This window comes from Eretmochelys imbricata, chromosome 10 (assembly GCF_965152235.1).
Source record: "Eretmochelys imbricata isolate rEreImb1 chromosome 10, rEreImb1.hap1, whole genome shotgun sequence".
Classification (NCBI taxonomy): Eukaryota; Metazoa; Chordata; order Testudines; family Cheloniidae; genus Eretmochelys; species Eretmochelys imbricata.
In genome coordinates, this window is record NC_135581.1 from 45,003,597 (window position 1) to 45,288,201 (window position 284,605).

Here is a 284,605-nt window from a genome sequence, read left to right on the forward strand (position 1 = left end):
TCGTAATGAAGGTTTCATCAACATCATCATGTTCCTATTACTGAAGACAGTTTGGACATGTCATACTTTCTCATTCCCCAGAATTCTGCACTTTAAAGTAGCGTTGAAAGTATGCAGCTCTGATAAATCTTGAGTTTGGTTTTGGTGTTGTATTTTGTTGATTTCCAGACTGTATTTAAGCTCCTGAAGGTATATCTGAAGGTGATTTTGTTCCGGATGTCCTGGCTGAGGGTGCTGCTCAAGTATGTGAATGTTTCTGCATTGGCAAGGACATAATCCTCTATCCGTACTGGTGAGGCAATATTAAAGGTCATGATATCTGTCTTACTGCAGTTGATTTTCAGTCCAATTTGCAGGTTTGAGGCAATGAAAAGGGGGCTGCAGAACTTTTGGATGTACAATGCCACATTCCTGGATCTGTGTGCCAAGTTCGCCCCAGCCCTCCAGCGCAGGGACACCAGACCAAGAGCTGCACTAACAGTGAAGAAGCAAATGGTGCTCACGCTGTGGAAACTTGCAAAACTTGATTGCTACTGGTCAATGGAAAATCATTTTGGACTTGAAAATCCACTGTGGGGTTATGGTCATGTAAATGTGCAGGGCCATTAACTGCAGTGGAGCAACAGGTGGCATGCATATCCCTATTTTGGCACTAGCCCACGTTTCCCCATGGCCTATCAAGAGAAAGGGCTACTTTTCGTGGTTATGCAAGTATTGGTGGATAATCAAGGATGCTTCACTGACATCACTTTTGGCTGGTCAGGGAAGGCGTATGATGCTTGTTTTCAAGGGGTTGTGCACTGGCTCAACTGCATGAGTAACAATCTCAGGGCAGACTGTTAAGAAGCAGGACACAAACCCCAAACTGGTTGTGGGTTCTATACTTAGATAACACTTAACTATCAAGTGTTAACTTCTCAAGCACTGTAACAGCTTTATCATGGAGTCACAGACAGTCTCCTTAGATACTCTGATCTATCTCACCACCTAGGCAAGTTTGCCTTTATGACAAGTGGCCCCTTATACCAAAAATATTCTGGTTATTCCCAGTCTGTAATACAGCTGGACTCACCCGGCGGCACCTCCTGCTGGTTGTCCTTGGGAATTAGCTTGTTAGCCTCTGGAGCACCCTCTGCTATCCTGTGATCCGCCTTACCACCAGCCCCAGTCCCTCCCAGGGCCCGGTGCCTCCTCCCCCTGGGGTGCTGCCCCTGGCAGTAAACCTCAACAATCCCTGAGGGTCTCCCCTCCCCGGGAAACCCCCACCCACTACCCCTACCTCGCCTCAGTCTTGGCTACTGCCAGTCATCACTTAGCTCTGCTCCACGGGGCAGACTGCAGTGTATCAACCAGTCATCACAGGCGAGGTGGCTTGTACCTGCTGCCTCTGTCTACCCGTGGGCTGCCCCCGTGCAACCTCAGTACCTAATAGGCCCCTAATCTAGGCCTTGCAGCCTGCAGGTTTCCAGGCCGGAGCTCCCCTGGCCTTTCCCCCTCAGCCCTGCCCCAATCTAGGTGGTCCCTGCAGCCAGGTCCTTTCCTCTCTGAATGCAGAAAGAGACTCTGGCTAAGCTTCAGCCCTTTATAGGCCCAGCTGCGGCCTGATTGGGGCATGGCCCAGCTGCGGCCTGATTGGGGCATGGCCCAGCTGTGGCCATTTCCCCAATCAGCCTCGCTTTTCTTGCCCTCAGCCCTGGCTCTCTCCCAGGGCTGGCTTTTAAGCCCCACAGGGCAGGAGCGGGTAACCACCCCACTACACAGTCCCAAAGGACTAGTCACTTATCCCAGGTCAACTGCACTTTGTTGTAAGATCTAAAGACAATGCTTGTAGTCAAGTCTATAATACACAATGTAAAGATGTATTTCTTTTTTTTAGCTAAGAAGAGAGTTATTTACAAGGTCAAAGCAGGTAAACACATACACACAAGTCTTAGGTTCCAGAAGGTGTGGTGATAGAAGCTGCTGTAACATGCAAGCTCTATACATCCTTTAGGGCTCACCTAGGCTAAGCAGCTGGGGATCCCTTGTTTATGCTTAGAAATCTTGCCCTCCCAAAGTCTATGCAACGTAGAATTGCAGTTTTTTCGGCCAGGTTTCCACTACAGACCTATATCAACATAACTATGTTGCTCAGGGGTGTGAAAAATCTACACCCCGTGTGACATGGTTATATTGACCTAACACCCTGTGTAGACAGTGCTATGGCAACAGAAGAGCTTCTCCCACTGACTCAGCTACCACCTCTCGGGGAGGTGGATTAACTACGCTGACGGGAGAAGTTCTCACATGGGTGCAATAGCGTCTTCACTAAAGTGCTACAGCAATGCAGCTCCACTGGTGCAGATGAGCCGCTGTAGTGCTGTACGTCGAGATAAGTCCTTCTTGTTAAGAGATTTTTATTCTCTTCTCCCCAGAGTTCAAGCTGATGGCATGAGTTCACAGGCATGTCTCCTCTTCATGGGGGTGTGGGGAAGGAATGCAGTTAACAAAGTCTTTGTTCTTTGATGTTTCACAATAGGCCATTTAGTTTCAATGGGCCTTCATGGTGGGCAGGACCTAACACCTTCTCTAGGAAGCCAGCATTTTACATCAACGAATGCTCCTTTCCTGTTTGAGTTACACAATTACAGAGGATCACAATATCTTGTAGGGGATACAGATGTTATAAATGTGCTTAATACATGCAGGATCCTACAAGCATTTCATAAAGTCTTAAAAAAAAAGAGGAGGATTTGTAGCACCTTAGAGACTAACAAATTTATTTGAGCATAAGCTTTCATGGGCTATAGCTCACTTGTTAGTCTCTAAGGTGCCACAAGTCCTCCTTTTCTTTTTGCGGATACAGACTAACACGGCTCCTACTCTGATAAAGTCTAAACACATTCTTACAAACTTAACATCTATTTTTAACAATGTTGACACACAAGTGAGGTAAACTAATTCAGCGATGGCACCATCTGCACTGACAAGTTTCTGCACAGTAAAGAAGCTTTCTGTGCTGTAACTCCCGAGGTGCACACGCTGCCAAGCCACTTAAGTGCGCAAAAACTGTGCAGTTGTAACGCTCTAAAAAAACCACTCCGATGAGAGACGTCGAGTTTTCTGTGCCAGGGCTACAGTGTTGCAGTGGCAGTATAGAGACTATGGCAATTACACTGCTATGATTGGCCTCCGGGAGGTGTCCCACAATGCCTGTTCTCACCTCTCTGGTCATTGGTTTGAACTCTACTGGCCTGCCCTCAGGTGACCAACTGTCAGCCCCACCCCGTACATTCCTTCATAGGCACCGACTCCATGGGTGCTCCAGGGCTGGAGCACCCATAGGGAAACATTTTTGGGTGTTCTGCACCCACCAGCAGCTTCCCTGCCCCAGCTCGCCTCCACCTCCTCCCCTGAGTGCGCCTTTCCCACTTCTCCTCCCAGCACTTGCCACCGCAAAACAGCTGTTTCATGGTGTAACAAGCTGTGGGAGGGAAGGGGGAGGAGCAGGAAGGTGGCATGCTCAGGGCAGGAGGTGGAGAAGAGGTGGGGATGGGGTGAGAATTTGGGGAAGGAGTCCAACAGGGACAGGAAGGGGGCAGAGTTGGGGCGGGGACTTTGTGAAAGGGGTTGGAATGGGGCTGGGGCAGCGGAAGAGATGGGGAGCGTGAGCACCCACCGGTGTGAGGAGAAGTTGGCGACTATGCATTCCTTTGCAAATTTGAAAGTCCCCTTCCTGTTTCCTCGGTGATGTGTGCAGTGGTCTCAGTGCATCTTTCCAGGTTGCCATGCCTGCTCCACGCACCAGGTGATCCCCAGCTTGGAGCAATGCCAAGCTGCTGGACCTCATCAGCATTTGGGGAGAGGAGGCTGCATGCAGAATTAGAAAGCAGACACAAAGAACTAAGGAGGACTTTCTGCTTTACGTTATGATGCACTCTGCCGCTGAGAAACAGGAATTGAAGGAGTGGTGAGACAGCGAGAAGAGGGACCAAAAGGAGAATGTGGCACACCAGAAAGAAGCCACGGAGCAGCTATGGAGCGCCAAGTGGACACGCTCCAGGTGATACTAGCTCTTCAAACCGAGCAGCTCCATGCCCGCCTTCCCCTGCAGTCGCTGTCACAAAACTCTTTCCCATGTGCACCCCTCTCCCCACATCGCCAACATGCTGTTATCAACCTCCTGGCTCCACTCTCTACCCGCAGCATTCCACTCCTCCCTCCTCACAGCCCAACAGTGTGGACTCCCACTGCACTCAACACCCATCCCTCTGAAGTTTGGCCCTGCTGGAGTACAGCACCCTCTGCATCGTACTCCAAAGGAGAAGGCTGGGTATGATCCATGGATATACACAAATCTGTAGCCATCCTGGGACCCCTCCTCCTCCTCTGGAGACTTTCCTTTCCCCCATTCCCCTCCCTGCTGATGTATTTTTGTTGTTTGTCTCTCTCCTCTAGTTTTTGTCTTTTATTAAATAATTGTGTTGGTTTGAAAGCAATCTTTATTCTGTTAAGTGAAAGCAAAAAGAGCACTGCAAAGCAACATGCAGTTATGTTAAACCCCCTTATTGCATCATGTGCACCAGTCACCTCCTAGCATTACAAGCACTGCAATCCCAAGCCTAGCAGCAAATATTAGTGGCTTTCAGCTTCAAATTGCTGCCTCATGGTATCCCTGATCCTTATGATCTTCCCTTGTGCCTCTCTAATAGCCGAAAATAGGTCTCTGGCTGTTCAAACTCAGCCTCCAGGTGCTGAGCCTCTGTGGTCCAGCCCTGAGTGAAGCTTTCACCCTTCCCTTCACAAATATTATGGAGTGTACAGCACGCGGCTATAAGCATAGGAATATTGTCATCGGCCAGGTCCAGCTTCCCATACAGGCATCACCAGCGGGCTTTTAAATGGCCAAATGCACACTCAACAGTCATTCTGCACTTGCTCAGCCTGTTGTTGAACCGCTCCTTGCTGCTGTCAAGTTGCCTCGTGTATGGCTTCATAAGCCACGGCATTAAAGGGTAGGTGGGGTCTCCCAGGATCACAATGGGCATTTCGACTTCCCCTTCGGTGATCTTCTGGTCCAGGAAGAAAGTCCCTGCTTGCAGCTTCTTGAACAGGCCAGTGTTCCGAAAGATGCACGCGCTATGCCCTTTTCTGGACCAGCCCGCGCTAATGTCCGTGAAACGCCCATGGTGATCCACAAGCGCCTGGAGAACCATTGAGAAATATCCCTTGCAATTAATGTATTTGGTGGCTAGGTGGTCCGATGCCAGAATTGGAATGTTTATGCCATCTATCACCCCTTTGTAGTTAGGGAAGCCCATTTGTGCAAAGCTATCTACAATGTCATGCACGTTGCCCAGAGTCAAGGTCTTTCGGAGCAGGATGTGATTAATGGCCCTGCACACTTCCCGCAACACAAGTCCAATGGTCGACTTTCCCACTCTGAACTGGTTAGCAACCGATCTATAGCAGTCTGGAATAGCCAGCTTCCACTGTGCAATCGCCATGCGCTCCGCCAGTGGCAGGACAGCTCTCATTCTCATGTCCTTGTGCTGCAGGGCTGTGGTGAGCTCATCACACAGTCCCATGAACGTGGCTTTCCTCATGCGAAAGTTCTGCAGCCACTGCTCGTCATCCCAGGCATGTATGACAATGTGATCCCACAACTCAGTGCTTGTTTCCTGAGCCCAAAAGTGGTGTTCCATTGTGGTCAGCACCTCTGTGAATGCTACAAGCAATCTCATGTCGTAGCTACTTCGCATGGTGAGATCAATGTCACACGCCTCTTGCTTTTGTAGTTTAAGTAATAACTCCACTGCCACTTGTGTCCTGTTGGTCAGAGAGAGCAGCATACCGGTCAGCAGTTCAGGATTAATTCCCATAGCCTGAAAGAGGCAGAACATGCAGTACACAAACGGTTGAAAGATGGTGCTAAATGCGGATGGAAGCACAGGGATTGCTTGGATGTGAAGCAATGCATCATGAGGCATTGGAACTGGACCCAGGATGCCCCGTGACCCCCTCTGCCTTCCCACAAGTCTTAGCAGCAAAAGAGAAAGAGGTGCTGTTAGGGTTCCCTCCCCACTCTGAACTCTGGGATACAGATGTGGGGACCTGCACGAAAGACCCCCTAAGCTTCTTTATCCCAGCTGAGGTTAAAACTTCCCCAAGGCACAAATCTGTATTTGTCCTTGGATGGACGGTATGCTGTTACCACCAAGTGATTTAGACAAAGGTTCAGGGAAAGGGCCACTTGGAGTTCCTATTCCCCCAAAATATTCCACCAAGCCCTTACACCTCCTTTCCTGGGGAGGCTTGAGAATAATATCCTAACCAATTGGTTACAAAGTGAACACAGACCCAAACCCCTGGGTCTTTAGGACACTGAAAATCAATCAGGTTCTTAGAAGAAGTATTTTATTTAAAGAAAAGGTAAAAGAATCACCTTTGTAAAATCAGGATGGAAGGTAACTTTACAGGGTAACAAAAGATTCAAAAACACAGAGGAACTCCCTATAGGCTTAATTTCAAAGTTACAAAAAACAGGAATAAACCTCCCTTTAGCAAAGGGAGGATTAACAAGCTAAAACAAAAGATAACTTAACCCACCTTGCCTGGCTTTACTTACTATTTTTGTAATATGAGGGACTTGTTCAGGATTGTTTGGAGGAGATGGATTTCTGCCTGGCCCTCTCAGTCCCAAGACAGAACCCACTAAACAAAGAGCACAAACAAAGCCTCCCCCGCCCCAGATTTGAAAGTATCTTCTTTCCCCATTGGTCCTTTTGGTCAGGTGCCAACCTGGTTATTTGAGCTTCTTAACCCCTTACAGGTAAGGAGGAATTCTAGGCTACCCTTAGCTGAATGGTTATGACAGGTGCTCTGTGCAATAGCTGCCTAGAGTGCACAGCTCCAAATAGGGCTGCAAGTGCCGCAAGTGTGAATACGCTATTGCACAGGCAGCTGTCAATGCGAACACACAACAGTGGTTTTCCTTCTGCACTCTCTGAGTGGCGCTTTAACTGTCGGCGCTGTAACTTTGCCAACCTAGTAGTGTCCTGTGTATTTGTCAGTGTTTGGCTGAGGCCTAGGGGCTTTGATCTGAATTGGCACCTGGTCTGCCAGCATCACACTTGTATCTTTCAGAACACTATATTATTTAGAAAGCTGCAAGCAGGGACTTTCTTTCCTGACAGATGGCTTACCATTGGTGATGTAGAAATGCCAGTAGTGATCCTCGGGTACTCAGCTTACCCCTACTTCCCCTGGATCACAAAGTCATAAACCAGCCCTCTCAAGAGCATCCAGAAAAGATTCAACTACCAGCTCAGGAGCTGCAGAATGACAGTTGAATGTACTTTTTTGGTAGACTGACGGGAGGATGGCATTGTTTACTCACAAGATTAGATCTCTGTGGGAAAAAATTTCCAGTGGTTATAGCCTCCAGTTGCGTTCTGCATAGAGTGTGTGAGGCAAAGGGGGGAAAATTTTCCAGTGGTTATAGCCTCCAGCTGCGTTCTGCATACGGTCTGTGAGGCAGAAGGGGGGAAACTGCTGCCTAGGTGAAGGGGCTGTCTGTTGAGTTTGAACAGCCAGACACCAGGGGTGTCTGAAGACCTCAATGCGGAGCTATACAGCTGAGGGAAGGAAGCCTTGAAAGTGCATGTTAACAGTGAGCCACAGTAATGCATTATGGTGTACCGTGCTCAATCTGATCCTGCAGTTTTGGCGCCTATTAGGAATTGTGTGGTCGTTGGTGTATAACTATGAATATAACACTGTCAATGCACCTATTAATTTTGTGGTGCTTGGTGTATGTTTATGATTGTTACTGTTTGTCACTGAGCCTATGAGTTCTGTCACAGAGGGGGAAACTAGCCTTCACTTCCTACCCTTCTTAGGCTCTCAAGAATCCTCTCTTCTTTGGTGGGCATATTTCTAGGAACTCAGTACTAATACCACTAATGAAAGACTTATCTAGTTGCTCTGAAACTTATCTAGTTGCTGTAACCCACCTGCACTCGGTAGAATGCTGCCACTTGTCTCACTCACCTACCTCTTGGCCAGAAACAAAACAAAACAAACAAAACCTACTCTCTCCCTTTGCCATTTCCTGCACATTTGACCTGTACTCAACTGACAGCTCCAGTCCAAGTCCTTATCTTCCTGCCAGCCACCTTTTTTCATTGCAGAAAAAAGTGTTTTTACTAACTTGAGATAGGATCTCAGTGTAAAATCCTAGCAGAGACAAGGGCTGTAGTTTGTACCTCAATGAATCTAGTCAAAATAAACCCCAGGTCAGGGGTACAGTGTTGAACTAGATTAGCTGCCTGGTTGGAAAAACCTGTACCGTGTCTCCACCAGGATTTTACAGCAATATGCTCCCTCGAGTTAGTCACCTCAGTATAAAACGGCACTTTTGCAGTGAAGCTAAAGCCTAATGTGGACTCCACACGAGGCTATTTTGCTAAGCTATCCTGCTTTTCATACCACCCTCCACGGTCACCACCTCCCCCACCCTTAGCCAGTACTGCCCCCCACCTGGCAACCCCCAGACAATGCAGACCATCACCTCCCCCCCCACCCCCGCAGCCATTGCAGACCTACCCTCCTCCCCCCGCGAGTGCAGGCCCCGACCCGGCTCAGGGGAGGACTGTCCCCAGGACCCTTTATGGGGCTGAGCGGCCCGGCACGTCCCCGCCTCGCTCCAGGCCTTTGTGTGAAGGACCCGGCCCAGGCCGCGCTGGTGCCAGTGCTCCCGTCCGGGCCCAGGGGGTCACCACCCTCCGGCCGCTTCCCCCGCCGGGACGCCTCAGGCCCTGCCCCTCCGCGGCTGCCGCGGCCTGGCTCCGGCTGGGCGCAGCGAGGCGGCGGAACCCCGCGCCGCGGTCCGTGTTGCCCGGCGGGCCGGAAGTGCTGCACCGAGCCGCCGCCGGGGCCGGCGGGGCGCCCAGATCTCCCTTCCCCGGGCCGAGATGGCCGCTGCCGGGGCGCTCCTGGCCTGGTGCATCCAGCAGCTGCGCGGCGACTTCGGGCTGGATGTCAGCGAGGAAATCGTGGGGTGCGCGGCGCGGCGGGGGAAGGGAGAGGCTCGGGTAGATGGCGGGAGGGGAGGGGATGAGAGTCGGTAGGGGAAGGGAGAGGGTCGGGTCGTTGCGGGGGGGGAGTGGTAAGAGGCAAGGACCGATTCAGATTGGACTGGTCAGGTTGCAGCTCTACGGATCCTGCTGTAGGATTGGGGTGTGGATTGGGGTGGCCTGGATGGTCACTGATGGGACTTCCCCCTCTGACTCTCTGGTCCCTGGGAGCCAGGAACTACTCTACTACATACATCTGTTTTGCACTGTTCATGGGCCTAAAGCTTCCCACAACACCTGGATGTTGAAGAGAGGGAGCTTTTCTTGCGAAAAGGAGTCTTTGCTCTTTTCCATTTTTTCTTTTATTGGCTCAGGTTTTTGGTTAATCAGAGCACCCACTAATTTTTCCCTGCGGGTGCTCCAGCCCCGGAGCACCCACGGAGTCAGCGCCTATGGCGGGGAGGGAGGGGGAGGCGCTGATCGACCGGGCTGCTGATGTATTACTGTGGTTCTTTGGCAATGTACATTGGTAAATTCTGGCTCCTTCTCAGGCGCAGGTTGGCCACCCCTGGTCTAGTGCTACCAAAGAGGGACAGAGCACCACACCAAGCAGGCATTCAACTGTAGTCCCTCGATAGGTACTCGAGTGCAGTAAACTTGAGTATGCTAACTCGAGCTAATTGTGCTGTGAAAACCCATGCGTAGTCTCTCTCCCTATAGTATCAATGTGCCAGTTATTCTCTCCCATCACACCTGCAGTCTTTCTCATATAGACATGAAGTGGATTTGTATCCTTTTCCAAGGGAGAGACAATTTTAATCATGCTGGTATTTCCTCATCTGAAGTCCTTGTCCAAATCCAGAGGTAACTTTGTAACCTACTAGGACGAGCCTCTAAATGCGACACTGGGTGTCTCAGGACCGGGAATGGCTTAGTTGTATCTGATTCCTAGCAGAGCTCATTTAGCCCTTCAGCCTTCCAGGTGCAGCTCCTGTGCAGTTTACTGTTTGTGCATCTTTGGATGAGCCCTGTAAGGCTAGTGCAAAGGAAAAACTGGGTTTGTGCTCTTCTTTTGCTTCTTTATTATGGATAAAGATAATCTGAAAGGTTGGTGGGTTTTTTTTTTTTTTTTTTTTGTCTCCTCCCGCTCCAGCTGCTTTCTTTTACAATCAAACTTCTTGTTTTTCCTGGAAGACACTATGAGTGATTAGAGAATTAATGGGCTTATGACACTGCAGATACCAAGCAAGTGCAACTTGATTTGCAAAGGACAGATAATTCACATTGTTTAAAATTTTGTTTATTGTTCAACACCTGTGTAACTCAACTACTATGGTACAAACAGTTGGAAGAAAATCAGTACTCCTGCACCTGAAGGACTGGCATGCTCTCAGTCTACCTCTTTGGGACCCTCAGGAAATTCTCCAGTATGTGTAAAATGTTTCAGGCCTTTGTTATGCAGTATAAAGAAACAAACATGGGCACAACCTCCTCCTCTCCTTCCCCCGCCCCTCGCCACTTTCATCAGTCACTTTTAAAGTGAAGGTCCAGTCTGTTCTATGTGGGCAATCTAGTTTTGATGTGTTGTGTGTGTATAGGTTATGAAGTAGTTGTTAGCCCTGGGTTTTTGTATTCCTGGCTCTGATGATTTCCTGCATCGTCTTTGGCATATCAGGTAACTTCTCTGTGAAATAGATCAGGATTAACTCCATCTGCCATGTATTTGGGAAGGGGTGTTTGTTTGTAAAGTGCTTTGATATTCTTCCATTCGAAGGTGAAAGAGAAGGACAAAAGATTTTGATGTTTGTAGACAAGTAGAAGGAGGAAATATTTATTTCAATAATATTTAAACCCATGAGATTGTCTTGGACTTCATTTGTGGTTCGATATTAGAGAGTATGGAGTGAGCAGGAATCCCAGTGTGGTTTTAATTTCCTTTGGTAGTAGGAAGAGTGCAGTTGTCATTGTTGGTGGGGAGGGGGTGGGTTGGAAAGGTATCTGACCTTCCCGTTTTTTCACTGGTCCAGAAATAACAAGGGATTTTTCCAAGCGTATCTTCCTCAGATATTTGTCTTCCTCTTGGGCCTTTTTTATAACGTCTTCTCTCCCATGCTCGCTGAAGTAACTTGATTCAAAGAGTGTGGAGGGAAAGTTGAGGTTAGCTTTGGTGTTGCCTGTCTCTTGGAAAATATACTCATGTTATCAGTTTTCTTCTTTTTGTCCCCTTCCAGGTACATCTTGTCAATTGAAAATGAGGAGGAGATCCGAGAGTATGTAATTGACCTCATCCAGGGAACAGATGGGAAGAAAAGTCGATTTATAGAAGAGCTGGTAACCCGATGGAGAAAGTCCTCTCAGACAGCTTCCGACCCTTTGCCAATATATAGAAAAAGAGATGGTGGGTCAGAGTAGAGGGTGGGTGGTAGGATGAAAGTATCAAAAGTAATCAAAACTTGTCTTAATTACTTGATCAGCAGATGCTTGTAGGGCCACGAAGCATCTTCTGCAGCTAGTTCTGGATCTCCCTTTCTGCCCATTTTGAAGGTTTAAAGCCAAGTGATCACTCTCCCCAAGAGGTCAGCAATATTCACTGCTGCTAGCTAACACACCTTCCTCTCTCTTTGCACAACCCTTTAGAGATTTCAGATGTGCATCGGGCTGGAGACCAAGGCAAGAGGGGGAGGCGCAAAGGAAGGAACAAGCAAGAAACATCTCTGTATGCTGAGCCCAATCTGCCTGCAGAGGAAGTAAAAACACCCCTTGATCTGGCCAAGGTGAGTGTGCCTGGCAGCCAGGGCAGAGTGGCAACTGTGGAATGCGGAGCAAATGGGTCTCACAGAGGAGCAGAAGGAAATAGATGCTTTGTGCAAGCCGCAACTGACTTCCAGCAATAGGAGCTAACTGTGTGAACAGATGTAACTGTTCTGGGGACTCATTAGCACTGCTAGCATGGGACAGTCTTTACTAAACAACTGCGTGTAACATGGCATGGAGCAATACCACTTTGGACTAGGGTAGCAGATCTAACAGACCGCAGAAAGCAGACCTTCAGGGCTGATCACTTTAGCAGAAATCTCCAGCAAGTTTTCGGGCTTGTCTACACTGACACTTTACAGTGCTGCAACTTTCGCGCTCAGGGGTGTGAAAAAACACCCCCCTGAGCACAGGAAGTTTGAGCGCTGTAAAGCGCCACTGTAGACAGTGCACCAGCGCTGGGAGCTATGCCCCTCATGGGGGTAGTGTTTTTAGAGTGCTGGGAGACCTCTCTCCCAGTGCTCTGCCGCGACCGCACAAGCCACATGACTTATACTCTGTTTATATTTTCAAGTTTCTCTGCACAACCCTGGGGACAAGAGACATCATTTTTTTTTTAAAATGAAAGCTTGGATTAATATATGTAATAGACAGTGAAGATATCAATCCCCAGAAGCAACATAAATGATTGTGCCTGGCAGTGTTAATGAATACACAGCTAATGTTGAAATGGAAAAAGTAGCATGTGTCTTAGATCTTGGCTCATGTCCAAGGGTATGTCTACAGTGGCAGTTACAGTGCTGGGAGTTACAGCGCCGCTCAGAGAGTGCTGAAGGGAAACCGCTGTTGGGTGTTCACACTGTCAGCTGCCTGCACAATAGCGTGTTCACACTTGTGGCACTTCCAGTGGTATTCGGAGCGGTGCATCTCTTCCTCTTCTGCCGCTAGGAATTGTGGGAGGACGGATGGGGTTGCGGGGTATCATGGGTCCAGTCCCAATACCCTGTGATGCATTTCTTTGCATCCCAGCAATCCCTGTGCTTCTGTCCAGATTTGGTGCCATCTTTCAACGGTTAGTGTACTGCACGCTCTGCCTCTTTGGTCTACAGGAATGGATCCTGAACTGTTGACCAGTATGCTGCTCGTCCTGACCAACACATCATGAATGGCAGTGGAGTTATTCCTTAAATTACAAAGGCAAGAGGCGTGCGACATTGATCACACCACGCGAAATAGCTACAACATGAGATTGCTTGTGGCATTCACGGAGGTGCTGACCACAGTGGAACGCTGCTTTTGGGCTCGGGAAACAAGCACTGAATGGTGGGATCCCATCGTCATGCACGCCTGGGATGACGAGCAGTGGCTACAGAACTTTCGCATGAGGAAAGCCACTTTCATGGGACTGTGTGATGAGCTCGCCCCAGCCTGCAGCGCAAGGACACGAGAATGAGAGCTGACCTGCACTGGAGGAGCATGTGGTGATTGCACAGTGGAAGCTGGCTACTCCAGACTGCTATCGATCGGTAGCTAACCAGATCAGAGTGGGAAAGTCGACCATTGGACTCGTGTTGAGGGAAGTGTGCAGGGTCATTAATTGCATCCTGCTCCGAAAGACAATGATTCTGGGAAATGTGCATGACATTGTGGATGGCTTTGCACAAATGGGCTTCCCTAACTGCGGAGGGGCGATAGATGGCACACATAGTCCAATTCTGGCACCAGGCCACCTAGGCACCGAGTTCATTAATTGCAAGGGATATTTCTCAATGGTTCTCCAGGCGCTTGTGGATCACCATGGGTGTTTCACGGACATTAACGCGGACTGGTCCGGAAAAGTGCATGGCGCATGCATCTTTCGGAACACTGGCCTGTTCAAGAAGCTGCAAGCAGGGACTTTCTTCCTGGACCAGAAGATCACCGCAGGGGAAGTTGAAATGCCCATTGTGATTCTGGGAGACCCCGCCTACCCCTTAGTGCCGTGGCTTATGAAGCCATACACGGGGCAACTTGACAGCAGCAAGGAGCGGTTCAACAACAGGCTGAGCAAGTGCAGAATGACTGTTGAGTGTGCTTTTGGCAGTTTAAAAGCTCGCTGGCACTGCCTATATGGGAAGCTGGACCTGGCTGATGACAATATTCCTATGCTTATAGCTGCATGCTGTACGCTCCATAATATTTGTGAGGGGAAGGGTGAAAGCTTCACTCGGGGCTGGACTGCAGAGGCTCAGCACCTGGAGGCTGAGTTTGAACAGCCAGAGAACAGGACTATTTGAGGGGCGCAGTGTGGAGCCATAAGGATCAGGGATGCCGTGAGGCAGCAATTTGAAGCTGAAAGTTAGTAACATTTGTTGCTATGCTCAGGAGTGCAGTGCTTGTAATGGTAGGAGGTCGTTGTGATTGGTGCAGATGATGCACTATGAAGGTTTAAGAAAATTACCTGTCGCCTTGCACAGATCTGTTTGCTTTCACTTAACAGAATAAAGATTGCTTTCAAACCAACACAATTATTTTATTAAAAAACAACAGCCAGAGGAGAGAGTCAAACAAAATGTCCCATCAGCACTGAGGGGGATGCGGGAGGAGGTGGATCCCAGGATGGCTAAAGATTTGTGTATGTCCAGGGATCGTATCCAACCTTCTCCTTTGTAGTACAATGCAGCAGGTACTGTACTTCAGCAGGGCCAAACTGCAGAGGGATGGGTGTTGAGTGCAGTGGGTGGTGGGAGTCCACAGTGCTGGACTGTGATGGGGCAGGAGTGGAATGCCATGGGTAAAGACTGGAGCCAGGAGGTTGATAAGAGTCTGGTGGTGGTGTCTGGGGGGTGCATGGGAAAGAGTTGTGTGACAGTGGCTGCAGGGGAGGGAGGGTGCGGAGCTGCTCAGCTTGCAATGTGAGTATCGCCTGGAACATGTCTGCTTGGCACTCCATAACGTTCAAGAGCTGCTCTGTGGCTTCATTCTGGCATGCCGCATTCTCCGTTAGGTCCCTCTTCTCGCTGTCCCACCACTCCTTCAGTTCCTTTTTCTCAGCTGCGGAGTGCATCATAACTTCACGCAGAAAGTCCTCCTTAGTTCTTCATGGCCGCTTTCTAATTCTGCGCAGCCATTCAGCCACCGATACCAAAGAGGGAAGCTGGGCTCCCAAGGTTATCTCTGTGAAGTTTAAACGCAACATTTTACAGAAGCAGTATTGTTTGCAACACAGAGAACACTGATTCAGTGATTTAAAACACAGCCAGTATTCACACACCTGTCACTAACTGGCTGACCCCAGGCAAGCACAATGAGCCACAAGACGGCCAAAATGGTGATTAGCCGCAGGGACAGGGTAAATCACTCTCCCCGGACCCTGCTGTACACTGGGCACGTGGCTCTGGGGGAAACCCATTACTGTAGGAGGGGCCTGATAATCATTCCTGTCCCCACGTTATTCACAGGATCTGACCATTATGGAAGATACCTTGCTGCTGAGGGTGAGCAGGGAAACAAGGGAGGGTCTTCTCCAAGGCTTCCACTCTGGCCCTTATGCAGCTCACCCGTGTGCGGCAATGGTCCCCCACAAGTGATGGCACGATGGTGCGGGAAAGTTACCGTTAATGGGGCAAGAAACAAAGCAGCTCTGCCGAGGATCCTGCAGCAGCAGATTGCCCAGTATCTCCATGAGAGATTCCTGGAGATCTCTGAGGCAATCAACAGCCTGTTCTGCCACTCAGACTAGGCATGTGGTGGTACTTGCATCATACAGAGACAAGCCTGCTTTCTGCAGCCCTCCTGCCACTGACAACTCGCCTCAGCAATTCCCAAAATCAAATCCACTTACCAGGGGCCTCCTCTCCTGTTTGCGCTTCCCAACATCCGACAGCTGTGACCGGCTAGCCTTCTCCAGAGTAGAAAAGAGGTCCTGGCTGAACGCATGTCTGCCTCTGGGTCCCCCTTCCCCTCCACATCCTCATCCAAGATTTCCTTCTCTGGCTCGGTCCACTCTTGACTGGCATGCAAGCCAACAAAGTTTCCACAGGGTCTTCGCAGCAGAGGTGGGGTCGCCACTGAGTATCGCGTCCAGCTCTTTGTAGAACCGGCAGCTCGTGGGTGCAGCACCGGAGTGGCGGTTTGCCTCGTGTGCCTTGTGGTAGGCGTTCCGCAGCTCCTTCACTTTTACCCTACACTGCAGTGTGTCCCAGTCATGGCCCCTTTCTATCATGCATCGTGAAATCTGTCCATAGGTATCATCATTCCTATGGCTGGAGTGCAGTTGGGACTGCACAGCCTCCTCTCCCCAAATGCTGATGAGGTCCAGCAGCTCAGCATTGCTCCAAGCGGGGGATCGCCTGGTGCATGGAGCAGGCATGGCCATCTGGAAAGATGCGCTGAGATCACTGCACGCATCACCGAGCAAACAGGAAGGGGACTTTCAAATTTGCAAAGAATGTACGAGGTGGGGATGACGGTTGATCACCTGAGGACAGAGCACTAGAGTTCAAACTGATGACCAGAGAGGTGAGAACAGGCATCGTGGGACACCTCCCAGAGGCCAATTGCAGTGCTGTAATCGCCACGGTGTCTACACTGGCCCTGCAGCGCCGTAGCCCTGGTGCAGAAAGCACTACACCTCTCGTTGAGGTGGTTTTTTTTATACCTCAGGAGTTACAACGCAGAAAGCTGCTTTACTGTGCAGAAACTTGCCAGTGTGGACAGTGCTTTATTTTATGAGGTGACTGGATGGGGCAGTGGACACATGAAAATAGATAGTGAGCAATGGAAGGTGTCTGCTTAAAGCAGGGGATGGAGAAGGCTGAGGGCCTTGGTAGGGTATTGGTCCAGGTGCAGGGCTAAGAAACTGGCGTGCTGGTGAAACAATCACATCTGCTTGGTTTAAAGCTTTATATTTGCTCTGGCGAAAGCTTTAGTGGGCACTCAAAGCTTTTCCGGCTCCTGCTGCTTCACTTGAAAACCTTTGAGTGCCAGACAGAGGAAGCTGAAGCATTGGTTAAAGCTTTCTCCACTGGCCTGCAAAGTTCGGATTATTTAACTGGCTTCACAGCATCTATGCCCCAGCCTAGCCCCCATTTCCAGCCTAGCAGCTCATCTCTAGCCCTGCGTCCTTAGCCTCCTACATTTAAAACCAACCTAGGAAACTTGCAAACAAAACTTTGTTCCGTTAGAGTTAAGGCTGCCCATGCATATGTCACCAAAATGGAAATACACTGAAATGCAAACCTACAAAGCAGGAAATCTGAAGTTAGGACGTTGTTCATAACCGACACAATCCTAGTCTCCAAGCATTAGCTCCCCACCACTGGGATACACACAAACACAGCACACTAACACCTTCTCTTTCAGTTCCATAGTTCTCTCTCTCTCAGGGTACACATTAAGGAAATGAGAATCTTTGCTGTCATCTTGTACAGTTTTCCAGATTCATTCTTTGGGCTTTGCTTCTAGCACGGGGCATCTGACTTGGAGACTTATAGGCAGCTTACCAGGGGCCTGAGCAGTTAACCTATGCCACAGTCCAGGTGTAGAATAGGAGCCATAACTTTGTATCAAATAGAGCAGGTTGCAGCCATTGTTCTCTTTAATATGATGGAGCAACCTGCAAAAAAAGTATGCATTGTTCTTGATTTGAGTCCTTTGGCTCAAGATGGAACATTGCATGCTGGGACATGTAGTCCCCAGGGGTTACAGCTGAATGCTGAAAGTGAGAGTTGCCACAGGCCAAATTGTAGAGTTTTATGGGTTGCACTTTGGCCATCCCTGTTTTACTATTTAATATAAATAGAGGTTTTCCTATACGGATACTTTAAAATGCTGAAAACACCTTTAAAGTTTAAATCGTCTGAAAGGGAAAGGAATAGGAATATGGACTTTGTTTTGGAAATGAAGGGGTTAAACAGGCTTAGGAGGTTTCAGCTATTTCCTTAGAGTTTTCTCTGTTACCCTAATTAAGGTGCTGAGAAACCTCTGGCAAGGCCTGCAAACTGAGGTCACTGTGTCTCTTTTCATTCTTGTTAATAAAAGCAGAGCTCTGGCCTGGTTGTGGAAATAGCGCTGATTGGACAGAGCAGAGGTGGTGGAGGAAGCACCCATCATTAAACCCTAAACCAGAGTCACAGCACCATTGAAACAAGAGGAGTGAGTCAGAACATTGTACGCAACAGAGACAGGAAAAGGAAGAGACATGAGAGAAGGTGTCCTGATGCTGTTACCTGGCGCCATCTGAGACAGAAGCAACAATGGAGACCTGGGAACCTAGAACCAACAATAGCTGGGGTGAAGTTCAGGAAGTTGGAGTGATCTGTTAACAACATACAGTGAGCAGAGCCAGTGAAGTGTTACATTTGTGATAGAGCCAGGCCGTACTGAGGAGGGATTCTTAGAAATGGCCCTTCCCCCAAGTCTAGGAGAGACTAGGAAGAATAGAGGCAGAGGGAGACTGTCCAGCACCACAAGAGGATTTTCAAGCATATCACAGATGATAAACAACAGGCAGAGACTAGATTCACTGTTTGAACATGACTAGAATCTGGAGTGACAATTGTGAGGATAAAATAAGGGTGATCGATCCTCAGGCTTCAACCCATGAATTGCTTATCAGCTGGGATCAGGAAAACCTGCCTCCCCCTCGGCTCAGGGGATGGTGTTACACACGAAGACACATTATTGTAAGTTTATACCCTCCTTCAAAGCATCTGGTGTTGGCCATTATCAGAGAAGTAACATTAGGCTAGAGATACGTTTGGTTCCACTATAGCAATTTCTGTGTTCCATGATGTGAGGGCCTTGGAATCTATAACTGAGAGGCAAACTTTATCAGAAACATTACCTATACAGTGCCTGCTAGAGACTTGAAGGAAGCGAGAACTCATTTCAGTGCTCAAGGTGAAAGAGGACTTGAGGGAAAAGATTGAGAATTCCACTGACCAGCCACTCATGCAGCCATCATCCATGGTATCCTGTCCCATCTATCATCAGAGTCACCTCGGCATAAGACAAAGTATGCACCTGAGAGAGACAAACATTAAAAGTAACGTGCCAATCTTGCTAATATTGTGCCTCAGATGAGAACAACAATAAATTACAGTATGTCAAATTGCCAAAGAATATACACTGCATAGAGAAATCCTTCTCAGGTGGGAGAGGTGGGCTGTGGATTACATGTGTAGCCCATAGTGCTCGCTTTAGCATTGATTTGTTCAGCAGTAAGAAACCTACAGGCCTGTGTTGTGTAAGACATTGGTTTCAGCATGTAGCATAGGGCTTGAAGCCTATGAACTTTGGCACAGATAAATAGTCTAGTGATCACCCCTATGTTCTGGGGAACTGGAAATAGTGTGTGTAAAGGGGAATTTTGCCCATAACAACACCAGCCAACCACAGGAACATGAGCGAATGCCCTCTTTTGGATAGAACATCCGCAGCGGTCTGACCACAAGAGTGCCATGGTAATGAATTGACGTATGTGGTAAGTTGAGATCATTAATATACTAACCTACAGAAGAAAGACACCTCAGCTTTAGTAGTGTGAGGAAATACATGTAAGGAAGAGGGGAGAAACCCCTACTGAATAGGCATTAGGCATAGTGATATCAGTGTAACATATTATAAAAGTTGTATCCAGCCTGTGGGCAGGAGGAGAGAGAGAGGTAGCCATTGGGAGGTGCCAGAATGATGGCTACTGGTGATGAGGAAGATATTGGGTAACATTTCAGGTTGTTCTGCAAGGGATAGTGTATGTTGATGTTCAGAGGTACGTTCTGTATCGTATCTATCTACCTTGCTGGGTTAGCGTGTTGGTGACTTTGCTAAATGTATTAATAAACTATTTGTAAATACAGAAGGGTTCCTAAAGTGTGAGTGTTGCAACTGTGCACATCAGGATTCCTAACTGAACAGTAATTGTAATAATACTTGGCCTGATCTTGGGACAGGAACCTGTCAATTGAGTGATTACTGGGAATTCATAACTGATCAATATAATTAATACATAATCTGTGTGAGCTAAAAGGTCTCTTCTCTCTCAGGTGTTTGTGATTTCCATCTGCGTTTAGGTGCATAGGTTAGTTTATAGATGTGTCAGGAATGTGGATTTACCATGCTATACCATTTGCCCACCTTGTTCAGCACTAGCATTGTGTCTTGCACCAAGGTGTTGGCTGGGCTTTGGATTGCTGGTCTGATTTTCTATAGTTTTTGTTTGATTTAACAAAACCTAATGTAGGCTCTTGGTCGCAGAATCCAAGAACTTTCTCTCCGGCACATAGAACCCAGGCAATTCCAGTTTGCAAAGAGAGAACACGAAGCTGAGCAGTTCTCCTTTCATGTAAATGGTGCTGACCTTTTCTGAGGCTTGCTTCTGTTCAGTGATATCATCCTGGTTTGAATTTGGAGTCTGGTCCCACTTTCACTCAAGCTGGCCAGGTATCTGTCTGGCTGTTTATCCCCATTCTTTGTTTAAAGGGCCCCTGTTTCTTTCTGATGTTTGTGTTGCAGTGAGAATGCAGATTAAATTCACTGTTTGCTCTTTCTAAATTAGGCACAAGAGATGGGCAGTGGTGGCAGCGTCAGCAGTACCTCCAAGAAAAAGGCTAAATTTGTCAACCTGTACACCAAGGAGGGTCAGGACAAACTGGCAGTCCTGATCCCTGGACGCCACTCCTGTGAGTGCCTGGGCCAGAAGCACAAACTCATCAATAACTGTTTGACCTGTGGCCGCATTGTCTGCGAACAGGAGGGCTCCGGCCCCTGCTTATTTTGTAGTACACTGGTATGTAATGCTGCTTTTTTCTATCTGCCATACTTAACTGCAGTCTTTCGTGCTTGGGTCTTGGAGATGGCATGTGGCTGAATTAGCCCCACTAGTTTCTTATCTTTCCTGTAAATTAGCAAAGTTCTTCCCCCTTCCGAATTGGCCTGCTCCGATCAAAGTCCCTTAAGAACAAGGGTTCTCAAACTGGGGGTTGGGACCCCTCAGGGGGCTGTGAGGTTACTACGGGGGGGTCGCGAGCTGTCAGCCTCCACCCCAAACTCCACTTTGCCTCCAGCATTTATAATGGTGTTAAATATATTTAAGTGTTTTTAATTTATAAGGGGGGCGGGGTCGCACTCAGACGCTTGCTATGTGAAAGGGGTCACCAGTACAAAAGTTTGAGAACCACTGCTTTAGAACCTGGATCCTCGCTAAGGCTGTAGGGTGAGAGTCTGTGCTGCACCCAACTTGCAGCGCAGGGGGGAGTAAGGTGGCTTTAAGCCATCTGTTCACCCTTCTGAATTTGGGTGACTCCAAGGGCTGGAGAGGCTGCTGACATAATTTACAGAGCTCTAAATTACCTAAATTATGGCAGCCTCCTGGGGCTTCCCTGTGGGCCACAGCACTGGAACCCCCTGGCACACTCCCTTTGCCTGCTGGAGCTTGCAGTGGGGTCCTCCACAGTGCTTGCACTGGAGGGAAATCTTTTCCAGCTGGAACCAGGGTATTTATGCTACTTCGGCCCTTTAACCCAGTATAAAGAGTCTGGAGCAGAAATGACCATTCCATTCCTATATTTAGAATTTTTTTTAATGATCTTTGCATTCCGGAAGGGCTGGGAGACAATACAGGGTCAGATCAGAAGGTGCCTCCCAAATAGGATTTTATGTGATCAGATTTCCTTTGCCATTCAATCTCATGTGTGTTTTTCCACAGGAGGACACGAGTTGCGTTTTCATTTTCCTGGCCCTCAGTTTCCCCATTTATAAAATGGACTGATGCGCTCTGACTCCTTAGGGTGGGTGGGAGTTAATTAATTAAAAGAGCTCTATAAAGAAAAGTAAAATAAAAATTGGGGTTGGGCCCTTTTTTTCTGTTTTGTGATGGATGAAGCCCTGAAAGGTGGTTATGGCAGGCTGTGCACACGTGTCATTTTTTTAAAAGGATTTTTAAATTTATTTTTACCTTAGGAATATGAAAAATGTCAAATTGGGCCTACCTTTGTTTTGCAGGAAAGAATTCTCGGGAGTCTCACAGCATATTGTGCATTCTGTCTGCTTATCTGAAGGGAAAATGGCGGGAGGGTTAGACCTTTAACAGAGAGTTCCTTTCTCCTGAGAGTTCTCTACAAAATAGAGTTAAATATGTTATTTAAAACAACCAAAATGAAGGCATTTTAAAGGTAGCTGGGGGGGGGGGGGGGGGAATCGGTGTCCGACCTTTTATTCCCCACAATGTTATGATGAATTTTGTTTAAAAGAACAACAAAAACCCTTGAACTTTGTCTCCCTCGGACAGTGTAGTGACTGGAAAGCCAGTACAATTGACTTCACAAGAGAGTGAAAGCTGAATAGGTGAGAGGAGAGAGAAGTTTTAATCAGAGTATTTTAAATATCTGTTTAACTCCAGTGCCTAGTAACCACCTGAGAGAAAGGATACCTTTGTTAAATGCCACCCACCTCTTTAATGAAGTTGTGAGAGAACCACACATCCCTGAAATCCTTCAGCAAAAGAACAGAAAAAACCAGTCTTGGTGTTGCTGAGATGTCTAAGATAAAAAAGAAAAGAGTACTTGTGGCACCTTAGAGACAAACCAATTTATTTGAGCATAAGCTTTCGTGAGCTACAGCTCACTTAAGGTGCCACAAGTACTCCTTTTCTTTTTGCGAATACAGACTAACACGGCTGTTACTCTGAAACCTAAGATAAAAAAATGAGCAGAGATCAAGGTCTTCTTTCCATACACAGCGAGGATGCAGAAGGGTCCATGGCCTGTGGACCCTGGTGAAATCCTGTGGACCCGCTCTTCATTATCCTTTACAGCTCACCCTTAACTTTTGTCAATGGCTTTGAGGCTATCAGGTGCTAAGTATCACTCTTAGCCTTGATCTTCTTGTTGTCTTTTAGGTGTGCACGAATGAAGAGCAGGACATTCTGCAGCGTGACTCAAACAAGAGCCAGAAGCTGCTGAAGAAGCTCATGGCAGGTTGGTAGCAATCATGTGTAATGCAGTTAATCCAGAAAGTTATACACCGTTCCACCTCTGCTCTACTGTTACATTAGACTAGAGCCTATGCCTATGGTTTCACTGGTGTTATGTAGTAGACAGGGCCTAAATCTTTTTTGTCTCTTAGCAGTATAGATCTGTTCCTTCTGGTTATAGTGAGGGGCTCTAGAAAACTGTGTGTGGGAAAGTTCCCAAAGATTCAGGGACTCCCTCTGGACGCTTTCTACAGAATTTGAACTCCCTGGAGAAGATGACCAAAGCTCTCCAAAATGTATCCAAGCCACTGCAGTCCTGTGACAGCATTCTTTGGCCTTGGAGGGCTGGATGAGAATCTCATTGGAGCTCATCAGTCCTGTTTCTTGCCCAGCATGTTGTGCTTCCCCTTCTGCATGGTTCCCAGGCACTAGCCAGGGGAGACCAGGTCTGGGTGTAGCGTCTGAATTTCTTGAGTGGCAATGCATGATGCACTGACCGCAAAGCACCGAGGCTGGCCATTAGACAGCCTGGAATTATTTGTGGAAATGAGGCACTTGCAGCAGTCCTTAAAAATTAGAATAAAAGTCCCATGTAGAGTGTCTGCTGCCGGGGACTGGGATTACAGCAGTGGGACTTGTGAGGTTTCTGTGGAAGCAGCTGATATTAATATTTTGGAACAATTTTGTCTGACACTTTTCTGAGGTGGTAAATGTAGGAACAGGACCAAGAGGAGAAGCAAAGCTAACAACACTTAACCCCCTAGTGAAATCCTATGGATTCTGGGGCCGTCTGCATTAATTTTGCTGAAACATCTGGATTTCCAGGTCCTCTGGTTAGAGCCTGGAATCTCGTCTTCTATGGTCTCAGTGTAGGCTCCTCTTCCTAGTGACTGAGGTGCAGGAGCTGGCGCTAAGTGGCAGCGCCCCAGCTTGCTGAAAAGGTGTTTTCAGTATCTCCCTGTCTTGATTGCTGCGTATTTGATTTCAGACAGTGCTGCTGGTGTGGGTGGAGAACTCCATTTCATCTGGGGGGGCTCTAGCCTAGTTTCCTTTACAAATGTCAATGGAACTAGCCTCCTGACTTGGCATCTTCAGGGCTCAGCTCTGCCCCTCTCCCTGCAAGTGCCACTAGACCTTGCTTGGAGTGTGGCTGTCCTTGTCACGGGACCAAGGCTTTCATTAGCATCCTGCGAGCAGGGAAGAATCTAAATCCCTAAGTATTTACAGTGCTTGAGCTAGTTCTTCAGATTTGTGTCTGGCTGTTGCAGAGAGCCACGCGCCCAGGAGTAAAATATCCATCGATATGAAACCTGCTCCCAGTGTCCAGCCATAGAGGAGAAATGACCCCAAGCTTCTGGATCTGCTAAGGGCCTGATGCAAAGCCCATTGAAGCCAATGGGAATCTTTCCATTGACTTACCAGGCTTTGGAGTAGGCCCTAATAGAAGAGATATATTCCTGAAGAGGAAACGGCGAGGAAAATCCCACTGGCTGGTTCAGGAACTGTGTTTGCTTCCCCCGGCTGGCTGCTGCTGCAATCTCCTCCCTGCTTTCCTGTCCTATTAATGGTTGAGTATGTTCAGCCCATAAGGCAGGCTTGACCCTCAGATGTCACACACCTCTCAAATCACCCACTTTGGAAACGCATGTCACTCTACCAGGCCTTTTGGATTTCAATCCCACTGGAAAACAAGGCTCATGCAAGATTCAGGTGGAGAGGTCCAATCAAAATAGCTAATGAGGGACAGACATCTGTGGGGCTGAGCATGGGGACAGAGGACAGTCAGTGTAAGACACAGGGGGGCAATCAAACAATACCAGCTAGATGGAGGAGGAAGAGGAGGATGGGGGGCGGGTTGCATGTTGAAAGGTGTGGGGAGTAGGAGAAAAGAGAAATCGGAGGATCAGAAAATAAAATAACAAGCAGCGTATTGCGGCAAAGAACTCTACAGTCAGGGTTTTGGAAATCCCTTTTCAGTAGGAACAGAATAGGAGAACAATCAGGGCTTCCAGAGAAGGGCTTGAATTAGGGGACATAATCAAAAATTGAGGGAAATAAGGGGAAGTGGGGGAACACAGGCAGAATTACTTCCCATAGAAACTAAACAACTAAGTTACTGGGGAAGGTGACTGGAGCAGCGAGGGTAAATGGTTTCTGTCTAGATTTTTATCCCAGGCCCATCACCATGGTATCTGAGCACTTAATTTGTTGCTGGAGAAAGGAGGATGAGAGGAGAACATGGAAGAGGGGAAGCAGGGAGGTGGGGGTTAGGACAATTTTAAAAGTGCCGGACTTTTGGACAAGTGACCTCTTCAGTTTCCTATAATGTCACATGTTCTTGGGAGTATCTCTGTGCCCAGCTGCAGCAGGAGCAGTGTTTAAACTGATAGCCCATCCCCAAGAACCTGATCATGATTTGTGTCTGTGTATCCCAGGTACTGAGAGTTCTGGGCAGATGGAGATCCTCAGCAAGGACCTGCTGCCTCGTCAGGAAGCTCAGCTTAAGACAGGTCTGGAGATGGCCGTGAAACACAAAGACAAGTTGCTGGAATTTGACAGAATGAGGTATGGTGCTTGCTGAAATAGCACAAACCATCCTCCAGGCCAGAGTCACTTTTGATCTAAATAGTATCAGCATTCCATCCCTTCCAAAACTGCCTTGGCTGCAAATCTATTAAACCTGAGTTTATAGGGGGGATCACAATCATAGAGAAAATATCACAAGATGGGAGTGGTCCAGGCAGTGGTATGGCAAGCTGGTGCCTCCTGCCCCAGATGGAGGCCCTGTAGTGGGGAAGGGGAGTCTAGTCTCTGTGACTCATCCAGTCCTAACCTCTCAGGTGAGACTTGCAGCAAGCGAACCCATTGTAGTAGTTTTGTCCACTAGGAATTGCACTGAATGCCTCAGTACATTTCATATTGGCCACTGACCAGCCGGCAGGTGGTCACACCAGTATTGTATACTGCTGAGAACAGTATTTCTGCTGGAAAATATGGTTCCTCTGGGGCTGTTGGACTTGAGATTGGTAGGGAAGTGGTACATCAGCTGGCTGGATCAGTCACATGAAATGTGCCGAGATTCCCTGACTCTCACAGGAATTTCTCTTTGGCCCATTGATGGTTCTTGTTTTGAGCTACAGTCTTTGTTGTGGTGCTAAATTTTGTGCTTGTCCATCTTCTTTTCCTGATGTTTTTTCCCTCTGAACAGATTGTCTCTCTAAATGGAGAATGTCATTTAAAGGTGACCAGCAAAGGACATTTAAAAAAATTGGTATTTTCCTCTTTTTTTCTGCTGATGTGTTAAGAAGGCCTGAAATGAGGTGGGGTGGTTGTTTTTAAGTAGTTTTTTTACTACCTTGCAGTGATCAGGAATTTCAAGTCTGGTCTTTTCTGGTGCGGCTTTCTTGGGGGTCTCCGAGGATGTGTATTGTGAGCTCTTACAAGTTAGCTGTAGGCCAGCGGTGATGAATCTTTAACAGACACACCCTTTCTTCCCCATGCGCCGTAGCCACTGGAGTCCAATAGATGATAGCAAAAACAGAGTTTTAAACAGCGAGAGTAAAATTCCCTTCCCCTCTCAATGGCTGCCACTTTCACTCTCTTGTGATCTCGTTTCATTCGTTCTCCCGGTCACCACAGGGTGTTCCAGGGCAGACAAGACTTGAATTTCTGATATAAAAACAAGAAGAACAAACTTTTGCTGCTGTTGTTGGGTGGGCGGAGGCGCGGAAAGACTCAAGCCCGTTTCTCTCCCCCCTCCTCCCCCCCCCCCGACAATTCACTTTTAAAGGAAAACCATGGGAACTTTGCAAAGGCAATGGTGTGAAAATTCTCCTGCTGAGATGACCATCTTGCTACATAACCACACACCTTACATGCCTTTCAGCTACTGCTGATGTTTGAGTCTGTTCTGACGGCACTTGCCTTGCAGCAGCTGTGGGAACTCCGTGCTGGGGACTCTAAACCAGGGGCTCTCAACCTTTTTCTTTTTGAGCCCCCCCTCAACATGCTATAAAAATGCCAGGGCCCAAGGGGGTAGGTGGGGGGATTCAGGGCTCTGGGCCAAGGGTGGGGACCCTTGGGCATAGGTGTAGTTTGACTTCTGTTTTGGAGGGGGCAAGAGTTGGCAGGGCTTGGGCCAGCGCCACGCAGTGGGGTCCAGGGAGAGAGCGCCACCTCCACCCCGTGACTCACCTCAGCAGGACACCTTGCTTTCTGTGTTGTGGGGGGGTGGAGCTGCCCCCGGACTGCCCCACTCTGGGTAAGTCACTGCAGTTTGGTGGGGGGGACAACACCCTTATGCCCCCACAACTCTGCCCATGGACTCAGGGCTTCTGCCCGCAGGGAGCCCCAGGTCTGGGGGCTTCAGTCTCGCGCTGCTCCCAGCTTCAGCTGTGGGGGCGTGAGGGGCCACTGGGGTTCCCAGCTTCAGCCCCGCACCTGCTCCCAGCTTCGGGGGGAGGAGGGATGCTGTCTTCAGCCCCAAGCTGTTCCCGGCTTTTTTGCGGGGGGACAGACGCTGGCTTCAGCCCCATGGCCACTCCTGGTTTCTTTTACTGAAAAAGTGGAACAGCTTCAGCTGGAGAGATTGAGAGAGCCCAGCCCCAGAATCTTCCATAGCCCAGTGGCATGTGTGAAATTCACAAGTAGTTTTGGGTTGACAGACTGCATTCTGCAATGGATAAACGCCTCGCTATCCTTGCCCTTTGAGACGTGATCGCAGTCGCCAGGTGGAAGAAGTCTCATACTGAGTGAATTTTTCAAGCACTGTGTTGAGGCCAGGGGCCAGCTGGGTGGTCTGTTGGCAGGGCTCTGCAGGAGCCTTGGGCTTAATTCCCTGTCTGGTCTCTCATCCCCTGTTAGGTCTGCGAGGTTTGCTGGTGCTTTGGCCTCAGTGCTCTCTACCTTGGAGTGGAAATGGGGAAGAGAAAACTGTTCAGTCCCCTTCAGCCAGAAGAATGGGGCTTACAAGGGAAAGGGGGCCTTAACCTAGGAAGGGCATGAGTGGGGGCGGATTTTGGGGATCTGTAAAGGACACTGAGGCAGCCTCTGTAGGGAACAAATCACACTCTACTACATTCATGCCACTACAACAATAATGCCCTGTCTCAATCCATGAGAGCTGCGTCCAGGGCTTGCTGTTGTGTGTAGTCTCCACAGGTTCTCCTCCGTATTTAAGATGGAAGTAGTTGTGCTCTCTTTCCGTTTTATTCCCTCGAGTTCCTGACAGGTTGTCAGCATGGTCCTCAAAAGGGCAAAATTTCATGCATCTGGCTTCATGTTACTGACAAGCCATGTTCTCCAGAGACCACAAGGGGGTTGTGGGAGCATGGGGAGGGGAGGCTGCATGACTGATGTGATGTTTCCAGGTATGTCTGGGGCTGTTTGCTGTCGTACCTGGTACCACTCTGCTTTTTCTCTGTGGCTGTCTCTCACCAGCGTGCGCCGTACTCAAGTCATCGATGACGAGTCGGATTACTTTGCTACAGACTCCAACCAGTGGCTGTCCAAACAAGAGCGTGAGGCACTGCAGAAGAGAGAGGAGGAGCTGCGAGAGCTGCGCCATGCTTCTCGACTTGCCAGGAAAATCACCATCGACTTTGCTGGCAGGCAGATCCTGGAGGAGCAGGACAGCATGGCTGAATATCACAGCAAGTGAGTAGGTGGCATCAGCCACCGAGCTGGCAGGGAGCAGAGTACGCTCCAGAGAGCAGATAGAGGAGAAACGCTATCTGTGATTGTTAGCGAGGCAGCTGAGCTACCATCAATAGCAACAGACGACAAACTGCGGAGCCCATTCTCTTGAGAGGCAGCCCTACCACTTGGTTAGAATGTTCTGTGCTTCTCCCTGTATCTCATTGTTTGAGACAAACAGGATCCTGAGCTCTTTAGCAACCGATTTGCTCCTGCTGCTTATTTCCCTGTTCGCAATCTCATCCCTCTGTCTGTGGTGTTGCAGACATCTGCTGTAGTCATGACAGCACAGAGAGTTTAGGGGTTTGTGCTTCAGGAGCAGATTACGCTCCTAAGGAGCAAAAATCTGCTTGTGTGCAAATATGCCTAGGAATAAAGAAGAGGCAAAAAGGAAGCAACAATATAATAACTTGATGTTCTATAGAGCTTTGCATACCTGGGCATCTTCCAGACTCACTGTAACGGGATCACTTCCCCTACAAATGAAATTCAGCATCCTCTGGGGTGGAACATGGCAGCCATTCTATGTGTACAGAACTGCCCCCCAGCTTTTAGGAGGTGGAGTGACGAATACCACATTCCAAATGGAATTGCCCACATTAGGGTTTGGCCAGGCCACTGTGGCTCTCAGAAGGCTAGTTTAGTGGCTTGGACACAAGCCTGGGACTGTTTAAGTCTCTGCTGTGCCACAGACTTCTTGTGTGACCTTGGGCAAGTCACTTAGCCCTGGTCTACACTAGAAGTGGGGGGTGGACCTAAGATACACAACTTCAGCTACGCGAATAGCGTAGCTGAAGTCGGTATATCTTAGGTCAACTTACCTGGCTGTGAAGATGGCGGTGAGTTGACCGCTGCTGCTCCCCCTTCGACTCCGCTTCCGCCTCTCGCAAGCTGGAGTTCTGAAGTCGACGAGGAGTGCATTCGAGGATCGAGCACTACCCGCCGAACCAGTGGGTAGTGAAGACCTGCCCTTAGAGTGTCCGTGCCTCAGTTTCCCATCTGTAAAATTAAGATGTGCCATCATCCTCATCTCACAGGGCTGTTGAAGCTCAGATACTACGGGGTGCCAGATAAACGGGGTCCCTTTAGGTAGTCTTGCTTTGTGACCAGTGTCCTGGGATCATTAATGACCAGGGGTGATCTGGATGCCAGTTTTACAGGGCTACCCTGTGCTGTGCAGGGCCATGCTCTCCGTACTGACTGTCCCTGCTGAATTTTGCACTCTGTCTGGCTTACAGGCAGAACTGTCCTTAGCTGGCACGTTTGTGAGCGTTCCGGGCCAGTAGCTCCCTGGGAGAACACAGAGCAGTGCAGCTGTATATCTACAGCAAACATGCCTTGAGTGTCTGCAGGAGCCCGACTATCGGAGGGAGGGAGGCAGCAGGGGGAGCAGCCTGGCTGGGAGAAATGGCAGGAAGTGCTTCTGGGACGGGAGGCCGGGGGGTATTAACGTGGTTTGTGTGTCCTTGCAGGTTGGATGAGACAATTGATGCCATTAACTGTGGCACACTGAGCAAGTCATCGAGGAGACCCCAGGGGAAGTTTGAAGTGAGCTCTGGGCTTCTGGTGAATCCCCACCTTCTCCAGCCTGCCCCCTTGGTTAGTGCCGATTTCTGATTCCTCCCCGAGCAGTGGCTGCCAAGAGACATGCGCCCAAGTATTGTAACTTCCCATGTGTTGATGGCATCTCTTCCCTGTCCCCCAGCCTCCTCTGTGGGATTAGGATCATCTGAGCGAGAGATGGACACGGCCAGCTAGGTGGGCTAGTCCATCCCAAACTCTCGGCCTGGGCAGGATTTTTGCCAGTGGCATATTTAACTCAGAGCAGTGGGTTTCCTCCCCCTTTCTCAGCCTGATGCATCTCGCTCTTGGGAAGGTTTCCTAACATTCAGTCTAAAGGAGTTTCCCTTTTAAAATTCCCTTTATAAGGATCTGCCTGCCAGATTTCAGTTGTGCCCCCTCGGTCACGCTCTCCACTTGCTAGTGTCCCCTCTTGTCTGTCTTTGGTTCCTGTGCACCATGCATTTGTGCTCAGACACTTCCAAGCATTAATATACGCTTATTCTTAGTCTGTGACAGGTCATGCCAGATAATGCAATTTAAACCCATCCCTGTCTTCATACCAGGGTTTGTGCCTCTCCTGCCTCCACTTAACTGTTTTTCTACATCCAGGTATTTTTCAAGAGTTGTGGGAGCTCTTGGGCTATAGCTGGTTGTTTTTTCTCATTCCCTCTCAAGAGGAAAAGGCATGTGATAAGTGGCCATGAGTACTGTTTGTGCACCCAGAAGGGGTCTGTGGCTGCATCCGAAGGCTGGCTCTGAATGCCAATATCCCATATGGCAGTCCACGAGGAGGGGGAGGATGTTGTGTCAGCTGGTTGTCTGAACAATCCCTTTGGCCTCCCTTAAACTCTTCCCAGTGCAGGTGCTGCCAACTGGGTGTTGCTCAGTTGTGAACACACTATGTATGTGCCGTCTATGCTGTGGGACAATGTCGGTTGATAGTTCTACTCTTTAAATCTGCCATTTAGTTCAAGGGCAGCCAATGTGAGGGTTACATAGAGCAGATTACAGTTTCCCTTGCTTTGACTGCTACCAGGGTGTGGCATGCAGTGCTCCATTTGATGAGTGGTCTGCACTCTTTGTATGCTTGGCTTGTGGTCTCTCTCGGGGGCATGACAAAGGTGGCCACCTGACCCACAACTTGCTCTGGGCTACACTGGCACCATCCCAGGTTAGATTCTCTCCTCCCCCCCCCCTTCGGGTTCAAGTCTGGCTTACCCAGCAGTAGCCAGAGAATGGTAAGAGCAGGGTTCTGATACAGTGGGCCAAAGATCTAATCCAGCAGGAGGGCTAGGCCATGGTGCCTTCTGCACTGTTGTTCTTAAGTAAAGAAAAAACTTAGTGATTTGGACCGAGTTAAACCTTCTGTTATGTGTTTGTTTTGAACATGCTGAAGTGGGTAGACCAGACTGGCTTGCTCCTGCACAGAAAAACTGCCCATTCTGCAGAAACTGGGCATGAGTCTGCCTCCGAAAGGAACAGGTTACGGATTCAGGATCGAGAATTACAGGAGATCTCGGATGATGGCTGGTGTCTCAGTATGCACCAGCCTTGGGCTTCTTTGCTGGTAAAAGGAATCAAAAGGTAAAAATAAAGACATGGAACTGTGATTTCCCTGGGGGAAATGTTTGGGCAGGATATGTACGAACAGGGAGCTGCACTTCTTCATCCGAGCATGCTGTTGAGTTCGGAACTGAGCAGACTGGAAAGAGTCAGCTTCTTTGTGATGATAATTAACAAAGGCCTGAAAATACTCCAGTATTTTGCTATTTTTATACAAATTCCTTGGTGGATAACCTGCAGCATCGCGGTGCTCCATGCCTAGGAGCAGGGTTCCCCAGGGAGGGCCAGGAGACGTTACTAGACAAGCTTCCCCTTTACAAGGCAGTTTTCCAGACAAATCAGCTGCTGTCTCCCTGTTCCAGTGTAATTGGGGTGTCTTGGGAAATCCCTGAATTTCTGTAGATTTTTTTTTTCTCTGAAGTTTCTGAGGAGATGACTTTTAATTCTGAAAAGCAGACTTATCAGTTCCTCAGGCTGTAGAGACTTCAGATCCCATCTTACCCTGCTCCTGGATCTGAGCAGCCTGGGAATGCTGCAAGCCAGCCACTCTGATAAAGGTGGAGCCTTTCATCCTGTTCCCATAGTCTCTGGGAGCTGCACCTAAAGAAAAGGGCAGATGCTGACTGCTTTGTCTACGTCTGTGGGCCATGTTGCCCATTAGATTGCATACTGACCACTGCCTAGCTCCTAGGAGTATGGAGTCTTGATTTCTGGGTATTGAAAAGTCAGAGTAGAGTGACTAAACCATGTAAATAAGTTGCTTGATGAGATTCACTGGCTCCAGAAGTCTTCTCACTAACAGCCCTCCTCACTGAAGAGGAAAATGTCCTTTCCCAGGGCAAAGCTTGGTAACAGGAATCACAGGGTGAAATGTTCCATTGAAGACTGGGCCATGTGGGATCTCAGCTGGCATGTCAGTTCTGCATCCTCTTCTGTTCTCTCTAGGGTGGAGGGCAGGACCTGGTACACATCCCACAGAGGGCGGCTGTGGATAGCAGCTACTGCTAAAAGACCATCCCCTCAAGAGATCTCTGAGCTAGAGGCCACCTACAGAATGCTGCTCCGGGAAGGTGAACCTCACTATTGGGTCTCTGATTTTGGTACCTTAAGTCGTGTAATGAGCAGAGGCAGGAAGCAGCACTCTTGGGCAGTTATTGCTGCTTCTCTCATTAACCTTCCTTTCTCCTTTCAATTCCCCTCTTCCTTTCTGCATTTCTTCAGCCAGAAGGGAGTCATGAAGCAGATCAACTCTGTCCTCTTGGCTAGTCAGAAGCTGTGAGCACTAGTGAATTGCATCTTACTTTGACAATACCTCCTAGCAGCAATGCCTCTTCGTTCTTGGTTCAGGCAATAGGTCGTTGCATGTGAATGTACGAAGGAGCTGGTGCTCTGAAGTTCAAATGCTATCATATGTTCTGGCCTCCTGGAGGCCAGGAATAAAAAGCTGCAGATTAGCATGCAGATCTCTCTCTTTTGTGAGGCTAGGTGAGCCTGAGACATCAGCCTGGTCCAGGCTGCATGGCCAAGGAGATGTCGCCTCTTGGTGCAGCACCTCTGGATATTAGTCAGCCCAAATATGCCTAGGGATTTCTTCCTGCCTCACCAGAGCAAGGAACTGTGCATTCACTGTGCATCGGCCATACTGTTCCCTAAAAAGCCACAACAGGGGAGAGATGCACAAAAGCATGATGCTGCCATCCCTCGCTAGGAATGAGAGCCCCAAATTTCAGGCCATCTTGGATTTTTGTGCGTGTTTGCTTTTAAAGCAGCATGGCCCAGTAGCTGGAGTACTGGACTGGGATTCAGGAGACCTGGGTTCTATTCTTGGCTGGGTGACCTTGGGTAAGTCACTTACCTGCTTTGTGCCTCAGTTTCCCTATCTGTAAAATGAGGTTAATGATATTGACCTCCTTTGTAAAGTGCTTTGAGATCTACAAATGGAAGGTGTTTTACAGGAGCTAGATTTTATTTTTATTAAGGTCACTTTGGCTCAGCTGGCAGTTGACAGTTGCCTCCATCTCCAAAGCACCACATGATCTAAGGCACTGTAGTGTGCTCATCGGCAGTTTCTGCTAAAGGGCTGGCTCAGGATTGGAATAATGTGGGTGGTGAATATCAGGATCGAGGTGCATGGACTGAGTGTATTGGGAGCCCAGGTACGTTACAACAGAGGTGTAGCAGGGCAGGATGGAGATGTGTTGGCGTAGCCATGCACAGTCTTTGTCTTTACCATCATCTGTCTGGCTTAAGCCAGTTCTCCAAGACCATGTTTCCTAAGCTGTGTACCGTGTGTCCCTAAATACGAAAGGAATTACAAAAAATAAACACTAAATTTTCTTGTGCCTCAAAAAGTTTGAGCGGGAGAGATGAGCAAATGAGCGTGTTTCCAGTTAAGAGCTTACTGAGAAATGGGACGATCACAGTGAGTGTGTGTTTTTTCAATCCTTTTCTTTCTCTTGGCGCAGATGTGGAATTTCCCAGAGATTATCCTTCTGGGTGCCTCCTAGGTTGTGTGGACTTGGCTGATTGTCTGTCACAAGAACAATTCAAGGAGCAGGTGAGTGAGGAAAACCAGCCTCTCTGAGCTGACTTTTTAACTGTCTACCTGCTTGCCTTCAAGCTACCCTGACTCGTATCTGTACATTGATCCATGGGAAAGTAAGGAGAATACTGAAGAAAGGATTTAAATTAAGATGAGGAGACCACTACTCTTGTGTGCACTGGGAAGAGAACACATTTCAGCAAGAGTTTCCTCTGGACCAGTGTGGAAAGTGGTCTAAGTGCTGGTACAGACGAGACAAAACAGGGTTTGCTGCTGCTGGGAGCATGATGGAATGCTGATGGAAGTCAGTCTCCAGTATGGCTTTGGAAGTAGTTTTGTCAGGTCTACATTATTCTTATTGTCTCTGTTTAATCCAGTCAACACTGGTTCAGGGGAACTAATGCTGAAAGGTGTTCTTGGCTTTCCTGGTGCCAAGAAGGTTGTTGTGACAGATGTGGCTCATTTGCACACCTGCTGACACTCTGCAAACCGCTGTATGAGAAGCACTGCTGTCCTGGGTTAAAGCTATACTCATTGCATTTCAGCTTTTGTTTGGCACCAGCTGTATTAAGAGCTAGGAGCTTAAACTTCACACCAGGTGACATCTGATTAAACACCATTTATTTCCTTGACTGGTCCCTATTAAGAGGAATTTATGTGAATGCTATCACAGTTAAGCAGCAGTCACTGCCAGTCCCTATCCATAGGTTAAGTGGATTCTTTGGGAGAGAAGCTGATAAAGTGGCTGTCCAGGAGAACAATGCTCTGGTTAAAGCAGAATATACCATAGCGATGAGTTTCCTTTGGGCTACGAAGAAGCAGCTGATCAGTGTGACATCATTTCACATGAGGGAGAGCTCTCCCCTTTCCTCCCTGCAGCCCTGTGAGTTTATACCAAGCAGAAGAAGGAAGAGTGGTGGCTGGGGACTAGAGATAAAGACGACATACTGAACTGGATGGGATTTTTCTTTTCCCTGTCATCTGTTTGGCTTTTAGAATTGGGACAGGACTGTTAGAACCTGAACAGCAGAGGGCGCCTTGGGACCGAGGTATCAGAAAGGCCACTTAAATGTCATGACCGTGCAGCCTGCCTAGAGTTACAGAATCCCAGGAAGTGAAGAAGGGAGTAAACCAATTAGATCATCACCTCCATCCCCTGGGGCCAGAGCACGATTGTTCCATACACTATATTATCCAATGCCCGTTGCAGTCTAGTTTCAAACGAGGGCCTTTTTCCTTTCCCAGTTGCCCTTGGGAAACTTCCACCAGTCTAATCAGTTGCATTGATAGGAGATATGTCCTGATCTCCAGCCTATATGTTTTCTTTTTTTAATTGAATCCCATCACTCCTAGTTCCACCCCCTGGGAAATGCCCTGGAAAATTCCTCTTCTTTCTTGGTGGTTATTCCCTGTAGGTACATGTAGACAGTTGTCATAGCGCTTCCCTAGTTTTTGTTAACACAAGCTGTATGTAATTAGCTTTTAATCTCTCCTCATAGATCAAGCCCTTCAGACTCTTAATCAGTTCTGTTGCTGTCTTACAATTCCTTCCAGTTTGCTGTCATCTTTCTGTTTTGTTGAGGCACTAGAATTGAACACATTATTCCAGGAGCAGTCTCGCCAGAGCTGTATAATTTCCTTTCCTCTCCTCTCAGTACTATGTTACCTTTACATGTCCAGCCCAAAATCACACTGGCTTTTTTCTGTTACCATACTGCATTGTAAATGTATATCCTCTCTAATTTGCTGTCGCTTTCAGAATTAATGCTATCCAGGAGTCACTGTTTGTGGGTTTGGTATTTTGCCACATATGTATTGGCTAGAATTTAATATGAATGTGCTCCCAGTTAAATTAGTGATGAGGATGTTGTTGTTGCCTCTTGTCAATAATGAGTGTAGTTGAATCAGAGTGAAAACAGTTTAACCCTGAGTCTATGTAGTAGGGATGTAAATCTTGTTTAGAAAGTTAACCATTTAAACGATTAAAAATATTTTGTTTAAACGGTTAACTGATTAAAGGGCCGGCCAGCATGGCTGGGGCTGCTCTGGACGGTGCCGGCCGGTGCAGGGACACTGGGGTTGGCGGGCCAGCTGGTGTGGGGTCGCTAGGATTGGTGGGCCAGTCCAGGGGTTAACTGTTAAGGCAGGTTAACATTTTACATCCCTAGTACGTAGACAGGACTGACCCATGTTCAGCACTCGTTCAGAAACCAGAATTGAACCTTGTTGGGAGCAGGGCTCAGTCCTGTTTTCTGAACCGCTGCTGCATGTGATGTGGTTTTGTCTACTCTTATCTATTTTCAACACAGTTTTAGCAGCACCTGATACAGAAGCCAGCTATTGCAATGGGTTCCTTTCCTAGTGCAGACAAATCCCTGTTGGCTTCAGGATAAGCAGGGTGGAGCACCTAGTCTTCTGAACACTTGTATTTGTATCATAGGAGAAAGCCAATGAAAATGTTTTAAAACCTGACAATACAGTAAGTTAAACAGTGCAAACCTGGCAGCAGAGATCCCTCCATGAGAGCAAGACATGCTAGACTTCTTCTCAAACATTCTCCTTTGATTATCTGCCCCCCACCCCCTCAGCTCCCATTTGATACGTCTTTCACATTTCCAGGAAATTGAGTAATTACACAGATCCCATGTGACCACATCAGTGGATGATGGTTTGAAAATTAAATAAGTGTCCAGTGTGCACATTGCCTGGTGATGGAGGCCGTGTTTTTTTCAAGATCAAACATGTTTGTTTTTACTTGTGTCTAATCTTTTCTGTAGGCAAAGGTGTTTCTCTTTCCTTGCTGTTTGCTTCCTCTGTCAGGTATTAATGAAGTTTAGTAAAACCCAGCTTTTAATTTCCATGACACCCTGCTGCTGTTTTTCACTCCTCATCATCCTTTAATATTTAGATTACAGATTTGCTCAGAAGGCTAAATCAGAATGAGGCCCCGATGTGCTGAGCAAACAGACGGGTAGAGGTGGTCCCTACCTCAGAGATCTCACAGTCTAATTGGTGTATTCTTTATTAGTTGTTAATTTGAAGACTTACTGTATGTATACTGTGAACTTGTATGTTCAGATCACTGGTTCCAATCTTTCAGCCCTTACTAAGGTGTAGTTTTTGCATGACTGGTCGCATTGATTTCAGTGCAGCAATTTGCATGATTAAGGACTAACTGTATGAGGAAGAGTTGCAGGATTGGGCCCTGTGTTAATGGCATGCCCGGCGGCTTAGGGGGGTTTTGGGGAAGAAAGATGGTCTTGAGGCTAAAATCACCACAGACTTGCAATCAAGTGACATGGGCTCTAAGCCCAGCTGTGCTACTGATTTTCTGTGTGAACATGGGCAAGTCACTTAACCTCTCTGTGCCTGTTTCTCCATCTGTAAGATGGAGTACTCCTTCCCTGGCAGAAGTGGTGCGAGGCTGGTGTCATTCCTTGTGATCCTTGGATCGGAATACAAAGGGTTATCATCAGATACAACATCCACCTGACATGAATGGTTTGAATTGCACTGGCAACAGTAGAGTGAAGCTATAACTCCTCCCATCACTCAGCCTGGTTACCAGTCTGCTCTGCTGCTCAGACAGCCTGAGATGTGGCAGGCTTAACTCTGAACGTCTGGGCTGTGCTGACAGATCTCCCATCTTCTTGGAGTGTATTCTGGGTTCACTTGCTTTCATTAATGGGTGCCTCAAAAAATGGAAATTCAACTTCAAATGGTCCCTTTGTTGCACTTAGCTGTGCTAATTGTGACCTGCCAAGAGCTGAGTTAAGGGGCTGCTTTTCCCTGCTCCAGGCTGACCTCACCAACACCTCAAGCAGAGCAGAGAGCAGCCTTCCTTTTCCCGTGTTAGGTGTTAGTGAGCTCATCTGTTGTAACTGGGGAAACACAGAATGCTACAGGCAGGCCTTGGCAGGGAAATAAAGAACCAGATGATTTACAATTAATGCACTGAGGTCTATTCATATTCTGTTGATGATCTGAGATCTAAAGCAGCTTTTATTTTAATTACCAAAAAGCATTTTCATATCAGGTATTTAAGTATTTCTAAATGGTTTTGAAAGTGGGTGTCTACAGATAGATATCAAACCTTGGTATTAAATACAAGATGATGCTGGAAAGAAATTAGGAATTTATTTTTCACATGTGAGTGAAAAATCACCTGCCACTTTAAATCTGTGTAAGGGGGCTTTGCTAAATTTTTGTGCCTGAAGGGCAAGTGTGCCTTTTCAGCAGGCTTTACTTTTCCCGCTCCACTGAGTTTGAACCTAGTGCCCCCAAAATACTAGGGTGCCAGGAATACAAGAAACAATTAATATCCCATGCAGGAATACAATAAATAGGTCTTGCTGTACTTAGGATCCAGAAGATAACATTCTTCGGAATGTTTACAGATGAGAGACTAAGGGCAAGTCTACACTAGAGCACTACATCCGCACAGCTGCACCGGTGCAGCTGTGCTGCTGTAGCACATCTGGTGAAGACGTGCTATTACTAACGGTAGAGCGTTCTCTCTTCGGCATAATTACTCCAGCTCCGCGAGAGGCGGAAGCTATATCAGCGGGAGAGCGTCTTCCACTGACATAGTGCCGGTGTGGACATCGCTTAGGTCACTGTAACTTGTGTCGCTTAGGGGGGTGTCTTTTTCACACCCTGGAGCGACGTAAGTTAGGTTGACTTAAGCAGTAGTGTAGACCAGTGCCAATACATGCTAATAATCAGCCCCTGAACAAGAAATCAAAGAGAGAAAAACACAGGAACACAGTAACTGAAGTATACAGTATAAAATAGTGAAACGATATAGATATGTAAAGATGTAAATAATTTACTGCACAAAGCATCTCCGGAACATGTGAATATAAAATGAGTGCAAGTCCTAAGTATTTTATTCTAAAAGTCCAAAGTAAAAGTCACACTGATGCAGTATTGCCAATCCCAAGTATTCAGAAATCATCAGATTAAAAAAAAAACAAACCACCAGTCAATTTGGAAATTTTATTTGCCCTCTGGGTTTTGAGCCTTTAGGGTACACTCAGCTCATGTTTCAAGCTTTTCTCTGTAACCATGAATGTCATTTCCCCCACCCCCCTTTTTTTTAAAAGTAAACTGAGATTCTCATTCAGTTATCTGATCCCAAGGGCTGGGTCTTTAAGAACACCAAATACTGTGAGCCTCATGATAAAATTGTGAGATTTGGCAACATTTCAGAGGAGTTATCCTGGGGGAGCTGCAAAGACCCTCTCATGTTTCAGTTTCTGACTGTAAAAGTTTCCTGACACAGGGTTCAAACAAGAGGGTTATGTGTGAGAGGCAGTGGCAATCCACATGTGAGAACATCTGTCTGTTGGTGTGCGTGTACTTTCTGTGGGGGTAGGAATTCCATCTCACATCTCGGGTGATCTGTGTTTTGAAGATGGAGTAATGACGTTGTTTCTCACTGTGGCAGTTAACACCTTCTACTTCCTGATGAGAGTCTGCCAAGTTGCACATGTCTACCATTAAAAGGTCTCCACAAGGATTTGAGATTTGTTTGAAACTTGACTAGCCTGGTGCAGAAAGTAATGTATCTATGCCACAGCTAACAATTGTAGCCAGCATCCATGCCCTTCTAACTCAGGGGCCCACAAAATTAGCAGTGTCTGAATCTGGATTGATCACATGTAATCTAATTCCAGATCAGGTTGAATAAGGTCTAATTCTGGCTTGCAGAGACCTACAGATGTTGCAAAGAGTATGTTTATACCAGCTTTCCTGTTTGAGATTTCTCAGTATAGTTTTCAGGCAAGAGAGTCCTCCTCCAGGGTCTTGCTTATTTGTGACAAAGCAGAGCAAATTAGGAATACAGTTAATTTGGATTTTAGTTCTCCAGGGCCTTTAGAATTTTTCCTTATCCAAAGCTCTCTAGTTTTCAGAAGAGCTTGTTCTGATACTCTAGCTTCCCAGCATAAGCCAGCAGTTATAAAAAATTTACTGCTCAATCTGTTAAAATGCAGGAGAAATTGCCAGTTGATGATTAATTTAGGAACACATTAGCATGCCAAAAGGAACTGAATGTTAGTTTTACAGCATTTGATAGAGGCTAGCATGCCCTCTTCTCTGGTTTCAGAGACCCTGGGGAAGAACTGAGGCTAAAGCCGAAGCATATGACTTAATTAATGGTGATTGTAGATTTAGCCTTTGCTACTATTTTAGCAAGCTAGTCAGTGGTTCGGGACTTAACTTTGCTCTCAAACACAGTCCACGCTCTATGGAGAGTCGAAACTCAGCTCCTTCTTGGTATTTGATTTTACTAATACTGACAGTAAAGATAAGGTAACAAAATTCAATTCAAACTTTCCTAGACTTCGGTGCTTCTAGAGTTCTTCCCTCCAGACTGCTCAGCCCTCACCCTCGATCTTCAATTTCTAGAGAATAAGTCCCAGCTCCCTTATTCCAGAGTGGGGTAATGAACCATCTGCTCTAGTGAATCATTAAACTTCACAAGTTTGTTGATGATACCAAGCTGGGAGGGTTTGCAAGTGCTTTGGAGGACAGGATTAAAATTCAAAATGATCTGGAAAAATGATGTGACATAAATTGGATGAAATTCAATAAGGACAAATGTGGAGTACTCCATTCCAGAAGAAACAATCAGTTGCACACATACAAAATGGGAAACGACTGCCTAGGAATGAGTACTGTGGAAAGGGATCTGGGAGTTATAGTGGGTCGCAAGCTAAATATGAGTGAACAATGTAATGGTGTCAGGAAAAAACGTGGACATCATGCTGGGATATATTAACAGGAGTGTTGAAGCAAGACACGAGAAGTAGTTCTTTTGCTCTACTCTGCGCTGATGTGGCCTCCGCTGGAGTATTGTGTCCAGTTCTGGATGCCACATTTCAGGAAAGATGTGGACAAATTGGAGAAAGTCCAGAGAAGAGCAACAAAATGATTAAAGGTCTAGAAAACATGACCTATGAGGGAAGATTGAAAAAATTGGGTGTGTTTAGTTTGGAGAAGAGAAGACTGAGGGGGGACATAACAGTTTTCAAGTAAGTAAAAGATTGTTACAAGGAAGAGGGAGAAAAATTTTTCTCCTTAACCTCTTAGGATTGGACAAGAATCTGCCATGAGGGAGGTGTAGGTTGCACATTAGGAAAAACTTCCTAACTGTCAGGGTAGTTAAGCACTGGAACAAATTGCCTAGGGAGGTTGTGGAATCTCCATCATTGGAGGTTTTTAAGAACAGGTTAGATAAACACCTGTCAGGAATGGTCTACTTATTACATAGTCCTGCCTTGAGTGCAGGGGACTGGATTAGATAACCTCTCGAGGTCCCTTGCAGTCCTACACTTGTATGATTAGAACCCTCTTAGCATTCCGCAGCAGGTGAGACGTTGGGTTGTTTCAGGCAAACACTGCCGGCCTGCTGTAAGGTCCTGCTAAAGACTGGGCCCAAAAAGTAAACTCTGTTCAGTGACATGGATTTAAAAGGCTAGGGAATTACCCAGAAGTGAAAAATTATTGTGTGTGTGTGAGGGAGAGAGGAATATTTTAGCTGTTATTCAACACAGTTAATATAGTTCAAATACAGATGTGCAAGGACTACATGTACTTATATAAGCCTTCATCACCATGTAATTAATACATTTCGTAACCCAAAACAGGTCAGTCTTTCCAAATCCATTTATAAAAATATCTGGATTCCACCAGTACATCCCACTCTGAGAATTGGTGGAACTCTGATATAATTTAATCAACAATATCGAAAACAAACAGCATGCATCTAACAATTTGCTTTCATTACAGAGCAACGTTAGGGGTCAAACCCAAGGCTGGGTGGGTAGAGTGATCGTGAGTGATGAAGTTTACCAGAGCAAGGAGTTGGGTGGATACATTAATTGTTAATTTCTAGCCAAGGGGTCTTTTTCTTAAAGGTGCAAAATGTTTGTAAGTAATGGGTGTGATTGTTTATGGCATTAGCTGGGCTCTGCAATTGCTTTTTTCCTTAACCCTTTCCTAACGTGGTTGTTGGAATGTGAATTATTAATTCCTTAGTAGTCATTTATAAAAGGACTTTATTCTGCTGAGAGAAACACTCCCACAATGCTACCATGAGTTGCTAATGTAGAAGCAAGCACTCTTTCCCCCACCATTCCAGTCCTGTTTTCTTCCTGCTCCCGCCTTTTGTCTGGCCATAAGAGAGGATGGCATGGAACAAGAAAACATGTGAAATGTACCTTTTGGCCTTCATACTGGTGAATGTTTTTCCAGTTCCACCCAGTTTCTCCTGTTGGTCATCAGTCATCCAGCAAATGTGTCGAACCCATTCAAAGGTAGCTTGCTTGGCTCACTGCGGGCAGGTGTTTTTCCAGGTAGGGAATAGAGATGTTGAAGGCTTAAGTGGCACTCGATCACTTGGCAGTGGTGAGCTTGGGAATTAGGAAAGCAGAGGAGGACGGCTCACATTCCAGGTTTTCTGGCACCCTTGCATCCTCCAAGCCTTCTGAGAACTGAGCAGTGTGGGTCTGTTCAGCATTTTAAAATCAAATGCCGTTCAACTAGTTTAAATGTTCATCTACCTTTTGAAGCCCCATTCCTATTAAATCATAATTACTTCCCCCGCACCTTACACAACCAGGCTACAGGCTGTGGTGTAGATCTGGGCTGGGAACTCTGATGCAGAGAGCACCCCAGGAAAGCAGTGGTGCTTGACTGGAAAAGGCCATCCTGGAGAGAATGCAGCAGTGTCCCACGCCTATCCTCCCTCCTGCTTGTGGATCTGATTGTGCTCCGGAATAACGGAATACTGCACAAGCAGGCAGAGGAAAAAAGCGATACCTGAAGGGCATAGTTGTGGGAAGAAGGGGAAATGAAGGCAGCCTAGCAAAGCTCCTTGTGCGGCCCCATGAAAGGAGCTGGTGCCGCTTGCCAGCATATGATCCGCCAGCAGCAGATGTAAGCTCTCAAAAACAGCAGGGAGGATGCTGACTGCAACAATGCATCAAGGCTGTGGTTTGTAACCTCAGTGGTAAGGCAGTTAACTTTTTTTAGCAAAGACATTTTGATTGCCAAATCCATAACCATTAGCAGCTGTGGTTCTGAGCTGTTCCTTCCTCACTTGTTGCAGTCTAGACCGAACAGGCTTTCAAACGAAAGTTTGGCTGGCAGCTTTTGTTGTTGTTTTGTAATCTTCCTTTTCCTTCTGCCAGTCCTGTCAAACTGAGTGGAATATCACTGATTAGCTGCTTTGTAGCCCAGCCTGCCTCAGCACTGTACCGAAGCACTTCCCCTCCCATCAGCCATATGGCTAATGCAGTGGCTTTGGACAGTTATCTGGGTTCTCGATCCCAAAGAGGTGGTAAATGGGGCATCAGTGATAAGAGTCCAGATCTCTGGCAAGAATACTGGATACTTTGTTTCTGGGCTAGTAAACTTGGCATTGAAGTTTGGCCTCCCCTCCTACGGATCGGGGAAGCTCTCTGCTCATCGTAATCAATAGACTCTCTGTGGAAGTGAGAAATTAGAGAAGATAGTGATGGATGGAACAGCAATCAGAGCAGAGAACATCTCTGAAGATGCAAAGTTCCAGTATCCCCCAGTGTGTTGTGAGAGAAAACAGTGTCTCAGGTGTAACAGTTTGCACTCACCTAGCTCCTTCAATCCAGTACTTTACAAAGGTGGGAAACTGAGGCAAGGAGAGGTGAAGTTCTTGCCCAAGGTGTCATGGAAAGTGACTAAAAATGGCAGCACCCTTACCGACAGACCTGCTCTCAGTGTGTGTTCGGCACCAGGGCTGCTGACTTTCTGAGCTAAAGGGTTTTTCCTTTGGTTTAAAAACCCCCTGAAGCCCTGCAGTGCCAAGTCTGGCCCAGGCACTGTGAACAGATCATGCATCTGATGAAGTGAGCTGTAGCTCACGAAAGCTTATGCTCAAATAAATTGGTTAGTCTTTAAGGTGCCACAAGTATTCCTTTTCTTAGATCGGTCATTGAGTTCCAGCTGCTGGGTCAAATTCTGCCTTCAGTTACACCTGGGCAACCCTGTGGAAGACCTTGGTGTGGCTGAGGGAACAGTCTGGTGGACAGAATCTTGATTACTGGTGCTTAGGTATGAGCCAGAATGATTCTAGCACTTCTCTGAGCCCAGGCAGACTTCACAGCACTTGCGGTCAGAGAAACACACCTTTTGACTGGTAAATCCGAGCACGTTTCCTCTGTGAAGCCAGTGAGATGATAACGGAACCCCAAGAGGCCATTCTTAGCTTTGCTTTTCAGACTAGAGCTTCCCTCGAGCCTCCTGAAGACAGTTTCAAGGACAGGGGATTTTCAAGATCCCGGAGAAAAGCAACGTTGGAGACTGTGACTGGCCAGGAACAGGATGCTACACTCACATGCAGTGCCTGGAACAGGAACCTGGCTATGCTGCATGATTTACCCAAGGAATAATCTGAAAAATCTAGCATTCTGTGTAGGGGTTGTTTGGGATAAGAATCTTAGCATCTGGCATTCTCCTGCTTCCAGGTCCTGCAGCTAACAGCTAGAGAGGGTTATTCTGAAAATGATGCTTTAAAGTTGAAGCTTGATCTTGCAAAAGGACATTGACACACACAAAAAATGGATGATCGTTGGAACTTTTGTTTCCTGTTTGCCCTGTTGTTGTTCTAGCACCATTATTTTGCATGGTGGAAACCCTGCCCTGGAGAGTAACAATCAACGCCAGATGAACGCCACCCATACAGATAACATTTCTCATTTAAAACTGGGCATTTCCAAGTCCAGATCCCTTCCCTGGAATGGCTCCCAGAAGCCAAGCTGCTCCATCACTAGACCAACACTTCGCCTTTCTCTGTTTTTCATCGGTTGCTCTCAAAGTGGCTTATGAACACTGACAAATGGCTCTGGGTTTCAGAGGTGGGGAAGGTTGCACAGTGGCACAGCTAGCAATAGATCTGGGATCTCCCATGCTACCCACTAGATTGTACTGAAGTTGTTGCTCGCTGCCTGTGTGTTTTTGCCCCAGTCCTGGCCTTTTGGAGTACAAAAAAGCAAGGGGTCTAGATAAGCATTGGTGTAATTTTACTGGTCTCTAGTTGCTTAGGCTGCCTCTCAGCCATTGGTCACATTTGTAGTGGGGTTGGAGAGCAGGTTACAAGTGCTGGCATAAATGCCGCTGTTTGGCTGCGGCTCCCATGCTCCTTGCCAGAAACTGCTGAGAATTTTTTTTCTCTTTTGGAAACCGCTACAGCAACATTTTCTAGCTGGATGGTGAGCAATTTCCCTCAGGAGAGGAGGCGAAAACGGCTCTTTAGTAGTTAATTACCTGTTATGTTAGTCTGACAGCGATGAAGCTTATGAGGCATGAAAAAAGAGTGGATCCGCCTTTCCCACAAATCTCACTGAAAACTGGGTGAAGTAAGTTGCCCGCTGGCCAAGCATGCTCCCCAAACCTCCCCCAGCTGTCCTCGGTCACAAGCACGCCATTCAGCCCTCGCATTCCTCTCGCAGGGAACGCTTTGCTTCCCAGCCTCCTGATGTGGGGACAGCCAAGTGGCTTCTCGCTCTAACTCTTGGAGAAGGCAGCACAGAGTATGGGGTGTTTCTGCCTGCCACAGATGGCTGATTTATTGACACACAGGCCCCGCCGCAGCAGCCCTATGCTCTTTCCGAGGGGCTGAATCACTGCCAAGACGTTTTTGAACTAGATTTCATGGGGAGAAATAACCCAGCTCTGATGTTAGCACATGGGCTCCGCTGGCCTTTATTCCTTCCAGACAGCCTTGCTTTCTGGCGTAGCCTCTTTTATTTTGAAGCACTGAGGGGAGATGAAGCCCAGACCTCAAGATGGCCGCCTGGATCAGCAGCGGGTGACAAAGTTTAGGTTTGTTTCTCATTCTGGGCCCTGATAAGGAAAGCTGTCAATGCCATTCAGCTGTTTCCATCATTAGCCCCTATCACCTCTGCATGCCCACCTTTCTCTGGTACCCCAGGGCACTCAAATTGGCTGCTTTGGCACCTTACCAGGAGTCTGAGGACCACCCCTAACATCCATGGGATAGAAGAGATGGCAGCTGCTCTCAGAGACTGCAGGTCCCCGTGTGCAGTTTTCTCCATCTTGATTCAATCAGCATGGGACCTGTACAGCTCCATATTAAAGATGGCAGGCCGCACTGCAGAGCTCTGTAGGCCGGCCTTTCTTTAAGACAGGGACAAGAAAAGAACTAGGCTTATTAACACATTATTTTTATACCTTGGTCTTTTCTGGGGCATTTGTTTATTTCCTTCTGCTTTCCTGTCTGAAGACCTCAGTCAGACCAAAAGAATAGCCTGAAAGGTCACTAGTAAAACTCCTTGGGAAAGGTTTTGCTCCCTGCTTTGTTCTCTGGGACCTCTGCTCCATCATGAGTTGTGCCTCTGTTTTCTGATAGGATTCAGCCACACCAGGTCTCTCTCAGGGGGCGTCTACACTGCCCACCTTCCAGCATGGCTGTGACAGCGCCGTGCCGCGGGCAGTGTAGATGCGCCCTATCGCCGGGAGAGAGCGCGCTCCGCAATAAGAAATAACCAGCCCAAACGAGGGGTGGTAGCTTTGTCGCTGGGAGCGGAAGCGCTGTCTGTCCTGGCACTTTTCAGCACTAAAATTTTTGCGGCTCAGGGTGGTGGGTTTTCCACACCCCTGAACAACTAAAGTTTTAGCGCTGAAAGTGGCAGTCCAGACGCAGCCTGAGTGATTTGTGTTCTCCTAGCACTTTTCTTATCCTTGGTTGTTTCAGTTCCGCCCAGCTTGGTGTGTGATTCAGACAGGCAAACTCAGCACTGTAGAGCCAGGGACTTGGAGGTGGGGATAGGGAGAGCCCCATTCAGGCTAATGACATGGTAATGGTTTACAGGCTTCCAAGGAGCTGTGTCCAGCCCTCCTGCGCTGGAATGGTAATCAGCTGGAGGTGGGGAAGTGGGGGTGGGGGAATACAAGGAGAAATGGGATGAGGGAGCAGGAATATCCTCGGTAAAATAATATGAAAATTCAAATATTCTAGTATGAGAAGGAGATGGGAAAAAATCTGAATGGGCTAGGTCGTCTATTGTATCCAGTTTGTGCTGGGTGCAGCAGAGAGAGGGAGCTGTGAGGGGCTACTCTGAACTCTCCCAGTTAGTAATAGTCCCCTGGGAATCATCCTCCTGCTGAAAATAGCTGGAGTGCAGTGTGCTCCAGTTGTGCCTCCTCTCAGGTGGGCTACAGGAAGAGTGGCATAGGAGCCAGTGGCATCAATCTATGCCTGCTGGCAATTCCTGTGCCAGGGGAATCCCAGCTTGAGTGGTGCAGTCAGTCTTTGCTTCCTTTATGCTGCTAAACTGCATGAGGGAGCAGAGTAGGCCAAGAGTATCTGACCCAGTGTTTATTGCCAAATGTGTTATGTCCAAGCATCTCTGGGGTAATCTGCACACCCCCTAGCTACAGCTATTGCTCTCAGTTCCTCCCCTTCCTGGCCTCTTTCAGGGTTTCCACTGCTCCCCTGAATTAAGATAAAGTGCAGAAAATTGTCGTTTAGTTAAATTTGACTGGATGAAAATGGCCCCCCATGGAACAGGCTGGTCACTGCATGCTGGGGAGAGGTCAATAGCAAAGAGGTGGAAACATTCAGTGTGGTGGATTCCATCCTGATTGTTTTGGCTGTGTGGAGTGGCTGATAGCCACCTGCTGTGTGTTCGAACTTCTGAATCCATAGGGAGTGTGGGAGCTGTAGGCAGCCTGCCTTCTGTGGAGCTGACTAGATAGCTGACTTCCAGCTGGTACTGAAATGCTGCATTTAGCCTCAAGCTCTGTCTGTTTGTTTAGTAGGAGAAAAGGATCTCCTTAATTCCTCCTAGTAACAAACTCAGGTCCCCCCAGTGCTCTTGTTTAGACTGGGGTTTGGATCTTTCTGGTGTGGTGGAATGAGCCAGGAATTCCTGGCTTCTGTGCGAGTGGCTGTGCTCATCTAGTCCTAGTTCATGTTTGGGGTTTCAGAGTAACAGCCGTGTTAGTCTGTATTCGCAAAAAGAAAAGGAGGACTTGTGGCACCTTAGAGACTAACCAATTTATTTGAGCATAAGCTTTGTGAGCTACAGTTCACTTCATCGGATGCATACTGTGGAAAGTATAGAAGATCTTTTTATACACACAAAGCATGAAAGAATGGGTGTTTACCACTACAAAAGGTTTTCTCTCCCCCCACCCCACTCTCCTGCTGGTAATAGCTTATCTAAAGTGATCACTCTCCTTACAATGTGTATGATAATCAAGTTGGGCCATTTCCAGCACAAATCCAGGGTTTAACAAGAACGTCTGGGGGGGGGGGGGGGGAAAACAAGGGGAAATAGGTTACCTTGCATAATGACTTAGCCACTCCCAATCTCTATTCAAGCCTAAGTTAATTGTATCCAATTTGCAAATGAATTCCAATTCAACAGTCTCTCGCTGGAGTCTGGTTTTGAAGTTTTTTTGTTGTAATATCGCACTTTCATGTCTGTAATCGCGTGACCAGAGAGATTGAAGTGTTAACATTCATAAACCAGTCGGAGAACACTTCAGTCTCTCTGGTCACGCGATTACAGACATGAAAGTTGCGATATTACAACAAAAAAACTTCAAAACCAGACTCCAGCGAGAGACTGTTGAATTGGAATTCATTTGCAAATTGGATACAATTAACTTAGGCTTGAATAGAGACTGGGAGTGGCTAAGTCATTATGCAAGGTAACCTATTTCCCCTTGGTTTTTTCCTACCCCCGCCCCGCCCCCAGACGTTCTTGTTAAACCCTGGATTTGTGCTGGAAATGGCCCACCTTGATTATCATACACATTGTAAGGAGAGTGATCACTTTAGGTAAGCTATTACCAGCAGGAGAGTGGGGTGGGGGGAGAGAAAACCTTTTGTAGTGGTAAACACCCATTCTTTCATGCTTTGTGTGTATAAAAAGATCTTCTATACTTTCCACAGTATGCATCCGATGAAGTGAACTGTAGCTCACGAAAGCTTATGCTCAAATAAATTGGTTAGTCTCTAAGGTGCCACAAGTACTCCTTTTCTTTTTGTTTGGGGTTTGCTATTAGCTGTGTTTGAGTCCACTCATAGTGGAGAGGAGAGACATTCCAGTTGCCTCAGCGAAGCGGCAGGAGGGCTCAGACGTACAATCCAAGAAAGGTAACGGGGTCAGATAAAGAAGTTACATATAACTAAGCAAAGGGTAAAAATTTCCAAAGGTGACTAGCACTTAGAAACCTCAGTCCCATTGAAAGTCAGTGTGAGTTAGGTTCCTAAAGTGCCTAAGTCATTTCTGGGGGGGAATGGGACTTTTGCTCCTAACTCACTTAGGCACTTCTGAAAACTGTACCTTTGTGTTCTACTGCCAGCATCTCTGTCAGACAGCGCAAGCTGAAAAGCAAAAGTAGGGGAGCTAGAATGCTCGGCGGTAGAAGAGACAGCTCAGAAGCGTGGCAGGATAAATATCAATGGGATTCTCTAGTACTTGGGATCTGAATTATTCAGGAAGGACAGATGAAGTCGTAGAAGTGGGGGAAGGCCACTGCACCCATAAGATTCCATAGTATCTGGTGAGATAGCAGTTCTGACTACAGAGCATCATGCATTATGACCCGATTGGTACAAATGCCGAGTCAGAAGAATACAGACATATATCAGTTATATTGCATGCCCCCAGGTCAGGCTACAGATAGCCCAAGAGGTGGAGAGAGGACAACATGCTTTCTCAAATAGCAATAATGAGGGGCTTCAGTTAGTTGATGTTAGCTGCTCCAAAGATGTTTACGTCCCTAGGAGTGGTGATCCAGCAGAGTAGGTGATCATTCATGCCTTGGGTCCACCAGATTTAGCAAATAGCCTTCTCAATTTTGCTCAAGTGCATTTCTAAATTGCCACTTCAGTCATTGGTGTCTCTCTCCAGTCTGACTGGTCTCGTAATTTGGTTGCAATCTAAAACATCCAGTAAGAATCAGGGTTCACTTAGGTAACTTATTAGCTTTACTAGTTCTCTGATCACAAATGTAATTGGTGAACAGTGGGGTGCCCCCAACCTTTGCACAGCTGGGGACTACATTGGCACTTTTCTCAGAGCCTCAGGTCTGTACACTGTGTTGGTATAAATCAACTGAGCTGGGCCCAGTACACAGATCGACAAAGCTCTATTGATGCCTCATCCACAACTCTCCCAAATGGATTCAGGCTCAGGAAGCCTTTACACCATTCCTGTGTGCTGCTTCACACCATGCTGCCCACTGATGTCGCCTGAGCACCTCTTCTTCCATCCAGAACGCACACTAATAGCCCAGCTTGACAGTGTGCAACTAATGGGACATCAGCATGGCTGAGAGAACAGGACACCATAATGAACAAGGCAGATACAACTGCTGCTGAACTGGCAAACGGACCTCGGAATTCCACAGAGGGAAATCTCACAGTCACCGGAGGTAGAACCAATCAGATGAGAGGGAAGCTTTGCCTAAGTTCTCATGCCTGCAAAAATTCCTGCTGGCAAAAGGTTCTGTTTCAACAAAACACTGCCCTTTTCAGAGTCAATGCAAGGAAAACCAAAGCTCTTGAGCCAGTGAATTGTCAAGTGTGCAGTCTCACGCCTTTGAGTTTTGTAACCTCCATGCTGCCATAACGGCCCTACTGGGGGATGTGGGAAGAGCACACAAGGTGAGGTTTAAGGATGGGTGTTGATTACTGTTGGAATGCCGCGTGTGCATGTGCATTTGTGTACGTGTACAGTTATGGAAGCCCATTAACAGACTATACTTTCTCTAGCAGTCTAGCATTAGAGAGGTTATTTTACCCCTGTAGTTGGCACTGATGCTGGAATCCTGTGTCCAGTTCTGGTGTCAACAATTCAACAAGGATGTGGATAAACTGGAAAGGGTTCAGAGAAGAGCCAAAAAAATGATTAAAGGATTAGAAAACCTGCCTTATAGTGATGGATTCAAGGAGCTCAATCTATTTAGTTTAACCAACAGAAAGTTAAGGAGTGACTTTATCACACTCTGTAAGTACCTACATGGGAAACAAATATTTGGTAATGGGCTTTTCAGTCTTTTCAGTCCTGAAGCTTGAGGATTGGTAACCCTTGAGACTGTATCCTACCAACTTGTAACTGCAGATGTCTCCGTGTGTGTTAGTTCTTACTCATCTAGGAACTTAAACGCACCTTCTGAACATCAGCGCAACTAGACTAGTTGCGTCCAGACAGAGCTTCAGTGCATTCCCTTTCTTGGTGAATCCTTCCTTTTTGGCTAGCAAGAGAAGAGCTCTGTTGGCTGTGTTTCCTGTACAAATTCCCCAGATGTTTTCATTGCAGTGAAGTTGCTTTACATAAGTTCCTTCCAGAAGATGCCCTGGATTTCAAAAGGAGAAAACAGTTCTCCTCCCCAACTGCATCTGGGTGCTGGCTCCTCTTTAAACTGCAGACCTGCTCCTAGTGTCACATTAGTCTGACGGTATGTCTACACTGCAGTCAGAGGGGTGACTGCAGCATGTGTAGACATACCCAAGCTAGCTTTGATCTAGCTGGCTCCAAGAACAGTAGTAGTGAATCTGCAGCAACATGGGCTGCACAAGTCTTCCTGGGACCGTGGATATGGACTGAAGCAGCTAAGCCATGCTGCCTTGGCTATCTAGATCAAAGCTGACACATGCTGCAGTCACATACCTGGAGTTAGAATAAACTCCTTGGAAGAGGGGTCTTGTCATTTGATGGGTTCAGCAAACCATTACGTATACCAGCAAGATTCTGTCAACAACTCCTCAGAAGCAGAAGGTTCTCAAGACAGGTCCATTCTACAGCAAGAATAGGTCTGATTGAATAGTAGTGATAAAAGCGATTCAGTTAAACAGGTTAAACTTTGTGAATGGATTCAACTCTTATCTGCCAAAGCTGGCGTTTATCAGACGCAAGCCCAGCTGATATCAGAGCCACCCAGGGTTTGCCCCTAGTGTAGTTTTTAAACCTATTTAAGTTGGTGCAACCAATGTGTTTAGACAAGCCCTTAAATTCTGAATTACCTTCTCATGCCGCACAAATGTTCCTGCCCGCTGTGCTCTTTTTGAATCTAGAGCTGCTCTCGCACCCGCTGCAGTTTGTCTAAGGCAGTTTGTGTTTGTTCTTTTCAGTATCCTGAGTTGAGCCAGGAGTCTGCATCTCCGTTCGTCTATGTCTGCACTAATCCCCAGGAGATGATCGTGAAGTTTCCCATGAAAGGAAAACCCAAAATCTGTAAGTCGTGGCACCCCACAGACACACACCCCTCTCCCTTTCTGGCAGGCTATTGTCAGTTTTTGTCCTCCAGCTGTGCTTGCATTCTGTGTAGCTGTTCACAGGCTTTGATCCATAGGTGTTTGTTTAATAATGCAAACACATCTGTAGTAGCTTCCTCTTCAGTTCCCTTATCCCCAGCCGTCGCTTCCTTGAAAACACATGACTTCTCCCTTTCCCTTGCTAAGGCTCCTAGAGGCTTAAGACTCATCACATGGAAGTAGGAAACACGTGTTTGCAGTTGATCTGTTTTTGGCACGACCACATGGAGCATGGCTGAGGATGCCAGGTTGATTCGATGATAAACCTTTGTAGCCAAACGCATCCCTTCAAATAGGACAAGTAGCAAACTTACAGATCCCACCACGCTAGCCATGTGCATGAAGGGAATGGTGTCTCACTGGTACAGGGGTAATAGCACTCCTCTTCCACCTTCACAGACCTCGATTCAAGTCTCAACTTGCCATCAAAAGAGAACATGGCTTAGATGGGTCTTAAGCTAGTCCCTAGTAGACACTTGTCTGCATTACAAAATTGCCACCCAGTTTGGCTTGACTGGGTGTCCCATACTGATAGCACCCTCTTGCTATTAGGTCTAGGCTGAACTACCTTGGCAGAGCTGTGAGGGACGCTGCAGAGCATCTGTCCACTCTATGCTTGCTAGTGCTGTAAGTCCCTTTTATGAGCAACCAACCATCCGCAGCTGCTGGTTATTACTGCCCATCCCTGTAAAGAGAATGGAAAAGGGGCGCAGCAGTTGGGGATCCTGCAGTCAGCTCTGGCCTTATTAGCATCATCCCCACTTCCCAGCCTTGGGAAGGGACCACACATGGTCCCAGGGGATGTGAAAAATTAATTTGACAGGCTCAGATCAGCATAAGCAAAACTAGTCTCTGCTCTTTGTTTCGCTAGCTGATCACTAGGTCTTCTTTCGAATTTGCAGTGTGTTTCACTGGGAGTAGTTAGACTCAGAAGCAGCAGGGTTTCTAGGGACTAGTTAACCTCCTCTGATGTACAGTCTGGAGTCTTTTCTCTCTCCATTGATTGAGAGGAACGTTTCCCTCCCTGTGGCTTTAGTCTGCCTTTCATTGGCTGTATGCGGACCGTTCTCTCCCACCGCATGTTTCCAGGGGGCAAGGTGGCTTTGTTTGGTTTATTTCCTTTTACGGGCACCAGCATCCTCATGTGGAAGGTGAGTGCTCTAACTCCTTGAGCAGCAATTCTGGTGGATGTATGTGGGAGTGAAAGGAGTTGTTTGTAACAGGGGCTTTTTGTGTTGCTGGAACATCCTTACAAGTGTGATTTATTTTGGCATCAGCTGCCTGACCCCAAGCCTGTCCAAACCTTCCCCTCTCTGATTCATTCTCTGCCCACACTCCCCGCACCTCCCTCCATCAAGCCACCTCTGGCAAGGAGGCTGCAGGGTGCAGTGGCTGAGTGGAATGTTGATGTGCTCTGTGCAGTGTGGGCAGGGGCTGACTGCATCTCCACATACAAATGCCGGCTGCCACATCGTGTCCTTTGTGTTGTGACAGTTTCCTGCTTGAGAAGGGAGCAGTTTAACAGACTGGAAGGACGCCAGCTGGGCTTGAGGGTGTCTGAGTGTCCCACTCCCACTGCTGGCTTTGCCTTCCCTGACTCCTTCTGCACAGGATCTGTCATCAGGGTAAAGCAGAGCAGCAGCAGCCGTGATTCATGTTCCCCTTCAGCAGGGAGACAGTCATTCCGGGCCAGGCAGATGATATTGGTGACAAGTGTGGGAAGGAGTAGAGAACCTTTGAGCTTTCACCACAGTAATGCACTGTCATAACAGAGGCACGCTTCAGATCGGATACAATCAACCTCAAAAGCATAACGCCTCATGAGCCTTAAAACAAAGCCCTGAGTACGGGTCACTTTAGCATCCTCACCTGAGCACACTGACTTGCTACAGGGTCTCCTGTAAACCTCACTCAGCCAGGGACCCAAATGCCTGGAAGCAGTCTCCCTGGAAACGAGACCCTAGTTTGATCAAACAGAAATGGGGCTTGTACAGGAAAGGCTCCGTCTAATCCGTGTAGAGATCTGATCCTGATCACTGTGGTGTCCAAGTGCCTCCCAGGGGGATACAAATAGCAATAGCAATCTCTCTCCATCCCCAGATTGGAGAGGAAATAGTTCCATTGCTTGTGTGTGCTTGGGCAGGCGGTGTGGGCAAAACTCACTGAAGGAAAGCTGAGTTGGAGAAACACATTTTCTCTTAGTTTTGAGTGTAGGAGGCCTGTGCTCATCCTTAACTCTTGTGGCAGTGAGTTCCACAGTCTAGGCCCAGCTCCAGTAGAAGTCCTGCTGCCTGCATTCACGAGCTTCCCCCTGTTGGTCGGACATTCCAGTAGAACGCAGCTGTCCAGGAAGCTTTGGGGTTCAGACAGCAGAGGTTGCATGTGGGGCATTCCGTGGATTCTGGAATGTGAGATAGAAAGGCATTTAATGACTTGATCAAGTTTTGAGAGAACCGGACTCCTGGTGCCTGTTCTTCGCTATTCACCTTTGACTTGTGCTTATCTCTGTCCTCGCTGCAGGTTACCCACTGGCTGACAATTTTTTAACTAGCTGATAGTGCTGGGTGTTTTCTTATCAGCCTGGTTTCTGGAGATAAGGAGAAGCAGTTGCACTTGAGACTAGTAAATGAAGTTGGTGCCAAATGTGAAGCCAAGATGTTCCAGGCTTGGCAGAGCTCTTGGCCATGTGAGATGGAAGCGTGTAGCTAAGTTTGTAGCTCCACTGCTGTTCTTCCTCTGTGAGGAGCCCTCCTTTCGGTAACACGCTGGTCTGACATGGGAGGCTACTGGGCAGTCCGGCCACTGTGAGCTCACAACTGCTGAGACGTGTGGTGGCTAATCACGCTTTCCTTTCAGCCAGAGGTGACTCTAGGGCTGGGACAGCTGTTAGATGTGGCCTGTCACCAGAAGGAGAATGAGGGCAGTGCAGATTCCCTGCAGCAGTAGATCCTCCCAGGCCATGGCCACTCCAATTTCCCAAGCATGGTTTCACCTTGCTTCTGGCTCCGGTGATGGCTGCAAACCCTGGCAGAGGTGATCTGCATGCTGGATACTACCATCAGCTGCTGACACCTTTTTGCAAATTCCTTTTTGCAGAAAAGTCCGTGCATCCCTATTCCATGAAAGCTTCTGCTGGAGTGTAGATTGTCGCAGAGGACTGGCCAGACAGCCAGACTTAGCCCAGAACCTAGGCCAAAGGAGGGGAAGCCAACTTCAGGGAGATTTAGGGTGACCTGAGAGAGAGAGGCAGGAGGAGGAAGCCTCTGGGATTTGATTCCTCCCATTATCGGTGGGAGGTTCTGAGCAAAGCTGCCTGGTGTGAACAAGAACCTCTCATGGTAGCCATGCATGTAGGTTCTCGCTGCTTTGCGCTGGAATTAGTAGGCCAGTTAGCCCAAGACACCATTGTTCCTTGGGCAGGCGCAGGGTTTATCTCTGGGGCGAGGGGAACTTCACCAGCCACTCCAGCACAAACCCAAGCAGCTTGCTGTGTTTTGGAGCTAGCCCTGAAATGTTAATAGCTAAACACATGGAAATGCACTTAGGACGGAAGAACCCCATGCACTGCTACAGACTAGGGACCAAATGGCTTGGCAGCAGTTCTGCAGAAAAGGACCTAGGGGTTACAGTGGACGAGAAGCTGGATATGAGTCAACAGTGTGCCCTTGTTGCCAAGAAGGCCAGTGGCATTTTGGGATGTAGGGGCATTGCCAGCAGATCAGGGGACGTGATCGTTCCCCTCTATTCGACATTGGTTAGGCCTCATCTGGAGTACTGTGTCCAGTTTTGGGCCCCACACTACAAGAAGGATGTAGAAAAATTGGAAAACGTCCAGCGGAGGGCAACAAAAATGATTAGGGGACTGGAACACGTAACTTATGAGGAGAGGCTGAGGGAACTGGGATTGTTTAGTCTGCAGAAGAGAAGAATGAGGGGGGATTTGATAGCTGCTTTCAACTACCTGAGAGGTGGTTCCAAAGAGGATGGGTCTAGACTGTTCTCAGTGGTAGCTGATGACAGAACAAGGAGTAATGGTCTCAAGTTGCAGTGGGGGAGGTTTAGGTTGGATATTAGGAAAAACTTTTTCACTAGGAGGGTGGTGTAACACTGGAATGCGTTACCTAGGGAGGTGGCGGAATCTCCTTCCTTAGATATTTTTAAGGTCAGGCTTGACAAAGTCCTGGCTGGGATGATTTAGTTGGGGATTGGTCCTGCTTTGAGCAGGGGGTTGGACTAGATGACCTCCTGAGGTCCCTTCCAACCCTGATATTCTATGATTCTATGAAATGCGCGCAGCTGCCCCGGCCTAAGAAAGCCCCCACTGCTGAGGTGTAGCTCAGCTGCAGCGGCACGGCTCTTCCAGGGGGAGACACAGCTGGCCGTGTATGGTCCCATTTCCCAGTGGACATGCCCTTGTTGCCTGGAACAGTATCATACGTGTCCTGGGATGGTACCTTGATTAACCCCCAGAAGGGAGATGGAGTAACCCGGAGAGTGGAGTGCATGTCAGCTCTGGCTCCTTGGCCTGTTCCCCAGCCCCTCTCCCAGTGCAGTTCTGCCTGTTGTGTTCCTTGCACTCCAGGGCAGGGTTTGTTTCTTTGCTTTTAAGGGCGCTCATGCCTGCAGTTGCTATTCGACCAGGTAACTGCCCTTTATCTACCAGTCTTCAATAGCACCTGTCCTAGCCAGAAGCCCTTAGCTGCTCGCAGACAGGCTGGTAGAACTGCCTGACATCTCCATGCTGCTTAGAGCTCCCTCTAGAGGCAGCCAAAAGCACCTGCGCCTTTGTGCCGCGCCTCTGAACCACAGTGGGCATGCTCAGTTCTGCCAGTCGGAGCATCGCTGGGACAGCCGCTTGTGTCTGCAGGCAGACGGAGCTGACCCCACGGATGGCGCTAATGAGTTACTGCTGGTTATGGATGAGCGTGTTTAAAGTCAGCTTGTGCTGTGACAGAGCTGAGATCAGTGCAGGCTGCTTCCCCCTGACGAATTGCTCTGTCTGTGGAGCAATGGTCAGGGGCTCTGCAGCACATTGATTAAGGAATACAAATGGCAGCGGAGAATGTGTACAGCAGCTATAAAAGCCAAAGACAAGCTCTGTATTTGCAAAGGGTGGGACCCGCCACCGTGCAGAACCCTGCGGGGCGGGGTTGTGACTCTACACGGTGAGATGAATGTTAGTGCGAGGGGTGGTGCAGTCCTGGGACCAGGGAGGAGGGGGCCTGGGGTAGACAGCATGGCCTTGTTCGGAGGCGCTGTTGTCGCCCAGCGCTGAAGCTGGCTGGTCAGCAGGGGGAAGCAATGCTCATTCAGAGGAGCCAGTCAGTGCTGGGGAGTGAGAGAACGGTTGCCATTCAGGCTGGGATGATGTCGTGCGTCCTCCATCAGTCTGACAGGGATCAAAGAAGATACGTAGAGCCATCAACCCCGTGGCCCTCTCTGGAGTGAGCACGGCAGCTTAGGAGGGCTCCCTGTTTCTCTCCCGCTGTTGCATGGTGGGTGGGCGGGGGGTGGAGCTAAGCGCGCCTCCCCTAGAAAGCTAGGGCAGAGATTGAGACCATATGGGATTATCCTAACTGGTGGTGGTGCCCCAGTTCGTGGAAAGGTCTCAGGGCACTGCCCTGGGCGGGGCTGTCAGTGTGATATGTGATGATGTACCGACCCATTTGTGTACCACTGTAAATTTGAAGTGGGCACCCTCCCCTCACCTCCAAACAAGGGCCTCCATGGCAGGAGGGAAACCAGCCCTTGCCACATGCATTGCTTTGGAGAGAGTGACATGGAAGGGAAGACGTGGATTGAAAGTAAGGGGAAAGAGGGGGATGGGCATGACCCAGGGAGGCAAACATTTGCCCCTGCACTCTGGGCTCCAGCTTGCTCCCCCCCAGTGCCTCTGCATGAGCCCTTGGCCTGAATAGGGTCTGTGCTTCAGTTACTGGATCAGGTTTGTTAATGGCCTGCCCCTGCCTTCATGCTGGGGAAGGGAAGCTGGAAGCACAGTGCCTGGCAGGCTGGGAATCATGGTAGAGCCTCTGTCAGGGCCGTAGCCCGTCTGCCAGCAAAGCCCAAGGAAGGCAGTGTTGGCTCTGGGTCCTGCTGCTGCCAGCGGGGTGCAGCTGTCTGTGAGCCTGCTTGTTCACAATTGCTGGCCCCCTCTGCTCCCAGGAGGGAGGCGGGGCATGCTAGAGATGTGCTTCCCATTAGTCTATTCTGGCTGCAGCCCAGAGAGGCCCCTTGCCTGGGCTTTACACTTGGGAGCCCTGCAGGCTTCAAACTCTGACCTCTCCCACTTGGCAGTAGGGCAGTCATGCAGGGCTCCAGTCTGCTCTGCTCTGCTTCTTCAGGTCACTGCCCTCATTCAGCAGGGGCTCTGCTCTGACGGGGCCACTGGGCCAGCACACAGGGATGTCTCTCCTGCACAGAGTTTGGAGAAGATACCTGGGTACGAGTGTTTCCTTAAAACATGTCATGTCACACCAGTGAGCAGCACGATCTGTTTCTTCCCAGCAGCGGCGGGAGCAATGGATGTTAATTTCCTTTCCTCTTTGCTGAAACCCCCCCAGGATTTCTTTTCTGCGTGGTGCACAGTGCCTCCCCGCTCTCTGTGTCACGCCTGCAGAGCGAAGGGATGAGTTTGGAAATGCCTGGCTTCTGAAGCAGGATAATTGAATGTGACAGGAACACACTAACTAGGAGACCTCGCTGCCTCCAGCTGATTTGCATTGCAAATGATGCTTAAAAATAAAGTGATGAGATGTTCTGTTGTTTTTTTTCCCTTTCTCCCCCCCTCTACAGGGAAACTGGATTCAAAGATTCATCAGGGAGCAAAGAAGGGGTTAATGAAGCAGAAGGAGATTGTTTGAACTCCCCACCCACCAGGAGCCTAGCCCAGCTGCTCTTCCCCTGCCTGGGAGCAGAGAGGAGGTGGAAGGTTCTGAAAGGCAGGTGCTTCCAGGGGGACGGAGAGGAGAGCGTTGTTAAAATATGACTGTTGTATTCCAAGGCCATTAAACGAGGAGAGCCTTGTGCCTCGCTCTCTACGTGCACAGAACCCAGTCAGTCTGGCAGCTTGGAGTTTCCGGGTGGAATCCTGGGTCTTAAAAGACCTCTGGGGCTTTGGCTGCAGAGGCTGGTCTGATGGCAAGCTCAATGGAGTGCTGGCATCTGGCTCCGTCTGCTGGGGCATGGCACTCAAAGCACGCCCCGGACTGGGTCAGAGGATTCGGAAACAGGCCAACGTCAGCCAGCAGCTCCGAGCTGGCTCAGCCCTGGTGGTGTCAGTCTCCTCTCCCTCGGCAGCTAGGGGACGAGAGACTGTGACTCCAGGTCCATTGGCCAGAGCGGGTCAGGCACGTCACAGCACCAGGCTCTCAGGAGTTGTGCTGCAGCTGCTCACAGAGAGACTTTGGCAGCAGTTCCTGCTGGAGCTGCCCAACGCCGCCTTGGCATGCAGTGCGCTCTGTTATAGCAGGAGACGTACTGGTCAAAAAGGAGCAAAGTAGGATGGGGCTGAATGTCATAAAGCCGGGCCGGGCCCCTTCCCCGAGCCCCATCCCTGCCTCTGCCGAGCGCAGACCAGAGGAGGAGCTGTGGGAAGGGAAAGGTGAACTCGATGCTCTGCCCCCTCTTGCTCAGAGCTTTATTTGCGAGGCTGCTCCCCTGAGCGATTAGTAGCAGCTTTTGGCGTCTTCAGCAGCTGGCCAGCCTTCAGTCTCTGCTCTGCTTTTATTCCAACCAGCTGCCTGCCCGTGAGAGCTGGCTCGCCTCCAGTAGCTGCGTGCATGACTTGGAAAAAAACCGCCCCCTGTGTTAGGAGTAAGATTGATTCTCCCTGTCTTTAATCCTTCATATTCAGCATCTCTGTGTAGTGACATGCCTCTGTGCGTTGGTGCTCACTGGGCTGTGTGCCTGCCGTGCTGCGTTGCTCCAGGCGCCTTTTCAACACGGCCTAAGTGTTACTGATTCCCAGCCGAACCTCCCCCCCGCGCATTCCAACGACGACCGCGCTAACCCGGAGCGATGTCACTTCGCATCGCCACGCTGGGCAGAGCGGCAAATCCCCCGGGAGGAGCGCCAGAGTCCCAAGGTTTAGATGCATTCAGTTCATTATGCGGATAATGGTTAAGTTGCCCTGATCCTGCTGCTCTGTTTGTCTGTTACCACGACACACCGGGAGCCAGGAGGGCTTGGAGCATTCTCAGCAGAAGGCCCAGCGCATCACTTCAGTATTCGGGAGGTGAGCAGCCGGAGCCACAGGCAGTCTCAGCTAGAAGGGAATTAGCTCAGGCGACATGCAAATGCCATCCTCAGCCTCGGCGCCATCTCCTGGCTCATCCTTTGCTGGGTTTGTGTTGTGTGTGTCACTCTGTGTCTGAGCTTCTGTCTCTGGTTGTTGTGGAGTCAAGTACATGTAGATCTCAGCCAAGGTGTCCAAGCTCTGCTCTGCCTGGAGCTGGCTCTGAGGTTACTGCAGGGAAGCTGCTATTCCCTAGGATGGGGAGAAACGGGGGGGTTTCTCCCTTCCTTCCTCAGCTGGTCCTGCCCAGCCTGTGAAATTCCCCCTTCCCATCCTGGTCTTGCTCATCCATTGGTAAAATCCCTGCAGCTGGACGTTGGCCCCAGGCCCTTCCTCCTGACTTGGCAGCCCTGCACCCTCATGCTAACTGCTTTCTTGGTAACTGTTTCTCCTCCAGAGGCAGCTATGGCCTCCACTCCAGTCAGGGCCCCGGTTTGCTGGATGCTGCCCAAACCTCACCTGCTGCCTGCCCCAAAGTATCTGTGCTCTAAGATTAAGCCAAGCATCTCCAGGGACTGCAGAGATCTGAGGTGGAGGGGTGGATCAGAGGGGTTGAGAGGCAGTTGCTCTGTAGTGATTGGGGATAGACAGCTGATGGGCCTGTGAAAGGAGGAGAGACTCACCTGTACTGGCTGAGATATAGACTGCTCTGGTGGTAGATGCAGGAGATCTGGTGCCCTGCAGCGCCCTGCACTGACTCTCTGGGTGTATGTGGTTAATACAGCTCTCACCAGGTGGTGTGGTGCTTCCAGAATAGGCCTAGACCAGCCCCCAGTGGACTACGTGCTGAGCAGCTCAAGCGTTGGTGAAGAACTCTGGGAGGCTATTCGGGGATGCAGCATGACTCCATGGGGAGCAGCCGAGCAGGCCCCGCTGCTGCTCTGGCCTATGCTGCTTCCCGCTGTGCTTGCCATTTATGAGTCCTTGAGTCTAGCAGTAAAGGTGGCAAATCGCCTCCCCGCTGGCTGTGCTGGGCTCTGGCCCCTATCCCTGGCTCTAGCTTGGGCAGGTCATGTGGACTCTGGGTGCCTCTGCTTTCCTATTTGTAAAGTGGGGCTAGTGCCCCACTCAGGGGTGTGGGAAGGCTCAATGGGCCAGCGAGGGATCTCACAAACCAAGGGGAGCCAGCCTGCCCTCTAGCCTGCGGCCTCAGCTGCACTGGAGTAGTGATGGGCATGGGCCGCGGTTCTGGGGTGAAGTGTGGACAGGCCGGTTTGCACCCCGTGAAGCCCTGGGCTCCCCAAGGCACTGACAGGGGCCAGCTTGTGTCCAGGGTGGACATGGGGCCCCTGCCTTGGGCCTCAGTCTGTGCTGGCCTCTTGACCATTCCTTGGGCGTGTCCATCCCATAGCAAGGATCTGACCTGCCCCTGCCCCACTATTGCCCTACAGGACTGTGCAAACTTCTCTAGGAGACAGTGCTCTGCCCTGATTCCCCCACCCCCATCTGGGGCGGGCACCTGGTCCCATCTGTACTTCACCAGCCTCACACACAACCCCCACCAGTGCCACACCCGCAGCCAACTGAGTGTTACCTGGCAGCCAGCGAGTTCCCCCACAGCACAGCCTGCCTGCCCATCCCCAGCTCCTTGGTGAGGGCAGAAAGGGAGCCAAGGCTGGCATGAGGTATGGGGGTGCTGCCTTGGGGTGTGGGTGCTGCTCATGGTTTTTCCATGCAAGCAGCCTATGCTCTCGCTCCCATCTGGTACCCCCAGGTCCGTGGTGCAGCCCAGCTCCTGAGTGGTGGCTGAATTTCGATGCTGAGGGAAGTGAGCCTTGTCTAGGCAGGTAATGTACGTGCCAAGCCACGCCATCCAGCCCCAGTGCAGGAAGTTAGAGCAGAACTGGGCACTATGACTGCAAAGGCTGAAAGGTACTCGGGGAATGGAGCCAAGATTCCCAGCCCTTCCCCTCCCCAGGCCCTTCTCGGGCTGTGTGTTGGATGCTGGCCCCCCTTCTCCCCATACGTACAGAGCCGTGTGCCACCTGCAGCCTGTTCTCACACAGCTCCCCTGGGTCTGTGGAGATCCAGGTGAGAATCACCTCTTGGGGCCAGCTTCTGCTCTGACCCACTCAGTGCCCCCAGCCTGGAGCCAGCAGAGGCACTGGAACAAATCAGAGCAGGACGTGGAGTGTTCCTTGGATCTCTTCCTGGATTTGCTCGCCTTAGTCACAGCCCTCCACTGCCCCAGGGAGCTGGGCTAACTAGGAGATCAGGATCTTTCCATCTCCAGGACTGAATCTTCCCTATCTCCCTCCTGCACCCACTCACTTGGCTGCTATCTCCCCCCACCCCCATCCCTTCTCTAGTCTCAGCCATGCAAGAGCCTTCTCCTCTGCTGTTCTCCGGGGCAGGCTCCTTGAGTGCACAGCCTTAGCAGCTCTCCCCTTTGTTTCAGATCTGCCCTGCAAGGCACCCCTCATGCCCTATCAAAGTCCCTCCCACAAGTTAATTTATTCATGATGTCCTTCATTTCCCCATGTTTTACAACGCACATGATCTTGTCTGAAGCCAGCTTGGCTCCAGTTTGTATGAAAGACCCTATAGCGAATAAAGTGCCTTTGCCTTCTTTATGTTACTGGTGGTGGTGTGGGAGTTGCAGGGTACTAGCATTTAGACAACCCCAGCTGTGATCAGCAACTCCTTGTGCCAGGCCCTGTGCCGATACGCAGCAGGTCCCTGGCCTCAAACGCTTACAGTTTCAAGCGACAGGATGAGAGGAAAATGCCCAGAAACCAAAGGTGATGTGTCTAAGATCACAGTGGCAGAGCTCAAGATGGCTGTAGGTCACATGACTTCCAGTCCCCGACCTACCCCCTAGTAGTACCTACTGCTACTTCTAACTCCTTATGGGTATTCCAGTGGTGCCCAGATACCTGCCTGGCCTCTGGGCCCCACTGTTATCTCAGAGCCACAGGGACTAGCTCCCAGCTGGGTGGCAGCTTTCTGAGGCTGCATAGGCTGCTTGCCCGTTCTTATTGCATTGACCAGCTACTGTGCGATTGCAATAGATGCAACCCCTCTGGCTGGCGCATGCCCATTTCCTGCTGCCAGAAGTCCCTCACCCCACTGGCCTTTGACATTACAAGCCAGTGCTTGAGAGGGGGTTGGGGGTGAAAGTCCTTTGGGTGCGGTGGCGAAGAAAGGCCAAGCCAAAGTGAGAGGGAGCAGATATCAGGCACTGCTGAGCCGTGAGCCTGGCACCAGCCCCTGTAAGAAACACCCCTGGGACAGGAAGATCAAGGAGCCCCTGTGATGTGAAATTAACCCAAGGTCCTAGACTGACTCCCTGGAGCAGGTTAGACTGTGGGGGGCACAGTCCACTAACAACCGTTGATCTTCTAGTGCTTTCCAGCTATAGATCTCAAACGGCTTTACAGGTGGGGAAACTGAAACACAGAGCAGGAAAGTGGCTTGACCAGGCTCACCCAGCAGGCTAATGCAACAGCCAGGAATTGAACCCAGGCCAGGGCCCCACCCACTAAACCAAATTGTCTCCCCATCCAAATTGCCTCGTGGCTGCCAGCAGTTGCTGTTGAAGAGCTGGTCTTGTGCATGGTGCTGCATAAGACGTAGAAGAGGAGCCAGTGTTTCCCCCAAAACTTACAGACTTCACAGATGGCCAGCACAAAATACACTGCCAGCCCCAGGGAGAGACTGCACTGAGGGAGAAGGGCTGTGGGAAGGGGCTGCAGCACGAAGGTTATGCTCCAAAACTTTGGCAAACTGAAGTACTAGCAACCAGAGCACAGTGTGTGCTGGGGGCGGGGAGGAGAGTGTGATGTCTGAGGCCATCTACTTCCCTTGTTTGTATCAGGCTGCTGAGTTCCACCTCTTTGCTCTCCTGAGGGGCTCACCTTCCCTGGGGGCCCCTGCTCTGCCTCCGGGGTCAGCAGGGATAACAGTCCAGTGAGACTGAGTAACCCCTCTGGCTGAGGCTACAGCAGCCCTTGGGTGCTATGAGTATCTTCCAATCGCCTTGCCTTGCCTCCCCCATGTAACCAGGGAGGCACTGATTTCTCATGCCTGGACACCTCCCCTTGGGGAAGGCTGGCAAGAAGCCAGGTCATTCAGGAGCCCCAAGAGGGTGGGAAATTGTTTTCTTCCCAGCTGTCTCCCAGTGGTCCTGTGGCGAGTCTGAGCTGGGGCTCACAATTGGAGAACTCAGCCATGGTGTGTGTGGGGTGCTGGGGGGACTGGCCATGTTTGACCAGACACGTCAGGGAGAGATGAGTCCCCTCCTCAAGGGAGAGCAGGCTGGTCCCATTGGGCTGGCACTGAGCCCCCAGGTGTTGCGCCCAAGGGGCATCAACACACATGGGCTGTGCAGTACTCCGTGGCTTGGACTAGAGCAGAGAAGGGGCCTTCTGTTTGAACCAGACACACGGTCCACCAACCTGCACAGCTATCGCTCCTCTGCCTGATCCCTATACCCCCAGCAAGCCATCCTGCACCTCACCAGCATTGAAAGTGCATTGGAGAGGGCCGCATAGGTCTAGCAGGCCTTTGAATGGAGCCTTGGCACCACAAATGTCACCCCCAGATTGCTCCGCCCTCACCCAGCCTGCACGTTTAAAATCTCCCTGCGCTCATCTCCTTGGCCTTGTTTCTGGGGCACTGAGCAGGCCCTTTGCAGAAGCAGGGCAGTGGAGTTAACCCCTTGGGCGCTGGAACCTGCTGCACCCTGTCACCACGACATCTGTGGTTCCATTTCTCCATTTTTCCAGGGCACCCACTATTTAGCAAAACACACATGAAGAAAAGAGGCATTGCCATATACACACACGCACCCGCAGGCCACGTGTCGGCCAGCTGAGGGGGCCTGGCCCAATGGGGCCTTGCACTGGAGTGCCCTCTCCGCAGGGCTGCTGTCCCAGCTCAGTGTATAGGCTGAAGCTGTCGGCATCACTCTGTCAGTCCAGCCTATCTGCCAGGGAGATGGGCGCTCTGAGTGCTGCCTGCCTGCTCCGAGTTGAAGTGCCCACGTCCTGGCTGGAGCCGGCGGGTCTCCGCGGAGAGCGGATGAATCCGAGGAAAGGCCAAGGGTGATGAATCCACTTCACAGCGGTGAATGAAGCCAGCTCAGGGAGCGCTACTGTGTGCACAGGATTACGCAGGGCTCGGCGAGAACTGGCAGCACCGTCTGCTCCCTTTGGCATCCCTGTCACCCCCGGGCTCCAGCCTGCAGCGCAGCTCTGTGGGAGGCAACTGTACGAGAGCAGAGCAACACAGCTGCCGGGGCAGAGCAGCGAGGCTGCACACATCTGGCCTGGTACTTACTGCAGCAGAGCCCGGTGTGTGGCAGGGGTGTCTGTGTGAGTCTGTCAGTGTGTCTCTGTCCTCCTCTCTGGGTCTGGCTGTGCGGCCCTACCTGCCTGCAGGCAAGCAAGTGTGTGTCAGTTTCCCCCGAATGCGCGTGTGTCCGCAGATGGTGACAGACTCGGCTTGCTTTTGGGTGGGTTCATTTTTGTGTGGCCAGGTTGTTAGCCTGACTCAGTACCATGCCAAGCGACCTGGTGGGGGCAGCTGTTAGCCTGGCTCCTGCTCTCCACCCTGTCTGGCCTGCATGGCCCTACCAAGAGTTACACCTCCAGTGGCATAGGGTCCTCAGAGCACACAAGCCATCCCATGGCAAGGTGGAGTCCCTGGGGAAAGGCCCTGTCACTGTGTCTGGGCTGCGTCACACGGCTCAGCACACTGCGGCCTCCAGAAGACAGAGGTGGCTCTGGTGATTTGGCCAGGTCATGTGGTAGATGCACAAAGGGCGTCTTACAGTACATCCCACCTGGAGGGGAGAGATGGTGACTCAGTGATGATGGCAAAGCCTGCTGCCACGTGCTCCAGGAATTATTGTGGGGCAGTTCTCTAGCCTCTGTTATATCGGGGAGCACAATAGTCCCTTCCAGCCTTGGAATCTGGGAATCTGCTGCCTAGGATGGAGTCAAACAGCTTGTTCTGGGAGAACTGGGTTGCCCCATGTGTGTCTGCCTGTGTGCGTCTGTATGCCTTCCCCCAAAAGTGTGTCTCTGTCTCTGTCTGCCTGTGTGTCTGTCTGTCTCTCTCTCGGTATTTGCGTGTCTCTGGCAGAATGACTGGTTTTGCCCAGGGCTCTGGTGCATGGAGTGCAGCCTGGTGGGTGACTGGCTCGGCCCCAAGGTGGGCACTACGTGGAGGACCTGTCCCTGGGCCTTTCTAGGGCTGCGGCTGGAGCCACTGACGGGGCAGGAGGGGGACCAGCCTGCCCTGGGAGCCTGCGGAGGGAGCACACAGCCCCCCCCTCCCCCCCGCTGTATCTGCCCGTGCCTTGCTGCTGGCCCAGCACTCGCTTTCTCCTCCACCTGTTCAGGGACCCTTTATTGCTAGTGCTGCTGTGAGAGCACGAGCGAGCCCCGCTGCCACCACATCCTGGGAGAAAACGAGCTGAGCAGGGGAGGTTTGCAGGAGATCAGCCTATACATTACTCCTGCTGCGCACACGGCTGCAGGTGCTTACTCGGCAGCTCTGATCTCCCTGGCCCTGCTGAGATCCTCTCTTCCCTCCCGCTAGGTCACCTCACTCCATTGCGCACTTGGACAGCTAGTGATTGTTCTCAGCCCTGGCACTGTGCTGCCTTTCCCCGTGGCCTGGGTTTGAGAAGGAGCCTGCCGGGCTGCTCCCTTCCCTGCAGCAGCTCCCCCTGCCAGTGAAAACCCAGCCACCCTTCCCACCCTCTGCTCGCCCTGCCAGGAGTGTCAGCGTGGCACTGATCTCTGCCTGCCCCAGCAATGGGCACGGGACTGGGGCAGGGCATTGGCTGGCACAGCCAAGGGCTTAGTCTGGGGAGGGTTGGAGGCTCTGGGTTAGAACGGGAGGTGGTCCAGGGAGAAAGATCTATTGTAGCCCGCGTGTTGTGTATCAAATAGTCGGCTAAAAACATGGCTTGGGGGCTGGGTCAGGGGCCCCAAGTATGGGGGGAGGGAATGCTTTGCATCTCAGCCCCATGCCCTTGCCGAGTGGCTATCCTCCCGGCAAGCCTCCCAGCCTGTGTAGAGAGTCTTGGGGAGCGGAGCTCACACTAGCGTGCTCAGAATAGCTCTGTGCACTTTGTGGCAGCAGCCGTGGCTCAGGCAAGTCACCCAAGCTCAGAGCCAGTGGGTAGTGTGGGCTTCACCTCAGGGGACTAGCCTGAGCCTCTGCCTGAGCTGCTCCTGTAAGTGCTCTAGTGTGAGCCCTGCTAGCATGAGTCTGGCTACCTGGCTGGGAAGCTCGCTGCCAGCTGCCATGTCGACAGACCTCAAATGAGCGGGCAGCTCAGCTCTGCCAGGGCAGCCGCTCTCCGGTGTGCGATGTTCCGTTGTCCTGGGAGCCTCTTCAGGACACTTGCCTTTCATCCGGCCAGTTGGGTGGTGGGATCAGCACATTAACGAACATGAGCTACCCTGAAATGGACAATGTTGACTTTTAAGAAGTGGCATTTATGTTTCTGAGCTAACACTCCTCTGAGATGTGGGGAGGGGTGGGGGCCGTGGCTCACCCCTTTGGGAGTCACTGATTCAGACTCTCTTCAGACTCAGGCAGATATGGCTGTGTCAGTCATGTGCCATTCACATTTTCAGAGTTTTCTTTGTAACTGTGAGGGCTAAAAGCATAATGTTTTAGTGAGAGCTGAGGGGCTTTAGCCATGACGCTGCAGGGCCCCCAGGAATGGGACAGTCCTCAGGCATAGATGTCTCACTTTTCACTTCAGTGTGAAGTTAGTGTCAGACTGACAGCTCTGGGCAGGGAGCTCTTTACCCCTGAACACACATGCGCTCAGTTGTGATTTTACCACAGGGCTCAGGAGCCTGGGTCCCAGCTTCTGCAGTCACATGAGGCCACAAGAAACTCAGCTTCAAGTTTCTACTCCTGCTGGTTGTGGAGAAGAGGCTGAAAATGTGACCCAAGTGCAACCTGAAGGCTCAGAAATCAGATGACAAAGAATGAGAACCCAGCACTGATTCAGTAAAAAACAAATCACCTGGTTTTTAAGGCCCAACTGAAGATTTTTGAATGCATGTGGTTAGCAATACTATAGCAGGCCCAGCCTGGCAGGGACCTAACAACTCATCTCACCTCGACTGCTAAAAAGCCCTCAAAGGAAAACAACTTTCAGACCCTATTTTCCTGGACTAGGCTCAAGCTGGGACACTGGTGCCATCCACCTCTGCTCATAGCAATACATGTAAATTAGCCCCACTCCATGCCCCAAAGCCAGCTGGGAATTGTAAAAGCAATTAAGGGCTTATTTACACACAAATGTTGTACCATTGTGAAGGGAAAGTGTAGGTAAAGCCACACAGCCCCTGTTTAGATGCAACTGAGTGGGGAAGACCTATCCACCATCCTTCTTCCACAGCCAGGTGATGATTCACAGAGGAGGGGCTGCTCCTGGCTAGCATCCCCCTCCCCCAGCGCGTGTGATGGATGGAGTAGTGATGGCACCGGTCACATCGGGATGGATCCAAACTGAGATATAGTCATCAGGTCCTGGGGGCTGGCAGAGGAGCTCCTAGCAAGCAGCATGGCCCAGTGGCTGTCTGCATTGCAGGGTGGGGCTGGCTGGCATGTAGCACTGGGGAAGCCCAGCAGTGGCTATTGAAATTAAGATTTCATTAAAAGAAACAAAGTTACATTCCAGCTTTGACTTGCAAGCACCTTCCGAGCATGGTCCAATGCAGCGTTGCCTCTGTGAGTCTGCACACAGGTCAGCACAGCCCACCCCCCAGACTCATCTAAGGCACCCAGTGGCATTACACCAGGGATGGATTTGTCCCAATAACTCTGAGAGATGGCTCCCAGTCATCTCAATGGGACACTGCTTTTGTTAACTCTGATGCCTAATGATGACAACTGAATGGATTGTCAATTATTTCACTGCTGATCATTTTAGCAGTAACATCTACCCCATCCCACCCCGGGTTACAAGAGCAGTGCCTGGCCTGAGTCCTGTCCTGCTAGGACCAGTCCCCTCCTGGCCTGCATTCCTGATGGGCTTGGCCTCCCCTTGAGCCAAGAACCAGCATGGGGGAGCGATGCATTGGGAGGACACGCTGAGTTGGGGAGGAGGAGCTAGCCCTGTGTGAGAGCATGAGGCCAGTGGCCTCCTGGAGAAAGGGCGAGGGAAAGGCTGGGGAGTTGGGCAGAATTTGGTTCTGATTGGACCTGAGCAGCTCAGCCCCTACTGCCCAGCCAGATTCCCCCTAGGCACTGAGCTGAGTGGGGCGTGGGGCTGTTGCACTGGCTACTGCCAAGCACAGCTGGCTGCAAACAGCTGACCCCAGGGCAGTGCACCAGCTGGAGCTGGCTGCTTCACCTACACAGGGGACAGAGAAGGCCAAGGGGGCCTTGACCATTTGGAGGGGGAGCAACCCACCAGAGCCGGCTCCTCTCCAAGGAGCGGGTGCCAGTGCCCAGAGAGCAAAGCCAGCCCCAACGACTGCGGAGGGAAAACGCCTCACTGACTGAACAGCCACTTCCACCAGAAAACGGCTGTTTTCATTTAAAGTGGTGGGGGGGGGAGAAAAATCAAGGCCCCAGCCCAGGACAATCGCCCTTTTCAGAAACCAGAACAGAAGGGTGTTGTTCTGGGGAACTCCCCACAGATGCACTGACCCCCAGCGCACGCACAGGCCTAGCTGTAACAGAGCCTGTGCGTGCCACTCCCTTATCCTCTGTTTACCACACACCAGCCTTGTGAAGGGGACCAATTAATTCAATAGGCCACACTAGAGGGGAATGAGGCTGGATAAGCAACCCCTGGCCAGGGATGGAGCCCAGCTAAGAAGAAGCAGGCAGGGCTACAATAAAGCCAGGGAGAGGGAAGCAGAAGGGGCTGCAGCCAGTCTCTAGCTGTGGAAAGGGAGAGGAGGAACGATGACTTGCGGCCCTGGCCTTGGCGAAAGGGGATACCCAAAGGAGGATAGTGGCAAAGAACCTGATAGAAGTGAAGTAGGAGTAGCCAGGGGACCAGCAGCCAGGTTTGGGACAGTGCAGACCATGGCTGCTGGTTGTAGGGTCCCTAGGCTGGAACCTGGAGTAGTGGCCGGGCCCAGGTTCCCCTACCAGTCACTGGGGAAGTGGTGCAGACCGGGCAGTGGAGCAGCAGACTGCCTAGCACAGTCATCCAGTGGGACTTTGTCATCCTGGAAGGGTAGGATGAGGATGACTTGGCAGGAGGGCCAAGCTGCAGAGGGCACCCTGAGTGGCAGAGAAAGAGGCAGCAGGGTGTGCAAACGAGCAGCAGCAGGGGATGTTGGACATGAGTGGAGCCGATCCCCGGAGCAACCAGGAGCAGGTGCCTTTGTGGTGAGTGGGACCCTGGGACACTCTTCACCGAGCGTGTACGTGACACACCATGTGGACTCCTGGGATGCAGCACTATCCAAACCTGATGCTTCATAGCATCGCTGGACAAAAGCAACCAGCACTCGTTGGTGACATACCTCCCTTTGCCCTTCTCTAGTGCCTTTGGCACATGGATCTCAAAGCACTGACCCAACTGTCACAGCTCCCCACGAGGGGGTGAGTGAGAGTTATCATCACATTACATATGGGGAAACTGAGACACAGGCAGCTGAAGTGACTTGCCCAAGGTCACCTAGCAAGTCACTAGCAAAGCTGTAAATAGACCCCCAACTGTCCTGACTCCCTGTTATAACTACCACCCATCACTGCCTCTCATGGAATTCTGCAGGTAGAATTGTTTGCTGGGGTGATAGCGCCCTTCTCAGTTATCAGACAGGGCAAGCTTTGAAAATGCAGTCCTTCTGTCTGGCCTGCCCCCTTCTGGGCCAAGATCCATCTGCCAGCAAGTGTCCCCCAGGGTGTTTAATCTGCCAACCCAGAGATCCTGGTTTATGCTCCCTCTGCATGAGACTCACTGCAAACAGGGAATTCATCCAGGTGCCTCATGCCCCAGCCAGGTGGCAGCAGTGGGTTACCTCTTAGCAGCTGAATTGTGCACAGCTCTGGCTCTTTACAATCTCCATAGAAAGAAAAGGAGTACTTGTGGCACCTTAGAGACTAACCAATTTATTTGAGTATCCGATGAAGTGAGCTGTAGCTCACGAAAGCTTATGCTCAAATAAATTGGTTAGCCTCTAAGGTGCCACAAGTACTCCTTTTCTTTTTGCGAATACAGACTAATACGGCTGTTACTCTGAAATCCCCATAGAAAGAGCTGGGGCTTTCACCCCCACCCCCACCCCTGTTTTGTCTGAGTACTGGGCATTCTTGTTTGCTGCTGGTTCCCCATTAGGTTCCCTTGGGGCGATATAGGGAAGATGTATAGGCCTGTGTGCCTGGGCTTCCTTTGATATTATACAAACACCTTAGGGCAGCCCCTTTGCACTGCACAAGATCTGCAGGAGCCTTTTCCCCTGCTAGCCCTGCTCAGTGCCAGCAATGTAGCTGCTTGGACCTTTCACTACGTACCTGACTTGTGCAGTGATGACATCCTTCACTCTGCACTTTGCAGACTTGGTGAGAAAACCTCCATTGTGCATGCTGAGTATGGGGTGTAGGGTTGCCAACTCTGACTGAAGCTATTCTGGGAGATTTTTTTTCCCTAACATGATGTAATGTCATTTTCTTAAAATATCCTTTTAAAATCTCCCGGATTGCTTTCGATAGTCACCGGGAAATCAATGCGAATTCCGGGAGACTCCAGGCCAATCCTGGAGGGTTGACAACCCTAGGTGTGACTCATCCCCAGCAGCCAAAGCTCATGAGATTGGCTTAAAAACCATGAGATTGTAAACAGTAATATGTCTGTGGTGCTTTTTGTTGACATGATGGGGTCTTGGTCTTCAGAGTTCACCTCTAAAGCTTTTCTCTGCAACCACAAAAGCCAGACATTTACTTTTTCCTTCCCATGCAAGTTATGATTCTCATGGAATCCCATGACTCCAAGAGCTGGGGCTTTAAGAAACACAACATATATTAGGAGACTCATGAGAGTTGGCAACACTAGGTATGTGATTTCCAAGGGCTTATACCATAGTGACAGTCAAGCCAGTTTCCTCTGCAGCAAGGAAGCACCAAATCTTGCCTTCCCATGCTCAGTGGCAGGACAGACTTTAAAAAGGTTGCAAAAATAATTTTTATAACAGGGAAAGTGTCAAGGGTATTTTTTCACTCCACTCACTTTGCATTCACTAACAGCAGAACCATTTTGCTTGAACTTTGCATTCCTCTTGGAGCAGAGACCAAGCCAGGATGACTAACACCAAAAGGGGAAGGTTTCAGAAAGTTATGAGTGGTGGAAAACAGAGGTTAAAATGGAAACTACTATGTTACCTTAACTACAGCAGTTAACATGGATTTAAAAAAAACCTGGAATATATTATAATATATAATTTAATAGCAGGGAGTGATGAGGCTGCTCAGGTTACAGAAATGCCAAAGTTAAGGCAGCACATTCAACCTTAACTCTGCCCCTTATATGTATGCATCACACTGCAGGCTAATTATATGGTCTGTTTCCCAAATAATACAATGTAAAGTCACACCATCTCTTCCACACTGTTCCATCTGTGTGTAACTTCCTGCAATGTTGTTCCCATTGTCTTGCAGTGGCTCTCAGTTCTTTGTACTCTTTTGGTGCTTTACACGTTATGTTCCCATGTGAGTGGGATCATCACGCCAGTTCTGGCCCCTTTACTAGGTCAGAGGGCTGAACAGCACGGAGGACCAGTAAAAGCCCTGGCTCTAGCAGAGGGAGGATTGCTGCTGTGCAGGCCCTGGGGATCAGAAGGGACCCCTTCTCATGCTCTGGCATGTCGGGACTAGCGCTGCATCATGTAGGGCTGTGCAGACTCAAAGCAGTGCTGGGGCCCCTATGGCAGCCCCAGGATGCTTCCCGAACTCCTTCAAACCCCAAGCACTCTCTTCAAATACGGGGGGGGGGGGGGGCTTTCCATTTCTCCAGAGCAGCCCAGGGAGGACTGTGGGGAATTAGCCTTAGAGATGCAGCACAGACTCCCCGCTCTGCACTTTAATAATGTTACTAGCGCCCCGGTACTTTGTATTTTCCTTAAAGCCTTTGCTAGGTGCAAGTCAGGGGATGAGGCAACTATCTAACTGCAACCATAAATGCACTATTGGTGCCATCATATTTTCACTAACACTCTGTGCTGATACTAATCTCTCTCCACTGCACATCTGCTGAATTAGCCATACTGCCTGCATTTCACAGCAGTGACTTTCACGGACGTCACGTGACTGGTATGTGCAGAGTGGTCTGGACGCATGCCGGGTTGGAGTGAAGTAGACGCAGGTTCTGGAGAACCGTTCTTTGGGTTTGTTTAGAGTAGGGACAGTGGCCAACGGTAGGTGAGGGGGAGTTAAAACATGTTAAATCACCTTGACCTGTTCCCGAGTAAGGACACAGGTTAACACCTTGTACTTAGATTGTACACTCTTCCTTAGCACAATGGGGTCCTGGTTCATGACTAGGGCTTCTCGGCCGTACCATGATACAAATCATCATAATACTTCAGTTCAGCGGGGGGGGAGCCCCACCCCCAGGTGGGAACCTAGGGCTCTCCTCGATCGGTTAACACACTTTCAAATACAACTTGCCCTGTCTATGCTAGAATTTTCACAAGCATTAGCTAATTTTATTAAAAACAGCTTGTATCCTAGCCTGGACTGTAAGCTCCTTAGGAGTCAGCTCCTTGGGGCAGGGATACTCCGTCTTTGCCAGCACTGTGGATCCCCGTTCCCTGGGTGCCACTGTAACATAGACGTTAAATCACCATTAACAGCCCACTGAAGTGTGCACGTGCGTACGCACATGTTCCCTCTCTGCGGGCACAGATGGGGATTCTGAATTCCCGGGGCCCAAACCTTTCCTTGTATTAACCCAGAGCAGTCCCTGGCTGAGGAGACCAACCCTTTCTCATCTGGGCAAGGATTTACTGGGCTGATTTCTGTTTAGATTTTTCCATCCAATTATACAATAAATAAAGCTCCTTAAGCCAGAGGGAAACGTGCTAACCCACAGCAGCATGTTATCTTTAGAACAACTTTATATCCAGGGGAGATTTATTGCCTTCCAAGAACTTCATCAGTCTTACATAAATGAGACCCCGCATGGCTTGCCCTGCATTAATGTTGTTGTACCTCCTTCCCCGTTGTTTGGGTGAGCTCTGCAATGACTCACACCCCAGGTAATAGCGCTGCACTTGTACTTTGGAGGATATTTATGGCTGTAGCTCTGTGGTGCTCTATTCCTCTGGACAATCAGTATGTCATTTTAGGCAAAGCCTGCCCCGAGACGCTAGGCAAGCCCTGTCATCAGCCTGGACTTGTAACATCAGCCTGGCCAAAGCCTGGATCCTCAGGAATGCCACAGGGTGGCTGGCCCTTTAAGGGGTGATGGGTCTCAGCCCCACCTGTTACATATTTAACTTGCCTCCCCAGGAGGGGAAAAGGGGTCATATAACTCAGGGAAGGGCCTAGGTAGTGACATCCTTGGGGAAAACAGACAGTGGCACCGGGACAAGGCTGTAGAGGACTGCAGAGAGCAAGGAGGCAGGTGTAGGAGACCTGGGAGAAAAGACTCCAGGCAGGAAGGCCTGGGAGTGGCTGCTGGGAAAGGAGCTGGGAGCACCCAAAGGAGCCCTGAGGGCTAGGGGAAAGACAAACTGGAGTCCAGACTCTTGGACCCTGTGAGATGGGAGGGTCCCAGAGCCCTGGCTGCAGTTGGAGCCACAAAGGACAGGGCAATTAAACAGCCCCCTAACCCGAGCCTGCTGACATGGGTCCAGCCATGGGTGTCCAATTGCAGAATAGACGCACCCATAGAGGGAACAAGCCTGTGTTGGGCCCTGGAAGGTGGATAAGATGGGGCCTAACAAGGAGTCTACAGCTCCCAATTCAGTGATGAAAAAGGAACAGAGCAGAGTAAGGAGGTGACGGTAGTGAAGCCAGGAGAGTCAGTGAGGATCCACATGAGGACTCAGAAAAGCCGCACCTACCTAGGGGATCTCCCAAATCTGAAATGACATTAACTAAGGGAACAAGAATCATGGTGTGGGGGACCCATCTCAGCCTGGGTCTAGGTGTCCCAGAGAGCTAGAGGAGATCATGAGCACGTGATCAGTGGCAGATGGGGGCTGGGGAGCAGCTGGCCATTGGCTCCTCTTTGTGGATGTCATGCCAATTTTAAGTTCCATGTGTCCCCCTCATGCCCAGATCCTGCCCGTGGGCTGGGGGGTTCAAGGCCTGGGAAAGGGGAGCAGGATAGAGAGGGCATCGACTGCACCTTGTCATTCCACGCACACAGAGGGAGTGCGAAGTGCTGCCAGACTGGCTCCTGCTTTGTACAGGTGTAAACTGCCCTGTGCTTTGAGTCCTGAAACTGGGTCCTGCCCATTCAGAAAGAAAGAAGAGTAAGAGAGGGTGGATTTCTACAGGCCAATGCCTGGGGCAGAGCTGGCCAGCAGGGGTGTCTAACGAGGGGAGGGGTGGGCGTGATTGTACGTGTGACACTGTGTGTGGGCTTTTTTGTTTTGTTTCAGAAAGGCCTAATCTAATCTTACAAGCCTTGTAGCTGGTGGGGATTGATTCTAGTGTTAAACTGCATCCAGACTAGGTGCTAAACATAATTCCACCAGCGGGTAGGGAGAAACCTACCCTTGTAACTTGATTAATAAGAAAAATCAAATACCCTCTTTCCTAGTTGAGACATACCCTGGAGCAGCCTCCATCCATCCTGAGCTGTGATAGCAAAACAAGGAAGCGCTCGCCAAAACAACCGGGATGGCTTAAGAGGAAATAATGCTCTAGCAGGGTATCACGAGCGGTTGGAATTCACTACTGGGGATAGTGGAGTTGAACTGGCTAGTGGGACTGTTGTGTCCCTTCAGTCTCCTGGATCAACTCAGAACTTTTCATGTATGAGTTATGGTCCCTCTACTGTTGTCATTTAAAGCTTTTTCTAGACGAGGGGAAAGGTCAGGCTTAGTTAAGACAAGCTAGCTAAGGCTGAAATAAACTCAACTATGTGCAGGCATTCGCTCCACCTGCTAAATTTAGCTAACGATGTTAGCCTGCATCTCAACTTGGAAAAGCAATTGTGTTTCAGTGGGACTTACTAGCTACGGTTCTCTAAATCTCACCGATACACAGCCATTTCTCCTAGTATCACACAGTCCAATGGGTGGAAGCTGAAGCTAGACAAATTCCAATTGGAAATAATGCGTACATTTTTAACAGTGAGAGTAATTAACCGTTGGCACAACTTATCAAAGGTTATGGTGGATTCTCCATCACTGACAATTTTTAAATGAGGCTTGGATGTTTGTCTAAAAGATCTGCTCTGGGAATTATCTGGGGGAAGTTCAGTGGCCCCCCGTGTTAGGAGGTCAGCCTAGATGATCACAATGGTCCCTTGTGGCCTTGAATCTAGCCTATGTAAAGGTTCAAGGAGATTCTCCTTTGGCTACTGGTAGAGGTGCTTTGGAAGCAAAAGCCCCTGTACGTTATCCCCACTTTCCCAGGGAAGTTATATTACTGGCCCCAGTTAGCATTTGCCTGCGGTCAGCAGCTTCTTACTGCCTCCTCCAGCATGCGCAGAGTTGCCCCGTCCCAAGCATCCAGCTTGCTGTTTCCACGGCTGGGGCAGCGTTCTGGTGACAGAGCTGTGCCTTTGCTGTGTGCCATGCAGCCATCGCAGGTAGAATGGCATTCACAGCGAGCGTGGGCTGATCCTCGCTGTGGCTGCCCAGGCAGCCAGGAGAACATGTTAGGGGATGGGTGGAACACAAAAGGCATTTCTCCTGCAACAGGAAAGGGGATGGAACATGGCCCGGGAAAGGTGCCCTGGCAGTTCGGGACCAGAGGCTGGGAGGGAAAGGGGCTGAGGGCCAGTTGGCTCCTCCGTTACTGGGAGGAGCTGCTCTAATGCTACAGGAAAGCCCTAGGGGCTGGGGCCATGGAAGGGAAGCTAAAGAGTGGGCTTGCTTGGTGGCGACAGCTGTTAGAGCAATGGGTGTATGAAACACACACTGTTCTGAGGAGTAATGGAGCGGTTTGAGGATCACTGTGTCCTTAGAAAGGAATGGTACCTGGGAAAGACACATTTCATAGAGAAGGACCCAGGAAGAAGGGGCTGGGAGAGGAACAAAAATAACTTGTGACTCTGACATATTAAATGACTCCTACCTTAAAAGCCAAACAGCTCTGGGCTGCAGCAATACAGACGCATATGAAAGGCTATGCAGGGACCCAGAGAAGGCAACAGGCATTTAGCAAGCAAAAGAATGACACAGAAACACGCTTAAAGGCCCTAGAGAGAGGCCCAGAGCACACATCTGTAAACACCAGAGTTAAACAAGGAAGGGGACAGTTTACAGCAAATCAAAAGGTGAATGACAGACAAGGCCATATGTGCAGTGTAGTTGTAGCCATGTTAGTCTCAGGATATTAGAGACAAGGTGGGTGAGGTAACATCTGTTATTTGCCAACTTCTATTGATTAGAGAGAGAAGCTTTCGAGCCACACAGAGCTCTTCTTCAGGTCTGGTAAAGGTACCCCAAGCTTCACAGCTAAATGCAAGGTGGAAAAGATTGTTTAGCACAAGCAAAGTCAGGCATCAGTGTACAAAAGCATTGAGTACATTAGCTTTTTCCACATCCTCTGTCACTAGGTTGCCTCCCTCATTCATTAAGGGGCCCACACTTTCCTTGGCTTTTTTCTTGTTGCCAACATACCTGAAGAAACCCTTCTTGTTACTCTTGACATCTCTCGCTAGCTGCAGCTCCAGGTGCGATTTGGCCCTCCTGATTTCATTCCTACATGCCCGAGCAATATTTTTATACTCTTCCCTGGTCATATGTCCAATCTTCCACTTCTTGTAAGCTTCTTTTTTATGTTTAAGATCCACTAGGATTTCACCGTTAAGCCCAGCTGGTCGCCTGCCATATTTACTATTCTTTCGACACATCGGGATGGTTTGTCCCTGTAACCTCAACAGGGATTCCTTGAAATACAGCCAGCTCTCCTGGACACCTTTCCCCTTCATCCCCAGGGGATCCTACCCATCCATTCCCTGAGGGAGTCGAAGTCTGCTTTTCTGAAGTCCAGGGTCTGTATCCTGCTGCTTACCTTTCTTCCCTGTATCAGGATCCCGAACTCAACCAACTCATGGTCACTGCCTCCCAGATTCCCATCCACTTTTGCTTCCCCCTCTAATTCTTCCCGGTTTGTGAGCAGCAGGTCAAGAAAAGCTCTCCCCCTAGTTGGCTCCTCTAGCACTTGCACCAGGAAATTGTCCCCTACGTTTTCCAAAAACTTCCTGGATTGTCTATGCACCACTGTATTGCTCTCCCAGCAGATATCAGGAAAATTAAAGTCACCCATGAGAACCAGGGCGTGCGATCTAGTAGCTTCTGCGAGCTGCCGGAAGAAAGCCTCATCCACCTCATCCCCCTGGTCCGGTGGTCTATAGCAGACTCCCACCACTACATCACTCTTGTTGCTCACACTTCTAAACTTAATCCAGAGACACTCAGGTTCTTCTGCAGTTTCGTACCGCAGCTCTGAGCAGTCATACTGCTCCCTTACATACAGTGCTACTCCCCCATCTTTTCTGCCTTGTCTGTCCTTCCTGAACAGTTTATAACCATCCATGACAGTACTCCAGTCATGTGAGTTATCCCACCAAGTCTCTGTTATTCCAGTCAAGTCATAATTCCTTGACATCACCAGGACCTCCAGTTCTCCCTGCTTGTTTCCAAGGCTTTGTGCATTCGTATATAAGCACTTGAGATAACCTGCTGATCGCCCCTCATTCTCAGTATGAGGCAGGAGCCCTCCTCTCACAGACATTCCTGTCTGTGCTTCCTCCCGGTATCCCGCTTTCCCACTTACCTCAGGGCTTTGGTCTCCTTCCCCCGGTGAACCTAGTTTAAAGCCCTCCTCACTAGGTTAGCCAGCCTGCTCACAAAGATGCTCTTCCCTCTCTTCGTGCAGGTCCTCAAAGAATCAATCCTGAAGCACTTACATGAGAGGAAAGTGATCAGGAACAGTCAGCATGGATTCACCAAGGGAAGGTCATGCCTGACTAATCTAATCACCTACTATGATGAGATTACTGGTTCTGTGGATGAAGGGAAAGCAGTGGATGTATTGTTTCTTGACTTTAGCAAAGCTTTTGACATGGTCTCCCACAGTATTCTTGTCAGCAAGTTAAAGAAGTACGGGCTGGATGAATGCACTATAAGGTGGGTAGAAAGCTGGCTAGATTGTCGGGCTCAACGGGTAGTGATCAATGGCTCCATGTCTAGTTGGCAGCCGGTGTCAAGTGGAGTGCCCCAGGGGTCGGTCCTGGGGCCGGTTTTGTTCAATATCTTCATAAATGATCTGGAGGATGGTGTGGATTGCACTCAGCAAATTTGCGGATGATACTAAACTGGGAGGAGTGGTAGATACGCTGGAGGGCAGGGATAGGATACAGAGGGACCTAGACAAATTGGAGGATTGGGCCAAAAGAAATCTGAGGAGGTTCAATAAGGATAAGTGCAGGGTCCTGCATTTAGGACGGAAGAACCCAATGCACAGCTACAGACTAGGGACCGAATGGCTAGGCAGCAGTTCTGCGGAAAAGGACCTAGGGGTGACAGTGGACGAGAAGCTGGATATGAGTCAGCAGTGTGCCCTTGTTGCCAAGAAGGCCAATGGCATTTTGGGATGTATACGTAGGGGCATAGCGAGCAGATCGAGGGACGTGATCGTCCCCCTCTATTCGACATTGGTGAGGCCTCATCTGGAGTACTATGTCCAGTTTTGGGCCCCACACTACAAGAAGGATGTGGATAAATTGGAGAGAGTCCAGCGAAGGACAACAAAAATGATTAGGGATCTGGAACACATGACTTATGAGGAGAGGCTGAGGGAACTGGGATTGTTTAGTCTACAGAAGAGAAGAATGAGGGGGGATTTGATAGCTGCTTTCAACTACCTGAGAGGTGGTTCCAGAGAGGATGGTTCTAGACTATTCTCAGTGGTAGAAGAGGACAGGACAAGGAGTAATGGTCTCAAGTTGCAGTGGGGGAGGTTTAGGTTGGATATTAGGAAAAACTTTTTCACTAGGAGGGTGGTGTAACACTGGAATGCGTTACCTAGGGAGGTGGTAGAATCTCCTTCCTTAGAAGTTTTTAAGGTCAGGCTTGACAAAGCCCTGGCTGGGATGATTTTATTGGAGATTGGTCCTGCTTTGAGCAGGGGGTTGGACTAGGTGACCTCCTGAGGTCCCTTCCAACCCTGATATTCTATGATTCTATGATCAGTGAAGCTGGGACACAAGCATAGAAAGAATCTTGCTTGTGCACAAATGTGTAAACCTTGCAAAAATGTGAAGATCAAGCAGGGGGCTGTATGGGTTAAATATGGCTGGAAGAGGTGGATTCCTCAAGAGATGTGTTCAGAAACACAGCTGCCAACTGGAAAGAATGGCTAATAACAATATGCCCCAATTGCTGCCTTGTGTCAGAGAAAAAGGAGCACAGGTGAAACTGCAAAGAGCTCAAAAAGACTATGTCTTGAAATCCTCCAGGGGAAAACAAACTGCAGTCCTTCCTGGGCAAGGGCAGACTGTCACCAAGGTACAACGCAAACAGTGAAGCAAGAGCTGGCAGTAGGTAGCACCATGAGGAAAGCAGATAGACTTGGGTTTAAACATGGTCTAGTAAGAGGATGTTTGCCATAGATGGTCATCAGAATAACAATGCTGGAAGTAAACTCAAATCCCATGAAGAAGGGTTCCCACGAGAGAGGCAGCCCCTGGTGTCATACCAGATTCAGTGATGGAGCCATGGAGCCTGTTTCCCCATCAGAAATGTTCCATACACTTGAACATAGTGGGGGAGCTGCAGGGCGTGATTGCAGACAGCACCATGTTGAGAAGGAAGCCTGTCAGTTGGGTCTCCCATTCCTCAGGAACTGAAGTGGGGACTTTGTACGGGCCCCAAGGAATTGAACAAGAACGTAGGCAGGGAACATTTCCACTTGGAAGTGTGTGTTTGCTGAGAAGGCAGGAGCAAGGTTCTTCAGCAAGTCAGATGTCTGGGCAGGGTTTGGCAGATTCCTTCAGACACCGAGAGATCCCAGATGTACACTGTCAGATGCTTCTCAGAGTACATTCACCCCTTGAAGTACCTCCACACACAAGGGCCCAACCACGTGAACCTCTCACAGGAGTGACGATGTGCGTTGCTGACTGTAGCCTGGGGCAGCACTACTACAGAGCAGCAGGGAAATTTGTGGAGTGGCTGAGAACATCAAGGAGAAACTAAACAACTGAAATCACCTACTTAGGGGGAAATTGATCTCTCAAGGCCTCATGATTCTAAGGGCTTGCCTACACCTCCAGCACTGCAGTGGCAAAGCTGTAGTGTTTAGTGAAGACGCTATTTACACTGATGGGAGAGCTTCTCCCGTGGGTGTAGGTACTCTACCTCCCTGACAGGCGGTAGCTAGGTTGATGGGAGAAGCCCTCTGTCTACACTGGGACTTGGGTCAGTATACCTACGTCACTCAGGCGTGTGAATGCAGTTATACCAACATACGTTTGTAGTGTAGACCAGGGCTCCAGGTCAAGCAATAGCAAACATTGCAGAGCCCCAAAGATAAAGAAACTCAAAGACTGCAGGCATGTTGAATCAGCAGTAAATTCCCACTCCCTGTGCTGCTCAAACAACTCTAAGAAAACTCCTTCACAAATAACCAGAATGGGCATAGATACCAGAACATAAGAGCTCACGGAGCTGAACCGTGTACTGTCATCAACACCACTGCTGCACATCTTTGACCCACTGAAGTGATCAGATTTTCCACAGACACTTCGGAAAGGGCTGAAAGCTGCATTGCTACAGGGATGTTGTCACGGAGTGTGGGAGAGTCCGGGCCCTCCACCCCCACTTCCTGCAATTCACCATGACTCTCAGCCAGCCAGTAAAATGGAAGGTTTATTGGACGACAGGAACACAGTCCCAAACAGAGCTTGTAGGTACAACCAGGACCCCTCATTCAAGTCCTTCTGGGGGGCAGGGAGCTTAGACCCCAGTCCAGGGGCTCCCTCTGTTTCCCCAGCCAGCTCCAAACTGAAACTCCCTCCAGCCGTCTCGCACCCTCTCCCCCTGGTTCCTCCTCCAGCCTTTGTCCAGTTTCCTGGGCAGAAGGTGTCACCGGGCCCCAACCCCGCCTCCTGGGCTCTCATGTTACATGCTCAGGTATCTTCCCTCAAGGGAAGTGAGCTGTAGCTCACGAAAGCTTATGCTCAAATAAATTGGTTAGTCTCTAAGGTACCACAAGTACTCCTTTTCCATCCCTAATGCAGACAGTCCCAGTAAAACTCCCCTGCAACATTCCCAGCTCAATACTTCCCGCTCCCTGCTGCGTCACATCTCTCCCCACTTCTAGACTGAACTGAGCAGGGTCACTCTGACCAGTGACCTGGGGAAGTTCGGGGCCCCCTCTCTGGGACAACGCATCTGCTATCATGTTGGCACTTCCCTTCACATGGACCACGTCCATATCATAATCCTGCAGGAGCAGGCTCCACCTCAGGTGCTTGGCATTGGCTCCTTTCATCTGCTGTAGCCAGGTCAGGGGAGAGTGGTCAGTGTACACGGTCAAGTGTTGACCAAATAGATATGGCTCTAGTTTCCTAAGGGCCCACACTATGGCCAGGCATTCCTTCTCGATGGCTGCATAGTTTTGCTCCCGGGGTAGCAGATTCTTGCTCAAGTACACAATGCCATGTCTCTCCCCCTTTTTATCCTCCTGCGTTAACACTGCCCCCAGCCCTGTGTGTGGGTCATTGGTGAACACCATAAAGGGCTTGTCAAAGTCTGGGTTTGCCAGAGCCTTCTGGCACTGCTCAGTCCAGACCACCTTGTCTGGCTTCCCCTTCTTGCATAGCTATGGCGCTAAAGTGGGGCACAAATCTTCGATCATACCCCGCCATCCCAATAAAGGCTTGGACCTGCTTTTTAGTTTGGGGAGCGGGCCAGTCTCTGATCACCTCCACTTTGGCTGGTTCTGGCTTTAGGCAGCTGCTCCCCACCCGGTGGCCCAGGTAGGATACTTCAGCCATCCCCACCTTGCACTTCTCCGCTTTTATGACCAGACCAGCCTCCTGGAGTTGGTTCAGCACTTTTCTAAGCTGAGACACATGGTCCTCCCAGGTCTGGCTAAAGACACAGATGTCATCAATATTTGCCACGGCAAAACTCTCCATCCCCCTCAGTAGCTGATCCACCAAGCGTTGGAAGGTGGCCAGTGCTCCTTTGAGGCAGAAAGGGCAGGATCAGGAACTCATAGAGCCCCAGAGGGGTGATAAAGGCCGATTTCAGCCTGGCATCTGCATCCAGCGGCACTTGCCAGTAGCCCTTTGTAAGATCCATAGTGGTAAGGTAGCGAGCTCCTCCCAGCTTGTCTAGGAGCTCATCAGGCCTGGGCATGGGGTAGGCATCAGATACAGTGATGGCACTGAGCTTCCGAAAGTCCACACAGAACGGGATCGACCTGTCCTTTTTGGGGACCAGCACCACCAGTGAGGCCCAAGGGCTGAAAGATGGCTGGATCACCCCCAAAGCCAGCATGTCCCTGACCTCTTTTTCCAGGTCCTGAGCAGTTTTCCCTGTGACTCGGAAGGGGGAGCATCTTATCAGTGGGTACAATCCTGTTTGCACCCAGTGAACAGTCAGATTAGTGAGTCCAGGGTGGGTGGAAAACAGTTATCGTTACAGATACAGCTCTGATCTCAGCTTGCTGGGCAGGGGTTAGCCGATCAGGGAGAGGAATTGTTTCCTGGGAGGAACCAGCTCCTGTCTCAGGGAATAGATCTACTAAAAGGTCATCTCCCTGCTCCTCCCAATGTCCACACACAGCCAACACCACATTCCCTCTGTCATAATATGGTTTCATCATATTCACATGGTACACCCGGTGGTGATGAGCCCGGTTAGACAGCTCCACCACATAGTTTACCTCATTTAATTGCTTGACCATCTTAAAAGGGCCTTCCCAACTGGCCTGTAGTTTGTTTTTTCTCACGGGGATGAGAACCATCACCTGATCCCCAGTGGCTTAGGTGTGGGCCCATGCCATGTGGTCATACCAGACTTTCTGCTTCCTCTGGGCTCTGGCCAGATTCTTCTTGGCCAGGCCCATGAGCTCAGCAAATCTTTCTCGGAAGGTTAAGACATACTCCACCACTGATTCTCCATCGGGAGTGGCCTTCCCCTCCCATTCATCTCTCATCAGGTCCAGGGGCCCCCTTACCCTCCTTCCATATAACAGTTTGAAAGGCGAAAACGTGGTAGACTCCTGGGGTACTTCCCTGTACGCAAACAGCAGGTGAGATAAGTACTTGTCCCAATCCTGCAGGTGCTGGTTCATAAAGGTTTTCAGCATCATCTTTAGCGTTCTGTTGAACCTCTCCACCAGCCCGTTGGATTGGTGTGGTATGCTGAGGCCCAGCTGTGCCGGACTCCACATTTCTCCCACAAACACTGGAGCAAGGCTGACATGAAGTTGGATCCTTGGTCCATCAAGACTTCTTTGGGGAACCCCGCTTGGCTGAAAATGGTCATCAGTGCTTCTGCCACGGTGTCTGCTTCAATGGATGATAAGGGCACTGCCTCGGGGTAGTGGGTGGCAAAATCTACCACCACCAGAATGTATTTCTTCCCCGACCAGGTCATCTTGCTGAGAGGTCCCACTATGTCCATAGCCACCTTCTGGAAAGGCTCCTCTATGATGGGCAAAGGTCTCAAAGCCGCTTTCCCCTTGTCCCGGGCCTTCCCCACCCTCTGACAGGGTCACAGGATCGGCAATACTATTGGACAGTGGTAAAGACCCCAGGCCAGTAAAAGTTCTGTAGCAGCCTCTGCCTGGTGCGCTGGATTCCCTGGTGCCCTGTGAGAGGGATGTCATGGGCCAGGTACAGTAGCTTGCAGTGATATTTCTGTGGGACCACCAGCTGCCTCCTGATCCCCCATGACTCCATTTCCCCTGGGGGAGCCCATACTTGGTAGAGGAACCCCTTCTCCCACAGGAACCTCTCCTGGCAACCTCTCCCTATGCTCTGTACCGCACTGAGGTCGGCCAGGTCCCTTAGCTTCTGCAAGGAAGGATCTTTCTGCAACTCGGTCTGGAACTCAGCAGCTAGGGAAGGAATGGAGACCTGCTGTCTCTCGCTGGCTGGGTTTGAAGCTGCAGCCTCCCTGAGCCTTGTCCCTGGGCACTCCCTCCCCACCAGGGTAGGGTCCTGCACCTCTGGTAAGGTACCCTTCCCAAGGTTAGGGTGCAGTGCCCCTCACCGGCTCTGGCTATGGGTCATGACCAGGGCATTCTGGGGGTTGCTTGGCCAGTCCTCTAGGTCCCCCCCATCAACACTTCAGTGGGCAAATGGTGGTGCGCCCCCACATTCTTGGGGCCCTCCTTGGCCCCCCATTTCAGATGTACCCTCGCCACAGGCACCTTGAATGGGGTCCCACCCACCCCTGTCAGGATCAAGTAGGTGTTGGGCATCACCGATCTGGAGCCACCACCTTGGGCTGGGCCAGCGTCACCTCTGTGCCGGTATCCATTGACCTTCCTCCCAGGCACCTCCAGGGGAACAAGGCACTTGCCACCCTGTAAACGGAGAGCCTTGAGTCTGGAGCATCCAGCCCTCCAGAGGAGCTGGTCTGAGAAACTCCTCCCTCCTGAGCAGTCAGAAAGCTGTCAGCCCCGCTTCCCTGGGAAGCCTGCCCCTTGTCTGGCTGTGTCTCTACCCAGTTAACCTTGTGTGGGTTCGGTCTGCTCAATCTGTCCTTGAGCTTGGGGCACTGGGTCCGTATGTGGCCTCTCTGGCCACAGTAATAGCAGCTCATGTCCTGTTGACATGAGCTGGTCAGTTGGTCCTGATGCTGGATATTCCCCTTGGGAAGGGGTTCTCCATATTCCCCCTTTGGGAGGTCCCATGGCGACTCTCTGCATCATGGTTGGCCTGTTCCTTTGGGGCTCCTCCCTGCCACTCCTTGACAGGCTCTTCACAAACTTGTCGACCAGCTGCCCTGCGCATCTCGGGTTCCCTGGCTTTTTGTCCTCCAACCATAGCCTCAGGTCGGATGGGCACTGATCATACAGTTGCTCCAGTACAATTAGGTCAAGCAGGTCCTCCTTCGTCCGGGATCCATCTGCCCACTTGTGGGCATATCCATGCATTCGGATGGCCAGTTGTAGATATGTGACCTAAGGGGTTTTACGCTGACTTCGGAACCTTTCCCAGTACATCTTGGGAGTCAGCCACGTAGCAAGGCCTTTTTGAATAGTTCGTAGTCCCCTGCCTCCTCCCTTTCCATTTGGCTGTACATTGCCATGGCTTTGGGATCCAGTAAGGGGGTGAGAAACCAGAGCCTGTCTGCCGGGTCAACCCTGTGCAGCTCACAGGCATTCTCAAAAGCATTCAGGAAGTCATCTATGTCCTCCCGCTCCTTACGCTGGGCCAGGATACACTTGTCAAAGCTCAGCCTTGCCAACTCCAGCCAATGCTGTCGCCGCTTTTCCCATTCTTCTTGCTCCTCCAGCTCATGCTGTCGCTGCTTTTCATGATCTTCCAGCTCTCTGTTTTAGCTCCCTCTCCCATTCCAGCCACCTCAGCTCCAGGGATGGGGAGCTCTGCTGGGAGGATCCCCTGCTGGCTGCAGGGGTCACAGTGCCCTTGGTATTCACTGGGCTCCTCCCAGCCCTACCCTAGGCATAGGAAGGAGGGGTCTTGGGATGCCCTTGGTAGCAGTCTGACCCCTCCCAGCTGGGACAGACACTGGTGCACACCTTGTATTTGCCGGGCTGCTCCCCTCAGAGACAGGGATCGGTTCATCCGAGTGATCCTCCTCCTCCAGCTGGGCAATCATCTGTTCTTTGGTGAGCTACCCAATGTGCAGCCCCCTCTGCCTGCACAGCTCGACCAGGTCACCCTTAAGGCGATGGTTATACATTTTCCTGTTGGCCACTCGCAGGCGTGTGTGCTCACAGCTCCCCACGGTTTCCAGGAGGAACCCCTAGTGTGCCAACCCTTCTCCAGGTCACCACCTCTGTCCCAGCATTGAGCTGCAGACTCCTCTGCCCCAAGTCTGCTCACCACAGTCCCCAGGGGGACCCCGTTATTGCAACAGTCCTTCTCGCTGGTCACATACTCTTAGGGGTTAAGCATAGCTCCTCCGCCCCCCCAAAACCGCTCCTCTCTGAATCTTCAGCATAGCTGGTCCCCATCAATTCCCCTTCGTTTTACTGCTCTCCAGTCACTTACTGCAGGAAGCACCATCCACAGGGTGCAGTAGATCCCACCATTACCAGCAGTTATCACAGAGTGTGGGGGAGTCAGGGCCCTCCACCCCCACTTCCTGCAATTCACTGTGACTCAAAGCCAGCCAGTAAAACGGAAGGTTTATTGGATGACAGGAACACAGTCCCAAACAGAGCTTGTAGGTACAACCAGGACCCCTCATTCAAGTCCTTCTGGGGGGCAGGGAGCTTAGACCCCAGTCCAGGGGCTCCCTCTGTTTCCCCAGCCAGCTCCAAACTGAAACTCCCTCCAGCCGTCTCGCACCCTCTCCCCCTGGTTCCTCCTCCAGCCTTTGTCCAGTTTCCTGGGCAGAAGGTGTCACCGGGCCCCAACCCCGCCTCCTGGGCTCTCATGTTACATGCTCAGGTATCTTCCCTCAAGGGAAGTGAGCTGTAGCTCACGAAAGCTTATGCTCAAATAAATTGGTTAGTCTCTAAGGTACCACAAGTACTCCTTTTCCATCCCTAATGCAGACAGTCCCAGTAAAACTCCCCTGCAACATTCCCAGCTCAATACTTCCCGCTCCCTGCTGCGTCACATCTCTCCCCACTTCTAGACTGAACTGAGCAGGGTCACTCTGACCAGTGACCTGGGGAAGTTCGGGGCCCCCTCTCTGGGACAACGCATCTGCTATCATGTTGGCACTTCCCTTCACATGGACCACGTCCATATCATAATCCTGCAGGAGCAGGCTCCACCTCAGGTGCTTGGCATTGGCTCCTTTCATCTGCTGTAGCCAGGTCAGGGGAGAGTGGTCAGTGTACACGGTCAAGTGTTGACCAAATAGATATGGCTCTAGTTTCCTAAGGGCCCACACTATGGCCAGGCATTCCTTCTCGATGGCTGCATAGTTTTGCTCCCGGGGTAGCAGATTCTTGCTCAAGTACACAATGCCATGTCTCTCCCCCTTTTTATCCTCCTGCGTTAACACTGCCCCCAGCCCTGTGTGTGGGTCATTGGTGAACACCATAAAGGGCTTGTCAAAGTCTGGGTTTGCCAGAGCCTTCTGGCACTGCTCAGTCCAGACCACCTTGTCTGGCTTCCCCTTCTTGCATAGCTATGGCGCTAAAGTGGGGCACAAATCTTCGATCATACCCCGCCATCCCAATAAAGGCTTGGACCTGCTTTTTAGTTTGGGGAGCGGGCCAGTCTCTGATCACCTCCACTTTGGCTGGTTCTGGCTTTAGGCAGCTGCTCCCCACCCGGTGGCCCAGGTAGGATACTTCAGCCATCCCCACCTTGCACTTCTCCGCTTTTATGACCAGACCAGCCTCCTGGAGTTGGTTCAGCACTTTTCTAAGCTGAGACACATGGTCCTCCCAGGTCTGGCTAAAGACACAGATGTCATCAATATTTGCCACGGCAAAACTCTCCATCCCCCTCAGTAGCTGATCCACCAAGCGTTGGAAGGTGGCCAGTGCTCCTTTGAGGCAGAAAGGGCAGGATCAGGAACTCATAGAGCCCCAGAGGGGTGATAAAGGCCGATTTCAGCCTGGCATCTGCATCCAGCGGCACTTGCCAGTAGCCCTTTGTAAGATCCATAGTGGTAAGGTAGCGAGCTCCTCCCAGCTTGTCTAGGAGCTCATCAGGCCTGGGCATGGGGTAGGCATCAGATACAGTGATGGCACTGAGCTTCCGAAAGTCCACACAGAACGGGATCGACCTGTCCTTTTTGGGGACCAGCACCACCAGTGAGGCCCAAGGGCTGAAAGATGGCTGGATCACCCCCAAAGCCAGCATGTCCCTGACCTCTTTTTCCAGGTCCTGAGCAGTTTTCCCTGTGACTCGGAAGGGGGAGCATCTTATCAGTGGGTAAAATCCTGTTTGCACCCAGTGAACAGTCAGATTAGTGAGTCCAGGGTGGGTGGAAAACAGTTATCGTTACAGATACAGCTCTGATCTCAGCTTGCTGGGCAGGGGTTAGCCGATCAGGGAGAGGAATTGTTTCCTGGGAAGAACCAGCTCCTGTCTCAGGGAATAGATCTACTAAAAGGTCATCTCCCTGCTCCTCCCAATGTCCACACACAGCCAACACCACATTCCCTCTGTCATAATATGGTTTCATCATATTCACATGGTACACCCGGTGGTGATGAGCCCGGTTAGACAGCTCCACCACATAGTTTACCTCATTTAATTGCTTGACCATCTTAAAAGGGCCTTCCCAACTGGCCTGTAGTTTGTTTTTTCTCACGGGGATGAGAACCATCACCTGATCCCCAGTGGCTTAGGCGTGGGCCCATGCCATGTGGTCATACCAGACTTTCTGCTTCCTCTGGGCTCTGGCCAGATTCTTCTTGGCCAGGCCCATGAGCTCAGCAAATCTTTCTCGGAAGGTTAAGACATACTCCACCACTGATTCTCCATCGGGAGTGGCCTTCCCCTCCCATTCATCTCTCATCAGGTCCAGGGGCCCCCTTACCCTCCTTCCATATAACAGTTTGAAAGGCGAAAACGTGGTAGACTCCTGGGGTACTTCCCTGTACGCAAACAGCAGGTGAGATAAGTACTTGTCCCAATCCTGCAGGTGCTGGTTCATAAAGGTTTTCAGCATCATCTTTAGCGTTCTGTTGAACCTCTCCACCAGCCCGTTGGATTGGTGTGGTATGCTGAGGCCCAGCTGTGCCGGACTCCACATTTCTCCCACAAACACTGGAGCAAGGCTGACATGAAGTTGGATCCTTGGTCCATCAAGACTTCTTTGGGGAACCCCGCTTGGCTGAAAATGGTCATCAGTGCTTCTGCCACGGTGTCTGCTTCAATGGATGATAAGGGCACTGCCTCGGGGTAGTGGGTGGCAAAATCTACCACCACCAGAATGTATTTCTTCCCCGACCAGGTCATCTTGCTGAGAGGTCCCACTATGTCCATAGCCACCTTCTGGAAAGGCTCCTCTATGATGGGCAAAGGTCTCAAAGCCGCTTTCCCCTTGTCCCGGGCCTTCCCCACCCTCTGACGGGGTCACAGGATCGGCAATACTATTGGACAGTGGTAAAGACCCCAGGCCAGTAAAAGTTCTGTAGCAGCCTCTGCCTGGTGCGCTGGATTCCCTGGTGCCCTGTGAGAGGGATGTCATGGGCCAGGTACAGTAGCTTGCAGTGATATTTCTGTGGGACCACCAGCTGCCTCCTGATCCCCCATGACTCCATTTCCCCTGGGGGAGCCCATACTTGGTAGAGGAACCCCTTCTCCCACAGGAACCTCTCCTGGCAACCTCTCCCTATGCTCTGTACCGCACTGAGGTCGGCCAGGTCCCTTAGCTTCTGCAAGGAAGGATCTTTCTGCAACTCGGTCTGGAACTCAGCAGCTAGGGAAGGAATGGAGACCTGCTGTCTCTCGCCGGCTGGGTTTGAAGCTGCAGCCTCCCTGAGCCTTGTCCCTGGGCACTCCCTCCCCACCAGGGTAGGGTCCTGCACCTCTGGTAAGGTACCCTTCCCAAGGTTAGGGTGCAGTGCCCCTCACCGGCTCTGGCTATGGGTCACGACCAGGGCATTCTGGGGGTTGCTTGGCCAGTCCTCTAGGTCCCCCCCATCAACACTTCAGTGGGCAAATGGTGGTGCGCCCCCACATTCTTGGGGCCCTCCTTGGCCCCCCATTTCAGATGTACCCTCGCCACAGGCACCTTGAATGGGGTCCCACCCACCCCTGTCAGGATCAAGTAGGTGTTGGGCATCACCGATCTGGAGCCACCACCTTGGGCTGGGCCAGCGTCACCTCTGTGCCGGTATCCATTGACCTTCCTCCCAGGCACCTCCAGGGGAACAAGGCACTTGCCACCCTGTAAACGGAGAGCCTTGAGTCTGGAGCATCTAGCCCTCCAGAGGAGCTGGTCTGAGAAACTTCTCCCTCCTGAGCAGTCAGAAAGCTGTCAGCCCCGCTTCCCTGGGAAGCCTGCCCCTTGTCTGGCTGTGTCTCTACCCAGTTAACCCTGTGTGGGTTCGGTCTGCTCAATCTGTCCTTGAGCTTGGGGCACTGGGTCCGTATGTGGCCTCTCTGGCCACAGTAATAGCAGCTCATGTCCTGTTGACATGAGCTGGTCAGTTGGTCCTGATGCTGGATATTCCCCTTGGGAAGGGGTTCTCCATATTCCCCCTTTGGGAGGTCCCATGGCGACTCTCTGCATCATGGTTGGCCTGTTCCTTTGGGGCTCCTCCCTGCCACTCCTTGACAGGCTCTTCACAAACTTGTCGACCAGCTGCCCTGCGCGTCTCGGGTTCCCTGGCTTTTTGTCCTCCAACCATAGCCTCAGGTCGGATGGGCACTGATCATACAGTTGCTCCAGTACAATTAGGTCAAGCAGGTCCTCCTTCGTCCGGGATCCATCTGCCCACTTGTGGGCATATCCATGCATTCGGATGGCCAGTTGTAGATATGTGACCTAAGGGGTTTTACGCTGACTTCGGAACCTTTCCCAGTACATCTTGGGAGTCAGCCACGTAGCAAGGCCTTTTTGAATAGTTCGTAGTCCCCTGCCTCCTCCCTTTCCATTTGGCTGTACATTGCCATGGCTTTGGGATCCAGTAAGGGGGTGAGAAACCAGAGCCTGTCTGCCGGGTCAACCCTGTGCAGCTCACAGGCATTCTCAAAAGCATTCAGGAAGTCATCTATGTCCTCCCGCTCCTTACGCTGGGCCAGGATACACTTGTCAAAGCTCAGCCTTGCCAACTCCAGCCAATGCTGTCGCCGCTTTTCCCATTCTTCTTGCTCCTCCAGCTCATGCTGTCGCTGCTTTTCATGATCTTCCAGCTCTCTGTTTTAGCTCCCTCTCCCATTCCAGCCACCTCAGCTCCAGGGATGGGGAGCTCTGCTGGGAGGATCCCCTGCTGGCTGCAGGGGTCACAGTGCCCTTGGTATTCACTGGGCTCCTCCCAGCCCTACCCTAGGCATAGGAAGGAGGGGTCTTGGGATGCCCTTGGTAGCAGTCTGACCCCTCCCAGCTGGGACAGACACTGGTGCACACCTTGTATTTGCCGGGCTGCTCCCCTCAGAGACAGGGATCGGTTCATCCAAGTGATCCTCCTCCTCCAGCTGGGCAATCATCTGTTCTTTGGTGAGCTACCCAATGTGCAGCCCCCTCTGCCTGCACAGCTCGACCAGGTCACCCTTAAGGCGATGGTTATACATTATCCTGTTGGCCACTCGCAGGCGTGTGTGCTCACAGCTCCCCACGGTTTCCAGGAGGAACCCCTAGTGTGCCAACCCTTCTCCAGGTCACCACCTCTGTCCCAGCATTGAGCTGCAGACTCCTCTGCCCCAAGTCTGCTCACCACAGTCCCCAGGGGGACCCCGTTATTGCAACAGTCCTTCTCGCTGGTCACATACTCTTAGGGGTCTTAGAGGCATAGCTCCTCCGCCCCCCCAAAACCGCTCCTCTCTGAATCTTCAGCATAGCTGGTCCCCATCAATTCCCCTTCGTTTTACTGCTCTCCAGTCACTTACTGCAGGAAGCACCATCCACAGGGTGCAGTAGATCCCACCATTACCACCAGTTGTCACAGAGTGTGGGGGAGTCAGGGCCCTCCACCCCCACTTCCTGCGATTCACTGTGACTCTCAGCCAGCCAGTAAAACGGAAGGTTTATTGGATGACAGGAACACAGTCCCAAACAGAGCTTGTTGGTACAACCAGAACCCCTCAGTCAAGTCCTTCTGGGGGGCAGGGAGCTTAGACCCCAGTCCAGGGGCTCCCTCTGTTTCCCCAGCCAGCTCCAAACTGTAACTCCCTCCAGCCGTCTCACACCCTCTCCCCCTGGTTCCTCCTCCAGCCTTTGTCCAGTTTCCCAGGCAGAAGGTGTCACCAGGCCCCAACCCCTCTCCTGGGCTCTCATGTTACATGCTCAGGTATCTTCCCTCAAGGAAAGTCTCCCATCCCCAGTGCAGACAGTCCCAGTAAAACTCCCCTGCAACATTCCGAGGTCAATACTTCCTGCTCTCTGCTGCGTCACAGATGTGGGACTGAATGGCTGCCTAGGTACGGATGCTGCAAGAGTCTGAGGCAGAGAAAAGAAGAGGCATATGCAAAGTGAATGAGAGACAGTAGGGCCTTGCATATGGCTGTATAGAGTTTCATGACTTTCTCTATGGTCTAGCTTCAAGGATAAAATTGACCATAAGCCACTGATTGTAATCACATGAAAGGACTTGAGGAAGCAACACTTAAAACTTCAATTACTCTGAAAGCATGATATGGCCCTGAAGTTCCAGCCAAGGTCTTGCCTAGTAATTGCAGACACATTGTCAAGAGTGATGACACATAACTGGATCCTCTGGAACAGTGGTTCTCAACATGGAGTACACAGAGGTCTTCCAAGGGGTACATCAACTCATCCAGAGATTTGCCTAGTTTTACAACAGGCTATATGAAAAGCACCAGTGAAGTCAGTACAAACTAAAATTTCATACAGCCAATGACTTGTTTATACCGCTCTATCTACTGTACACTGAAATGTAAGTAAAGTAGTTATATTCCAGTTGATTTATTTTATAATTCTATAGTAGAAATGAGAAAGTAAGCCATTTTTCAGTACTAGTGTACTGTGACACTTTTGTAGTTTTATGTCTGATTTTCTAAACAAGTAGTTTTTAACTGAGGCGTAACTTGGGAGCGCACAAGACAAATCAGACTCGTGAAAGGGGTGCAGTAGTCTGGAAAGGTTGATAGCCACTGCTCTGGAACAAGCTGGAGAGAGAGGCAGCTAAGGAGTAAACCTTCCACCAGTAACACAAAATAACGGATGGAGAAAACAGCTACTCCTTACCTGCACGTTCCCAATAGTTGCCTCTAAGAGCCAGGCTCTCAGGCCAGACTACGCTTCCCATGACACCCTTCTCCAAGAAAGGAGACTGTGGTGCATTATGGGAGACGTAGTTTGACCAGAGAGCCTGGCTCATCACAGAGAATGGGAGCGTGAAGGACACAGCAGTGTTTCCAAATCAGAACAGAGTGGGTGGGGGTGGCATGGGGGGTTGGCTGAAAGTTTTTGATATTTGAATTTTAACTGAAAAATATATTTTCCAGGGAAAAACCCTCCATTTTCTGACCAGTTCTAACACTTAGCTCTAGTCAGCGGCAGACCCATACCTTTGTACCTTCTCTCATATGTTGTGTCTCCTCAGCCAGAGCCAATAAGGAATGAACATCTGCAAACCCACCTCATTGCCCTCCTTCAGTCTCTCCTTTGACAAGAGGCCAACAAAAACCCTGACAACCACTTGGGAGCCAGAGTGCTAAGATCACGGCCCAATATTGTCTCATTTCCTGGGGCTCCCCTGTCTGCTTGTCTCTACCGTTACCTCTTTCTTATACTTTGTCCCTGCTCAAAGGGCTTATAATTTGCCTTTTTATTGTGTGTTCCTAGGTGCTACCACAATAAAAATTATCCATAAACAATAACACACCACTGCAGTATAGAAGAGTCTTTCTACGTAACAGCCACGTACCTATGGGATTACCAGCTATGGGAAATGACCAAATCATGACAAATAACTGACCATGGCAAAGAGATCAGGCAGAAGACATTTCCCACAGTTAAAGTACAGGCTGTTAGACTATGACAAGTTGGTCTCTAGCCAGAACAAGCTACCGTGAATGGAAAAAAAAAAAAAAAGTCACCTAATTGACGTTCAGCTATCACACAAAGTGGAAACATTTTATGTGAATTGTAAACCTGTTAAAAAGCACCTGAGAAAGGAAATGAGCAGCTAGGAGTGAGGAGTGAAGTGAGAGCAGATACACTGAAAGAACAAAAACCTTCCTGGATTGGTTTGGTTTCAGACTGGGTGAAAGAGACTGAACAGGCTGTTAAAGCGGGTGGCCATGTCTAAAAGCACTTTGCAGAAGGCTGCTGTGCATCCAAGAAAGCTGAGTCCTGAGGATACTGTGATGACATGTTCAATTGCTGGGTTCAACCAGGCATTTAGAAAAAAATTGCAAAGGCTCCAAAGAGTTAAAGCTTCAGCAAGAAATGTAAATGCTCTGAGCCCCACAGACTGCGGGCCCCACCTTGCACCCAGACAGGGTCAGGAAGCAGTTGCAGGCAGGCAGAGAATACAGCAGCCAGGTTAGATCACAGCAGCACCATCACTGCGGTGGGTAGTTTAAGCGATTTCTTGTTGCCAGTGAAATTAGCATGAAACCTGCCTCAGCCACGGTGGAAATACTACATGAGGTAGGCTGAGGGGGAGCTAGGCTAAGAACCCCAGCCCTTCAGTACCAACACCCTCAGGCCTCTACTACTTGAACTACATAGTGGATAGTAGTAGCAGCAGGTCCTTTATCCTCTGTGTGGATCCCTAGGATCCAGAGCAGCCCACCACCAGCTCAGAGGGGTGAGACCTAGAGAAAGGAGTCTAGTATCTGGATCAGGGTCTGTGTCCATTTGCAGGGAAGTAAAACATGACGAGCATTGTGAGCCCCGTTCAACAGCCTTGTTTCCCCATGCAGGGGAGGGAAAACAATTCAGCAGCAATGAAGGGGCACACAGGTCCTGAGTTAGGATCTGCTCTGTACGTGTGGCATCTCTGGATTAGCCCATCACTCTGGTATCTGAGCATCTTCTCCCAGGCATTGGCTGACAGAGACTGATTCCGGCACTGAGCTATGATGACTGGATTTGGTTTGTCTTTTCTTAAATGGAAGCAGGAGGCTCCAATTCCAGTATCACGCTCCAGGGTTTCCTTCTCTGTCCAGGTGGCTGGATCCTAATCCAGGCTTTGGATTTCTAGAATTTGTGCCTCTCTGTGCAGGTGAACGGGTCCCAATTTACTGTCTGCTTCTCCTTCTGTCTTTCCCTATCTCTCTCTGCAGGCAAGTGGTTCTAGGTTCAGGTGCTGGGGTGTCCTTCTCTGCTGGTAGGCAGAGCTGTGCTAACTGGGGGTTCAGCATGCTTTGCTCATCTCTGAGTGAACCGAGACCCCATTATTGCCCTCCTTCCCCTGCAGAGGCAACTCTAATCCTAGTTGGCCGAGTTTCTAAAGTCCTTACATTCAACCTGACAGCATTTCTCTGTCTGTGATGCGATAACATTTGAACACTGCATCCAATCAATTCCAAAATTTCAGGAAATGTTCGAGGCATCAATGGTCAGAACTCAATTGATTTGGGGGGGAAAGCGGAAAACTGAAAGGGGGGAAATGGAGGAGGAACGGAGACACTGCGCAACCACAGACTTTAGTATCTCTGCAATTGGCTATAGATCAAAGAACCATTAACACCACCACAACAATACCCTTGCTCAGCTCTGCTTATCCTCCCACTAGCTTAACATATTGACACCCTGACTGACTTTCCTCCCAAACAGATAGAAGAGCAATGGCAGGGAGGGAGAAAGGGGAATGGGGGAGCGTCCACAGCCCCTGGAATGTGAGGAGAGAATGGAGGACCCTGGTATGAGGGTGGGGGGTAGGGACACAGAATTCCCAGTATGGGGGAGGGAAGAGATTGAGGGACTCTGGTACAGGGGGAAGGTGGGCACACAGAGCCTCTTGCCTGGGGGGGGAGGTGGGAATGGGGGGAAGGGGGCAAAGAGGATTTGCATAGAGCCCCTGCTGCGGGTAAATGGGGGACAAAGAGCTCCTGGCATGAGGGGCAGAATGGAAGACACTAGAATGGGGCAGGGAGAGGCCAGGCCACTGAAGAGGAGGAGGGCGTGGGGAAATAAGAATGAGGGTGTACACAGAGATGCTAGTATGGGGGGAGAACAGGGGACCCTGGTATGGGAGTGGAGAATGGGGCAGACACAATATCCAGCAGTGGGGATACTGGGGAGAGCTGCAGGGAGTCCCTGAAATAGAGGAGGCTAGTAGTGTGGCTTACAGTGAGTTTGTGGGGAATGGAGGGCTGCGAGGAGCCCCTGGGTATGCAATGAGCTATGCTGATACAGGCTGGGAAGAGCATGATCCCCTAATATGACCACCCCAGCACCACATTTTGTCTGTCTGTCTTCAGGCTGGCAGCTCCAGATCCCCAGCGTAAAACTCCAGGCTCCGAGTCTGGCTCTTTCCGTGCACAGGTTGCACTGTGCTAGGCTCTGAATACTGCAGCCCTTCGAAGGCCACCAGTGTGCTGAGCTGCAGGGATTCTCCCTGGGTGGGTGGCTGAGTCCTGGCCCTAGCACGGCAGTTCTCTCTCCATTCACTACTCTTTAGCCTGGGCAGAGTAAGGCTCTTCCTGGGACAAAGGCCTTCTGACTTTGGGAGGGATTCGCTCTCCAGGTTTTCATCTTTGTGCCGGGCCATGAGTGCCCATGCTCCAGGGTGCACAGGTAGGCTGTGTGCAACGCTCCCTTCTCCCCCAGGCCTGGCAACACCCTGCCCCAGCTCTCTGCTGGCACGAGATAATGCAAGCGCAGCACCTGGGGAGCCAGGCCAGGTGCACAGCTCTGACAGCCATAGTGGAATCAGTGCCCAAAGTGGGGCACTCAGGGGGCAGACCCCAAGGCGGGATTCTCTGGGCTGGCCCCTTCCCTCCTCAGGCCTTTCCACCAATCAGCCCCTGGGATGCTCCTCCCCCTACTCTGCATAGTCCTCAGGGATGGGGGATGGATTCCAGCAGCCCCCAGTCCATGGTGAGGGGAGGAGCCCAGCCCCCTTTTGTCTCAGGAACAGCTGGCAGACCTGCCCAATCACCCTTAGCTTGTTAAGGAGGCTCGCAGGTGATGCTGTGGCTCATGGGTGGGCAAACTTGTTGGCCCGAGGGTCACATCTGGGTGGGGAAATTGCATGCAGGGCCATGAATGTAGGGCTGGATAGGGGATTGGGGTGTGGGAGGGGGTGCAGTGTGCAAGAAGGGGCTCAGGGCAAGGGGTTGGGGCAGAGGAGGGGTGTGGAGTGTACGAGGGGGCACAGGGAAGGGGGTTGGAGTACAGAAGGGGGTTCAGAGTGCGGGAGGGGGCTCAGGGCAGGGGTGCAGGGATGAGTGCAGGAGGGGGCTCGGGGCAGGAGGGGTATGGCAGGGAGCTCAGGGCAGGGATTTGGGGTGTGGGATGAAGGAGGGGTTCAAGGGTTCAAGTTGCAGTGGGGGAGGTTTAGATTGGATATTAGGAAAAACTTTTTCACTAAGAGGGTGGTGAAACACTGGAATGCGTTACCTAGGGAGGTGGTAGAATCTCCTTCCTTAGAGGTTTTTAAGGTCAGGCTTGACAAAGCCCTGGCTGGGATGATTTAACTGGGAATTGGTCCTGCTTTGAGCAGGGGGTTGGACTAGATGACCTTCAGGGGTCCCTTCCAACCCTGATATTCTATGATTCTATGATGCAGGCTCTGGTCAGACACCGCTTACCTGGAATGGCTCCAGGGTGGCAGCGGCACACACCACGTCGCTGCCGCCCCTGGGTCGGGGGGCAGAGTGCTCCGTGTGCTGCCTGGGTACCTCCCCTGGAGCTTCCATTGGCCGCGGTTCCCCGTTCCTGGCCAGTGGGAGCTATGGGGGGCGGTGCCTGCAGGCGAGGGCAGTATGTAGAGCGCTCTGCCCACCCTCCCACAGGGGATGCAGTGCCCGCTGCTTCCGGGAGCAGCGTAGGGCCCACAGCATCATGGGATGGTAATCCTGCAGGCTGGATCAGGCCCACAGGCCATAGTTAGCCCACCCCTCCTGTAGCTGCTGCTGGGGACCTCCCTCTGACAGGTTTCTCTAAGGGGCTTCACCCCCTGTGAGGGCACCTGCTAGTGGCCATATCTGGGATTAGCTTCTTTCAGGCCTGACACCCCTTTCAGGCTGTCCCCCTTCACTCTCCAGGACTCTCAGTGCTCCAGCCAGGTTGCTCTACAATCCTCCTCCTCTGGGGTATCAGAGTCCCACTGGATCCGTTGTCCGCATGCTCTTCCAGGCAGTTTTCTGGGCCAAGTTCAGGTCCTGCGCCACTTTCCCAGTGGCTGGTAGGGAACCTGGGTCTGCCCACTACTGCGGGTTCCAGCCCAGGACCCTGTGTCCAGCAACCGTGGACTGCTTGCTCCCAGACCCTTCGCTATTTCCCTGGACTCATTCCTATTTCCTTTCTCTATCTTCTGCACTCTGGGTTTACCAGCACAAACGCCTTCCTCCCATGGACTAACTGTAGCCTACCTTCCTTCTTTGACTCCTTCCAAACTCTGTAACCCCCAACAAACCTCTCTCCTCCCAGGGAGTGACTGCAGAATACTTCCCCTGTAACTCCCTCCTTTCTTTGCCAGTCATTTTATGGCACAGCAGTCTTAGCATGTAAAGCTATGACCAGCACTTGCCACAGTATTCACATAAGCAAAAAAAAATCTATTTGAAGGCTGGGTGAGAGAATAAAGTGCACCAATGCTTTCTTAATGCTACCCCACTTCCCCGGTGCCCTCACCAACCCTTTCAGACACTGTCCTTTCACCTTGAGTAGTCTCAGTTCTTCATACAGAGTCCTTTCTGTGTTGTAATTCTCCCTGCATTGCAACAGCAGATGCTCAACTGCTTCTTGGATTTGCATGTATATCATAACCCATATTTGTGTTTGTTTAGTAAATACTAGTTACCATTCAGGTCACAGTGACCTGTTAGCCCTCTAAATAGAGTTACTTTGCTTCTTCTATTAAGTGTACCACTATGCTCAAGTGTAAGACATATTTCGTAGACTTTGTCCTTTTTTCTCTTTGGTCCATAATTCTTGCCATTCCATCATAGATTATCTCTTAACCAAACCTTTGAAGTCCTGTTTACTTGGTAGAATCTTTATAGCAGCTTCCTCATTTTTTAAGGCATTTTTTTGCTGCTATATCTGCCATTTCATTGCCTGGTATCCTGGCATGCACCAGAATCCACACTATTACGACACGTATACCTAATTGTACTCTCTCTGTAGTTAACTACTATATTTCATTGACTAAGGCATTCCTGCTTTCTGAGGTGCCCTTTCTAATCATCATTATACCTGATAAGGAGTCAGATAGGACGGCAGTCATAGTTGGGCTTACTTTCCTTATGCAGGTCAATGCCAACAATATACCCATCAAGTCAGCTGTCAGAATAGCCACAAAACCAGACAGTTTCATAGATCTCTTAATTCCAGATAGAGAGATGAAAGGCCAGTCCCACTCTACCTGCGTTAGCCTTGCTAGAGCGGTCATTATAGATTGCCCTTTATAAATTCATAAATCTTAGTTGTCCTGTTTGATGGTTCTGCTCTTCCCTTTGTTTTATTGTATAATTCCAAATCCACAACTGGAGAGACAACTATCCAGCTATAGTTTCATTTCATTTCCCATGACTAAGGATTTTAATTATTTCTAAACTTTCCTTTCCACCCAAGTCTTTTACCCACTTTTGGTAACCCCCTTCTGGTCTCAGCTTCATCCCTTTATACAGGCCCAACCCGCTCTACCCAGCTGAACTTCTTTTTTCATTAGGCTGTATTGATCCTTGGGTCTCCTCCAGGTGCACCATATAAGGTTAATTGTTGGATTTTAACCTGCTTTGCCTTGTGTGGGGGTGCACATGGCATTATAGTAACCCACGAGGAAGCACATACTAGGGTGAGGCAGTTGTACGCTGCTGAGCAGGGGCTCACAGATACTCTGGTATCCCTATGCAGCAGGTGGCTTGAGAGCCTGCCACTGGACTTTGTGCTCTGGAACTTCCCCTCTCCTGGTGCCAGGATTCCCAATCCATGGACAAGGCACACCTCTTCCATGTGCTGTGTGCTGATCATGCTGGCTCCATGACTGGAGTTTTCACTCTATGTATGTGACTAATGTAATAGGAATGGCTATACTAGTTCAGACCAGGGTCCATGGAGTCTGGTGTTCTGGTCTCTGACAGCATCCAATACCAGCTGCTCCTGGGAAAGGTGTCAGAATCCTTGTAATGTGTAATTGGAGAATAGTCCACTCATAAGGAAAAACTACTAAGCCCTTCAGCCCCTAGTTGGCTTAGGCCCTAAACAGGAAGGTTTATATCCCTTATAATATTTGATCCCATCCAAACTGACTTTGAATGTTCTCACTAGCCATATAAGTGTCTAACAAGCTCTTTGTCTTACTGTGGCAGTGAGTTCCACAGATTAATTGTGTTGTGTAAAAAATGTCTTTCCCCTTAACAGTCTTAAATTTTTGCCTCTTCACTTAATTGAATTTATCTTAGTTCTTGTATTATGAGCAAAGATAAATGGAAGTGCCCCGTTTGCCTTCTCTAGTCATCATTTTATGGGCAACTATAGTTTCACTTCTTATTTATCTTCTCCCATCAAAATAGTCCTAATCTTTCTGTTTTTTTTCACACAGGGGACATCTTTTCATGTGTCATCAGTGTTGTTGCCTACCCCAAGCTCTTTACATTTCTGCCATATTTATAATTTTGAGATAGGGTGAGCAGAACTGAAAACTAGTGAAAGTGAATACATGCCATCAAATTACATTAAGAGGTTTTAAGGCCAGAAGGGATCATTATAACCATCTAATCTGGCATCTTGTACAGAGGTGGGCAAACTACAGCCCATGGGCTGGATCCGGCCCATCAGGGCCCCACAGGCCCCCTGTGGCCCTGCACCATTCCTAGAAGCAGCTGGCACCGTGTCCCTGCAGCCCCTGGAGTGTGTGTGTGCGTGGGGGGAGACAGAGGGCTCCGTGTGCTGCCCTTGCCGGCAGGCACTGCCCCCCACAGCTCCCCACCGCGGCCAAAGGGAGCTTCGGGGGAGGTACCCGCAGGCTAGGGCAGTGTGGGAAGCCTTCTGCCCCCCATCTCCCAGGGGCCGCAGGGATGTGGTGCTGGCTGCTTCCAGGAGCAGCGTGGGGCCAGGGCAGGCAGGCAGAATGGGCACAGAGGAAAGGTTGGATCTTGGTGATGTTACGCTGGAAGAAGCAGCATGGTTTAAACATGGCCTGGATGCGTGGGTCAAAAGAAATGGATGAGTCAAAGATGAAGCATCCTGAGTGATGGTGGATGACACAGAGGATGGGTGGGTTTAGAGGACGATCAGGAGATTGGTTCTGGCCATGTTAAGTTTCAGTGGGTGACTGGATATTCATGTGGAAAAGACATAAGAACAAGAGCGGTCACACTGGGTCAGACCAAAGGTCCATCTACCTCAGTACAGTGGCCAATGCCAGGTGCTCCAGAAGGAATGAACAGAACAGGTAATCTTCAAGTGATCCATTCCCTGTCACCCATCCCCAGCTTCTGGCAAACAGAAGCTAGGGACACCATCTCTGCCCATCCTGCTTAATAGCTATTGATGGACCTATTTTCTATGAATTTATCTAGTTCTTTTTTGAGAACTGTTATAGTCTTGGCCTTTACAACATCCTTTGGCAAAGAGTTCCACAGGTTGACTGTCTGTTGTGTGAAGAAGTACTTCCTTTTGTTTGTTTTAAACCTGCTGCCTATTAATTTCATTTGGTGATCCCTGGTTCTTGTGCTATGAAAAGGAGACAGACCATGATTTTGGTTTGGATGAAGGGAGGCAGGTCCTGAGTAGTGATTTGTGAATCACCTGCATAAAGATCGCTTTGTTCTTCTTTGTTCTCTCTTGTAATTAGTTTACAATCTGTGACAGAACTACACCGCTTCCCCAGGACTACTTAATTTCCTTAGTAGCCTCTTCTGAGGAACTCTATCAGAAGCTTTTCGGAAGTCCAAATAAGATCCACTAGCTCTTCTGTATCCTCTGCTTTGTTGAGTCCTTCAACTAATTCTAATGGACTGGAGATGCTGATTTCCTTCAGAGAACTTCTTGTTATTTAGATTAAGTGTAGATTAAGGATAGGTATACACTAGAATCGTTACAGCGGCGCTGCTAATGCAAATGCTCTATGGCAACGGGAGAGAGAGCTCTCCTGTAGGCATGATTACTCCAGCTCCCTGAGTAGCTCTGATGCTCTCCCGCGGTTATAGCACTGTCCACACAGGCACTTAGGTGCGTGTAATTTATGTAACTCAGGGTGGTGGCTTTTCCACACTCCTGATTGACTTAAGTTACATTGAAGTAAGCGCTAGTGTAGACCTGCCCTAAGTAACTTGCTCCAGATCACACAAGAACTGTGAGGCTAAATTGGGACTTGAATGCGGGGGTCTCTCGCCTTGCCTTTTCCACCAGACCCCAGCCTTTCCACCCTGTCATAGTTTTCTTGGCTTGGTCTGAATCAGTGGTGTAGCTAGGAGTGGAAATTTGGGTGAGCCATGACTTTCGGGTGGAGGGGCAATGCCAGACTGTGCTAGCTTAGCTTTTCCCCGATGCCATGCCCTCTTCCTAGCCCTGGTGCCCCCAGACACAGGGCTTCACCTGCCAAGCTGGGCTCGTGCATAGGGTGGCTCAAATGGCAAGGCAGAGCTGCCGGAGCATAGTTTTCTGAAGGGCGGGTGCCTAGCTCCCTCCTGGAGTTCAGTGTCCGACTGACACTCCAGCCCGGCTGCTGTGGCAGCATTACGCCCTGCTCAGATTTGGGTGGGCCTGGATGCTAAGTGCATGGGCCAGCCCACCGGAGGCTACGCCCCCGGTCTGGATTTCCCTTTCCAGCTCAGCAGCGGCGTCCCCCATGTCTGTGTGGACTCTCTGGAGCCCTTCCTGCTGAGGTTCATGCTTGTCAGAGGGTTTGTACCTCTGCCTGTCTCCCAGGGCTTGGCTCCATGTGCTCTGGGTTTCCCTCTCCCCTGTCCTGTGGGATCCCGATCTCTGGGGCGGATCCCAGCCTGGGTCAGTGTTCCGGGTTTGCCCCTCTGGGCTCCTCGTCAAAGTCTGCCTCCCTGCTCCCCGCCTGCGCCCGAGGGCGGTCTGTCTGCGCGGGGATCCCGCGCGCCGGGTTTTCGCTCCGCCCGGCTCAGTGAGTCACGGCGGCTCCGGATCCGGGCTCCGCGCTCCGGGTCCCCCGCCCCGTGCGCGCTGAGCCGAGCCCGGAGCGCGGCGGCCGCTGAGAGCCCCCGGCCGGAGGCGCGGAGCGGCCTGCACTGAGCGCGGCGCGGCGGGATGGCGGCGGCCCCGGGCCCGTAGCCGGCGGCGCTGGGAGCCCGGCGGCTCCATGGAGGAGACTTAGGGGAGCGCCCGGGACGGGACCGGAGCCGGGTGAGTCCGGGATCGGCCGCGGGGCCTGGCGGGGGGAGGGGCTCCCGGAGCGTGACCCCCTCCCCCCCGGTGAGTCGGCGGGGGGGCCCGGAGCGTGACCCCCTCCCCCCCGGTGAGTCGGCGGGGGGGCCCGGAGCGTGACCCCCCTCCCCCCCGGTGAGTCGGCGGGGGGGCCCGGAGCGTGACCCCCCTCCCCCCCGGTGAGTCGGCGGGGGGGCCCGGAGCGTGACCCCCCTCCCCCCCGGTGAGTCGGCGGGGGGGCCCGGAGCGTGACCCCCCTCCCCCCCGGTGAGTCGGCGGGGGGGCCCGGAGCGTGACCCCCCTCCCCCCCGGTGAGTCGGCGGGAGGAGGGGGGGCCCGGAGCGTGACCCCCCTCCCCCCCGGTGAGTCGGCGGGAGGAGGGGGGGCCCGGAGCGTGACCCCCCTCCCCCCCGGTGAGTCGGCGGGAGGAGGGGGGGCCCGGAGCGTGACCCCCCTCCCCCCCGGTGAGTCGGCGGGAGGAGGGGGGGCCCGGAGCGTGACCCCCCTCCCCCCCGGTGAGTCGGCGGGAGGAGGGGGGGCCCGGAGCGTGACCCCCCTCCCCCCGAGTATGCCTCCCTGGGAGCGGTGGGGGGGCGGAGGGGAGGCTTAGGACCTCTCTCCCCTTGTGTCTGTTGTTGCTTGCAGGTCTCAGTGTGGTCTTGGTGGCTGGGCTGGGGGCAGCGGGGCCTGCGGGATCACAGGGGTGCGCTGTGCTGCGGATGTAATGGGGTGCTAGGGTCTGAGGGGTCACAGAGGTGGGTGATGTGGGGCAGGACCAGGGCAGACGGGGAGGAGGCACAAGGACAGATCTTTAGCTAGAGGCTGGGTGCCGTGTCCTGGCTGGATATGGGGCATGGGATGTTCAGCACCAAGAGTTAGGCATGTGGTCGCTTGGGCTGGAGAGGAGGCTGGAGCAGGTGGCTTAGGGGAACCGGGAAGGGATGAGGGCAGACACGAGTGGCAGGTTGGTTGGGAGAGTGATCTCAAATCACGGCAGTCAGGCCGCAGCGGGGTTAGTGTTCCCTTCCTCACCCATGTTCTTCACCCCTCTCCTCACGCTGACAGGAATTAAGAACTTGGGGAAACAAGTGAAGTGTCCCTTGGGGAGGTTTGTGGTGTCCTATGCCAAGCTGTCTCCCGGCAGGCTCCTTCCTAGTCTCCGGGCATTGTGCTGGCACCGCGGCTTTCTACATTTCCTTTATTTGCAATGTGGGTTCGATCACTGTGCTTTCTGATGACTGATTTCCTTCTCTCCCCTTGGGCTTGTGCCTGACGAGGAGGAAGAACATCTGACCCGTGTGTGTGTGTGTGTGTGTGTGTGTTGTAGGGGTGTGTGAGAAAGAGACAGGCAGCAGCCCACAGCAGTTTCAGGTCCCCAGTGTTGGGCTCATAGAGGGTAAAAGGACAAAGCCCTCCTGGGGGATTTTCTCAGCACAGATCACAGAGAATTAAATCCTCCAAGAGACTCTTCACTGAAATGCAAACAGTCAATGTGGGAAGAAATCTTTCCATAAATCTCCCCACTGTATTTTCCACTGAATGCATCCGATGAAGTGAGCTGTAGCTCACGAAAGCTTATGCTCAAATAAATGTGTTAGTCTCTAAGGCGTCACAAGCACTCCTTTTCTTTTTGCGGATACAGACTAACACGGCTGCTACTCTGAAACCTCTCCGAACACTGTCTCTCATGGGCGCCAGAGGCAGTGGCATTTATGGGTCAGGATCTTAGGCAAGGCACTTCAGATCACCTTAACTATCCTTAATTAAAGGCACGTTTGATCGCGTTCCTTGATCCTCTGCTATCACTGCTAGGCTGTTCAGAGAAGTGCAAGTAACTATCCTTGGAGCCCTGGTGCTGTTGTTCGCAAGCCCTCTCCAAGAGCATGCTGGGCCACAGGATCAGCTTGCCCTGCATGGCCTCCATCTGGAAGTGGGCAGGGGAATGCTGTGAGTGGTAGGTGCCTAGAATTGGACTGAGAGGGTGAATCTGTTTGACTTCAGTTGTCTGGTCTCTTTTTCAAAGGGAGCATGGTTCGGTTAGAGGAAGAGTTGGGACTGGAATGTAACCCATGCAGGGTTTATCTTGGCTGCTCTGGGGCCGGCTCCCAAGTGGGGGTTATTTTCATTCCTCGACTGCAGGAGAAATGGCACATGTCTCTGGGTGACACCAGTTTGGGCTGTGGTGAGGAACAAACTGGCTGTGCTGGGTGCCCACAGTAATTGGTCTGATTTTATCTGAGTGAGGCAGAGGGGTGAGAACTGTTGCTCCTGAGATAAAGCCAGGCTCTCTTGCCTGCCCATTGTATACACAGGGAAGGTCACGGGTTCAAGTCTTGTGTTTGAGAGTTGGCTCTGCTCCTTCTGGGGAGTCTCCCAGGAGGCCATTTTGTCCCTGTACCAGGCAGGCCATTGCCACGGGTTGAGAGATTGTACACCATTTTTTTGTAAGGGACAATGAACATCTCATGGGCATGCTTCCTCTCCGCCCCCCGAAGAGTAAGGATGACAGTGTCTGTGCTGAATCATCTGCTCTGCACAGCTGGCCGTTGTGTGGCCAGCCCTGCAATGGGAATAGAGCACTGTGGGGAACAGGAGATTCCCTTCCATAGTCTTGCCCATCTGGATGAATTTATGTAAACCTGTTTCTATGCTCTGTACAGTGACTCTGGCACAGAGTTATGCTGAATGGTTCTAGCTCTTTGTTTGCTCACAGTACTTGAAAAATCCAGTCCACTTATTTATTGATTAGCTTTCTTGTAGTGTGATTTAAAAGCAAAATGTTACCTGCTTCGGAATGAGAGCATTTTTATAAAAGTAATGCTTCACCATTTTCTCCCCTCTTCCATCCTCAGACATTCATTTGCCTCCCAAAATCTCTGTGGTTGGGTATAAGATGTGGGAAGTGACCCATGTACACCCTTGAAATACTGCCACCTCTGGGGTGGAAAACAGCTGTCTAGGATTGCACAACATTGCTTTCCAACAGTTTAGGACAAGAATGCTGCATCAGTTAAAAACCACCAGAGGAAATCAGCAGGCAGGCTGTGATGACCTGGACTGGAGTTTAGCCAGGCCACATCGGGAATATCCCAAGCTGGTTACTTTCTGTTGTTTGTTTGCACCTTGGATACACATCTTTATGTGACTGTTATTTGAACTGCTCTTTATTCAGTCTTACATGCTATATATATGAGCACGCATAGATATGTCTATCTTACACATGTGCACCTTCGTATTGCTCTTCCATTCATTTAGGAAATAAACACTGCTCTTTGCAGGCGGTGTTGCGAGATGGGGCCTGTGCTGCAGTGTGGATTAATGTCCCAGACAAGGGCAGCAGCAGTTGTGAATATAGCAAAAGGGACCACTCCTCTCATGGGATCACCAGATAGCAGGTCCCCTCAGGCTTCTCAGCCTGAATATTGGATATGTGTGTGATGTACTCATTTTCCTATACTTCCTGGCTCCGGGGAGAAACCCACTCTGTCTTTGATGTATTTATTGCTCTTCAATCATTAATCTACCTAAAAATATGTTTTTTTATGAAAGACTAGGCAGAAACACCTAGTAGTGAAGTATAAACAGCCAGTAATCTAGCCTAAGAAATCCCACCGTGTGAGAGCTCCCAAACAGGCAACAAAGTGAATGCAATAAATGAACTTTGAGAGGTAAGGGCAGTGTTCATTAAGAATCTGATTTATTCTCTCTATGCGCATCTCTCTTCAGGGTGAGGGGTGATAGCAACATATCGGAGTATGTTGTCCAACCAGTACACTGGAAATTTTAATGTTACTCTGTTGAGATAGATGAAATTTAATTTGGTCCAGTTTTGCCCAAGAATATGCTTTCAGTGTCCAAGGTGCTTTTGACCAAATTCTCTGTATGCTGCAGTGCTCTTTTCCCTTTTAATACCCCTCCCTCCTGAAAACCTACCACTAAGGAAGTACTTACTTATGGGCAACCCTGCAATAACTGAGCTCTGTTGTTGGGCTGGTGTGGAGCTGTACGTTGTGTTACTCATTGGTGAGTGATACAGGTGTGACCGCTAAGAATGGGATTCTGTCCCTACGTGTAGAGTGGAGACAGGTCTCCTGGGGTGATATGAGGGCTGTAGTTGTGTGTTTTGGGTTCAGTTGTTGTGTGTAACTGTGACACACCAGGTGTTCATTGGCTTCGGGTTGCCCACTGTGCTTCTGAGCAAATGTTAATCAGGGAACCAGACAGAGCAGAGCCAATTTATGTCTCTTTTGACCTTGCACTTTGGCAGACTTGAGCCAGGATTTCTGTAAATTCTTTAGGGCAGGGACTATGTCTCATTGTGTGTTTGCACAGTGCCTAGCACAATGGGTCTCTGATGCTGATTGGCGTCTCTGGGCACTAGTGTAATAGGAATATTAAATACACTGTATTAAGTCTCTTTGTCCCTCTGCTACTGAGTGTTATGTAAATAAGATGGTATTTATGGTTCCAGGTGCACTGTTTCTGGGATGCAACACATGGAGTGTGTGCACAGTTGCTTCCTTTAAGGCTTTTATGCCCCTGTCCTCATTGTGGTTGGATTATCTGGCATTAGAAACAGCCCTGCCCAGAGAAAATTATGGGCACATGTTTACACTGCGCAGATCACATGCCTGTTCAGTGACAAAGGGAGGTGAGGCCTGCTGGTGAGGGTTTTGCTGGGAGCAGTTGCTTGTACACACAGACGCACCCGCTTTGGCTGACCTGCAGAGCGGTGGTGCCGGAGGCCTGGGGCTGAGCAAGGTGAATGCTTGGCTGCAGTGGAGGGTATTCGGCTGAAATCCTTACACAGAAAATCTTTGTGTGGATGTTGTCCCTAGTTTGGCTGATCAGTGTTTCCTTTATAAATTTGTAGATTACATGGGAACTCCCAGGTCAAGGGGAGATTTCAGGCATCTCTTTGGGGATTCACTGGAAGTTACGGACTGATGTTTTCCTAACCTTTGATCCATTCCTCCACTCCCATATTTAGTGCCCCTAAGAGCTTGTTACTACAAATGCAGCCAAGTTCCCCTCTGCTGCTCTCCTCTTATTCCCACAGATGCATGTAGGATCAGGAGCCCTGACTCCCACTCTTGTTCCTTTACCACCAGGCCACTGTTGTAATGTATGGCCTTCCTGTTTTACTGATATGTTTATGCACATTTAATGTAGATATCTAAGTATCATGCTGCTTGCATGTCCAGAAAGGAGTACACATTGCAAAAAGCTAAAGCAGCGTTAAGGTTTCAGATCTGAACAGAAAGGAGCCAGGAAGTTCAATTGCCAAAAGCAAAGTTAACTTAGCTGCATGCATATACTGTGTATTATGTTCTGCACCCAGGTCTAAGCAATACTTGAAAATAGTATTTGTGGATGAGTCAAGGTTCATGCCTGAGAATCTTGACTTTTGTGTTTTAAATTACTAAGTTTTTTGCATTTTATTTCCTTTTTTTATTTGGGGGAAAAAACCGCAAAGGACTCTTTGTGCCTTCCTTGCCTACAGCACAACAGAGATGTGGAATGATTTTGCAACATCAGATTTTAAGTACAACCAGTGGTGTACATTACTTCTTATCTGGGACAATACATCTGTACTGTTAAGTGGCTGGAAACTTTAATACATTTTATACAGTGCTTTTGTCACCTCTAACTTTGTAATTTAGTTATTTTGTCTTTGTGCGCATACAGCGATGTGGTTCTTATTGAAAACTGACCACCTGTGTAGCATGAGTGTGTGTAATGTGTTTATCTTTTTTGTTTTTAAAAATGAGATATTTTCCTGCTTGGGTAATTTAGGAGTATGGAAGGATTTTATGCAAAACTATCTCAGAATCTTATTTCTCTGATGAGACGAAAAGAATAGGCAGTTTTAGTCTCACAAGAACAGTCCTTTGCAAACTTTCAAATGAATGAAAATGGGGCATTACATAGTGCTACTGTGAATACTGCTGTAGAGTAGAATTTTGCTAATCTGAACAAGAATTGTTGGTTTCTCCACAAAGATTTAGTAACAAATACTGTAGTGAAATTTCTTGTTAGCAAGATTTCATTATTTTTGCAAAACCTAACATAGAACCTTTCCTAGCATTTGTAGTATCACCACGAGTAATTAAAGTGGAACTACAGCTAACAAAATAAATGAGCAAAGTACATTTCGATGCATTATCCTTGCTTTTTATTGTATTCCTTTACGTACTTGCTAATTCACAAAATTGTGTAACTTTTAATGGGTCATTAGTGTGAATTAGCCAGGTTCTGATGTATATCATGGCTTTTCAAATGTGCTTTATTAATCTATAAAATACACCTATTTATTATCCCTCCCTAAAAAAAATCGCTGAAGGGGTTTTGTCGTCTAGTATTCCCTGGACTAGGATTTGTTCCTCCCTGTCTGTAGACCTCGCCTTGCAGTCTGATTGGCCTCTCCCAAACTGCTCCTGGGCTGATGCTTGACAACAAGAGAGATCATGAGTGCAGGTAATATACATTCTACTCCTGCAGATAAAGCCCTTGCTAGCTTTAGCCAAGGTGCACTAATTGGTTATTGAATGAGGGGAATTAAGGGCATTAGAAGATGAAGCGGCAGCCCCTTCATTTTTGGAATCGGAGACGTTTTCCTCTTCTGCTAAAGCATTTGAGGCTGCCAGTGCTGCGCATTTGTGGTCTCCCTAAGGAGGCCTAGAATTCTGCCTATCTGCTAGATTGAAAGGCCTGGGAGCAAGACAGGCAGACAGGCAATCCTGTGACCTATTGTGAGGGGTAGGCCATCAGGGCCGTGGAGAGGTCACTCCCAAGGCAGTCTGGGGCTTTTTGTGCTGCACTGTACTTGGCCTGTGCTACTTGACTCCCTGATGTTGGGATCAAAGCAGATTCGTGGCTGGAAGCCATTACTTTGCCAGTCACATGACTCATTTTGATCAGTCCAGTTATTCTCCCTGAATTTGGTGATGAGTTTTTGAAGTTAGAAATAAACTTCCCCTGTCATGTTTCCCTTCCCGCCAGTCAGTGCGGTGGAGCAAGTGCCCGTGCTGACCCCAAGCTGCTTTCTCCCTGAATGTGGTGCTCACTGAGGCATGCTTGCTTTATCCTGGGCCCTCCCTTCCCCCACCCCCTTTGGAGTCATCTGCTTGGGGAACAACTCCAGTAGCCACTTGGAAACACTCTAATTACTGCAGCTATTATAATCACTGCCCAGATCCATCTCCCCCACCCCTTTTGTCTTCCTTCCCCCTTCTCTCCCTCAGGCAGCAGGAGCTGAACTGGAATCTCAGAGCACAGCCAGCTTGAAGCAAGCCCTAGATCTTGCCAAGGCTGTTTTTCATGGTAATCTTGCTATTTGCCTGAAGAATCCCATAAATTAAAGGTGGGAACATTCGGTTACACCCAGTTCGTCCCCTTCCTGCTCCAATACCAGCCAGGGCAAAGTTGAACTGTAAAGTATGTGAATCCTTAAATTATGGCATTTGTTTGTCCAGATGTCTTGATGTCATTAGATGAGCAGGGAAAAACTGAGAGCTCTTTCTCCCAGAACATTGCCAGCTTCAGCACTGTCACTTGTGCCCACTGGCTTCATGTGGTCTTTTATTATCTCTCTGGAGCTTTTGTTTCCCCCATCCACTTGCTTGGGATTCTGGGGATCTCCTCTGATCCCATTTATCACACTTCCCTTTTTCATTGACTTGTGACTCTTTCAAACAGTGCAACTAGATTGATTTTAAATCAATGCATTTACACCAATTCAGTTTTTCTAACAGACATTTTGTCTGTGTGAGAGAGAATGAAAAGTAAGTCTTGTCCCATATGTGCTTATCAAAAACTTCACTGATACACAACTGCCCGGTCCCAGTTGAGTGAGCTTGTCCAAATTTGGGGCTTGTTTCTTAGGTGTCGTTCAGGCTGAGTCCATAATGCAGCTCTTAACAGTGGCTTTGTAACCATGTAGAAGGCATTTGAGCTAAAAATATGTTACAGACAGCTTAGCGAGCAGGTTTTCATGACACCGTAGTACAATGCCTAAACCCTGTTTACATTAGTGCATCTGCACTATTGCTGGCAGTTCCTGTAATATGGGTACTAACTTTTCTAGTATAGAGTCAGTCACCGTAACAGGTTACAAGTTAACATTGTCTAGTTTGTGTTCACATAGCAGCTTTTGTGCCATCACTGCTGTATCTGTGTGTCTGCACCTACCACACTATCTAACTCTGCTTGTATCAGTATGTGTTGGGAAAACCTGGGCAGCCATCCATCTCATTGTGGTTGAGCAGAGGATAGAGTGCCTGGAGGGCACGCACATAAAGTACCCCGGGGGCTATCCCAGTGGTTCTCAACCAGGAGTCTGGGGCCCCCTTGCTGCGAGCAGCTTTCAAGGAGTCTGCCAAAATAAACCAGAGAGCAGAGCTGGCGTTAAGAACATAAGAACGGCTATACTGGGTCAGACCAAAGGTCCATCCAGCCCAGTATCCTGTCTACCGACAGTGGCCAATGGCCAGGTTCTCCAGAGGGAGTGAACCTAAAGGGTAATGATCAAGTGATCTCTGTCCTGCCATCCATCTCCACCCTCTGACAAACAGAGGCTAGGGACACCATTTCTTACCCATCCTGGCTAATAGCCATTAATGGACTTAACCTCCATGAATTTATCCAGTTCTCTTTTAAACCCTGTTATAGTCCTAGCCTTCACAACTTCCTCTGGTAAGGAGTTCCACAGATTGACTGTGCGCTGAGTGAAGAACTTCCTTTTATTTGTTTAAACCTGCTGCCCATTAATTTCATTTGGTGGCCCCTAGTTCTTATATATGGGAACAAGTAAATAACTTTTCCTTATTCACTTTCTCCACACCACTCATGATTTTAGATACCTCTATCATATCCCCCCTTAGTCTCCTCTTTTCCAAGCTGAAAAGTCCTAGCCTCTTTAATCTCGCTGGGGCCCAGGGTAGAAAGCTGAAACCCGAGCCCTGCCGCCCAAGGCAGAAAGCCAAAGCCAAAACCAAAACCTGAGCAACTTAGCTTTGCGGAACCCCCAGTAGCATGGGTCCTGGGCAGTTGCCCTGTTTGCTACCCCCAGCACTGAGCCTGGCTTTTAATCTACTGGATGTGCAGAAAACCAGTTGTTGTGGCCCAGGTGAGCCATGGAATTTTTATAGCATGTTGGGGTTGGGGGAGCTCAGAGAGAAAAAGGTTGAGAACCTCTGGGCTGCCCCATAGTGCTTGTGTGGGGATAGAGTGCTCAGAAGGCGGGCACGCAGGGCAGCATGTGGGCAGGGCACTTGTGGGCATTTTCTTGGTTCTCATAGTTATAAAGGAAGACCAGCCAAATGAGGTACAGAGGACAGGCATGGCAAGAGGACACTGGTCTACATGGAAAAACAGAGTTACAGCTAGATGTCCATATACAAGCCTAGGCCTCTTGCTAGGGTTGCCATGATGGCTCACAAGGTGTTAGCCATCAGGTGTGCAGACACAATATTTAGAGTACAGCCATGGTAAAAGTTCATAGCATGGGTTGAGTGTTGGATTTAAGAACCAAGCCCTGTGGGAAGGAAACTGGCTCAGTAGTCCTCCACCCTGAAAACCTCTTCACCCATGGTCATTGGGCTTCTCTGTGCGGTTTCTTTGTCTGAGCTAAGGCCTAGAGGCATTGCAGGGGGTTGGGCGAGGGGGCAGAGGAAGTTTGTGTTTTAGCTTAATTGCAGCTTTGGGGCTTTGAACCTCAAGGCTGCTCTTAAAGTGTTTTACCATGATAAACTGGCAGGGACTTTAAAAGTCTGGCAAAATCCACTGCAGGACATTGGGGCCAGTGTATAATTTCTCCCAGATGAGGAGGCAGTGCCCTGCCAGAGGCCATGTTGTCTAGAGGTATGGTCACCTGCAGTCTATGATCACTTGCTCCTGACTGGCCTCAGTAATCCTCACAGCTCCCTCTGGGGGTTTGGCTACACTTACATTTTATAGCACCCTAACTTGCTAGCTCAGGGGTGTGAAAAATGACCCCCCCTGAGCGCAGCAAGTCAGAGCGCTTTAAAGCGCGAGTGTAAACAGGCTCCGAGCGCTGGGAGCTAATCCCCTCGTGGAGGTGGATTACCAGGAGCTCTGAGAGAGCTCTCCCAGCACTCACGTGTGACTACACTCGCACCTCAAAGCGCTGCTGCAACAGCACTTTGAAGTTTCCAGTGTAGCCATGCCCTGAGGTTGAGAGCTATCACGCATCTCCGTTTGACAGGCAGGAAAACCGAGGCCTGAGAAGGGAAGTGACTTTTCCAGGGTGACAGGCTAGTGACTGTCAGAATGGGGTTAGATCACAGCTCTCCTGTGTACTAGGTCTGCCGGATCCACCTCTAGCTCACACTGCTAGTTAGCCTGTGTGGCTCTCCCACTGCGAAAGGGAGCCATTAATACAGTACCTGCTGACTTTGGTTGCAGGCATACCCTTGGCCCTCTTGTTTAATGCTAAGCTGACACTAGGTGTCTTGTTTGGTGGCTTGGGGTGTCTGCACACGGGAAGCACAGGTCACATCGCAACAGGAAAGGACCAGTTGTCTTGCCATGGGTACTAGTGAGCCAGCGTTAGTGGAGAGGGTCAGTGTTGCAGCAGCATCCAGCATGAGGTTCCCCCAAATCCCACCCTGCATTGCACAAGGTGAGGGGCTGACCGACTCTTGTGTCTCCCCTGACACTAGGGCCAGTGAGCTGCATGTAGTTTGGGGTTGCTTTGGAGGCACTCTGGGTTGGGTTAGGCATGGCCCCAGCAGCCGAGAGACTTCTGTTCTGGTTTTGACACTGGCTTGCAATGTTACAGAGGGCATGTCACTTAACGTCTTGTGCCTGCATGTCTTCCTAGCTGTAAACTCATGATGGTATTTACCAGTGTGGGGCGGTCTGCGGACAGTAAGCAGTTAGAGTTTGAACAGCATTTTGGAAATGGACAGTACTAGAGAGATGTCCTTAGCCATCTCTGCAAATGGGCACATCCCTCCTTGCTTTGCTGCCTTCACTAGAACTACAAGGGGAACAGGGAATCTTGGGAAGAGGTGAGAGGGGGCAGTATTTGGAAGGAGCACTTCTTTCAGCTAAAAACTGATTTAGAAAGAAAATGAAATGTTCACGAGAGTAGAGATGGAGTTTTTAGGCTCTCCTGGAGGATGTAGCATAGTGGCCTTCTGAATCCAGGGTTTGAAATATTCTCCTTCCACTTCTTTGGAGCCATAGCGTCAAATCTAGCCAGGTTGGCTCAACCCTTTGTTCTCCTACAGGTAATCTGTGTTGCATTTAAACAGCGAGGAGTCCGGTGGCACCTTAAAGACTAACACTTTTCAGACATGATATTTTAAATGGATGCCCCTCTTTGTGGATATTGGAGCTTATGATGCTTTTATTAAGAGCAGATGTTTGCCCCAGTGTTGTTGTTCTTTATACTGTTTGGCTCTCATCCTCCATCCTCCAGGCTACTGAGGTGGTGCTGTATAGATATAAAGTATATAATATAATTAATTCAATATTTGATGCCTGATTAATTGGAACATCTGCTGTAAAATTGATTAAATCTAAATATCATGTATGAGGATGATTCTTGCTCAGTTGTGTCAATATTAGCATAAATTCTGCTGGAGAATAAAATTAGTTAGTGCCAAGTAGTTAAAAGAAGTTTAGCTAGGTGTTAAATACATGTGAGATTCAAAACTCTGGTCTTCTGCCACACAGATTGCCAGATAAGGCTTGAGAAGTGTATTTTGTTCCGTACACAGGATGCTTTGGTCAAAAATTCCCGGGCTTAGGTGAAATCAAAGCCAAATAATTGCAAATCTAAAGAGCTGTAAATTCCAGTACCAACTTTTTGTTTGTTTGTTAAAAAAAAGGAAATTCTTTGCCATGAACTCAGGTTAAAGGCAACATGGAGTGACCTGCTGAGGGTTAAAAGAAAAGTTTTTGTGCCAGTTTTTGCTACTTCCTAATAAATAAAGAAGGCCTGAAGGGGTAGGGTATATGTGTGGGTTTTTAACTCCTGCTTTAGTTCTTACCTCAGAAATATCAGCAATGTCAACACTGGTCTTCCTTTGTTTTGCTGGAGGATTTCTTGGGGGTTATAGATTGGGAGTTCTTGGACCTTAACTGAAGGGATGAGGGGGGTGGGGATGTATGTTGCAATCTTTAAGCAAGAAAGTCTCTCTCCCCAATGTCTATTTGATATTGGCGTTAAGTAAAGTAATAAAAACAAGCATAGAGTTTTAAAATAATCTGACTAAGCTTTTTCTGAAGCTTAGACCGGACTGGTTCTGAAATCAGGCCAGGTCTGAAGAATGTATAGACTGTATGTTACTGTATTTGGTGTTTAGTAGGAAATTCCTCTTTGTATGGATGTAATTGAACATGGGCTGTCAGGAAAGGCTGTATTTCAAAGTTTTATAAGCCTGGGAGGCAGACTCAGGGTTGAGTTTTTAACCTTAACTCTGTATTTTCTGACTTAATGCTGAATTTCTCAGCTGAAAGTTGCATTAATTTTTTTGTTTGTGTATGTAAAACACTAGTTGATGTTCAGGGGAGCTGTAAGTTAAAACTTCCAGCTGACATCAGTGTGGACTTGGCTGTGGTTTCCTCCCCAAAGCAGCCTAGTGATCCATATGTAGACAAGGTCTTCTCAGAATGACTGTGCTAGTCTTTATCTCCCCCCACACCTCCAATTGCTTCCAGTTATCTGCTGCTCCTTGTTAAAGGCCTGCTTATAACCAGAGGTGGAGAGAGACAGTAATGCCATATTCTGCACTTCTGTAGTGCCTTTCATTTCAGGATCTCCCAGTGTTACAAAGCAGATCCAAGAATGGCCTATGATCCAAATGCCATCCAAGGTCAGATTCCTCTTCTAATACAAAGGTGCAGCCTATGGAAAAGACAGGTCCTAGCATGCATTGTTGTACTTCTTGCCAAAGGATCCGGCTGCATTGCATGCTGGGAGCTGTAGTTTTCATGCAGGTGAACTTCCATATTAAAAGAGAAGGGTGGCTCCATTTTATTCAAAGTGGGTTCAGCCTTCTTGCTTCTGGCAGGTTGCCAGTGTGGCCCTTGGTTGGGCAGACTTTGGTGGCCCCTGGTCTTCTGCATCATGAGAAAAAGCAAGTGACCTGTTAGCTTCCCCTTCAAATCGTGCTTAATTCCAGAGTTAACAGCGTGTTTTGAAACCTGGACTTCAGTGTGTTTTGGAACATCTTGAACACCCACTGTGTGAATGTGATACAGGAAACCTACACTAGTTGGGTGGCAGCTCGCAGGGGTGTCATGGTAAATCTCCTTTGTCTGCACCAGCCAGACTGATGTGTGGGGGAGAGCAGAACTCCCTCCCCTGCACTGTTCTTGATCTGAAAGCAGCAAGTGAGTGAGGAAGCTCCTTTGTGCAGATTTCTCAGTCTCCTCTTGTGCGTGCCAGCTGGCTCTTGTTCAACATTTTTTTCATCGCTGGAGAGAGGGGGCAGGGAGAAAAGAACATCATAAAAAAAATCTACAAAATCGACATGGGAGTTACTTAAAAAAAAAATCCAACCCAAACAAGCCAGGCTGGGGGATTACAGAGGTAGCATTAGGAGTCGAGAGCAGAGAGCTAGCACTGCAGCTCTGGAAAGGAAGGCGAGTCCCCTCTTGAGTTTCTTTAGTCGTAAAAGGAAACAAAAAAGGATCTTGTGTGGAGGCAGCATATGGGGAAAGCTGTAGGCTGGCTGCCAGCACTAGATGGCGGGAGAAAGGGCCTGCAGTACAGCATCCTCTCACATTTCTGCATTGTCCCGCTTGGAAAACTGGGCACCCGTGGGGCTGGATGGGGTGGGTAGTTGTTCCGTGCAGCGAGCAGCAGTTCCTACTTCGTTCTGACTGAGATTTTGCTCTTCTGATTCCACTCCTCCCTCCAACCAGTGCTGGGATTGCCTCCCACTCCTATCACTGGGGGCTGCTCTGGAGCAGATGGGTGTGTTTGCTGTCTTGGACTGGGCCCAGTGAGGGCGAGCAGTTATTTGAAACCCTCCTCCACTTTGGTCTGCTGTAGAGTGGCAGCCGTCTGGCCAGAGGAAACACCTCGCACAAGAGATTTCCCGTCGTCTTTACTGTTCCTTGTTGCAGGCATTCCTGAAAGTTAATCAGGGTGAAAATTGCAGTCAGTCATGTCTGGAAGCCACCAGAGGCTAATCCCGGAGCGCTGCAGATTCGAGCACATGGGTAGGAGACAGTCTCTTTATGTGTGGGCTGGCTGACTTGCTGCCAGCGGAATAGCTTGCTCCTGGTTTTTGTCACCCTTGGGCGTTAAATCATTCCCTGTTTAGGCTTTTCTGCCTCTTGCTCCACTACAACAGCTCAGAAGGAATGCAGGCTCCTTGGATTTGCAGAGGATCCGCTGGGGTGTGTTCCAGCACAAAGAGCCCTGGCTAATGTGGTTTCCTAGGTCTCCGTCTGGCGCTGGTGTGTTTGAAATGCTCTCTATCTGTTTGAATAGCTTTCTCTAGGTGTGTTTGCCAGTGGCTGTTAGCTCAGAAAGTGAACTTTCCGGTTTGTCTCTAATGCATTGGCTCCTTCCCAGTGCATAGATGTGGATTGTGGAGGTTCCAGCACCAAATGGAGCTGAATTATTTATGTCTGGTACTGTGTGTGTGCAGCATTCCCCCGTTGGATAACTGTCTCCCTGAAGAACCTCTGCTTCAGGCCCTCTCTTAAAATGCCTTGTTGGCAGGTTTCCAGCCTCACAGGTGACCGCATGCCTTTTCTGTTGTGTAGGGATCAAGCCTGCAATGGGAGGAGGTGAGGGGAAGACTAGATGTAACTGCATAAGCCTCTTCTCTGCTTTCTGTGGTTCTGTGATTTCCTTATGTCTCTTATCCTTCTCCCAGAGGAGGCAGAGTTTCTGATGGGTACCCTGAGGGGGAAACTTGCCAGGAACCAGAGAGCTGTGCATAATGGGCATCAGTGAATCAAGTATAATGAGAGTCTTCCTGAGTATGGAGGTGCAGCCTGTGATGAGTATAGGTCCCAGCATGCACTGCTTGCTCTGCCTCAGAGTGTGTGTTGTAGCCAGGATCTGTAGTCTGCACAGGATGCATTCTCTATGTCTGTAAAGGTGTCCACAGGGCCAGGCTGTGTTAGTGTCTCCTGATGTGTGTGCTGGAAATTCCCTATATCCTCTGGTTTAGTTATCAGCCAGCACAGTGTGAGGGGTGGACATGATCAGCTCCCCGTGAAATTCTCTGCTTTGTCTTGTTTACAGGGGTTTTCTCTTCTTTCTCTGTGCTGGGGGAGAAGTCCTGCCTTCAAGTTACACTAGTACAATCTCACGGCATCCCTTGGGTTGCATGGGTGAGGCAGAGGGCACAGTGTGAGTTGAGTAGTGTAGCTTGAAAAAGAGCATTTTCATGTGGGCAGACCTGCCCCTGCTGGGCACCAGCTCATCAGCTTTTGCAGGCTGCCATAGAAAAATCTCCCATGGCTCCTAGTTGCTTGGCTGCTGTGAGTCTCACTGAGCGCCTGACCCTTTGGGGGCTGCATGTGTGTTCATTCCAGCTCTGCGCTGAATCTGTGATACTCTTCTTAGGCTGGGAAGCCACATCGGTGAGCTGGCAGCTCTTCATCTGTGGGTTGCTCTGTTGGAGTGGGACCAAATCACTTACCATCTGATGGCTAAGGTTAAGTTGGAACCTGAAGGGTAGAAATTGGGGGGGGGGGGGATTAGGACTGAATGATCGTGCTGAGATGGAGAGGGCTGCTTTAGTTTAGCTGTCAAGTCATTCTGTGTACGTAAGAGATGGTGGTGCAGGATAGCATAAAGGGATCTGAGGCTGAATTGCTCCCCTGGGGTGGAAGTAGGTTGTCTAGTTGCTGGCCCCACCCCCCTACCCGCAGTGGCTCTAAAACATCCCTGCTGATGGCTGCTGGGGGAGATTTTCTCGAGTGAGGGAGGTGTCTCCATCTCCCTTTCAGCGGGGCCCTTGCCTGGATAGCACTTGGAGTTGCTTTGCTTTTCCTACTTTGCCTCCACGATATTCCCTGCTGCAGTTTCAGCCTGTCCCTGCTTGTCCTGTCCATGGCGCACTCTAACCCCCTGTCTCCTTTTGCATCTCCTCTACAGGCTCTTACTTTCCAAACTTTTTCTCCATATCTCTTACTTTCCAAACCTTTTCTCATCCCTCTGGCTGCTTTCTCTGGGGACTTAGTGGACTTCCAGGACCCCTTTTCTGTTTGGTGGGGTGGGAGTTCGAGGACTGTTTACGGATGCTGGGCCTCTTTGCTCGGGTCTAGGCCAAAGCCCTGTTCCATCTCATCTGTTTTTCCTTTAAAAATACAGTTGAGAGGGCATAGAAATGAATCAGGCAGGAAGCTCTCTGATCCCATCATAGTGGCCAAGAGCAAAGCGCAAGCTATGGAATTGTGTATGCTTTGTCCTTATTGTAACATGGCCATGTGAACTGTAGGTCCCAGCATGCAATGCTCTCTCTTGGTTACATGGCCTTACCCTCGCATCAACATGGAGTGTTGCGTGCTGGGACTAGTAGTTTTTACAGGCTGCACCTTGGTATCAAAAGGAGGGGGGGACAGCTACTATGTGGTCTGTTGGACGTGAATCAGGTGCAATCCCTTGGAGTCCAGACAAACTGTTTAAGAGGCCATTGGTGTAGGGTAAATTTTGGGCACGCTGTTGGGGAGGCTGGTCTGTATTTCACCAATAGTGTCCCATAGCCATTGTTACCCAGCAAAACCTTGCTCTGCATGTGCGGTCTGCATGTGGGAGGAATGGAGGCTTTTGGGCAAAGGTCTGTTACTATATTTGTTATCTCTGAAGTGCCCTTGTGGGATACCGTGCCCCCAGTCCTTGGGCTGATCCCACCCCCACGAGGGGCCTTTGTGGCCTAAGAGCTTGGGCAGTCAAACTCATTATTGGCCTTGTGCATCTGGACAAAGAAATTGCCAAGGAGTGGCAGTACAAAGGCGATTCTCTGCACGTGGCGCCTGTAGCGGCCAGGAGCTGGGGCTGGGGGCTGGCAGGGAGGTTTTGTGCTGTTTTGGATGTGAAGAGGTTCTCCTTGTTTTGGAGGGAGGCGGCGGGGAGTGAGGTGAATTGATCATTGCACATTTCCGTCCCTCCCCCAAGCTGATCTGTGCAGGGAGCAGCCTGTTTGTGATCTCAGCTGGAGGAACAAAGCACAAATGGCACTATCTGGCAGGGATGGACCCGGAAAGTGGTCTAGAGAGGCAGGTAGACCTGAGCAGCTGGTGGATTAGAGCTGAGGATGCTGACTGTTGTGCACGCTCCAAGCTGGGAAGTGGATTACCGGAGGGGGTGGGGGCGCTGGGGCAAGGGAAGAGGGAGGGAGGAACACACATGGCGGCTTTTGAAAGCTGTTAGTGACTCCAATGCTGCATGCAGCGTTCTCCTGATTCTGCACTTTCTCTGCCATTGAAATAAGAGGTCAGTGCTTTTCATTTCCAGCTCGTGTGTTAGCCCCTGGCTCCTGGGGTTAAAAATCTCTGTAATGACCTGTCAGAGAGTGGATTATTAGGTGTACAGAGCCAGGGATGCTGTGGGGAGCAGATGGAAAATGGTCTGGCTGCTGCAGCCCGTCTAATGAAAGAATCCTTGGCATTTTTACAGTGTTTGTGTCTCTGAAAACGCACCACGAAGCCACTTTCCAGGCTCCTGCCTGCTAGGGTTTAAAAGAGAATGTATTTTTTTAAGTCACCTGCTTTTGGAGTGTTGCTCAGAAATAATACTGTGAATCTGTGGGCCGTGTGCTCAGCAGCAGGAGGAGGAGGAGGAGGACAATGGCACTTGAGAGCAGCCGCATTGAGAGGGGCGGCCAAGGGTTTCTCAGGAGAGCCTGGAGAGGGGTTTGTTGGGGCTGAGAGCCTGGCTGCTGGGAAGAATGCTGTTTCATGTGTTAATTATGTCTGGTAATGCAATTGCCACTAGCTACTTTCCATGAGTGACTCTGGGGCTTCTTCTCCCCATGCTACACAATTGCTTCCAGGGAAATGTGCAGTACAGAGGTCTGAGTGTCTGCCCTGGCTTTAGGGAGTTCTAGGGATGAGAGAGAGAATGCTAGGTCTGACTGGGGGGCAGCAGAGCGTGGGCATGTACAGTGACAGCTTCCTGCATGCCGTGCTGCCAGCACCCCTCAGACCTGATTTCAGCCCTGGGATCCTATGCAGCGCTTCCCATGCCCCTCAGTCCTGACCTGCAATCCCACTGCTATTCCAGCCCTGAGCTCCCCCTACCTCTGCTGCAGTTCTGCCAATGCCCTTCAGTCCTGACCTGGAAGCCCCCACTCCCCTTCCGGCCTTGGGTCTCTCCTCATCAGTCAGTTGTGCTGGGTATTGTGTGGTGGCTTTCAAGTGTGGGAGCTCTAAAGTGAGCTGACAGGTTGTGATCTGTCACTGGAGATTGGAGGTGAGCTCTGGGGACAGAAAGCTAGTCCCTGCTGTTTGCCCTCTGGCTGATCCCGATGGCTCTCACTTGGCTTTAACACTGTGCTCATTCTGAGGCTAGATGTCGGATTCCCATCAGGGCACTAAACTTCCCTGGTAGGTGACTCTGGTCTCATGCTGCACAGTGTGTGTGGGGCGCACTGCTCCGATCAAGGCCCCTAAACTCTACCCCTGGTGGGAACAGGGGGGAAGGGTCTGCCTCCCTGCGTGCAGGGAGTGCTCAGTAATTCAGAGGGAAGTGGCAAGCAGGGAGCGAGAGAGTAATGTCTTGTTGAAGCTGAGAGCTGTGATCTGCCGGGGCCTGTATCGATTGAGGGAGCGGTGCCAGATAGCGGCTGCCACAGGGACAGCCAGGGTGCTAGGGCCTCTTCCGAAGAGCCCTGCATTGGACCCTGCAAGGGGCCAGCAGGATGGCGTGATGGGGCTGTGTCAGCCAGAGGGCAGGCTGGTGAGTTTCATGTAGCAGGTCACTTTTCCCAGGCAGTGTCTGTGGTGGGGGCTAGAGGGATGGGGTGTTGCAGATTGTTCCCCACCCAGGCAGTGGGCTCCGGTCAACTTCAGTGTCTAAAATTGTGTATGTTCGTGTGAGTGTTTCTTTGGGGTGAAACAAGGTAGGGGTGGGCAGCTGTGCCTATGGGCTCCCATGGGCTGGTAACAGAGCACAGGCCCCTGCGTCTGTCATTTTGTGTGTGTGTGTGTGTGTGTGTGTGTAAGAGAGAGAGATAGCGTGTGTGAGGGTGAGTTCAGCTCCCTGTGTCTGGTTTGTGTGTGTGTGAGTGAGTGACAGCGTGTGTGTGTGTGTGCGCGCGTGCGGGGGGAGGAAATTCAGGCTTCCTGTGTCTGTGGTGGGGCAATGTGTTGTGTGAGACTGCGCGTGCGTGTGTGTGAGAGAGAGAGGGTGGGGGGGTTCAGACTTTGCGTGACTGGTGGTGGTGGGGTGTGTGTGAGTGAGAAAGAGACAGACAGCGTGTGATTCAGGCTCTGTGGTGGTGTGTGTGAGTGAGAGACAGCCTGTGTGTGTGTGTGTGTGTAGAGTTCAGGCTCAGTGTGTCTGTGGTTGTGTGTGTGTGTGTGAGAGAGAGAGAGGTTGCAGGGAGTTCAGGATCCATGTGTCTGTGGTGGTGCACAGGTACCTGTTGGGCCCCTGTAGTGGTGAAGGTACGTGTGCCTGTTCTAGGAAGATCACTCAAACAGGCTTCCCCGTGCTGCTCCGTGTAACACCCGTTCTTGCTCTCCCTTTCAGCGATGATGATGCCGTCACCTGGACAGACCCTGACCACTGGAGGCCTGAGGACATAGCTGCAGCTGCTGCCTGGGATCCAGAAGGCGTGGAGGCAGGGAAGAGCCTAGAACTTTGAGGTGGGCTGTGAACTCTAAGATGTCCTTGAGCAGCGGAGCTTCCGGAGGGAAAGGAGTGGACGCAAACCCTGTTGAGACGTACGACAGTGGGGATGAGTGGGACATTGGAGTAGGGAACCTCATCATTGACCTGGACGCTGACTTGGAGAAGGACCAGCAGAAACTGGAAATGTCAGGCTCCAAAGAGGTGGGGCTGCCGGCGCCCAACGCCGTGGCCACACTGCCTGATAACATCAAGTTTGTGACTCCGGTGCCGGGCCCTCAGGGCAAGGAGGGCAAGTCCAAATCCAAGAGGAGCAAGAGTGGCAAGGACAGTGGCAAGCCGGCCCAAGGAACCTCTCTGTTCACTCCTGGCGATGGGGCCAGCGGCAAGAAGGAGGTTCAGGGACGTTCTGGGGATGGCGCCAGTTCGGGCGGCCTGGTGGCTGCTGTCATCCCAAAGGGCACTGAGAAGTCGGCCAAGGCATCTCGCAGTGTGGCCAGCTCCAAAAAGGAGAAGGAGGGCAGCTCATCCAAGAGCAAGAAGGAAAGGAGTGAGGGTGTGGGGGCTCCATCAGAGAAGGAGCCCAGCGTGCTCCAGCCTCTCGCCCTGGCTGTGAGGGTGGGACAGTACGATGCAGGCCAAGGGCCAGAACCTGCTGCAGCCGAGCAGCTCGGGAGTATAGCTGTCGACACGGGAGCTGCGCTCAATCCTTTGGGAGTTAAATCGGAGATGGAGGATGGGGAAAGTGAGTGCCGGCAGCCAAAAAAGGTCAAAGCAGAGAAGGTAAGAGGCAGGCGAGTTGCTAGTCAGGAGGGGTGGAGGGACACTGCTGTGGAGAGTAGGCGGTGTATGCAGCCCCATGTCTGCTCCCCATTTCAGTGGAGCGGTGCTCTGTACACGTTCTGCCCCTAATGCTTTGCCAGGAGTAGGCTGCAGTGGGACTGCTCCCCTTCAGCAGCAGGAGATGGAGGCAGTTGCTTACAGTGGCCTCCAGAATGAATAGGACTTGCTGTGTGTGCTGCACTAGGTTCTGGTGAGTTGTAACGGGATGGACCTGAGAACAGCAAAACGTAGGCTGTATCTTGGGCAAGCTGCTTTCCAGCAAGATGCGTTGGGCCATGAAATGGCTCCCTGGGCCAGGGGTGGAACCCAGTTCTGGCCTCTTTAAAATGGACTGTACAGTAAAGAACTGTCCTTCCTTAGCCTCTGGGAGATGGGCCTCTCCAGATCCCCAGTCCACAGCTTTGAGTCATGAGTGTTTGAGATGAGGGAAGAGCATCTTACCATCCACTGGTCCTGTGTAGGATTGTTCCTGACAGTCAAGGTTTGGTGTACTTTGCGGCAAGCTGAGGAAGCCAGGGGACGTAGTTTGTGTTTTGTCAATGAGAAGGGGATGCAACTCTTTGCTTCCCCCTTTGTGGGCAGGGCTGAAGGTGGCTTGAGCTCCTAGCTCCACAGCAATCCTCAACAGCCACGAACCGCATACCTGAACGCGCCAGAGCCTGTGATCCTGGAGAGCTGTTCTCTGAAAATGGCTGCAGTTGAGGTCTGGAGCTAAGTGAGCTCTGCTGCTGATGGTACCACGTGGGTGCTGTGCTGCTCTGATCTCTGCTCCTCCCCCGGATGAGCTTGGTTAATTGGTAACAAGGTATGCCAGCTTGTGGTGGCTTTGGCTTGCGGTGTTTGGGTGTCAGGCCCTGCGCTCTCCATTCTTCCTGTAGCTCCCAGCTGAGCAGGGCAAACGGACTGGCTCTCTAAGCTGCCCGATTGGCCGGGGGTGCTCTGTGCAGGCTCGCTCTGTGCAGGCTCACCCTGTGTTGAGCTGGTCCCAGCAGCTGATGTATAAATTGATTTCTCTATAATTACATCAGTTGTAGCAAGGGAGACAATGTCCATATATAAGAGTTAATAAGTATAGAATCTTTCCCAGGGTGTGGCAGAGAAGCTGGAGCTGTCCTGCTCCTGTCCCTGCAACGCCGGGTGGGGTGATGGGGCCTTGTTCTCCCTCTACCCAGGCCTGCAGTTTGTACATTGGCCTAGTGGTACCTGTTGTCATTGACAGCGTGTGGGCATCAATATGTCTGTGGCTGTGGGCAGTTTTCCATGTTAAATGCTATTTCATATTGTCCTATCCCTGTGGCAGCTTGTAGGGATTGTCATGGGTGAGCTTGCACGGCTGTGCTGGGGGTGAGTGGGTATTGCTCACAAACTACCCCCTCCTCTTTCAGATCAGCCTTGGGTGCTAAGATTCTGTTGCTGCTCCTGGCAACAAACACGTCTGGCTCTGGAGCTAATCCATCCACAAAGCGGGGCCGTGGAAAATGGCGGGCTTTCTTCCTGTGCAGCTCCATGATCCTGCTGTCTTGGTCCTGCTCGTATAATCTTATATAGCTGTGACACCAGTGGGAAAGCTGCTTCCTTTGGTTGCCATGTGCAAGTAGTTTAGCTCACGAGTGGCCTTGTCCTTGCAGGTGTCAGGGTAACAGCCGTGTTAGTCTGTATTCGCAAAAAGAAAAGGAGGACTTGTGGCACCTTAGAGACTAACCAATTTATTTGAGCATAAGCTTTTGTGAGCTACAGCTCACTTCATCGGATGCAAGATCTCTGCTGCAGAGTGCAGGATGAGCTGATACAGCTCCTTGGAGGCATAAGACCATTCCAAGACCTGGCTCTAGATGCTTGTCTGCACTAGACAATTTGGACATTACCATCACTGCTGCAACCCTCTAGTACACCCATAAACTGTACATGGCCGCACACAAGCACTTGCTGTGGTGGTCAAGCCTGTGCACCACCACTGGGCTTGTGCTGGCACTGAACATCCAGTGGAAGAAACTGAACATGTTGCAGATAGATCATATAAACCACACACTTCACGCGCCAGCCCCCGGGAGTGGTGCCATGGCTTGTGGACCAGGTGCAATGGTCCTAGGGGTGAGGCTCATGTTCTGTGGGGGAAGGCTAGGGCTGGGGGTCCTATGGGCAATGAAGGCCTTGAAAAGAGGGCTGCAGGCAGTACGGGAAGAACATGAGAGGGGGACTTCTCCTGAGAGAAGGGAGCGTGCCTGCGATGGATTAGCAGGGCCTCAGGAACTGGTGTCCTCAAAAGCTGCAAAGTTTTGCAGTAAAAGGGCTTGTTCCAATTCGGTGTCAGACTCTGTGGAGACCGAGTGGAGAGCAGAACCGACTGAGGGGGGAGGGTGTGTAGCAGTAACGGGTACGTGTTTCTGCCGGACCCCTGTGCAGCTCCCTGCATGGCAGGGGCAGGCTTGGGAATGTTATATTGCCCACTGTGCAAGATCAAATGGGCCCAGGGGTGCTCTCCCAGCGTCCTGTGTGTCCCCACGAGCCGTCAATGTGGGACCTTTGTTTTTTCTCCTGTGAAGGAGGGGCCTGAATGTGCACAGCCCAGACAGGGTTGGGGTATGGTGTGCTGTTATGGTGTGCTCTGCCTGGGCAACAGCCAGAGTTCCTGGGGAGGCCTGGGCAGCTTGGGAAAAACATGGTTGTTCTTGGGGAGAGGGTTTACAGAATGGCTGTGCACAGTGAGAAATGGCCTGCAGGCTCTGAGGGGTTGTTTGCCGGGTGAGCTGCCCCCCAGTCACTGGGGATGGCTCCCTGTGCTGGGCTGGGGGCTGGGAAGGACAGTGAATGATGGATGTCTGTGTGGCGCTGCTCCCTCTGCCCTCCCTTTGCTCATCGCTCTGTCCATGGCAGCCCCTTGCCACTTTCTCTCTGCCCCTGCTGCCGTGGCTGGCGGCTGCTCCAGTGCAGAGCTCGCTGTTCTGTCTGCACGGAGCCCAAGTGGGAGGGTGAGGCGCACCCCGGCAGATGCGGCCTGCTGCCATTGTCAGCGCAGCCCTCTGGAGCTGCCTCCTTCCTTCTGCTCCCTTCTTGGCGCGGGGGATGGAGAGGGAGGGGATATTGAGCATTAAACAAAAGCGCCTCCGAGCTCTGGGCTGCTGCCCCGGCTTTGTTTTGATTGAGAGCTTGTTGAGCAGGATGAGTGGCCAGATGTGATGCTGCTGCAACCGAAGAAAAGGCAAACATCAGCGACCAGAAAACCCCTCTCCATATTGTGTGTGGTGTGTGTATAGGTGCGGGGCGGGGGTTCATCACCCTTCCCTTCAAGGCCTGTGGTTAGGGGGCTGCAGATGGATGTGCCCCCCCCCCACAGGTGAGCCCCATGCTGTCAGTGCTCAGGTGGCATCTGCACTAGCCTTCTCCCCGCAGGATTCCCACATTACTGATACTGAAGGGATGGGGAAATCTTACAGTGTGGGAGAAGCTGGAGTAGGCAAGGCCTATAATACGTCAGCCATTTGAACACATGGCTGAGGCTCAGCAGTGCCATCACACGATTCCCTCTTGCCGGCATGGGGCTCTTCCGTGTTCAGGGGCTGGGGTGGGAAGCTGAGTGCCCATCTTCCAGGAACAGCTAGCAGGGGTGCACGGGAGGGGACATATCTCTGTTGGGTGAATTTCCCAGTTGTGCAGTTGGGAATGGGCTGGCAATATTAGCATTAGATGGTTAGCTGCAGTGGTGTTAAGAAGCTAGTTTGGAGCAGGCTTCTTGAGCCATGCTCAGTCTGCACCAGGACTTCTGTTCGTTGAACTGGCAGTCGCAGGCAGCTGCTCTGATACAGGCAGCTTTTCCTTCTAAAATATACACACAGGCAGAAAAGGTGGATCCTGAACACAGCTGTAAAGCTTTGTTCCTGTCTACACTGCCAGGAGTAGCCATTTTAAAGGAGGATGTAGCATAGATATTAGCAGCGCTGCTCACAGAAATGTTTCTGTAGATAAGCTCTTGCCCCAGAAATCCATAGCATGGTGTCTCGTACATTTGTCAGAAGGTGCCAAGTGTGGATGCAGATGCAGCTCGGTCACCACTGAGCTTGCTGGACCCGATTGAAAATATTGCATGAGTTCTAATGTGGACAGGGACCGACAGAGACTGGAAAAGAGCGAGAATCCCAAATCCTAGTCTCTTTTCCAGACTTCCTCCCCTAAAAATTTCCTCCGTTGGTACCGGTTTTGTTAGCAACATGGACTGCTGGTGCTTTAACTCCCATGATCAGATCAGAGAAGCACCGCTAATCACTTCCAAGGAAGCAGCATAGTGCAGAAGGCTGTGGAGTTGTGTCTGGTGGTCCCTCAGCTCATCCTATCAGCAGGTGAAAGCCACTCCTGCCTTGGCCCTTTCTGCTGCTATATATCAGCAGTCTTCAACTACTCACCATCCTCTGGGTGTCTCCTGGTGCCCTTGAGACCTGCCCTGCTCTCCTTCACTAGCTGACAGCAGTGGCAGGAAAGCAGCGTAACAGTCAAATACCTCTCAATAAGAGTTTCCAGGTTCCCTATTCCAGCCAACTCCCCCTCCCCGTCTGTATGTCACCGGCAGGACTTGATGTTCCACTGCGTGTGGTGGGCTAGTTATTCCTCTGAACTGCGCTTGAGTTTGGGATGGTTCAAATGGCTTCTCTGCTCCAATCCCCACCGCTCCCCGGAGAACCAGGCTGGTAACAAAAGAAGCAAATGGGTTCTCTATCCTGCCGAGTACTAGGCTGCGGCTCCTCATCTGTGTCTGTTCTGCTCTGAGTCCTGGAGGCTGCTGTGTCTTTGTGGGTACTCTATAGCTAGCTGGGCTGGTTGCATATCCTGTGGATTCCAGAAAGCGCTCCGGAATGCACTCATGTTTAGCTTCTTGTTCCTGAGGCATCTTTATATTAAAAGAGCATTTCTAAGGGCTGTTAGCCATGCTCTGGTCTTGCTCAGTCCATCTAGCTCTGAATTTACTTAGTAACAATGCTGCAGTATAGCGTTGATGTGATATACTTAACTTCTCCAAGGCATTTCACTTGGTATCGCATGACATTCTGATTAAAAAATTACACTGATATAAAATTAACATGGCATACGTTAAATGGACTAAAAACTGGCTGATAGGTTTCAAAATGTAACTGTAAACAGGAAATCATCATCGAGTGGATGTTTTTCTGTTGGGGTCCTGCAGAGATCAGTTCTTGGCCCTATGCTATTGAACATTTATCGCTGAACTGGAAGAAAACCTGAAATCAGCGCTGATAAAGTTGGCAAATGACACACAAATTGGAGGAGTGGTAAATAATAAAGAGGACAGGTCACTGATACAGAGCAGTCTGGATCATTTGGTAAACTGTGCACAAGCAAACAATATGCATTTGAATAGAGCCAAATGTATACATCTGGGAACAGAGACTGCAGGCCACACTTGCAGTATGGGAGCTCTCTCCTAAGAAGCAGGGACTCTGAAAAAGATTTTGGGGTCATGGTGGATAAGCTGCTGAACATGAGCTCCCAGCATGACTCTGTGGCCAAAAGGGCTAATGTGATCCTGGGATGCATAAATGGGGAAACCTTGAGTAGGAGCAGAGAGGTTATTGTACCTCTGTATTTGGCACTGGTGCAACCGCCGCTGGAATCCTGTGTCCAGTTGTGGTGTCCACAATTCAAGAAGGATTTTGATAAATTGGAGAGGATTCAGAGAAGAGACAGGAGAATGATTAAAGGATTGGAAAATCTGCCTGATAGTGAGACTGAGAGTTCAATCTATTTAGTGTAGCAAAGAGAAGGTGAAGGGGTGACTTAATCACAGTCTGTAAGTACCCACATGGGGAGCAAATATTTTACAATGGGCTCTTAGTCTAGCAGAGAAAGGTCTAACATGATCCAGTGGCTGGAAGTTGAATTCAAATTCAAACTGGAAATGAGTAGTTAACCACTGGAACAATTTACCAAGGGTCATAGTGAATTCTCTATCACTGGCAATTTTTAAATCAAGACTTGGCTCTTTTGCTAAAAGATGGTCCCTAAAATTTATTTAGAGGAAGTTCTCTGGCTTGTTCTATACAGGAGGTCCGACTAGGTCATCACAATGGTCCTTTTGGCTTTGGAATCTTGAGTTTTTCTACCTGCTTTGCAAATTGCCCTGTGTAATGCAAAACTAAGACAAAAACAGAACAAAGCATGACTGCCCCGTGCTCGTTAATATGCACCGGACCCTCGCTAGAATGCGCGTCTATATAATTCGAATTCGAATTATAACGCAGTCGCAGCCATGGATCCCAAATTTCAGTACTGACAGTACAATTCTTTTGAGTATAGACATGATAAATCAACTGCTGAGCACTCTCCTGTCGACTCTAGTACTCCACCAGAATGAGGAGCGCAAGTGCAGTTGACGGGAGAGCGTCAGCTATTCAAGTAGCTGAAGATGCATATCTTAGATCGACCCCCTGCGGTACTGTAGACAAGCCCTAAGACGATTGCTCTAGGCCTAGAACGCCATACAGATGTAATGAATACAAATTTACAGGTACAGTATTAATCTTTAGAAAGATGTCAAAAATGTTGGGCAAAAGTGCAGGAGAAATTGGACGCTATCGAACAACTTAGAAATGGCGAAACCAAGGCAAAGATTAGCCGTGATATTGGCATTAATGAGTCCACCTTTTGTGGATGGCTAAAGAATGCTGACAAGCTCGGAATTTACATTCACAACTTGGATGAAAAGCATGGGTTTCAAAGAAAACGAGCCTCTTTAGTGAATGATGCCGATCTTGATTCTGCAGTGTCCACATGGTTTGTGCAAGAACAGCAGAAAGGCATTCCGATCTCTGGTTCGCTTATAGCTATGCAAGTGGAAAAATTTGACCTGGAACTTAATGGCAAATTCAGCAATTTTAAGGCGAGTTCGGGTTGGCTATGGCGATTTCAGAAAAGACACAGAATCTCGCAGATTGCAGTTTCGGGAGAAAAACAGTCTGCTGACGCCACGGCAGCACAATCGTACCCTTCGAAGCTGAGGGAAATTTTACAGGCAGAGGGTTACTTGGAGGAACAGGTTTACAATGCAGATGAAACAGGAATTTATTATAAAATGTTGCCCGATAAAACCCTGGCTGTCAGAACAGATGAACGTAAGAAAGAAGGATATAAACAGGCAAAAGATCGCCTTACTTTATTGTTTTGTGTGAATGCAACAGGCAAGCATAAATTAAAACCATTGTGCATTGGAAAGTCTCGCATACCTCGGTGCTTTCATCACATAAGTGTGAATTGCCTGCCGTTTTCGTACAAAAACTCTAAAAATTCCTGGATGGCGAGAGATTTTTGAACAATGGTTCTTCACCTAATTTGTCCCTTCTGTGCGAAAGCATTTGTGGGCAAAACACGTAGAAGAAAAGGCCATTCTTTTGCTAGACAACTGTCCAGCGCATCCTCCGGCCGAAAGACTCAGAATCTGTGATGGTAAAATACGGGTTGAATACTTACCTAAAAACACAACTTTCAAAATCCAGCCACTTGATCAAGCTATCGACGGAACTTGGTATGACAAGTGATAGAAGGCGAGTTGTCTGTCACTGATTTTCTGAAGAAGTTGACTATAAAAGACTTCTTTTACATTGGCGGCGATTCCTGGAATTTATCACACGCTGAAACGATAAACCGATGTTGGATGGTGGGACTGAGGGAGTCATTTGGCCACCCGCTCCTGGAAGAAAATGAAGAAAGCAGATCATAGTCTGACAAGGAATTTGACTTCTTGGGATTTACAGAGGAGGAAGTTGGAAGAACAGACATGGAGTGGATGCAGAAGCTGTGCCAGCAACTGTCCGGGCTCGGGGTAACTGTTCTGCCACTAAATACCGAGTCCTGGATAAGAGGCGACGATGAAACAAGAATTTTGTCCCGTTGCTGAAAGTGTAACGGATGACCAAATTCTTCAGGCAGTACGACCAAACAACATTCCAGAAGCTGAAGAATCGGCCTTCGCCGTGGAAGAAGAAGAGGAAGATGAAGTGGACGTCGTTCCAACGTCAGCTGCAACCATAGCTGGCTTAGAGACTGCTTTGAGATGGTTTGAGGCGCAAGACATTGAGCCTATAAAAATTACGCAGCTACGTAGCCTTTTGCCGTTTGCTAAGTGGTAGCGGCGCAGGAGCAAGAAGCAAAAGCAACTCACTGACTTTTTTAAGCAAAACTAGACTAATTTATTGTAATGTCGACATTAAATCTCTAATAAAGCAGCATTTTTTTTTTCATTTATTGTTTCCTTCAAGTAGTTTATTTTCTAAGGTTTTCTGTACTTTATGGATGTGATATTTACTGTATACAGTAATTTCATTTTAACGCGGTCCCTGCTATGACGCGGTACTTGGCATGGATCCCAAATCCTGCGTTCTAGCAAGGGTCCAGTGTACCTTTGAGGGACCAGGTTAAGCAGATTAAAGTTAGGGAATTTGTAGCTTGGCCTGCATTGAATCAGGCTGTGTGCTGAGTCTCCTGCAGAAACCCCGAGTGGAGGATGGAGTGCGCCCTTTGAGTTTGGGATGCTCTCTTGCCAGCATCCACCAGCAGTTTGAATGAGGTACCCCCTGCTCATAATGTTGCCTGAGACTTTGAAACCTGTTGGCACAAGCAGCCTTGTCACGTGATGGGCAGTGACTCACGGGCTGCTCTGTTAGGGGACACATGCAGCTCTCAGTTTAACAAACCCCTTGGAAACTTGAACCTCAACTCTCTTGAATATTTCCCCACATTGGACGTGTGCACTGGCATGTCACAGTCGGTTTGTTGTGGCTGAAGGGCAGTCCCCTCTGGCTGCGGGATGCTTGTTCACAATGGCTTAAGGGCACATGCTTGCGCCCAGAAGATCTGTTCTCATGGTGACTTGGGAGTGCATCTTTGTCCCCAGGGGGAGAGGAGATTGGCCTTATAGACATTTGGGGTTTCTTAGTTATGCCTGTGGGCTTGGAGCTACTGGTGGTGGTTGGGGGAGCTTGCTCACCCTGCTGATGGGTTATTAAGTGATAGGCCTGATCTACCAAAAATGTAGACAAATGTGATGGCCTCCCTGGTAGGAGTGAAAGCCCTATTTTGAGTTCCCCAGGCTGTTTTTGTCCCTTGAGCTGTGCTTGGGGAGTGGGGCTGTGCTTCTGGGGACCAAGATTTTTCAGTCTGAGCCATTTCCCACTCTCTGCTTTGTGTAGATCTCTGCTCTCTTCTCAGGGAATGGCGGTTGGAACGGCTTTCACAAACCCAGCCAATCTGGCCAGGCAGGCAGGGCCAAAGGTTTCCGGGAGGCGTTGGGGAACATGTATCAGCAGCTGCTGGCTCGTCCCAGCTCCTCTCACTGTGGTTTCCCTCTTCTAACCACGGTTGAGTAAGCTACCTCCAGAGCTGCTGACAGGGCCGTGTTTGGAGGCCTTGGAAATTACACTGTTCATTTCCTTATCATCCCCTGACCTGCAGTGCAGAGCCTTCTGGTGCAGGAACAAGGGAAGAAAGCGGCATGCAGCCAACATGTGTCAGGAGCTACAAAGGAGGAAATTGGACTTGCTCACTTAAAACCATGGGGTTAGGCTTTGATTTTTGGCTCCCACTGAGAGGTTATTTCTATGTACTGCTTTTAAACCGCTGGATGTGGCAGGCTGCGGATTTCAGCAGATCCCACCTCTGGAGTTTTATAAGCAAGGAAGGCAGGGAAAATTGCATCTCTCCTGTTAATTTCCCAGTTGTGCAATTGGGAATGGGCTGGCAGTATGCGCATGGGGAAGGGTAAGTTAAAGGACCAGCTCATCTTAATACGCATTTATTCTTTACTGCTGTACCCAGTTAAACTGTTGTCAGCCCCTGCAGTATGGGGCTGCCTTTGCTGGAGCAGCAGCCTGCACCCCTCTGGGAACAGGGATTTGAGGATGCCCTTGAGGGTGCTGGCGCAGAGAACAAAGCTAACTGGCAATGCTGAGAAAAGGGATCAGTGTTTGCCAAGAGGGAGAGTGGAATGATGCATGCAATGGAGAGGAGGATAAAAGAGGCGTAAAAGCTCCTTGTGACTAAGTTTACGCTCTGGTTCCAAGCTGCTTCCTCTCCTTGGGGCAGCTGTAAATCTGCACCATTTGCATGCTCTGCAGCTCCCTGGAGGAGTTGTGATTAGAGATTTGAACGAAGGGTCCAGCTTCCTCGCGTGTGACCCAGCCTTTGACTCTCCACTTCAAGGGAGATTTCCCAGCCAGCCAGTGGGGACTGTTGGAGATGGGTCAGATTGTGAGGCTGAATGGCTTCTGAATGGCCCCTCAGTGTTCTTTGCTTTACTTCCAGTCTGGTGGTGGCTGTGTGTTTGCTTAAGGACCCCATGTCATGCAGGGCACATCTATCTGACTGTTTCCCTAATGCAGTCAGCCCCTCCCATCCCTCCAGCACTGGGAACCCCAAAAGACTTCAGAATGAGACAGGTTGATCTTACAGTCCTGCGGGGGAGCAGGAGGAGTATGCCAGGTCTCATCTGCCAGTGACCAAATCTGCTCCTGGAGCCGTGCTCCTCAGGGACCTTGGAGTAGTTCCCACACTTACTAACGGAGCAGGTTTGATGTCATTTCAGCAACAGCCTCATCATTGGGTGCAATGAGCATGCTGGTTCACCTTTCTTGTTCTCAGCTGAGCCGATGGAAGGGCTGTGATTCTGTTTGGGCCATTGTTGCCAGGCTGGGTTGCAACATAAAGAGTGGTGCTGGTTTGGGGAACTTGTGATCTGATGACCTATAATCAAACAGCACCTGAGTGTTTGTGATGCTGTGACAAGGTGTGTAGAATGGGGGAGGCTTCTTTGCTTCCTGTTAAACACTCGCTTATTCCAGGGAACAGACTCCTGTCTTCCCATGCTCTAACACAGAGCTACTCCCGCCCCCGGGCCATGGGAACATACTACTTTCCTGCGTTCTCCATTCAAGAGAGTGACTTACTGTGTATGTCTGGGAGGGTGGAACAGCAGCGTAATGTACAATGCCTCTTGGGACTCTGCTGTCTCCGGTGTTGGAGACCAGGTACTTCAGAGGAGTGGTATGTTTGCTGGTGGGAGTGGGTGGCTTACCTCATGCTTGCTGACAGAGCAGGTCTCTGATGCTGGCTTTGGAAAGGACTGTGCCTCCTCCCAAACACCAAGCAGGTCTGAGGGACTGTGTCAGAAAGTGGCCATCCCACATTGACTTGGTGGGTGAGAGGAACCGATTCTCGAACACCAGAGCAGCCATGCTAGAGTAGATCCCAGCTCATTTTTGGGGATGGGGGAAGCTGCCACCTGGATCCCACTTCACAGAAAGGGGACTCTCCAGTGGGTCATGTTGGAAGGAGAAACCTCTTCCTTACCCAGGAGATACTTATCTGTCCTTTCATCCTCTGAGGCTGGTTCCTTTTTGGGCCAGGCTCCTCTTTCTCCAGGCTCACTGCAAGCACAAAGCCTACTGTGTCCCCTGATTCCAGGTGTGTGCCAGGCTTGTACTAATGCAATTCTATGGGTCTTTCGCTCCAGGCCTCTCATCCCCAGACACCAGTGGAGAGGTGCTGTGGGAGAGCCTGGTGGGGAGGGGAAGGTGGACCTGGACTCTTTACTAGGGGAAGGAGAAGGCCACAAGCCCCTTCCATGTCTGGAGAAAGGTTGGTGCGTGGAGCACAGCTGGGAAGGAGGCAGGAGAGGTATAGGAGACCCCGTGACAGCTGGGTGTGGCTGTAGTGGTGGTGGGGAGAAGAGCTGTGCCAGGTCCCTCAAGGGGTGGAGGGGAGGGTACTGTCTGGTAGGGAGGTTGCAGTGCTGAGTTGGGGCCTCTTGCCCGTTTCTGTGGTAGCAGCACCCTGGGGATGGCCTTGCTGCATGGGGGGAGCTTGGAGTGGAGCTGCCTCAAGAGATGGAATAACAGCATGGGTGGCACGGCACAATATCCATCACAGCAACTAGTGCCTAGAAAAGCTCTCCTCTTCCACGGGGACTTGCCTGTTAGGGCCCCTGTCGAGGAAGAGGCAGAAGCCGTTGCAAGAGTGTTTGCTTTGGAAGGGATTGTGTTTGGCTTTTGGTGGATTGATGTTTGTATTGGCTTCTGTGGTCTCTGGGGGTGTGGGTGGGGTGCATGGAGCTGTGAGAGGGCCTGACTCTGCCGTTGCAGATAGATTTGCCTTGTGCAGTTGGTTCCTGTGTGTTTAGTTCTTGGCTGGCTTTTGTATTCCCATGTCCCTCCCAGAGTTCCCAGGGACTGCTGAGCTGACCAGAAGGGCTCTCCGCTTCCTCCCCCTTCCTGCTGCACTTGGCCATGGAGCTGCTTGTGACTGCTTTCTAGGCCAGTGGGAACTTAGTGCTGCATGGTTGTCTCCTTGGTGCATGGCTGGTCAGAAAGTTCTTCCTCCCATCTTTCCCCATCGCAAGCAGGGTTCTCCTATCTCCCTGCTCCCTCCTAGTGCAGGGCCTGCTCCAGTTATTCTTACTCCGGTGAGCTGCCTTCCCCTCTTTCGGGAGCAGCTCCTCCCCCTTGTGGCACCCTTGGCTATGGCTTGCTCTGGAGTGAACTGGGTGGCTTGTTTGTGGCTGGTCGCCTTTCTCAGGCTAACCTCCTCTGCATAGCGCCTTGGCTGCTGGGGTGGCTGGGAAGCTGTGTCTTTTGGCTTTGCCTCAGCAAAACAGTCTGGGTGTAAAGTGTGCCCCCAGATGGGGCAGAGCAGGGAGATCTCTCCTGCTGACTCTTCAATGAGAGGAGGTGGTGGGGAACTCGGATTGTGGCTGAACGGCTTTATCAGCTGCCCCTCTCACCCCAGCTCCAGTGGCCAGGAACTGTGTTGTATCCCTGTGTTGGTAAAGGGTCGCTTGCTCCCTGGGTCTGGGTCCTGGAAAGGACTCGTTATCAGAGCTTCCAGGGACATGCTGGAAGTTAGAGCCCAGAGCACCTTAGCTTTGGGAGGTGCAGTGAACTCCACTCCTCGTCCTGATCTGCACAACAGCCCCTTGGGGGTCTCCACGCCCTCTGCCGTGTGGACCCAGTGCTGGAAGAGCCTGTGCTGTGCATGTTCCCGAGCGTCTGTGTAAAAGAGGACGGGAGAAGGAGGTGTTATTTTTGTAACTGTTCCTGTCACTTGGTTGACTAACTGAGGGTGGAGGGGTGGGAGAGAGCGAGAAGGGGGAAAGCAGGTTGGAGACTGTGATCCAGGCCCTAGCCTTGAGATAGGGGAAGGCTGGACCAGGCTTGGCCTGTTAGGAGGCATAGGGAAGATCTGTTTGGAAGTCTGAAAGGTTCCTGTAGGGAGAGGACTGGCTGCATGCCAAGGCACTCTTTGAGGTGGTAGCTGACTCAGAAATGAGCTGGCATGTGCCAGTGATGTCTCTCACGTCCTGGCTGCGAGGAGACAGGCAGATCTATAGGGTGCCTTGTAAGTAGAAGGGTGTTGTAGTGTTTAAAGGGCTGTTGGCTGGTCTGTGGCTCGGAGGGAGGAAGGGAACTGTATATATATCCTGGGGCCCAGAAGTGTGCTAACAGGAAGGCTGCTGCTTTGCTTAGCATTACCATTTCAAGGTCCAGGAACTGCTGAGGTACGTAATGTTTCATGGCCTTTCCAGGGCTGGCTGTTAATATTCCACTCTGCCCACAGGGCCAGGGAGCTGGGTTGAGCCGCTGCATCTCCGGGGCGGGGTGGGGAGGCCTCAAGCACTGAAAGAAACCAGCGTTTTCTATGTAACCCTGCTGTAACCAGCATCACTGGCCTGTGACTGCCAGCACTGAGAGCTGGAATGCCTGGCCTTGGGGAGTGTCGGCTCTGTTCTGGGGCACGAAGGGGCTGCTCTCTGCAGTCATCTCTGTGTCTGTGCTTCAGGGATGAGATCCTGCTTTTGACAGTACCTGTGGTGTTTGCAGGTTTGGCTTCTGGCCAGCAGGGGTCCTGACTATGTCCCGGACTCACTGGGTGACCTGGCATAAGTCACTTCCCTCTCTGTGCTGGTTGCTATGCCTGTGATAATCATTTAATGATTGCAAGTCCTGTTGTCAGCCGTGCTCAGCAGTTCTCTCTTGGGGTGCTCCTCGGACAGCGGTGGAAAGTGACAAGACAGAGGCGAGCTGACTGGTCTCTGGGCACACGAGGTGCAAGGCCAAGCTGGGATCAGAACTCAGCACCGCCCATCTCCAGCCCTGTTTGCTGCACTCTGTGAGATGGACAGGGTCGCTGACCGCTTGCGCTCTGATAGTATCTTTCGGGTAAGGATTTGAGAATCCTGGATTGCCTCTGCTCTGGCAAGGACTGCCTGGTGCAGCTGGGGTTGGGTGTGGTTGTATAGCTGCAGAGGCTGGCGCAGTTACAGTGATGCTCGTGCAGGGTCCCATTGCCCTCCTTCCATTGAGGGATATAAATCTTCTTGGAGTGCTGCGATGTCTGGGTGCAAGTCTCTGCAGAGGCCTCTGTAGTGAAGATGCCAGCCCATGTGAGAGATTGGAGCAGAAGAGGAACATGTCAAACACTTGCAGGGGAAGCACCCTCGTCTCATTAGTGTCTTTGGGCTGCTCCGATCCCTGCAGCCAAACACCCTGGGAACAGAGAAGCCGCTGGATCCTTCTGCTGACGGTTCTGTCATTCAGCCTTTCTATCAAGTTGTTCCCACATCCCAACTCACTAGCAGGAAATGCCCGCTCCTGTCTGAAAAAGTGCTCCTGCCTGAGAAAGCGCTTCAGGATTTGTCCCTTGGTGAGGATCCAGGGCAGCCTGGAGATGGAGTCTGGCTTTCAGGCTTACCATGGCATCATGGTGAAAGCTGCCGTTAAGGCTGCAGCGGACTACTGTCCTGCGTGTTTGCCTGGCGAGAAGTACTGGTCCTCTTGGACGCTGCTTCTTGGCGGTGGAGTTCCTCTTCCCTTTGGCCCTCTGGATATTTTGGGGTGTAGGGTAGGTATTAAGTGAGTATGTTCTTTAGGCTGCTGAGCATTGGGAAACCAGTGCTCCACAGCCTGGGAAGTCTCCGAATGGAGAGGAAGGGCCTGCAAGAACTAAGCAGTGTGTCTCAGCATGATCCGTCTCTAGGCTCTGGTAAAATGGTGAGCATCTGCCAAAGATGCTCCAATTGAACTAGGATCCTGAGCTAGTAGAAGGGGAACCAAGGGTGTGTTCTCAGGCAGGGAAACTGCCTCCTCATCCTGGGGCTGTACTTGCATTTGTGACTGCATCATTCAACCAGGCTCAGTCCTGCCCAGACTTCACTTTGCTGGCGTTGTTTGATCATGGCACAGAGGATGTGGTGTGCTGGGGGAGCACTTTGGTTGTGATGAGCATTACACAGCATGTTCCAATATCACAAAGGGCTTGATAGCTTCCTGAACATACGCACGCAGCAGTATCAGAACTGAGGTCTTGTAATCTTCCTTATCACACGTCACCCCCATTCTAAGTCTGGCAGGAGGCAGTGCCCAGGGAGATATCTTAGGGTGTGTTGATAGGCCAGGGATTGGAGGAATCATTACCAACGGGGCCATTAAGAACTGTCTGTCTGGGGAATTGATGGTCTATTAAGGGAGACAGAAAGAGAATCTCTTTCCATTTGCCATTTGTCCTAATAAGCATGCGCATGGGAGACACAGATGCCCAGCCTGTGTTTGGTTATTAAATCTCCCACTCAGTGCTGATATCTGATCTCTGAAATGCAGCGTTTCTCAGTTTCTAGGAAATCAAATAAAAGAAAAACTACTTAGGAGGATTTTAATCAAAACTTGGCAGAAGAATTTAAGGAAATCCAAGAAAGCCTCTGACAGGCAGACTTCACATGACTGACTTAGATTGCGGATGAAAGGAAGTTCAGAAAGCGGTGTCAGGGCCTGGGCTTTAAGTGATTGGATGGGTGGGATTTCAGCTTCTGGCATGTTAATCTGATTAAGTTAGTGTTCCTGCCCCTGCTAGTCATGTGATAGAAACAAGAAAACAAGCCTTTTTCCAGAGCAGTGGAGACTGGCTGCCAGCTAGAAATCAGAGACAGAAGCCTAGTTCAGGAGTGTGGGCTTTGCACTGTTTGGGAGGCAGAGTAGGGGAGGATAAGTTGCATTTGCTAATAGCCTTCTGAGTCTGCCTGTACAGTCTCTTATTGATGTACCAAAATGGGATTCCTTCTCTAAATGCCTCTTCACCCAGGAGAGGGGTAAGGGAGTGGGGACTGCTCCTATATGCCAAAGAAACCTTTGCTAACTGATCTCTGCTCAGTACCTTTTCCTGTAAGGTGCTCAGCTACTATAATGATGGGCAGAAGTATAAACCCCAAAGATAGCATCTGTCCTTAACTTTCCAATTTGGCATCTGCGCTGGGGCTTATGAAAATATAAAGCAAGCTGTATAACATATGCAAAGACTCTTGCATATAAAAAATGCTTAGTTAGGTGACCGTATACTAGTCAAAGAAGTCTCAGTAAGTTACTATTGAAAGGGCAGTGGCTGAATATTTGAAAGAAGGCGGCTCAGGGCTTGAAATGTTAGAGCATCGGCGCTGCAGTGCAGACACTACCTACACCAACAGAAGCGGTTCTCCTGTTGGCATAGGTAATCTACCTCCCTGAGAACTGGGAGCTAAGTTGACAGAAGAATTCGTCTGGTGATCTAGTGCGGTCTACTCCAGGGGTTGGTTTAACTGTGTCGCTTTCACGCTCCTGAGCAATGTAGCTGGGTCCGCCTAACTTCTTTGTGTAGACCAAGCCTCAGTAGGCTTGATCTGATTTTAAAAGAGGTCAGCAGGCTGCAGCCTGGTAATATACCTTGATGTTCATCTTACCATCTACATGCAATGAGTTGCTTTTTGCTGAATGAGGACAATGAGATTTGGGTTCCATGATGAGTTAAAACACGGAGTAGCTGACACAATGTGTAACTGGTGTAGTTCTGGGGCAGTGACGAGGGTATAGTGATGGCTGCAATGGTGTTTCCCTTACTCATCTTTAAAGTAAACTGTATGCAAAAAAACCAGCAGTAAGGTTTTGCTTGCAGCCTCTCTGAAGTCAGGAAATGCAGAGTTAAGCTGACCACAGACAGCCTTAATTTCTCTGATCCCTTCCTTGTGTGCCTTTCAGCAGGATTTTCACTACAAGATCTCACAGCTTTAGGCTTGACTGCGCTTGGCAAGTACAGTGCAACGGAAAGGAACTGCACTTTTTCCTGAACTAGACATATAGGTGTGTAGCATGCGTTCTTCCTACATGTTTTGTGCTCGTGAAGTCAAGTACTTTCTCCATGCCGTATGCCAAGGGGGCAGACTTAGAACTGCTATGGGGAGCTTGACTCTTTCCTGGCCTCTTCAGCCTTGCGCTATATACAGTAGTTCCTTTACACAGAGGCAGGGAAATTGCCACATCAAGTTACCCCAGGGCCTGTCTCGTCCAGAATTTGTCTTCCATAATAGTGATCAGAACCGAGCTTCAGAGGGCAGTGCTAATGCTGGACATTTAAGGAATTACCTGGAATTCTCTATTTGTATAGTGGTTGAGATATGGCCTAGAGGCTGAGGGTTCATGCCCCTTATACTTATCTAATGTGAATGTTCATAAATCTAATCCTTTATGTAATCCTGCTAACTAGAATGCAAACCAGTGCATGGGATACCTAAGGTAAGGCCTGTAGTTTCTTTCCTAGTGCTCAGACACAAAGCCGCAGGAGCACTCTTGGTAAGAAGATGCAGATAGGCACAGCAGGTGTCCAACTTGACTTCAGAATCCTGCACTCAGTGATATCTGGTGAGTACGTGGGAAGAGAATCCAATCCTCAGTTGTTCCCTGTTTCTGGCCTCATTACCATGCAGGGTCCTGCTCAGAACAAGGAGGAACATTATATGCTGGGACCTTAGGACCTATATGCTTAGGAAACTACACCTCCATAGTAAAGGTGAGGGGCCAGGTCCTATTGTAGAAATCTGTGCACAGTGCTGTAGTTACCCCTTTCTTAGATCATTGGGGATGTTGCGAGCAGATGACACAGCATGTGGCTTTCAGGTGGCTGTGAGCAGAAAATGGATACAGCGTGGTACCTCATTGCAAAATCATCAGGGCGGGAAACCAAGAGTGGTTGCCGTATCACATGGAGCTATTGTGCAGCATGCAGACCGGGAATGAGACTCTGATAAACTGTGTCTGCAGCAGCTTTAATCATAACACAACTGTGGATGAGTAGCATTTGTGTGCCCACGCCCTCATGCTGCCCAGCTGCATGGATCAGTGCACGGTGGGAAAATCTGGACAGCTATGTTCTAGAGCCTTAGGAGCAAACAGAGCACTGTGAGGGCACCTTGTGCAGCAGCACTGCGGATTATCCTGCTGCACGGAGGCCTGGGAGAAAGGACCAGCCAAGCTGGGCACACAGGCACCAGTAGGGGGTCCATCTGTGCTGCACAGAAGTGTTAGTCTGGTTCCAGGGCAAGTGCTGCTAGCTGCTATGGTTACCGAGCATGGGGTGAGAGGAGCGCAGAGTCACTAGCTGGTTACAAACTCAGGGATAATCTCGCACGTGCGGAGCCTACTCTGAGCTAGAGAACCCAGTGCAAGTCTGGTGTGAGGCACTGTGTGAAGGGAGCTGTGGGAAGTGTGGAGAGAGGTGTGGGAGAGCAGCCTGCCGCAATGGGAGTTGGCAGCGTGATCGGATGGGAGGAGATGGAACCTGGGTGAGATTCACAGCCAGCCCCGTACAGCTGGGCAACATGAGGCCGGGCCAGCAAGCATAGTCAGGTGACACTGGCACCCAGGGGATCCCTAGCGTGTTAACAGTTCTAACATGGAAATGTCTCTTCCCTAGCAAAGCCCTACTGCAATGTGGGGCAGGGCTTGAACTAATAAACACAGGACTAGCCAGGAGAACGTGTGGGGTCTATAGCAGGGCCCTAGTGAGAAGGCCATTAATGCTGCTGCCTGCCACCACACACACACAGGGGCTCTTGCATGGGGTGCATGAAGCTGCCCACAAGGACACTATGCCTGGACCCTAATCTGCGTCTCTGTTTTGTGAGTGTGCCGTGTCTGCCAGATGGCTGAGGTACCCCTCATCCTTCTTTGGCTTCTGACTGTAGAACCCCTGCCCTGTTGCTGCAAGGAATCTTCTCTTCCTCTCCCCAACTGCTGTCAGGGGAAGCGTCTGCCTTTCCTCTCTCATTCGCTCTTAGCTGCCAGGGGGAGGAGCTTCACTGAATCCTGCCCCGATTCTGCCTTCTGGAGTTAGGGAAGGGAGCTGTCTGTCCCTCTGATTGCGCAGAGTGGAAGCTCTCATCTCTCCCACCTGGCTTTTCCTTATTCCCACTCTTTCTCATGCTGTGACTTTTGTGGTCCTTCTCCCTGGCTCATGTTCCTAATTCTACAGCAGCAGTCCTGTTGAGCTTACAGGAATGTGTGGCCTCTTTCACTCTTGATGCGCCTCAGTATTGGGACCTGCAGAAGTGAGAGATTCTTGTAAGTTTCATTTTGCAGCACAGCGCTCCCCCTCCTAAACAATGTCAGTAGAGTGCTCCCTCCCCAGAGCCTCCTGGGCGAGGGTGCTAGTGATGGGGATGTGTGTGGTCTTCTGTGTTCGTTTTCTCCCTCTCCCAGCCTCTGATTTTTGGGTCCACTTCCTGAGATTAGAGGCTCAGCACCTGCCTCTGGGCCTGTGCAGAGATTTCCCAAACTGAGGCAGAGTGAAATTGAACTGATTCTTGTCAGTTTCATGGCTGTCCCCTGGGTGGAAAAAGAGAAAACTAATAAGACTGTGAGTTTTCACTCTGCTGCAGCTTGGGGGGAAGCCTATGAGCAGCAGCAAGGACAGTAGATCTGCAAGCTTGCAGGCTCAGGCTTTGTCTTCACTGCCCCACGGGTGCAGGTTTGCAGCATGAGAATTGATATACGTTAAAATCTGAAGCAGAGACCAGACCCTTGTAGTGTTCACTGCAGGGTAGAAAGGTGAGGTTTGCTCTGCTCTCCCCCGCCTGTGTTGACCGTCGCCTAGCTTACCTTGCAGTAAAACTGCAACCTTGTCTCCACTCCATTTTGACAGTGGGACAGCTAACAAGTATTAGTTATCCCATGGAAAAAAATACCTTGGTCATCCGTGAAGGCAGCACTGAAGGTTCCCTTTTGGGAGGATTTCTTTGCAGCCATAAGGACTAGGAATGGAATTTTTCCGTAAGGATTGAAAGCTTAGCTTCTGTGGAGCGGGTTGGTGCTCACCCAGGGATACTTCTTGCCTGCAGTGGGCAAGTGGAGTTTCCAGCCCTAGCCCAGGGTATTCACTCCTCACTTCAGAAGTGGTAATTCTTGGAAAGGCCTTTAGACTGGCTTGTTAAACGATGCGTCTGAAAAGCCCCGGTGTGCACCCCAGCAGCGGAGCACATCTGACATGGGCGCCAGCGAGCTAGAGAAGCTGGCAGTGCTCCCTTATGGGATAGCTGCAGGCTGAAACGCAGCCCTCACAAGGAGAGGGTCCTGTATGCCCTGCACTGGGGAAAGAGGTTTGGAAGAGGTGGGGAGCAGAATGGGTAGCCTCACCATATGGATTGTCTGGGGTTTCCAGCTGGATCATAGAACAGGTTAAAGGGGAGCCCCTATCTGATCTGTTTGTTTTGGGGCAGGATTTTCCAGAAGCAAATTGATCTGTACTGGAATTGGGAAGTGATGCAGCTTTAATGTAAAATTTATTACCACTGGAAGGAAAGCTGTTCCAGTGCCCAGTGGAGTTTTCCATAGTTGGCTTGTTACTGATGGCAGGGCCATCCTTACCCATATGTAAACTACGCAGCTGCATATAGCATGAGGAAATTTGGGGCACCAAATTGCCCCAAATGTCCTGGTGCCCTACGCAGCTGCGTGCTGCTTCAGCGGCCAGCCTGATCCCCCGGCCGATTGAGCCGGCCAGGAAAGCTGCCCCCACCCTGCCTCTTCCCCAAACCCCCGCCCCTGCTGTGTCCCCACCCCGCCTCCACTCCACCCTTTTCCCAGAGTTACGTTCCGGGGTACAAGTGGAGCGATCCGGCTCCAACCCACTCTGCTCTGCTGGCTCCTGCTGTGGGGCGGTTTTTCCCCCTGCCCCTCAAGCCTGCTCCTTCACCCCACAGACCTTGGGCGCAGGTGTCCCCCACCCCCGCCCTGCTCCCTCCAGTGTGGGGGCTGCGTAGGGCACCACAATGTCTAGGGACGGCCCTGACTAATGAGGTAAATGCTGTTTATTTTTCCTGGAGTGAAATTCAGATACCTGTTTAGCATGCTCATTAGGGCTTTTTGCAGTTTTTAGATTAAAATATTTCAGGTTTTGAGACACTGCTTCATCTTCTATTTATGTTACACAGAGGTATATGACTATACTGTGTACAAAGTATCTGTATCAGCTGTACAAAGTTCTGCTCCCCTCTCCTGCCTCCCTCAGAGACAGACACTGTGTCTCCCAACTGGGGGAGAAGTCTCTTGTATATGTACACTGTTCATCAGCCCAGACAGGCAGGCTTTTGTGCCCATTGTTTGGTAGCTACTGGACAGTTTACAGGCTGGGACTTCGTAAAGTTAATTTGCCCTGAAGGAGGTAGCTTCTAAAGCAGAGGTGCCCAGCATTTGCCTATCAGAGGGACTCCATTTTCACCTTGCCAGGCAAGAGTGAGACTGCCTTCAACTTGTACCCCTGTCTTTGAGATGCACCCCATGGGAACTACAAGTCCCAACATGCTGTGCTCCATTTTGATCTGAGGGGCAAACTGTTAAAGTCACTGTGGAGCACTGCATGCTGGACCTTGTAGTCTGTATGCTGCCTCTCTCCACGTTCAGCTTGACTCTGAAGGATGGTTGTCAGAATGGTTCCATCTTACTCTGTAGATCTGCTCCCCATGTCTGTCTTTTCTGGTTGCCCTTTAGTGGCCAAAAATGAAATGTTTATTGCTTGTTGTTCCTGTTAGCCCTGCAGAGCTAGCATAGCTGAGACTGGAGCAGCTGGATTCGATTCCCTCTTTTGCATCAAGTGCCAATGGTGTGTGTTTTTGCAAGCCCAGTGATGACTCAGGGGTTGCACAGGTCTCACTGGGGATCTGTTGTAGTGTGCAGCACCTCTGTTACTGGAGATACTCTACCAGACAGAGAGAACCCCATGTGGCTCTCAAAGCCCAGAGGGAGTATGCGTATTTTTCCTTGTAAAGTGAACAGATTGGATGTGTAAGTGACTGAGACAATAAATACTGGCGACTTGCAGATTAGAATGACACTGTAAAGATGAGGATAGTCTTGGGTTAGGCAGAATTTTACAGGCTGCATGTAGCCCGTAGATTGCTCTCCCCCAGCCCCATCTGCAACAATGTGGGTTACCTTCTAAATGCCTGCTGACTGGAAGTGAGTCATCCAGCAGCAGGTCTCCAGATTACATGGCCCTTAGTGCCAGTTACTGTCACCTCTTGGTATCTCAGAGAAATGCAGGATGGGCAGCCATTCCCACACACATCAGTGAGGAAGGACTAGGGAAAACTGCTTCTATTAGATGCAAATTGGCAGCACTGGGAGACCAAATCCTATTTCTCCTGACTAGTGAGGATGGATTAAAATCTTGGTTGCACTGATGACCAGAGCATGTCACCTGAGACCCACAAGGAGAGCTCTGTCTCCATGCAAATGCCACCGGAGAGCAGACAAACGGGGTGCTTTGCCACCAGCCGCCATGTTGGTAGATTCCTTCCCAGGCTCTGCTCACCAGATGCTGCTCTGTGGGAAGGCTGCATGTGGTGAACTAAGCACAGCTACAGAGAGGCTTGTGATAACCCTGTTCTCTTGTTACCTACATTTGAGAGTCCGATTGTAACTGGGTGAATAACTGTGAAGTGGGTCGTTTTGTCTTGGAGTAATTCCAATCTTCTCTCTCGCTTCCTGTTTCCAGACTGAATTGATCAGGGTTCCTTTCTCCTCTTCAGCACCCCTCCCAAAGGGGAGCTGTTCTTCCCCACTGCAGGAATTCCACCTCCACAGAGTCTCCTCTGCCTGGTGGCTCTTGGCTAGTTGGGAAAGCACAGGCCTGGACGGAGTGGTTGGGCCTAGAAGAGGGAAGGCACAAGGAGCTTGCCCAGCCTTGTATGTGACCCACCCTTGCCCATCAGCAGCTAGAAGCCCAGTGTACAGGAACTCCATTCTCCCCCACAGCCCTGCCCCAGGCACTAGGGATTCTCTTGTAACAGCCCCCTGGGCATTGGTCAGTATTTGATTTTGCCCTCCTGGGAGCTGGAAAACTTTCTTCCAGTGTCAGTGGAAGGGTTTGGTGAGCTCTCTCCCTGCCTGGGGTCCCAGAGCACCCTCTCTGCATGCCCGGGGCCACTGTGGTATTTCTGGGCTGCCCCTGGTGTTTCTGGGCTGTGACCCAGGGAATTCCACGGGAGCCTCTGGCAGTTGATCCATTTCATTTTACTACTGGGAAGCCCAAACTGGTTGTAATGGGAACAGGAGCAGGGGCTGTGGGTTTCAAGGATGCAGTTTGGTGTGGAGAGCTGCCTTCCCAGCTGTTCTCTCTTGGGACCCCTGCAGTGCAATAGAAAGATTTCGACATGCACCCCTTTCCTGCCTGCCCCCGGCCCCTGCTGCTTATGGGTTTGTGTTCAGTAATCCCCAGTAAACCGTTAATCTGTATCAGTACGGATAGGTATTAAAGTAGCAGATAAAACTCAGAGCTTCATACCCAGCAGTGTCCCCATGCTCTCCAAAACAAGCAGTGTGGATGTGCCATCTTCTGAGGGGCTATCCTGGTCTGCCCCAACACCTGGAGAATGGTTAGGTCTCTGCCACCAGCAGATGGCTCAGCCACTGACTCTGGAGATGGCATCCCTTCCCAGTCCATAGACTCTGCCATGCCAAATTAGATTATTGGTCCATCTGGTTTTATGTTGGCCCTGGCCCCCCATGTGCTGGGTCAGACGGATCACCCAGCCCAGTCCCCTGCTTCTGGCAGTGGCCAGTATCTTGTGCTTCTGAGGAAGGTGAGCCCCCAAAATACACCAGGCCAATTGCATGCTCCTCTCCGTGGGACTGAGTGGGGGACATCCTCGCTGGCAGGAGATCTGCTTCAGAATGTGAGCTGGAGGCTGGAGCCCGTGTCCGTGGTTTAGCTGACATTGCTGCAAATGTTGTGACCTGGATCTTAGTGCGTTTACTAACACTTTGGGCAGCCTAGTTCTTGGTAGCCTGGCCCTGGGCAAGGTGGGACAAATGTAATCCCCTCTTTGATCAGAGGAAACTGCCAGAAGGGAGAACTATAAAATGTAACTAACAAGAAATAAACCTAAAGCCATCCGCCTCTGCAAACCAGGATCCCCCCCAGCCCAACCCCCCTGCCTGCGCTCTGCTCTGTTGCTGGTTTCGTTGGTGTTTACAAGCTCAGTTCTAAGCTCCCCAGGGCAAGGACCTTGTTTCTCTTGCCTGTCCAGTGCCCTGACACATCTGTGTCACTCTGTATACAACCCGCTACAGTCGTATCCCAGCACTGCCCAGGAGGGTGGGGACTCTGCCCAGCAGGCTGCTGTGGCAGTCACTGGCCAGTAAATGAAGGCTGTTAGCACCTCAGAGAGTTGCCCCTCTGGTTGAGTTACTGGCCATGTGCTTTCCATGCGCATAGCATGCAGTGCATTTCGGTTCTTGTTGTTTTTGGTTCTCTCCCATCCCCCACAGCTTCTCCCCAAGTGCGTGGGTCACTGTCAGGGTTCGCCCACAGTTTTCTCATCAGCAAAGCCAAAGCTAATCCCTCCCTTAAATCCTTTAAGCTGTCAGCAAACAAACCCTTTCTTAAACTTCTGGCACGGCAAGCCCTCTGCCGGGAGGGAGCCTGGCTCACAAGACCCAGGTTTTGTTCAGCTCTTGGTCCCCGTTCCTGCCAGCACTTGAGCCTTGCTCCAGGCCATCTTGGCAGAGCTGGGTGTGAAGGGTTGGTCCGTTGCAGCATGGCCCAGGGCAATGTGCCACATGAAGAGAAATGCAGGCTTCTTATTGCCTAAGGACAAGTTACCCGAGCACCTCACTCTTCCAAGTAGAAGGGAAAGGATAGCTCAGTGGTTTGAGCATTGGCCTGCTAAACCCAGGGTTGTGAGTTCAATCCTTGAGGGGGCCATTTAGGGATCTGGGGCAAAAATTGGGATTGGTCCTGCTTTGAGCAGGGGGTTGGACAAGATGACCTCCTGAGGTCCTTTCCAACCCTGATATTCTACGATTCTATGAAAGAGATTCCTAACAATGGTTAAATGGGGCTGAAATCCCACCCTTTCTGGAAGCCTCAGAGCTCACTATTGCAGAGATTGAAGGGAGAAGCTCGCATTGCTGCTGCTCATGGTGTGTCTGTTCTGCCCAGCAAGGCAGCATGATCCACTCAGCAGAGGCATCACCTGGATGACTGCTCCTTACATCCAGTTGTGAGAGTAGCCAGATGTACAGCACACTTCACATGTGAAGAAGCTACTGGCATCGTATGCTGGCTAGGAAGCTCCTAGAGTGGCCTTCATGGATGCCTCCCCCACCCTTTAGATGTTACCAGCACCATTAGTGGAGCCCAACTCTGCAAGCCAGTGCTCTCTAAACCAAGATTGCTTTGTTCAGTAGCCATTGACTGAGATGGATGGATAGTTTGTCATCTTTCCTTGGCAGTTGTCCAACAGATCAAACAAGATTTGAAAGGAAACGCTCTAAGCCCCAGTCCCTCCCCGCTCCAGCTGTTCATGAGAGCTAGGGAGAGGGCATGTGAAGAGGGATCAGGAGGGGGAAGTTTGGGAAAGCAGCTGACCGTTTTTTTTTGCACACTACCGATTTGTTGACTAAAAGTGCTGCAGAGGTGTAAATACTGCCCTGCTGACTCTGTTAGTAGCTGGAAGGTGGATTTTTATTATGCCTGTTACTGTCCCCTGCATGCTGGGCACCTTAGTAATACGTGTTCCATGCCCCCCTTTGAGGGTTGAGCTGAGTGTCTGCTCTTCACACCAGGTATGCTGCTGCTTGGTTCCTTGACTGGCTGCGTGACAGCAATGCCCATAAGGCGGCTCTCCTGATGCCAGTCGTTCAGCTGAGGGCAGGGTGAGGTGGCATCCAATGGAGCAGTCCCTAGAGCAGCCTGCTTAGGCTGCGAGGGCAGTGCTGCTGTTAGTGGTGAGCCAGGCGTCGCTCGGGCTTGAGGTGACTGCTCTGGGCTCTGTAAGCACTCTCTGCCTGCATGGAGGCCAGGTGGGGCCGAGGAGTGGCTCTGGAATTCCTATTAGACATCCTCTCTCCTGGCAAGGAGGGCGAATGTGGAGTAGCCTCCCTGGGTGACTTTGTTAATGCAGAATGTCAGGCTTGCTCACCTGCCACAGGCAGGCAAAGGCTGAATAAAGCTAACTTTGTGCATCGCTGCTCTTCCGCAAAAGAGCTGGCTGATCTTGGCTCGTTGGTGCAGCTCTGCCGTTGGCATGGATCTCGTGGCGTGTGACAGATAATCAGCCTGGCTCGCAGCCCACCTATCAATATATGACCTGGGCTGGCACGTCTTCCTCACAAATCATCACCCTGCTGCTCTCAGTGTAATAATAACATTGTGATCTCCTGGGGCCTCTCATCCAAGGATTTCAGCGCCCTTTGCAAAGGTGCTGGAGCATTATTGTCCCTACTGGACACTGAACCACAGGAAGCTGGAGTTATTTACCAAGGTGTGTCATGACAGCCCTGACTTCTAGTCTCTGCTCCAGCCATAGAGCCTGCTGCTTCCCGGGGGTGTAAAGCCACAGTTTGTAGGGGGCCTGCCAAGGTGCTCAGGGCCCTATACGGAGCAATAAAATACCCAGCCTCATGGAAGGAGCCCACCTCATTGAAGTGAAACCCACCTCCAAGAGAGTCTGAGCAGGAGGGTAAGAACTGAGGGACCATTGAGGTCCTTCTGAAGCCTGGTCTGTCTTTGAGGGGGCAGTGGGGTGAATAGAGGGGAGAGCTTCTGGAGGGGCTTTGTAGAAGTGAGGAGCAGTGGACTGAGGTGGATGTGAGGAGATGAAGGTTCATACCCTAGGATTTGGTACAGCAAAGGGGGAGAGTGGGGAAAAAGCAGGTGGTAAGTGAACATGGATACCCATGAGGTGGAGAAGGGAGGGTCGCTCCAGCATAGCCAGGGCCTACATGCTTATGTTAGGATTGTTTGTAGCCTGTTGGAAATGTCCTGGATAAATCCCCACCCATCTGGAGGCTGCCTGGGGTCCTCCGACTTTCTGCATTGGACAGGAACTTGGAGACTCTTGACTGGTTGGAAGGAGGCACAGATTGTCAATGGGTTTCTAGAACGTTAGAAAGTGGGGACTGTAATAAACCCTCATCCCCCTGGTCTGGCTGCCCTGTCTCCCTGGGAGAGTACAAGTGTCTTGCTTGATGGCACCACCGAGAAGAATTGGGGAACTCCTCCAGAACTCAACAGGGCCAGTGACCCAACCAGAATCAATAGCTTAGTAGAGGTGAATCGCGATCGGTTAAACAAACCGTATGATGCTCCATAAATGAGAGGGGAAGGGGCTGCTGAGGATGTTTGGTGGCGGTTTCAGTGTAGCTATGCTGGTGGTGGTAGCTCTTCCCTAGTGCTTAGCTTTGGGAAATCTGAGCTCCCTGAACTACCGCCTCAGCACTGGGTTGGTTCTGAGCTCAGTCATTCTGCAGTGGTAGGTAGTGACCCAGCTGGGACGGATCTGGAAGGCTGGAGGTGGGATGATTGGGAACACTACAAGCTAAGTGTGTTTTCCCACTACTGAAACAGGGAAATCAAGGGAGTAAAATGACCTGGCAGCTCCTTTACGGTTGCCAGTCAGGCTGTCCCTGCAGGCTTCTAGGGAAACAACCCTCACCTGCAGCATAGCTGAGCTCGGGCTTTTAACAGGCCACTTCCTGATCCAGACAGATTGGGGCACTTCTCAGAAGCTTGCCATGGGCCTAGTGCCTAGCTGCTTTCAGTGGTCCTGAGCCTACTTCCTCTGAGGTCAGTGCAAGCTTCGCCATTGACTCCAGCAGGAATGGGCTGGGGCCCAGTGTTTAGCGGGCACCACGAGGCTCCATGTACCATGTGTGCACCGTTGCTGTGAACTGCTAGGTCTGAAGGAATTAAGGAGAGTCCAGTGTAACACTTGGGTACCTTAGCTTTCTGTGCTTACCACTGAGGGCAGTGTGGAAATAATCAGTGAGCCAGGCTGAGCAGGTGGAGTGGTGTAAATATGGCATGTGCCGTCTCCCAGTGTTCATATAGGAGCATACATGCTTGCAATACCTAAATCGAATGGAGATGTAGCAGCTTTGACTTCCCCTTCATCTTGACAGGCCTGTGAATGAGTTGAAAGCCAGTTTATGTTGCTGATTGCACTCCTGTGGGATTTGTGGGGAGGGGGTGCAGTCAGGCCCTGAGCGTCCCAGGCACCCACACAACCTAAACAGAGCAAGAGTAGCCATGCCAGTCTCACATAAGTGAGAGAAGGCGAGTGAGGGTCTGCCTTTTATTGGACCATGGAGCTCTTCTCTGTGTAGCTCCAAAGCCTGTCTCTCACCAACAGAGGTCAGAGCAAGGACTGTCAGTGCTTTTGTACCAGAGTCACCCTGAAGGTCAGGAAGTGAGGCTGCCTGCGCTAGGCTGGGGCATGGGAACACCACTGCAGAGAGACTTGGCTTTGCTGGGGAGGGAAGCTGTGTAGTGCTGGAGTGAGGAGTCACTTAACCATGAGGGGGAGGGTTAGCTGAGGACACAGCAAGCCAGCTGTTGGACAATTACACAAATGTTTCCCTCATCTGTGTCTGACTTCCTTCCGCCTGGCTCTTCCTGCTGGGAATCTGACATGCAGTTACTGTGTGATTTCCCTTCTTTTAAGGTTTTCTCTCCAGCTGTCACTGCTGCTGTGAGAAGGCTTTTCCTTCGTGGTTAGCGATGCCAGGAACCTATTGGATGGTTTGGCCCCCACAGAGGCTGTATCCAATCAGAAACTGGTACTGCATTCCATCTTCTCCTCTCACAACAGCTTCCAGAGTGAGCTCTGGCCATGCAGCTCCTTATGGTGTGAGCTCAGCCGTGGGAATTGCAGCCCCTCACCGAGATCTGTCAGCTCTTATACAGAGTAACATGCTGGGCTTTAATCACTAGGATTGCAGCACCTTTCCTCCACGTTTCAGAGGAGCAGCCGTGTTAGTCTGTATTCGCAAAAAGAAAAGGAGTACTAGTGGCACCTTAGAGACTAACCAATTTATTTGAGCATAAGCTTTCGTGAGCTACAGCTCACTTCATCGGATGCTGTAGCTCACGAAAGCTCATGCTCAAATAAATTGGTTAGTCTCTAAGGTGCCACTAGTCCTCCTTTTCTTTCCTCCAAGGGCATTCCAGACGCCGGCCAGAGCCTTCAAACCTGGCGGCCTCAAGTGCATGTCTTGCTGAGTGCCTGCAGCAGAGGGGCTCTGGGCCAAGCCCCCTGGACAGGAGTTAGTCATCCAGGTCCCCCATTCTCTAGAGCCCCTGAGAGGCTGGGGTTTGGAGTGGCCCCAGCTGCGTGGCATGCTCGAGCCTGCACAGCTGAAGGGGAGGCGGTACACCTGGGCCCCGGGCGAATGCCTGAAATCCTGGCCCTGGGGGTGGAGCTGTTGTGCTGAAGACCTTTGGGAGTCCAGGGTAAAGGTAGCTGCTGTGTTTGGCCTGTGATTGTTTGTGAAAGAGGCAGGCCAGGCTCATTCTTGGTTGCACAGCAGCAGGAGGCTTTGTTCCCAGCTTTCTCCGCAGGCTGTCCCTGCCTGACCTGGGCATTGCTAATTGCTTGGTGAGTGAGTGTGTGTGAAGACGCTGTTTCCTGTGAGCGGAAGGGTCAGTCTGAGCAGACTTGCCGTGCCTCGCTGCTGGGGGTTGTGCCCCACTTGCCTCCGGTGCTTCTGAGAGTCCCACTCGATAGGTTTCTGTGGGAGGAGGGTTGGGGGTTGATGGCTCTAAGTAGGAGGAGGAGCCACTCCTGGTGCTCTTGATGTTGCGCTGGAAATGCTCTGGGAGTTCAGGTGCAGCGGGTGTTGCTCTGTCCAGCAGCAGCTGCTGCTGCTGCTGCTGTCCTTGGGGAGAGAGTAAATTGTTTCTCCTGCCTTGCTTGTGTCCCTTTCTCTCTGCCCTGGTGCCCTGTCCCTCCTCCCTCTCTCTTCCATTAATTGCTTCGTGATTGCTGATGCAATTAAAACAAGCTGTGTCTGCAGCCTCTGAGCTCTCCTGTCACGTCCCCCCTCTAGGCTTTTCATCTTCCTGTGAGGAATGGCAGAGCAGCTTATTCTCTGGAGGGGGTGGGGAAACCTGTGGCTGAGCCCTGCTCCTTGTGTGCCTGGGTTGAACGTGCTGTGTCCTGATCCCTCTTGAGTTGCAGCAGTACAGGCCACAGGACCGAGCCTGTGGCACGGTGCGTGTTAGTGATCTGCGATGCGGTGGAGAGGAGCGGGAAGGTGGAGTATCTGGCCTGCAGCTCCTGAATCATGAGGCTTTCTCCTGGCCAGAGGAAGGGTGGTCCTTACCCCACCCCCAAAGCAGGCAGCAGTGGGAGTATCTAGCTGGACTCCAGCCAGTGTCCAAGGGCGTGCTAGTTTTGTGCCCCTCCTGCGTCTGGAGGCAAGGGGGAGGGTGGGATCTCAGTGCGCCGGCACAGGTGGTGTCTGTATTCTAACACAGCTCCTGGGAGAGACCCGGACCGGGCTGAGCTTCCAGAGTGGGATGTGTACATGTAACAAGCGCTGAGTGCGAAGTGGACATAAGCCTGGGCGTGATTCATCCTGTCGCCCTGGGTGGAGGGGCCCAGATGGAGGAAGGCCTGTGGCGATGCAAGAGGCCCTCAGACTCCACTTTGCCCGGGGAAGAGTAGGCCTGTAGCCAGGTAGGACAGCCCCAGCGTGTCATTAGGTACATGTCTGTGCTACCAACCTCCTTCCTGTCTTCCAGCCCTGGTGCCAGAAGTGGCATCTGCACTAGTGTAGACGAGGCTCTGGTGTCTTCAGTGCTACTATGAAACCACAGTGCTGGAAATGCTGCTCGTGCTGGCGCAGCTGCAAATTGGGTTCAGTGCTGCGTGGGCTGGGGAGTTAAAGGGCTGTGAACAGGGCGGTTGCTGGTCTCCCGTCCCCGAGGGAAGTGAGTGCCTGCCAGGGCTGGGTGAGCTTTTGGCCAGAGGGAGAGACACTTGAGGCCAGTTGCTCTGACTGCTGGAAGGGCAGGGAGTAAAGCTTTCCAGGCCTGGAGTGGCAGTGACTGCATTGTGGATTTTGTATTGCAGGCTGCTACACGGCTTCCTTTAACCTCCCTGTTTCATTTGTGTCACGGTCTTGCATGGGTCACTGCCTCTCCAACAGAACTGAGGCCTGGGGCTTTTCCCTTGTGCTTCAGCGGAGTGTGTCTTGCAGCCACTTTGAGCAGGGTCACTTGATAGCTGATAGGAGATCTTGCGAGGCTTGGTATCAGTCGGATAGCAGCCCAAGCTGGACACCTGGTGAGTCTTGGTCTGCCTTTCCAAGAAAGGAGAGTGAAAGGCAGGAACCATAGGATACTCCAGTCTACAAGAAGAGCACCCCATCTTATTAAGCTCCCAGAAAGGCAACTGTGGAGGCTGCTGGCACAGAGGCCAGCACAGGCTGTGGCTGTGCAGAGGCCAGTGCAGGTGTCAGGTAGCCAGTTTTATTTCCCCTTTCTATATGGGAATAGGGAAGCTGCTCCTGCCTGGCGAAGTAGACTTTTCTCTTCCCCCTGCCAGTCTACATCCCATCACTGCATTATATCCCTGCCTCTGCACATCTCCCCCACCCTGATCTGGCCACACACCCCACACCTTGCAACCTTTCCCCCCTTCTTCTCCTGCCCTACTCCCCCTGCAGTACCTGCTCTATCTCTAGCAAGCTTACCATAGTTCAGACTTCCTCTCTTGCTCCTCCCCCTGCTGGAAGCCTGGCTCTCCCCCTCCATAGCCTCGATCTCAGGGAAGTACCTCCTCCCACCCTGTGCTTACAGGTGGTCAGCAGAGGTAGTGAGTTGGCAGCATTAGGTTATTGCATCTCACCTCTCCCCTTCTGAATTCCCCTCCCTCTTCATGTCACTGTCATCCAACACCCCATTGGCTCCTGTCCACTGTGGTTGTCGTAGCCACGTGGGTCCCAGGATACAGAGACACAGGGTGGGAGAGATAATATTTTTTATTGGACCAACTTCTGTTGGTGAGAGAGACAAGCTTTTGAGCTATTCAGAGCTCTTCCTTAGGTCTGGGAAACTTAAGCCATGTCTACACTACCAAATTGTCAACCTAAATTACATCGGTATACAGCTGCCGCATTTATTGCATTACTTCTATGTGCACAGTATGTTTCTTGTGTTGTCAGTGCACATCTTCACCAGGAGAGCTTGTATCGATGCTGAGAGCAGTGCACTGTGGGTAGCTATCCCACTGTGCAACTCACCCCCATCCAGTGCTGGGTGTTTTGGGAAGTTTCTGCAATGCCTCGTAGAGCCAAAATGAGTCATGCAGGGGTGACTGGGAGCATGGGTTCAACTTCCCACAATGCACTGTTCTGCATCCCATAATTTCATCTGCATCCCATCATATTTCACGCCTCTTTTCGAAATCTCTGCAAACCCTCACGTCCCTCCTTGCTGTCTGCCATCTGTGACAGAAGCCTGGATCCTGCACAGCTCTTCTCCATTGTGATGAGCGTTGCGAGCCCAGAGTGCGTGGTCCTGCAGTAGCTGCAGAGCCGGAAGAGGAGCTGCTGGGAACGTGGTGATTCCTTGGAGGGTAGATTGTGGGACGTAGAAAAAACAATTCAAAGTTGTTGGTGGCATTCACAGAGCAGCTGCAGGCTGTGGAGGACCGGTTCTGGGCCTGAGAAACAAGCACTAACTGGTGGGATCGCATCATAATGCAGGCTTGGGATGACGAGTAGGGGCAGAACTTTTGGATGCGGAAGGCCAAGTTCCTGGATCTGTGTGCTGAGCTCAGCCCAGCCCCGAGAGCCACACTGACAGTGGAGAAGTGAGTGGCGATTGCACTGTGGAAACTTGCAAATGCCAGATTGGTACCAGTCAGTCAGCATCAACTTGGAGTTGGGAAGGCCACCGCCAGGGCTGTTGGGATGCAAGTGTGCAGGGCCATTAATCGCCTGCTGCTACGCAGGACTGTAACTCTGGGCAATGTGCAGGACATGGTGGATGGCTTTGCAGCGAGGGGGTTCCTGAACTGTGCTGGGGTCATAGATGGCACACATATCCCAACTTTAGCATCAAACCATCTTGCCACAGAGCAAGCACTGGTAGATCACTGGAGACGCTTTACTGACATCAGCGTGGGCTGGTCAGCGACGGTGCATGATGCGCTCATCTTTAAAAACACAGGACTGTTCAGAAAGCTGCAAGCAGGGACTTTCTTTCCCGACCGGCGGATTACCACTGGGAATGCTGAAATGCCAGTCGTGATCGTGGGAGACCCAGCCTCCCGCTTGCCCCCATGACTTGTGAAGCTGTACACCAGCCACCTGGACAGCAACAAGGAGTGCTTCAACTACAGGCTGAGTATGTGCAGAATGACACTTGCCCCTCAATATCCTCCACTCCCCTCTAGCCCCTCATCCTGTGGCCCCCAATTATCACTGCTGTGATGCTGCAGCCATCTCCTCTCAGGTTTACTCTTAACTCCCCCACTCCCAGTCCAAACTCATTGATCTTGCCCATCACTTCAGCCATGTCAGCCTCCCCCCTTGAGTCAGGCACTTTAGGTGCAGGTGTCTTGTCTCTGCCTCAGAGACCCTGCATCACAGCCTTTGCCTGCATCTTGGACCTGGTGTCCTGTCATGCTTGTTCACCCATTCGCTCGTAATGACCACTGCCTTGACACCCTCTATCACAGGTGTCTCTGCATCTCCTTCTGTGCTGCCCCCAGGCCTGGAATGCCCTCTCAAACCCTGTGCACCTCCCTCACTATCCTTAAACGTCTCCTCAAGCCCACTTCTGCCCTCTGACCTACAGGAAGGGCGGAAGTGGACACAGAAGGACTGACCCATGAAGATGTGCTCAAGGGTTACTGAGTGGCCTTGTTGGACTATGTGGGATTTAGACTGTACGCTTGTTGGGGCAGGGTCTGGCTCTACAAGTGTTGTGAAGTGCTTGGCAGGCTTCAGGGCCTGGGATAAATAATTGCTTTGGCCCCACTCACAGAAGGATCTTGGCATGCTTTTCACACAGGTGACTGAAGCTTGTAGCCACCATGGGAGGTTGGACACTGCAGTGAAATGACTACTCTGAGATCACAGTCACTGTCAGAGCTGAGAACAGAACTCAGGTTGCCCGACTCCCTGTGCTCTAACCACTGGATCACATGTCCTGTCAAACATAGGAAATGCCCGTAATGTTCAGATCTCTCCCCAGAACAATGCATTGACAGGTTTTTGCATGTGTGCTTTGCACTAGCTTCGAAATAGTTATGAGCAGGGTGGATTGATTTAAATTAGTAATTTAAATCAACAAGCAGGAAACCTTGAATTGAATAATCAATTTTAATCCTGTTTTACTTTTGGACTTTATTTTTCTAAAGAGAGAGTTTTCTCATTAGCTGGTGTGATCTGGGACTCTCTGCTAGTCAGGACGATGTTCTGTATCTATATAAATATATTTAAGCAATTATATAGCTGAACAAATTTTTTTTTTCAGATTCTTAATCTTTACTTTGTTATGTTAGAAAATACTGAATGATGCACTTCTTATATATTAGATGAGGATGACAAATTTTTTACCCATGGTGTGTGTCATGTTGCATTTGGTTGGAAATTGGAACCAGCATTTTAAAATTGTTAAATAAAATTACCTTAAATATGTCAGATACATAAGAGGAAAAGTTTCAGAGTAGCAGCCATGTTAGTCTGTATTTGCAAAAAAGAAAAGGAGTACTTGTGGCACCTTAGAGACTAACAAATTTATTTGAGCATAAGCTTTTGTGAGCTACATCCGATGAAGTGAGCTGTAGCTCACGAAAGCTTATGCTCAAATAAATTTGTTAGTCTCTAAGGTGCCACAAGTACTCCTTTTCTTTTTATAAGAGGAAAAAAATATCAAAATATTTGATATTTGCAGTTAAAAACTAAGCAAGTATTATTTGTAGTTAGTGAATTGAACTGATTGTTTCTCGTCGTCATGTCCTTCAAGATTTTAGAACTGGTAGATCTCATCCTCTCTCACCTAGTTTTTAGTCACAGATTAGAAGAGGAAGAAAAGCTTTTCTGCTTTTTCAACTTCCAGCTGGTTTCTTAACTTTGAATGAGCTAGTCATTGAACTGAGCTAGTTGAATATACTGACTGAGATGAAGAAAATGTTCTTCTCTGCACCTGCAGAAGAGGCTACTGTTGTCAAAAGCTGGTTTAGCCTTTCAACAAACTCTGGTTCTAGGTGCTTAACCAGTGACTTCAACCAGTTCTGTGGCTTGATGTTACTTAAAACTTCAGCAGCAAACATTTACTACTTGAATATTAAATTAAATTTAATTTAAATTATGTTAATAGATATTAAATTTAGGGCTTAACATAGGTCATCATTATTTTAAGTTTAATTGTAAATAGGTTTATTTAAAAAAAGAAATGTATTTAATTGAATTTAAATCTGATTTAAATACAAAAGATTTTTTTTAAGTCATGACTTTTCATCCATCCTGCTTGTGAGTAATGACAGACAAGAAGCCTGCTAAATCTGATTCAGAACCTATATCCAATGCAGCCATAGCAATACAGACAAAGCAGCCCATTAGTAAATCTATACATGCATTTGTTACTATCTAGTGTCGATGGGTCCTTTTTAATCAGCAGAACAGTACTCTTAGCCACTAAGCCTGTCTCTGAAGCCATGATGGATGAGGGGTAGGGAGGGTGCAGTAGGAAAGTGGGAATACCCCACCACAGAATATCCCTTCCCTTGTGGGCTGGATAGAGCTGCTTTCTCTTAGGGCAGTGGTCCCCAAACTTTTCATTTCGTACCTCCGTTTGCCTCTGTCCGCGCCCCTCCCAGAGCCTTGGTTGGGAACCAGGAGTGGGATTGTGGCTCCCTAGTGTGGGTGAGGCACGGACAGAAGTAATGATAATGGGGCCAAGGCTGGGAGGAAGGGCCGGGGCCAGGAGTGGATCTGTGGTCTGAGGGCAGGGCTGGGGCCAGAGCTGGGGTGGGAGGCGGAAGCTGTGGCTGGGCCACGGTTGTAGGCCGTGGCTGGGGGGGGGACTGGAGAAGAGCTGGCAGCAGAGCAGGGCTTGGTGGCACTCGTTGTGCCCCCCCTTGAATGTCCCCTCCCTGCCCCCTACGCGGGAGTGCCCCACAGTTTGGGGACCTCTGACTTAGGGTATGTCTACACTTAAAACACTGCAGCACTTCAGTGTGGCCCCTACCTAGGTTGATGGAAGGGGTTCTCCTATCAGCGTGGAGAGGCAGTGGCTAGGTCGCTGGAAGAATTCAGCCTACGGGGGACTTAGTTCAGTTTAACTACGTCATTCAGGTGTGTGGAATTTTCACACTCCTGACTGATGTCACTAAACTGACCTAATTTTCTAGTGTAGACCAACTCTTAGTCCGTTTCTACAGCAGGGCAATGACCCATCCCTGACAATCACCATCAGCCCCGAGCCGCGAGGTGCTGCAAACCATCTACCAGTTGAAAGTGTTCTTCGTGCTGTTCCAGAGAGCCTGACTGAAGCCTTGGGACGCTGGCAGTCTCTTCTGTGCCAGTGCCAAGAACGGGTTTGTCTTGTTTGCACTAGCAGCGAGGGGTGGGTTTTTCAAAAGCATTCCACTCCCGTTGGCTTCAGGGTTAGATCAGTGCTGAGCACTTTTGAAAACCCCACTCTGAATGGCCTTCAACTCCACGTGGGCTGGGGGCAAGGCAGTTCATTGCTGGCAACCGTTGTCAGTGCAGGCTCAAGTCCCTTGTGTAGCCAAGCACCGCCTGGTGCAAACTGGCTCTCATCCCAGCAAGCTGCCTGGTGGGATGGAACTACCTCTTGGCAGTCTTTGTGCCTTTCTATCTTAATCCAGACTCTGTGCCTCCTGTGGATTTTCAGTTAAACAAACCCTGCTGCCTCTTCCATTGAAAGGTTTGGCTGTTGAACTCCCTACTCCAGACCTATCCTGTGCTCCAGTTTCCTCCCTTGTGAAGCGAGGCCAGGGAAGCCAGTGGAGAACAGGGTTTGAGCTTAGACCATCTTCACCCTGGGTCCCCATGCAGGGTGAGCCCACTGGAGCTTGCCCCCAGGATGCAGGCACTGAGCACGCTCATGAGTGTCGTCAGCCTCTTGTGTTCAGTGTCTGTGGCTCATATGATAAGTGCCTGTCAGATTCTAAACTCCCTAGGGCAGGGCTCATGCCATCCTGTGTCCTGTAGAGCCAGGTATGCTGCTGGCACCCTGGTGATCTTTAGCCAAAAGTGATTGCTTTATGGTCCGAGAGAGGTTTAAAGTTCAAGTGCCTGGAACCACAGCTTCAGCTCCTGGCAGGGTCCTTGCCCTTCACGCTTCTGGATAGAGAAACATACCCATGAAGCTTACAGTGTGGGCCTTGGAGAGGAGACCTTTGGTAATAAAGGTCCTGTCTGATTTGTAGGGGTATTAAAGATCCCAGAGCACTTCTGGGGGAAGGTTTCCTGTCCGAAACATCCTGCTATGGTGTGGGCTGGCTGCTATCCTCTACCCAGAGATGACTTCATTAGTGTGCTGCAAGCAGGTGATCCTCTGAAGGGGCTAGAGAAATGCAAGCTCTGATTTGGTCAGCTGTGTGGGGCTGGGGATGGAGGGGCAGTATGTTTGCACCAGGGCTACGAGGCAGAAATGTTACACCTTTATCAGTGCCAGCCACCTCCAGGAGCGTTAGCCAAAGGCCTTTCTACACCGGGGTGCTGCACAGTCTTATGCGTGTGCCTGGTAGAGCTACCCAGTTAAAAGAATACGTTTTCTGGCTGGCTTAGTGGTCAGTGATCTGCACTGCCAAACTGAAGAGCTGGATTTGGTCCTTGGTGCCTTTGCCCAGAGGGCTCGGAGTGCTCTGTCAGGGCATCTGCCGGGGGTGTAAGGGGATCTTCAGTGCTTGATTCTGACTGGGGAGGGGCACTGCCCAGATTGCAGTGGGCTGTCCTCCCCGAGAGGGTGTGACACTGGCCTGTGCCTAGCACAGAGGAGCCCTAGCTCTGACTAAACACGGGGAGGGGGGCGGGTTGCTGGTAGGGTTCTGCAACCACTGGCCTGTCCCAATTGTCTGGGGTATTCTGAGATCTCTAGGCTTGAAAAAGCTTTTGTAAATGACATTGTTTGGAGGAAGCTCACAGAGGGAAGTATTCAATGATGGAATTATCCCAGAGCCAGTCAAAAGTATTAAGACTGGAGTCCAAAGAAGACCAGTCACAGAAACCACAATGGACCAAGCCAGGCCTTCAGTAGGGATCAAAGGACAATAAACATGTATGTGGGTCTCAGAGTTGCCCACAAAGCAAGGTAATATAGCTGCTTGTTTAGTTCTAGGGCAGTGAGTTTATCTATGGATGGAGTGTCCCATACTGTTACTCCAGAGGTTTATAGATGGGACAGGGGGATTATGCCACTGAGCAACAATAGAAAATCTCCCAGCCAAACCACTTTATAGGCACCCTCTACATACTCTGGTGCTGCAATCTCGAGTCCCATAGAAAAGCTTACAGACTAACTACCCAGGCTGTAACCCATTGCCTAAAAGGCAGGCCGGAGTGTTGGTTCAGAGCACTTGCTCTGAGGCCGGGGTTCTGCAGGCTTGGGGTGGTTGGTTCCCAGAGAGCACTGCTATGCTACTTTGTGAGAAGGGACCAGAACTTTCCAGCTCTGCTTAGGTGTGTTTTAAACTGGGCTGAGACTTTGGATCCAGGTGGACTGGTGAGCGTGGTGCTGGAAGATGGTGACTCAGGCTGGTTCTAGCCTAGTCCCCTGATCTAGAGCCACACTGAAGCATAGTTGCAGCACTCCGCTGTGAGGCCTGTGTAGACAAGGCCTAATCTTCCACATAGCCTCTTGGACAAGTTCTGTAAAACTGATTCTGTTCTTGGGAATAAATTCCCTGGCCTTCCTGGGGATGGAGATGCTCTGGGCTGGGAGGTTTCAATATAGAGCTTTGTCTGCTGGTGGCAGTCACAGGGCTAAGGTCTTATGTACGAGGGGTACGAAATGAGGAAATAGGGGGTCCCTGGCAGGGGCATGGAGCCTTTCCCACCTCCAAGGAAGGATGGCTCTAAACCCCAGTGTGCCAGTTGGGAATGGGCCACCTGGCAAACATAAGAACGGCCATACTGGGTCAGACCAAAGGTCCATCTAGCCCAGTATCCTGTCTTCCGAAAGTGCCCCAGAGCGCATGAACGGAACAGGTAATCATCAAGTGATCCATCCCCAGTTGCCCATTCCCGGCTTCTGCCAGACAGAGGCTATAAATACTAATAGCCATTGATGGACCTATCCTCCATGAACTTACCTAGTTCTTTTTTGAACCCTGTTATAGTCTTTGCCTTCACAACATCCTCTGGCAAGGAGTTCCACAGGTTGACTGTGTGTTGTGTGAAGAAGTACTGCCTTCTGTTTGTTTTAAATCTGCTGCCTATTAATAAGAGAAAGGAAGAGATTAACCCAGCAGTGAACTCTGCAGCTCACCTCAGGAAGGCAGGTGCTAGGTCAGAGCATGTGCATTAAACAGATTCCAGTGCTTACTCCCTTGCAGGGCACATGGAAGTGTGGGGCAATTAGGCTTTGCCTGAATTGTAAGGGCGAGTCCATCATTCAGGCAGGACTGGATTCCTTGCTGCAGCCTCTGTTGCTAGCTCTGAGCCCTCAGTGTTTCAGGGTGAGTCTACAGGTTTAATTATCTGTGGAGCGACAATTAGCTTGGAAAGCCCTGGAGAGCCAGTACTGTCTCTCTGACCCTTCCCTCCACACCTCTCATTAAGGGAGGAAAGCCAAACTGAACTGAGCACAGGTATCTGGAGTGCGCATGTGGCAGGAGGGAAGCTGCAGGAGAAAACACACAACCAGCAGGTAATTAAACCAAGCATTTGCTCCTTGTTGACTTTCTCTCTCTGAAAAGCTTCTTGTGTCAGTGGAGAGCAGCTGTGTGCAGAGCTGGCAGTCTCTGCGGGGGGCTGCTTCTGTCTGCAGTGGGGTGCTTCAGCAATCCAGCAAGTTGCTCTCACCTCTCTGGCACTGAGATAGTTCTGCCAGCCTGTGTGGGGTACTTGCAGTGCATCCTCCTGGTACTTCCTGGCTGTGCCAAGAGCCCCTGTGTTTACCCCACAGAATTGGATTTGGAGCAGAGTGCTCCAAGAGCAGACGTGCCCAGATTCAGGGCTAGGTGCTCACAGACGTGCTACGTGGACATACTCGGTGCAGCCTCCTGGCGTCTCTGTGTACCTTTGGGCTTAATCTGAATTAAGCAGTGTGAGCTGAATGCAGTAGGTCTCTGGTAAGGAGAACAGCACCTGGCCGATCAGTGTGTGCAGCAGGGAACGTGTTTTATACTAGTAGTGGGAGGGCTTGTCAGGCTTCCGTTTGACACCTTGGAGCTGGGTTTATAACTGGCCAGGGATAGATGAATTGCAGCTGATTTTACATGCAGAGCAATGTTTGGTAGGGTAGGGTCTCATACATTTTCCCCTCAGGCCACGTTCATTCAAATCAGCTCAGCCAGTGAAACCTATTGCACTTGAGGGGAGGCTCACCCTCTGCAGGGCTGTTTGTCCAGCGGTCTGTTCTCTTGCACTCAAAAGACTATCTGTGTATCTTTGTCTGGCCGTCTTGTCTAACAATGGGACTGCTGCTTCCTGCTACGTTGGAAAAGAGATGATATTTTTGGTGTAAAGGTGCTTAGTTAAACGTGAAATGAATATTCAGGTTTCAACTGGGAAAAATTAACATTGAAAAACAGCTCAATGGGGTGCTGGGGGAAGTGTCAGACTTATTGGTTATTAATGTAGCAGAGTCCTTGTCTTATTTTAGGGGGTGATCGTTAGAAACTCGCTTGGTGAAGTTCCTTAGAACACAGCCACATTCCCTTTTTGGTTTGACTGTCAGCAGCATCACTATTGGTGCACCCTCTTCCACATCCATTACACGTGCTGTCTGAATGCATATGTACAGCTCCTGTGCTTGTCTTCCAAGGTGCTGTGGCTGCTGTTCAGGACGGCATGTAGCAGCTCTTTTTGTCTGCGTGGGTATCTACGCTGATTCCCTCTAGTTAAAATAGGAAGTAGCTGTACTGTTGTGGGTACCACTGCGTGGTATTTCCTGTTCAGTGTGTCAGAGATCTCTGTGTAATGACTGGTAAATGCTGATTCTTTGATGGCAACTGCTTCCTGTCTCGTTAAAATTGGGTGTTAAGGGTTAGGCTTCAGCTCAGTGTGAAAGTGGAAGAGCTCTCATTTTCAAATGTTTGTTTACATTCTGTGACCCATGACTGTCCTTTGGGTGTCCCAATATACGGGTGGAGAAACCCTGGATTAGGGGGTGAAAAGCTGTAGGAAACTTTGATTTGGCTGGAACCAAACTCAAACTCCTAGTTGTGTAGGTATTAATGGAAGCTGTTCAATTGCCCACCTTTATTTGTGGCTAGTCCATCTAGATAAGCGACTTAAACTGGGTCCCTTGAAAAGAGCAGCCTGGAGAATTTTGCAAAGCAACTACTCTAGGATTTAATCCATTGATTTACAGCGCGCAGACAGCAAGGCACTGTGCCTGCTTAAAAGGCCTGTGCTTTTAATCTCAAATCTGTTCTCTCCCCTTAGACCTGCTAGAAATGCATCCCCCTGATCTCCGCTCTTCCCCGCAGTCTGGTTGAGTAGGCAGTCTGCAGATAACAGGCCCTTGATAGGGTGAGAGCTACAGCCTGCCTTTGCTCTAGCTAATTTATTTCCACACTGACATTCAGCTTCCCTATTAGCAATTGATTCTGCACAGTTGGGCTAGTTGGACTGTTGGTAGCTGTCAATTGTTAGCATTAACCCACTGAGTTGGCTGGACTAGTGAGACCTCCTCAAGTGCTGAGCAGTGTTTAGTTCCCTGCTCCTGGGATCTCTCTGCAGTGCCTAGGCACAAGCATCATGCTTGGTGATATTTTTGTGCCCAGTATTGCTGGCAGGGCAGGTAAAGGAGAGCCCTTTGCCAGGAGGAACACTGGGGGCCTGACTCTCGGATCTGCAAAAGTCCAAGTGCGAGGGAAGGTGTCTTGCCCTGCATTATAATTTGTGTTCTGTGTGTTACAGATTGGCTGTGTTTAATACCACAGCTCCAGGCAAAGCTATAATTATTGATTGGGGGTTTGCTAAATAGATTGGTACCGTAGGAGTGTTCATTGCAAAGCAGCATATCAAACCCCACCTCCCTTAGTGCTGGGGCCTGGCAAAACCTGTGTTCCTGTTTGTAACCTTCTGCCTGCACAGAGCTCTTCAGCCAGGGCAGCTAATTGAAACCTGTGGAGTCCTGCTGAACATATCATGGCTCGCCTGCCCTGTCAGCTACTCTGGAGGCACCAAGAGGGATTTGATCTGAAAGGAAAAATGGAGAGCCTGGGCCAGACACTTGGCTCTCACCTCCTGAGTCTAAGATTTAAAGCCAAACTGATGTTACATGAAATGAGTTTGCTGGTCTCAGCTTAGGCTCTGGTGGTCAAGTCTCTTGTGACTCCTGTCTGTTGATTTAAAGGTAGTCTGGGGCTCTGGGGCCAGAGGTATGGCAACATGTGTAGGATGCAGGCCTTGAGACTCCCCACAAGCTCTGAGCACCTGGGCTGGGGTTAAAGGCAAAGAGGACACTATCTTCCACAAGATGATGTTCTGTTGCTGTGAGGGAAGAGCCTCCTAGTTCAGAGGTGGGCAAACTATGGCTGCGGGACCATCCTGCCCGGCCCCTGAGCTCCCTGCCAGGGAGGCTAGCCCCTGGTCCCTCCCCCACTGTCCTCCCTCCCCCACAGCCACGCCACCGCTAAGGCAGCCCAGCTTGTGCCTGCCCACCTCCCAGGCTTTCCAGTAAGCCTGTCCTGCTGCTCTGAGTGGCCTGGTAAGGGGTTGGGGGGAGGGAGGGGTTGGATAAGGAGCAGGAGATCCCAGGGGGGGCAGGAAGTGGGAGGGGGCGGAAAGGGGGCAGGGACCAGGCTGTTTGGGGAGGCACAGCCTTCCCTACCTAGCCCTCCGTACTGTTTCACAACCTCGATGTGGCCCTCGGGCCAAAAAGTTTGCCCGCCCCTGTCCTAGTTCATGTACACAAAAGAATGAAAATGCTGAATGCAGGCAGCAGCCAGCTGCAGTTGTAGGCAGAGAGTATGTGCAGTGTGTGAGCACGTGTCTTGTAACAGGAGGTAGGAGGTGCTGTCCTATGAGCATGGGGGACAGAGGCACATTGATCTGATTCAAGTAAAAAAAACCATCCAACCCTCCACCCTGAAGAAAATCACAGAATCATAGAATATCAGGGTTGGAAGGGACCTCAGGAGGTCATCTAGTTCAACCCCCTGCTCAAGGCAGGACCAATCCCCAATTAAATCATCCAAGCCAGGGCTTTGTCAAGCCTGACCTTAAAAACTTCTAAGGAAGGAGATTCTACCACCTCCCTAGGTAACGCATTCCAGTGTTTCACCACCCTCCTAGTGAAAAAGTTTTTCCTAATATCCAACCTAAACCTCCCCCACTGCAACTTGAGACCATTACTCCTTGTCCTGTCCTCTTCTACCACTGAGAATAGTCTAGAACCATCCTCTCTGGAACCACCTCTCAGGTAGTTGAAAGCAGCTATCAAATCCCCCCTCATTCTTCTCTTCTGCAGACTAAACAATCCCAGTTCCCTCAGCCTCTCCTCATAAGTCATGTGTTCCAGACCCCTAATCATTTTTGTTGCCCTTTGCTGGACTCTCTCCAATTTATCCACATCCTTCTTGTAGTGTGGGGCCCAAAACTGGACACAGTACTCCAGATGAGGCCTCACCAATGTCGAATAGAGGGGAACGATCACGTCCCTCGATCTGCTCGCTATGCCCCTACTTATACATCCCAAAATGCCATTGGCCTTCTTGGCAACAAGGGCACACTGCTAACTCATATCCAGCTTCTCGTCCACTGTCACCCCAGGCCTTTTCCGCAGAACTGCTGCCTAGCCATTCGGTCCCTAGTCTGTAGCTGTGCATTGGGTTCTTCCGTCCTAAATGCAGCACCCTGCACTTATCCTTATTGAACCACCTCAGATTTCTTTTGGCCCAATCCTCCAATTTGTCTAGGTCCCTCTGTATCCTATCCCTGCCCTCCAGCGTATCTACCACTCCTCCCAGTTTAGTATCATCCGCAAATTTGCTGAGAGTGCAATCCACACCATCCTCCAGATCATTTATGAAGATATTGAACAAAACTGGCCCCAGGACCGACCCCTGGGGCACTCCACTTGACACCGGCTGCCAACTAGACATGGAGCCATTGATCACTACCCGTTGAGCCCGACAATCTAGCCAACTTTCTACCCACCTTATAGTGCATTCATCCAGCCCATTCTTCTTTAACTTGCTGACAAGAATATTGTGGGAGACCATGTCAAAAGCTTTGCTAAAGTCAAGAAACAATACGTCCACGGCTTTCCCTTCATCCACAGAACCAGTAATCTCATCATAGAAGGCGATTAGGTTAGTCAGGCATGACCTTCCCTTGGTGAATCCATGCTGACTGTTCCTGATCACTTTCCTCTCATGTAAGTGCTTCAGGATTGATTCTTTGAGGACCTGCTCCATGATTTTTCCAGGGACTGAGGTGAGGCTGACTGGCCTGTAGTTCCCCGGATCCTCCTCCTTCCCTTTTTTAAAGATTGGCACTACATTAGCCTTTTTCCAGTCATCTGGGACTTCCCCCGTTCGCCACGAGTTTTCAAAGATAATGGCAGAACTTCCTACCCAAATCGCTCATCCTGCAGCGCTGCAAACCTTCCACCTTTGGCAGACAGCAGCCAAAGCAGAATGCCAAACCAGCTGGCTTGCTATCCGAATGCTGCTGTGAGTGCAGCAATCTACAGCTGTATGGCCCCCTTCTCCCTTTGTCTCTGGTCATTTTATTTGAAAATGTATGCACCTCACACCCTCCACCTGACTCCTGTGGACACATGTCTGCCTGAGGAGATCAGTGTATTAGCTCAGGCATGGTGGGGGTGGATGAAGTGTGATCCCAAGATGTGCTAATTGGTGTATAAAAATCATGTTCCTTTTTAAAAAAACATACATTCCTGAGCAGAGTCTGGACGAGGGACGGAGCTGCTGGAGTGCTGGCTGGAAGGCGTGTCTCAAGGGATATGAGAGAGAGGGGGGTGTAATGTGCAAAGTGTCAGGGAGGCTATTCCAGGTACAGGGTACTGCCTGAGAGAAGTAGTGAGTTGGTTGGAGAAGAACACAGCTATCTTGAATCCCAGCCCTCTGCTTGCGCTTAGAACACAGCTGCCCTTAGCTGTGTGTGTGTGCCGTATCTGGAAGCCACACTTGTGTGGGGTATGCACAGGACTCCCCAGTACATCATGTGATGCAGTTTATTTCTTGCTCACCTTCCTTCCCTAATCTCCCAGTCAATCAGACAGAGCTGGCTTTGTGACTGGAAACCAATAGAATCTCGCTTTGCAACTTGAGCAGAACCTACAGAGAGGAAGAGATAAGAGAGCAAGCGGGCAGCCTCCAAATACGCAGCCTGCAAGGACTGGAACGTGCATATCATACCAAAATTGGGCTCTTTAATATTTAATAGATGGAAGGAAGATGTCTTCTCTTGCCTGAGGGATAAATAGATCTGAAATGCCTTCACCGCTTATCATATCTGAAATACACACGTCTCCCTGCAGCTCAGAAATTATCTATCTCCTCGTTCCTAGCCATATATGTATATGGGGTGGGTGGGTGGGTGTGTGTGTGTGTGTGTGTGTGTAAAATACCTTTCGGTATGTTCATGCTGCACCTGCACAGTGTATTAGGAATTCTTTGTGCACAGGACCCAGAGGAAATTTCTCTAATCTGCTTATAGATCTGTAGTGTGGGTTTCACAAACGGTGTCTGTGTGGGGAGGATGCTTCGCTGTCTAAGCTGTCAGGCTGAATGCGGATATCAGGGGATCTCCTGTTGCCCATTAAAGCCAAGTTTCCCCTCGTGGTTGTCATGTCATAGGGTCTCTGCCAGGTGACCCGGGAGACACAGCTTTGTTCATGAGGATTTATTTTAAATGTTTTTTTATTAATGTTTTTCTAGCCATTCTAAGAGGCATCAGTGATGAGCACCGGTACATGGCACCTGATGCCCTAAAGCCACCAGTCTACAAACCCTTAAATACAGATTGTTTTAGCCAAGGGCTATCAGATTTCTTCAGTGGGGAAGCCGTATTTAAAATACCCTGCTAAACAGCCCTGCTTTGTAAAGTAAAATACTACGTCAGGTGAGGGATTTTCTTTTGTCCTCCTCTGCTTGGGGTTTATGCTCCCCATGTCCAACCACAAAGGCATATTGCTTTACTGTGATACACAAAAGCAATTTCGATGGGGTTCTGGATCATGGTTATGATGTAACACTGAAACTCTCAGAGCGTTCCAGCAGAGAATGGTCTTGCAGAAAAGCTGGCAGACAGAGACTCAGGATTCCAGGATCAATTCCGAGCCCTGTGCATGAGTTTGGGTAAATCACATGATCACTCAGTTCTCCCTCCAGTAATAATCTTTCCCTGTCTCACAGGGAGGGTGAGGACAAATTCATTAGTGCCTGTGAGATGCTCAGCTGCTGTGGTGGGGGCTGGAGGGGCAGAGAAGCCCCAAGATACAAGTAAGACCATTCTGCTGGTGTATTTTAGGATTTGTGCATTGTTCTCTATAAATGATCAGGTGACGGGGGCTATTCCTTGGCCCAGCAGATTGCACGGCCATGAAGTTTTGCCTAACTTCTTTCTGAAATGCTCCCTTTCTTAATTCCACCCCATTTCTCCTATTTTAGCTCCTGCTCGCATCATCCTAAATAATTCCCTCTCCCCTCTGGTGTTTACATCCTTCCTGTGGTATAGGTTAGGATCACATCCCCACTTAACTGTTGCTTAACCAAAGTTATCCATATTTATCTCCTTTCATCTTCGCTTCTAAGTCAATCTCTTCAGCATCCTCATTATCTTTGTTCCTCTTCTCTGAACTCCTTCGAATTTGTCAATATTTTAGGTAATGGGTCCAGAACTGAATGCAAGTGCGATCTCCTGAGAACCTTCCGGAGCAAGACTGCTTGTTCTGTGCCGTGCTGCTCAGATTACATTGGCCTCCTCCCCGGTCTGTCCCGACAGTGTTGCTTTCTAGGTTATTCCCACCCATTCAGTCTATTTCCCCCCAGATGTTAGTGAGTGGTTTAGACAGAACATCCTGTTATTTCCTGGCCTTGATCCCGGTCACTCTAGGTTTCAATAGATTCTGTCACTGTTGGCAAATCTTCGCCGATCAAATTGCGGTTGAGGAGTGATTGGCTTGGCTGAGGCTGGGTGAAGCACACAGTGGTACTCTTTGTCATCCCTGATCCTGGGGCCTCTCTGCTCTGGTCCAGTTGCCTGGTGCAAACTGCTCTAACTCAGGCCAGCTGCCTGCAGCCTCAGTGGTTTGTCGTGGGCTGGCAGAGAGGAGGGTTAAGGCACGGGGAAGTACTAGGCATAGGGCTAGTCTACACTGGCAACGCTAAAGCAGGAGCGCTTTAACGTAGCTTGTGTGGTCGCGGCAGAGCGCTGGGAGAGAGCTCTCCCAGCGATCTTAAAAAACCCCACCTCCACGAGGGGCGTAGCTCCCAGCGCTGGAACACTGTCTACACTGGTGCTTTACAGCGCTGAAACTTGCTGCGCTCAGGGGTGTGTTTTTTCACACCCCTGAGGGAGAAAGTTGCAGCGCTGTAAATTCAAGCCCATAGTCTCTTCCCTGGCGTTAGAGCTACTGCCAGCAGCTCTGTGCCAGCTGAGGATCCCCCTTGGCAAGGGAGATGCTTGGGGGCTGCTTTGCACTTGTGGTGCTGCACAAAGGAGTCGGTGTACAGCCCAGGGCTGGGGTGTAGCATCATCTGCAGGTGTCGTTGACGTACAGTTTACTCCCCCTTTCAGATCAGGAATGCAAACAATAAGTACGATTGTCCCTAGTCCCAACTCCTGTGGTGCCCCATGAGATACCTCTCCCCATGCATGCCAATGTGCTGCTGCTCAACATTCGCCTTAATCCTGTCTCCTGTCTGGGCTGGGGCAGAGGGTTGGGTGCAGGGGCTAAGGGCTCTGGCTCAGGGTGCGGGCTCTAAGGTGGGGCTGGGGATGAGGGGCTTGGGGTGCAGAGGGGTGCTCTGGAGCTACAACGGGAAGAGAGGACTCCCTCAGCTCTCTCTACCCCTGCAGCAGCACCCCCGTTCGGGTCGCCCCTCCCCCAGCTGCCATGGCAGGTCTGGCGGGATTGTATTTGGCCCACCCCTCCCCCGGCCGCCGTGGCAGATATGGCCAGGTCTGGCTTCAGGTGGGTTCCCTGAGCGCCTTCGTGGTACTAATTAGGCTTCTGCACGGCTGTGCAGCTTACAGGGAACTTAGGTCGACAGACTCGGGCTAGTGAGGCTCATGGTCGTGCTCTAGAAATAGCTGAACAGACAGCGCTTTGCAGTTGTGGCTCGGACTCTGAGGCCTAGGGAATGGAGTGTCCTGCAGCAGAAGGGACCCTCCTTTGTTTGGTGCCTTGTAGCTGTAAATGCTCAGAACTTGTAAAGCCCCCAGTTAATGCCCTCTTCTCCCACTAGCCGAGCAATGCTAGGATGAACCAGCTGTGCTGAGCAGCCTGTGTGTGTTGGAGCAGGCGGATCAGGGCAGAGAGAGAGGGTTGTCACATGTTCTCTGTACCATAATGGGACCCAGAGCTGTCTGTGAGAACAGAACTTCCAGCAAGCCCTCCCCTGGTCTAGGAGTTATATACGTTTGCCTGTGTGTCCTTTATACCCTGTTAATCCTGATGGAGATTTACAGTTCAGTTTTGGACTCTTCATCTCCAAAGAGCCAGCCTATAGCCTTTTATAATCCTGCCTATACTTAGAAGGGTGCTGTGCTCTCACTGACTGCTGGAAGGTGAGCAGAGCCCAGAGCAAGGTATCTGCCAGAGGGGCGGTGCTTTCTGAGCAGGGCTTAGGAGGGGATTTGTGCAGGATGCTTTAATCATGGCAGGAAGGCTGCTCCTGGGGAAGAGCAGCTCTGTGTGTTTGCCTGTTAGCTCTTTAACTGAGGTCATCGTGGAAGCACTTACAGAGTGTAAGGGGATCGGGCTTTAACTTTCTATTCAAGCGTATTATCCTCCTCCTTAAAACAGAGATTAACTGCTTTCCTCCCAGCCTCCTGGGAGTTACAGGATTACCAGCGTTTTTTCACTTGCTGACCAATTGATCTGCCTAAAGGAGATAGTGAGTCCTGTCGGGAAATGCAGCTTGTCCCTCCAGGTCAGAGGGACCCCAGTTCCTGGTGACAGTCAGTGCCTGCTGCTTCTGGAGTTAGCTTGATGACCAAAATTGTTGTTCACCATTTGTGTTAGAGCAGTTGCTACGGGTTGGTGCTAAGCGTGGTACAAACATGGAATAAGAGAGTGTCCATGAAGAGCTTACAGTTCTAGTGACCTTGCAAGGTTTCAGCAATGCAGGGACTGTCTGGGCCATCTGGATGCCTGATCTTGAGGTTTGGGTTTATCTCGTTTGGCTGGTAACAAGCTTTGAATTCTTAGCCATTTCCGTTGGTGACCACAGGGCATTAGCACCCATCCAGCATGGTGTAGATGAGAGAGGCTGGATCAGTACAAGTGGAAGGATCAAACACCCTCTGGAAACCCACCCCTAACTTTCTGTAAGATCCCAAAACTACTGAAGCCATTGCAGGAGCAGTCAGTTTGGAGCTGGAGACATAGGCTAGAAGGTGCTTATAAAATTATCTAGAGCAGGGAGTTCCAGATGTTTTTTTCCAGAGGCCCCCCATGCAGCTGCGCTAGGCCCTGTGGCCCACTATTAATGCTTCTGGAGGAATGTTATTAATTTAATTATTACAGACATATGAACAATACATACCAGCAGGGGGCCAGTACTCACAGGTGTGTCTTTCCCCTTCCGGGCTGTGGCTTGAGGGCAGGTTCCACCCCGCCTCCCACAAAGCAGTGTACCCCATTGATGCCCAGCACCCCTTCCCTTGCAGAGCCAGGGACAAAAGCCCTGACCTCATACCCCCCCAAATCAAGCCAAAGCTCCATGTTCCCCTCTTACCATAAGCTAGCTCCCCCTGGCCTCCAACCCCTGGGGATGCTGGCAGGGGGTGGCTGAAGTCCCTTGGTGTTCAGCCTGTCACCAGTGGCAGGCATGGCGCATTCCACTCTGCCCTGGGACTCCCAGAGCTGCAGCTCAGCCTGCATCGCCCGGTACTCCTGAAGCAGGTGGGGGAGTGCCCCCACCAGCTGGGGAGAGATGGGGAGGGTAGAGAGAGGAGACAGAATCTGTTACCACAGTCAGAGCAGGGGTTCAGCCCATGAGGGCTCAGCCACACACCAGAGCAGCGGGGATGAAAGTGCAGGTGATGGTGTGAGACACTGACGAAAGAGCAAGTGAGGCTGGCGCATGGCATGTGTGGAGGAAGTATGGGCTGGTTACACAACCAGGGCAAGCAGTTGGCATGTTGAGGGGGACCTTGAAGCTGAGGAGAGAAACTTCAGTGTGGTAGATTTGAATGGGGAGCCAGTGGAGGCATGTAAGAAGTGGAGAGGTGAGGTCGGAGCAGCAGGCGATGGGGATGATCTAAGTTGCGTGTTGGGTGGCTGAGGAGATCAGAGGGGGCAGGGTGGGTGTCGGGGAGACTAGAGAGCCGGTAGGGGCTTGCATGAGTGTAACTGATCAGAGTTTACCAACAGGTCCTGCTGTGGCTACACAAGCGGAAGTAGGCTCCAGCAGAAGTGATAGCAGACTGGCTGTGCAGGGCTGAGAAGGAGGGAACAGTTTTACAGTGTCTCTTTGCACTTCAAGGGTATGTGCTTGCTCCCTTGTCAATGGGAGGTGCTCAGCCCCGTGAAGGATGGGTCCAAGGGAGCCCGGGTCTTGGAGTCTACATGTTGGGTAGCCCTGCATTGATGCTCGCAGCACTGCATCGTAGATGGCATGGAGTCGAGACCTTTGTTTCAAGAGCTTCTTCCTTTAGTGGTGTGCAGTGCGTGTGCCTGCGTGGGACTCCTCCCCCGGTGCCAAACCTGAGTGACTCTAGGAGCAGCAGTGCTGGGTTGAGTCTACTCTGCCCCCTTGCTGCTGCAGCCACACAGTAGTAAGGGAAAGTCAGAGAGCTCCCAGAATACGCAATGGAGCAGGTAACCACAGTAACCAGCAGCGGTGCCCTGTGTCCGCTAATAGGCCTGCTCTGTCTCCAGTGTCCCCACGTGGCCAAAGCACCAGGGCACAGCCTCCTTGCTGGGATGGCAGGAGGTATCTTTCCATTGCAGTTCGTGGCTACATTGGAGCAGAATCCTTCGCATTTTAATTTGATAAGCAAGGGAAACCTCCGGCAGCAGATCAGAGTCTTGATGGCCCCTGGCACCAGGGAGAGGTGCTCCTGTCTCCCATCAGAAACAGTCCCTTGTTAAAACTCTCCTCAGAGCAACGTGAGTTCTTCACCAGCCCATCAACTGACTGTCTGCTTCACTGAGGGTGTGTGTCTGCATGGGGAGTTCTTCCTGATTAACTCCCTGGGTGGATGCTCTTAGCCCTGGTCTACACTGCGGGGGGCGGGGGGGAAATCAACCTAAGATATGCAACTTCAGCTACGCAAATAGTGTAGCTGAAGTCGGCGTATCTTAGGTCGACTTACCTGGCCATGAGGACAGTGGCGAGTCAACTGCTGCTGCTCCCCCGTCGACTCCACTTCCACCTCTTGCAAGCTGGAGTTCCAGAGTCAACAGGGAGCATGTTCGGGGATCGATCCCTGAGAGATCGATCACTACCTGCTTGAGTAGGGAAGACCTGCTCTTACTTCCCCACTCCTGCTGCTATTCTCAGCTTCCTCTCTCGCCTGGCAGGAGATCCCTTCTATTTTTAGGGCGATGGTGGCCTGATGGCTTGAGCTGGTGACATGGCATGAGCATTACTACCATGGGTTCTGTCCCTGGCTTTATTGCAGGCCCTTACTGTAGGGAAGAGTTTGTGCCTTGACAGAGTCTGTCATCTGGTGTTCTCAAAGCATTGCAAGCAGTGAGTTGAGCCTGTCTACAATGCAGGGGAGGAACTGGTCTTGACTTTCCAGCCCAGAAAGGGGAAGTGACTTTCTGAAGGTAACAGCAACTAAACTAGGGATATAGGAGATTCGCTTTGCCCTTAGTGTAGACAGGGTTTAGCACCATTTAAAAACGTTAGCTGGTCCCTACGGGAGTATAGTCAACCAGGTCCAACCAGTATTTTTAGGCGTATTAAGCCCTGTTTGCACAAGATGTAAAGGTTTTGTTGTTTGAAAACATTGTTATGTTTAAACACATTTGTGAACTTCCTAGTCTAGCCTGGGATAGTGAGTCAGTGTCAGAGGCAGGGATAGAACCCAGATCTTCTGGTCCCCAGCCCTGTGTTCTTACCTTAATCCTAGCCTGTCTCTTTAATGGAATGTGTAACTTCTAGGAAGTCTCTGAACCTCTCTGCTCACACCGCTACCCCCATCCATTAGAAGCTGTGTCTGCGTGCTGGAAACCACCCCAGAGGATGGGCACTTTCATGTTGGTGTGTCCTAGACACTGTGTCCAAGGACAGGTAGGGTAGTACGGGGTGGGATCTGTCATATTGCCACCTCACTGACCAATCACAGACCAGCAGCTAGAGTAGAATTCGCCGCCTGTGTTAAATACTGAGCTGCTCAGGGGGTTCTACTGCCTTTGCCAGGCTATTTCCTGTGATCTTTCAGAGGCTGCTCGTAGGTAGGCGATGGCCCTTCCCCCCTCCCCTTCTTGCAGGTTTGAAGGGCTCTGGTGTTCTTCAGCTAGGGGCAAGAGAAATCACTCGGTGGTACAAAGGGGCTGGAACGAGGAGCAACAGGATACAATGGAGAAATGTAGACTCTATATCAGGCAAATCTGCCTGCTGGGGCTTGGAACAAAGCGAGAGAGACAGGCAGTGTAGGGCTGCAGGCACAATCCAGCACTGGACAGGGGCTGATACCTGGAGGGTTGGGTAGGTCTTCCCTGTCTTCAGCTCCTGGAGTTGATTCTGGCAAGGGATAATTGTTAGATCCCAAATTAAGAGGAATCATTGGTGGCGGGGGTGGCTGTTCACATCCTCTGCTCACATCTGCTCCACACCCTCAAGGGAAAGCTCCAGTGAAACTCGAACCCAGCACATGCGCTTGAAGAAGAGCTTCCAAGTCCATGTGGTTATGGTCATGGCCAGGGCTTCTGTGAGACTTGGCTGGCAAGATGGAGAAATGCTGTGAAGCTGTTGAAGCAGCTTCCCTGCTGGGCAGCAAGGGGTCACCTTGCCAGGCTGCTGAGTGCTGTCTGAGCTGAAGCAGGGATGTAGCTGTCACTGATTTAGAAGCATTTGATTCCTGATCCAGTCAAAAAGTCTTTCCACTGACTCCAGGATTGGACCCTTGGCAGCAGCCATTCAGCACTGCTGCCCACAGGAAGTTCAAACACCCGCTCCTGCCAGTTGCGCACTGGTTGGGTTGCAGTTAACAGATGTGTCCCCCAGTGTGACCATGGCGCTGTTCCCAGTTGCAACCAACCAGCACAGCAGTCCTGTGGCGTGATCCCTGGCCAGGACAGTGTGACGCTCACGCACACAAGTGAGATGGCATGTTGTGGAATTGCTAGGGAAGGCTTTGGCTTTTGTGGTTGCCTCATTTCCTGCTGTTGCTGCTAGGGCAGGTTTTCCAAGGTCTGATCCCAGCCTCCTGAAATGTCTTGCTGCTTCTGATGGCTAAGTACATTGGGTTCTGGTGAGCCTATTTTCCCCTGGTCTTGTGTTGCGCTGCTCATGGTATAGAGCTTGTAAGATGGGCTTGGATTGTCTTCGCTAGTGTATCTTGGGGTGGTGGAGGGACTCTGCTTTCCCTTGGGAAGGTGGAGCTGTTTCCTCATGGAGTAAGAGTAGGTTTCTTTGAGAGTAACTTCCTGTGTGTGTGAAGCAGATTTGGCCAGCTGCATCTGCACAGTACAGTCAAGCAGCTGCCTTTTCCTGGGACATGCACAGAGAGAATTCTGTCTGTAGAATGGGTGGCTGTGTTGTGTAACGGTTATCGTAGAGGCCTGAGAGTTGGGAGTCCTGTGTTCTATTCCTGACTGCCTCTGTCTTGCTGTGTGACCTGCGGCAACTTCCTCTTTGCCTCAGTTCTCCCATCTGTATAAGGGGATAATCCCATTCCCTCGTCTAAAGTCCTTTGAGATCCTAGGACCAGAATGCTACATGTAAATTGCAAGCTGTTTCTTTTTGTTACTAAGGTTGTTCGTGTGAAAAGCTAAGTCTGTCCTAAGATCTCATCCACTCCTGCTGCTCCTGACATGCTTGGAAGGGGTTGCTCTGCACAGGTTGGCAGAACAGGGCTCCAGGTGTGCGATAACTGTCCGTTGCAGCTGATCACTTAGAGATCTTGACTCCAGAGGTGAGCTGGGGCTCTCAGATGAGCTCCCAGTGAACAGATGTGCAAGTCACCAAATTCACCAGGACCATAGACACAGCACTAATGGCCCTTCTTGTGGGCTGTCTCTGTAGAGACATCTTGGAGACTGACCCCTCCTCTGCAGGTGGCCTGTCTGGGTATGGGTAGTGGTGTGTGTAGCTACAGCCAGCAGGCAGTGCTGTCTGGGCTTGCACCAGTACTAGCTGGGTGAAGTGGAGGGTTATGACTCCCTTATGCAGAGTAAACAAGGGCAGGGGGTTGTAGAAAGAAGGACCCAGGGCACAGCAGAGTGAGCTCAGCAGCGGGTGGGGCTAGGGGATAGAGCTGGGGAAATGAATGCAGCGGGGAAAAGACCTTTCCCAAACTCTTCAAAAGCTGGTGAGCTAATTCTTGAGCTTCCCTCTGAAAAAGGCAGAGGATATGAGGAGTTGTCAGCCCCGTGGGGGATGGGAAATACAAGCTGCCTCTTGCAGGCAGGGCCCTATCATCATCCATCAGCTGCAGAGTTAATGGCCTTGTTGATGGGAGATGCTGTGAATCTTAAGCAGTCTGAGGGATTCTGGGGTGAGAACAGGCAGTGACAAGCACAGTGGGCAGACTTCATCCAGCAAAGCCTGTGCCACAAGAACAGACGCAGGAGCAGGGAGGCAGAGGCTGAGCCTAGGTTCTGTGATAAGGTTTTTCTTTCTCCCTCCCTCTGTTTGTAAGGGAAACAGCCAGGTTCCCAGGTGCAGTGCAAATCGTAACCATCTGGATTGGTGAGCTTAGCTTCTCCATTACAGCACGCTAAGGAATTTAGAGCTGGCACGAACACTGCTTATGCTCTACCTGCTGGGAAAGAAATCCTGACTGCTCCCCCTTCCTGTGTTCACTTCTCCTCCCTGCTCAATGCACTCGGAGCAGAACATGGCAGGAGCTGGAGCAAGAGCCCTGGGTTCTGTGGTTGCAGTGCTGGAGCTAGTTACCGGCACGCATTGAGCGGAGTGGATCAGATGTTGTGTTCTTATGTCTATCGTATTCATCTGGAGAGCAGTATTGAACTTTGCTCCATTTGTGGAGGTATTGGCATAAAAATGGCACTTTTTCTCTGACTCTTCCTTGCTCTGGTGTTTACTGCTTCTTACTACGGAAACTATGATTCTATTTCGGAGCAGCCACAGTGAAATCTGCAGCCATTACAGACTCTCTGTTAACAGGCTTTGTTGCTGTTCAGTCCAGTTTTTAAAAACTGCATTGGAGCTCCAGCATTGCTCGTTACAGATGTAGCACAGTAAGGATATGCCTTGCATACTTGGAACATTTAAAAACTCCTGCCTAACATCAGAACTATGCATGCTTTTGGGGTCCATAGGAATGTCTGATCCTTTTTGGAATTTTGCTAAGTTCTAGGCTCATGGTTGTCTTGTGGCAGTGAGTTCCGCAGGTTAATGATGTGTTTTAGGTGTGTTTAAAATAAGAGGAATTTTATAAAATAAAAATAAGGAAAATAAGAGGCTTCCCAGGGCCACAGGTTAGCCTGCCTCCGCGGTGAGTTCTGCAGTGATTGCACCACTGCTGTATAGTCAGGAGTGAAGTGTGCATGAGCACTCCCAGAAGACTCTGTACTTCACTGGCATTCTGTGGTGCTGACAAGCTTTGGTTGGCTGCTTTCTTGTTAGGATCTGGTGCTATTCAAGCTGCAGAAAAGATGTAGCCAGAAAACAGTAATGAGGATTTATGGCACTCACATTTAGCTCCATGTAGGGTGAGGTTCTTCTCCTGGAGTCTTTTAAATACTGCTTTGAATGATCTGTCATGTGCCTCCCAAGTGTGTCAGATGTTGTCCCTGGGGTCTGATTCCAGGGCTGCCTGGCAGAACCTGCTAGAGTGTGCTCTGGAGCACATAGGCAGCGGAACAGGTGTCAGCATTGAGTCTTCTGAGTGCTGAAGACCAACGTGCATTGACAATATCTTGAGATATCTTCACGTTGTTGATAAGCAATGTGGAGTTCAGGCTTGGAGTAGGCTCTGGTTCCCATTTGAGGTTACTGACGATGCCATCCACAGTGGGTGGAGCTGCAACCTCCCAGAAGACAGCAGTGTGTGGGAGATGCATATTGCCACACAGTGTGACCCTCTGGGCTCTGAAGTTCTCATGGTTGGCGATATCCACGGGGTCTATGGAGGAGTCCATGTGCCTGATGGCATGTGAGCTCAGAGTGGAAGCCTCAGAGTGCCTCGGTCTGCGTATCACTGGAGCAGTTGGTCAGTGGTAATTGCCACATGTCTGGAGATGTTTGAAACTCCTCTGACAGTGTGAAGGGATGCGAGCGCTGAGGCCCTCTCATCTCTGAGTCAAGATTCAGCAGTGCCATGCACAGTAAAAACACTGTTTTAGTGATGCTCATTCAGTCTGGGCCATTACATGTGATGATGTTGGGATTCCATAGAGGGGCTGTCTTGCTGAGCTATGGTTTAAGCTGCTTCTAGGCATTGTCATCCTGAACACTGACACTGACTCCTGAATCAGCACCTGGTGGGGAAGTGGCAAATATAATTCCAAGCTTCTGTGGGTTGGAGCATATGCGCTGTGCATTATATACACGTGGGCTGCCGGGCCTGGAATGGGTCATATGGTGAGTTCAGTCTCCCAGATTGTGTATATGAAGCAGTGCACTTGTTCAGGCATGTGGTCTGGAGAGACTGTGTTCTCCATAGAGCACCGTGTTATCTGGAACCTCAGGGTTCTGGGGGGGGGGGGCGGGGGGTTCTCTATGTTGTGAGAGGCAGCGGTGTGCAAGTAGCTGGCCTTGCTGCAGATTGCTGCTCTGGCAGGACCGGATGGCTGTCCCTCCTGGTGATGGGTGGGATGATGGCAGTTCCAGCCTCCTGCCTGGAGAGAGCCTGCATCTGTAGCCTGACTTACTGCCTTTTGAATTGCAGCTTGCGTTGTATTGATGGATTGTGGCATGTTATCGATGCCTCATGCTTGTGGGTCTGACACTCCAGCAGCACGGGCAGCGGGTGTCTCAAAGCCGTACTGTGTTCTCTGTGCTGACAAGCTGCTTGCCCTAAACCTCCCACTTCCAGACTCTTCACCTGAGTGTCACTGCACACCTACTGCTCCTCTCCTTTTCCTTGGCTCCGTGGCCCCCTGATCTTTTCTTTGCATGTGGCTGATCCCCTCCTCACTACGCCCACCCAAAACAAAGATTGTGGAGGTACAGTGATGTTTGCCACCATTCCATTGTTCACTGTGCTTGTGTGTTCCACCCTCCCCTCCCCTGTGTCTGTCTGGTCTGTTTAGACCACACTGTCCCATTGTTTCCTTGGACTCCCTGGTCCGTCTGTCTATATCCAGCTGCTGTCTCTTTTCTAATACTTAGTCCGTAAGCTCTTTGTAGCAGGGACTGTCTCTTTGTTCTGTGTTTGTACAGCATCTAGCACAGTGAAGTCCTTGTCCATGCCTGGGGCTCCTGGGTGCTAAATACAAATACTAAGTAATCCTGTACAGTTTAGGACAATCTCAGATCTTCGTTCTGGCCCTGTCCGTGTTAGGAGACTTGCAGATGTTGGCTAGCTAGTAGTGGTTAGTGTGTAGTGTCTCACTTGGCTCTTGCCATGTTCAATGCTCTTCTTGAAGTTGGAGGATTCTCTGAGGCTCTCTGTCGATGAGGAAGGTAGATCATGTTTAGAAATGTGTTAGCTAGCTCCTTTTACCTAACAGGTTTGAAACACTAGTGTAGCCAGGGGGTTAACATGTTAGCTGGTGTAGTGCTGACCACAACCAGCTATCTCATTTGAAAATGTGCTAAACTCTGGGTATGCTAGTGTGTTAACACATCTGTTAATACTTCCTATGTTTCTGGTGTAGACATGGCCCAAGTTTCTTCACTGCCACTGCTTAATCATCTCCAGCGTCAGATGTCTCAGACCTGTTGCCCTGAAAAGTGCAGTCACACAGCTCACTTTCTGGTGTTACTTTAATGTCTGATGCTATCAAGAAATTTCCAAAATTGGCTTGGTGGTTTCTGTCTGGGTCCATGTGATGTCGGGGTCAGGGGTTATAATCCAGCCTTGATGCCAATTCTATTTGATTTTTGTACCATGTATCTCTGTTTCTCTAGGTTTAACTAACTGCTGCTCTGTGTACTAATTAAGATGTGCTGGCCCTTTAATGTGAATTATCTTCAAGACACCACATGGTAGCATGGCTGCTGGAGGCATCTTGGCATGGGCTCAGGATGTCAGACAGCTGACTTCTGTGCAAGTCCAGAGGTGTTTGGCCCTCCCCATGTCAGCACCTGGCTGGGAGTTCCCCTTGCAGAGGGGTTTGGCGTGTTGTCTGTGTGGGGTGAGCAAGGCACCAGAAACACCACCACTTTACACTGGTAGCATGTTTCCAGCAGCATGTCAGCTCTGAGCTCTAAGCCTGCTGCCAGAGAAAGGTTTCAAGATCACTCCGTAATCCCCCAGTCCTGTTCTAAGATCTCTCTGTGATCCTTGCAGCTTCTTGGGGCTGCATTTTCTTTCTTGTTTTCCCCATCCAGCAGCCTTTGTGTGGTTTTTTGGGTTAGCTGTGTTAGATTCTTATCTTAGTCACCAGAGTGTGCATCCCTGATGTTGGAGAAGAGACAGGGCTCTGGTGTGGTAAACACAAAGTGGGTTCTTCATTGCAGCTGCTGGACAGATACAGACTCTACCACTCTCTGACATGCACTGGGCAGTGAAACGTATGCTGCACAGCTATTACCCAGGGGCTGTCTAGTGCCTCGCCCCCGGGAGAGCAGTCATTCAGCCCACAGACGTTAATAGCTTTAGCCTCAGGACCCCCAGCAGGCAAGGTAGCAGTAGCCTCGCTGTACAAAGGGGAACTGAGACAGGCAATGTTACATGGTTTGCCTGAGGTCACACGGGGAATCTGTGGCTGAGCTAGGAACTGAAGCCGGATGTGAGTCACATGCCGTGAAGCCTGCCTTAAAGGACCTGCAAGGTCTGTTGTCTGCATCCTCACTCAAAACTGCCAGGTGTCTGGAGGGGGCTTTAAAGTGGTTGCTTAAGGGGTGTGCGTGTTGGAGCGCTACCTAATGAGCATAATTCCTGCTGCAAGTCTCCCTGCCTCGACATCTGCTTCTAGAACCAGACTGGCTGGAGCTGAAGTGCTGGCCCTGTGGTGGGGGTTTGATGTGACTAGCTGAAGGGGAGAGAAGCTCTCAGCCCTGGCTTTACACGGACTGCTGCTTGCCGCTCACAGTAGGGCTGGCTCCAGCTGTATGTGGCTCTGAGCCTGGGAGGAGATTCATGGCCAGTGGCATCGCTGTGCTTAGGAGGAGGACACTGTAATTACTTCCCATGGTGAGACTAATGAGTCCCTGGCTTCTTCCTTTCGCAGATCAGTCTCTGTTCACAGGCTGTCCGCCTGCAGCTTGTGCAGTGACCAGCAGACCAAGCCTCTCACCTTGTGTTGGGCTCGATAAAAGAAGCAGGATGAAAAGCCCTATCACTGGGAGATAAAACACAGGTGTTAGGTGAATTCAGGGATTGATCTGTCTCGACCACTGGCCCACTTCTCAGCTCCGTTCCAAGTCTTCCCAGGACCTGGCTACCTGTCTGCCAATCTGTCTGCTGGGGGGAGGTGTTGTACTCTCTCTCCTTTGCCTTTGTGGTTTTTTTCTCTTTCTCTCTCTCTCTCTCCCTCTCTCTCTCTCCCCCCTTATCTAAAGCTGTTGCTCCTCCTGGTTTCCCTTTTCTCCGGACAGACAGCTGATAAATAAGGCTTCATTGGTTCCAGTGCAGAGTGAAATATGAAATCCCATAAAGCCGCCTTGCTTATTAGATGGGTCTCAGTGAACTGCTTATTATGCACTGTGGCATAACGCAGATTACAAATGTGCCCAAACGATAATTAGCAGAGCTGGAACTGTAATTAAACACGCCTCTGCTGCACTGTGGTTTCTGTTGCAAAGTGGAAGGAAGCTGAACGGTTTCAAAACCCACAGGTGCCCTTCCTTTCCTCTGCCACACAAACAAGCGATCAGCCACTGCTCCCAGCGCTGACTAGCAAATGATACTCGGGGCTGAATGCTTCCCCACCTGACGCTCCATTTCTGCTAGTCCTGCTGCCATCAGCCAAGTTGTGTCAATTGCACATGGTTCCTCTCCAGCTATTTCACTGCAGGGGACTGGCGTTAATTTGTAAATGGATGGGAGTTGAAGGCAGTCTCTTTGCTTGTGCTAGGGGTTTGCTCAGGGAGAGGGGTTTTCTGGAGCTGTTTGCTTTCTTGGGCCCTAGTGGTTCCCAGGGACTCATTGTTTACATGGGATTTGCTGAGGTGCCCAGTGAGGCCCCCTTCTGCACATGTGGCTCATATCTGCCCTGGTGGGGATCCGCGCCCCATCTTGGGCAGAGGAAGTATGTGGAAGGCAAAATTCTTTCTTCTCTGATCCTTCAGGGAGAACAGGCCATGGGCAGCTCCAAAAGGGGCTTGGACAGCACAAGTGCAAGGTGTGGCAGTGTCTCCAAAGGGTTGCCTCAGAAATGAAGGCCAAGGCTCTGGATCCTGAGGGATTTGGTGCTGTCAGCAGAAAGCCAGGCCTGCTGTCAGGAAAAGCCCACAGAAGAAACAGCATGCAGGCTCTGCCGCTGAGTGGGGAGAGACTGTAACTCAGTCACTGCGGAGGAAACCTTGGGGCTGTCTTTAATGCTTATCACACTGGATTCGCTTCGATGGGCTGTCCAGAGGAGAGGAGGACAAGGAGCTAACTGCAGGCCAGCGGCACTTTGCCCTGTCTGCTTTGGTAACACGGGCAATGGCAAATCCATCCACCCAGCTTCTGCCAGCATGTGGCAAACTACTGCATTTTACCATGGTGCTTCCCACTGCCTTAGAACACCCCTTTGCCTCCTGCTTCTCCAGCATCGGTGGTAGGAAGCTTGGCCCCCTCCCCTGTTCAGCGTGCTGGTTGCTAATGGAGTTGCAAATGTCCCTGACGTGGGGCTTGGGTGTGGGAAGATCGGGGAACTCAGGCCCCACAGCAGAGGTTGTGTGGAGTGAGGCTGGGCCTGATTTGGCAGCCGAGGTTCAGTGTGTGGTCTTGCACTCCAGCTAACGGTTTCGTAAAAAGGCAGGCTTAGCAGAGGTCGCTGTCACAACAGGCAGCTAAGGATAATGTTTTGGCAGCTGTTCAGGGACCAGAATTTGTCTCAATGGGAGTCTGAACATTTTGTGGCTGTTGACAGTTGAGTGCCACAAATAGCGATGACTTTACAGTTGGAAATGCCAGTAGGGCCATCCCCAGCAGGCAGGGCACCTCCTGGCAAGCAGCCTGGAGACCTCCGCTTCCTTGCCTCTCTGGGGCTGAGGACAGCAGGCCGCCAAGCTTCCCATGGTTCTAGCTCCAGGGCTGTGCCAAGCAGCAGGCTTGCAGAGGCATGTCCTGGCTAGCTCACTGCTGGATGCTGTGGAGGTCTGTCCCGACTCCCAGAATGACTTGTGTTGCAGTTTGTGAGCTTGCTGGTGACTTACATGGGGGTGGTTTTCTTAGTGTCTGCTGCTGCTTTTTGCTGCTCAGCATCTTATCAAGATCAGAAACCCTACTCCTGGGGAGGAGGTCAGAGCACAGCCCGACCAGCCAGCATGAGTAGTGCTGCAAATCCCCATTGCAAGGGTATGGTTGGGGGTCTGATTCAGTGTGGGTGGGAAGGCTGCTTTAGCTGGTGGAGGGTGAGAAAATGAGCTACGCTGTCTGGGCACTGGCGACACAGGCTGTATACCAAAGCATTCCATTGACTGGCAGTCTGGACAGGGCTCTGAAATGAACCAGCCCTTTGGCTTTTCTCCTCTGTCACACGGTGCTGGACCATAGAGCATCAGCTGGGGTGACTTTCTAATCTGCTCAGCCATCTGAGCAGGCTGCTTGCATAGCCGAGTGGCTGTGAGCCTGGTTTACTGAGCTGGGGATGGGGGTGGCGATGGCCACAGGGTTTGTCTGTGCTCCACCCAGTTCAGCTGACTTCTCTGCTTTCCATGCAGACCTACCCCAGCTCTAGCACTGAGGAAGTGACTTTCATGTGCAAGAAAAGCAAGATTGCTGGGTTTTCTCTTCACCATGAGAGACCCCCTGTGTCATCCCAGGGCTCTGGTGCATGGAAAGCAGAGGTGTAGGGGTTAGTCTCTAAACAGGCAGGGAGGTTGTTGGGGGTCGATCTGGTCTGGGGTAAAGCTGGGGAGAGGCCATTGGGATGGAACAGGTATCTGAAGGGTGCCAGCTGCCTCTCCTGCCCTGCCCCAGCCAGTCTGGCAGAATTCTGTGATTCCTTCCATCAGATCCAGTGCTGCTTTTCCGGGTGTTGATGTTCAGGCAATAGCCAAACCAGATCCGTCTCCAGGTAGATTGACTGACTGGCTACGGGAGACTGGGGATCCTGTTCTGGAAAGACTTTTTGTTGTTGAAAGCAGCCCAGCCAGAGCCTCTCTGGCAGGGCTGAGGTCCAGGAGGTCTCCAGCTGAGGAACAAGGGTGGGGCCTAGACTCTGTTTGTAAAATGCTGTTCTTGCAGTGAGCCATAGTTTATAGGCATATCAGGGCTGGAAAAGACTTATTAAATCCTACTCCTCTGATGGAGGCTGGATCGGCTGTGAACCTGCTCTGAGCAAATAGGCCAAATGGGACAGTGGCAGGAGTGGGGCGCCCTGATTTGTGTTCTCCAGGAAAGCGGGAGGGCCTTGCTGGTGTTTGCTTTCTCCTCGGTGCTCTCCCCAGTGGTCACTGGTGTATTTCTCCTTCCCCGCAGATGGAGTCTCCAGTCTCCACGCCTGCAGTTTTGCCCTTGCATCTCCTGGTCCCCGTTGTCAATAATGACATCTCATCACCATGCGAGCAGATCATGGTACGCACTCGCTCTGTGGGGGTGAACACCTGCGATGTGGCATTGGCTACCGAGCCGGAGTGTCTGGGCCCTTGTGAACCCGGCACCAGCGTCAACCTGGAGGGCATCGTCTGGCAGGAGACGGAAGATGGTAAGTGCCTTTGGAGAGCTTGTCTGTCCTCTTCCACAGTTGGATTGTTGTTTGTCATACCGTTGTATTCATTGCCAGGTGTGCACGCTGCTCCATCCCCAGCATTACCCTTCCAGGCCTAAGAGGGGTGGGATATTCTTGGAGGACTGTAGCTGGGATGGGAGGGGTTCAGAGGGCATGTCTCAAGGGTCACTTCAAAGTGTGAATCTATACAGCAAATCCAGTAACAGTAACAAGTTAGCCCATAGCCCAGACAGGATGGAAACACCCAGCACCCAGTAATGCTGTTGTCACATGAATTAAAGCAGATAAAGAAGGGAGCGCACCAGGCTCTCCCCCTTTCCAAACTGAGGTTTGTTCATGTTTGTGAATCTCTCCCAAGGGCACATGTAACCAGCGAGGTAGCAGGAGGCTCTTGCTAAGTAACTGATCCAGTCGAGCTCTCACAACAGGCCCTAGAGGAGATCAGGGTCCCAGGCCAAAGGAGCCTTTTTCTGATGGGTGCTGATCTGGTCTTGTGCACAAAGCCTGGCTTTGTGTTCGGAGTTCGTGAGGGTTGATGAGGTTTAGCTGCCATTGGACCCCTGCCAGCACCTCTGTCCCAGGTTATTTAGAGAGCTCAGGGCACAGATCTCTCCAGGTATGAGAGGCACAAACCTGTGCTCGTCCCTGAAGTTGAGACCAGTCATCGTCATGAGCTCTCTCCACAGCGCTGTGTGCCCCTTTAACTGCCTCTGTAGGAGTTCGTAAATCTGGAGGCTGCGTGGTGAGCATGGGCCAGAGCAGTGTGTGCACAGCATCCTGGCAGTGCTGTGGGTAAGTTCAGCTTCCCCACAGCTGCCATTGTTTAATGGGGCAAGGAGGGTGCTCTAAAGGCAACGCAGAGGTGCTTAGGGAGGAGAGCCACTGGCAAGCCAAGGGAGCGGGTTTGGGCAAGCAGACCTTGCGAGACCAGGGTGTGCGTTCTTCCCAGGCCAGGTGCCAGGCTGGCTGAGTGATGGGATTGGCACCACCTTCTCGTTGTGATCTATTCCTAGTCTAGAATTACTACCTGTGTGCACAGGAGCCAGTCCTAAGGTACCTGCCCTTTTCCTGACTCCCTCTGAACTGCAGTGCTGGGGATTACTTTTCCAGGGTCAGTGTATTGAAAAGATCTGGAAGTAGATAGCCCACTGCTGTGTTTCCCTTGTATTTGCTTGGCTTGGGACATTCTGGATTTGCCTTTTTGAAAGTGGCCTTGTAGTTCATGAAATACAGGGGCCATTCGTGTGAACACCCACAAAATGAACATTGGGTGAATGTCACACAGCTAGTTACTGAAGGAAGCACCAGAATGTGGCTCCTGGTCAGAAACTCCTCAGGCTTTAAAATTGGGTTGGAGAGTACAGAAGACCATCCTTCCCTATGAGACTCCAACTGTCTCCTGCTTCCTGGGAGGCTGGAGGTACCAGGAGAATACCCTTTCATGTGGCACGTCTGGTCCCAGCTGGAACTGGGACGTGGGAACAGAACCCAGAGGGGTGGGGGGAGCACTTGGTGACAATCTGACGCCTCAGAGAAGCTCATTCCTAGAAATGGACACTCCTGCGTCTGCTCCTCCTTCACTAATGTGTGTTGGGGACGGGGAGAAGTGGCAGGGGCACACACTGTGCTCTTGTGATTGCTAGTACAGAAACTCCCTTTTTTGGCTCAGATGATCATTACAGCTCAACTTAAACTTAAATCTCCATAGGCAGGGGTACGCTGCTGTCATTCAGCCAGAGGTTGCTTGTTGCAGTGTTGCAAGCAGAGGTTATAAACCATATCTACAGCTTGTGTGTATTTTTGCTGGAGTTCGTTGCTTTGTGTAGGTCTCCAGTACATAAAATAATACATGGGCAAAACCAGTTCTGTGCAGCCCTCAGTACTGTGTAAAGATCATGGGTTGGGCACAACTCCCCTACCATTTTTTAAATATGTGATTGGCCCATGGCCAAACGGTGCAGCTACAACAGTGCAGCTGTGAGAATGGAGCATATTCCCACTGGGATGAGAGCGAGACCTGAAGCAGTTGGGAGAGGGGGAGCTTTCTGGGGTGTCACCTTAGAGCCTGTGTCCCAGTGGGGTCTGGCCAGAGCGGTAAGGCAGGAAACCGGCTGTTCCATGCCGCTCCGTCCCCTCCATTGCTCTCTGCTCAGTTGTGTGGTTGGAAACTTTCATCAGATTCGTGGCCAGCAAGGAATTGGAAGTGGCTTTCCCTGGTGTACCTGAGGAAGAAGGGAGCAAGTATGTTGCAAAAACCCTGGGGGATTCCTCCTTTCTCAGCTAGCGTTGCCGGTGGGGAGGAGGAAGCAGGTATTGGGGCCTGGATTGTGGAAGTCGGCGTGTGCTGGTGGAAGTCTGTGCTTGCAGCTGTCAGCCTGTGGCATAGCTAAAACTCACTGAGGGTGTGTGAGCCAGCCGTGCTGCTGGCTGCCCTTTCCACTCTGTGCTCCTAGGATTGGATTGGGGAGAACTGGAGGAAAACATAGGGCTTTATGCTGATGAGCCCTGCTCTTGGGGTAGTTTTAAAGCACTAGTCTCTGTTGAGTGTCCAATCAGCTGCCTGCCAAGGTCTCGCTCTGTGACGCAGACTTAGCAAACAGCCTTCGCTTCCCTCCAGTCTACTCCAGGAGTCTGTGAGCCACTGCCTGGTCCCCACGCATGGGCTCTGTCGCTTTGGTCCCACGTATCTATGCTGCAGTCAGTGCCTCACATTTCAGACAAGCTGGCTGTGCCTGCAAGGGCTGGAAGAAAAGCAGCTTGGCTGCACTGTGTGTAAGATCTCTTCCCCCTCAACTGCCCCAAACTTATTTCCTGTCTGCCTGTAGGATTGTGACCCTCCCCCTAGAGTCCCAAAGTCAAGCTCCTGGTTCCTATTAGAGATGCAAAAGGTGAAATGGTTGTCTGGTTAACTAGTAAGCATTAGGTTTACCGTTAACCAACCTTAACCGTTGACCCCGGCAACCCCATGCCAGCTGGAGGGCCCCCAACCCCAGCCGTGCAGGGCTGGCCAGCTGGAGCAGCCCTGACTGCGCCAGGCCGGCCAGCCAGAGGGACCTCAGCCCCAGCCCCTGCCACACTGGGCTGGTTGCAGGGACCTTGGTTTACGGTTAACCAGCTAAACAATATAATTTTAATAACTTAACCAATTAACTTTTTTTTACCAATATTTACATTCCTAGTTCCTATAGAGGAGCAGGCATCTGTGCCAGCCCTATTGTCAGCCCCTCACTCGAGATGGACTCTTCATTCAGATCAGGGCCAAGCAGGGCTTGAAAAACCCACTCACCAGTGGCAAGTGGGAAGCCAAAGGCCATCAATTTCTGCCAAGTGTAAGCTTTCGTAGAAAAGAGAGAAATTAGGGATACTAGTAAAGAAAACCATTCTAGTGTGTCCTGATGGAGAGAGTTCCTGAGTCTGCAGACAGCGTCTCTGCTGCTTCTCAAAGCTTTCCCCAGGCTACAGCAGCATGAAGCTGACAAGACTGGTTAATCGGCTGCTGCTGTTGAGAGTCCTGTGAGGAACCATGAAACTGACAAATTGGATCTCCCAGTCTTGTGTCAGGAAAGCTGTGAGCAGAGGCAGCACTGGAGCTATTCACAGGGGAGGGGAATATAAAAAGAGTCTGGAAGCAGGGATAAGTAGGGAGACTACCAGCTTCACAGCAGCAGCCAGGAGGTTGAGCGAGATTAAACCACCCTGCCCCATGAATAGTTAAGAGGCTTTGGGGTGGAGAAGGGACAGATGAAAGCTCCTGAATTCTTCCAGGAATCAGAGGAGCGGAAGTTTATCAGACATCTGTTAGCAAGATGGACTACTTGAGCAGGATCCAAGGGCAGCAGCCTGGTAGGAATTTACCTGGTGTCTGGTAAAAGTGTTCAAGCCTGATTGCTACACACAGCTCTCAGAGACAGCTGCTGCAGCAGGCCGCCTGCTCCATACAGGAATTAGTTGAGGCATGGCGGCCACTTTCCACTGCACTAATTTCTAGTCCTCTCTGATTCAGGCTTAAACAACTCCGTTAGCCTCAGTGCCTGGTATTTCTTTTTCACCCCCCTTCTCTTCCATGCCTCTCCAGTCTGTGCAGTTCTGCAGCCTGTCTGCCTGTCCTTCCACATTATCCCTTTTTTGGCAAGTATTGTTTCAGATCTTGCCTTGGAGGCATTCTGCGATTCCTGCTGCTTCGCTATTTTTAGTCTGCAGTAATTCAATGAACTCGTGCAAAGATCCTTCTCAGCCTGGTTCCTGCTGTCAGGAGCGATGGCTTTGCTGCGAGGACTGTGTACCCGGTATTCAGGGCTCAAGTCCTGTTGTCTCCACTGGCCAGTCCCAGTCTTCGGTGCAGTGCTCCTGTCCTGTGTGTAACTAGCAGACTTAGTATAGGGAAGAGCTGACTCAAACCTCTTTGGATGAAGCTCTCCCTAAGAACACACCCACTCCACTTCTGTGTCCTTGCCCCTGCCCACAGTGAAAGGGTGTAGGGCAGGGGTGGGCAAACTCTTTGGCCTGAGGGTCACATCGGGGTTCCGAAACTGTATGGAGGGCTGGGTAGGGAAGGTTGTGCCTCCCCAAACAGCCTGTCCCCCACATCCTATCCACCCCCTCCCACTTCCTGCCCCCTGACTACCCCCCTCCCAGAACACCCGATCAATCCAACCCCCCCCTTCCTTGTCCCCTCCCAGGACCCCCCACACCCCTTATCGGCCCCCCTCCCCCTGGGACACTGACCCCTATCCATACCCCCGCCCCCTGACAGGCCCCTTGGGACTCCCACACCTATCCAACCTCCCCCTGCTCACTGTTCCATGACTGCTCCCTGGGACTCCCTTCCCCTTATCCAACCCCCTCCCCACCCCTTTACCATGCCTCTCAGATCAGCAGGGCGAGCTGAGGCTGTGGTGGATGGGGACAGCAGGGGAGGGGCTGAGGGCTAACCTCCCTGGCCGGGAGCTCAAGGGCCGGGTAGGACGGTCCCGCGGGCCATAGTTTGCCCACCTCTGGTATAGGGGCACTGCTTACAGCACTGCTGTAGGATTACGGCACACACCTTGCTTACGTGATGTGCGTGGCCAAGGCTTGCAAAATGCACCGCATGCCTCTCAAGTGACTGTTCCGTGACCCTAGATGTCCCATGTGGGTAGAGGGAGCTCTTGCTCCCTGCTGGTGGATTGGGCAGCACCTCTCTCTCTTCCCCTTTTTATTTGCTTGATTAATTTTTCTCCACCTCCCTCCCCTGCTCTGTGTTTGGTGTCTCCTCTTCAGTCCATCTGCGCTGATGCTGCCCCTAGCCCTGCCCAAGCAGGACTCTCCCTCGTTGGCAGTTCACTTCCCTGCTTGGGAAGTAGCAGTAGCACCTGTGCTTAACTCCCAGTAGCCACAGCAGGGGGCGGTGCTTTTACTGAATGTCTGAAGCTACAGTGCCTGGCTTAAAATATCAGCCCCACAGTTAGCTGATTGCAGGAAGTGCGTGATGTCAGCTACATGGCTCTGTTGCAGGGAGAGGGGTTTGTTGCAACATATGAACTGGTGTTTCCAGCTTCCTTGCGCTGTTCCCTGAGTGGGGTTGATAGATTTGTATGTGTGTGGGCTGTTTTATGCTGGATAAAGACTAGTCTAACTAGGCACAGGACAGAAAGCTAAGCAGTTAGTCTGGGGAGAGATGGCCTCTGCTGACGTCCAGTGAGTGATACTAAGGCTGTTTCAGGCACTTAAACCCGAGACAGAGGTGGAGAGAAGCTCCTAGCAGGATCACTGCAGGCTGCTTCTGTACTTGGGGGGACGCAGCCAGATGTCTTCTTCCCACAGCAGCTACAGACATCGTTTGCTCTGAGTTCACTCCAGTCTTCCTGAAGAAGCTGTCGTGAGTTCCCAGCACTGTACGCTTGTGGATTCTGACCCACGCCTTTCTCAAAGGAGTCTCAGGGCTTGTCTGCACTTGCAGCGCTGCAGCTGGGTTGCTGTAGCACTTCGTGAAGATGCTACCTACGCTGACGGGAGAGTCCTCCCGTCTGCATAGCACCGTCTACCCCCGGGATTAGGTCGATGCAGTTTGGAGTGTAGACTCCGCCTTAGTCCAGGCCCCAGTGTGAGACAGGGCCATGCTGTGCTCCCGTGGAATGAGAGATGGGTGGAAGGCCCTGACCTGGTGTGTGACAAGTCCCTGGCCAACTGGCTTTGCGTCAGACATGCCCATACTCAGTAATCACTCCAACATAGGCCTTCCTGCACGCTCGAAGCTCCCACCCACATGTTCATCTCTCCCAGTCCGAGCTGCTTGACATCCTATTGTGCCAACCAGGCAGAGGTAATTGGGGCTCATCCAGTCACATAACTTCCTCCTTCCTTTCCTGGGGACTGTGTCTGCAGCCTGCCACCGAACTGTCTGGGGGCTGTGTGCGTGAACTCGTGGCTGGAACAGACTTTCTGTAGCACCATGCAGCCCAAAGGATCACTGGCACTGGGCGGATGATACCCGCTTGCCTTGGCCACCTCTGGGAAGGACAACATTAGGCACACAACAATGGAAGGAGGAGGGGATGTTTTGGTTAGAGCAGCCTCCCCTTCCAAGGGAGGGCATTGCCTCTCCCTGTCCTGTGGAGTCAGGAGGCTGCTTTTAAGCACTTATGGAACTCCTGTATCAGCCCAGAAGGGTAAAAGTTGGTGTCAGCCCCTCCTAGAAGGTGACCCTGGGGTTCCAGGGGCTCGGAAGGTTTTACAACTGATGTTTAGACATTCAGCCTTCCCCTCCAACCAGCACTGGCAGACACAGCCATCATGCTGTAGGAGAGCGGGCCCCAGGAGCCCTCTGAAAGAGCTAGAAGGAAACAAATGCCTGGCAAAGCAAAGTAGGGCCTAGATCAGGCCACTGAATGGCCCTAGTTTACTGGAAACTTGGAAACTTTTGGCTTTGTTTCATCCTTATGATTTTAGCTTTGTGTGATGCAGCACTCTGCTCCCTGCTGTATGGCAGTGGTTGTACTTCCCGGGCCACTCAAGTCTGGGCGACCCCTCTTTGAGTGGCTGCTGCCCCTCCCTGCCTCTCTCGCCCGCCCTGGGAATGTGTTGTGTTAAATGCCTTTCATGGGAGCAGCTGTCTTGGCAGTTTCCCTAATTCTGTTAGGTGTGATTCCGATTTGCTGGAGCTATTAACAGATCTAATTATACTGGAAAGCAGTGCTCTGCTTGCTGCCTCATTAGCTGCTGGGTTTCCTTTCCCTCTTGCTTTAATTAACTTCACCTGGAGTGGAGTGCGCCAGCTGGGCAGAGCCTCCTGGCCCCACTTACCTGGATGTGATGGGCATGACCAAGCCAACTCCTGCAATTCCCCATCCCAGTGCCATGGCGACTTGCCGTGGAAACACCTCAGCCAATAGCAGCTTCATTTTGAGCCAAAACAAGCCATTGTCTGACATGCAAACCTTCATAGCAACGAGGCTCACCGCATGGCAACAGCAGCTGCTGCACAAAGGAGACTTAAGAGCTCTTTCCCCTGATCTGTTTGTTCTGAGGGGCAGGGTTGGGGCTGCTCAGGGAAGGATGTAGAGGGCATTGCCTTCTCCCTTGGCCCCCCATTTATTGCAGGTCGCAGTTCTGTTGATATTAGAATGGAGGTGGCTCCAGCAGTACACCTGGGACCCAGGTTTGAATCCGTGCTGCTGCTCTTCCGGGGGCTCTGATGGCAGGGCAGAGAGCTTTAGGGACCAGCAGCGCAGGCCGGTGCAGTCAGGAACACAGCTGCTTGCAGGGAGCTGTGAAAAGCTGCGGAACCCTTGCTCGGAGCAAATTGCAAGGATGTGTAAAAACATGTGTAGTTCTTCTGTACCCCCACCTCCTCTCTGCTCAGACACGCACCCTTCCCCCTCAGTACAGAACACGGCTCCTCCGAGCACCTTCCCACTCCTTGGTCTGACATGGCTGACCAGCCCCACTGGCTTCCCTTTCTCCACTGCATCAAACTAGTGTCTTGGAGCCTTCCAGGCTCAGCGTACTGCTGCCCCGCATCTCCTAGTATTGCCTCCTACCCACCCACTCTGCTAGTGATGGCAGCCTCAACTTATCCCCTCCCCCAGTTGTCTGTCTCTGTGCTTTCTTGCCTGTTGCATCCTATGCATGGCACACCTCTCTGAGCTGGCCTGGATTCCATTCCCCTCACTTAGATCCCCCTGGGAGACCTGCTTCTGCAGTGCCTACAAGGTACCAGCTGGCTCCATCACATGTCTCACCTGGCCAGCTCCTGTCTGTGGAGAGAGGGGCCAAGAGGGGCACACAACTGGTGTGGGAGACCGAGGAGAGGGAAAATGAGCTGAGAGTTGTGCAGCAAGGCTTGGTAATTGTGAACACAAACTAGCCATGTGCCTGTCCTCACCTTCCCCCGTATCACACCATCTGTGTGGTGGGCCTACCCTCAGCCTTGCTCTGTTTTTTGGTTTTGGGAGCTTTGCAGGGCCTGGGAGCATCTCCCTCTGTGTTTGGAAAGTGGCGAGCATGGAGTGGGAGCTGCTGCATTCGAGGCCCCATTCTAATCCCGCGGTCCAGCAGAGATGCAGCACTTGCTCTCTGAGGAGCTGTGCTGTCCGAAGGGGAGATGGATCAAGGCAGGGGAAATGAAGCACAGAGCTGGGGGAGGGACTTCTCGAGAGTCACCCAGCCAGTGAGGAACAGAACCCAGGAGTCCAGGTCCCCTCTGTTAACTGCTAAGCATTGGATTACATTTACTGGGTATCTTACAGGGAGATTCGTGGCCCTAAACTGTTGCCCTGTGCTCCTTAAGCTGTTGTCCCGTGCTTTTCCAGTGAGCTTGCCAGGCTGGGGACTCAGCTAAGCCACGCTGGGTTCCTCTCTGCTCCCACCTAGATTGGGTCGGCTGCTGTGGGACGGGAGCTGACACAGCCATTTGGAGCCTGCTGGGCTGCATCATGCTGCTGCTCTCTGCCCTGCCTGCAGGGCTGCTGGTTCTCGCTGTGGGTGGCAATGGAGGTGGCTTCAGGCACAGTGCTCTGAATGGGTAAATCCCTTCCTCAGGATGGAGCAGTTCAGCCTCGCCCCTGGCAGGGATGAGTGGCTTGTTTGTCCTTCCTCTAGCCCCGACTTGTCCTCACCATGGCTGTCTGCACTAGGCAGGCGTGTGGCTGAGCCGAGTGCTCCTTGAAGTGAGGTTCAATCCCACCTTCTGAACTGGTGCTTGGCATGCACTGACCGGATTCCAGCACTGACTCAGCTGCACAGGGCACACATGCCCTTCGCCAGCGGTGGTGAGATGGAGCTCCCAAGGGTTGGGCACCAGAGAACAGCCTGTGCAGGCAGCTCCTCAGCAGGGAAGCTGACTTCTGAGCCCCCTGGCCCCATGATGACTAGCTGCAGGGGTCGGTAAGGGGTTTCCCTGCAGAAGGGAGGCTCTTGCAACCTTTCAGATCTGCCTGGTATTAAAGGCCTGATTTGTGGGCTTGAAGAATGGCAGAGGGACATGGGAGACCTCTTGCCTGGGCAGGCATGTGTGGAGAAAGGGACTCCTTTCCAGGAGGTTCCACGGGGATCAGAGCTTGGCCCAATGCTGTTTAACATCTTTATCAGTGACCTGGAAAAAACCCGGAGATCATCACTGATAAAGTTTGTGTGTGACCTACACATTGGGGGAGTGGTAAATAATGAAGTGACTAGTCACTGAGTGACCTGGATCGTTTGCTAACCAGGGCGCAGGCAAACCATATGCATCTCAGTACAACATCTGGGACACAGACTGACTGGATGGGGACTCTGTCCTGGGAAGCAGGGACTCTGAAAAAGATCTGGGGGAAAAAGATCCCACTGAACATGAGCTCCCAATGTGACCAGCGTTGATATCCCAGCAAAGGGGCCCAGTGAGGACCTGGTCTAAGCTGTCTCTCCAGGCAGGTGAGGGGCTAGAAGGGCTCTAGAGGGGTGGATTTGAACTTGGGTTTTCTTGAGACCCACTGAAGAAATAACCGCAGAGCGCCTCCCCTCAGTGGGCTTGAGAAGCGGCTCTCTAGAGAGGCTAATGGATGCAGTAGCACAGGATGCCTGGACAGCTTTCTCTGGAAGGTTTTACAGCCCTTCCTAAGCTTGCGGTGACTGTACTGTGGGGCCAGGGTCATCTGTGTTTGTGTGTGTGAAATAGTGAGGGTTGGTTTGGGTTACGTGGCTTTCCGGAGAATCACGAGATTGGTCTTTTCTGGGTCAACTGGTGACAAATCGAGTACTTGCTTCACTCTGTATTGATCTTACTTAGAAGTCCCCCTCCATCCTCTGACGCAGAGAAGGGGTGTGTCATGGTGACTAGAACCAAGCTGGCCTGGCCCCTAAGTCTCGCTGCCTCAGACCAAATTCCTCGGGAGGGTGTCTTTAGCCTGTGTACCTGCATATCCCTTGGTCCTGGAGTTCAGGGGAAGTCCTGGGGGTGGAGGCTCCTACAAGCACACAGGACTGATGCTGCTGGTTTCTCCTTTTCACTTCCCATTCAGACACTTCCATGGCCTGAGACTTGGAGCAAAACTGGAAATAAGAGAAGCCAAGTAGCTAGCCCCTGAATGAACATGAACCCAGGGCCCACTCCCTCTGGTCCTGGCCCAGCAAGCTATCAAAGCCATGGGCCCATTCAGACAGTTACTGTTTGCAAGTTGTAAAATGATGGCTATGCTAAGTGAGAGCCGTCCCCCAGGGGCTGATCCATCACTGTCATCTCACACCCAGAAATCTGCAACCCCAGGCCCAGACTCAGGTGACCAGAGATCAATTCTGCTCTTAAAGATCATTGCAGGCAAATGGAACAATTTTCCAGGCGGGCATTGAGGCAAATTCAGCTGTCAGCGCTCGTCTCGCTGGGTGCTGGAGCCCAGCTCTAATTAGCAAGCTTTCTTCTAGGATTATAAACTAAGCCGCTGCCTCTCTTAATCTACACTGCCTCCCCTGACCAACCAAGCGGGGAGAGGGCTCTGCACCTGGCTTGTTAAATGCAGGCCATGCTGGTGGGGCCCCTGCATATAGATCCCAGGAGGAAAAGACAAGTGGTGCCAGCTTCCACCTTGCCAAATGGGCAGCAGCTGTGTGCTGTAGGTGTTCTCTCCATCTCTCCTCTCTCCCTGACTCACCCCCGGCCTCCTCCACTCACCTATCATCTCACCCCATCCTCTGCCCTCACTTCCCACCAGGCCCTGCCCCTACACCTTCTGCCCCATCTCTGTCTCCTCTCCAGTTGCTTGAGTCAGGCCCATCTCTACTGCACACAGGATGTCACTCACTCTAAGGCCCTTCAATTGCTTAATTCTGCCCTGTAAACTCCCTGTCCCTCTGTGCTCAGCAAGGACATGGGCATTGCCTTGATCTCTCTGAGCTGCTGTCATGGTTACAGGAATAGCTGTGTCTCTGCTCTGTTCTGGTCTCCCTGAACGCACCCTTGGGCGTTTGGCCTCTATCCCAGACCTGTCTGAGTCTCTGGTTCTGCCGCTCACGCCAGGACCTGACTGCACACCCTGCAGGCCCAGTGGAGTTTGGGCACCTCTGACTAGTGATGGTGGCCGACAACCTGCTGAAAACAAAGGAGTTTTATTTGCTAGGTTGTAGCAAAGCATCAGAGAGAGAGAGAAAACAAACACCCAAGGATTTTAAAACAACTGCCAGCCAACTTGCATATTTAACCATGTCTAATCTGCTTTCCCCACAAGATATGGGAGATTGGCTACAGGAACAGAATCAAGCCAGTGTGCATTGCTGTCACAAGTCCACATCCCCTGGCTTTTTGGGTCTCTGCCTGGTTCTCTCTCTGGCCCATCTCGCTCAAAATTTGGGGGCCAGCCAGGCTCGAGCCATGATGGCTATGCGCCCGGTCAGTCTCAGTGAGTACGGGCCTCCTCTCCCTTTCCTTGGGTGGGCAGGCTTTGCTCCTGTCAGCCCCCTTGGGTGACAGAACCGTTCCCATGTGATACAGACAGACCACCCCCTCTCCCCCCCCGCCCCGTGCTGCCGACCGATCCAGGGGCAACATTCGTTCATTACCAGAGAGCACCCGCATTGTCACAGCTGCTCTGTATGCTTCTAGCTAGCAGGTGTCCTGCCTCCTGCACAGGGTGTCTGTGTTACAAGGGGCTGTTGGCAGCTGTGGAGCTGGCGGCATAGCTGCCCCTAGCTGGGCAGGAGGCTGCACTGAGGTACCCTCCAGAGCAGGTTGCTCAGACTCCGATGCCGGGACCACATTGGCAGCTGGCCTGAAGCCCAAGCACACTTTTGCACCTCCAGCCACCTTGTGTAAGTGGCCCTAACTGTATTGGTCGGTATCTCCCCCGCTAGCTGCCTAGCTGCTGCTTGTTGGCTGAGTTCAGGGCAGTGAAGCTAAAACAGGGCCAAGAGAGAACAAAGGGTGAGCTCTGCAGGCAGCACTCCTAGATCTGCACTCTGATCCTTGGCACAAGTACAGGCCTCATCAGGCCATGCTCTGGGCACCCTGGGTGGAGGGTGAGAGCCCAGCCCTGTGTCTGTCATGCTGCCAGCACCGGCTTTAAACCAGCCTTGCCTGAGACATACCAGTGCTGGGGGGGGCCCACAGTGTGAGTACTTGGCTTTTCCTGCCATGCGGGCACCATGCCCCATGGAACATGAGTTCTGCTGTTTCGATGGCCAGAGGCTCTCTCGAGTGTATGTGCGGGTTGCCTGGGAAACCTCTGACGTCATTGCTAATAAATCCCAGCCGGTGCAGGTTGGGAATGTAACAGACGAATCGCAGGAGTGCTCTATTTTTGTTCCATAACTTAATGGAAGTTCCAGGAGGTCCAGTTTGCTGGGTTTGGCAGCCCCGCGCTATCTCCCTCCCTGGGGAGCAGGTGCCGCTGGAGCTGCTGCCTGGCCCCGGGGAGCATGATGTCATGGTACACAGGCACTTGTGTCAGAGAAGGTGGATGCAAAACATAGCTCAGCAGAAAACATGAGGCACTTCCTTCAGGGCTGAAATGTAGCCTGCCTTTGGGCTGGAGCGGGGCCTGGGTACGCAGCACCGAGCCCCCACCATGGTGATTTCATTTGTGCAGGTTGTTTCTCCTGTGCTGCAGGTGTGCATGGGTGGAAGGATGCAAACTGCCGACAGCCCCTCTTTATCAGGTCGCGAACCAAAAGTGGTCATGAGATGCTTCACAGAAGTGCCCCCCCCCGACAGGGGCAGATTGGGCCTGGGGGGTCCGAGCACAGGACTGGGAGTCAGGAAGAGACTGTAAATCTCCTAGCTCTGCCACTGCCTCATTGGGTGAGCGTCAGCATTTCACTGCCCCTCTCAGTACCTCCGTTTCCCAGCGGCAGATTGGAGATAACTTGCTGTTTGAGGTCTGGGGAAGATGCAGGAGAAATGCCCAGTGTTGTTACACCACTTGGAGCTGCCATTTACACTTTTTCTTGCAGACTTGCCTTGTTCTGCTGCTTTTGTCTCCCACCAGGGAGAAGCTTGCCCTAGAATCAATGCCTTATTTTCTAAGCAGATCCTAGACAGGGGTCTGTCCATTTCCCTTTGTTCTGGCGTTTCATTCTCCTGACAGACACAACCTTCCCCTCCCCTCCCCTCTCCTGGCACCAGCATTAGCACTTAGCATCTGGGAACCCCAGCTCTGTAAGCTCTGAACACTTTAAGCAAGATGGCTTTGGCTGGTGGTGTTCATTCCAGGGAGTGGTTCTGTGACCTCAGGAAGAGGCGAACAGGTGTCAAATAGATGCCTGTGAAAGCAGGAGCATCCCCTGTAATTTAAGCGTGATGCAGCCATCCCTGTGATGCTAAAGAAGAGCAGCTTGGAGGACAGCTGCCACTGAATGTAGACTCCGACTCAGTGACCACACAGCCTTTACCTTCTGTTCCCTGCCTGGCCTCATGGGCTTCTTGTCCTGGAGTCCACAGAAAAGCACTGATCTGGAGTAAAGAGGAGGCAGAGTCATGAATTGGAACCCACTTGAGATGCTGTCAGCCTGACTTGACATTTGAGGTCTCTGCCTCCTGGAGCATGAGGGAGGCTGGGTCGAAGTGGGGAAGGGGATGCAGCCGCTTCCGAGGGCAGGGAGCCAAGGGGCCGTGCCCAGGTGTGTGGCGGGGAGGCGCTGACTGCACAAGCATGTGCAGTGACTGCTCTGCACCCAGCCTAGGCCCGGGGAGCCTCTTGTGCGGAGACGGGGGGTGCAGTGACGGGTGTGCCGTGGGGGAAAGGAGAGCAGTGTGACACTTCCTCTCTCTCTGCTGCCGTTCTCTGGCAAACAGCTGGGAGGGCTTTGGGTTACCACAGACGCCTTTTCACCTGCGCTCCCCAACCGCTGAGCAGGAGGCGAGCACGTACAGACTAGTCAGCAGCCAGGTTCGCTGTTCCTGTGACCTGCCCTATGTCCTTGTCTGCAGCGGGATTGGGGCGGGGAATGCTGTGGCTGGCCTTATTCCACTCACAAATCGGCTCAGGTGTAGCTTACGCCCCCTATGTAGGGGAGGGCCTAGGAAACCAAAGCAACATCTCTGTGGGTTCATTTTCCTTGCAGCTGTGGCCAGGCCTCCATCTGTATGGGTGAACAAATGGCTTCCCTGAAACGCAGTGTGAGACTGTCCCCGTCTCCTGCAGAGACTGAGCCCTTGCCCGCTTGATCATCAATGAAGGCTCCTAGGGCTCACTGCTACACCTGTTCACAAGGGGCCGGCAGCTCTCCCACTGCATGGGCGGGGCACCTTCAGAGCTATGAGGAGGGAGCTCTGCTCCTCTGGCCCAGTCATCCCCAGGGAGAGCCACTTGAATGTCATGAGGCTCTCCGATGACTCTGGCCTCAGCCTGAAGCAGCGCTACAGATGGCTCTAGTTCACACTAAAGAGGGTGTGGTCCAGGGTGTGGAACGACTCTGAGGAGCGGGGCAGACAGGACAAAGAGAGAGGGCAGCATAGTGGGCGGGGGGGCAAGGGGGGGGGGCAGGGAGCAGCAGCCAGCAGCCCTGTGTGACTGGAGTAGGGCGAGATGACGCCATGAGGACCAGTCAGGCAGCGAGATTCTGAGAACGGGGTGGACAAATCAAAGGGGAGAGCCAGGCAGGGCCCCAGGGCAGGGTGAAATTGGAGCCCTTGGGGTGGAGGGGGAGAGGCCTGCGTGAGCCACCCAGAGCAGAATAGCTCCGTTCCCCAAGGCCAGTGTCATGTCCAGGGCAGGTCCACACTTCCTGCCTGCATGGTCGTGTGCGTCACTGTCTCTCTCCATTGCATGGACAGGGCTCCACTGTGCCATCAGTGCATGAGCAGGGAACTGTGCTGGTCTCTGGGGGGGCGCTAGAGGGGGTTCCCACCCCCTGCACGCACTACCTTTGGAGTGGCCGTGCTGGCTCCACAGCTGGCCCTGGCCGCCCGCCCTTGGAGCAGAGGAACAAGCTGGAGACCTGTAGCCAGTTTCTCCTGTTGTCAGGGCAAGGTAATGTCCTGACACCCCCTGCCCAAGTCAGGATGTGTGCTGGGGAAGGGGACTTGTTGCTCTCTGCAGGCTGCGGGAGGGAACTGCCACTCAGTCTCTGCTCCACAAGGCCTGTGCTCTCCCCAGCAGACCTTCCTCTGCTCCTTCCTACCCCATTCAGGAGGAGGGGGCCTCTGAGCCCAGAGTCTGATCAGTGGAAGGAGCACTTACTCCCCGAGTAGGGACTGCAGTGCTGGGCTGGCCTCGTTCTGCTGCTTTCCCGGGGCATTGCCCTGAACCTACCCACCATGTCCAGGAGCCAGTGGGGGGAGGTCTCAGTTCTGTAACCCCCCCTCAAGCACCGTTCCTCCTGCACCAGTGTGCAGGGAGCACTGTTCTGGCACTCGTGGCCTGGGCCCCTGCATTGGCTTCCCCCTGAGCTGCTCTTATTGGGCTGATTCTCCCCTCCCACCCAACTGGGCCCACTCCAGGCACTCTGGAGGGGACAGGAGGTGGTCTGGAATTCCCACACCCCACTGGCATGTTCCCACTCCTGTCTCCCTTAGAAACACCAACAAACACCTCAGAGCTCCTGTGAGCCCCAGCATCCCCCTGGGGTGGGCTGCCGGGGAATGGCTCCCCGGCTGCTCTTGCCCTCATCCCATGGTGGATGGTGGCATGTGGGGTTGCATCATAGAAGAATCATAGAATATCAAGGTTGGAAGGGACCTCAGGAGGTCATCTAGTCCAACCCCTGCTCAAAGCAGGACCAATCCCCAATTTTTGCCCCAGATCCCTAAATGGCCCCCTCAAGGATTGAACTCACAACCCTGGGTTTAGCAGGCCAATGCTCAAACCACTGAGCTATCCTGCCTTTGCTGAGCCTTGCTTTGCCTGAGCAGCCCGTCTTCATGGAGGATTACGCTGGAGACGTTAACGCCCAGGAGAGGGCAATTGAGAGCTGTGATGGCTGGGGGCACGTGAGTCCCAAACTGCCAACTGCAATCAGACTGCCCCATGGGGCCCCAGGGACACTGCCCTCATTATCTGCTGGCTCGAGGGAACCTAACGAAGTAACCTCAGTGACGCTTTGCCATGGCGCTGTGCTGTGAGTTAGTGTGGAAGGCAGGGCGGGATTGATGGCACTGGTTCAGCATGCACGCTGAGCTCTCGTGCCATGGGGCCTATGGATTGGATGCTGCTAACGAGTCATCCCTGGGGTTTACATTGTCCCAGCTGGTTGCCACTGGAGGAGTAGGGTAAGTTTTGTGCAGCTGGGTGCAGTGGATTAAATGTAGGGCAGTGTGTGTGATAAGGGTTAATGGTAGCCCTCTGAGAGGGTGCCTTTGTGGAGGGAAAAGGGGCGGTTGCAGCCGCTGCTGAGGGCTCTGGCTTGCTTCAGCTCTCATCTCTCCCCTGTGATCATGGCAGCGGGAAAGCTGCCAGAATGTCCTTCCTAATCCACACACCAGCCAGCGCAGGGATGTGAGGAGCCCCTGGCGTCTTGTCACACAATTAACTTCTGACGTTCCACAGGAGAGCGGAGCAGGAAGCCAGTGCTTAGGCCGTAAGGGGCATGTTTTCTTCAAAGAGCTCTTGAGCTGGCGTGTGCTGAATGCCGGCTCCTCCTTAGGGACCTGTTGGGGTGGGAGGCGGAGAGTAGCTGATCCTGGCTCAGAGGGGCGTTCAGTTCCCTGGCTGATGAGAGGAGAGCTGGAAGGCTGTAGTGAGCACACCCTTGAATTCCAGACCAGCAAAAGGAGATCCCTGTAACTGTGACAGTGCTAGAGGTCATTCCCCCGCAGCCCTACCTCCAGCTGCCTCCACTTCTCTAAAGACACTTCCGGTGTCACGAAGGGCTCGTTAACATGGCATCGGGAGCTTGTCACGCGGGCCCCGAGGGGGCTGAAAGCAGGACTCCCTATGAGTCTCCCCACATGCTGATTGTGGTAAAGGGGATGCCTATGGGATTTAGGCCCCAAGCTCTGTGCCTGGGCTCTGTCCTTCCTCCTGTGCTTAGGGGTCACAGATCCAGGCAGCCATGCTGAGGCTCTCTGCCCACAGAGGGGCAAGGGGTTGAAATCATGCATATAAGGCAGGGACACTGAAGTGTTTCTTGGCGTAACCCTGTAACAATGAACAGGTTAGGGGCCAGTGAGCGGCTGAAAATGGTGGTTCTAATCTCCATCCTTGGGCCACTAGCCCAAGACTTTGATAATGAACATGGGCTTCCCAAGTGTGGTTCCCCACTTACACACTTTACTCTTGCGTTTGGCCGCGGGGCTGGGAAACTCAGCTGGGCAGTTTCACTCCCTCTTTCTAATCAGTTTCACTGCGTGACTCTCAGACCTCACCAGGGTGGCTTTGAACATTGAGGGACCCCCTAATACCCCTCCTTTTCCATCGAGTATGGATCCCTCTTCCATTGAGCAGGATGGGCAAGGTAGAGTGGTTTTAGGCCTCATGTGGAGAACCCCTGTATTAGCGCTGTGCTGTTCGTTGTCTAGTTTATAGGCTTTTCCCTGGCTCACGTCCTTCTAGTATCAGAGTGCCTCAGTGGCTAACCAGCACACCCTGGCAGTTCTCCTGGAAGGTGGGGAGGTCCCTATTCCGTTTGCTGGGTGATGGTCAGAGGTGTCATGCAGGAATTGATGGCAGAACTGGTCACTGAACTCGGAAGTTGAATCCCTTATGCAGATCTTTCCTCCACCTGCTGCTGCTTGCGTTGCCAGCGTGATGTGGGAAAGGTTTGAAAGAAAACTAAAAAATGGCTTTTCCTATTGCACCTCCAACCCTGGAGCCCTTTCTGTTCCTGGGCTCGGACTTTAGCTCTTTCCTTTCCCAGCTAAAATAAAGCCTGTATTTTGTGTCTCAGCTATGTGAATGTCCCTTGATTCACATAGTATTTCTCAGCTGTCTACCGGCACATTACAGCAAGGGAAATACGGACCAAGATTTATAAATGTGCTCCAGGCACAGCTGTTCAGGACTCGCCAAGCTCCATTCATCTTCTGATACTGTGTGGCTATATATCTAGCTGCATTCATGTGCCCTTGTAAATGAGATTTCTATCTCCCAAGTTCTACCTTGTGCAGATAAATGCGCTCCGTTCAATGGACTCTGCTCCTGTTCAAATTAGTTATGCAGTAATCGGAGCAGGCCATTGCTGGGAGGAAATATCCACTTGAGTTCTCTCTGCTAATGGCCCCAGATTATGTAGTGTAATTGCTTTCTTATAGAGGGACTTGCAGCCCGCTGGCCACAAGAGACCTGAGAAGGTGGGATAGCTGGAGTGGACTCCAGGCTGGGAGTGAAGCTAGCTGCCCTAATGCAGCATGCGGGGAGAGACTGGAAGGTGACTGAGCGGAGTGCTGGCAATCTGCAGCAAAGGCTGGGCAGCTACAGCATCCCACAGTATTTCCTTCTCCTGCTGGCTCTGCACTGCCTTCTATTAGGGTGACCAGATGTCCCGATTTTGTACGGAAAGTCCCAATATTTGGGGTTTTGTCTCATATAGGCGCCAATTACCCCCTCCCCTCCGCCCATCCTGATTTTTCACACTTGCTATCTGGTCACCCTACCTTGTACAGCCCCTTTTAGCCAAGGGAGGCTGAGCACTTTCCAGTGCTTAAGCCTCCCCATCACCCTCTGAAGTAGGTATCTCCATTTTATAGCTGGAGAGTCCCTCTGGAGCTGGGGCCAGGCAGCCCAGAGGTACAGGACTGTCACCCAGTGGGGACCTCCCTGCCTTGGCTGCCTTTGGAACAGAAGGGCTCATGAAAACCTTCTGTGGCCAGTGTGGTCACACTGTGCCCATGTGATGGGCTCGGTCCAGCCAGCACTGCTGACCTGGCCTGGTTTAGGGGCAGCCCATGGCACACAATGAACTGCAGCTAAGGATGGGAAGCTGACCCTCCGCTGAATTTGGTGGCAGAGCATGATACCTAGTGGCCAGAAGACTGCGTTCACCAGCTGTTCACAATATCCCACTTCCTTTCACTCCTTCAACCATTCACACGGTGGCGCCAGCCCCGAGAGAGCAACAACCAGGAGACGTTTAAAAATAACAAACGTTGGGTCTTCCTCTTTGCCTTCTGGTGTCTAAGCTATTAGGGGGTCACTTCCTATCTTTGCTCCCCTGCCACAGGGCTAGTCTGCTGAGATTCTTGTGTATTCCCATGTCTCCGGGAGCTGGGACTTTCAGAAGCACCCTGTATATAGTGGGAGTTGTGCTAAGATGGTGTGTGCCTGTCTAGCGCTGTACCCCTTGGGCTGCACAATGGTGGCACCAACCTGCTGACGGCTCTGGTGTGGTTTGTCGGGTGTGGGGAGGAGGAGTCAGTGTGTTCCTAGTTGTGGGGCCTTGAGGGGGGGCCAGTAGGCTCAGGAGCTGCACTGCACTCCTGTGTCACCCCCACACTCATGCTGAGCCAATTGCTTCTCTGGGCTCTGCTCCCTCCCCAGGATGAGACCCTGCTCATTTTGTGTATATCTCCTGCCCCACCTCCCTATGGGGTCTCACCCCTTTGGTGGGGTCGCCTCCTCCCTGAGTCGTCAGCTCTGCTCTCAGCCACCTGCGGCCCCTAGGCTTTGCCATCACAGCTCCAGGGCAGGGCGGGAAGTGGGTGGGCCCTTGAGCTAACTTCACTGGTGGTGCAGCTGAGGCCCCTCTCCAGCAGGCCACCTGCTCCCCTCCCTGCTCTCTGCTGTTGAAAAGCCTGGGGTGGGCCCAAGCACCAAGGCGAGTGCCCCGTTGGACGCCTTGCCCACTGCACTGCTGCCAAGCAGCCTTGGAGCAGCAGGGCACTCACTGGTCATGGCTGTGGGCGGGGCAGAGCTGGGCCCTGGCTCTGTGTTGATCCCAGCTCCCACCCAAAGCGCAGCCAGGCCCGTGGTGGTTGTGGAGCTGTTTGCCCCGGACCCCGCAGCGTGTAACCCCGGTTCCCAGTGGTGCTGAGGGTGACCCTGTCTCCTTGCCTTACAGGTATGTTGGTGGTTAACGTGACCTGGAGGAACAAGACATATGTGGGTACGCTGCTGGATTGCACGCAGCATGACTGGGCGCCCCCCAGGTAAGCGTTCGGGAGGCTCAGAGGCCGGTCCAGGGCCTCTCAACTGTAGAGTGTCCTCGCATCTCTCTGGGCTCCCCAGAAGGGCTCTGGAGCTGCAGTGTGCATGGGTCTCCATCCCAGCCTGTCTGCAGGGCCTTCAGGCAGACAGACAGTGAGCGTGGGCCAGGACTTCTCCTTTCAGCTGGCCCCACCTCTGCCACCATTTCGGGGACAAGAACAGAGGCTTCCTCTTCTGTCTCTGGACCACTGAAGCTAGGGTTGGCTCAAGCCATTCAACCTGTTCCTGAGGGGCCCTGTCCCCCGGCAGGCAGAGCTGGGCACTGGGGAGGCCCCTCCATCACGCACGTGGGGTGGTCTGACCCCCCCCTTGGAAGTGCTCTGTGAGTAGCAGCAACACAGCTCTGCTAGCCATTTTGGGGAAAGCTCAGAGGCCCGCTCTGGGGGTTGCTTTTCCCCCTGTAGTCCCACTGGGTTTCAGGGGGAGACAGGGTGGTAGGTAAGTGACATACATGCCCAATGTTTCTCAGCAGGGAGGCTGGGAACCAAGGGTTTCCCCAAGTGCCCGGGCCCTCACTCACTGCCTGGCCTCCCTGCCCTGGACTTTCAGCCCTGATGGCCTGAGTGGAGGAGCTGGGGATAGACAGCCCTGTGTGTGAGGGCCGGGGACCGTCTGTCAGAAGAGGGGTCACTGGCTCAGCTATACCAGGCCAGGAGTGTGTCCCTCCCCTCCTGGCCTGGCTGGGACGGGCAGTGCTAAGCCAGGCATCATTCTTAGAGCATCTCCTGTCACTCACCAGTGCCCATGTTGCCTTGGGCTTGGGGGTGGGCCTCAGAGTCAGCTGTGTCTGACTGTCCTCGATGGGGGTCAGTAAATGGGGGAGCCCTTCCATTCCCCTACCTGGTTTCCTTCCTGTTCCATTGCTCCCTTTCTGAGCCAAGTGATTGTCTGGTGTCACATGGGCCAGGTATCTCCACTCCCCCGGGGCTGGCTCCCAAGCTGTCCTTGCTGGTGCTGGTTGCACTGCAGACCCCAAGGGTGGGAGCCGGCAGCCCGTTGACCTGTGTGTGGTTGTTGCCCCCATCTCAGCTCCCCCCGCCCATGTACTGTAAGCCTCCTTTGCAGGGAGCACAGGGCACTGTGGGGTACAGGGGGAGCCTCCAGGGCGACTGCGCTGAGCAGAGACCGAGCTCCTGACACAGGATGCCCCCCGCTCTGGTCACGGCACTGGTGTGTTCTTGTGTGCTGTCCTGCATGCCGAGCTCCGGCTGGTCCTGCCCGTGTGTTGTTTCCTCCCCAGGTTCTGCGACTCTCCCACCAGTGACCTGGAGATGCGGAACGGCCGGGGCAGAGGCAAGCGCATGCGCCCGAACAGCAACACGCCGGTGAACGAGGCGGCCGCTGCCTCGGACAGCAAAGGGACCAGCAACAGTAGCAAGACACGGGCGGGGGCCAGCAGCAAAGGGCGCCGAGGGAGCCAGACCTCCTCGGATCACCGCCCCCCACCCGGTGGCACTGCCGAGGATGTGAAAGCCAGCCCCTCGTCAGTGACCAAGCGGAAAAGCAAGCCCCTTTCTGACATGGAGCTCAACTCGAGCTCGGAGGACTCCAAGGGCAGCAAGCGCATCCGCACCAACTCGATGGGCTCGGCAGCTGCGCCCCCAGCCGGGGTCAAGGTAGAACCTGTGGGCCTGGACAGGAACTGCCCCTCCCCCATCCTCATCGACTGCCCTCACCCCAATTGTAACAAGAAGTACAAGCACATTAACGGGCTGAAGTACCACCAGGCCCACGCACACACGGACGACGACAGCAAGCCGGAGGCGGACGGGGACAGCGAGTGCGGCGAGGAGCCTCCCCTTCACACCGACGTCGGCAGCTGCAACGGCTCCCAAAAGGGCTCCCTCTCGCCGGCCCGATCGGCCACGCCCAAGGTGCGGCTGCTGGAGCCTCACAGCCCCTCCCCGTCCAGCAAGTTCAGCACCAAGGCCCCCTGCAAGAAGAAGCTGGGCGGAGAAGGTGACGTGGACCCCGGAGCCCTGTCCAACGACGGCTCCGAAGATGGCCCCTCGATGGCGGACGAGACAAGCAACGATGGCTTTGAGTCGCTAGAGAAGAGATGCCTTGACAAGGAGAAGTGCAAGAAGCCAGCTGGTGCTAAGCCAGACAAGCTCCCTTCCAAAAGCTTAAAGTCCGCCAGACCCATTGCTCCTGCTATTCCCCCACAGCAGATCTACACCTTCCAGACGGCCACCTTCACCGCAGCCAGCCCTGGCTCTTCTGCCGCCTTGACTGCCACCGTAGTCCAGGCCATGCCCAGCAGCCCCCAGCTCAAGCCCATCCAGCCAAAGCCCACGGTCATGGGGGAGCCCTTCACGGTCAACCCCGCCCTGACTCCTTCCAAGGACAAGAAGAAGAAGGACAAGAAGAAGAAGGAATCCAAAGAGGTCGAAAACCCCCTGACTCCTGGAAAAGTCTGCCGAGTGGAGGAGGGCAAAAGTCCCTTCCGAGGGGAATCTGGGGAGCTCGGGACCAAAGGGGAGGGCCTCCTGAATGGTTCGTCTGACCCGCACCAGAGCCGGCTCGCCAGCATCAAGGCTGAGGCAGATAAGATCTACAGTTTCACGGACAACGCGCCGAGCCCGTCCATTGGGGGCGCCAGCAGGCTGGAGAATGCTGCTGCCACCGCCCCAGCTCAGCCCATGACCCCGCTGCACGTGGTTACCCAGAACGGGGCAGAGGCGGGCTCAGTGAAAACCAACAGCCCGGCCTATTCGGACATCTCGGATGCGGGGGAGGATGGGGAGGGCAAGCTGGAGAGCATGAAAGCCAAGGACCCTGAGCAGCTGGGCAAGGAAGGCGCAAAGAAAGCGCTTTTCCCTCCCCAGGCGCAGAGCAAGGACTCCCCCTACTACCAAGGCTTTGAAGCGTACTATTCCCCGGGCTACCCCCAGTCAAGCCCTGGGCCCATGAACCCCAGCAGCCAAGCTGCCGTGGAGAGCCAGCCCTTGAAGATGAAGAAGGACGAGGAGCAAGAGAGCCCGGAGGTGAAGGTGAAGAGCGAAGGCTGCGAGGAGAAGAAGGTGGAGCTCAGCAGCTCCAGCCAGCAGCCCTCGGTCATCCAGCAGCGCCCCAACATGTACATGCAGTCCCTCTACTACAACCAGTACGCCTACGTGCCCCCCTACGGCTACAGCGAGCAAGGCTACCATGCCCACCTGCTGAGCACCAGCCCGGCCTACCGGCAACAGTACGAGGAGCAGCAGAAGCAAAGGCAGAGCCTGGAGCAGCAGCAGCCCCGTGGGCTGGAGAAGAAAGCAGAGCTGGGCCTGAAGGAGAGGGAGGCAGCCCTCAAGGAGGACTGGAAGCAGAAGCCGTCCGTCCCTCCCACGCTCACAAAAGCCCCTAGCCTTACGGACCTGGTGAAATCGGGGCTGAGCAAGGCCAAGGAGCCGGGGGCTGCTGACATGGCCAAGTCAGTGATCATCCCTAAGCTGGAGGACTCCTCCAAGGTCCCCAGCCAGGTGGCCGAGGGACTCAAGGTGAAGCTGGCCGAGGCCAGCCACCTGGGGAAGGAGACGGCAGAGTCGAAAGCGGGCGCGGAGTGCGGCAGGCAGGCAGAGGTGGACCCCGTCCTGTGGTACAGACAGGTAAACGCTGCCACCTGGGGACACACTGAGGGCAGCAAGATGCTGGCAGGGGGTGGAGTGATGGGCAGAGGGGTTAGGGCACGGATGGCCAGGGCAGTGCTTCCGTTCCATATCCTCCATACCACGGCCCCTCCCTGCAGCAGCTTGTCTCTCAGGCGAGGAAGGAAGGGAGCTCATCACAATGCAGTGGGGGGCAGCTGCCTGACTGGGGCCCCTCCCCTGCCAGGCCATGGGGGCCGTATCTCCCCTCTCCCTGGCTTTCAGGCTGTTTGGTGGGGTTGAACCTCCTCTGCCACTTGCCTCCCCTGCTGGAAAGGGTAGGATCTGATGAGAACCAGTCAAATGAAAGTCCCATTCAATTACATCATGTAATGGCAGGCAGCTAAAAAGTAAGGTGTGCTTATATACAAATGTGCTTATATACAGCTGCTAGAAGTCTAAACTATAAGATGGGTGAACTAGAGTGTCTCATATTAAATGGGGATATTGATATAATAGGCATCGCATAAACTTGGTGGATTGAGGATAATCAATGGGACACAGTAACACCAGGGCACAAGATATATTGGAAGGACAGAACAGGTCGTGCTGGTGGGGGAGTGGCACTATATATGAAAGAAAACGCAGAGTCAAATGAAGTAAAAATCTGAAATGAACCAAACTGTACCATAGAATCTCTATGGATAGTAATTTCATGCTTGAATAATAAGAATATAGCAAAAGGGATATGTTACCGACCACCTGACCAGGGTGGTGATAGTGACTATGAAATGCTCAGGGAGATTAGAGAGGCTATAAAATCAAAAAACTCAATAATCATGGGGGATTTCAACTATCCTCATATTGACTGGGTACATGTCACCTCAGGACAGGATGCAGAGATAAAATTTCTTGACACCTTAAATGACTGCTTCTTGGAGCAGCTAGTCCTTGAACCCACAAGAGGAGAGGCAGTTCTTGATTTAGTCATAAGTGAAGCACAGGATCCGGTCCAAGAGGTGAATATAGCTGGACAGCTTGGTAATAGTGACCATAAAATAATTAAATTTAACATCCCTGTGGGGGGGAAAACACCACAGTGGCCCAGCACTGTAGCATTTAATTCAGAAAGGGGAACTACACAAAAATGAGGAAGTTAGTGAAACAGAAATTAAAAGGTCCAGTGACCAGAGTGAAATCCCTGCAAGCTGCATGGAAACTTTTTAAAGACCCCATAATAGAGGCTCAACTTAAATGTATACCCCAAATTAAAAAGCATAGTAAAAGAACCAAAAAAGTGCCATTGTGGCTAAGCTACAAAGTAAAAGAAGCAGTGAGAGGCAAAAAGGCAGCCTTTAAAAAGTGGAAAGTAAATCCTAGTGAGGAAAATAGAAAGGAGCATAAACTCTGGCAAATGAAGTGTAAAAATATAATTAGGAAGGCCAAAAAGAATTTGAAGAACAGCTAGCCAAAGACTCAAAAAGTAACAGCAAAAATGTTTTTAAGTATATCAGAAGCAAGAAGCCTGCTAAATAACCAGTGGGGCCACTGGACGATCAAGATCTAAAGGAGCACTCAAGGACGATAAGGGCATTGCAGAGAAACTAAATGAATTCTCTTTGCATTGATCTTCGCAGCTGAGGATGTGAAGGAGATTACCACACCTGAGCCTTTATTTTTAGGTAACAAAACTGAGGAACTGTCCCAGATTGAAGTGCCAATAGAGAAGGTTTTGGAACAAATTGATAAATTAAACAGAGATAAGTCACCAGGACCAGATGGTATTCACCCAAGAGTTCTGAAGGAACTCAAATGTGAAATTACCGAACTGCTCACTTTGGTATATAACCTATCACTTAAATCAGTATCTGTACCAGATGATTGGAGGATAGCTAATGTGACAGTAATTTTTAAAAAATGGCTCCAGAGGTGACCCCGGCAGTTACAGGCCAGTAAGCCTAACTTCAGTACTGGGCAAATTGATTGAAACTACAGTAAAGAACAACGTGGTTTTTGTAAGGGGAAATCATACCTCACCAATCTACTAAAATTCTTTGAGGGGGTCAACAAGCATGTGGACAAGGGTGATCCAGTAGAAATAGTGTACTTATATTTTCAGAAGCTTTTGACAAGGTCCCTCACCAAAGGCTCTTAAGCAAAATAAGCTGTCATGGGATAAGAGGGAAGGTCCTCTCGCCAATCAGTAGCTGGTTAAAAGACAGGAAATGAAGGGTAGGAATACCTGGTTAGTTTTCACAATGGAGAGAGTTAAATAGGGGTGTCCCACAGGGCTCTGTATTGGGGCAAGGGCTGTCAACATATTCATAAATGATCTGGAAAAAGGGGTAAATAGTGAGGTGGCAAAATTTGGAGATGATACAAAACTACTCAAGATAGTTAAGTCCAAAACGGATTGCAAAGAGTTACAAAGGGATCTCACAAAACTGGGTACTGGGCAAGAAAATGGCACATGAAATTCAATGTTGATAAATGCAAAGTAATGCACATTGGAAAACATAATCCCAATTCTACATATAAAATGATGGGGTCTAAATTAGCTGTTACCACTCAAGAAAGAGATCTTGGAGTCATTGTGGATAGTTCTCTGAAAACATCCATTCAATATGCAGCGGCAGTCAAAAAAGCAAACAGAATGTTGCGAATCATTAGGAAAAAGGGGTAGATAATAAGACAGAAAATATCATATGGCTTCTATATAAATCCATGGTACACCCACACCTTGAATATTGCATGCAGATGTGGTCACCCCATCTCAAAAAAGATATATTGAAATTGGAAAAGGTTCAGAAAGGGGCAACAAAAATGATTAGGGGCATAGAACAGCTTCCATATGAGGAGAGATTAACAAGACTGGAACTCTTCAGCTTGGAAAAGAGATAACTAAAGGGGAATATAATATAGGTTTATAATAGCATGACTGGTGTGGAGGAAGTAAATAAGGAAGTGTTATTTACTCCTCCTCATAACACAAGAACTAGGGGTCACCAAATGAAATTAATGGGCAGCAGGTTTAAAACAAACTAAAGGAAATATTTCTTCACACAACACACAGTCAACCTGTGGAACTCTTTGCCAGAGGATGTTGTAAAGGCCAAGACTGTAACAGTTCTCAAAAAAGAACTAGATAAGTTTACAGAAGATAGGTCCATCAATGGCTATTAGCCAGGATGGGCAGGGATGGTGTCCCTAGCCTCTGTTTGCCAGAAGCTGGGAATTGGCGATGGGATGGATCACTGGATGATTACCTGTTCTGTTCACTCCTTCTGGGGCACCTGGCATTGGCCACTGTCAGAAGACAGGATACTGGGCTAGATGGACTTTCGTCTGACCCTGTATGGCCGTTCTTATGTTCACTCCCCTCTGATTTGAATTGTTGCCACAAGCTTGGTCCCAACTGGATTTACATCGGAAAAGCAGCTGGCCAAGGACCATGGGAACTGCTAGCTGGGTCAGCAAAGCAAACCTGTGCGGTCCCTGAGGATGGGCTGGGGGCCACGGGTGCCAACAGACTAGTGCCAGGGCAGGAACGGCCGGGTCCCCTGCGGGGCTGCATGCTACGCTGGCCACCTGAGCCCCAAAGGGCTGGTGAGGTCGGAATTGGGACATGGGACTGGAGAGAAGCCGTCAGAGTCATCTGCCCTCTGGGGGAGACGGACAAGGCTGGTGGGGCTTTCTCCTTCCACGCCCACTCTCCACTCCCCTCTTCTGCCTCACCTTCTGTTCCCTTGCCCTTTAAGGCTCCTATCACTTTTCAGGCCAGCAGGCACCGGACATGTTGTCGGGGGAGAGCATTGGATGCCCACCCTCTGTGGTGGGTCAGTGGCTCTTGAAGTGAGAGGGAGCTGTGGGTGCCCTTGGTGCCAGGCCTGTCATTTTGCTGATGGTAGTGTGAGTGGCAAAGCGCTTTGCTGGGAGTGGGGGGAGACACTGGCTCGGAGAGGCCACAGCCACCTTCCCTAGTCACCGTCTGGCCCGCAGCCTGCGGTGCCCGTTGCCGTCTGGCTCACCCGGGGGAGCAGCATGGTGGCGAATGCCGGGGCCACGGCCGCACGGTGCAGCGCTGGGATGCAGTGACTCTGACGAGCTCTTTGGTTGACGCAGGAAGCGGAGCCCAGGATGTGGACCTATGTTTATCCTGCCAAGTACTCGGAGCTCAAGAGCGAGGACGAGAGGTGGAAAGAGGAGAGGGACAGGAAGTTGAAGGAAGAAAGGAGCCGAAGCAAAGAGGCCGGCCCTAAGGAGGATGGGAAGGAGAGCACAAGCTCTGAATGCAAACTGACGTCCCCCGAGGAGTCCCGCATGGTGGGGAAAGACCCCAGACCCAGCGTCCACGTCCCCGTGTCTTCGCCCCTCACCCAGCATCAGTCCTACATCCCCTACATGCACGGCTACTCCTACAGCCAGTCGTACGACCCCAACCACCCCAGCTACCGGGGCATGCCAACAGTCATGATGCAGAACTACCCAGGTATGGGCACAGCTGCTGTGCTGGGGGCTACCGGCTGGCCCCAGGCCCAGCCAGAGGAGTAGATTAGGCAGCAGGCCTGGGAGAGCTCACCCCATGGGGGAGGCTTGCGTCTCCTCTCCTGCCCTGGGCGTGTGTCTCGGGGCCTGAGTCAACCATTGAGGGGCTGGGTGCAGCGAGCTGAGTGCAGTCCCACCACAATAAACCAGCCACCACAGCCTCAGACTGGTGCCTCTGGGAGGTCCCCAACGGCTGAGCTTGGCAGGGGTCCCGACAGCTGCTGCTCCCCGTGCGCAGGAACAGACCGGCAGCTCAGGGCAGGGCGGGAAGAGGCGGATTGCATCTGGCTGGAATGGCTGCAGAAGTGAATGCTGGCGCAGGACGGGCTTCGGCCCTTCTCCAGGGAGCCCTTGGCCCAGCCCCAGTAGCAGGGTGGCAGAGTGATGGTGCAGCAGCCCTCGGTAGCACCGCCTGTGCTGCAGGGCAGGGGCTGCAGGCTGGTGCTCCAGCTGTCAGCCGGCCGGCTAGCTGGGTGGGCAGACATCCCTGGGCGCAGGAGGGCCATGCTGGCTCATGGTCCTAGTTACAGGTGGCCTGGGGGAGTGTCTCTGCTGAGCCCGTGTGCCTGATTCTCTGCCTTGGCACAGTGCCGCGTGCTGCTGTCAGCCTGAGCTCAGATGGCAGGAGCGCCCTGCCCAGCAGACAGCCTGGGGGTGGGAGGCCTGTGGGGGGGCTGGTGCTGGCGTTCCCTCCCCCAGGCTCTGACTGGCCTCTCCCCCACAGGATCCTACCTGCCCTCCAGCTATTCCTTCTCCCCATATGGCAGCAAGGCCTCTGGGAGTGAGGACGGTGACAAGGCGCGAGCCAGCCCCAGCGTGAGCTGCAAACCCAGCTCAGAGTCCAAGGCCCTGGACATCCTGCAGCAGCATGCCAGCCACTACAAGAGCAAGTCTCCCACGGTGAGGGTGGGACGGGGCTTCCCTGGGCTGGGGGCCTGATGGGAACAGGGGTCCAAGCGCTTCTGCCTGCAGCTGCCCTGAGAGTGAGACCCCCATTCAGTGCTTCCTCCTGGCCCAGCTGTGGGGGGTGCTTATGGGGAGTTACTCTGGCACAGCCTGTCCCAGACACGCCATGGGGGACCCCTGGAAAGCCTGGGACCCCAGCACTGCATGTGCTGGCCTCTGGCACCCTGGGCCGTAACCCCAGCCTGCAGGGTGGAAACCAAGGCCCAGGTCACCTAGTGAGTCAGTGACGGGGCTACTTTGTGCCGTGCACTAACCACCAGGCATGGCTTCCCCTCTGGCCCTGGAGGAGGCTGGGCCTGGCTTGGGGCTGGGAGTCCCTGGGAATGCCCAGGTTTGTGGATTCCTCCTGGAAGACACGGGGAGACGTTCCTTTGGTGCAGCGCAGGCCAGAGGCTTCTCCCGCGACTTGTCCCACAGGGGCTGCGGGTTGGAGTCATTTACCTCCTAGGGACGGGTTTGCTGGGGCCTACAAGCCAACCGGTGAATGGAGGGCAGGTGGGAGCTGCATTAGTGCAACCTGCCAAATGTGCCTTTGCCATGGCGCTATATGGCCCACCTGCAACCCCTTCCCCTGCCACTGGGGGGAGCCACCCACCTCACTGCACAGCCCGTGGCATGAGCCTGTCGGACAGGAGTGGAGAATACTGTGCTTGAGTAGGGGGCTCTTTTGGGGAAGAGTAGAATTGTCTCTGTTGGGCCAAAACACTGGGCTCTGCTGAGACAAGTGCCCAGTGGACTGGCAGCCCCCAGTGCCCCCTGGCAGCGCAGCGGGATCTTTGAGAGAAGTGCCCCAAATGAGTCCTTGTGTGGGGGTCTCCCTGACGCGGCTTGGGCCAGGCCGTGCCCCGGGTTGAGTGAGCTGGTTGAGCCTGGCCACATTGTCAGGGAGAGCCCTGGAGAGGGGTTTGGCTGCCGGCTTGGCCGTGCTTTTGGCCCTGGACTCAGCATTGGCTGCTCCAGCATGGCTGGTTGGAATCGTCTCCCCCAGGGTGCCCTGTCCGCTGTGCCGGCCCTTCTGATCTCACTGGCCGGGAGTCCTGCTGCTGCCGGCTTCCCCGGTCTGGGTTCCCCTGCCCTCCTCACCGGGGTCTGTGCTCTCCTCTCCAGATCAGCGAGAAGGCGTCTCAAGAGAGGGAGCGTGGCGGCTGCGGGGTGGTAGCTGGGGGTGGAGGCTGCAGCAGCGTTGGGGGAGCAGCAGGCGGAGAGAGGAGCGTAGATCGGCCCCGGACCTCCCCTTCCCAACGCCTGATGTCAACACACCACCACCACCACCACCTGGGGTACTCTCTGCTGCCAGCCCAGTACAACCTGCCCTATGCAACAGGTGAGAGCAGCCTGTCCGTCTCGTGCGGTGGCATGGGCAGCCCCTGCTGGACTAGAGTTGGGGCGTGGCTCCCAGCGGGATGGGGAGGCAAGCCGGCATGTCTGCCCCGGGGTGTGGAGCCCGGAGACGAGATGGGCTGGAGGGAGGATGGAAAGCTGGGAATACCGGGGTGGGGCAGTGGGTGTTAGTGGGCATGGCTGAGTGGGGCTGCAGCTAGGGCAGTGGGGTATGCAGATAGAAGCAGTGGGAGAGCGCCCCCGCCTGGTTGATCTCTGTGAAGCAGCGCATGGGGCTGAAATTGAGCTGGGGAATGCAGTAGCACAGACCTCCCCTGGATGCACATGGTGAATAGCTCCTAGTGCGGGGCCCTGCCAGCCCAGGGCTGAAGCAGGCAGGGGGCTGCTCTCTGCTCCGCCCCAGAGCCGTCCCCATCCTCAAGCACAGTTCAGAGCAAGTGGCGATGACGGGAGGGTGGCTGAGCTGCCAGCTCCCCCCCTGGCACCGTCCCAGAGCTGCCACCTTCCCATGGCACCGCTGTAGGCACCAGGTCACCTTCTGGCTCTGCTTCTCGCTGCAGGTCTCTCTTCGACAGCCATCGTGGCCAGCCAGCAGGGCTCCGCTCCCTCCTTGTACCCGCCTCCCAGGAGGTGAGAATGGTAAGGCTGCTGCACCACGCCCGCAAAGGGGGTGTGGGGAGAGAAAGGCCCAGGGCATGGGAGCGGGGGGAGAGCCTCCAGCCTCTGGACAAACATAACATCGCAGTGGAGCCTCCAAATCAGAGGGGCGAGGCAGGGGGTAGAACCAGGCAAAGTGTGGGCAGGGGCTGCCCTAGGTCCCTTGCTCTGCCGGTGCCCCTCACTCCCGACCCGCGGCCCCTGCTAGCCCCGCCTGAGAGTTCCCTGGACAGCCGTTCCCGACTGCTTAGTAAACACTGTTACAGGGCCTGTGTGAGCAGCGGCTGTTTGCTTTGCCCACCCCTCTGGGTCTGGGACACTGCAGCTGCCACAGGAGAAGGGAAGGAGGAAGAACCGTGTCCTGGTTCCTGCGGCTGGGGCGCCCCTTGGTGGATGTAGCAGCGTGGGCACCGGAGTGATTTCTGCTTTGATTTTTCTGGCAGGACGCGCTGTGATTGGATAAAGGGGTCTGTACCAAGTCATGTGACTGGCTCACATGAGGAAGCGCTGGAAATTCCATTAGACATCAGTTGAATGGTGTTAATTGTTCTGTTTGACGTTCCTGCCCTAATCTGAGGCAGACTTTCCTCTTCCCGATGGGACATGCGGGTCCCCGCCCCCTCCACGCCCCTTTCCTTGTGAGCCGGGGAGCTGGAACCTACAGGAATATTTATTCTACTGCCCACCGTCCCTGGGAAGGGAAGCGACCTGCCTGCCTGGTGCATATGAAGAGGCAATGGAAGCACCGAGGGTTTCCGGTGGATTTGATTCAGTGTCCCTTTGGAGGTCACTGCTTCGCCAGGGTCTGAGCAGCACAGGACATGGGGTGGGGAGGGAGCACCAGCCGGGCCTGCTCAGCACGCAGCCCTCCCGCCAGCTGCACTTGGCTCCATGGGAGTGCAGCCCAGATCGCTACAGTCGAGTTGCCTGGACCCAGAGTCGCAGTCCCAGGGAAGAAAGTTTAGGTCTCTTTTCATTTGTAGTAGTGCTGATCAGGTACCAGCGAGGAGCGTGGGTGGATGGTTCAGTGCAGCGGGACGGGTGCGTGTCTCTGGTGAGCGAGCGAGCGAGCGTGCCCGCCCATGGACATGTCAGTGCAGTGTGGGGGTGGGCTCGGTGCACAGTGGGGGACAAGTGGGCATCTGCAGCATGGGGAAGAGAGCACATGTCAGTGCAGCGGGGGGTGAGCGTGCGTCAGTGCAGCCTGGGGGGGCGTCAGTGCAGCACAGGGGAGGAGGGGGCTTATCAGTGCAGTGGGTGGCGCGTTCACACTTCAGCTGTGTACTCGGCCGGTGCCCAGAGTGCCATGCCCTGTATTAAGCAGGTTTGTCAGTGTTCAGGCAGCGCAGAGAGGTGCTGGGTGCCCAGACTAGTCCAGCTGTGGGGTGAACAGGAGTCACCGGCTAAGAACCTGTTCTGCCCCCTCCGGGTGCTCTGCTGCTAGGGGTTTTCCCCTCAGGCTCCCAGTGCCCCTGCCAGCCCTGTCTCTTCTGCCTCCTTTCCACTCATCTTCCTCAGACCCACTGCACTGGCAGCTGCCATCGCCCCGCCCCGCCTTCCCTGCTGGCAGGGGGCATGGGTTGCCATGGCTCAGGCTAACCCCAGTTTGTCACAAACAAGGCCCTTGGGTGGGCTCTCCCTCTGAGTCCTGTGAGCGTTCTGCCCCCCCGCTCCACCTGCAGGGTTGACCGGCTGCGTGGCCGTTCCTCCCTGCACAGACCTAGGGCCCCCCACGTTTGCATAGGCGTCAGTGCACGCGTGCGAGCACTGGCGGGGGCGTGCTAGGCCTGCTCTCGGCACCGCACCTGGGGCTGGGGGGACGGGAAGCTCTTCCAACGCTGGGTGGAGTTGTCTCCTCCGGAGGCTGGCCAGTCTGTGCAGATGGGGGGCAGGTCTGCACTGGGCTAGGGAAGCAGCCGGTGGTGGTACCTGCATCTCTGCCCGGCTGCTGCAGGGGCCTCTGCCTTGGGCGCGCCAAACTCCAGTTCATTTGGTGGGTTTTTAATTTCGGATTTCTGAGCTGTGAGGGGCGTGGGAGGTGAGAGCATGGAGCAGTGGGTCTGACGCGGCTGGGCGCGTCCCCCGGCCTCTGGGCGGGAGGGAGCCGGGGTGTGTGTGCTGTGAACCCCCCACCCCATGGACGTAGGCAGTAGCTGTAGGACTGTTCATGCTTTGCCAGGCTCCATTAGCCGAACTGGTCCTTGCCTTCCGCCCTCAGCTGGCCTTGCTGATGTGCTGTAAGGACCGCTCCCTGGCCTACAGGCAGCATGGTGCTGCTGCACAGCGCAGGTGCTGCCACGAGCGGCTGATCTCCAGGAGTTAGCAGCCACTCGAAGCTGATCCCAGCCGGCCTATTCCACCCCTCGAGGCGTGGGAGGTCCCCCAGCAGAGCAGGGGCTGGCTCGCTCCCCGCTGTTGGCTCACCCCCAGCCTGGCCCAGAGCCGCTGGGCGTCCTGGCTCTGCGCTGTGCAGTGTCTGGCGAGCTGTGTGTCGCCGTTGTCCCGGGCTGTGCGCCGCCCGCGGGCGCTGTACATACTGTAAAAAGGAATTGTTTGAAAGCTGTTGTTTTGGTTTTTGTTTCTTTCCCTGTGGGAGGAGCCCCCCCTCCCCCCGTGTGCAATCAAAGAGGAGCCACTGTTGAGTGTGTCGGCCCTGGTGTCCAATGAAGGCAGTGTGTCCGCGCAGCCCTGCCCCCTCCCGCAGCCGCCCGTCATTGGACTGATTCTTTTAACCTTTTCCTTTTGTCTGTCAAAGGAACCCGGGTGCTTGCTCCGCTTACAGCCAGGCCCTGTCTGCTGCATGGGAGGGGCCAGCCCAGCCTCCCTCATCTCCCGCAGGGCTCAGCCAAAGGGCCGAGGGTGGGGCGGTCTTTCCCAGGGTTCTCGGGAGTAGGAGGCTGGGAAATGCTGCGGTGCTCCCCAGCACCTCCAGGACACACGCAGCTCAGCTGCGGCCAGAGCAGAGAATCCACCTGCCACCACCCAGAGCAGCTGCCCTCTGGTCACCTGTCTGGTGTAATGGCATGGGGCCTAGGTGGGTTTCCTAGGGCCTGGTAGGGTAGGGAGGTTCGGATTGGCTTCAAGGGTGGGAACTGCCTGCCTGGGGGACTTAGGAGGCAGAGCCCCATCCCTCGGGGAGTCTTGGGCCTAGCCTTTCGCTCTGCCTGTGGCTGGGCAAGGGTCTCCCAAGCTGCTGGCATGAAGTGACATGCAGAGCCACCTGGGCCCCATGGAGCCCAATTCCCAGCGGGGGGCGGGGACCTATTTGTGTGTGTTGGTACCAACGAGGGGGTCAGATGGCTTCAGGTTCCTTATGGTGGGGCTGGGGGTTGGTCTCTTCCTGGTACCTTGGGGTGGCATCGCCAGCCTGCTCCCCAGCTGCCTGGCACCTTGGCTCTGGCAGCTGGGAGACCATCAGGCAGCCTTGCCGGGCCAAGGAACTCCTGGGGCTGGGCGGTGCCAGCTCCTGGCCCAGCTGCTCGGCGGTGGGGCTGGCAGAGAGGGCTCTGGCATGTTGAAAATGGGAGGGTTTGAGCTGCGGGGACAATTCAGCGCCCTGTGCCCAGCTGCTGCCAACCATTGTGGGCAAAGGGTTTCCCAGCCCCCCTTTCGGAAGTGCCACTTGGCTTCCGCCTGCCCATAGGTGGTAATTAAAGCTGCGGTGTGACCCGTACTTTGAGGTTTGACATTTTCAATGTTCCTGGTGGGCTCCTGCTGCAGCAGCAGCGCCCCCTGCTGGGGAGGGGGGTGGTCGGCTGGGTAGCACGCTGCAGTCCTGTCCCTTGTAGCAGTGTCTGTTCAGAGTCGCTCCCCCACGCCGGAGCACTGTGAGCAGGGGTCCCAGCGGGGCGTTGAAGCGTTGATGTTCTAGCTCTTGTTTCCGTTGGAGTTGCTGTGTTGGGTTTAATTTCAGTCTTCCTGATTCTGCCCTTCTGTAAAGTGTACATTATTACCAAGCTCCTTGTTTTTTATATATATATATATAAATATATATATACACAACCTGCGCTCTCCCTGCCCGGGGCCAGTCAGGCAAGGAGAGAGAATAAATCTTTTTAAGAGACAATCACAAATATATGAGGGTTGCTTTTTCTTTCTGCCCATCCCCGCTCTCCCCTGTCCACCACACTCCCACAGAGCTTGGGTGACATTTGCTGTTTGTAGCAAAACCTGCCCCCTATCCCCTGGCTGTTGCCCCATGCTCACAACCAGACCTGCCAGCGGTGCGCCTCCTGCAGGTGACCATAGGCAAGGCTGAAACCAGGAGCCCCATGGCTTTGGGCTTGCGAGGCGGGCAGGGACCTTGCCTCAGCTGGACGTTCCTGGCAGGATCCCCACGTTCCAAAGGGGTCGTGTGACCAAGCTAATCACCCCTGCACGGCGGCAGAGCCGGGCTGCTCCTAAGAAAATGTGCCTGGCCCCACATCCAGCACGGCACGAGCAGAATGTGCCTGGCGGATTCCGGAGGCACCACTCATTTCCAAGGACCGTTGCCCACCTGCCTAGGACAAGCGTGGCAGGCTCTCAGGCAACAGCAAAGGAGCCTGAGAGCCCTTGACCTGCAGACCCCAGCTGGAACTCCGCTCTCAGTCAGTCCTGGTCACGCAGAGGTGTGAAACAGGAGGAGACGGGGGAAATGGGTGCAGAACGTGCTGCTCTTGTAACTTCCATTTGAGCACCCTTCTGCCTAGCCGGAAGGGGGCCTGTGTGGAAGAGAAGGGCTGGGCCATGTGAATCCAGAAGAACAGCCGGATTCTCAAGGGCTTCAGCTGCTCCCTGAGGAGGCCGTGGCCGGCCCTTCCGGGCAGAGGCAGAGCAGGGCTGGATCTGAGTGGGGACAGAGATGCCTAAAGGGAAGTGGTCTTACAGCAGGTTTGGAACATGGACAGGTTTTGATCCCACTGCCCTGTCCAAGCCTGGAGGGCCCTGGGTACAGCTCGAATTGACCCATCTGCTACAGCTCCATGTGCTGAGGTGTTAGTTCTGTGTCCTTGGCTTGGGGCGTGGAAGGGGTGTTGGCTGGGAATGTGGCTGGAGCAAGAGAAGCAGAAAGCAGGGCTGGGGGATCTGAGAAGTCTGAAAGCTGCCCCAGAACCTGCCCAGTGCTAAACCTCTGCCCTCATGGAGGGGGCACAGTGTAGCCAAGCCAGGGACAGCTCCCCTCTGCTTTTAGCACCATGGGGTCCTGTGCTTCCCCTTCCTTTCACTCCATCACTATCAGTAAGGGGAGGGGGGGAACATATCCACATTGTCTCTGGTGGCTGGAGGAGCCGAGGGGGTCCAGGAGGGCTCTCAGGAGCAGAGGGGAGTGGCCGAGCATGACTAGGGAGGAGGGTCCATGGACTGGGGGGGCCTGGATGGAGACGCCCGGGTCACTGTGGGCAGAATGAAGCAGCTGAAACGGGGAAGGGCTGGTAGTGCTGGCAGAACAGGGGCTGGGGGCGTACATAGGGCTGTGGAGCTGAGCATAATGAGGTGTGAGCAGGGAGCCAGGGACGGGGGTGAAGTGATCAGATCAATGGGGCAGGGAGGTGACTGCCGTGCCTTGTACCAAGCACAGGCTCTGGGGCTGGTGGGGAGGGTGCAGTAACACAGGCTGGAGTATTTGCCATCTGGAAGCTGCACACTGGACCCTTGTGGCAAAAGGAGCTGGATTTGACTGTCACATGGGGTAAGGGAGGGTGCTGCAGGCCGCCCACCTGATATGGGCCTGAGCACAAGGCAGATGAGGGCTCTGGCAATGACAGAGTGGGATGGGGAGTAGGAGAGACCTGCAGATGGGCTTGGGCCATGCTGATGGTGAGGCAGGCAGGAGGGGACATGGGGCCAAGTTGGGATGTAGGACTGGATGGGGGAAGAGGCTGCAGCGAGAAGAGGACCCCGCAGGAGAGCAGATGAGGAGCCTGCAACTGGGGGTGGGGCGGGGCGGCGGGGGGGGGAGAGTTTGCAGAGCAAGGAGAACCAAGAGTGACAGGAGCCAGGGAGGGCAATGTCGCGGGGTGGGGGGGGGTATGAGCGAGTCTCTCCCCTGCCACAGAGGGCAAGGAGCAAGAGGCTGGACTAGAGCTATCAGTAGCCTCAGGGAGAGTTCTTTCCACAGAGTGGAGAGGCTAGCGGCCAGGGTGAGGGGCTCCAGGATGGAGTGGGAGGAGAGGAACTTGTGGCAAGTGCTGCAAATGGCCTGTTAGAGGGGTTTTCAGGTGAAGGGGGGAAGGGGTTGGGGGACATACAAAGGTGTGTTTGCAGATTATGCAAGCTATCTCCCTGAAGATAAATGCTGGTGGCCCCTCCAGCCAGCAATCCCCAGGGACGGGCTGACAGACAGGCACAGAGCTGGGAGGCAGGAGATCTTAGGTCTGTCAGTTGGGACAAGTCATGCCCTTCTCTTACCTTAGTCAAGGAGACAATAGAGCATAGCTTGCCTAAAGCTAGCTCGCTTGGTGGCGACTGCGGTAGCAAGGCCTCTCAATAAACCGCACGCTTGTACACAGGAAGTGCTCCTTGCACCACAAAATGCAGCCACCTCTGGGTTGGACCAGCTTCTTTTTAACAGCTACCTGTGACGGGTATTGGGTATCTGACTGCAATGAGCCTGCTGCACAGCTGGGCCTCCCACTGAAGCCGGTGAGAGGTTCGGCTACTCATCCCTCCAATCCCTACCCGCTGGTAATTTTGCAGAGATTTAGACTGGAAGCCCAGCTGAAATTGTAGGACTGGAAGCAGCTGGTCTGGCCCAGGTTCAAGGGTTTATTGAGCGTAGTTTGGCAAACACATGGCATTCTTGCCCTAATAGCTGCCCAGATCCCTTAGCTTGGCATTTCATTTCTAAAGCATTAAATTGCTCCAGGGGCCCATGTCCCTGCGTAACGCTGGGAGGGCTTTCAGCTCACAGAAACCAAGGCAGCAGTTGGGGCCCGGGGGGGCCAGTGTCATTGGGGCTGGGACCACGGGAGGTCAGCACCATGGTGCTAGAGGTATGAGAGCTAAATGCGCTGGTCTGTGTGTACCCCTGCGCGTTCTGCCATGCCGCAAGCATGGGGGTGCTGGAGCCGGAGCCCTGGAGTCCCGGACAGCCTAGGGCTGGGTGGGTGGGGGAGGTAACAGCCTTTATTGGCCCAGCTTCTGCTGGGGACATTGCCAAGCTTTCATGTGCCACGGCTTCCCGACCTGAGCACGAGCTGTGTCCCTCGGAGGCTAGGCCCTGTCACCAGCAGGCGTTGGGCCAGTAAAGGCTCTGACCTCACCCAGCTGGTCTGATCATGGCATTGGCATCAGAATCTCAGCTTTAATTTAAAAAAACCAAACAAAACATCAGGTCTAGCCGGTCTGTAAAGAAAAAACCGTCACTAACCGCGACCTAAGTGTACCCGAGGCCCGTGTAAACGCCTGCAGCGAAACGCTGGCTGAGCGGTGTGACCGGCCCGCCAGCTCACGCAAGGGGCCACATGTGGTAATTGTGCAGCTGTGAACTGTGGCGTTTCCCAGTGTTTGCTCCGAGTCCGTTATGTCCCTGCACCCAGCATGAAGTGTACCACCAGGGCCAGGCCCTGCCTGCAGGTCTCTCTTCCTCTGCACCTTTCCCCACAAGGCAGAGCACCGTGGATCCCAGTGCAGGCCCTTTGCCCTGCTCGATGGGGCTAAGGGCCCAAGCAGTCAGGACTGGGGTGGGGGGCACCAGAAGTGCAGGTGGGGCATGTGGGCAGTTGGAGCAGCAGGTGCCGTGTAGGGCCCGGTGAATCTGACCTGCTGAAGCTGCCCACAATTACTTGGCACGCCGGGGGTGGGAGGCGTGTGGGCCGGCCCTGGGCTGATGGGCCAGCTTTGCAATGGCGGGGGCCTCCGGAACGGGTGCATGCAGCTATAGAAAAAAATCCCTTTTCACCCATAAGCCTCCTAGAACGGTACGTCGGGGCGCAGTTTCAGCTGTGAGCCCGCAGGGGCTGGGGAGCTACACATGAACTGTGCCATGGAGCAGGGAGGGGGGCCATGTCCTGCTTTGCCGCAGGGCTGGGGGTTGCTATTAGCACTCTGCTGCTTCGTGGACACTGTGTCCCCGCTCTGGCCGCCTCCCACTGCTGCCACATGGCCTGTGGCCCAGCCCGGTGCAGTGCGGGCACCGTGCCCTGGGGCTGGGCTGGAAAGGGCCTGGCAAAATGGTCCCTGCCACCATCTGCCCTCAGGTCCCTCAGTCAGTCCCCGGGGGCTTTTGGGACACAAATAAATCCTGGGTGCTGGGAGCCAGGTAGAGTTGCTCCCTGTGGTCCAGGGTCAGGCCACTGGGCCCCCTTGCCAAGTCCGCTGAAGACCTAGGGCTGGTGGGGCGGACGACAGCCATGCCGTTGCAGCCCTTTTCTGCCAGTGAGGCCACTCCCGGCGGGGCTGAGCACGGGGGCCATTGGCAGGGCAGGCTGGGAGACGAACCATAGGTGTGATGGAAGTTGAGCACCTGCCCCAGGCATGTCGCAGTGCTCATGTGCCCAGGTCCCATTGCGGCCCTGGTCTGAGCGCCCCTCCGGCCCATCCTGCACCCTCATGCTTTGCCAGGTGTTGGGCCCAACACACTGTGGGGAGGTGGAGGATGCACAGACCCGCCCTGGGCTGCTTGGTTTGTGCCCCAGTTCAGATGCCCACCCTGGTGCCACTATTTTCCCTGCGTCTCTAGGCTCCCTCCCCCGCCATGCAGTAGGGTGAGTGGTGCATGGACCTGTAATCACATGGGCTCTGCCTCCTACCCAGTCAGCGACGCCGGGTGCCATCCAGGGCCCTGTGGCTCTGCTCAGTGACTGGCCGGCCCAACGTGCCATCCAGCCCCCGCTGACCCAGAGCACAGGCAGGACTCCGCCAGGCAGGAGTGCAAAGGTTAAGAGGGTTTGGTGACGTCTGCAGCAAGGCTTAGTGGGCTGGCAATCCCGTTAAAGGGATAGCGCTGGCTGCGGCTCATCCATGGAAGAGGACATGGAGTAATTAAGGCGCTTACCTAGAATTGCGTAACGGGCTGAGGCCAGCCGCTCGCCCACCCGCCCACGTCTGTCCGTGGCGCACAGCCCCGGACGCCCTCTGTGCTTCTCACTCCGGTTCAGCTGGCGCCATTGCAGCACTGGGTGGGAGGGCCTGTGCTTATGCCATACTTCACAGGGGCATCCAAGCCCTGCCCTGCTGGAGTTGGGGGTCAGCTCCCAGCAGGCAGCACCCCGGGTGCTCCTGCTGAAGGGAACCACGGAGCAGGCTGGAGGACGGTTTCAGCATGTTGAGGGGCAAGACCAGGGTGCTGCAAGGCAGGGCTCCCATCCACGTGACCTGTGCATGGTCCTGACATGATTGCTGGGTGCCCCCTTGCGCCCCCTCCCCCTCAATGCATGCACATGGCTTACAGGTGGGGACAAAGGGAACGTTGCAGCCAGCAAGACAGTGGAAAAACTGGCCAGTTGGCCACTCTGGGCAGCCGTGGAAGCACCAGCCTGGTCAGAGCAGTCCTGGGGTGTTCCTGCCCAGCCCCCATCCAGTGTGCCAAGCCAGCGGGCAGGGAGAAGGGCACCCGAGAACGGTTTCATCACAGCCCAACACAGAGGGTGAGGGCCGAGTCTGTGCCAGAGGACTAGAGGCTTCACTCTGCATGTTCTCCTCGCTGTGCCCTCAGGGCTCCCCCCATAGCGCCCCTTTGGCAGCATCTCTGAGCCTCTGCACCCCCCTCGCCCCTGTGTGCTGTAGGCTGGGCACCTTGCCCTCGCCCCTTGCTGGCGAGCTGGAGGTGTCACTCCCTGGGGTACGGGAGGGGCTCGCCTGGCGGGCTGGCAGCGCGGCTCTAGCCGTGCGGCCTCCAATTGGTAGCCGCTCCCCAGGAGTGCTGGGGGAGGAGGACAGGCAGGGTTATTGTGACTTAACTCTGCCACTGCCCTTTATTCCTGTATCTTTGCTGCTCACGCCCCCGTGGGGGCAGCAGGGGTGTGCCAGCCCTCTCCCCCCCAGAGCGCCTGGTCACAGCTAGGGGTGCAGCCAGATAGATGTGCACCAGGTCCAGCGAGATATTAGCATCTAACGCCCAGTGCCATGGTAGAGCTAGTGCCATTAAAGAGAAGCACCCACCCCACGCTTCCGAGAGGTTAGGCTCAGCACACAGAGGAATACATGCAGAAAGCAAGCTCCTCACGCACGACACCACTTCCCAGCTGGGAACTATCACAACTGAACCCCGTCGGCACTTTTCACAGACCCTCAGGAGCCACTGCACCAGGTGGGTGAGGAGCAGCTGGATTCAGGACTCCACGCCACAGGTCCTGTAGCCAGGACGGTTTGGAGTGATCGTGGACCTGGGATTTCATCTTGGAGCTTTAGGTGACCAAAGTTTGGCTCCTGTTGTTCCTACTAGTTCACCCTAGCAGCTCGTGTACTGCCTACCCAAGAACCCCACCAGGACCCAACCAGAGGAAGCTCAGCAATCCTGAGTGAGCCTGGGGTGTGAGGAGAAGGACCCAAGCTGCAGCAGAGGAAGAGGCAGTAGAAGATGAAGTGCTGTTGCAATAAGCACCTTGGTTTGAGCAGTGGGAGGCGGATTAAAGCCACACAGGGGATCAATGAGCTCCTGTTTTCCCGGCAGTTGTTACTGGCTAGGACAAGCAGTCCTGTTCCTGCACACACTAACGGCAGCCACTCAGCCCTCAACTTCTGCACAGGACTGCCTTCCCTGCAGCTTCAGGACCTGACACTCCTGGCCCAGTCTACCTCCCCGTGATGTGCTGATGAGGTGAAGGACTCTGCAAGGGGAGGTTTCCCACTGGACAGGCCATTTCTCTGAAGGTCCCACCTTGCAGGAGTCTGAGTCTGGTGCCTGATGTCCCTCAGTGCTAATCAGGCACAACTCCCATAGCTCTTCCACTGCCAGACGCTGGAGGACGCTAAGGCATGCCAACATCCCCTTAGGAGCAGTGCTGCCCCACAGATTGGTGTCAGCACAGGCCAGCGAGTGAGGGCTGTTCTGAGGGCTTTAACTAGTGGCCCTAAATAGCCCCTGGGGCACGAGCAGGGGCAGTGCTGTCAGGATGCCAACAGGCTCACAGTGGTGGAACTAACATACTCCCAGGCTTCTCAGCGGAGGCCTCACAGAGCCAGGTGCACGGTGGATCAGTCACTATAGCCTGAAACTCACTAGCTCTGTGAGCAAAAGTCACCCTCGCTAGAAAAACAGTCTTCCCTGGAAAGACCGAGACTCCCTTGCACTGCATGCTTCACAAGGAGCCCAAATAGCCCAAGGCACAGGGGGGACTTTAATACATTTCAAGCCCCACCCAGGGGCTGCAGTGGCCCTGGTCTGCCTTTCACCTGTCTCTGATCCCCTAGAATAGCTGCTGGCTGCAGTGAGACACTCAGGGGAAAGGTAAGTCAGGCTGGCTTGAATCCATAGGCAGTCTTTTTCGCTTGGAGGCATAGAGCCTTTTGGGAGATAGCAGAGGAACCACCCTCACAGGCCTGCCGTGAAGTGTGGTGGTGCTGGGAGATGATCTGGAGACCAGACTCCCCCTGATACGATTGGGGCCAATATGGGCCTAGGAGGCTCAGCAGACCTGCCACTGCAGAGTTTTGCCAGGACTTTGGCTACCAGCATGACCAGTGCACAAGCAATGCGTGGTAAGGGGAGAAAAAAAACTCCTCCACCGCCCGAAACCAGCAGAGATAGGGAAGGAAAATACTTTTCTCCCCTGTGCTGGTCCCCTGTCATTCGTGCTGCCTTGTCACTTTAACAAGCATAGTGTGAATTTGATACTCCCTAGAAAAAACAGCTGTAGACTGGAATTTTCAAGGGGCTCACTGGAGTTAGGTCTCCAAACCCTATCACCACTGAGCAGGAAGTGGGTGTCTAATTCTCCTAGTCCCCACCCCCAACTCCCCCTCCTTGATGCACTCTAAGTGCAGCCTGGGGCATGGAAAGGAAAGGCTGGTTAGTTCAACCATTTAACACTTGAGGGTTTTTGTTTTTTTTTTTTGCTGACCCCCTTTTCACCAAATCACTTGTCAACTGGTGGGAGACGAGAAGCCGGCTCGCCTGGCGACAAAGCTACCGCCCCTGGGTGGAAGTGGTTTTATTTTGTCCCCGGGAGAGCTCTCTCCCCAGGAAAGAGCAGCCACTCAACGCCCCCTAAAATGGCACGGCTGCAGCAGCTCAGCTCTGCCGAGTTAAGGAGCGCAGTGTAGACATAACAGTTTCAGAGTAACAGCCGTGTTAGTCTGTACCCGCAAAAAGAGGAGGAGGACTTGGGGCACCTTAGAGACTAACAAATTGATTTGAGCATTAATTTGAGCCCTTTCGTGAGCTACAGCATCCGATGAAGTGAGCTGTAGCTCATGAAAGCTTATGCTCAAATAAATTTGTTTGTCTCTAAGGTGCCACAAGTCCTCCTTTTCTTCTTTCTTAGTGTAGGCATAGCTTCCTTTGCCTGTGCAGGTCTCCTTTAAGGTGAGAAGTCACGCTGAGAGGTAAAGTAGACAGTTTTATGCAATCTTGTTTGCATTTGCTAACAACATCCCAAAGCTTTCACCTTTCAGGGTCAGATTCTCCAGCCTACCCCTCCACTCCCTTCCCATCTAGACTCAGCCTGGGGCTTGGCTTTGCTTTGGGGGTTTTGCACCAATGTACAACCCCTGACCTGGTTACACTCCCCCCTGTAAGTCACCAGAGCAATCACCCTCTTGCAATCTCTCTCCCTTCAGGACAGCTCTCACTGTAGTCAGTTATATCAGCACCAACCCCCTTACTCCAGCCAAGCCCTCGCCCTCCCTGAGCATGAGATTTCTGGGTGTTAGAAGCTGGAGTGCTCACAGTCCCACTATTTTTTGAACAGGACAATGGGAACATGGAGAGGAGATGTGTTTCTGCATTGTAACACGATACCTGGGACCTCTTTAAACAGCCCTGCAGCTATGGAACTATCCGCGGTTAGAAGGGCAAGAGCCGGTTCAGTTGAAAGCCTGTTTTGACTGGACCGTGGTGAGCCATGAACCGTTGTGTACTGCAGCAACATTCTCTTTACGTGTTTTGCTCTCAGAGAGCTGATGGGTTTGGAGTAGTTTTGAGGGCTGAACGCCTGTAGCTGTATTCCACAGAGTCTAGCATCAGCGCACATGGGCCAAGGAGGGGAGAAGCTCCAGACAACTCCATAGCCTGGTGGACAGTGGAAGACACCTCACTGTTAATCACAAGCACTTTATGGAGTTATTCAGCAGCCAAAGATGGCATGCACCATGGGAGATGACACCAAGCACAGACCCTTTAGCTTGGCTGTAGCTGCTCCACAGATTGTTACTGTAAATGCAATTAGGATTTGGCCAAATTTAGCTTCAATTTAAATTGGAAAGGTGAAGGCAGGAAACTTCCACCCTTTACAGGAGACGGGGCTCCTGGTGCAGTCTTCCAGTAGTGCGTAAGACAGGCCAGTCCCAGGGTACAAGTTATCTATAGTGCCACCCTACTGCCAGTTTTTGAAAAGCAGCAGCGCTAAACTCCCTTTCGTACAGGTCATCTAAATTCACAGCTAGGTTACTGGCCTCGTTAGTGGGCCTGCATTGTAGCCCAAGGCTGTGCTGTGCATAGCCTATGTGAACAGCTAAGCTAGCTTCATGAAGCACCTCCTACCATGAAATGCACCTTTGGAATGGCTGCATTGCTGGATACAGACCAGGTGCCTGACACTCACTGAGGTGAGAAGTTCTTGCCATTTATGTTCCAACACCCCATTCCAATAGCAGCCAGCAGGGGTAGGGCTCCTTACCCCTGAGAGCAGCTGTTAACCATGACCTATTGTCACAGTCATGCTGATTCAGTAAGCCTAATGAGTTACAAGCTGCTTTGTATTTACCTTCAGCTTGCAGAAAGACTATGAAGTACTATATTGAGAAGCTAGTATATAACCCTTTCCTTACATGCAACATGGTAATGTATATGCACAAGGGGACAAAGTTGCTCTTTAATTTGTCCAAAAATCCTGCTTTAGGTGTAAGGTTCTTAAATAGTGTATGAATTCCATGTCCCTTGTTTCATCCAGGGCTGTGGCATGGAGGAATAAAGCCACAGCAGCTGTTTCCAGGCTTGATACAACCACACCAAGTGCTAGCAAGGATGTAGGACTGGAGTAGGAGTTATGAAACCTGCACATATTCTGCCTACACAGCTCAGTGCAGAGCGGCCAAGCTCCTGTAGACAGAACTTCATTTTCCTCCTACTGCAGGGATTTAAGCTGGAGTTTAGCTGCATGAGCTGAAATGCTCCCCACGGCTAGTTTGTAACTATTCAGAGGATGGTGCAGCTAAATGCACAGGTAAATGAGCTCCCCTTTGCACAGCATCATTCCTTAGAAAGACTACTTTACTTTGCTAAGCTCCAAAAACACAGTGGTGCAATTTCTGCAAACCCTCTAATGTACTGTCCTCAGTCATTTCCTCCCAACAAGGGCCATGCACTGATCCTCTAAAGCCTAGCTCCAGGCCAAAGTCAATTTTTTTTTTTAAACGAGGGGGAAAATTTCCCCCCGCTGAATGCTCAACCAACCAACCCCACCCCCCTCCAAAAGCTTTATTTACGCTACGTTTTGAAGTCAGTCAAATTCTGACAGTGAGGGGGAACTAGGGACACTTTCAGCAAGTTATGAATACTGAACCCCAGACAGCTTTACAACCTGAGCTCCAGCAGGCTGTTGCATGCCTGCTCAAGTTACTGACTGCTCACTGGGCAAGCTACTGCTGTGCAAAGATGCAGAGTATTCATAGATTCCAAGGTCAAAAAGGACCACTGCAATCATGTAGTCTGACCAGCCCCCTGCCCCTAGTATGATACAGGCCACAGGACTTCACTGAACATTAAACTGCCTCCTTACACTTCCCTCCACAGTAAACAGACAAGATGCGATCTTTGTCTAGTGATGCTGATAGATGTTCCCGCTGGCTGCCGCTGGGCAGGGATACTGCAGGCAGGGCACCCCCAGGCATCACCACCATGCAGTAGTGTTTGCAAGGTAGCAGAAGCTAGTTCTTATTTCAGCCTCAGGTGGCATGTGCCAGTCAATCAACAGCCAGAACTTTACATGCAGGGAAGTCAAGCAGCTTGACCCTGAGGAAGCCGATCGTGGAATCTAGCAACCCATCCATCCAGCTCTGTGTGATTTTACAAGCAACCCCAGTTTCTGGTCTTGTTTGTCACAAGGTGATTCAAAGCTGCCAGATACAAAAGCATGTTTTGCCTTGCCTAACAACCCAGGCCAGGGAAGTCTGATGGACCTGAGCCACCGAATTTTCCCAAAGCCCAGTGGGCTTAGGCACACCTCTAAAACAGCACCCTACAACCACTACCCCACTATTCCCTGCATGAGAGGTGCCCTCAGTCCATGGCTTTCAGCTGAGCAGTCCAGCCCTGAAAGCTCTTGGTTTAGAGCCAGTTACTATTGAATTGTCACAATACAAAGGTTGGGGAAACCATGCTGCAGCCTCTACCATCCAGATCATGTTTTGATAGCAGCTTAGAAATACGGCACATTGAGCCCAAGCTGCAGAGAACCATTATTTCTCTTGGCTTGAAAGCTGGAAAAAGAAGGTACTGAATCACCACTAGCCTGAGGATTAAAGCCTACTGATCAGGGTGAATGCCTGCAGATTTATTCCTTTGCGGGGGGGGGGGGGGGGGGGCGGGGGAGGGGAAGAGAGAACAGACTCCAGCTTTCCCTCCCTGCTGTTTTTCTATTTTTTCTTCTCTAATAGATCTTTCCCTACGTTGTCATCACTCTCTTCTCTTTCCCCACAGTGTGTTCTCTACCTCCTCTCATGATTTCTCCCCATCTACATTCCCTAATTTCTACTGGACTTTTCTAGTTTAGCCCATTACACACACCCATTTCCCCTAGGATGTGGGCATTTTATCAGACACCTTTTCCAAAGGAGCAAGCAGAAGACGGATAAAAGAGGTTTGGTCCATGGGACTGTCCGGGAGCAACTCTCAAATCAAGTCTTCTGCCACCATTGTGTGAAAGGAGTTCTTCAAGACCCTGCTTAGCAGCTCCATGTTTTACCTCAGCCTCTGGCTAGGAGGTATGGCAAGGGTCAAACACCTACCAGTTACTGGAAGGAAGGCGGCCATCTTCCTCACTGCCCCACACATCTCCAGGCTGCTGTGAGAATGGGAGGTCTCCACAACTCTACCCCTTCTCCCCTGGATTCTACTCTGAGTCCTCCTTCCCAGTCAACTTACTTATGCAGCTGCTCAGCTCCATGGTACGTACATAGTGGATCATTTGCTGACTTCAAATCCCGGTCAGGAATCACCACAATTTCCATGCAAGGCATGGAAGTTAACGAAGCATGGCAGAGTGCTGTACAGATAGACACATGACTGATGCGCATTCTCAAAATGCTGCCTCAAAGCCTCCCTGATTTGAATAGCCCCCCTCCCCCACACTGTGCCCCCCTCAAATAGCCCTCATATCTGGCTGCTCAGATTCGGCAGCCAGGCAATCCACCCTGGGGAAAACTTTTCACATTTAGCCTCACAAAATATTATGGAGTACGCACCAGGCTGCTATGACCATAGGAATATTTTCCTCATTTAGGTCTAACTTGCCATAAAGACAGCGCCAGTGTGTTTTTAATCTGCCAAAGGCACATTCTCTGGTCATTCTGCACCTGCTCAGCCTATTGTTGAATCGCTCCTTGCTGCTATCCAGGTTTCCTGTGTAAGGCTTCGTGAGCTATGTGATTAAGGGATATGCTGGATCTCCCAGGATCACTATGGGCATTTCAACATCCCCCACTGGAATCTTCTGGTCTGGAAAGAAAGTTCCTGCTTGGAGCTTTCTGTACAGGTCAGTGCTCCTGAAGATGCGTTCGTCATGCATCTTTCCAGATCACCCCACACTGAGATCAGTGAAATGTCTACAGTGATCCACAAGCACTTGCAATATCATAGAGAAGTACTCCATTCTACTGATGTACTCCATCACAAGATGGTCCAAGGCCAAAATTGGAATACACATGCAATCTATCACCCCTCCGCCCTTAGGGAATCCCACTGCTGCAAAGCCATTCACTATCTCATGCACATAGCCAAGAGTCACAGTCCTTCATAGCAGGATGTGATTAATGGCTCTGCACACTTACGTTAATGCAGCCCCAATGGTCAACTTCTCAACTCCAAACTGATTTGCAACCGACCAGTAGCGGTCTGGAGTCGCCAGCTTCCACACAGCGATCGCCACACACTTCTCCACGGAGAAGGCAGCTCTCATTTTGGTGTCCTTGTGCTGTGTACAGTTCCTGGAAGGTGGCTTTCTATATCCCAAACTTCTGCAGGCACTGCTCATCATCCCAGACTTGCATAATGATCCAATCCCACCACTCATTGTTAGTTTCCCAAGCCCAAAAGCGATGGTCTACTGTATGCAACTGCTCAGTGAATGCTAAAAGTAACCTAGGCTTGTTTCTTTCCATGGCACACAGCAGGTAAGGCAACTCTGATTCCTATTCAGATTCAGAGCTCATTATAGACTGCATGACCAACCGCAATGTGCTGATAACAGTGACCACAACAGTAGACAGCAATGCGGGATTCATCCTTTCAGACAGAGATGGTGTGTGCACAGTAAATAGGGGCACATTGAAAAATGTTGCAAAACACAGTCAGAAGTCCATGGAATGCTGGGATGGAAAGAACTGCATCATGGGGACAGAATCCAAACCCATGATGGACTGTGATCCACTCCACCTTCCTAGCTTCAGAAGGGGGTAAGTAGCACAGTGGGATAGCTACCCACAATGCACTGCTCTCACTGTCAATGCTAGAGCACCAACTGTGAAAGCACTCTGTGACAAAAGGAGGGTTGTGTGAACATGCACAAGCGACAGAATTATACTGTTTTTTGATTGTCAGCTTAACTTTTGTCAACAAAAGTCAGAGGAGACAAGGCCTTAAGGTGCAGTTTATCTTCCAGCTCTTTGAAGGTGATATTAGAACAATCACACATGGCCAAACATCACTGCTAACTGCTCCAAACTCGGATGCTACACTATTCACACCTAATTGTTGGGTGACACCCATCCATCACAATATAACTTTGCATAGGAAGTTACCAAGCAATGTTATCAAGATTTAGAGAAAACCATCTAAGTAGCACGAAAACAACAACATTTAAAAAGCTGCCACATCTCACACTGTATGAATAAATGTAAGATACTTTTAACATTGGAGAATTTTAGGTTTTGCAGATTTCTCTACAATCTCATTACTCAAGAAAATCTGCAAGACAAATACATTGTTGGTGTGTCAATACATACAGCAGGGAATTCCACTACATATTAAACTGCTCTGCCTGCTCATCCAGGAGATCAGCCAGTCAGTCTTAACAGGGACAGTGCAAGGTTAGTCCCTTCAGTATATTTCAGTGAGTTTAGTTTTGCAGCTCCTACCACTGTCTCGATGGGACTATTTCACAGCTTTGTAAGTTGCCCTGGAAGGAAGTCTCATAAGACCAGACTAAATAGAACCATTTTACTGTAATAATATAGACTAGAGGATGATGGTTAAATACCTTTCAAAAGTCTCACATTCAGCTCAGCCCTGGCTACATCATAGAGGTATGTGGAAGTATCCCCTATCCCTTGTCAATACTGAAACTCAGTCAATCCACACCCTGCCATGGGAGGCTTGGACATCCAAGCCAGCAACCAAATACTTCCATCTTGGGGGGAAGGGAATGAGGGAGACAGACGCCAACTTTAAAATCATTTATTCACACACTAACAACATGTGACCCAACCCCTCCCCAAAATAAACAGTGACTATGAAAGTCTATGGAATGGCTTCAGCTTTCAGACAACATCCTCCACATAAACATGAAAGCAGAACAAAGCATACAAGGACAATGCAATGGATAAGGCAGCCAGGTCAGCAAGAGAGCTCACAATGCATCCCCAATGGAGGATTTATAAATATATATTTCTCATGTAGCAGTCAAAGAAAGATTAAAACCAAATGGCATCAACAGAAGAGCTTAACTCTTTTCTCGAACATTAGAAGTGATTCAGAAAGACACAAATGACAGCCAGCAGTTCCACCCTCCTCCCATCCTGTCCCATCCCCACTGACAGTCACAGGGAGGGAGAACTGCAGAATTGATCTGAGGAGGAAGGCAGTACAGATGGAGTCTCCTTCACCATCCTGGTCCCGCTGTGCTGCATTCCGCTCCCTTTGGGGTTTGATACAGAGCCTGTCTCAGCAGCGTTTGAAGTCTCCAAGGGCCTCTCTGTGGAGCTGGTAACAGAGGCATGGACCTCTGCTTTGAGATGAGGAAGATCATGAAGGAAGTGATGAATTAAAAACTAAAGCCCCCTTAACCAGTCTCACCAGAGACTTTAAAGCCAGTGACCCACATTCAGACCAGGATAGCTCACACCTTTCCTAAGGACTCCCAACCGCTCCACACAACTAACACACGAGCAGCCAAAGAGCTCACCTGAACCAGAGGTAGTGCTCCAATGCTCCTTTTATTCAATTTAAGGAGAGTACCACTGCAGCACTGCCAGAGGCCTAGGCAAAGGCTCTTCTTCTAAAATAAAGCACCCGCTGGGTAAAGGTAACCTGAATGCTCCTTTGTTGAATGCTGCCATAGCGCAGTGCTGACCTTGAACAGAGTAAGACTGCTTAAACCAAAGCTGGAAGAGCAAGCTGGGGTAAGCTGTATATAGCATTGGTTACCCCAGTGCAGAAACATATAAGGTTTTAAATGTAGTGTCATTAAGAGTTAACTCAAGCACATCCCTTCTGTGTGTCTACACCCAAAACATGCCTTACATTTAAGAGTCTGAGTGAACATAAAAATAGACAAGTCTTTAAAATGTGTGCCACACATCCGGTGATCAGGAAAAAAAAAAACACTGATTGAAAAAGTCAAGAAACTGATACTGCTTCTAGCCACGGCGTTCCCCCTGGCATGCCAGGCTTCCATTCACAGCCCAAGCATGAGGCACTGCTAGGCTAACAAGTATACCACACAACTGTATTTAAAGAGCTTCTATGTCAGTTCATAAACATCTTCCATTTACTATTTGGAGATTACGTGTGTGTGTGTGTATATAGATATATAGATATAGATATATAGTTCTCTATGTAACACATTTCAATGAAAAGTCAACTCTGAGGATATACAGGCCAATCTAACAATGAGAAATGCAGTTTCAGTCCAACAGAAGCTTGTTTTCCCTTTCCGCATGAAAGGAGATTTAACCCCTTCTCCTCTCAAAAGCATCTTCAGGTCACGCTGTCGTACTCCACAGGGGCTATTCTTCATCAGAGGAAGAGTTCTGATCCAGAGAGTACACCATGAACATCACGTCGGGTTGCGATGGAACGCAGGGGTGGCCAGGCCTCACAATCTCAAAGCCCAAGAAACTGAATGTCTTCAGAAGTGGAGCTACCCAAGGGGAGGGAAGAGAGAGATACTGTTAACCTCAGGAATGAAATGCCTTGTTAGCTGTATTCCCCAGCACAAAGTCCAGGTGGGGAATCAATATGCACATGGGCAAACTCCACATTTTCAGGGCTGCACTGCACATCAAAAAAGGAATTTTTAGGTGGGCTGACCTTTTAAACTCAAAGATTCGTGGTTACCTTGTCCTTTCCCTATGTCTTTTTCTTCACCTGTATCTTGTCTGTTCTTTATGCTGTATCTCCATTTCCCTCCCCCTGCTTCCTCCACTCTTTGGGTATCTTGTCTAGAGCTCATTGAGGCAGGGACTGTCTGAGTGTACAGTGCTTAGCACAACAAGGCCAGGATCCTGACTGGGGCCTCTAGATGCCAATGCAATACACAGTTGCAGAAAATGTGGACACCAAATAGGAAGATTGGTAAAAATCACAGCAGCACCTAAGCACCTCACAATGAACTAGCCCCTATCTCCCAGGGATGCTGTGAGAAATATTATTTACAGATGGGCAAGTGAGGCCCAGGAAGATTAAGTGACTTGCTCAAGGTTACACAGAGTCTATGGCAGTCACAAATTCCCCAGAGCTCCAAGTCCAGTGCTCTTAGACACAAGACCATCCTACATCTATTGGTAGAATCTGTAAAGTGTAGTATACACCCTAACAAAGTGTGACCTTCTTACATCACCTATGAAAGCAGTGGGTGTCGTACAAGAAATCCTTTTAACCTCTGCAGAAGGGGCATTGGGTCAGTCCCTGATCATTTTATCTCACATACTTAATATATAACAAGGACAAGCCTTCCAACATCCGTAGTGGACTTTGTAAGCCACACATTTAATGCTAACAAATTCAGGTGTGCAGTGTTGTTGTAGTCATGTTGTTCCCAGGGTAACAAAGAGACAAGGTGGTGAGGTAATATATTTTATTGGATCAGCTTCTGTTACCCCACCCAACTTGTGTCTGACTTGCTTCTTCCAGCTGCCTGTAAGACACTATTGTGGACTCACTCCACACCACTAGGTACAATATTATTTGTAGACTAGACTTAATTGGGAGTCTGAATACATCTTCCCTGGCAGATGCAAATTTGAGCTGGGGAGCAATGGCATGAACTGTCAGTACCAAAGGATTACATAAAAATAAGCTTAACCAGCCAACAGCATTCTTGCGGGGATGTGGGCACTTGACACACACTTGGTGGGCTTGACCATGGTGAAAGCCTTTGGGCCCAGATGAAGGTCACACTCACTCAGTAGCAGTTAGGGACTGACTAATGATGGCAGCCAGTGCTAGAAGGGAGAGGGGAAGAGAACAAGGAAGTGCCCACTCATTGTGGCAGATTTGTTCTGTGTACTGAAGTATTTAGCACTGGAATGTGAGCTCCAGATCATGAGGAAGAAAGGGTTTGAACACTGACAGTCAATTGTTTCAGGAACAGGTAAGAAATTTCACTGCAAGGTAAAGTAATTTTAGTTGCCTTTGTACACATCTCCCAGAAACCAGCTATTACTGGCTGCCACAGTGGGTAACTCAAGTGTGCTGCCAGCTTTCTATTCATGAGAACAAAAATTTCTCACTTCCAGAAAGACGCTGTCCAGCTAACCGATTTTTAAAAATATTTTCCTGTGTTTAGTGCAAGTGAGGAGCTCCTACCGATCTGAAGATAAAACAGTGATGCATGAAGACATAGAATAATCCTTTTTTGAGAAGCAGAGGACTAACATTAGATTCGTAAGAAGAATTTTGTTGCATCTATTAATCACTTCTACCATCACAAGGTTGTTTGATTACTAGATATTCACTCACATCTTGTCAAATTTAATACTGGCTTATTCATAACCTTGTGCTTTGCCATAAATTCCCTCAGGCTTCCTTGTTCTAATCACCTATCTGATACATCTATCTTTAGATACTAGCATATCCCTCTTAAGTCATGAGCACCTACAGGCAGGATAAGTATTACCCACAGGTCTGGAAGAAAACAGAAGTGCTGGGAGATCAACTGGTCAAACATCTGCTCAGAAACGATGACAGGGATCAACACCAGGGCACAGAGCCAGGCGCAACCATCACTAAAAGTGTTTTAGTTCCCCCGTGGGGTAGGACAGCCACCCCACTACAAATCATGTGAACCTTGCAGTTTCATTTCTTGCTGAGAGGAAACATTAAATGAGTCCTGACTAAAGATATTAGAGATCCTGCATTGCTACTGAAGTAGTAGGAAAGGGCACTTCTCTGCATGGCAGCCTTACTGTCCAACAGCTCAATTCCTACTGATGCAAGTTACTTTGGACATCCAGCCACAGAGACGTCCAATATCCCTTCTTTACAAGCAATAATCAGGCATTCATATAAGTCAACCGAAATAATTTCTGACTGGGCAAGTAATTTGCAAGAAAGCTAATTACGACAGTGCTTGTTGTGCAGAGATTACAACAGGAAACTTCCTACCGGCGGAAGTGGCCTGGTGAAGCCCTGCAGAGGCCAGTACTCTGCAGAGCAACAGCTGCTTCACTCTATTCTGAGGGAGGAAAAAACCACACAGAGGCGAAAGTTCTCACCTCTATCTTCTCTACTTTTTCTGAAGCAAATAAAGACGTAGTTTGCTTTCATTTTCTCTTCAGCAAATTCCAACAGTGCTAGCAATCTGTCAGGGAGGAGGAAAGGGCACATTAGTTACACCAAGCGATCAGTCCCAAGGAAGTGGCTGGGCGCTGTCAGCCTGACTTATGAGGAGGAATTGCTAAGGTGTTCTGAGGCACAATAGATGCATCCACACTGACACATGGGAATTATGCACTTTGGTTAACACTGGAGGAAGAAATCTTGCAACAAAGCCCTGTTGAGGCAGGGCCTGTCTTTTTGTTGTTTTATTGCCCCTAGCTTAATGGGGTCCTGAGCCATAACTAGTCACCACAGTAATACACGTTAATAATATGAGTCACTGAGTGAGTCTTCCAGCCCTTTCATTGCACATGAGGAAAGTGTTCAAGAATTTCCTTGGCACTAGACAGGGTGAGCTTTCCCACATTCATGCCAGTGCGCTAGGCATGGATATCTGTCCCACCATAACAACTGCTGAAGTCTGGGAGGTAGGCCTGATCTACATTGAAAAGTTGCATCAGCAAAGGTACCTCAGTCAGAGGGGTGAAAAAAAGCCAGCCCCTGACTGATGCAGCTATGCCAATCCCGCCCTGCCCATCCCCGGTGGACACAGCTGTGTCCGTGGAAGAGGACATAGCTAACTTCATTCATGGAACTGGTGTTTCTACACCAACAGGAACAGCCTTCTGTCCGGTGTAGGCTGCCTCTATGCTACGAGGGTTTGCCAGCACAGACATCCTGACATGGTTCAGACATGCCTTTAGTCTGAGCTGGCAGAGAAATGGTTGGTAACCAAGAGCGCCATATTTCAGAAGCAACAGTTCATAAGCCGCTATTGATCCAACCTGTGCCCCACTTAAACTTTAAATGATTTGTTACATTTCCTTTATAAAAAAGGAGGGGGGAGGAAGGGAAGGAGGCAAAGAGGAAAAATTGCCTAGGTGAGCCAGTGAGAATTTTTGCATATTGTTTCACAGAACAGGTCTCCTACTCATGATGCAATTTTCCATCAGTGCATCATGGTGAGGTGGCAGAAAACATCTGAAATATTTTCTACCAACTAGTAAAACATAAATTGCACTGATCCCAAGTACCACAGCCCCACTGATCAGTTTAGTCTGGGCTCTACCATCAGTCATTGACCTGAGACTTGAGTACAGTACCACAAGAACATTTACTAATAGGAATTTCAAGACCTAATTAAACAGCAGCCAGCAAGATTGGAGAACACCTAGGGATTGGAAGGGATTTTGTTAATATGATAATCATCGATTTTAATTATAACTTCCAAGGCTTATTTTACCTAACTAAAAATAATCTGTTACGAAATTGTGGTGACTTGGGCAGACAAATACCCTCAGAGAAGAATCAGTGCCTGGGGGAGTTGGGAGAGCTGGAATATTTATGAACTACAGAAAAATACAAGGATTTCTCCAGATCCTGTTTGTGCAATATGAAGTACAGTGCAGGTGTACACTGAATATTCTGCTAGCGTGTGTACCAACATATTTAGGTACCATATGAAGTTGGATCAAATTTTTAAAGGCACACAAATCTACATTTGGGATCAAACAAAAGAAGTGGAAAGGCAAATGACTATGGAAGGATATAGAGGTGAAAGGGAGATTCTGACATGTTGCCTGATAAGGGCCCAATGAAATTTACACACAACATTTATAATTAATCTGTGTTGTCCACTTCAACATGAAGTTATGGGATCTCAGAGTTCAGAGATACTTTAAAGGGTTCTGGGATGGCTACAGGAGAACAGACAGCTCCACTAAGAGCAGGCTAACTCAAACTGATGACAAAGGAAAATTATGCTTTGGAACAATGTAATTATCTGTAGGGAAATAAAAATGCTCACCCCCAAAAGCTTGTCTAATTGGTCAAGACAAAAATTTGAGGAGATAACCCCTTCTCCATAAACATTTAGTCACCAGCCCTTGCTAGAGGCAGATTACCAGAGCAAGATCACTACTGGTCTGACCTGGAATGGGAAATACTATGTACCAAATAATCATGTTGACCCTTTACACTATTTGAATTCTTATGCTAAAAAGGAGAAGGGCAAATGTCTCTTGATCCCTAGGGGGGAAGAAAAAATACACACAGAACCACAAAAATATGGAAGCTTTGGTGTAGAAGGGAATAATGGAATATTTATATTTACAATCTAAGAATGGAGGTATAGAATAAATCCCTTCCCCCTTTATCCTGTCAAAGCAATCCCCCGTGTCACATTGGCTACAAGCCATACCTTCTTCCACAGGCAGTTAACCCTGCATATGGCACTCACACAGCTTTAGGATCTTACCCTTCTTTGCTCCCGTCAGCTAATAAGCCATCAGGGATTTCCACAAAAAGGCTCTGATTGGAAAGCACTGCATCCCAGGAGGAGATCTTCACTTCCGTAATCTTGTACTGGAAGTGGACAATGTGAGGTTTCCCTTCATGCACTGGGACATCTTGGTTAACAGTGAGCTTCTCGTCCTTCAGATTTTGATGGGGGGAAAAAAGGGAAGAGTGAAATACAGTCTGAGCTACTAAAATAAATTCAGTTATTTCAATGTCCTTCAACACTAGGTAATGTTGGTGCCACCTGTGGGGTTCCATTTAGGAAAAAATACCTACGATTTAGAACAGTTTTACAAGCCATAGCCTGATTTGAAAATTTGTGTTAGTGCAATTTTAAATTAACATTTATAATGAACTAAAATAGAAATGCTTTTTTGGAACTGACTGAATGGGTCTTGCTTAAATTTTACAAATTGCTACAGAACAAAGAACAAAATACTAAAACTGTTTGGCTCCAAATTCTTTCCAGACAGGATTCCTCCCCCACCCCAAGACTTCACCACTCCCTTTAACTCTAAAAAAGAAGGCCTGACATGCTAGTACCCACCTGTGAGAACAGACACCCAGGATTACTAGTCACATTGAGACATTAAGGCCAAAGAGTTCTAAGGATCTACATTCATCTAGTACAGTGTAAGTAAGTGAATTAATTTGCCAAACTCCGTGGTAAACATGTGCTTAGTCCTAACTACAGAGAATTTGCTAGAAGATTCGAATCTTCCACTGAAAAGTTGTATTAGCTATGATTGCGTGTGCCCAGACCATGACCAATCAGAAACATACGAGAGATCAATACTTTAGCTATGTTTAAAGCTCTCCTAGACACTTTAAAGCCTAAAAACACCTATCCAATGCTTTTGTAGAATATTCTATTTTCAATCTAGCCTAAAATATGAACTTCAGAAAGATGAACATTTAATAAAGGGTTTTTTCTACTACTAAGAAATGCGAAGTAAAACGTGAAATTTTAATTAGGAAAGAATAATTAAAAACTCAAACAGATACAAAACAGTCACTTTGGCAACTGATGCCTATAAATAGGTAAAGAACATGTAACTAAAAATCCACTATTTTAAGGGTGTTTTTTTTTTAAAAACATTGTCTGATCCTAGAGTAGACAGTGTGTTGTCATACCATAACGATCACCGTAAAGAGAACTCAAGTTTCCTCATTCAAATTCCCTCCAGTTCAATTATAACTTGTTTTGCTGATACTACGTGTTCAGAATTACACGTGTGAACAGCAGTAACGGCATTTCATTCCACAACAGGTTACACTGACCAATCTGTACAATTAACTATGTCCCAGAGAACACAGCTGTCTTCAGTTCCAATACTCACTTAGTAGTACAGAGTATCCACTAAGGTCTGACCAGTTCTGTGCCCAATGGCATTCCAAAGCATTTGCCCAAAGTCAGATTTACAGCTCCTAAATCTGAAGCTATTGCAGCCACTAGCCAATTCCAGTGCACATGGATCTGGTGGTCTATCTTTGTTGGGGTTCTCTGAATTCATGTTCTTGCATAAAACATGAGTGAATGAACTCTTGAGCATTTCCCAGAACTTACTGCCAAAGCAGGAGGCATCAAATGAGTATTAAACAGCAGACAGAAGTCTTTAGCGGTCAAATTGAACCGAAGTGGTAATGAAAGGCAGGCTATCAGAACTCATGTTTAGTGACGTCTCACTGACAAAGATGTCAGGTCGGAAACACTATTTGGATGCATTCTATATTTCAAATGTATGTCCAAAAAGATGCCATTTCAAATATATCAGCTGCCAGTTACAGTTGTAAACAAAATGAATAACAGAATTTTAATTATTAATGGCCTATTTGTCTTAAGGACTTTCCTGCAGCTGAAAATTGACATTCACGGTTCCTCTCTATTACAGTTATAGTTACTGTAGCATGAAAGATGACAGTATTGCTTTCTTTGGATTTTGCCTAAGAAAAATCTCTGGGGAAACACCAAGAACAGCTTAAGTCATCCAAGACTAATGAAGTCAGAGATGCCAACAAGTAGAAAGACAGCATCAGTTTTGAAAGTGAGGCTATGGCAAGGCCTGGGAACACTGCATTGCTAAAAGACTCCTGCTAGCTGATCCAGGAGAACTGACTGGCTAGAAGGAAACAGCAACCAGCACTCCTCAACCAGAAGGTAGCATGCCTGGGAAGAACATTTGTGATACCACCCCTTACAAGGAAGAAAGGCTTTTATTAAGAGGAATGTTTCAATGGCAGGTTCTGTTCACCCTACAGCACGTTGGACTCACGTTCATCAGTGAGGTTCTACAACACAGCAGTGCTGCTTTCTACAGCACACTGAAACTCCTGGTGGTAGTGGGTCAAAAGTGGATTTTTTACTGAGTTACATATGTAATGATTATATTAATCACTTCCACTAGTCCTCAGGTTATTTTGATACTAACTTCAAAAACTCGCTTTGAGTCTTCGGTTTTACTCTGCCTTGCATTCTCAGCTTCAAACAGTTGCTTCGTGTGGACAATGCAGATATGCTAGAAATCAGTGGTGAAGCTGGAGTTTTGACAAGTGAGCAGAGGGGCAGTTGGGGCTTTGGCCACTGGGAAGAGATGGGAATCAGTTTGGGTTTTTATTTAATGAAATTTATTTTGAAAGTGTTCCCACCTGAAGCATGTACACATGAACAACATTTAATAAAAAAATTGGAAGCAGTCTGCAAAGTAGGAAATCCTCCCAAGCTGTCACCCCACCTAATACTTTCCTAGCAAAAGACTGGGGGAAAGCGCTAGTTTTGCAACATGATTGAATGGTCAGCAAATTTGGGTTCTGAAAGACCCTCCTCTCCAAACTGTCTCAAGAACCCTCCCAACTAAGCCAGCTGACTCCACCCAAGTGCCTCAGCTGCTCTCAACTGAGTCTCCTCACGTAAGAGATGGTCTCTGAGGGACTTAACCTGTATAACCCTAAATGGCTTAAAACCAACACTGTACTGTACCCAAACATTAACGGGAAGCTGTGTTGATTATGGAATACAGGTGTCACATGCGGTTTTCAAGCACCATCAAGAAAGCAAGCAGCTGGTGGATTCCTGGTAATGTTAGTGCACAGCACCATCTGGAGCACATGACAGTGATCCAGTCTGGCAGTGACAAGGCATGGATTACCCTGGAGAGGTCCCACAACCACAAGGAATGGTCCTGGCCAAGGGTAGAAGGTAAAAAGCATTCTCAGCTAGTGAAGCTATTTTAAGCACCCAGGAGACAGAGGAATATCGGGGAATTCGGGAAGGTATCTTTCTCATCTCCCTTGCGCACAGGAGGAGATCGGATATTCAGTTTGTTTTTTAAACGGGAATTCAACTCCGTTCCCACCCAGCAACTCTCAACAGCAACCAGCTGCTCCATGGTCCCCAACCCTAATCACTTCTTCACCCCAACTGTCATAGATAACCACTGTAGCCGCACTTTTCTGCTAAATAATCAGCTTTAAAATAGTTAAGGATGGCACTGAAGTCATCATTAGGTTTCTGAGTCAACAATCCTTGGAGACAAATAGTGCCACTCACAGCTCTCAGGGTTATTGCTTCAGTTTGTCCAGTTACAGGCTCAGGAAGACAAAAACATTGCAAACGTGACTGATGGGTATTATCTGTGCAATCCCAATGGCTAAAATCTCATCTGGAAAAGCATTTAGAATCTGCAGCCAACTTCTAATTTAGGGGGCAGACTCTAGGGACAAATCTGCTGCTGAATCACAGAAGGAGGAGGGGAAGGGGAAAAAAAAAAAAAAAAGACTCCCAGACAGACTTATGCCCCCTCACTCCCTGATGGTATCAATGGATGATAGTGTAGAGTTAGATAAGCAAACTTCGAGACCATTCAGTCAATCAACAAAGCGCATAGTTCTCTGAAGAGGATGTAACTTGAAGTGAAAAAACCCACTGCCAATATCATAATTTATGCTGAAATCTTATTTTTAAAATGTCAGATTACTTCACCAAATCAGTACTAGAACTCCCACCTGCTGCTGATTCATTTTATTCTATTAGCCAGACCTAATACAGCGCACACGGCAATGCAACAGGAACACTGCTACAGACGAACACCATCTTGTGAAAACAGCCATTATAAAAAAAGGTATTGTGAGTAGCATGCATCTGTTCTAGCCAATAAGCCCACATTACAGTGCCAACTATGCGGTTGACAACCAATTTTAAGTGCTAGTATAGTTTAGAACCAACGAGGACTGGGATATTCTCCACCTCCACATAACTACGGAAGCCAAACTATGGTTCAGACTAATCTCCCCGGTAGCCAAGTTTTAACAGTTGCCAGAAAAAAAACTGTCTGCATTCCTCAGCATGCCTGTGCTAGCCACCGTTCAGATGTCTTGCTAGCACAGTTTCAACCAAAGAATGGCCCAGGCCTAAGTGTTACAGTAAGGTGGATGCTACAGCTATAACGCAACTGCACTGAGCCTTTGTTTACAGATGGATTTGAGGAGTGTCAGCCTCAAGTTTACATCCTGACTAGTCAGCTTCTGCTCTAAGATGGTATTAAGATCAGATCACCGGTGTTTGATTCTATTAAAACTCAGAGGATTGTACTTGTTTATAGTGTCCAATGCTGGATTAGGTAGCCTCTCACATCTAATCAGACTGTTTTGGGTTTGCTAACTTGAGCAAGAGAAGTTGCCATCTGTTCTGAATGCACAAAACACAGAATAGCAGTGCTGAAAAATGGGTTGACTTTTCCTGTGGGGAACAGGTTTATTCATTAGGTGTGAAGGGAGCTTGCATGGTTCCGCACACTCACTGTATTTACTATAGCTTCAAACCATCAACCTTAACAAAACTACTGGGGGTAACAGCTGTTGTGGCCAAGCCAGGTTATAACAGCTGGGACAGAGTCAGTTTTAAAAGTCATGCCTTAGCCCAAGGACAATCCTGAACTACAGAAGTGTATTTTTAAAAAGAGATCATTAAAACTGTTTGGCTCTATGCATACTAGCCAATCAGATTCCTCAATAGGAGGTATACACAGTACTTTCATGGTGCTCTTGTTTCTGTAGCGCAGAAAGGGCCTTAGTTTCAGGAAGATCTTCTGTTTCCACTGTTATGCTTGAGGGTGAGATTAAAAAAAAGAAGACGACACAGAATGTTTCAGAAGGCAAAAAACTAGGACCAGGAAGGGAGAAAGCAGTGGGCTGGGACTGACAGATTGAAAAGGGAGGTCTATATATGCATCTACACAGAAAGGATGGCAGAGTGTTATAGGATAGGGGAAAAGCTGCCCGTATCTGTCCTGTCCTTTCTGCTCGGAGTAGATATGCATGTGTGAGGGTTCTCCCTCCCCGCAAACCTCATCACAGCTACTTAAGTTTCTTTCCTGCCAAAGAACCCCCATCCCCACACTCTATTGGAATAAACTGGGCCAGGTTATGACAATAGAGCAGCATAACTACATGGATTAACCTTGGGCCTAATTCCCAAACAATTGGGGGAAACAAGTTTTATACAAGCCCTCTCTCAGGTGGCTGTTTCTTTATCGATGTATATTGAAATACAATTAAACCACTATCTCCCCAGCTCAAAAACATGGAGTCGGGAAGAAAAGTCGGTTTCCAGGAATGGGAAGCAGATCAGGAGACTTCTGAAATCTGCTCAAAGAAGTTCTATTTATGACCTAAAGTTTGGTTTCAGGTCAACTCAGCAGGATACATGCAAATGAGCGTTAGAGGAGAATGTGTCAAGATAGTGACTTTTTAAAGACAAAACCTTTACCTCATGTTATTACAGTCTTGAACTAAATCTCTCAGATTAGACGCTCAAGGACAAATTTCCATTTTAGTGAAAATTTACTGTGCACGAGACACCTAATCTGGTTATATTTCTTAATTAATCCAAGAGGAACAGCAGGAAGGACCATGTGTACTGACAGTTTATTGGGGAAAAAGGATGTTATGATCCACCAGAGCCAAATGACTTGAGAACCCCATGTGTGCAGCTTCCTCTTGGCATGTACAGCACCCGCATCCTCCTGCCAAGTTTACCCACCCAGAGCACGTACTTCAGCACAAGTCCCTGTCTGCAATACAATACCAGCTCTGACCGCAGACTATGTTGTGCAGTAAAGCTCTCTTAATTGAAGAGCTGAATCTTAAGTTTCTTAACATAAAAAATGGCAATAAAGAAAGGCAACCCAACCCGTTCAATTTATAATACTGCTGGAAACAAATACTATGTGTTTAATATTCTAGTCTCAAATGGGGGGGGGGGGGGAGGGGAGGGAGGGAGGCAGATTCTAAGGAACAGATGCCCAGGGTCAGAAGTTAACATTTCATTTACAGCTGCTTTGCACCAACCCAAGTGCCATACTGGAATAAATTATGTTAATAAGGAATTACTTGCTTTCAATGGAGGCCCTGTGACAACCCATAGGGGCAAAGATTAAATGGATTTTTGCCAACAGCACCCAAGGAATTAAACTTAATACAGGTACAAGAACTAGGGGTCACCAAATGAAATTAATAGGGAGCAAGTTTAAAACAAACAAAAGGAAGTATTTTTTCCACACAACGCAGTCAACCTGTGGAACTCTTTGTTAGAGGATGTCGTGAAGGCCAAGACCATAACACAGTTCAAAAAAGAACTAGGTAAGTTCATGGAGGATAGGTCTATTGATTAGCCAGGATGGGCAGGAATGATGTCCCTAGCCTCTGTTCGCCAGAAGCTGGGACTGGACAACAGGGGATGATGGATCACTTGATGATTACCTGTTCTGTTCATTCCTTCTGGGCACCTGGCATTGGCCACTGTCGGAAGACAGGATCCTGGGCTAGATGGCCCTTTGGTCTGACCCAGTATGCCCGTTTTTATGTTATTTGGGACACTGTATTCTTAGACAGCAATTAATGCCAACACCCCTGCTGGAAATCTTTTCAGTGTCAGTGGTAGGCGAGAGCAATTCTAAACGAGAGGCCCCTCAAAGCCATTATATTTTTCAAAAGTGTCTTCTCCAGAGGGGACTTCATTCCAAGTGATTGTGTCAGTGGAATACACAAAAAAACTTGAGTCAGATTAGTGAATGAATGACAATGAGGTTGGCGAAGTGAACGCTCTTCAGAGCCCCCGATCTCCTACCCATTGTTTTCTAGGTGACTCAAGAATTCCTCCAAAGTCCACTACTGATGCCCTACCATTTTTCTCTTCCTCTCTCCAAACTGATATCAACTGTTACTCTTATGTTAACTTTTTAAAGGTAGCTGCAATAGACATGGCCCACAGGAATCACTCATACCACTGGATTAATAATCCTAGCAAGGATTATGTTGCCTTCTCTGCAAGTACCAAAGGGCTATATAGCGTACCAAAGCTGACATTTATAGCACAGCACAGTGTTTAACCACAAAAAGCTCCTCCTGCCAGAACAAAAAAGAAAAAACTAAAAAGTTCACCGTGCTCAAATTAAAAGAAAAGTCATCCCCAAAATAGGTCAGATAAAATGACCGAAGTGTCTTATACTCTCAAAGATTCCAGCAGGATATTTTTGTGACTGTGACGCTACAGGGCCTATTTCCCCCCCCCACAGTCAAAGTAGATGTTGCCTAAAGAGTGCACAGTTAAATATCTGTCTAGCACAAAGGACAAATCAAACATTTCTGAATTGGTAGGCACAGCATGCCATCAGGGTTCCAATCACTAACAGATCCTTACTCCTTGGGCTGATGGGAGAGGTCTTGTGGCAGGTTATCCCATGAAGGAGAAACATTTGTCACTCAAAGATAACCCCATTAAACTATTAAGGAGTGTGCTACTGATGAACTTTGTAGGAAGAGACAGACAATTCTCAATGGCTGGAAGCTGAAGGGAAAAAAACAGAACTGAGGGCAAAAAACAAAGAAAGATACAGACGGATTTATGGCTGGACGGGACCTTGAGAGGTCATAAAGTTCAGTCCCCTATACTGAGGCAGGACCATGTATTGTAAACCTAGACCATCCTTGACTGGGTTTTGTCTATCCTGTTTAGAAACTTCCAGTGAAGGGGATTCCACAATCCCCTTTGGGAGCCTAATCCAGGATTTAACTATACTTATTATTCAAAAATTTTCCCTCGTATCTAACCTAAAAATCTTGCTTGCTGCAGATGAAGCCCATTACTTCCTGTCCTACTTTCAGTGGACATGGAGAACAATTGTTTACACTCCTCTTTATAACAGTCCTTAACATATTTAAAGGCTTATTGGGTCCCACCTCGGTACGCTTTTCTCAAGACTAAACATGCCCAGTTTTTTCAGCCTCTCTCGATAGTCCAGAAGAGAGCAACAAAAATGATAAAAAGTTTAGAAAACCTGACCTATCTCCAATTAGTCCACATCTTTCCACTGGACACAGTACTTCATTTGAGGCCTCACCAGTGCTGAGTACAGTGGGACAGCTACCTCCTATGTCTTGCATTGAACTCTCTTGTTAATACATGCCAGAATGATATTAGCCTTTTTCACAACTGTATCACATTGCTGACCCATTCAATTTGTGGCCCACTATAACACCAACGTCCTTTTCAGCAGCACTACAACCTAGCGAGTTATTTCCCAATTTGTAGTTGCGCATTTGATTCTGTTTCCAAGTACTGTACTTTGCACTTGTTTTTACTGAATTTCCATCTTGCTGATTTCAGACCAATTCATCAGGGTCCTTTTGAATTCTAATCCTGTCCTCCGAAGTGCCTGTAACTCCTCCCAGCTCACTGTCATCTGCAGACTTTCTAAGCACACTCTCCACTTCATTATCTAAGGCAATAATGAAACCTCTGACTAGTACCAGACCCACGACTGCCCCCTGAGGGACCCCACTAGATATTATCCCCCAATTTGGTAGCAAACAATTGATAACTACTGTGAGTATGGTCTTTCCAAGCAGTACTGCACCTACCTTATAGTAATTAAATCTAGACCACAATTCCTTAGTTTGCTTATGAGAATGTCATGTGGGACTGGGTCAAAAGCCTAACTAAAATCAAGATATATCACATCTACTGCTTCCCCCCATCCACTAGGCCAGTAACCCTGTCAAAGAAGGAAATTAGGTTGGTTTGGCATGATTTACTCTTGACAAATCCATGTTGGCTATTCCTTATAACCCTATTATCCTCTAAATGTTACAAATTGATTGTTTAATAACTTTTTCCAGGTACTGAAGTCAGGCTGACTGATTTATAATTCCCCAGGTCCTCCTTGTTCCCATTTTTAAAAAAGGAACTATGTGCAACCTTCTCTAGTATTCTGGGACCTAGACCGTCCTCCATGAGTTCTTGGAGAGAATCGCTAATGGTTCCGAAATTGCTTTAAAACAAAAGCTCCAGCTGAAGGCATTTTACTATGCGTTCTCCTCCTATATACATTTCAAACAATACCTATGGTAGGGGTTGAAAGTGAGGAAGCAGCCCGCACCCTTCCATACTGCTATCATCAGTAATCTCTAGGACACAGCATTCCTGTCTAACCTGTAAGACTGTCAGCCACTCCGGTTTAGCATTTTATCTTTTTGGTCCCTACTTCCTATTGTTCAGAAGATGTTTAGAAAGTTACTTCACGTGTTTACACACCAGCCTCATGGATACCCCAAGGAACACAGAGCTCTGGGAATAGTATTGGTGAGTTAATTATTCAAAGCAGATCAGCAGAGAGAACTCACTTATTTCTCAATTAGTAGGTGGTATTTTTTTCTTTAAACAAAACCGCATTCAGGCCAGTGTTTCTACTTGATTAACCTGGCAGTGTCACTTAAGTTTAAGGGTCTTACCTTATTTATCTAGTCTAGTTACCTTATAACCAGTGCTTGAATTATAATGGAAAGAAGTAGGGTAGTCATTAATGGATGGTGCTGGATGCCACAGCAAGTGAGATGCCAGGGTATTCCTTGGCCTGCTTCTGTGCTGGCATCCTCTGCACTGCCAAGCCAAACTCAGCTGCACAAGACTGCCTTTCCCCCTCTGCCTTCACCATCCCCTGCTTTCTGCCCTGCCTCTTCTCCTAACCTCAACTGCCGTTCCTCCACCCCAAACTGCCCTACCCCTAACTCCACCATCACCCCTACCTGTTACTGCCAACCTTCTGCCCTGCCTCTTCCCACAATCATAACTCCCCCTTCTGCGCCAACCAAAATCCCTTCTACCTGCCACTACCACTTACATCCCATCTGACTTTTGACCTCACCTACTGCCCTTGACTTCCCAAGGCTCTGCACCCACCCAACTGATCCTAGCTCCCCAAGCTCTGTCTATGGATTCTCCATCTCACTTCGATTCCCCACTCCACCCATGCTTCTCCCAATGTGTAGCTCCTAAAAGGGACAGGATTTGACCTTTGCCCCCCTCATCTGCTGTGGTAGCAGCTCCCGTTTTCTGCTCTTTCCCTCTTGTAGGGTTCCTGGCTTGTGCAATTGCACCCATCCCCCTTTCCCATCTCTTCACAGCCCATGGCCGCAGGAGCGGTTGGGACAGGACTCTGCAGGCTTACTCTGATTTCTGCCAAGCAGCTGGCCAGGGCGCTGGACCACACCTCTCGCTTCCTGCCAGGACGAAGGGGCTTCTCTAGAGGAGAGCGTTGGAGCCCTGAGAGACCCCAGTGAAGCACTGAGCCTGGGCAGCAGGACCTGCTTTGTGTGCGGGGGGGGATCTCCTGCAAACAGAGTGGTGGCACCGGGGCCCTGATCACCCAGGAAAGCCTCCCAGTCTCTTTCCAGACCATCCCCTTGTGGTGCCCCACCTCCCACTGCCATGAGGCAGGGGCACCTGCTGATCTCTCTGCAGCACCACACCCTGCTCCTGGCTGCACAGGGAGAAGGGCCAAAACAGTACCCCCCCCCACCCCGCACCTTTGATTAAATCGGAAGTAGGGTGGCCCCTAGAAGTGGTAAGGCAGCCCCAGCCCCCCAGTCTGAGCATTGCTTATAACAAAACAGTAGCATTTCTTTGAATCCAGACCTCTCAGTTATAAAAAAAACAAACAGGCAATTCGTTCTCTACATATTGAGTCAGGCTCACCTTATATATCAGAGAAGGATCCCTGCCACACCCTCGCCCACCGGGGATCTTCGACAGTGGGTGAGGGGCATCAGGAGCACCACAGAGGCCCTGGAACAATGTGCCTGGAGCATGGTAGCTGGGGACTGTTACTCAAAGGTAAAATACTACTGCAAAAGAGAAAAAACAGCACAAAGTTATATTAGCAAATATTTAGTGGTTCAGCTGTCAAGACTCCAAATGACAATTCGAGAACACTCGTGATAGAACGTCACTGACAAATTTCATGTTTCTAGCACTTGGATGTGTAAATCAAAGATACCTGAGCTCTGTTTTATCAGAAAAACTGTAGTGTTATTTGAAACGGAGGAGGAGGGGCTTCTTGTAAAAGTTGGGAGTGTGCTGAGCAACCTCCCACCAATAAGGGAGGTTTGGAAAACTGCCAATAGCAGATGGCTGGAAAGGCAGGACCACATGAGTACACATTTTCTATAAACAAACACCTACAAATAAACAGGATCTAGAACAGGGAGGTTTAAATTTCACATTTTCAAAGAAGGAGGAGGAACGAGGACGCTAATTCTCAAAACAGCGTAAGTGCACTATAAAATGTTTAAGATGTTGACATTTTCATATTCCAATAAAGCCTCATGTGAGACCCAATGTCAGGCTGAAGGATACTTACAAAGTTTTCCACATGCACTTGTGCCCTAAATGTTGTTGATTTCTTGTGGGGCGAGCACAAGAGAGTAGAGAATTCAGAAGCTTACTTGGGTTAAGAAAGCTTCCCTTACAGTTCATGCTTTAATACATAGCCAGAGGGTCACTGAAGCAAAGACTAAGGGCATGGCTATACTACGAAGTTTACAACGGTGCACCTACACCAATGCAGCTGTGCTGCTGTAAACTCTGTGTAGCTGCTCTAAGGCTATGTCTACACTAAAACTTATATTGGCATAACTTATGTCGCATTTCGGAGCGTGAATATTAGCAGGAGAGCATCTCCTGTCAACTTAGCTACTGTCATTTGTGGAGGTGGTTTTATTATTCCAACGGGAGAGCTCTCTTCCTGTCGCCATAGAGCGTCTTCACCGGACACGCTACAACAACATCACAGCATATATAGGCATGGCCTAAGCCAGGAGTCTCAAACACATGGCCCACGGAGTTATTTGCTGCGGCCTGCCAAGCTCCCTGCATCCTCCGAGTTATTTCTGGCAGCTGCCAAGCTCCCCTCCCCCGCCACCCCCTTTCCCCCACAGCGCACTGCGTCTGCACTCCTCTGCCTACCTCCTGGTGCTTCCCGCCGCTTAGCACTTTCCAGGAAGTATGGGGGAGGAGCGGGGAGCCACACGCTCAGGGAAGGAGGCGGAGAAGAGGTGGTGATTTGGGGAAGGGGCGGAGCCTCATGGAATGGGTGGAGTGGGGGCAGCGTAGGTCAGTGATGCTGTCCTTGGGCCAACATACTAGTCCTCATGTGGCCCTCCTGGTGATCTGAGTTTGAGATCCCTGGCCTAAACCGACAGGAGAGCACTTTCCCATCAGCTTAACTACTCCTGCCCTTGCTACCGCCAACATAGCGCTATCCACACCAGCACTTATGTCACTGTAACTTATGTCACTCAGAGGGGTGGTTCAGTCACACCCCTGAACGACATAAGCTGTAATACACAGACATAGCCTAAGTCTCTTTTACACTCCACCTGATATTCCAAGACCTCTAGCAAGTCAATGAGGGAAACTATTTTACTTCTGGAGCGTTGGTTCTTTCACTAGCACTGTAATAGCTCCTTTTACTGGGACACTGCTTAGCAACATTACACTAACAAAACCTGCAGAAACCATGCAAAGAAGCAGGTGGTCATTCTTTACGATTCCTGTTATGAAAAACCTCAGTATGAGGTTATATAAATATCACCTTCATAGTTCCACTTAAAACAATGGTGTTCTGAGTAGCTCTCAGAGAGGGATAGTCAGTAAGGAACACAACACATTAAAAACGCAAAAAGCAGCATCCACATTAAAGATCCTAAGTTTACAGCAGGTACTCCTGCACCTTTTGTACACTTTTTGTACAGATTAATCTAGTTGTAAAGTAATGTTTTCCAGAACTTTTTTCCCCTCTGTGCTATGCAAGAATCATTTAAGTTTTCAAGGACTGAGTCCTGAATGATCCTCTACATCAGGGCTGCCCAAACCAGTTTGTTTGCATGAAAGGGGATTGTTTGAATACCAAGTGACTGATGAAACGTTTACAAAAGAGCCAAATTTTAACTTGTGAAGGCAACTGTAAACACTCTGGCAAAATACAGACTGAAACACTCTAGCTACAGTACTACTACAATACTGCAGAATTTAAATCTTCTTCCCCTCTGCCATTTCAAACATTCTAACATACAACATGCTTTGGCACTATTCTGAAGGGGCATTACTCCCTTTCAACAGTTTCAACAGACTGTCTGGTACTAGATAAATATATGGCAGGCTCCTCTACACACATGCTCAGTTGCGTTTTGTATTAAACCTGGTCCTTCCTCATCACCGGAGCAATCGATTGGTTGTCACCCCTCTCTAGTGGCTACTGGCGTAGAGCTGCATGACAAGACGCTTTGCAGTGCATCACCCATTCCCTCCCACAAAGAAAGCTGTTGACAGCTTTGTTACCCCCCCCCCCCCAAACACACACACACACACACACACCAGTGAACAGCGCAGCACTGAGAACTCCCCATTCAAGTCATGATCATTGCTTCAAAAAGCTGAATAATGAAGCAAAGTGATGAAAACCAAATATTTTTACCTAAGGTAGCTCACATGAAACATTTCCTAATTTCATTTTTCTTGGTAAGTGTGGAATTTATTATACAGGGGATAGTCATACTTCCTAACCATAAGCTGTATTATGAATCCTTTATGCTATGCCAGGCCCTTCACTAGCATCCACAGCTTGGACCCAGAAAGCTCAGCCAAAGTGTTTACAGAACAGCAGTTTATTAGACCTCTTCCATTGCTATGTTTCCTTGGACCTGCATACTACTGCCAACCCCCATCCTCCACCCTCTCTATCTATGCCCCCAGAAAAAGACCCAAACCAATCTAGCCAGGGTCCAAAAGCTGTACCTCATGCTACATGCAGAGTTAGTACTATGGGGCAACTCAGCTCTCCTTGTAGGGGACGTAGATGTGGAAGGAGCAGATTAAGAAGCATCTGCCCACTTTCACAAATCTGTACCAATGGCAGCCTTGGAAGGAACGGTATATAAGTCTTAGCCTCAAACCATCTGAGAAACATACACTCTTGCTCCTGGCAATTATGATCAACAATGTTTTTATATACTACTTAAACCTCTCACATTTCCCCTTTGCATTCATTTACTGTGCACTATGAAGATTATCCTCTTCTCTATTGCTTCTGCCTTTCTCCTTCTCTTTTCCTGGTGCTGGCTCTTTTTTTGGTAAAAAGCTGCACTCCTTCAGTTACAACATACAGTTGTTTTTTAGTTAAAAGGCTTTAGGTCAATAAATAAAGACACTAGATTGTCTAAAAAGCATACATCATGTATTCTCTAACTCCTAAGTATAAACGTCCTTGTGTTAAGTCCCATGCCAAATACGAGCTATTTTCAAGCGTGCATCTGTGTGTAGTGGACATCATTTTATCCTGCTAAACCTTTAGATATCCCAAATTACTGTCCCACTGGCATTTTGGCTACCAGTCTCCCCCAAGCTTCTTTGGCCTGGACAACAGGGAGGCATTTGGTGTGAGAGTTCATCAACTCCTGATCCCAGACTGAGTCAACTCCACAGTGTGTCTAGGGATCCATTGCACCAGAAGCATACGTGCCTAAGGGTATGTCTACACTACGAAATTAGGTTGATATTATGGAAGTCGATTTTTAGAAATCTATTTTATACAATCAATTGCATATGTCCACACTAAGTGCATTAAGTCAGCGGAGTGTGTCCTCACTACTGGGGCTAGCATCGACTTACGGAGCAGTGCACTGTGGGTAGCTACCACCCACTGGAATTCTGAGTTAAGCTCCCAATGCCTGATGCAGCAAAAACATTGTTGCGGGTGGTTTTGGGTACGTCAGCCACCTTCCCCACCATGAAAGCAACGGCAGACAATCGTTTCACGCCTTCTTTCCGTGCAGAGGCCATACCACGGCAAGCGTGCAGCCCGCTCAACTCAGTGATGCTGTCGCTGTTATGTCCCGGGTGCTGCTGGCAGTAGATAGTGCAGTAGGTCTGCTAACCATCGTCACCCACCGCTTCCGCTGCAACTCTGCTCTCCTGCAGCTTGGGGGATCTGTTCTGGTCCTCCTGGGTGCTGCTAACTGTCGTCATACACAGCTTCCACTGCAACTCTGCTCTCATGAATCCACCTCGCAGATTCTCTTGTCGCTCTCTATAAATATCTATTCTTGGGGCACCCGTCTTTAGCCACCGCCTCCACGGCAACTCTGCTCTCCTGCAGACGCCATACCATGGCAAGCATGGAGCCCACTCAGATCACCACGGCAGTTATGAGCATTGTAAACACCACGTGCATTATCCTGCAGTGTATGCAGGACCAGTACCTACAAAAGGAGGCGACGGCAGCGCGGTGACGAGAGTGATGAGAACATGGACACAGACTTCTCTCAAAGCATGGGCCCCGACAATTTGGACATCCTGGTGGCAATGGGGCAGGCTCATGCCGTAGAACGCCGATTCCAGGCCCAGGAAACAAGCACAGACTGGTGGGACCACATAGTGTTGTGGGTCTGGGATGATTCCCAGTGGCTGTGAAACTTTCGCATGCGTAAGGGCACTTTCATGAAACTTCCTGACTTGCTTTTCCCTGCCCTGAAGTGCAATACCACCAAGATGAAAGCAGCCCTCACAGATCAGAAGCAAGTGTCGATAGCCCTCTGGAATCAATTTGGAGTGGGCAAATTGACTGTGGGGGCTGCTGTGATCCAAGTAGCCAACGCAATCACTGAGCTGCTGCTATCAAGGGTAGTGACTCTGGGAAATGTGCAGGTCATAGTGGATGGCCTTGCTGCAATGGGATTCCCTAACTGTGGTGGGATGATAGACAGAACGCATATCCCCACCTTGGGACCAGACCACCTTGGCAGCAGGGGTACTTTTCAATGGTGTTGCAAGCACTGGTGGATCACAAGGGATGTTCCACTGACATCATTGTGGGACGACTGGGAAAGGTACATGACGCTCGCATCTTCAGGAACTCTGGTCTGTTTGAACAGCTGCAGGAAGGGACTTACTTCTCAGACCAGAAAATAACTGTTGGGGATGTTGAAATGCCTACAGTTATCCTTGGGGACCCAGCCTACCCCTTAATGCCGTGGCTCATGAAGCCATACAAAGGCACCCTGGACAGTAGTCAGGAGCTGTTCAACTATAGGCCGCACAAGAGCAGAATGGTGGTAGAATGTGCATTTGTACGTTTAAAAGCATGCTGGCGCAGTTTACTGACTCGGTTAGACCTCAGCGAAACCAATATTCCCATTGTTATCGCTGCTTGCTGTGTGCTCCACAATATCTGAGGGAGTAAGGGGGAGACGTTTATGGCGGGGTGGGAGGTTGAGGCAAATCGCCTGGCCGCTGATTACACGCAGCCAGACACCAGGATGATTAGAAGAGCACAGCAGGGCACACTGCACATCAGAGAAGCTTTGAAAACCAGTTTCATGACTGGCCAGGCTACCGTGTGACAGTTCTGTTTGTTTCTCCTTGATGAAAACCCGCCCACTTGGTTCACGCTACTTCCCTGTAAGCCATCTGCACTCCCCCCTTCGATCACCACTTGTAGAGGCAATAAAGTCATTGTTGTTTCAAAATCATGCATTCTTTATTAATTCAATCACACAAATAGGGGAATAACTGCCAAGGTAGCCCAGGAGGGGTGGGGGAGGAGGGAAGCAACGGGTGGGGTGGTGGATGATGAGAGGAGGGAAGGACAAGGCCACACTACACTTCAAAACTTATTGAATGCCAGCCTTCTGTTGCTTGGTGAGTCCTCTGGGGTGGAGTGGTTGGGTGCCCAGAGGCCCCCCACCCCACGTTCTTGGGCATCTGGGTGAGGAGGCTATAGAACTTGGGTAGAGGGCGGGCAGTTATACAGGCAGCATGTCTGGGGCTGTGATCCGGAGCAACTGTTTGCCTCTTTGATAGGCTTGCCTGAGCTCCTTAATTTTCACACAGCACTGCTGCGGGTCCCTGTTGTAGCCTCTGTCCATCATGCCCTTGGAGATTTTGGCAAATATATTGGCATTTCATCTTTTGGAACGGAGTTCTGATAGCATGGATTCGTCTCCCCATACAGCGATTAGATTCAGTACCTCCCATTCGGTCCATGCTGGAGCTCTTTTGCTATTCTGGAACTGTATGGTCACCTGTGCTGATGAGCTCGCCACGCTGGACAAACAGGAAATGAAATTCAAAAGTTTCTGCGGCTTTTCCTGTGTACCTGGCTAATGCATCTGAGTTGAAAGTGCTGTACAGAGTGGTCACAATGGCCAATACTGTCGAATTGCATCCACACTACCCCAAATTCGACCCAGGGATGTCAATTTCAGCGCTAATCCCCTTGTCAGGGAGGAGTATAGAAATCGATTTTAAGATCCCTTTAAGTCAACAAAAATGGCTTTGTCGTGTGGATGGATGCAGGGTTAAATCATCTAACACTGCTAAATTCGACCTAAACTCGTAGTGTAGACCAGGGCTAAGTTGCTTTCTAATCCACGGCCATCACCAAGATATTTGTTTGGCTCTGGAATGTATAATATATATCTATATCTCCTATATCCTATATCCTATATCTATCTATCTCACATGGATTTCAAAATGGAAAAGATTCCATTTCAATTCCCACATCACTATGGTAGAATTAACCATGGAGATTTCTTTTAAACTGCACATAACAGGTTCTGAGTAGATATGGGAGTGTTCATTTTTGAACACGCTCCTAACAAAGACGACAGGGTTGAGTAACGGACTAACTTAAGTCAGTTCATAAAGTGTCTTGTTTGTCTCTAAATGTTAAAAAGATATACCATGTTCATAGAATGTCTCTTCAAAACACATGACACAGAAAATAAGTCAGATGCATCCTCCAGTCCCTGTTATTGTCTGCACAATTCTGATAATCTTAAGAACCAATACACAGTTTATTCAGGACTCAAAACTATCAACCGATCCAAGCAATAAAATATCCTTGCTGAAAAAGAAACCACTACTCTTGAAGATATGGTTGGGCAAATGTATCACTACTGATTATGAACTTTTGTCAGCTGACAATACCATCAATCTTTATTCACTGGATGAGGAGAGCCCTGCAAATCTGTGGCACAGGGCTCTACAAATGAGGCTTGAAAATTGCTTCTCTTTAGAAGCTCCTTCAGAAGTTAAGAATTGCTCTGAGTTTCAGCTTTATTCACCAACTAACAAGTAAAATTTAACTAGGTCAACAAGAATTGCTAACTAAAAGATAATGCCTAGATCTGCATTATAATCTTCACACCAGAAGTGGAAAAAAACTGCATAAAGGGAAGAGAATTAGTTTAAAAAACAAAATAAAACACCACCATTTCATATCTAGTTTAGAACGCAACATGACCAGAAGAATGACAGCCTTTTCTAGGGACATGCAGTACCCTGTATATCATTCAAGTGTGAAAGTTAATTGTATCATCGCACTAAAACCACTGGTTGAAATATACGTACACTGTATTCTCCATATGTTCTCACCTAACATGCAGGAATAATCCATGCATAAAATAAGTTTATCCCAAATTTGCAGAGGAAAGAATCGCCTACTCTGAAGCAGCCCTAATTCTGTTTTGTAAAGTTTGTGTTTTTTTAACATCAGCTCTTTTTTTTAAGACTACCAAAGGCTTAATACTCTCTAGTTTTCATTACTTGCCAGGGGAGAGTCATATGACAGTCAACTCACTGTACATACTGTGTTGGGCAGAAGTAAAACTCATTCCTGTGTCACATTAATGCCTCTGTGGGAAGCCTCCACTTTTCCCACACCAACATAAGCAATCACCATTAGTGAAAGGTTTGAACACTTCCCTTTTTTCTCATACACATAAGATGCTCCCAGGAAACAGGAATACCCTCTCTGGTGATCCACAATGCCCACCCCATGACAGACAATACCACAAAAGCATTTTAAGGTGACTGAGGTTTAACAAGAAATCCAGAGATTCAAGTCTCAGGATACAAAAAGAATACTATACGGTAGTTTTATAAGGGATGTTCACCTAATGGAAGATCAATTTTTGAAAAACAGGAAAGACTAAGGGAAAGTGTTAAATAGTGGATACATCATTTTGTTTTCCACTTATCACTATCAGCTTCACATTAGTAAACACCTGCTTCTAGATATTACAGAGACTAAGTCATTCAGCTGTAAGAAACAGCTCTCATAAGAAAATTACTGAAGGGTAAATTCTGCTTCTGTAAGGAGTGGACAGGATCACCTACCAGATCAGAATTTCAGATTTAGGCATATTAACTTGCACACATATATCTCAGAGACACAAACTGGGTGAGGTAATGTCTTTTATTGGACCAACTTCTGTTGGTGAGAGACAAGATTTGGAGCTGACAAAGAGCTCGTCTCTCTCACCAACAGAAGTTGGTCCAATAAAAGATATTACCTCACTCACCTTGTCTCTAATATCCTGGGACCAACACGACTACAGTAACACTGCATACACAAGTAACCTGACGTGCATGGGCACATTAGCCTGGCACACAAACGTATGCAGTAAAATTGCCTGGGCATGACTTTGAAAATATGGCCCTATAAATCTTTTCTAGATGTAGTTTTTATAATCCCTTGAACTGGGTTATATCTTCAGGACAGATAATGTATAAGCAGGATGACTATATAGGTAAATTACTGTGTTAAATTTTTTGAGTTAAGTTTAAAAGGAATGCGAGACATTAAGAAACACTAAGGAACAAGCCTTTAAAAATGTGTGAACAACAACATGACATTTCTCATGCCTTACATATGACTGAAAATAAAAGACTTACAATTAATTATTTCACTTTGTGAACACTCAAAAGCTAGACTAATTGTTCATGTCTAATTCTAGTGGATGCAAGCAAAGATCACCACCTCACTGCTGACCTGATTTCTAGGTCCCTGGATGGAATTACTTTATTGTTTACGTAACACTTAAAGGCCTTCAGGGTTTTTTCCAAAAGCCCTGTGATGAGAAGTCTCATATACAAAGTCATTTTGGTTTTATTACACTTTTTTATGTTTAGAAACCACTTATCCAGCCCCCCCACCCCCCAATGTAATGGAAGAATTAATACTAATACTGCAGAACACTTTAGTTTAGTATGGTGACAGGTTTCAGAGTGGTAGCTGTTAGTCTGCATCAGAAAAACAAGGAGAAGTTGTCCTTTTTTATTGGAATGCTCAGCTGCTTCCGAGAGTCTACCCTGATTTTACCAAAAAGCAGGGTATTGAGTTGTAGTCAGATCATTTTCCTAAGATGTAAATTAGTGACACTTTATTATCAGTTTGCAGTCAGAGGCAGCAAAAAGGTGAGACCCCCTTAATACTGCCGACTCAGCATTCAGCTTAGGTAACAGCTAAGAATTACTTGAGGGGAACATTCAGAAACAAAAAGCCTTCCTGTTTTGCCAGACATCCAGTATATGTTTAAAAGCGCCTGTGACGTTTGGTTTCCAGTGAAAGCGATAAGCCGGCCCCCACAGACAGGCCATTCGAGCGGCGTTCCTGCTAGCCCCTTCCTAAACCTCAACCCGAAAGAGTTCACGCTTTGCTTGGGGGAAAGGCGAGTCTCTCTAACGCCTCTTTCAAAACCGGGGCACGATTCAGTTTGATGGCACCAATTCCAAGCCCCACCGAGAGGCCGAGCGCCGGGTACACTTCCAACCTGGGCTCCCCCAAGCCAGATCCACCTCGCGAGCAAACCCACCCCTAAAACGCCCCCTCGATGTCAGGGCTCGGAAAGGCGGCCCTTCGCACCGCGGCCCAATGGCAAGCCCGGGCTACGGCCCCTCAGCTCTAGCAGGCCCAGTCCGGCCCCCGCTGCGAGCCCGCACCCCGAGGAGGTGTCACGCTGCACAGGCGGGCTCCCCGGGCCCGCTGCTTCCCCCGCCGGGCCGGCGCTCCCCGGCGCAGGCCCCACCGGGGTTACCAGAGCCCGGGAACCCCCCGAGCTGGCGCGGAGGGCCCGGGCCTGTCCCGCAGGGCGCCCGCGGCCGGTACCTGTCCTGCGTGTTTATCATCCTCGGCGGCTCCGCGCGGCGCGGGCTCTGTGCGGCTCCTCCTCCTCCTGTGGGGCCGGCCGACGTGCCGGGCTGCTGTATGCTCGCGCTGGGTCTCGGGCCGCTCCGCGCACAGGCCGCACGCCAGCTCCTCCTGCTCCGAGCGCCGAGCTCCGACTGAGCCGCGCGGCGCCGCGACCACGCCCCCCCGCCGCCTGGCCCCGCCCCCGCCGCCGGGGCGCCTGGGAAACCGCGGCCTAAACAAAGGCATCGCTGCGCTCCGCCCCCTCATCCGTCTTTTCGTGTGCTGCGCACGCGCCGAACTCCCCGGGCTGCTGCGCGCTGTGGGGGAGTTCAGCCAGTGTCAGCCGCGAGGGCGAGGGGCGGAGTCGGGGTGTGCGCGCCCTGCGCCACCGTGCCCGCCCGGGGGTGTAGCTCTGGTGCGTGAGCACCCAGCGCAGGCCCGAACCCCCAGGCTGGCTTTTTCCCAGTGAGGCTGCAAAACCAATGCTTGCGGGGTGCCCTGAGCTGCCTGCGGGGATACGAGCCCTCAGGGTTTGTGGCTTCACGTGATTCTGCAGAATCACCAGGGCTAGGCACTTTGTAACCAATGGCAGCTGAGAGATGCTCATGTGATAACGTGACTCCAGGAGCTGGGGCTTAAGAACGCCAAATATCTAAAGCATAGGCAATGATGCAGTCCAGGGCCAGGCTTGCAGATGTGACCTACCTATATGACCAACTGTCTGCCCCCATTACTATGGGTTTTGAGCACTTCTCAACACCTGTGAGGTAGGGCACTGCTCCTATCCCCCTTGTACAGATGGAGAACTGAGCTCCAGAGACAGCAAGTGACTTGCCCTAGGTCGCACAAGAAGCCTGTTGCAGAGCAAAGAAGCTGACCCAGGACTTCTGACGGCCAGACTAACATCCTAGCTGTTGGAGCACCTTTTCTCTGCTTTGTTCCAGCTTTCTAGTATTTGAAGAGATGAGTAAAAGTTATAGACCACATATTTTCTATTTGTGGCTGGTGTGTGCCCCACAGATAGCACTTGGGGCCTCTCTGACAGGTGTTCAGCCCTTAATGATTTGTGCTGAGCTCTGGTGAACCTGTCTGCTTCCTATCCCGGTTTTTTACTCTAATCGATGACAGAATTTGGGCTGCCAGCGCAACTGTGAGCTAGGCTTTCACACAAGCTAAGAAACTGATTCATCAATTTTCAGCCCAGAAGTGAGTATAGTGATCATCTTCTAGTCTGGCCCCTAGCATAACACGGTCCAGAGAACCTCACCCAGACTCCTGCATCAAGCATAGAACTTCTGGTTGAGCTGGAGTATTTTGTAAGCTGCAAGCTGCTCTACCCCAGCAGACCCATGCAGTTTATGGGGATTCAATTGCAGGTACAGGACCTAAAGCAATAAGATTTGAGTGTTACCAAGTCCCAAGACTCTCACCATATTTGCATCTTTTCTTCAAATCCCAGATGCTGGAAAGAAGAGATTGGGTGCGAATCACAGCTTTTGTTTAAAATCAAGAGTAAGCTTTCTAGCCTTCGTGTGAAAATAAATTCACTAATGTTTGCAAAGCACTCATATGCTATAGTCATGCATGCCATAGAAAAGCCCAGGATAGATCACTACATTTGCATTCAGTGCATGGTTTGAATAGAGTGCAGTAAATGATGCATTGGGCCACGTATTGGATTATGAGGCGAAAATAAAATATTGAACAGCTACTCATTGAGTGAGCACCAAACATACTGTGTGCTAGTGATGTAGGGGTCTGTGGAAAACAAAATGTGATCATGTAATTAATGACTATCGTAATGCAACAGGGGACTGAAATAATGTTGCATGGGCAGCCTTCATTTTGGCATTTCCTAATTTAGGAGTGCTTGACTTTGCAACCATAATGTTTTTTTAAATTTGTGTGTGTGTGTGTGGGGGGGGGTGTTAATATATATACATAAGCTGTAAGAATGGGGTTATGTACAACTGAGGACCATTAATGTAACCTGGGTAATAATTATAAAGTTAATGGTGACCCAGACAAAAGGTAACAAGCAAACTGGAAAAGGCCTAAACTGAATCTTGTGGGATTTCAGAGAAAGGTTCTTGATACAGAGGTGGTGCTGAAGTCAGAGGTACAGACCTTGGCAGCAGAACTATGATGCGGTAGAAGCAGAGATGCCTTCATGAGTATTGAAGTGGTCCACCTTCAGAAGATGGAAAGTATCCAACCCTGTTGCTATCCCAAAATCACAAAGCAAGGCAGTAGCGGAGATGGGAATCAAATAGACTCCCAAGTGCTCAGAGCACGTGACAACTCAGACAATATCTACTGTACTGCTCCCAAAGGACTCCAGGTTCTCATAGCTGACTGCTGGGCCTGGGGCCTGCTGGCTCCTCCCCAGCAGCACTTTTGCATTCACCCAGCAGGAAGTGACCAGCAACTGTGCAGGAAGTTGAAATCTAATCAGAGTCCTACTTCAAACAGAGCCCATTATGGCCCTCCCCGCTTCCTCCTCATTTAATGTCATGTCTGCAGCCGGAATGCTATTTATAATACTCAGGAAAAACAAACAGAGCCTTTCCCACGGTGCCTGCTTCTCACGCTGATTGTTATTGGGGAAGCTGGAATGTACTGGGTATTATTTTTGTATCCCCATGAGAAAAGGGCTTTACCGCATGTCACTCCGTGTTCCTATCCAGGCCAAGGGAAGCACACTAGGCATGCTGTCTCTTTTCTAGTTGTAGTTCTCAGGGGGTTTTACCAGCTGCCTCTCAGAAACTGGCTTAGAAGGACATGTGCATGGTTGCTTTGAAAGAGGGGGAGAGGGAGCACATTGTCTAGTTGTTAGAGCAGAAACATGGGAGTCAGGCCTTTTGGGCTGTTCCATGCTCTGGACAGGAGTGTGTTCCAGGGAGTAGAGCAGAAGAATGAGACTCACGCATCCTGGGTGCTCTGTTTAGAGAAAGGGACTGGGACCAGGTATGCCAAGGTTCTATTACTGTCTTTGCCATTGATTTGATATTTCTGACCTTGAGGTTACTTCATTTCTCTGGACTTCAGCTTCCCTATAAGTAAAAAGGGGATGACATGCCTCTCCCTCACAGGTGGCAGTTGGGAAGATTCATTAGTGCTTTAAGATCCTCAGCTGGGAGGTGCTAGAGAAGGGCAGCGATGGGAGGGGTCAGCCCAAAAGGCAGATGTGCCAAGCAATTCCTGAGAGAGGCTTGGAGTCTCTGCTTTAGATCTGTGTTCCCCTTTCCCATCAGAGGAGCCTATCCCTGTCCTAGAAACAAGGACCAAAAAGGACAACAAAAGAAACCATGTAAACGAACCTAGAAAAACAAACCCAACTAAACAGCACAGGAAATCTGCTGTGCGCCCAGGTGCTGGGCGTGTAGCACCCACAGGGCGATGCACCAGCTCAGACTGGTTCAGCATACTGAGCAGGACAGGAGACTCCATGAAGTTCACAAGGGACTTTGCTACTGATTTTACATGGAAGGTGCCCAGATGCTGCAGGGATGACAGCAGTATAAAACCCTTAGATGGGGAGATGTATGGGATGATGAGAGCATGAGAGAGGCTGGCTGGTTCAGGGGACTGGGAAGGGGCATATCGGCAAGATGTTCCCATCTGACACTGTTTAGGGGGCTGGGGTAGTCAACTCATTTCTCATCAGCCACCCAACAGGGTCAGGGGGAGCATCTTTTCGAGACTCCAGAGTGGGGACAGATTTGGCGCAGTGGTGAAACACTCTCCAGGCTAGTTCCTTCTGGACAAGTGTTCACACTGGAGCTAGGTGGCTCCAGAGACATAAAGGACAAAATGGGAAAAGCAACAGTCTTTCCCATTGAGCTTGTGTTCAGACTGCAAGGGAGTGACTGGACTAATGCCCCATTAGCAGGGGAAGGGAAGGTGTACTGGAAATGGTAGGAGCTGTGGCAGCTGGGAGCAGCAGTCAGGGCTGTTGGTGGTGGAAGTCATGGGCTGTGCTGACTGGGAGCTGCTGGCTGGTTCTGGTCTGCTGAGAAGAGTTGTTAGTACCAGGGCTCTCAGGGCTAGCCCCACAGCCTGCTGAAATCAGGGGGGGCTGTCTGTTGATTTCCAGGGCTTTGGATTAGTCCCTTAGAGAGAGACAAGTAGGGAATGCATCTAGAGACACAGCCGCAGCAGCAAGTCCTCGTGTGTGTGTGTGTGTGTGTGTTGAGAGGTAGGAGTCTGGGTATGTTCCCTTTCATGTGGAAAGTCCCAGTTCCCTGACTGAGCAGGGGAAAACGAGGGTTGCTGCTGTTAACTGCTTAGTAGTGAAAGGGAAAGCTTATTTATAAATTGGGTTTTAGGAGGTAAAACTTGTAGGTTTGGATTTCTCCACATCACACATCCCACCAAGCAGTGGCCCGGGGCCTTGGCCTTCCGCCAAGGAGTGGCCCGGGCCCCTGGTGCTCTGCCCAGTAGTAATCCAGTCATTAGCACCATGTCCCACAGTGGTGCAGTCTCTAATAGTCCCACCCAGCAGCAATCCCCTCGTTGTGTCTGTGATGGTGATATTGTGACACTTTGGGGGGTTATTTGAGGTGTCCGGGATGAATTGCTGCCACCTGCTTACAGTGTGCGAGAGCTTTGTGGCCTCCAGGGAAAACCTTTCCCAACTACCCGGTGCTAGCAACACAAGCCATCTGTGAGCCCCATTGTTTCCTGTTAGCAATTTCCACACCCCACTTAGTTACACTTGGGTGCCCTTATCTCCTGGACATCCACAGCGGGCACCAATCTGCTGCCTCCCTAAAAACACCCCACTGTTTTTAACTTAGTTTAACATTCTCCTGAGCACAAGGCACTTAGACAGGGCTATTGTAAAACCATATTGAAGTTTATTTTACAGAGCTTGAGAGAAAGATTCAAGTAAAAGCATTTGGAAACGTAAGGTTACAGGTAAAGGAAAAACATAAAACACAAACTATAACCTACATTTATTAACAAATTCCTTTCCTGTCTAATAAGGTCTCTCTCATCCACAGTTCAGTCTTTGCAGTGAGGGTCCAGTTTAAAGAGCTAGGATCCACCTTTTATGACACCCCACCCCACCGCTGGCAGAGTTTCTTCTCTTGGGCTGTTTCTTCTGCTCTTATACAGCTACAGTTTATTGTTTCTTAGCGCAGGGAGCCCCACTCTTCAAAGAGCTCTTCTGGGGTTTGTCTTTGTAAATGTCCCAGTCTCCACCTGGTCCAGATAGTAAATCAAGTGCTGTCTCCACGGATGTCCATTGTTCTCAACATTGATGGAGCTGTCCCTGAGACACCATGTCACAAATCTGTCCTTGGCAGTGTGCCCCCTTTAGGAGATGTGTGGAGTGCAAACATGTGGGTTCAATTATCTCCTCCTAGCATAGATGCTGTTTCCGTGTGCCAGGGCTGGAGTACCACTGGAAAAAAATAGTGGGTGCTCAGAACCCACCGGGGGCCCCACCGATCAGCTCTCCCGCTCCCCCCTCAGCAGGCCCCACCGATCAGCTCCTCCCCCTCCCTGCCAGCTGGCCCCACCAATCAGCTCTCCCGCTCCCCACCAGTGGGCCCCACAGATCAGCTCCTCCCCCTTCCCCCCAGCACCTCCAGCCTGCTGGTGGTCAGCTATTCAGGGGTGTGCAGGAGGCACGGGGTGGGAGGGAGGGGAGAAGTGGGGGCAGAAGTAGCCAGAGAAGAGCAGTGTGAACTTGGGGGAGGAATGGGGCAGGAAGAGGCAGGGCCTGGGGCAGAGGTGGGGTGGAGCACCCCTGGGGAAATTAGAAAGTCGGTGCCTATGCATCCTAGCAAATTGACACTCAACTCTCCAGTCATGGCCTCCTGACTGTTTCTTCCCCTCTCAAGGTCCCAGGTGAAGAAAACAAAACAGTCCACGCAGCCAGCAAACCAAGGTTAAATAAAAGCATGAAAAAACCCATAGACAGGTTCAGTCACGATGGTGCCTCTCTTACTTCCGAGGGCCTTGGATGTATCACAGTCCCCTTCAGAGTTCACTAGTTTCCAGTACAAGTCTCAATCTCATTCCCCTTCTACGGCACAGAGACCCACTGGCGGGTCACTACTCTGTGTCAGCAAGGCCCATCAGGCCTGACAAACTCATTAAATCTAACGCATTGCAGTCATGGTATTTGCCTGTCAGAAGGTTATGTGAAGAATCAAATAGAAGTTTATATCACATGGTCACTGTAAGTGTTGGGTGGTGTATGTACGGGTGATCATTAAGAAGTTAAATGTATTTACTAAAAATATATTGAAAGCATGTGACCAAGCAGAGATGATAACAAGTTTGTTCTAGACAAAGGAATGTTGATTTACCTGTCTGCATAGGTCTCCGATGTAAATCTAGCATCGTAAAAGCCAAACCATAATGGGAGCTGCATTTGTACGCAAGTCAGTAGGAAAAGCCAGGTTGACAGGAGCGGGCGGGATGTGAAATCGGCATGGGAAGACATCGAAGACTAAAACCACAAGGGAGTTGTCTTGTCTCTGAGGTCAAAGCAATCAGTTTGGGGGAATATAAGGAGAAGCAAGAAGATATTTTGTTATTGATGTCACTGAGGAGCACTCTTGGTGGAGGGGAGTGATTCATGGCCATTATGTATCCTGGTTATAACTGAAAACAAGCAAGTTCTGCAGATAGACTTTGGGCGTGAGGAACTGCTTTAGCCAAGGCCTCTGACCTGCTCTTAGAAGCATGTGTGACGGGGCAAGGCCAGATGGCTATGGAAAAGTAGTGGGAGATAGATATATTAGCTCCAGGCTAAACAAATCCCTGGTACCAGGATAAGTGAAATGGCAGCTGCTCCAGGTCAATTAAGACACCTGGGGCCAATTAAGAACTTTGCAGAAGGCAGAGAGAAGGCTAGGTTGATTGGGACACCTGAAGCCAATCAGGGGCTGGCTGAAACTAGTTAAAAGCCTCCCAGTAAGTCAGGAGGGTGTGCACGTCAGGAGCTGTGGGAGGAAGTTGCGCTGTTGGAGAGGCTGAGAAATACACACCATATCAGGCACAAGGAAGGAGGCCCTGAGGTAAGGGTGAAGTGGAGCTTGAGGAAGTGAGGGCTGCTGTGGGGGAAGTAGCCCAGGGAATTGTAAATGTCATGTTTCTAAAAGGTCAGCTACACAGCTGATACTATTAGGGTCCCTGGGCTGGAACCTGGAGTAGAGGGTGGGCCCGGGCTCCCCCCCCAACCTTTGCCCCCGGACTAATCATGGAGACTGGGAGACAACAGAGACTGTGAAAGGAAGGATAACTTCTCCTCATCTCCCTCACTGGCTTATGATGAAAATGGCTCAGTAGACTGTGACCCTTGTCTCTAGAGAGAGAAGGGTTACGTGCAGGGTCACAGTGAGCCTCTGAGGCTAGTGAAATCCTCCAGGAAACGCGGGACCCAGGGAGGCAAGGACAGAGCTTTGTCACACATGTTATACTTTGGGTATATTTGTAATCAATTTTGTTTCCACTATTCTTATTTGGTATCACTTCCATCTCTGTTCCTTGTTAATTAACTTATTCTTGATTTTATTATAAATTAATCTCACTGGTGTTAGAGGAAGTAAAGTGTGACTCCTCAGCTGAACCAAGCAGGCTCTTGTGTACACTGTCTCTTTGGAAGTAGCAAACGTGGTAGTTTTGGTGAGTGTCCTGTGATAGGGGCTGGATTCTACAGGGCAACACTCTTCAATGGGGTTTGGGGTGCATCTAAAGTTAACCTTTACTTTGCTTTGCAGGTTGATTGTCTGGGTGGCTAACAGAGTGGCGTTCCCGGGAGCTGACACCCAGTTTAGCACAAGCAGGTCTTTCTCTCGCTGAGGAAGGGGAGGGGTTATAAAGTGACTCAAAATCCTGGGTGTCCTGAGAAAGAGTCACACCTTCTTAGCCTGGGGCTCTGTGTTCCTGGTCTGTGAGGGCAGGGGCTGTGCTTGGCTAGCTGTCAGCCTCTCTCACTAGGAAGCACAACAGCCTGCTCCCTTCCCAGGGCTGCTCCCATCTGAGCTGAGTTTCCGCCATTTAACTCCTCCTCCAGTCCTGGCATGTTTTGCAGATGTGGAGGGGTGAGGCACCTCCCACCCACAGCTGCTCTTTAACCCCTTCCTTGCCGGTGCGGAGTATATATACACCCAAGCGGACCCCGCCTTGCCTCAGGTGAAGAGTTTCACTTCAACAGTTCTGCAGCCAATACTCAACATTTTCCATGTCTCAAACTCTTTCTTGTACAAACATCTCACGATAACCATGACAAGCAGCTAGTTCTTAGCTTTTGGCAGAGATCCCCTTTGATGCAATATGTAGAAGATGATAGGACGCAGGGTAATATACTTCTTGGATATGTCTGTCATGCCTTTCCCTGCCATTGATGTAGTAGGGCTAGCTACTGGCTATTCTGAATGCATTTGCTCTGGGCCCTCTTGCCTGTGTCCTCCAGGGGAAACCTTCCCCAACTACCAGCTGCTGGTAACACAAGTGCTCTGCTCTGGGCTCCACGAGCCTCTAGGCTAGCAATTTCCATACCCCATTTCAGTACACTCCGGTATTCAGGCCCTGATCTCCGAGACATCTGCAGCCTGCACCTATCTGCTGCCTCCATAAAAACACCCCACTGGTTTTACTTTAACTCTCCTGAGCACAAGGCACTTAGCCAGGGCTATAGTAAAACTAAACTGAAGAATTTTTAAACAGCGCTTGAAAGAAAGATTTAAAGAAAAGCAAGTAAAAGCATTTGGAAACATAAGTGTAACCCTTTTGCCAAGTGGAGTCGGCAGCAATGAGGGCTGGGTTCAATATCTCGGGGTTCCCTTTTGTCAACACAACACAGAACCGGCTTGAGCTGCCACCCAGTAATCTGGGAAAATTACACACCACCCCAAGTGCCTTTAAGAGGCAACATTTCCTCACTCGCAAACACTGAGTCTGTGTGTGGAAAAGAAAACTTTTAATAAAAGAGGAAAGGAACACAACATTAATTTGGGAAAACACAAGCATGATTTGAAAACATGACCATGAGCAAAACACCCAGCCCAGAGTATTCTGGGCAGTGTCCTTTGCTCACTCTCACCCCTTGTGGTGTGAAAGTCCAACAAATAAGGACGCTGCTCCCCCCTCTTTCCACCGCACCCCACTCACAGTTGCTGTCCTTGTTCAGCAATGACCCAGAGGTCAGAGATGCGTTTGCGTGAGTTCACCTCCCACCCCGGGTGGGTGAGGAAAGGCCCCGAGCAATGCCTCAGCTGCTGCTGCCACACTGTTCACTCTGCTGCTGGCTGCTCACTCCACCACCAGTCTCTCTACTGCAGCCTCTAGGAGGTCTTGAGATCCCACCACGCATCACAATTCTCAGCAATCTGAGTTCTTGGTGATTTCAGTGGTTGAGGGGGAGCCTCACAGCTAGTGCAGGGTGGGCAGTCTCGTTCACCAGAGACACTGTCCCATAAACAGGCCTACGGTTTAGCACTGAATCCGTGATTTCAGCTCTACTGATCCACAACCGTAGGCGGAGCATAAGTCTTCAGTTTTGGAGGCTTACGCATGAGCCCCAGAAGCTCCCCAGGGGTGAGGGACCACCGGTGCTTGGACTGTGGTTTCCCCTCTCCGCCCCCCGAGGCCCTGCCCTTGACCATCTTTCTCCGCCTCTTCCCCCGAGGCCTGCCCATTCCTCTCCGTGGCAGGAGGGGCAGGGCCGCTTGGGAAGAGGCCGAGGCCCCCCATTTCTAAGGTTCGCTTCTGGTGCTCCAAAGGCGGCGGGTCAGTGCGCCGCCAAAAGAAGGTGACCTGTTCTGCTTCTGGGGTATTTGCCCTCCTGCATGGCCAGCCTTTTTTGGGGGAGGCTTAGCCTCCCCCAGCCTCTTACATGTGCCCACAACAAAAGACTCTTCAGTGAGTCTTAATCAGGTCTGTCCTTAAATGGAGGAGGGAGGGGTGTCAATGGTGCCTAGGGCCCTTAGGCAGAGCCCATGCCGCTGGGCAAAAAACACCTGTTCGCACCCTCATCTCCACTGAGCTTTGACACCCCTACCCTCTGCTTAGCAAGTGCAGTTCAGCTGAGTGTGACCCCCTCAATCAGGGAATGCCAAGCACAGTTCTGCTGCCCTTTCTTTAGTCACACAAGGGTGACACTTTACTACTCTGCACCCAGTAATGAAATGACTAACAATCCAACCCCAGCCAAAAGTGATCATTTGGGCAAAGCTACTCCATCATGCTGTGCACCTCGGCAAAGTGGGCATGTCTATGCCAGGGTAAACACATCTCTAGATGTCAAGGGAGAGCACATTCAGACCCTGCTTATGTCAGGTTACAGGTAAAAGAAAAAAACAACCATAAACTAGAGCCTACACTTATTAACAAAAAGAACAGGAGGACTTGTGGCACCTTAGAGACTAACAAATTTATTTGAGCTTAAGCTTTCGTGAGCTACAGCTCACTTCATCGGATCAAGTACTCCTTTTCTTTTTGCGGAAACAGACTAACACGGCTGCTACTCTGACACTTATTAACAAGTCCTTCAGAGAGCTCTTGTGGGCTTCGGTTGTCTGTGTAAATGCTCAAGGCTCCACCTGGTCCAGATGGTAAACCAAGTGCTGTCTCCACTGGTGTATATTGTTCTGTGTTGATTGAGTTAGCTCCTAGATCCTGCCTAGCCTCAGGTGACCAGTGTCACTTCAACGGGTTTGCTGCCTAATACTCTATATTTCACATAGCTCTTAAATCATTTCCCTTATGTAAGCGGGAGAATGGTCCCGCTACTGTGGGGAACTTTTCTGACTTATAAATTACCCAGTGGAATTGGCTAGTGAAATGATCTGAATCCTCGTTGCCACTCCCTTTACCCTGAGACCTGCCTGACCTCAAGGACTCCCCTTCCACTCTCCTGTGTGGCAGAGTCCTCATAACCCCAACAAGGCTTGGCCCAGGATTCCTGGGGTGCTCAACCCCGAACCTTATCGTGGTCAATTAGGGCAGGGGCTAGGGTATCCCCACTCTGGGGTACTCTCTCCACTCTGGACACGTCCCTGACCCACTGATCATTGCCTAGAGTTCAAAGCAAATACAATTTATTAAAGACCAATCAATTTGAAAAAAAAATAAGGAAAAGAATGGGAAAGGTTAAAGGAAAACCCATCACCCTGTTCTGTGGCACGGGGACATCGCAACCGGCCATCACTGGAATGTCAGGGCAGTTCACAATCTGTCCCCCACATGTCCCAGGCCTCCTGCTCAGGCCTTGGCTGTGCTGCAGAATTGCTGCAGGTAGGACACTTGCTCTGGCAGTGGCCACATGCCTTCAGGCTCTAGGTGGCAGGACCCTTCTTCCCAGCATCGCCCCGGCAGCCTCTGTCGGGTTACGATCCCTCTCCCAGTTCAGCCTGCAAGGCAAGGGGCATCTTGGCTGGGGGCGTCTCCCTGCACTCAGCCCACCACTCAAGGTCCCTCTCACTCTCCCCAGCTGCTCATCACACCTAGCTCCAAACTGCTCCAGCCCCAGCTCCACTCTGCCTTGGCACTGCTGCTGCTCTGCCTCCAGCCCCCTGGGCTGCTCCTCTGGCCCCTCTGGCTCTGGTTGCTGCAGCTCTGCTCCCAGCACAGGTCTGCTTCTTGGACTGCTCCCAGCACTGACCTTCTCCCTGGGCTGCTTCTGTGGTTCTCTCTGGCCAGCATGGCCTGGCTCCCCAGTTTAGCACAGACCCCTGCTCTCTCCTGTGCTCGGGCCCTCTGCTCCAGGCAATTCCAGCTCACAAGGAGGACGGGACCCATCCTGGCCTCCTGACTCTCTCATTAGCCTACCTGCCCTGTCAATCCGGCTGACCTGGAGCATTGGCCTCTCCCCATTGCTACTGGGGACTGTCAGTCTCAGGGTCCTGATTTCCCATTGACCCTTCCCCTTTCTTTTGGTACTGGGAGCTAGCCAACCAAAAAACTCCACTAAATTTCAGTAAGGGGCCAACAGTGCCCTTACACCTACAAACATCTTGCAATAATCACAACGGTCATCTAGTTCTTAGCTTTGGGCAGAGACCACAGATGATCCATTTCAGTGAGCTATTGAGAAGTTGGTCAGACATAAGGATAATATACCTGCCTGGGTATGTCTTTGTCACAGATATACAAGACAAGAGGCACCCTAATTTAGGGTGGACTAACTGTACACAAAGGAAGGCATGGTCTGATCTATAGCACTCATCACTGGGAACTGGGAGCTCCAGAGATCGTATACCAGCTTTGTTCCTGGATCACTGTGTGGTGCTCAACAGGTCACATAACCTGTGTGCCTCAGTTTCCCCATATGGAAAAAACAGGATAATGATGCTTACCTGTCTCGTGAGGGTAATTAGTTACTGTCCATACAGGCCCTTGAAAATGAAAAGCGCTAAGGAACTGCAAAGTATTACTACACTGCGGATGGTGCACAAATTCAGTATTTCCAATTAATCAGCATTAGATTAACAACCTCAATTAGCTCTGAGGATTTCAGTAGAGCTGTGTATCGTCACTCATGTTGGTTATATGTATGGCTCTGAAGGTTCACTGGCAGAACTACATGAAGCTAGGAATCAAATATCGAACTTTCATGAGCTTTAATTCACCCATATTTAAAGAAAATTAAGAGATTTTTCAGGATTTGTGAATCAGACATTAAGCCCTGCAAGCACAGATCTAATGAATGCACTAAGTCAAAAGCCTGCTGTATTTGAATGAATAGTCAGAGGAAAATTGAGTAACAAAAGTTTTGTTTCAATATATATCGAGCTCTGAGTTAAGTAGAGTTAATAAAAAATGCTTTAGAAGCCTAGAATCAGGAGGCAGGTAGAGAAGGAATACAGGAAGGATGCAAGAGATATAGAATAGCTTCTTCATTCTGCAGTGTAGAGAAGGGACATTATTTCACTCTTCTGTATGAGTGGTACTTAATCTTAGTTAAAAAAAAAAAAAAAGCAGAGATCTGCAGTGTCATTCAAGCCCAGAGGTACGCTGGGAGGGAGAGCAGGGAGTCAGAATGTTTCATCCACTATTATACAGTGGACATACATGGAAGCACAGGACTTGATTCCATGGCAAATTGATTCGAAAAGCCTATTCATTTTGCTTCAGGATTCCATGTATCCCCAATGAAATTTCCTTGAAGACACCATGAGCTAGATGCCGACACCCTTGAGTAGCACTTCACTTCACTGAAGTCAGTAGGACTGCCCGGGGAGTAAGATATGACTGAATGTGAGCAAGAGGAGCTCGGATTTGGCCCTTAGTGATTCAAGCCTAACTTCAGTACTAGGCAAATTGGGTGAAACTATAGTAAAGAACAGAATTGTCGGACACAGAGAATAACACAATTTGTAGGAGAAGAGTCAGCTTGGCTTTTGTAAAGGGAAATCACATCTCACCAATCTATTAGAGTTCTTTGAGTGTGTGTGGACGAGAGTGCTCCAGTGGCTATAGTTTACTTGGACTTTCAGAAAGTCCCTCACCAAAGGCTCTTAAGCAGAGTAAGGAGTCATGGGATAAGAGGGAAGGTCCTCTCAAGGATCACTAAGTGGTTCAAAGATAGGAAACCAAGGGTAGGAATAAGTAGTCAGTTATCACAGTGGACAGAGATAAATAGTGGTGTCCCACAAGGGTCAGTACTAGGATGAATGCTCTTCAACATAATCATTCATGATCTGGAAAAGGTGAGGTGGCAAATTTGGAGACAGTACAAAATTACTCAAGATAATTAAGTCCAAAGCTGACTGCAAAGAGTTACAAAGGGATCTCACAAAACTGGGTGACTGGACAACAAAATGGCAGATGAAATTCATTAAGTGCAAAGTAATTCACATTGGAAAAAATAATTCCAGCTATACATACAAAATGATGGGCTCTAAATTATCTGTTACCTTTCATGAAAACTCTCAGTCATTGTGGATAGTTCTCTGAAAACATCTGCTCAATGTGCAGCAGCAGTCAAAAAAGCTAACAGAATGTTAGGAACCATTAGGAAAGTGATAGATAATAAAACAGAAAATATTATAATGCTACTATATAAATCCATGGTACGCTCACACATTGAATACTGAGTGCAGTTCTAGTCACCACATCTTGAAAAAGATAATAGCACTTGTCAAGGTTCCTTCCCCACTCTGAACTCTAGGGTACAGATGTGGGGACCTGTATGAAAACCTCCTAAACTTACTTTTACCAGCTTAGGTTAAAACTTCCCCAAGGTACAAACTGTTTTACCCTTGGACTTCCACTGCCACTACCAAACGTTTATCTGGGTGTATTGGGAAAACGTTGTTTGGAAACGTCTTTTCCCCCAAAATCCTCCCAACCCTTGCACCCCACTTCCTGGGGAAGGTTTGGTAAAAATCCTCACCAATTTGCATAGGTGACCACAGACCCAAACCCTTGGATCTTAGAACAATGAAAAAAGCATTCAGTTCTTGAAAAGAAACATTTTAATAGAAGAAACAGTAAAAAGAATCACCTCTGTAAAATCAGGATGGTAAATACCTTACAGGGTAATTAGATTCAGAACATAGAGAATCCCTCTAGGCAAAACCTTAAGTTACAAAAAAGACACACAGACAGGAATATTCATTCTATTCAGCACAGCTATTTTCTCAGCCATTTAAAGAAATCATAATCTAACACATACCTAGCCAGATTACTTACTAAGTTCTAAGACTCCATTCCTGTTCTGTCCTCGGCAAAAGCATCACACAGACAGACACAGACCCTTTGTTTTTCTCCCTCCTCCCAGCTTTTGAAAGTATCTTGTCCCCTCATTGGTCATTTTGGTCAGGTGCCAGTGAGGTTATCCTAGCTTCTTAACCCTTAACAGGTGAGAGGATTTTTCCTCTGGCCAGGAGGGATTTTAAAGGGGTTTACCCTTCCCTTTATATTTATGACAGCACTGGAAAAGGTGCAGAGAAGGGCAACAAAAATGATGAGGGGATGGAACAGCTTCCATAGAAGGAGCGATTAAAAAGACTGGGACTGTTCAGCTTAGAGAAGGGAGGAGGAAGAGGGGATACGACAGAGGTCTATACAATCCTGACTGGTGCGGAGAAAGTGACTAAGGATGTGTTCTTTACCCCTTCACCTAAAACAACTAGGAACCACCCATGAAATTAATAGGCAGCAGGTTTAAGGATGTACCTCACACAACACACAGTCAACCTGTGGAACTAGTTGCCTGGGGTTGTTGTGAAGGTCAAAAGTACAACTGGGTTTCAAAGAAGAGGTAGATAAGTTCCTGGAGGATAGGTCCATTAACAGCTATTAGCCAAGACAGTCAGGGATGTAACCCAAGGCTCTGGGCGTCTCTAAGGGTATGTCTACACTACGAAATTAGGTCGAATTTATAGAAGTCTGTTTTTTAGAAATCGGTTTTATATATTCGAGTGTGTGTGTCCCCACAGAAAATGCTCTAAGTGCATTAAGTGCATTAACTCGGCAGAGTGCTTCCACAGTACCGAGGCTAGAGTCGACTTCCGGAGTGTTGCACTGTGGGTAGCTATCGCACAGTTCCCGCAGTCTCCACTGCCCATTGGAATTCTGGGTTGAGATCCCAATGCCTGATGGGGCTAAAACATTGTCGCGGGTGGTTCTGGGTACATATTGTCAGGCCCCCGTTCCCTCCCTCCCTCTGTGAAAGCAAGGGCAGGCAATCGTTTCGCGCCTTTTTTCCTGAGTTACCTGTGCAGACGCCATACCACGGCAAGTATGGAGCCCGCTCAGCTCACTGTCACCGTATGTCTCCTGGGTGCTGGCAGACGCAGTACTGCATTGCTACACAGCAGCAGCAACCCCATTGCCTTGTGGCAGCAGACGGTGCAATAGGACTGGTAGCCATCATAGTCATGTCCGAGGTGCTCCTGGTCGCCTGTGTGAGGTCGATCAGGAGCGCCTGGGCAGACTTGGGCGCAGGGACTAAATTTGGAGTGACTTGATCAAGTCATTCTCTTTAGTCCAGCAGTCAGTCCTATTGAACCATCTTATGGTGAGCAGGCAGGTGATACGGATTGCTAGCAGTCCTATTGCATCATCTTCTGCCGGGCAGGCAAGAGATGAGGATGGCTAGCAGTCCTATTGCACCATCTTCTGCCGAGCAGCCATGAGATGTGGATGGCATGCAGTCCTTCTGCACCGTCTGCTGCCAGCCAAAGATGTAAAAGATAGATGGAGTGGATCAAAACAAGAAATAGACCAGATTTGTTTTGTACTCATTTGCAACCCCCCCCACCCCCCGTCTAGGGGACTCATTCCTCTAGGTCACACTGCAGTCACTCACAGAGAAGGTGCAGTGAGGTAAATCTAGCCATGTATCAATCAGAGGCCAGACTAACCTCCTTGTTCCAATAAGAACAATAACTTAGGTGCACCATTTCTTATTGGAACCCGCCGTGAAGTCCTGCCTGAAATACTCCTTGATGTAAAGCCACCCCCTTTGTTGATTTTAGCTCCCTGTAAGCCAACCCTGTAAGCCGTGTCGTCAGTCACTCCTCCCTGCATCAGAGCAACGGCAAACAATCGTGCGTCTGAGTTGAGAGTGCTGTCCAGAGCAGTCACAATGGAGCACTCTGGGATAGCTCCCGGAGGCCAATACCATTGAATTGTGTCCACAGTACCCCAAATTCGACCCGGCAAGGCTGATTTAAGCGCTAATCCACTTGTCAGGGGTGGAGTAAGGAAATCGATTTTAAGAGCCCTTTAAGTCGAAATAAAGGGCTTCATCGTGTGGACAGGTGCAGGTTTACATCGATTTAACGCTGCTAAATTCGACCTAAAGTCCTAGTGTAGACCAGGGCTAGGTCTCTGACTGTCAGAAGCTGGGATTGGACAACAGGGGATGGATCACTTGAAATTGCTCTGTTCTGTTCATTCCCTCTGAAGCCTCTGGCACCGTCCACTGGG

At 50.6% G+C, this 284,605-nt stretch overlaps 3 protein-coding genes across 7 annotated transcripts; 2 read left to right on the forward strand and 1 right to left on the reverse strand.

The window, feature by feature from the left end:
• Nucleotides 1–8,913: 8,913 nt before the first annotated feature.
• On the forward strand, nucleotides 8,914–59,508 carry TRIP4 (thyroid hormone receptor interactor 4). 2 transcript variants are annotated; one of them, XM_077827476.1, is made up of 13 exons: nucleotides 8,914–9,040; nucleotides 11,288–11,454; nucleotides 11,694–11,830; nucleotides 20,347–20,577; nucleotides 22,687–22,765; nucleotides 25,197–25,326; nucleotides 28,201–28,416; nucleotides 29,928–30,054; nucleotides 31,415–31,602; nucleotides 32,527–32,651; nucleotides 34,047–34,138; nucleotides 52,275–52,377; nucleotides 59,253–59,508. In XM_077827476.1, exons 1-13 carry the CDS (start codon nucleotides 8,955–8,957, stop codon nucleotides 59,318–59,320), a joined length of 1,749 nt encoding a protein of 582 aa, XP_077683602.1. In that variant the 5' UTR covers nucleotides 8,914–8,954; the 3' UTR covers nucleotides 59,321–59,508. The 2 variants fall into 2 exon arrangements, with proteins under 2 accessions (XP_077683602.1, XP_077683601.1); XM_077827475.1 differs by lacking the exon at nucleotides 8,914–9,040 and adding an exon at nucleotides 9,615–10,483.
• Nucleotides 59,509–104,959: 45,451 nt separating this feature from the next.
• ZNF609 (zinc finger protein 609) lies at nucleotides 104,960–225,041 on the forward strand. 4 transcript variants are annotated; one of them, XM_077828332.1, is made up of 10 exons: nucleotides 104,960–105,119; nucleotides 124,834–125,715; nucleotides 189,138–189,363; nucleotides 209,764–209,851; nucleotides 211,150–213,499; nucleotides 217,601–217,967; nucleotides 218,748–218,923; nucleotides 220,097–220,313; nucleotides 220,891–220,969; nucleotides 221,431–225,041. In XM_077828332.1, exons 2-9 carry the CDS (start codon nucleotides 124,969–124,971, stop codon nucleotides 220,962–220,964), a joined length of 4,245 nt encoding a protein of 1,414 aa, XP_077684458.1. In that variant the 5' UTR covers nucleotides 104,960–105,119; nucleotides 124,834–124,968; the 3' UTR covers nucleotides 220,965–220,969; nucleotides 221,431–225,041. The 4 variants fall into 4 exon arrangements, with proteins under 4 accessions (XP_077684458.1, XP_077684460.1, XP_077684459.1 ...); XM_077828334.1 differs by lacking the exon at nucleotides 124,834–125,715; XM_077828333.1 differs by lacking the exons at nucleotides 104,960–105,119; nucleotides 124,834–125,715 and adding an exon at nucleotides 185,661–185,699.
• A 14,684-nt stretch (nucleotides 225,042–239,725) lies between these two features.
• Nucleotides 239,726–267,952, reverse strand: OAZ2 (ornithine decarboxylase antizyme 2). Its single transcript, XM_077828840.1, is given in 6 exon segments — nucleotides 239,726–241,425; nucleotides 244,001–244,086; nucleotides 246,361–246,536; nucleotides 257,431–257,502; nucleotides 257,504–257,579; nucleotides 267,612–267,952. Coding segments are annotated over 6 exon segments (885 nt in total). The 3' UTR covers nucleotides 239,726–241,291.
• Nucleotides 267,953–284,605: the final 16,653 nt, after the last annotated feature.

Bases quoted from the DNA above. Each gene is read 5' to 3' on its own strand.
- TRIP4 (XM_077827475.1), top strand. From the start codon at position 10,389: ATGGTACAAACAGTTGGAAGAAAATCAGTACTCCTGCACCTGAAGGAC. The intron at 11,455-11,693 runs GTGGGTCAGAGT...ACAACCCTTTAG, and splicing joins AATATATAGAAAAAGAGATG to AGATTTCAGATGTGCATCGG. The intron at 31,603-32,526 runs GTAAAAATAAAG...TGTTCTCTCTAG, and splicing joins CTGGTAAAAGGAATCAAAAG to GGTGGAGGGCAGGACCTGGT.
- ZNF609 (XM_077828332.1), top strand. From the start codon at position 124,969: ATGTCCTTGAGCAGCGGAGCTTCCGGAGGGAAAGGAGTGGACGCAAAC. The intron at 217,968-218,747 runs GTATGGGCACAG...TCTCCCCCACAG, and splicing joins CATGATGCAGAACTACCCAG to GATCCTACCTGCCCTCCAGC. The intron at 220,314-220,890 runs GTGAGAGCAGCC...TTCTCGCTGCAG, and splicing joins CAACCTGCCCTATGCAACAG to GTCTCTCTTCGACAGCCATC.